This window comes from Chiloscyllium punctatum, chromosome 17 (assembly GCF_047496795.1).
Source record: "Chiloscyllium punctatum isolate Juve2018m chromosome 17, sChiPun1.3, whole genome shotgun sequence".
Lineage (NCBI taxonomy): Eukaryota > Metazoa > Chordata > Chondrichthyes > Orectolobiformes > Hemiscylliidae > Chiloscyllium > Chiloscyllium punctatum.
This window is the reverse complement of record NC_092755.1, coordinates 58,114,822-58,403,179: the sequence shown is the minus strand read 5'-3', so window position 1 is coordinate 58,403,179 and position 288,358 is coordinate 58,114,822. Positions and strand designations below refer to the sequence as shown.

At 43.4% G+C, this 288,358-nt stretch overlaps 3 protein-coding genes and 1 long non-coding RNA gene across 7 annotated transcripts in view; 2 read left to right on the top strand and 2 right to left on the bottom strand.

Annotated features, from left to right (window-relative positions):
* Positions 1–7,267: 7,267 nt before the first annotated feature.
* On the top strand, positions 7,268–44,525 carry mlec (malectin). Of its 2 annotated transcripts, XM_072587250.1 has the most exons (6): positions 7,633–7,771; positions 13,767–13,859; positions 15,699–15,877; positions 33,916–34,095; positions 36,799–36,856; positions 41,657–44,525. In XM_072587250.1, exons 3-6 carry the CDS (start codon positions 15,713–15,715, stop codon positions 41,881–41,883), a joined length of 630 nt encoding a protein of 209 aa, XP_072443351.1. In that variant the 5' UTR covers positions 7,633–7,771; positions 13,767–13,859; positions 15,699–15,712; the 3' UTR covers positions 41,884–44,525. The 2 variants fall into 2 exon arrangements, with proteins under 2 accessions (XP_072443352.1, XP_072443351.1); XM_072587251.1 differs by lacking the exon at positions 13,767–13,859 and having other exon boundaries at positions 7,268–7,771.
* An 18,099-nt stretch (positions 44,526–62,624) lies between these two features.
* Positions 62,625–81,331, top strand: LOC140487698 (uncharacterized). Its single transcript, XR_011962869.1, has 2 exons — positions 62,625–62,687; positions 80,788–81,331. It is a non-coding gene; the product is annotated as an uncharacterized lncRNA (long non-coding RNA).
* Positions 81,332–95,044: 13,713 nt separating this feature from the next.
* On the bottom strand, positions 95,045–216,108 carry LOC140487875 (calcium-binding protein 1-like). Of its 3 annotated transcripts, XM_072587247.1 has the most exons (7): positions 148,607–148,965; positions 147,820–148,014; positions 122,404–122,434; positions 117,646–117,789; positions 110,584–110,693; positions 107,942–108,089; positions 95,045–100,346 (listed from the first exon to the last, which is right to left on the bottom strand). In XM_072587247.1, exons 1-7 carry the CDS (start codon positions 148,649–148,651, stop codon positions 100,321–100,323), a joined length of 699 nt encoding a protein of 232 aa, XP_072443348.1. In that variant the 5' UTR covers positions 148,652–148,965; the 3' UTR covers positions 95,045–100,320. The 3 variants fall into 3 exon arrangements, with proteins under 3 accessions (XP_072443348.1, XP_072443347.1, XP_072443349.1); XM_072587246.1 differs by lacking the exons at positions 147,820–148,014; positions 148,607–148,965 and adding an exon at positions 215,467–216,108; XM_072587248.1 differs by lacking the exon at positions 147,820–148,014 and having other exon boundaries at positions 148,607–148,958.
* Positions 216,109–269,398: 53,290 nt separating this feature from the next.
* LOC140487697 (uncharacterized) overlaps positions 269,399–288,358 on the bottom strand; it is a 133,678-nt gene continuing 114,718 nt past the window's right edge. The window contains exons 6-7 of the mRNA XM_072586966.1: positions 274,803–274,987; positions 269,399–270,877 (exon numbers count right to left, since the gene is read on the bottom strand). Coding sequence (XP_072443067.1) covers positions 270,396–270,877; positions 274,803–274,987 — 667 coding nt within the window. The 3' untranslated portion in view covers positions 269,399–270,395. The remainder of the gene's footprint in view (positions 270,878–274,802; positions 274,988–288,358) is intronic.

The window sequence follows — 288,358 nt, the reverse complement described above, 5'->3', positions numbered from 1 at the left end:
ATCTCCCATTTTTTATTCAGACCCAGTATTCTATCTGTTGATATTTCTTTTAAGCAATATCTTTATCTTCCAATGCTTTTTTTTTCAAATTTGTCCTGAATTTTCTGTAAATATTGCATCATTTTCCCAGAATGCTGCTCCTGACACTAGAAAGCAGTTACTAAATAGCATAAAAAGGAGTTGCAATACACTTCTTTGTGAAAAGAAAGGCAAAGTATTATTTAAATGGTGATATATTCTGAAATTTGGATTTACAAAGGCATCTGGTTGTCCTTGTACGCCAGTCAATGAAAGCAAACAGGTAGGCTAGCAAGCAGATAAGAAGGCAAATGTTATTCTGGCGTACGTTGCAAGAGGATTTGAGTTCAAAAGTCGGTATACATTCTAGAGAATTTAGGGACAGAAGTGAGTGCAGTTGCCATCATTAAGGAGATGGTGCTGGAAAAGCTGAAAGGTCTGAAGGTAGATAAATCACCCAGACCAGATGAACTACACCCCAGATTTCTGGAGAAGCTATCTGAAGAGATTGTGGACGCATTGGTGGTGATCTTTCAGGAATCACTAGAGTCAAGGAGGGTTCCAGAGAACTGGAAAATGACTAATGTTACACCCCTGTTTAAGAAAGGAAGGAGGCAGAAGACAGGAAATTATAGGCCGCATAGCCTAACATTGATAGCTTGTAAGAGGTTAGAGTCCATTAATAAGGATGAGGTTGTGAAAGTGCAAGGTAAAATAGGGCTGAGCTCGTACAGCTTTGTCAAGGGAAAGTCATGCCTGACAAATCTTAGAATTTGTTGAGGAGAGAATGAGCAAATTAAACAAAGAAGAGCCAGTGGACATCATCTATTTGGATTTCCAGAAGGCCTTTGACAAGGTGCTACATACAAGGCTGCTAAATAAAGTAAAAGCCAATGGTGTTAGGGGCAAGGTATTGATATAGATAGAGGATTGGCTGACTGGCAAAAGACAGAGAGTATGAATAAATGTTTTTTTCGGGATGGCAACGGGTGTTGAGTGGAGTTTCACAGGGGTCAGTATTGGGACCACAACTATTTATGCTACACGTTAATGATCTGGACAAAGGTGCATTGTTGCCAATTTTGTGGTTCACACCAAGATAGTGAGAGGGACAGAGTAGTGTTGAAGAAGCGGAATATCTGCAGAAGGACTTGAATAGGCGAGGAGAACGGTCACTGAAATTGCAGATGGAATACAATGTGAGAAAGTCTGAGGTTAGGCGCTTTGGTAGCAAGAGTAGAAGCATAGACTATTTTCTATATGGGGAAAGGTTTCAGAAATCTGAAGCGTAAAGGGACTTAGGAGTTGTAGTTCAAGATTCTCTTAAGTTTAACATGCATGTTCAGTTGGCAGTTGGGAAGGCAAACGCAATGTTAACATTCATTTCAAGAGGGCTAGAATACATGAGGAGAGATGTATTGCTAAGGCTGTATGAGGCTATGAGTCGAAGAGTGTGGTGCTGGGAAAGCACAGCCAGTCAGGCAGCATCTAAGGAGCAGGAGAATTAATGTTTCAAACATAAGCACTTCATCAGGATGAGTTCATCCTGATGAAGAGTTTATGCTTAAAATATCAATCCTCCTTCTCCTCGGATGCTGCCTGACCGACTGTGCTTTTCCAGAACCACACTCTTTGACTCTGATCTCCAGCATCTGTAGTCCTCACTTTGTCCCTGTATAACTCTCTGGTCAGACTACGTTTAGAATATTGTCAGCAGTTTTGAGCCCTATATCTAAGGAAGAATGTGCTGGCTTTGGAAGGGGTCCAGAGGAAGTTTACAAGAATCCCAGGGATGAAGAGCTTGTCATATGAGGAGACATTGAGGACTCTGGGTCTGTACTCGATGGAGTTTCGAAAGATATGGGGAGATCTCATTGAAACTTACTGAGACCCCTGGATAGAATCGAAGTGTAGAGGATGTTTCCCTACTAGGAGTGACTGGGACCCAAGAGAGTACCCTCAGAGTGAAGGGATGACCGTTTAGAACTGAGATGAAGAGAAATCTCTTCATCCATCGGGTGATGAATTTTTGGAACTCAGTGCTGCAAAGTGCTGTGGAGGCTAAGTCATTGAGCATATTTAAGACAGAGATAAGGTAGGTTCTTGATTAGTTGGGGATCAAGGGTAATGGGGAGAAGGCAGGAGAATGGGATTGAGAACAGTATTGACCATGATCAAATTGTGGAACAGACTTGATGGGCCAAATCTCTTATGGTTTTACTACAATTATACAGGGCCTTGGTGTGACATGCACCTGGAGTATTGCATGTAATTTTGGGTCTCCCTACCTAAGAGAGTTATCCTTGTCTTGGACGGAGTGCTGAGGAGGTTCGCCAAGCTGATACTAGTGATGGCAGCATTGTAGTATGAGAAGAGATATGTTTGATTGGCTCTGCTAAAATTTAGAAGAATTAAAACATACAAAATTCTAACTGGGCTAGACAAACAAGATGCAGGGAGGTTGTTTCCCCTGGAATTAGTGTCATGGTCTCAAGATACAGTGTCAGTCATTTAGGATTGAGATGAGGAAACCTTTCTTCACTCAGAATATGGTCAACACATGGAGTTGGTAACCCACAAAGGCTGGTGACACTGGGTCACTGAATATATTCAAGAAAGAGCATAATTTAATTTTAGATATTAAAGGCATCAAATGAAATGGAGAGAATGATGTAACATAGTGTTGAGATGGGGAATCAACCATGATCGTACTGAATGGCAGAGCAGGCTCAAAGAGCGGAATGGCCTATTCCTCGTTTTTATGTAACCATCAGGCTCTCTAGTAAAGGCACAGCTTTTTAAAAATCTGTTTGCTCAGGAATGACCGCAACAATTTAAACTAACATAAGAGACAAAGGAGCAAATTTAGTCTCATCTGAATGAAATGGCTTAGACCATAGAAGATAAAACAGTACAGCACAGACCAGGCCCTTCAGCCCACGATGTTGTGCTGACCACTGATCCTCATGTATGCACCCTCAAATTTCTGTGACCATATGCATGTCCAGTAGTCTCTTAAATGTCTCCAATGACCCTGCTTCCACAACTGCTGCTGGCAACGCATTCCATGCTCTCACAACTCTCTGTGTAAAGAACACGCCTCTAACATCCCCTCTATACTTTCCTCCAACCAGCTTAAAACTATGACCCCTCGTGTTAGTCATTTCTGACCTGGGAAATAGTCTCTGGCTATCGACTCTATCTATGCCTCTCATTATCTTGTATATCTCAATTAGGTCCCCTATCCTCCTCCTTTTCTCCAATGACAAAAGTCCGAGCTCAGTCAACCTCTCTTCATAAGATAAGCCCTCCAGTCCAGGCAGCATCCTGGTAAACCTCCTCTGAACCCTCTCCAAAGCATCCACATCTTTCCTATAATAGGCCGACCAGAACTGGACGCGGTATTCCAAGTGCGGTCTAACCAAAGTTTTATAGAGCTGCAACAAGATCTCACGACTCTTAAACTCCTTGTTAATGAAAACCAAAACACCATATGCTTTCTTAATAACCCTGTCCACTTGGGTGGCCATTTTAAGGCATCTATGGACCTGCACACCAAGATCCCTCTGTTCCTCCACACTGCCAAGAATCCTATCCTTAATCCTGTACTCAGCTTTCAAATTCGACCTTCCAAAATTCATCACCTCGCATTTATCCAGGTTGAACTCCATCTGCCATCTCTCAGCCCATCTCTGCATCCTGTCAATGTCCCGCTGCAGCCTACAACAGCCCTCTATACTGTCAATGACACCTCCAACCTTTGTGTTGTCTGCAAACTTGCTTCTTCGAAACTTTTCACTGACATCTGCTTTTAAACCTCTTGTGGTAAAATGTGACGAGATCTGGCATTAAACCATCTTGTAAAAACATTATTAAAGTGCTGCAGAGTTCCCAGAAGAAATTGCAGAAAATTTAGTGAACCACAGTAAAAATCTGGATCAGCCAGGGAAAACATATGTGGCTTCTTGCGAAGGGTCTCACTGTAGCATGAACTTTTTATTTGCACAACAGCTTCCCTCCTTCTACAAAATCATCAACATTAATTACTATTTCACTGCTTTGCTGTTGTTCTTTTGCAAGTATCATTTTTCAGTGGTGTAGTCAAAGGATAAACAGAACATGATCATTTAGAGGGTCAGATCTCTGTTAATTATGTCTGAATGCCAGTGAGATCTCCCAAAGGTTAGCATCAAGCCAATGGGGCAAGGCAATGATAAAATATATCTATCAGGAGTCTCTCTTCTGTAAAGAGGGTGACCAAATAGTTGTGTTTAAAATTGTGGTGTTTAATAGGGTAGCTATAGAACAATGTATCTGCAGTAGGGAAGTCTAAAGAAGGTTAATTATTTTCTCCAGTACCATTTCTTTGTCATGCTCACATGCTTAATTTTCTTATTTCACTAGATCCTGGTTCCTCACTGTATTTTTGTACCTACTACTACGAAGGCCAATACAAAGCATTTGTTTAATAGTGCAACCTTTTCTTATATTCTGTGTTACTTTTGTCACACCCTCTAAAGAATCTGTCTTTACTTACATGATTTTTTCCTCTTTACTACCTTGTACAATCGGTTCTTAATGTATTTGTATAGTTTTCTTTCATATTCCTGTTTTCTCTTTCTCTATCAATTATTATTGATTTTGGATGTAGGTTTGCTTGCTGAGCTAGAAGGTTCATTTCCAAACGTTTTGTCGCCCTACTAGGTAACATCTTCAGTGGGCCTCAGACGAAGCAATGCTGAAAATTCCTGCTTTCTATTTATATGTTTGGGTCTCTTTGGGTTGGTGATGCCATTTCCGGTAGTGAAGTCACTTCCAGTTCCTTTTCTTAGGGGGTGGTAGATGAGGTCTAACTCAATGTGTTTGTTCATGGAGTTCTGGTTGGAATGCCATGCTTCTAGGAATTCTCATGCTTGTCCGAGATGGATGTGTTGTCCCAGTCGAAGTGGTGTCCTTCCTCATCTGTATGTGAGGATACTAGCGAGAAAGGGTCATGTGGTTTTGTGGCTAGTTGATGTTCATGTATCTTGGTGGCTAGTTTTCTGCCTGTTTGTCCAATGTAGTGTTTGTTACAGTCCTTGCATGGTATTTTGTAAATGACATTAGTTTTGCTCGTTGTCTGTATAGGGTCTTTCAAGTTCATTAGCTGTTGTTTTAGTGTGTTGGTAGGTTTGTGGGCTACCACGATGACAAGGGGTCTGAGTAGTCTGGCAGTCATTTCTGAGATGTCTTTGATGTAGGGGAGAGTGGCTAGGGTTTCTGGATGTGTTTTGTCTGCTTGTTTGGGTTTGTTGCTGAGAAATTGGTGGACTGTGTTTATTGGGTACCCATTCTTTTTGAATACACGGTATAGGCGATTTTTCTCTGCTCTGCGTAGTTCCTCTGTGCTGCAGTGTGTGTTGGCTCATTGAAATAATGTTCTGTTGGGCAATGAAACATCTGGAAATGAACCTTCCAGCTCAGCGAGCAAACCTACATCCAAAACCTCAACCTGAGCTACAAATCTTTTCAAAACTCACTATTATTATTGATGTTCTTGTTATACTTTACTAAATTTCAAAGTCCTTCCAATCCTCAGTCTTACTGTTCTTTTTGACAGCATTATGCCTTTATTAATAAAGCTTAATTACTTTATTAACTGCTCTCAACTTGTCCTGCCATCTTTAAAGACTTCTTAGAATAGAATCATTAAATCCCTAGTGAGAAGCAGACCATTTGGCCCATTGAATCCACACCAACCCTCCGAACAGTATCCCATCCAGACCTGCCCCGCTAACCCATCCCCATAGCCCTGCATTTCTCATGGCTAATCTACCTAGTCTGCTGCCAGACCTGCTCAGCTTTTCCAGCAAGTTCTACTTTTTGTCTCCATTTAACCTGCACATCTTTGGACAGTGGTAGGAAACAAAAGTACCCAGCGGAAACCCACTCAGACATGAGGAGAATGTGCAAACTCCACCTAAGGTTGGAATTGAACCTGGGTCCCTGGGGTATTGTGAGATAACAGTGCTAACCTTTGTGCCACCCTTATGCACTTATACATTAAGGTCTTTCTACTCCCGCAGCCCCTTTTGTACTCTATCACTCCATACTCTTCTTACCAAAACGAATCACAGGTTTGTTCCAGCACAGATAAATATAATTCAACCCAACTTGTCTGCACCAGCTCTCCAAGTGAGCATTGTGACTTCTACCTTTTCCTCATATCACTACATGTTTCTATTCAAGTGATCATCTAGTTGCTTATTAAATGCCTTGATTGAACCTGCCTCTACCACACTTCCATGTGTATGTTCTGTGCATTGAACAACTTGGTTTGTCAAAAACATTTTTTGAACATCACATCTCATGGAATCCTTCCATTCGACTGTGGGAGGTAACGAGACAGACGCAGGAAGAACGTGCAATCTCCACACAGACAGTCGCCTGAGGCTGGAATTGAACCCCAGGTCCCTGGCACTGTGGGACAGCAGTGCTGACCACTGTGCCCACCCCACCATGCTTCTTGTTACCACTCACTTATAATCTGTGCCTTCATTTCTCGAATGGTCCAGCAGGCTAAACAAGTCTAATCATAGTTTATATGTTAATAGCACAGGTCTATTTGCATCAATAGTCTTCTTTACAGACAACCCGTGACTCCCCCCAAGGGTACTGCTCAGACAACACAGCCAAGACCTATTTCTATAGGCGCAACAACCTCTCCCGCCCAGAGCCCGGCTTTCATTCATTCATTCATTTTCTCACTGACTCCCGTTCCCAACATGCCTCGCGACAAGTGTGCGTTGGATCGCGCTGATTGGTTCCTGGCGACCGTCTCATTTTGCTCAACGAGGGGTGTATCCTGACTATACATAAACAAGGGGTAAGCGCAAGATCGCGGAGTTTAAAGCGAGAGGGGACGTCAGAGAAATGTGTGTCGTGAAATTATCTCAACCTCTCCTCGAATAAACCACACTTAGTGATAAGGGCCTCTCAGGAAAAGCGCGAACCCAAAGCCTTCGCTCCCCTCCCGCCGCCAATGGAACCGGTCCACCTACTTCCGCATTCGGTTGGCACTTGCCACCTGAACAGGCTCGCACTGCCTGTGCAACCGAACATGATGAGCCGAAGGCCCGCCCCCGGCGCCGATTGGCCACATTGGCCGGGCCGTCCGCGCAACCCGGTGGCGACCCCGATCCCTATTGGCTGAGCGCCCTGTCAATCCCCCCCCCCGGCACGCCGCTGCCCATCAGGTTAGGTAGAGGCGAGCCGCTTTCTTCACCCCTCCTCCTTCCAACTGCCCCCGAGAAAGAGAGACACAGCGCGAGGAGGAGGGGGGGAAGGATTCGGTTTAACACAGCACGAAATAATAACAATTTAATCATCGGAGCCGCGGCTGGGTCTCAATGTGAAGATTGTTGTCGAGGGGAGTTATTTTTTAAAGTTTTATTTCCCCCCCCCCCCTCAGCCCTCTCTCCCCTCCCCCCACTCCACGGTGTAGATTTGGATGGTGGAGGAGGCGCAGTTTGTGTGGCGCCCGAGGCCGGAGCCGGTGACTGCGAGATGAGGAGGGGGAAGCCGTGCGCTGGCAGCCCGCACTGCCTTTGGCTGTTCACGGCCGCCCTGGTGACGGCCCGCTGCTGCCCCGGCGCCGCGGTCGCGGGCTACGGCGACAAGGTGGTCTGGGCCATCAACGCCGGAGGGGAGGCCCACACCGACATCCACGGCATCCACTTCAAGAGGGACCCGCTGGAAGGCAAAATAGGCCGGGGTAAGCCGGGTCTGGGTGTCCTGTGTGTGTGTATGTGTCTGTGCGGCTGGATAGTTTCACTGCTGGCCCCCTCACTCTGTGCTTCTTTACCTTTTCATTGATCTTCAGAGCAACCCTGACTTGTCCAGGGACTCCAGCTGAGAGAATCCGCCGGCTGTAAGGAAATGAGGGGGGAGTCCGAGTCCAACCCCCACCCCCTTTAAAATGAAGGAGGGGGGGGGAATTCTCTCTCTTTCTCTTCCTCACCCCCCGACACACAATTCGCTTTGGGGGACGAATCCACCTCTTTTCTCCCCCCCCCATCTTTTGCTGCTCAGATTGAGGCCCTGGGTTCCCCGTTTGTTACAGAACGTGGGTGACCAGCAACTCTGTCGTCTTTCCCAACCCCCGTCCTCCTGCCAGCAGCCGCAGCACTTGGAGGAGTTTGCCGGGTCATGTTAGTCGGGCCACATGGTCGCTCTGCTCTCGCCCGCCAAGTCTGATCAACTTCCCCAAAGTTAGTCAGTCATTTTCCGGAAAAAAAATTTGTAATGACCGCAAACTTATAAAATTTATTATTTTGAGGGTGAGCACGTTCTTCTTTGAAGAGCAGCTTCGTGAGGATCTCTGGGGCATCTGACCGCCTGAAATTACATGACTCTTAATAGCGTGCGGGATAAAAATGTTTCATGAGATCAAAATGTTATCATAGCCGCACGAAGAACATTGCTAAACGTTTCTACACACGCATCCATTCTATCATATGCCTTCGCCTTCCACTAGTGAACGTGGTATTCTTGTATGGAATGCAGACAGGTGACTTGCTCAACCACCTGCATTTTAATACTTGCCATGAGCATTGTGCAAGAGGAGTGGATTAACCTGCCTTGGGATAACTTCTCCATGGGAGAAATCAAATTTCGTGCAGCTGAGGTCTTGAACTTGTAGATTTATACATTAACTTTGCAGATGACACGATGACTGGTGGAGTAGCAGAAAGCATAGGTGACTGTCAAAGAATACATAAGAATATAGAAAGACTGGAGAGCTGGGTGGAAAAGTGGCAGATGGAGTTCAATCCAGGCAAATGTGAAGTGGTGCATTTTGGGAAGTCTAATTCTAGAGCAAAATATGCAGTGAATGGAAGAGCCTTGGGAAAAGTTGATGAACCGAGAGATCTGGGAGCTCAGATCCATTGTACCCTGACGGTGGCTGCACAGGTGGATAGTGGTCAAGAAGGCATGTGGTATGCTTGCTTTCATCGGACGGGGTATTGAGTATAAGAGTCGGCAGGTCATGTTAAAATTGTCCTGGACTTTGGTTCGGCCGCATTTAGAATATGGTGTACAGTTCTGGTCGCCACATTACCAAAAGGATGTGGATGCTTTGGAGATGGTGCAGAGAAGGTTTACGAGGATGTTGCCTGGTATGGAAGGTGCTAACTATGAAGAGAGGCTGAGTAGGTTAAGATTGAGAGGGGACCTGATTGAGGTCTGCAAAATCATGAAGGGTATAGACAGGGTGGATACAGATAAGCTTTTTCCCAGGGTGAGGGATTCAATAACGAGATCTCACGTGTTCAAGGTGAGAGGTGAAAAGTTTTTAAGGGGGATACATGTGGAAAGTCCTCTACACAGGGTGGTAGGTGCCTGGAATGCGTTGCCAGTAGAGGCAGGCACGGTAGATTCATTTAAGGTGCATCTGGACAAATGCATGAGTAGATGGGGGAGCAGAGGGGATACAGATGCTTAGGAATTGGATGATAGATTTAGACAGTGGATTTGGATTGGCTCAGGCTTGGAGGGCTAAAAGGCCTATCCCTGGGCTGTAAATTTTCTTTGTTCTTTGTACTGAAGATTTATAGGACTCAGTGTTTCACAGTACAATAGCTTGTTAGTAGGAACTTATTCAAATGAATTCAAAACGTCCAGAGATTGCTATTTATTTGATCTATGGACTCTAAATTCATGATAAGGTCAGTGCTATGTCACAATAATTTACTGTTAACATATCCCCATTATGGTATTGTTGCATTTGATATTTGACCTTGCTTGGAAGGTAAGAGGGAGCGGAATTACATGTCTTCAGATGTTCAGATTGGTCTCTTCAGTGACCAATGACTGTAATGTGTATGAATCTGTGAATGTTATAGTGATAACTATCTTGACTCTTGAATAGATTGCCACCATTTTCCATCCAGGTTATGTGATCTTGGTGAAGACTGAATCATTTTGAGTGAAAGAGTTGCACGTGTGAATCCAAATTCATTGAATGAGCACCTTTTGGGGCAAAAATAAATTGCTTGTTTACGGCTTAGTTCTTAAGTTACAAACACTTGACAAGTTATGTTGAATGAAAAGCAAAGCAGACTTTTAATATCTTGCATGACCACATCACGTCCCAAAGCACTTTAGGAATAATGAATTTATTTTGAAGTCCAATCACTGCTGTACTGCCAAAATACTATGCCAAATCAGGAAGAGGTTTTGTTTAATTTGACTTTTGTTTAATTTTACTAAGTGCATGAACTAGATAAAATGTTTGTCAAACAGGCAGTGTCTAATATAATATCTTTTGGAAAGTGTGACCTGAGGAAATTACATGGTGAGCTATGAAGACAGGTGATTATTAAAGGCTTAATTATTTAGATATTAATGGGGCACTATATTAAAATTCTTCTTGTATGAAAAAGTTTAAGTTAGTCTTATAGTCAAGGAAAAACTTGATTAATAGCTTTATTATCTTGCATGAGTTGCCAAAAGAAAATTGTTGATTAATAACAATTCTATCTGTTTGCAGATTAATGTTTGCAAGTGAATTTTAAGGACAATAATTTCTGTAGAAACCCATTACATTTTTGATATCACTTTCCTCCTAATTTTATCCATGGCTGTTAAAATACTTTTCCTGGCCAACTTGTTTGAAGTACTGTGGTTACCACTAATTTCATTGAGGGTATGGAACATGCTGTCTTTTCATTTTATGTTTGGACTACCCTTTTTAGAAATGTAAACATGGTGTATTCATGATCTTTTAACAATTAGTTTGGAATGGCCCAAAATATTTGTAATTCATAAAGAAGTAATACTTTATTTTACAATGTGAAATATTGTGAGCTTCACTGGTTGTGCTGTGTACTCAAGCTCCTAGTAGAAATGTCCTCAATATCAAAGCAGTAAGGTTAGGTCCTGTGTTTGAGATATTTAGGGCATTATAATAGTGGTATAGATGGTATGAAGGCATTTTTTTTTGTTTTCTTGTTGTGGAAGAGTTAGTGTGAATGATATTGGTGCTGGTTGACAGAATAATTTTCTATTCCAGCTAAGTATTTACATCAAATGCTTGCAAATCTGATATCGCACATTTGGGTAATTAATACAGATCCCCTTGCCCTCCTTAACCCTCATCTCAAAAATTTAATAATGTGTGCAACAGTGTGACATTTCCCCATTTACTGTACTGACTATCTTGCAATGAAATTGTTAATTTAGGTACTGATGTTGAAGGCATGTGTCTGTTATGAGCTTGCTTGAAGCTAACCCAAACTACTTTAATGTTAGGTTCCTAGGGTACAGGAGACATTTATCTCTTAATCAGCATTGGATTTGAAATGAGGTCCTGGAGATTTCAGGAGAGAGAGTTTCACTCCGTAACGCAGTGTCTTGCAGAATTTATTTTTGATCTGACAAATATAGTTAGCTGATACTTGTCACATGCTATCTTTAGATCAAGTCAAGAAACTATTCTAACTTTGAATTTGGTGAGTAAGAACAGAGCTTTGGAACAGCCCTGAAATAAGAAAAATATGATTAGGTCTCCTTGGTACTGCACAATAATAGTTTTTCTCTCTTATTTTGCATAATAGGAACAGCTGTAACCAAGATAACTCTAAAAGAGGAAGCGTCATTTGAAATTTAGATGGACAGAGCTGCAGCTGTTTATGACCAGGACATTTTTACTTGAAAAACTCAATCCCTTGTAAATTTGGTTTCAGTGTTGATAAAACTACATTGAATATGTAATCCTGTAATATATCAAAAGATACTAAGTATTGCCTGACTACTGTTACAAATTGTTATGTCTTATCTAGTATGCTAAGGGCATATTGTCATCCTTTAGGATGCATTGTGATAAAACTTTACAACTCACCGATTGAAATCCTGTGACTCGGTTCTGCAGCCCATTGGTAGAACTAAAAGCATTTTATGTCAGTTCTGCAGATGTTATCTTGAAAAGCCACCTAATGGTTCACTGATAAATGGACCACGCTGTGTCAATCAGACTTTATTCCTAGTTTATGGCCCAGGTTTCGACATTCTGTGAGGTAACTAAATTTCAGCTGGTACTGAAACTTTGGATTAACAGCTGGAAAAAAAATGGTCAGGGTTATGTTACGTGGAAAATCCAGAATGTGGAATTACGTTAGACTGCTCTTTGAAAGAACTGGCACAAGCGAATCAGGCCTAATGTCCTCTTGTGCTGTAAGATTATGGGGTTTATATTTACTAAAATCCAGATGAAAAGTTGCTGATAGGGAGCTCTGAAATTTAAATGTGCTTTGAAATGTTATCAATGGCAGAGTGTTTATCAGTTTATAGCCCATAATCTTATCACTCGTTCTTGTTAGAGCATAGTATACTGACTTTTGAATTGTCCACTGACATTGAAAGTCTGATTTCACACCATTTTATCTGTTTATGCAGACCTGTACATTAGCCTTATTTTTCCAGTTAGGCACTTGCATTTCCTTCATGCAAGGAAGCAAAGTAGCATTGAACATCTCTTTATAAGTGTGGGTGTTGATGTTGAGTCACCTTGGCTTAATTAATCTTACTGACATTCATTTTGGGATTCTAGCAGATCTTCCTAGTTTGTCTTGCAATCGATAAAACCTCATACTGGAGACATCAATTGCTGTTTCTTGTTCTACACTCTTATAACTTAACCCCCTTTTACTCTTTTCACTCAGCTAATTTACAAGTTAATCCTGTGCGTATGTTGAATATACAAAAAAACTTGTGGATTTTACGCAGTATGACCTGTGAATATCTGAAACAGGGACACCACCAGTGATGTGACTTGTAAAACCTGCTGCACAGGTTTGCCAGTGGATTAGTCTGAATGAACTTCACTCTATAACATCTCTCTCCATTTCATAGTAAAAGATTACATGTAGGCATTTTAGTTCTCAAATGGTTTAGGTTCATTGCTGAACATTCAGTTGAATTATGCTTTGCCCTAAGGTGGGATGCATTGTTCTGATTTCAGTATTGCATGTTAAGGCTGTATTTTTATAAAGCGTATTCTCTTCTAGTTTCAGATATCTCAAAATAACAATGTAGTCTTCGTGTGAATCAAAAGCCTCTCATGTTTTCCTCTTTTTGGTCTCCTTTTCTCCCCTTCCTTACTGATCATTCTCCCCATTTCAATGTACTGACTTTTGTTGGTGTTGGCTTTTACTTGGTAAGGTATCTGGCCATCTTCTGATTCACCAAAGTTGTTTTAGGTACGAGGAGACGAGGCAGTGAGTGTTGCTGTTCTGCCTTTTGTGGAAGGAGGCAAACAAACCCATCTTCAGCCACTACAGAAGATGGAATCCCACTTGGTCAATTTTAGTATTGTCATCATTGCCTCAGCCTAAATCTGATGGAACCTAGTTTTAAGGGTTAGCATCATACTTTGGATCCATAGACAAATACAACATTCAGTGGGGAGTAGGCAGTTATACTTGGTGAAAAATCATGCTGCCTTTGCACACTAAGAAATCAATGATGGATGAATGGGGCAAATTGTGACAAGTGTACTAGTTAGCTAATAGTTTAGTAGGTCAACATTGAAAGGTGCAGCTACTAGTTTATCTTGAATAATAAGTATATAGGAAGCATATTAAAATTTAATTGATTTGTTCCCAGATCTTGGGCAAAAATGAATATTTGAATGCCCAAATATTCATCTGTTTGAGGAAGTACTTCAATAACATTGCCTCTGAATATTTTGTCTCTTGGCTTTGATCCAGACTCGACTCCATATAAATTCTGTAGAGGATACACACCGGGGACCAGTGGTTTACCGAAAGTGGAGTGGCGCCGGTTGCACAGGCATAACTGAGGTATGGCGGCTGCAACACGAGTGGTTTATTTTCTGTAAACCACATTGTCCCCAGTGTGTATTCTGTTTATTCACCATGTACCTTCCACATTTATACAGCCAATGTTTATTTCCTATTTGAATTTTCAATCTATTTCAAATGGATTTAAGTGGACATTGTTATTTTTTCTTGTTTTCCATTCCTTAATGCATTTAGCTCCATGAAGGTATTATTGAGTACCTCCAAGCCAAGTGGGTTTTATTATATGTCGGTCAGGCAGTGAGTAGTAGATTCTCTTACTTGCTGTGCCTGCTGAATTACAGGAATGGTGAATAGCAGAAGATTTGGGAACTATTAGGTACTGAGGAGGGAGCCCCTCCAATTTAAATCCATTAATTTCAGGCATCTAAATTCAGGTGGGTTTCCTCTCTGGCATGCAGTCCTCCCCAGCAATATTTCTCTGGTTTTGTCACACTTGTTCAATTGACCCAGCCACTGAAATTTGTACTTGCCCAGTGAGAGAATTTCTCATTGCCTTGCTCAGATTTTATTCCAACTGCTCCAGTTGTTTGTAATTGAACTGAAATCTCCTGCCTCAGGGGTAGGGGTGCTGCTCCTGTGCCACAAGAGCCCTTGCTTTATCACAGATGAGAGTTACCTGACATTTTACATTTGGACCCTTGAAGAAAAGCATTCATTGTCACTTGTTATATTACAGTTCATGTTGCACACTGCAACAAAATTCTAGAAACTGACAAACCTTGTTTCTGTTATTATTCTTTACCTTAACTCCATCAGTGACTACAATGCTGGTCTTGTGGCAGTGTCCTGGAACTGTCAACTAGTACTTTACACCAAATGCATGCCATGTAAAAATTGAGATGGTGAAACTGGGGTGACCTTGTTCTTGGGTTATGGCAATCTTTAGTTATGACAATCTTCTGTCTTTTGAGAAGTTTGTTTATTGCTGTAATGTTGAGACAAAGATTTGTTCTGGTGCTTCACAAAGCATTAAACTTTAATGTTCTGCCATTTGCAGCTCCTTTGCATCTAAATTGAAAATAGAGAAAAATATTTGCCCTGTGTTGCCTTCTTTCAAACTATTATACTTTGTCGCGTTGAATAGTCCTTGTGCCATGTTTTGTTTTTCTTGTGTTTTTTAGGGTTTTGGTTTGCTTCCTAAACTTAAAGTTGGACTTAGCGCAATTTTTAATTCTGCTGGAAGGCATATGCAGGTTGACAGACATAGTTCATAGCTCTTGCAACTGAATCAGATGACTGTGGGTTCAAGTCTTGTTTCTGAAACTTCAGCTCATAATTAATGCTTGCACTTTACTGTAGCGGAGCTGTCAGCCATGTGTATTCTTTTAGATGATGCATTAAGCCAAGGCCACTTTTGCCCTTTGCTTGAGGGGTGGGATGTAAAAGTTCCCTCTTATTGAACCATGTGGAGGAAGAGTGGGAATGTTCCAGCTAATACTTTCCTCTCAACCAGCATCACTGAAAAATTATATCACACTGTTCGCATATTCATTTTTCATGCATTTCCAACAAATGACTACAGTAAAAAAAAATTAAATTGGTTGCAAGCACTTTGAAAGGTTCTGAAATATTGAAAAACACTACAGAACTGCAAGTTCTTGCGCTTGACTATGCCTACTATTGGCCACATAATTGGACTGATTTGGAATCTTAGATTTGCTTATTAGTTAATTACATGGCCCAAAGTGCTCAGTGGCATTTGAAAGAAAAGGAAATCAATGCTTCAGTTGACTGGTTAGGAGATAGTAAGTTAAAACCTGTATTATATTTTTGAATTTAATGTAACTTCTTGCCTTTACTTCTCCCTTTGTTCTCAAGCATCAGACTATGGAATGAGATTGCCAATTTTTCGGTCAGTGCCCGAAGATCAAGTTTTGTATCAAACTGAGCGCTACAATGAAGAAACCTTTGGATACGATATTCCAATTAAAGAGGAAGGCGACTATGTGCTGGTTCTGAAGTTTGCTGAAGTGTACTTTGCCCAGTCTCAACAGAAGGTAATTAAATTTCTTTAGATGGAAAAAATTTTGATATTTTCCTGATGGAAATGTAAAAAAAAATGTATTTTTGCAGTATGTGTTCCAATACTTTAGTGAACAGTTACTGCTTCAACTCTGCCGTTCCAAGCTTTTCTGCCCTCCAGGAGCTAGTGAGTGGTTCCAATGGCTCCCTTTTTGGTACTTAATCTAAATGATTCCTTGATGTTAGGCAAGACTACAACTTTGTTATTTAATTGTTGAGGTGGTTTCACCATAAATCCTGATCCTCACCTGCATCTCTACACTTACTTATCAGTCCGAGTCACTGAACAGTGAAGAGATAGTTGACATATCCTCAAATGCTGGCATGCTGTTTGATGGGGGATTGCATTTCATGTACCTACTTCGTCCCTTCATGGCCCGACTTAAGGTTTATATATGAAGAGGGGAAAGATCTAAAAGGGACCTAAGGGCCAACATTTTCAAGCAAAAAGGTGGTGCATATATGGAATGAGCTGCCAGAGGATGTGTGGAGGCTGATACAATTGCAGCATTTTAAAAAGCATTGGGATGGCTATGCGAATAGGTGGTGTTTAGAGGGATATGGGCCCAATGCTGGCAAATAGGATTAGATTAATTTAGCATATCTGGTCAGTATGGATCAGTTGGACCAAAGGGTTTGTTTGCATGCTGTCTATCTCAAGTAATGTCAAAACTGTTCATTTTAAGTGTTTTGTGTTTGTAAGCCTGCATCCATTAGGAAGCATTGCAACTTTCATTGATCTATATGATCTTCGCAACCAGCACAAAAAGTTAATTTTAAACCCATTTTGTCTGAGCCAGTTTGGAACTGAGTTCCCAGTTATGGTTGCACAGCTCCTTTTGCACAGAACAGTAGCATTTAATAATGTCAATTTAATTCTTAACAATTGCAACATGTAGTCAAGTTGGCATCATCTTACCAGACCATAGGGCTGCGCTGTCATTAGGAAGAGATAACTGGTGGTGATTTAACCTGAGGAGCACCATACCTCAGGTGAGTGGAGTGGTTGAGAAGAAGATTCCTTCATGGTAACTTCAGCCGGTGTGAGAACTGAACCTATGCTTTTGTCATTGCTTCGCAAGCCAACTGAGCTAAGCTGATCCCCCAACATGTTGGTGATTGACACGATCATTTTGAAAGCTGTGGCAGTCAATGCGTTTACTTATAATAGAATCAGAAAATGTTTGTCAAACCAGATCTACAGAGAGGGAAACACAATAATTCAAGTCAATCTTTTTCAGATAAGAAAGCTTTAGTGAGAGAAGCCACCCAGCATTCATTTGACCTCTGTGAAGCATTCAGCATAGATCCAAAAACTAATGCTGACTTTCTAAGAAGTCACTTCCAAGTTTTTTTTAAGAATAATCTTAATTTTTCTACCTGTAGGCAATAGTATATAGTTGGTTATGTAACACTGTAAATGTTATATTTGCATTTTGTCATTTCTGGCAAAATCATAGAATAGCACTTTATAACAGATACTACTGACTGACAAGATTGTGGTAGGCACTCAGGATCCACAATAAGTTTGTTAAATTTTTAAATTAAATGAATATTTTGTGGTTCATGATTCATTTTTGGTCAATCTAATGCAATCCAGTTGTACTGAGCTTTCAGATTGTGTAGCTCAAGAGTTCCTCCATAGTAAAGAGGTTGCCTGTAGTGAACCAATATAGATTTGCAATTGTTTTTTTCCAAACCAAGTCTTTCCAGCAGCTGCCCTTGTCACTCTGGAACATTTCCTTTGGGGTTGCTGCCAGCCAAGAGAAGCATGTGCATTTAGAACTGGTGACACTAGCAACTATGACACACAATACCAAAGCAGCTTTAATGGCTTTTTTTTCCTTCTGTTGGTTACAGGTCTGTACCCATCAGTTTGTCGCCCTAGTATTGAATTAACCTTTTGATAGTCTTGCTAACTCCTTTTACTCCAATTTGCACAAATTTCACAAGCCCATGTTTGCATTTTACTGAGCCCTTATTGACAATACAACTATTAGGTTAGAAATACTTAGTTCAGTAGCTACTGTGAACCTGAAGCTGTCAAATAGCTAATGCAAGGAATTGAAAGTATTTATGGTGCCTCCAACCTGGTTATAGGGCAGCCCAGTTAATAACACAAATATAGAAGCATAGGCCGTAAAGTCTGGTTTTGTGGTACTGCTGATTTTGGTGCTCAAAGAGCCTGGAGTTTAGAATAAGCCTTAGAAAAGCTGTTGCAAACACAAACTCTGTGTAACTGCTGGAATCATGTAGGGAGGATGGATATGACTCCATTTAATCCCCATTTGGTGCCCTGTTTGTTACTGTAAAGCTCGCAAGTTCTGGTAGAGCCTTTTATTATAAATGTACAGATAAACGAGTGTGCAATGCACAAATTCTTCCCACCACTCGCCAACAGCATTATTTAAAGGGATCAGCATAGAATTTACTGGTGTGGTACTTTTGAATTTTCTCTGCTGTTGAGTTAGTGGAAATACTATCCTATTGAGAATTGCGTAAGTTGAGTCAAGGAAGAATAGTATTCAACAGAAGAAAACTTGCTCTTGTTTATGGGGCTGTAGTGTGAACTTAACATATACCAGAGAGGGGACCCTGTTCTCCAGAAAAAGGAGGAGAGTGGCTCTCAACAGAAGGTTATACCTACGGATGAGTTTGATTATAACTTTCACTTTGTTATCCAGGCACAGCGTCTAAGGTGGCTATACTTCATCAAGGAGTGAGTTGCTGATCTGTACCAACACTTCCAACTAGACCGATGGTCATACAGCATTGTAAACGGTGGTGCTACCAGGATCACCATTCATTTGTCCACATCAGGATTTTCCAGGCTGCTGCCAGCTATGCTGCCAACATTCCTCAGTTCACTGGGCAACTGGACGGTGATTGAATCTCTGTTCGGAGAGGGCCTTAATTTTTTTTCTCTTAGCAAGGATATCTGGTCTGGCTTTGTAGAAGTAACTAGCTTTCCAGTGGTGCAGGGAGCCTTGGATTACACACCTACATGGTTCTGAGAGTAGAAAACTGGAAAAGGTTCCACTTCCTGAATATGAAATAGCTCCTTGAAAGTGGAGTCGCAGGTGGATAGGATAGTGAAGAAGGCGTTTGGTATGCTTTCCTTTATTGGTCAGAGTATTGAGTACAGGAGTTGGGAGGACATGTTGCGGCTGTACAGGACATTGGTTAGGCCACTGTTGGAATATTGTGTGCAATTATGGTCTCCTTCCTATTGGAAAGCTGTTGTGAAACTTGACAGGGTTCAAAAAAGGTTTACAAGGATGTTGCCAGGGTTGGAGGATCTGAGCGACAGGGAGAGGCTGAACAAGCTGGGGCTGTTTTCCCTGGAGCGTTGGAGGCTGAGGGTGACCTTATAGAGGTTTACAAAATTATGGGGGGGATGGATAGGATAAATAGGCAAAGTCTTTTCCCTGGGGTCGAGGAGTCCAGAACTAGAGGGTATAGGTTTAGGGTGAGAGGGGAAAGATATAAAAGAGACCTAAGGAGCAACTTTTTCCACGCAGATGGTGGTGCGTGTATGGAATGAGCGGCCAGCAGATGTGGTGGAGGCTGGTACAATTGCAACATTGAAGAGGCATTTGGATGGGTATATGAATAGGGGGGGTTTGGAGGGACATCTGGCCGGGTGCTGGCAGGTGGGATTAGATTGGGTTGGGATATCTGGTTGGCATGGACGGGTTGGGCAGAAGGGTCTGTTTCCATGCTGTACATCTCTGACTCTGTCATTGATTTGTGACTTTTCACTGCAAGTCATTTTGGTGAATGCCTGATATCTGGCTTGTATTGTGTGCCAGTCAATAGTTCCCACCATCTACAAACGACAATATCAAACCAGAGGGCTGTTCATCAAAACCTAACCACTCTACAAATGGCTCATGACTCGCCTCTACTACCGAGCTACATGAGCGCAGCATTTCTACAGTGAGAACTAGGCTGCACTTAGAGTCATGGAGAAGAGTGCCATCACTTTCAAGGAAATTTCCTGTTCCCTGGTCAGCTTGGGAACAGCAGGCAACGCCAAGTTTATGCATTCCCTACATGAGCTTGATCAGGTGTGGAGTAAATGCACACCACAATTCTTGAACTCACTAATGGGCCTTATTCAATTTTTAGTTTGTGCTCTTCAATGACGAGAAATCTTTGGCCTGTAGCTACTCCTCCTAGAGATCTGTTGTATGGTACAACAGATCAAATGACTTTCCATGACTAAATATCGTGCTTGTACAGAAGTCCCAAAGACAGATTACGCTTGTCTAATTGAATTTCTTGAAGTAACAGGGAGAAGTTTTTGAATGGAATGCTGTGGTTGCTGTCTGTGTGCAATTTAAGTAGCGGTGACTAAACTACCCTAATCCCTCCTTGTTTCTGTTCAAAGCCAAGATTCTGGACTCCAGTAGCCCAGGAAGAGGTGCTGTTGAGTTTGAGATATTGTACAATATTTAAGATATAGTGGAATCTGCAGTGACGCAGGTTACAGAGCTGAAGAGAAAAGACAAACTCTGGTTTTGGTTGAAAGCAGGTTTAGATGTTGCCCATATTACTGGGACATTTAGTCCTATAAATAGTTGTCCTATTTACACAATGATACATGGTAAGATCTCTCATTTGGAGAGATTTTTGCTTGTGATGGGCATTTCTTTGAGAGGTTGTCTGTAGTTGTCTTGAAGGTTGAGAGTAAATGAATGCCTTAGTGTTAATTTTATCTGGTACACCATCCATTGTTAATTTATTTACTGATTAGTTAATCACATGTATCACCTTGATTCCCATACCTAAGTTAGCAAACTGCTTTCTTCAGAAGTGTCAATTTATAATGCAAACTTACTGAATTTTTGAAAAATTGTCTTCCTCCTCCATTGCTTTTCTAGGCCAGGATCAAATTGTGATACCTAGCAGACTTGAATAGGTTGCCAGCATTTATTGTCTTACTTTACACTTGGAAACATGCCACTTGTGTGAGGCAGCCAAGGGGCAGCTGCGACATCTGGAATTGTACTTGAGCATAGTCTTGCACTTCAAAGAGAGGAGTGTATCTCCAGCCATCTGTACATTTTTTTCCAGCAGAATCTGTGGAGAGAGAATCAATTATGTTTTAAGTCAATTACTTTCACCAGAATGATGGTGTGAAAGGTCACTGCCTAAAACATTAACTCTGCTTCTCTCTGTCTCCACATATAGTATTTAACCTACTGAGTATTTACAGAATTACTTATGATTTCCTGTATTGATTTTTGTCAATTCTTATCTATATGTCTGTGGACTTGCCTGAACTGTCTGGTTCAAAGTAGAATGCCATCTGAGTTTTCTAAGTTCACTTTCAGATAGGATGGCACCTTCTTTCAGGTCACTTAACTTTAACTGTACTCCTGCTCCCTGATTCCCCCTCTCATAAACTGTCTTGGGAAATCTGAAAGATGGTTTGCTTGTTGTTATCATCCACAGGAATGGAAAATAGGATTTAAATGTCCTTATTTTCTTTTAGTAGCTGTCCTTTAGTCTATTTTCTCTGCATTTCACTGTACCACTTGAGTGGAGTTGCCATTTGTTCCCTGCACCTTCTGTCATTCATGAGCTGCAAATTCTGCCTATCTCTTGGTTCCAGTCTGTTGTTTACACCTCATCTTCCAGTTCTTTCCTGATCCTGGATTTTTTTACCTTTGGAATATTGGCTACTAAATTTTGAAAACTTTAGTAAAATCAATAATTTTTGACGTGAATATTGGAGAAGTGGCTTATTGATTTCTTTTGGCCTTTTTAGAGGTGAGGGAAGTGGAGCATCTAGTATCACTTCCCCTCCTCGCCTTCAACTTTCCACGCTGTGTCCCCAAAAGGGAGCTTCTTGATCTTGTTTCTGCTACAAAGAAATAATGATCAGTGGCTCTTTGCTTCCACACAGCAGGACAAAGCAAGATGCTGCAGGCACCCTGTGTAAGTCTTTTAACAGCTTAATTATGAAAGGATGTTGTTAGAAACCTGGGAGTACATTGCCTTTTGGTATTCTTGGCTAAGAGTGAAGTATAGCATGGAGTGAAAAGGAGAACTAACAAGTTTTTGGTATGAATAGTTATTAGTTGGTTAATTTGATATTTTGTTGAATATGTATCTTGGAAAGTTTTGTCGAATTTCTTTTTCCCCCGATGGATGTGCTCATGCCTGAAGCAGCTTTTTTTTTAAACCATTTGGCTGTACTTGCATGGCAGTTCTTGCTCTTGACGAGAGAATCCTTGTGACTTGAGTTAATCCCCTTTCCTTTAGCAAGTGGTCAACAGGCTTCGCCGAAAATATTCCCAGTTGTTACCAAACTTCTAAAATAAAGGCAGTGCTACTTTCTCTGAAGTGTGAAAGTGCATCTTAAAAAATAAACAGTGAGCTTGACAGATATTTGCTTAATATATTTTTTAAATCTATAATTTATACTTCCATCTGGAACTGCTGTGTTTTGACAGCACGCAATAACATTGGAGCAAGCCCTGTTTTGAGTCATTTAATCAAGGAGGTATGTCTATGTTTGAAAACTCAAACCATTTTGAATGGTATTCCACCGAGAGGCAGATTGTTATTGAAGACTCAGTTAAAAGATGCTAAAACTAATTAAGGCTCAAACTCGCAGTCTTCAAGAAGTTGAAAGTGTTTTGTATTCTTTGCTTCCTTGCAATTATAAATCTTGTAGGTAAGCTTGCCTGATTTTTAGCCTGAATTTTTTTTAATGGTTTGAAAGGTTGTTTTTCAGCTTTGGGGTGTGATAGTGTATGTTAGGCAGCCAGCACCTTATTTTAAGGCAGCTATTAATTCTCTCTCATACAACCTACACTTCCCTGGAGAGCAGTATGTTTCTGTTGTAAAGATAGCATTTGGGGAATACAATACCTGAATGGTGATGTGGGAATTTGCTTCGCATTTGACTGACTAGTATTTCCTACATTAGAACAATGCCTACACTTCATTTCAAAAGTACATCATTCTCCATAAAGTGCTTTGCGATCTTATGGTCATAAAAAAGCACTAGGTAAATGCAAGTCTTGATTTTCTTTCTAAGCTCTGTGCTGTTTTCCCTGGAACATCGGAGGCTGAGGGGTGACCTTATAGAGGGTTACAAAATTATAAGGAGCATGGATAGGATAAATAGACAAAGTCTTTTTCCTGGGGTCTGGGAGTCCAGAACTAGAGGGCATAGGTTTGGGGTGAGAGGGGAAAGATATAAAAGAGACCTAGGGGGCAACTTTTTTCACACCAAGGGTGGTAAGTGTATGGAATGAGCTGCCAGAGGAAGTGGTGGAGGTTGGTACAATTGCAACATTTTAAAAGGCATTTGCATGGGTATATGAATAGGAAGGGCTTGGAGGGATATGGGCCGGGTGCTGGCAGGTGGGACTAGATTGGGTTGGGATATCTGGTCCACAAGGACGGGTTGGACCGAAGGGTCTGTTTCCATGCTGTACATCTCTGACAGTCATTGAATATTTAGTAACTTTCTGCTAACCTGTCAGAAATATCGTGCCTACTTAACTTCCATTTCCCTTTGTGAAGGCAGGACTATCGCCCATCATGTATCAACTATTTTTATTTCCAATCATCATGCATTCTTCTGCCAACTCAAGCTTGTTTTATTGCAAGATGTTGAGCAACCATTGCCTTGTCAGATTTGGTTTTCGAGAGACTCAAATCTTCTCTAGGAAGATACCTTCATTTTTAAAAAGTGTTTGGGACTTCACATCCTGCCTACCTACAACATTCATAATTACATTTGTCGCTTTCTATGGGTCAGCATTTTTCCTTTTTTACTTCAATCTTCTTGAATCCTATAGGAATGAAAAATAATTTGTTAAATTTCTGAAAATAGTCTCGCCTTTTCTAGATTAAGGTTTTTTTCCTAAACTAGTTTACACTTTGAAAACATTTTTTTGTTATGGCTACTGTTGTGAAATCACGATGTGCATCTTGAAAGAGGGAATACTCTGGATATATCTGCCACCTTAAGTTAGTGATGAGGGGCTGAACCATTAAGTTATCAGTCAGCATTTTTACTCCAGTAGCTTACCTTTTGATGAGACTTTCCAGCTCTTCTCAATTATAATTGCTGCTGTGATCAGAATGGAAAGCTCAAAACTTTTTATTTAATGACTTGATTAATTAAAACTTAACCAGGTTCAAGTTATTGGTTTATTGTTGTGATTGAATGTAACATACAGTTAGGCCAACAGACAAATCTAATTTACCTATTGAAACTGCTAAAACATGCTATCAATGGAGAAGACACTGATTTATTACCGGCGCCAGCTGTCAAATTGTTTCACAGCCTTGGACCAGCATTCTGGTTGTTCACGGATTGTCTCTTGTATGTGGCTAATGACTGAAGTATTGAACAACAGCCAAAAATATGCTATTAGGCTTATGCAGTATCAGACACTATGAAGCAGTATTTTTTTTTTTGAAGAATCACGGCAAGCTACTACAGCCTAGTAAACAGATTTATACAAATATAAAGTATTTTGTCTAAAATGTGAGGGGATAGAAGTTTTGGTGATGTTGCTTTTAAGTGACAAGCCTGTATTATACCTATTGGGTAGAAGGATATTTAAGATTGTATGAAGTTATTTATAGAACAACTGATGCTACTTATAGTATCTGGCCCAACATTCTTACCTCAAGTAGTGGTCATATTGCCATTTTGTCACCTGCATGGAGATCTGTTTAAGTCACATGACATGGTGCTGTAGGAGCACAAGTTTAGTCTCTGCTTCAGAAGATTTATATTGGAACACATTTTGTAACCAACCGAATTATTAAATTTTTTTGCCTCTTCAATTTGACTGGTCCTGTACATCAGTAAGAAACTGTGCTTGTAAGGAGTACAAGTTGGATGTGGGACTACAGCATTCTAGCTTTGGCTTTTCCGGTTTGCTAGCAATGCAGAATGGTTCCATGCTCTGGCTGCTCCATCCCATCAGCAAGAAGCAGATCATGTTATTTCAAAATGAGTTTTGTAGCTGGAAGCCACCAAAAATATAATCTAAACTTGCACCTAAAGGCATCTCTCAAACTACTGAATTGTTCGGGACGCTACATTTCAGTTGAACAACTATGTACTAACAATGCCTCATGATCAAATAGTCCTTTCACAAAGTCAGTCCAGAGAAGTAGCCAACTTGTAAATGTTGATATGCTTCCACTGTGTTCTAGTCCACATTCCAACCACACTAAATTACAAGGAAATAGTGATATTTCTCTCAGACTATTTTGGAGACTACAATTTTTTTTAAACTTCCTCTAGTGACAATCATTGATCTGAATAACAAATCTTTACTAGTCTTCATTTCCTTATGGCTTTGTTTATTGGAAAAAGTAATTCATTGGAATAAATTAGGGTGCTGTGGCTGTAACTGTTTGTGAGCACTAACAAGCTCCTCCATATGTACTTATTAATTGAATACATTTGTTGCTGTTTGACTCTAATCAGTATGCTGTGTTTTATACCTCAACTAGTGATCATTATTGGCATTTTATGGCACATGCATTGAGATCTGTTTAAGACATATCATATGTTCTAAAATGATTTCAAGACTTAAATATAACAAAATTAGTGTCATCCAACACCTACCAGAAGCATGTGTCACTGGTAAATCAAAAATGCTAATTAAGGAATATTAACTTTGTTAGTCACCACTTACCATTAAGTAATGTAAGGTCCCTCAGTAGGTTATAGGCCCTGGGGAGATTCACATCATCTTGGTTGACAAAAATATAATTGGGTACTGCAAAATATTTTAGTTGTGCTGTTATTGAAGCGCTATAGCTATCACAACATTGCTCAGTTATCACAGACAGCTTCCAGATGTACAGGTTCATGAAGAATGGAGGTGAGGGCTTTTGCAAAAAGTCAACTTTTGAGATCACAGGCATGTAACTTAGAAAATAAAGCCACAGGTTCCATGGTTTTGAATAAACCAAATTGAACTTCATTACACAAAGCCACAATACAGTGGTGCCTCGGAATCCGACTTTAATTCGTTCCAGGAGGCTGTTTGGATTGCGAAAAGTTTGGATTCCGAAACACACTTCCCCACAAGAAATAATGGAAAGTGAATTAATCCCATTTCTGGACCCCAAAAAAAACATTTTCCAAGACACTTTTTAATTGCAAATACACATGGTTAAGGTAAAATAAGATGAGTAAATGACCTAAATATCAAGTAATAATAAAAGCACTAACATGAAAATAACTTCATTTACCTTAGTGAAGAGCGCTAATGGTGAATGCACTTATTTGCTCCACTGCTCTTCATGGTGAATGCACAAGGGTGATAATTTTAAAAAAAAACAGCACAAATCAAGGTGAAAACACGAGGTAAACTAGTAATGGACAGATGAGAGATGCTTTCTCGACTACTTCCCGGGGCAAACTGAACAAACAATGTGCGACCTGAATGGTATGTGGTGTTCAGATTCTGAAAACATGTTTGGATTTTAGGGCAAAATTTTCTCAAAATAATTGTTTGGATTCCGGGGTCACCAATGTAGTTCTAATCAGTCTACAGCATAACCTCTAGAATTAATAGGGGTACAGGTACACTGGTCAAAGAGCCCAGAGCACATCAAATGGGAAATGCAGTCAAGACATGTGCCACAGATTTCTCGAACTCCCCACACATTGGTGACACTACTTGGTATCCTTTTTTAGAATTCATTTGAAAGCCTAGCTTCAGAATATCCTCAAAAGGTAGCTCCATTAGACTAGGAGAAAGTGAGGACTGCAGATGCTGGAGATCAGAACTGAAAAATGTGTTGCTGGAAAAGCGCAGCAGGTCAGGCAGCATCCAAGGAGCAGGAGAATCGACGTTTCAGGCATAAGTCCTTCAGGTCTCAAGCCTGAAACGTCAATTCTCCTGTTCCTTGGATGCTGCCTGACCTGCTGCGCTTTTCCAGCAACACATTTTTTCAGTTCCATTAGACTGTGTTTGCTCATATATTGGTGGTTCACATTGCTTTTGAGGGCTCCATTCCCCCAGATTCTTGATACCAACTCCAGAATCGACAATTTCATAGCTAGCTTTGTTGATGTTGTAATGCCCCTGATTTTTCACAGCTCTATTGCAATATGCAAATACTATTTGTCGGCCTCTCACAACCCCTCAAACCTTCACACTGCGGTGGATCATTAGCAGCTCTCAAAAGCTTATTCAACACTTGGCTGCACACACTAGCACCCAGGATTTCTGAGCTTTGATTTCTCGCAGCTTGCTATACCAGAAACCTTTTTGGGATAGGTCGTCTTCTCCTTCCTCCCTAATTTCCGTGCATGTTTTGACTTTTATGGTTGCATCATAGTAAGGTTTTCATGGTAGCTGTGGTCCCATGGTCTCCCTTTGTGTGTTCCATGAGTCTGTAGGCACACTCCTTTTGACCCAGATAACTGGACACTTCAAATGTTTAAAAGGGTCCGTGGACTGAGCGAGTATAGCCTGATCCACTGTATGCACACATTGGGAATCTCAGGGCATGCCAGGAATTGAAGTCCTTAATTTCTGCCTGGGAATACCCAGCCAGAAGAGACGAAAAATCAGCATTTCATAACTGAGTTTGGCTTTCATAATGAACATTATTTTTGATTAATAATGGAAAACTGACAATGTATAGATAGAAATAAGATTGATTTGAAGGTTGAGATTATGCAACTCAGTCAATTGAAATGCAGCATCCTCTGATGTTCAAGATTTCGCATTCTGAACTTGTTAAATAGAAATGTTTTCAAAAAATTGGATTTAAAAAAAAATCTGACCACCTTGAAAGAAGTAAAATTTCCCTTTTTTTAAAAAAGGAAGAAAAGGCAAGATACTGCTATGCTGGAAATCTGAAAACAAGCAGAATACTGTATATTGGAATGATTCAGCAAACCAAACAGTTTCAGGCTGTCAAATTTTGAGTGTGTGCATCATTTTTCCTTGAGAGGAGAGTTGAGGGAAACAGTCAACCTGAGAAAGAAATGGAAGGTTGGAATGATGAAATGAACAGCAGAATCATTGGTAATCTCTGCTATCTGAATATCCTGAAGCAGCAGCTATGATCTTGTAATGCTTGAATTCAAATATCTAATCTGGAAGGCCGTCAGTTAGCAAATTGTAAGATGTGGTGCCAGTCTTGAAGTTCCTGCTGAACTTCACTATAAGTAGCACTAAGAGAGCGAGGTTGGTGTAGGGCAGAGAATTAAGCTGAGGGATGATCTAAACTCAGGATCCCAGTTGTGACCAAGTTTGTGTTTAGCAAAGTTTGGTCTCCATTCACCAAGAGGAAACTGCATAGTGAGCAGTCAATACAATGACCAGAACCAGTAAATCCTGGTTTTACCTGGAAGAAGTTGTTTTTAAGGCATGACCGTATGAGGGGAAATGGTTAAAAATGTCGGTGTCTTTCCTCCTGCGCTTGTATGGGGAAGGGAGTGCATGTTGGGGGTAAAGATGTAGAACTATTTTTAAGCTGTTTCCTGTTCTTCAGCTTCATTTTCACTGTTTTCTAATGCGAAGATCAGGTGTCTATCATGTGTTTGAAAATATCGAGTTCAGGTATTACTGTGGTCGGGTACCTAAGGGTTGCTGCTGTCAGTTAGATTTGTCCCTGTTCCATTTATCTCAAAACCAAGGTTTGCCCGCTGAGTTGATATTGTAAGTGTGAGCTGATAACAACAGCACAACAAAAAGAATGCTTGGGAATGGAATGAACAGCAAACTTACCCCTTGACCCATTACTTTGACTTGTTACTGTTTATTTACGTGCATGTTGTGCAGTGAGCTCAAATGAAGACCGAATTGTATTTGGTGTGAAAATCCATAGTTCATAGTTCACAGTTTCAGATGCACTTAGTTTCACAAAAATGTGTTCTGAAATTTGAAAGAATTGAACCCCATGAAGATTCTGTACTTGCATGGTGGGTCTGATTCAATTGAGATCACCTTTTTTAATTATGATACTTGTTTATTATGCCAGGCAATCTTTTGGCACTGAAATTTAATTATTATATTTGGGAGGTTCATTCATTCAGGTTTTGATGTTTTTTGTTTTTTGTCTTTCTGGCCTTGACATTCTAATTTACCCTTCTCAGGTTTTGCATTGTTCAGAAAAATAATGGAAATTTAATAAAACTAAGGTTCAACGTTTTTAAACATTTCCTTAAACAGTCCACAATCTGAAAGACCCCTATTAATGGTTAAGTTTTGGACTCAACAGACAGGTATAACATTATTATGCAAATCACATGGTGCCAGTGTCAAAGGAGACAGTGAAATACATCCAGTTCTGCAGAAGGATCGCAGGAACTCCAACATCCACAATTTTTTGTTTTATTTTAGCAAAATATGTTTGACATTTTTGTGAAGCTAACAAGGGAACAACACCACTCCAAAACAATCTTTCAGTTTGCCTGTGCCTGAAGTTGTTTGTACACTTGTGCATAGGTAATTGAGAGTTCCATTAGCCTCACTCATTTTATTGTTGTTGCCATGAGAGCAAAATTTGACCCTACCTTGATAGGACAGGTACAGTGGACAGTGGACAGAACAGTCGACCTTCTCACTCTACTCTTCGCAACTACCCTCCTTTTTTTTATTTGGAAGCTGTCAACTTTTAACAATTTTACACTGCAGAGCAGCACAGGAGAGATTTTCTCCATCCTTATTGAAGGCAGTCATTATGCTGTGCCCTATTGACTTGTACAAGCGTCTGTTATGTGAAACAGTATTGTCAACAGGCTATTTTTCTGGGGAAGAATTGCAGCTGAACCCTACAGTTCATGAGTTCACACATGCCTTCTGGCAATGGTAACAGGATAACAATTGGGAACTGAAATCCCGACTGACTTCTTTCTCTTTCCCACTCTTTCCCTTAACACAGTAGGACTGATGTCTATTACAACATCTTTTCCTCACAATAACTCAGATCAGTTACCTCAGCATAAACCAGCATTGCAACCTAACCTGTAGCTTTGTTGCTCACTGCTTAGTGTTCTTACAATTAAACGCTTTTAAAAGATCCTTGGCATTTTCTGGCATGTTATTACATGAGGCCGTAATTATGTGTCTGGCATAATTTCAGTATTGTTTGTTCCAGTTCTGAATATATAAGATGATAGTGGTGGGTCGCTATTGGAAATGTTAATTTATTTTGTACACAAATTACCCATAATGTTTTATATTTAGGAGACTAGTCAGTTTTCATTTCCAATTTTAACACCAAGCCTGGAAAATGAGCAGCAAAAACATAAAACAAGTTTAAGCCAAGTGACATAGAACATAGAACAATACAGCACAGATCAGGCCCATCGGCCCATGATGTTGTGCCAAACATTTGTCCTAGCTTAAGCACCCATCCATGTCCCTCCAATTGCTGCTTAAAGGTCTCCAATGATTCAGACTTTGCCACTCCCACAGGCAGCACATTCCATGCCCCCACCACTCTCTGGGTAAAGAATCACCTTAAATTTATGCCCTCTTGTAACACACTGTTGTACCTGGGGGGGATAAAAGTCTCTGACTGTCTATCTATTCCCCGATCACTTTATAAACCTCCTATCAAGTCACCCCTCATCCTTCACCGTTCCAATGAGAAAAGGCCTAGCGCACTCAACCTATTCTCGTACGACCTATTCTCCATTCCAGGCAACATCCTGGTAAATCTCCTCTGCACCCTCTCCAAAGCTTCCACGTCTTTCCTAAAATGATGTGACCAGAACCGCACAGTACTCCAATGTGGCCTTACCAAGGTCCTATACAGCTGCAACATCACATCACGACTCCAGAATTCAATCCCTCTGCTAATGAACGCTAATACACCATAGGCCTTCTTACAAGCTCTATCCACCTGAGTGGCAACTTTCAAAGATCTATGAACATAGACCCCAAGATCCCTCTGCTCCTCCACCTTACTAAGAACCCTATCATTAACCCTGTATTCCGCATTCTTATTTGTCCTTCCAAAATGGACAACCTCACACTTGATAGGGTTGAACTCAATCTGCCACCACTCAGCCCAGCTCTGCATCGTATCTAAGTCCCTTTGCAGCCGGCAACAGCCCTCCTCACTATCCACAACTCCACCAATCTTCGTATCGTCTGCAAATTTACTGATCTACCCTTCGACTCCCTCTTCCAAGTCATTAATAAAAATTATAAACAGTAGAGGACCCAGAACGGATTCCTGCGGAACTTCACTTGTAACTGGGCTCCAGGCTGAATATTTGCCATCTACTACCATTCTCTGACTTCGACCGGTTAGCCAGTTCTCTATCCAACTGGCCAAACTTCCCACTATCCTCCAAGCCTCCTGACTTTACGCATAAGCCTACCATGGGGGACCTTATCAAATGCCTTACTAAAATCCATGTACACTACATCCACTGCTCTACCCTCATCCACATGCTTGGTCACCTCCTCAAAGAATTCAGTAAGACTTGTAAGGCAAGACCTACCCCTCACAAATCTGTGCTGGCCGTCCCTAACCAAGCAGTGCCTTTCCAGATACTCATAAATCCTATCCCTCAGTACCCTTTCCATTACTTTGCCTGCCACCGCAGTAAGGCTAACTGGCCTGTAATTCCCGGGGTTATCCCTATTCCCTTTTTTGAACAGAGGCACAACATTCGCCACTCTCCAGTCCCCTGGCACCACCCCCATTGACAGTGAAGGCGAAAAGATCATTGCCAACGGTTCTGCAATTTCCTCTCTTGCTTCCCACATAATCCTAGGATATATCCCGTTAGGCCAGGGGGACTTGTCTATCCTCAAGTTTTTCAAAATGCCTAACGCATCTTCCTTCCTAACAAGTATCTCCTCTAGCTTACCAGTCCGTTTCATACAATTGTAATATTTATGAATGAACTGTGCTGCAAATATTGGCTGCCAAAATTAACGTTTGAATAAGCATGTTATCTCTGTTTCATGAACATAGATCTCTTAATGATCTGATCTGTAAGTGAAAAGCAAGGTAATGCTTCTGTCGAAGTGGTAATACCAGGCTTAAAGTTCAGATTGATAAATTTTCATCTAAACTATAGGGCTGTTTGACTTGTAACATTAATCCTGTGCTTTTTGCGCCACTTCCTTTGTGTTCCTAATATTGTCTGTTTTATTTGGAAAATGTTGATGGTAAGTTTTGGGTTTTGTTGATTTTGAGTACGTGCTATGCACAATAGAATGCCAATATTGTACATTGTTAACAATCATTAATATTGCTATGGTTATTTATAAAGGATTTTCCACATGTTTCCTTGACATTACAATTGTATGAACAGCTGCAGACCTGGTTCTTTTGGAAATAGTTGGAAATTTTGGGGAGTAGGGTGGAAATCAATTTCTCTTTTTGGCCATCTAAGAGAAGCAAACAGCCAGGTAGTTTATTGGTGAAAGTTGCTTAAAAATTATTTTTTTAAAAAAAAAGACTACTTGTTCATGTTGTCTGCAGCTTTAAATTTTGTTTGAAATGCATATGAGTCTGGTTTGTTAAACATTGAAGGCACTATAGAAAGGAACTTTGGCTACCAGCCATTAGCTGATTGGTCTATTGAAGGAACAGTTTTTCGAAAGCTAGTGCTTCCAATTAAACCTGTTGGACTATAACATGGTGTTGTGATTTTTCAGTCTGTGAAATGGTGACCAGTTATCAATGACAAAGACCTCCTGCTTGTCACCAGCTGTGGCCAGCTCCCAGATAGCTGAACAGCTTGGGGTTGTGAATATTTAAGTGCAGGATCTGTTTCTTTTTCTGCAGAGCAAAGCATCACAGCCCTGAAGGTAGCAAATTTATTTTCTCATCAGTTGTTATAATCTCTGACTTTTAATAAGGTAGTAACCTTTTTGAGTAGGAACAGTCACGCTGTGCCTCCAGCAAGTTAACTAGGATAAAGCACCTGCAGAGTGAAGATAGAGAAGCAGTGAACTGATCAACAAAAGGATCATCACTGCAAACACTGTGTGTAGACTGAGACCATTGAACTGTCTTCCCAGGCTTTCTCTCTGCCCGTAACAGCCATGTGTGAGTGGGTATAGAATGCAGTATAATAAGTGAGTTTAGAGATTTTAAATTGTAAATTTTGTTTTGACTGTTTAGTTAGAACCTAATTAATTGTAATTTTAATAGTAGTTCTAGTTGAATAGAGAAACTTGGTCCTTGCTGTCTACCTCTGTCTAAAAGACAAAGATATTTGGGAATTCTGCATACATTTTTAAACTCTTAACTTCTGTGATGGCTCCAGGAGCAGCAGGACTTGGTTTTTCCAGTACACTATCCCAGTGAGACATAACATTATGACTACTTCTGTGTTTTTAAAAAATAAATATAACCCATGTTTCGATGCTATGTAAAACCCTGCACAGGCATGAGTATTCTCACATCTGCATGCACATGAGTAAGCACAGAGATTTAAACGTGTGTGTGTGTGTGCGCATTCACGAAGTGCTACAGACCTGGCTGCTTTGTGGAGCCATAATCATGGTTCAGGAATCTTGTCTGTGCTATAACAATTTGTGTTTCCATTTAAATTTCCTTATCAATTCAATGTGAAGCAGTTCTTAGTGAAGCAAATCTTAATCATCAGGAGATCCTGTGACAATAAGAAAAAAGTCTCTGGGACTGACCTAGAATCCTGTATTTCCAATGTATGCTATTAAGTATGTATTTTCATCTACTTCTCTAGGAAGAACTATGAGCCAAAATGGAATGGTAACTTACATTTACAATTCTGCCATTGTGGGTGCATTTATGCAGTGTTTGTTTTAAAACTACTTGAATAGATATGTTACCCTGTCATTAATAAGTGCAAAAGAATCTATCTGAAAGTTGTAATCTTGCCTACCCGAGTAACTCGCATAGAAGCTGTATTCTTTAAAAAAAAACACCCTGGGGTGTAGACCATTTAGATGATGTTTGTGTTTCCATCTTGCAATGTGTCAAAATGATACCTGGACCTTTAAAACAAAAATTTATTTTTGTATTTGCTTTCTTCCCTCTCTAGGTCTTTGATGTGAGATTAAATGGACAGCATGTAGTAGTGAAAGATCTTGATATATTTGAAAAAGTGGGACACAGCACAGCGCATGATGAACTGGTGTCTTTCACAATTAGAAAAGGAAAACTCAGCGTTCAAGGAGAGGTGTCTACATTTAATGGGAAACTACTTGTAGAATTTGTCAAGGTAAGGAACTATTCGTAATGACAGAATGTACAAGCATCCACATCAAAAGCAGAAGTCAGTCATTCAGCCCCTTGAACCTGTTCAATTTAATAAAATAATTGCTGATTGAACTTGTGGCCTCAACTCCACATTTCACCCTACCCAGATAATACCCATGAGTCCAGTTCTCAACAGATGACAGTCAGTCATGATCAGAGCAGTTTGCAAACCTGTGGAATACATTTGACCATCGCATTCATTTTGCAAATTAAGTCTCCTACCAGCTTTTTTATTTTGCTGACTGTAAAATTCTTTATTTATTAACACCAAAGTGAAACTGGTTAAACTTGTAAATAATTGACTTGCAACATTTCATGGTCTTGTTGGACAGGGTGGACTGTGTGGGGTGGGGGGGGTGTGGTGTCGGTGTTGGATGAGGTACGGGGTGGACTGTGTGGGGAGGGGGGAGGTGTCCGGTGTTGGATGAAGTACGGGGTGGACTATGGGGGGTGTCGGTGTTGGACGAGGTACGGGGTGGACTGTGGGAGGTGTCGGTGTTGGACGAGTTACGGGGTGGGCTGTGCGGGGGAGGGGTGGTGTCACTGGGGGGATGGGGGTGTCAGTGTTGGACGCGTTACTGGGGGGATGGGGGGGGTGTCAGTGTTGGACAAGGTACGGGGTGGACTGTGGGAGGGTGTCGGTGTTGGACAAGGTGTGGAGGGCTGGTGGGGGAGGGGGGTCCTCACTTATTTTCGTCCTGTCAGAAATACTAGGGCGCTAGGTAGTTCAAAAGAGCATCACACTAAGTGTTATTAGCATAAAGATAAAGAAGACTGCATGTTAAAAGCACAATCAAATGCTATTTAAATAGACAGCTCTGTAGCAAGAATTGATATAATCTATTGTACTTTTGAACTCCATGTTCAATCCTTTTAAAAATTAGACAAAGTTTCAATTGACTTGTATTTTGTGGTAACCAGACAAGTTGCTTATTGTCACATTTCTCAATGCCTTCTCTAAACCGATAATAGTATTTTTAATGAAATAAAATGTATGAGCAGGCAAACAGCAAGTTAATATTAGAATAATCTCTCCTTTCTACAAGACTTTATACTGTATAAGTAAGTGGTTAATTGACAAAAAACCAGGAGCTCATTTTGAGTTGCTCTTTTCCAAATGTTCTAATGAGATTTGATGCATCTAGTAATTTCCTGGTTTGGATTTTCGCTCCAATTGTGCAATGCTTTTTTAAAATCATTTTATGTTGTGTACCCCAAAAGGATTCATTTCTATAAAACTATCCTTTTTTAACATTGGTGTTTCTAATTTCTTGGTTTTTGCACAAGTGATGACACACAACTAGTCCATATGTATAGAGTATGCCCTTGACTTCACATTCTGTTACCACCCTCCATTTCAGCCAGTTCTGTTCATTTGTCACTTGTTTTGCAAGAGGTTGGCTCTAGTCTGAGTACATTTTGGTTACCCTAGCTCCAATTTACTTTTTCTATTATTCATTTTTGGAAGATGTTAATGGGCTATTTTAGCTTGAGAGAAATATCAAGTCCAATCCTTCAATAATCTGTGTCTATGTATAAGCTCTTCCTGAAGGGGTTACCACAGATGCAGAAGCTGGGTGATCTCTCCTCCATAGCCCAGAGACTGAAGCCAGTTGTAGCACTTCTTGCTATTCTGGGGATTATCAGCAGCATTAACACAGAATATGAAAAGCAATGATTGGACTTTCTCAATTGATATGACTTGGCTAAAAAGAACAGTCTAAAGTAAATCTCAATGATATTTGTAACTATATTCTGGAATGGTTAATGTATTTAAGATTCTAATTCAGTACCTGACACAGCACTTAGGTGTTTTCAATATTCCCCTATCTGTGCTGTTGCACTGGTTAGAGATTCATAGAGTATTACAACATGGAATCGCATCTGGAGCGGTTATGAGGGTCAACACCTCAAGTGGCACTATAGATCCTACCTACAACTGGTACTCCTGTTGTGAAGTGAGAAACACAATTACCAAAAGAAGATTGAATTAATTTTAAATGAAGGAATTTGCAAACACAATCCTTACATTTCTCCTTAGGAAAGTGTCTTTAATCATAGAATGCTTGTTTATGGTAAAAAAGAGACCACCTAGGGCATTGTGGCTGTGCTCGCTGAAAAAGCCACCCAGGCCAATCAGATTTTCCAACAATTGACCCATAGCCCAGCACGTTAGAGCTTGTGCGGTGACTTCGTAGAGCATCTTTCAAGTGAATTGAGGGTTTCTACCTCTACTGTCATACAGGCTGAGTTCCAGACCACCAGCACTCTTTGTTTGAGAAAGCAAATTCTCATCTCCCCCCTCTAATCCTTCTGCCAGCCATTTTAAATGTATGCCCTCAGTCACTGACCTTTCTGCCAAGATAAATAGGCCCTTCTCATTCACTCTATCCACACCTTCACTATTCTCACAATCACATCTTTCCTTTCTCTCCATGGAGAAAATCTCAATCTGTTCAATTCTTCCACTCCTGGAAGCATCTTTGTTCTAATAGCTGACCAGTCCATACACACATTAATGTTTTATATCAATTGTGCTTTATTTGTAACCATTATGGTTTGGAATTAAATAAGAAAGCTGGGAACTGTGCATTTAGCCCACAAGAGTTTGAGAAGAACTCTGAAATGCTAACTTAACAATTGTGTTTTGGTCCTGCCTTTTTAGGGTTACTATGACAACCCAAAAGTCTGTGCTATATGCATCGTAAAGGGAACAGTGGAGGGTAAGTTAAATATTCAAAACAGCCTCTCAGTTGTGTCGGACATTTGGTTGCTGTTGATCATTTTACTTGTTCATCTGATATGTTCATAAGTTTTAATGACTTAGTGAGAAAGCAGTTTGGGTACTTTGGAGAACTGCATTATGGGTCTAGAGTGGTATTGCAATTTAATGTGTGAATTGATCATTTGTGTTATTGCTTGACTTGCTACCTAGATTGTACGGTAGGTCCAAAAACCAAATCTGTTGCATTGGATAGCATGAAAGAAAAGTGAAGTACAAAATAAGATTAGGGATATGTGGTTTTACTTATTAAAGCAAAAATAATTCAGATTCACTGTTAATTTAGGGGAGTTTTCTCTCAAATTACATTTTTTAGATTAACAAACTTAAATGTCTAAAATATGATAACTTGTGATGTTTTAGATTATCAATAAATCTTAATCACTGACAATTTTTCAAAAATATAGAAAATCATCATGTGAAAAAAGATGTTTATGATTGTTTTAACTGATGATGAAATTCATGTGTGTGTAGGCAAATACTTGTGTATAAAAATATAAGGCGTGTGCTTCTAGGGAGTTACTATTTTTCGTCAACCTTCCCAGGTACAGAATAGGCGATGTAAAATTCTCTCTATTTTGTCCCAACATCTTACTTTAACTCTTAACTCTGTTTCTGTATGTCTGCTTTGCTGAGTTCCGATGGAATTGGGAATTTGCTCTGTACATTCTATGTTGAGGCAATTGTCCATTCTTTTTGGGTTTTTTTCTGCCGATTGTCTTCCCTCCTTTGCCTCATTATTGTAATAGTACTGTAGTGCCAACATTCCTTTTACTATCTTGTCCAAAAAGAGACTGTGTGGATAATCATTACACATAAGCTGGCATGGTGAGATTTCAGTCAAGTTTGATCTTTGTCCAATGTCTGAAGATATTGAGCTCTTTGAAATGAGGGAAAGTTATTGGTTATGATATTGAAATAGAAATTAAAAGCGCATGTTATATTTCTGGGATTTAAATGTAGCTGTATAGGCTTTGTATGTCAAGCCATCTAATCATAATCCAAAAGCTATCCAGTACATTAGAGCCTTTGTCCCTGGCTTAAGGTGATGCCAGCCTTCAACAGCAGCAGAGCTGTAAGTCGTGCTGTCTCTAGAGATGCTGTTATGTGTATCACAAAGGTCTCTGCATTAAGTGGTGGAAGAGTAACAGTATAAAAGCATAAACCAAATAGTAGATGACCTATTTATTTACAATCAAGAATTCTCACTCCTGTGTAGGAAGGCATGTTATTCAAAAGGTGGAAGAGCTTAAACAGTAAACGTCTGTAAAGCAATATGTGTGCAGAGAAACTTAGACTGTGGCATGTGTGTCTAGACAGTGACAATTGACAGTCATACCACTAGTAGTAGTAAGCTTATTAACAAAATTGGGCCATATACTCAGTCCACAGCAGTACAAAAACCAGCAAGCAATAAGCTTAGCCAGGTCTAGAAGGAGCAGTTGAGAAATTAGGGGTGTGTCACCTCCCATCAGGATTTGTTGAAGATTTTCTACACTGAAGACCAGTGGTTTGGCCATAAAAATGATTTGAGCACCAACAGCATGTGTAATTACAGCTTCACTTTTGGGGATATCTCCTGGGGAAGCTGCATCATGGACACTTGATCACCAAATGCAGAACCAAAGTATGGTTAGTGATGTGACTGTCCGGGATCTTCCAAGAACATTGAGTGTCTCGTTGTCGATTACAAGGCCTGTACCATTCATAGACCGCAGCAACAAGAGTCACCTGATACCTTCCACATTACCTGTGGGAATGTGTAGACACCAATGTATTTGATTTTGATGGAATGTGTTACATCATTGTCATCCATTATTTATCCTGATGGATTGAGATTGAGAAGTTTCATACCATGACTAAATGCAGTTATCTGAGTATTGTGTGAGAAATTTACAATATATGGTACCTCTGTCGTCATTTCAGACAACGGATGGCAGCCATAAATGAGTACCTTACCCATTCTGAGACTGTTCTGATTGTGAATGTCTCAAGCTAGCCGAGATGTCCACCATGGAATTGAAAAGCTGAACATGAGGTCAAGATGGTAAAGTGACTTTTGAAGAAGAATACTGGCTAATATTTAGCAGTGCTAGGCTACAGATCCACCCCACTCTAATGTCGTCTACCACAAACCTCCTCTGAACAAATTGACCATCCTGCAATCACTCCACATGCATATACAAGTAGCCAAAATGTGCTTTTTTTTTAATTGGATGAGGAGCAATTTTAGTTTATAGCCCTTCCTTTCTACCTCTTAAAGATATTGATCTAGTTAGTTCTGATCACTCAGTGCAACTTTATTGTTCATGAAACTTTCTAAATAAAGGCATTGATCTGAATAAACTAAATCCTGTGATACTATTTCTACAATGAATTTCTGATGACCTCCAACTGATTAGCCTTATTAAAACCCAATCAAGATTTAAATATTACTGCATATTTGAAGTAACTTATTGCAATATTAGAAAGGATGACAGACAAGCCTGTTACAGTGCCTGTTAATTTAATGCAGACCTAGAACTAGAAGTTTGGTATGTGTTCAACAACTAAACTATGAATTAGCTTACGAGGCATTTTGTATCTTTCCCTGCAGTAATTTGTGTAACACAGTTTGTGGCACGATTTTCATTTGGATAAAGCTTGGAAATGAGTAGTGGTGCAGGAAAATAAGTGCAAATTGTTAAATTTTGAGACTACTAGGTTCAAACTCATTTATAGAATTGAACTGGTCAATATAACTAATCTGGAATATTCTTGAAATAGTGGCTATTTACAGGGTGACTCTGAAGAAATGAAGATGCACCCACGTTTTTAACGGAAACTCTTGCTTTACATGGGCTGTTTGTAATTTGTTGCAGTAAGTCATATGGGTAATCATTACCCCGATTACAGCAAAATGTCATTGGTCTTCAGGCAATGCTGGCCACATTAAGGCCTTTATAGTTTTGTTAATAGATGTCTATTAGACCCTAGCTTTCATACTTAGGTTAAACCAGTAATTTCTCTTCCACTTTCTTCTGTTTTGAATGGAATTTTTTGCTTGTTTTTCCTGATATCAAACAGCAACTTTTTCTTAATGCTTTTCTTGATGAATCGTCGAAGCGTGCTGCAAATTCTATTTGTTTACCTTTTTTATGTTTTGAAAGAAAAGGCAAGAAAAATGATGAGGTTTCCTGCATTCTTATTTGTTAGAGGAAAGGTTTCTCTCATTAGATACTCCAAGTTACTTACTGCTCTTCGCAGATTCTTCTGTTTTCAGCAGATCATCATATGTATTTTTCTGGGTAGCTTCACACCATCCCTAATATTGCAGCGCATTCTAGATATGTCAGTGTCTCATTCAGGATACAGGTTAAAAAACTGCTATTTTACATAATAACTCAAAATGAACGTAACTTTGAACTGCTGCAGTCAAAGTTGCATGTTTGTCTTACTGGTTTTGAAGTGAAAATGTATCACAGAAAATTATAGGTACTTAAAGCTATTATTTCTCATGTATTCATAGTCTGTTAAACATTTTAAGGGGTCGATGATAATCATTGTGATGCAACGTTTCTAAGATTTGATTTTTGTTTTGGGAAACACTTCCTTTGCTAGCTCCAAACATAGTGTGTACATATTAAAATGTTGTATTGTGATGGGATGGAATGTAAAATTAAGGAAGTCTGGGTACAGCTGTATTGGTAAGGCTACAGTTTTGATTACCTTATTTAAGAAAGGACATGCTTGTATTGAGAATCAGTTCAAAGATGATTCACTAAGCTGATTTTCTGAGATGTTACATTTGTCTTGAGGGCAATTCAGTAGGTTGGGCCTATTGTCATTTGTATTTTAGTTGATTGAGAGGCAATCTTAGTGAAACGTAAGATTCTAAAGGGGCTTTACAGGGTGGATGTTGGGAGGATGTTTCCTCTTGTGGGTGTTTTTAAGTTTCAAAATATGACTCAGTTGAGAAGGAGTTTCTTCTGAAAATAGTTTAGTGTTTGGCATTGTCTTGACCAACATTGGAGGCTGGGTCATTAAATATATTCAAGGCAAAGTTGAGTAGACATTTGGTTGAATCACTGGTAATGGGGTGGGATTGGGTTTGCAAGCAAAAAAAATGGAGTAAATCTGATCCACTATGTTCTCAGCCAATGTTGGAAGAGGCTTGTGAAACAAAATGGCCACCTCTTCTGATTTTTTTTTTGTATACTTCTGAGATACACCAGAGTAAATCTTCAACACAGAATACTGTTCAGCCCCTTTCAAACTGAAACAAAGCTGCAGAAGGTCACCTCATCAGTTTTCTGTTCTCTTCCATTCAATTTATGGGCTGTGATGTTCAGAGGCCTAGATAATATATTTGCTCACCATTTAAAGGATATAGTGTTTTTCAGGCTAAACAATGTTTTTGTTCTGTTTAGGTTACATATTTCTATGTCCCTTTGCTACTGAAACATTAAATTGGCAACAATAAGAAGTGCTTTCATAAGTTGTTAGTGAAAGGAAAAATAATGGTTGGGTTGAACTTGACAGCCAACTTATGCTGCTTGTCAATCAATAAAAATCCATTTCACGGGCTATTTATTGTCAAAAAATTGCTTCTTTAAGATGGAAAAGTATTCGAGAAATGAGCTAATCCAATTTGAGTTGTCTTAGTTCTCTTCAAAGTTTGGTTTATTTAATTCTAATTTAGAATATTAACAATTACAGTTAAATCTGTTTTCCATTATTATTTGATTTTACTTCATTCCAGATGTTCCCAAACTTCTGCCTCATCCTGGTCTAGAAAAAAAAGAAGAGGAGGAAGAAGAAGATGATTATGAGGATGGTAATGAGAAGAAGACATTAAGCAAAAAGAAGGTGAAGTCGGGACCTCGAACACCAGACCCGTATGCCTCCGACAACAGCAGCCTAATGTTTCCCATTTTAGTTGCCTTTGGGGTCTTCATTCCCACCTTGTTTTGTCTCTGTCGGTTATGAGATATACTTCGCATGTACAGTGGTGCTTGTGGGTGAGGAGCTTTGACACCGTGTGGGGCAGTCTGTTTAAAGCGGTTTATTTCTCTTTCCTCTTCAGAAATGAGGGGGAGAAAGGAAGAGAAATGGTTTGTATGGAAATTTGAAGGCTTGAATCGCAATAATTTTGTTTTTGTTGATAGATTCCCATTTTTAAAAATAAACTCCTGCAATAATTCTGAAGTGCAAAATTCAAAGCCCTGAATAGTTGAATGCTTGCAACCAGTGGCTGAAACAAAGTTGCCCGTGTTGTCTTTTAGCTCTGGTTAAGGTATAATTTAAAGAACTTTCTGTTTAGATTGGGGAATAAATATACTAGCTATCTGAATGTAAAGTCTATATACCTAGTATATGAATTATTTGCCATTTGCAGTTTAGGGAGTTACAAAATCCACTGGTAAAACTTGAATGGAGAATTTTAAATGAAAGGTACTATAGGCAAATGATGGTGATTGCCCAATATGTATTTTTGTGAATCATTCCCTCCCTCCCTCCCCTCTGTTATACCATGTCTACTTGCACTTGGGCATTGGCATGAAATTTTTCTTTCTTCAATAATGAATGATGTATATTGAAATGATCAGATTTAAGTTAGTATTTCAGCTGGTTAGAAGTTGGTGCTGGTAATGAATTGGTGCTGGTAATTAATTGGACAATGGCTACAGGGTTTTCAAAGATTGTTCATTTCAATGTGTTTTCAAGTTTGGTTGTTTGCTGAAAGATAAATCCAGAATGGTTTTGTTAGCCTAAATTACTAGATTACAGTAGCAAATTCTCAATGTCAAATCAAACAAATGTATAACAATTGTTAGGAGCTGAAAAAAGACAATGTTTTACACTCTGCCTCTGTTTTAGGCACTGGGCCTGCTGTATATTTCTGGCACCATCTGTTTGTATTCCAGATTGTCGGAAATTACAGTTTAAGAATATTTCCTCACTTTTTTTATTTCATTGTCCATTCCCCAGTAAAAGTGCTTTTAAATGGATTGTATGATAACAATAAAATTTGAAATTGCAGAGCAGCAATTTAAAATAAAATACTGCAGAATCTGGAAATCTGAATTACTAAAAGATAAAACTAGAATTAGTAGGTAAGGCAGTATCTGTCTGTCTGTCTCTCTTTTTCTGTCGCAAGAGGGAACAAGAAAACCAGTTTGTTTTCTGCTGACTGACTTAATACATATTTAGCAAGGCTCATGAATGATTGTGTACCAGTTGTGATTACACAGCTATTCTCTGGCAACGGTGCCTAAAGCTTGTGCGAGGGGCACAAAGATGGTCTCTGGTATGTCAGTGTGAAATATTTTGATCAGATATCTGACTGCTAAGTACAGCAAGAAAAGTTTTGATTATAATCTGTATCTGGTCTTTGACCAGGTACATTATTAGTGATTATGCAAGAGCATGGAGATTTTATATCTGAACAGACACTTGACTGAGTTCAGAGCCACTGTGAGCTTATTCTGTGATCTGTGCTGTGCCATCTTGGGGGCTTGGGGTTTGTGCTTAGTCCAATTGCAATGGATTCCTGTAAGGGACAATCAGATGGAAGAGCCAAGCTGGGTGTTGCTGGCTGGTTATGGTTGGTGATGCTTTGGACGAAGGGATTTTACCTGCCTTTATTGGTAGCAGGGTTACCAAGGATACACTGACTTGAAAATGGAAGATAATCTTAAAAATATTCTATTCATTGCACCTCCCCAAGGGGGTGTTGAAATTCCTCAACCCTCTATCACTACTTCCTTCTGTTTGATTAGAATGATGAGCCAGGGTACTCTGCTGTCATTGGGCCTTGTGCCTCAAGCAAAGTAATCACTTCAGATTTCCAACAAATTAATGATGCCAATTCTAATAAATATTGTCTGAGCTGAAATTTGGAACCTGTACCCAATATGAACAGTTTAAAAGGGTAGTGTATTTGGGGGTTGCTGAAAGGTGGTACTGTTTGTATTTTAGCTCTTTACAGAAACTTTAAGTTATGCTTATAAGTAAAATAATCAAGAAGGGATATTGCAGATATTTGACAATTCAGTTTTAAATCTAGGTCTTGTGGTTCCTACAAAACAGAAATGCAGGACTTCCCCAGAAAAAACTAAATTGTTTTTGTTTTAAAACAGCAATTCTGCATATAAAGAAGAAACTTTTGCTTTTTGAAATTAATTTGGAAAAACTTTTGAAGTGTGGGAATAAAGAATAATTGCTGAAAGAAAATCATTCAGTAATCCACATGTGGTATTGGATGAAAGGAGAAACTCTATAATTTTGACAGTACCAATTTTAATGGTTTATATTATGGACAAAGTTACTATTTTTTTTTCCTCCATGACTTATTTCAAGTATCATGCATAGCTTGAATCTGTGTGGAGGCTTTAACTATTTCTTTTCCGTAGAGGGAGAAGGGTGGGGTGAAAAAAAATTTAAGTGCTCGAAGTTTTCGACATGCTTGTCCCAAAGAAAGAACTGCTGTTTAACTTTGGGAGTTCAACAGATTAGATTTGTTTTTTTTCTGCTAACCTAAATCCTAAAAGGTGTCAGTAGGATCTGTGCTTCTGGTGTAATCTTGATTTGTTTTTTTCTTGTGTGCATTAAAATAAGTTTCTTTTGTAGCTTGGCTTTTATTTTGAGCTCTCAGGAACTTGGGTTGAGGGTATGTTTGTATTAATTTGCACTCTGGTTTTAATCAGCAGTTTATAATGAGAAAGGGGGGTCGGAAAAAGATATTTTTATGTCATATGTATCCAGATGAGTGAAAGACTGCATTATAAGCCCTGGATAAACAGTACATGTAATGTACTTAACCTGTCAAAGCAGGGTTTTCTGCCTTTATTCAGAAATATGTGTGTGCTGTGCACCAACTACAGTGTGCTTTACTTTGTTTCTGGAACACTTTTTTTTAGTTTTATTTTTTGATGAATTGTGTTTGTGCCAATGCAGCGGTGACCATATTGCCAATTTCATCAGATGAACTTACCTGTTAACATAACCTACAATGGTGGGACTGACTATCCCAGGGAACAAAGCTTACCAGTAGGACTGGGGGAGCTGGCACCTTCACTCACTCACTCACTCACTCACTCACTCACTCACTCACTCACTCACTCACTCACTCACTCACTCACTCACTCACTCACTCACTCACTCACTCACTCACTCACTCACTCACTCACTCACTCACTCACTCACTCACTCACTCACTCACTCACTCACTCACTCACTCACTCACTCACTCACTCACTCACTCACTCACTCACCACCATTTCCCCTCCTCCCATCAGGGTTATGTGGCTTCAGTTAGCCATGATCCTAAATGTTTAATTTGAATAGATTAGCTGTTACACCTATCTTTATTAATCTTGATGTGGCTAGTAATCTAATTTAAAGATTAATGACGAAAACCATTTAGGTTTTATTCAGATATGCATTCTTAGAATAATTATCTATTTCTAAAGGTAACACCTAATTTTGCAAAAGGAATTTAGAAAAATGTTACTTTCTTATAAGTATTTCACTTGGGGACAAATTTAATCTTTTTTCCCCCAAAAATGGAACTACCTTTACCTTTGACCAGCTCTGATTGGGAAGGTGTAAGTGGTCATAGTGGCAAGTCTCCCAGACCTACCGGTAAGCCTCATTTGTCTTTCAAACAAAAAAATCAACGAACTCTGAGATCCATGAACTTGTGTATAGTGTGGTGTCTGCAAATGGTTTATGCAATTATTGCACAGAAAACCCATTGTATTGAGCCCACCTGCTTCGAGCAACTGTTACTGAATGTCTGGAAATCTCCACATTCACCAAATAGCAACAAATTCTACTCTGTTGCCATTACCTTTTCTGCAGTTTGGAAATAAAATTTAATTGAAAGCTGTTGCAGTACCCACTCCCCTTCATATGTGCCTTTAAATAGAAAATTAAATATGTATTTTGGTGATCTATAAAGTTTGTTTAACTTTTTATGTCCAGCATTAGTATTGATCTGCAGTTATCACTTCTGGGTAAGTTGGACAAAAGAACGATTCAGTCTTTTTTTTTTTCTCGTGAATTCAGTTTGAATAAATCAATATGAAATCAGCTGCAAGTCAGATTGCACTTTTCTACATTGTTATATGGTGTAACCAGAAATCCTTGGAATTAATAAGCTAAACCAATTTGAAAGGAGCAAATGAAACAATTGAATTAATCAATGCATACAGCAGTCCTCGAAAGTGGAATGTTTAGCATCTCCTCACACATACAATTGCTAGAGATGTGTGCCCAGTCCCAGATGCTGAACATTGGAGATAGCACTGACAGACCCAGACAGAACATTTATGTTGGGCCTCAACTACAGTGGTATATGAACATTGAGATTTCAGCACTGTTTTTGGAATTGACTTTTTTCTGGAGCAAATACCAAGCACTAATATTATAACCAGATTCAGGAAATGTGAGCCACGTTTCAGCTTAAGTCTGTTCTACCATTTGATTTGGATTCAGCTGATCTGCAACTGGCTGTATTTAACCGTACTTGCACCATACCATTAGTGTCATTACATTTTTAATGCTTTTCGATATATGAAAAGGCAGTGCCAGCCAATCATGTTCATAATTGAAGTCTGCAAAGCAAAAGGCTTTCCCCGCACATGCAATTTTCTACACAGTTTTGGATGATTCATGCAGATGGATTGCTTGTGATATTGACAGTTCCTTGCTGTCTCTTAAGTAGCCATGCTTTTGATGAAAAGCTTAACATTTAAATGTTAGCTTGCACTTTGACCCTGAGGATGAAAGGGCACCACAGGCAACTCCCAGTCCAAGTCTGCATATGAACTTCACAGCAAAGGGTCGCCAAATAACCAGCAGGTATGAGAATTGTGGATTATTTCCTGCCACCGTTAACAGCACAAACAAGACATCAAACTTTGCAACTTTACTCAGTAATGCAGCATGTGGTGGATTTACTTAATGAATCATTAGGAGAGATCTGCTGAATAAGATTTTAAATTCCAATGCTGAAACTAAATGTCTTCTACTATGTGGCTAAGAATAAGGAACCATGATCCATGTGCAGTATCTTCCTTTTTTTTTTGGTTTTTCCCGATTTAGCCTGTTCAGAGATGTTATCTGGAGCAGGGGGGGACTTAAACCAAGCCTCCTGGTCGAGGGTTGGGATGCTGATACTACTTTCACAGCATGGATTTCTGGATCAGTTTACATTGCAGTAGTAATGACCAGAATTAGAATACACAACACTAAATTCACAATGAAATACCATCAGCTTTTGCCACTAGTTGGCATCCTATAAAACTAAGCATTTGTTTTGTGTTTTTTGTTGCTACAATTGTACACTGAACTCACATGTAACAGCCATTTTTTTTTAAAGAAATGTGACTTGATCGTGGTTCTGATTTTTAAAAACTAAATGCAAATAATTGGAAGCCATAAAGTCACATACATGCTACGTTAACTGGGCTGCCACTTTTTCTTCCTCTTTCCTATTCATTTCTATCTGTAGATCCCGCTTCCCATTTAAGAGGAGATAAGCAACAGGCAATACCTAGTCTTAGAGTCATACAGCACAAAATCAGATTGTTCGATCCAACTCATCCGTACCAACTGGACATCCAATCTGACCTAGTCTCTCTCGCCAACGTTTTTACCATATCCTTCTGAATTCTTAGTATTCATATACCCATCCAGATGCCTCTTAAATGTAATTTCTACCCACCCTCCACTTCCTCTGGCAGCTTGTTCCACTCACGCACCACCCTCTGCCTGAAAAAGTTACCCCTTATGTCCTTTTTATATCTTTCCCCTCTCGCCTTGGAACCTATGCCTTCTGGTTTTGGACTCCGCCTCTTTCCCCCCCCACCCCCCCCCCTCCGCCGCAACCCCCAATCCTAGGAAAAAAGACCCTGGATAATCACCTTTATCTCTGCCTCTTATGATTTTATAAACTTTAAGGTCCACCCCTCCAGTCCTGGCAACATTCTTGTAAATTATATGGAGTATTATGAAAGGCAGAAGAGATATGTTTCTGAAAAATTGAGATATCTGAAAAATGATCTGATGGATATGTAAATAGTGAACAATAATGAGGTACATCCAGAGCTTAAATTAAATTCCAAGAGGATAATGGCACATAAATTGTATGAAAATTAGATCAGATAGGATGTTGTCCATACACAGTGCTCAAAGAATTTCCAGACAGTAGTGGCAATGAAAACTTGCTTTTAGGAAAAATTAACAAACAGTATAATTCACAGCTGACCTTGGAGGAACCGGTGTGGTAGAGCTCTCAGCACAGGAACAGATAAGTGCATGGTTTTTAACGTGTAGCCTTGCTGTAAGTCTGTAGTACTGGCTCTTTCTTGATTATGTTTTATTGAAATCCATCTCAATTAAATTTTAAAAATATAAACCATAAGTTAGCCTGGAGCACCCTTTTGTAGGGCAAAAAGATGGTGCTATTTTCTGGGTCTGTAAATTGTGGAGGAACAAAATGGCCTCTAATAGAGTGAAATGCTCTTCCTGTCGGATGTGGACGTTTAGGGAGTTTCCATGTTACTGCTGATTACGTCTGCAGCGAGTGTTTTTGGTTGCAAATCCTATTGGATTGATTGGAGTGACAGGCAATGAAGAATTTACAAGAGCGAAGTGGTGTGACGGATGGCAGTAATAGGAAGCAAGAAAAACTGCAAATATAGTCAGGTAGATACCTTAACTCCAGGAAAGGTAGGAGGGGTAGGCAGATGTCTTCTGTGGCTATCCCCATCTCAAAAAAGTATGTTATAGAGTCATGGAGATGTACAGCATGGAAACAGACCCTTCGGTCCAAACTGTCCATGCCGACCAGATATGCCAACACAATCTAGTCCCACCCCCCCGCACCTGGCCCATATCCCTCCAAACCTTCCTATTCATATACCCATCCAGATGCCTCTTAAATGTTGCAATTGTACCAGTCTCCACCACATCCTCTGGCAGCTCATTCCATACAAGTACCACCCTCTGCGTGAAAAAGTTGCCCCCTAGGTCTCTTTTATATCTTTCCACTCTCACCCTAAACCTATACCCTCTAGTTCTGGACTCCCTGACCCCAGGGAAAAGACTTTGCCTATTTATCCTATCCATGCATCTCATAATTTTGTAAACCTCTATAAGTTCACACCTCAGCCTCTGACGTCCAGGGAACCTAGCAACATCCTTGCAAATCTTTTCTGAGCCCTTTCAAGTTTCACAACATCTTTCCAATAGGAAGGAGACCAGAATTGCACCGAATGTTCCAACATTGGCCTAACCAATGACCTGTACAGCTGCAACATAACCTCCCAACTCCTGTACTCAATGCTCTGACCAATAAAAGAAAGCATATCAAATGCCGCCTTCACTACCTGTGACTCCACTTTCAATGAGCTATGAACTTGCACTCTTTTTGTTCTCTTTGTTCAGCAACACTCCCTCGGACCTTACCATTAAGTGTAGAAGTCCTGCTAAGATTTGCTTCCCCAAAATGCAGCACCTTGCATTTATCTGAATTAAATTCCATCTGCAACTTCTCAGCCCATTGGCCCATCTGGTCCAGATCCTGTTGGAATCTGAGGTAACCCTCTTCGCTGTCCACTTCACCTCCAATTTTGGTGTCATCAGAAAACTTACTAACTGTACCTTTTATGCTCACATCCAAATCATTTATAGAAATGATGAAAAGTAGTGGACCCAGCATCGATCCTTGTGGCACTCCACTGGTCACAGGCCTCCAGACTGAAAAACAATCCTCCACCACAACCCTCTGTCTTCTACCTTTGAGCCAATTCTGTATCCAAATGGCTGTTCTCCCTGTATTCTGAGAGATCGAACCTTGCTAACCAGTGTCCCATGGGGAACCTTGTCAAACACCTTACTGAAGTCCATATAGATTGCGTCTATGGTTCTGCCTTCCTCAATCCTCTGTTACTTCTTCAAAACACTCAATCAAGTTTGTGAGACATGATTTCCCATGCACAAAGCTATGTTGACTATCTCGAATCAGTCCTTGCCTTTCCAAATACATGTACACCTGTCCCTTAGGATTCCCTCCAAAAACTTGCCCGCCACCGACGTCAGGCTCACTGGTCCATAGTTCCCTGGCTTGTCTTTACTGCCCTTCTTTAAACAGTGGCACCATGTTTGCCAGCCTCCAGTCTTCTGGCACCTCACCTGTGACTATCGATGATACAAATTGTTTTGGAAAATGTACTCTCGGGAATGTAGCATGAACAGCCAAGTGTCTGGTATCAAGACAGGCTCTAATGCAATGAGGGTATGTCAGATTCCAAGCGATTGCTTGTGATCGGGGACTCTGGTCAGAGGCACAAACAGACGTTTCTGTAGCCAGCAGTGAAAAATCAGAATGGTATGTTGCCTCCCTTGTGTCAGGGTCAAAGTCCGAATGTTCTTAAAGGGGAGAGGGACCAGCAGGAGGTCATTGTACACATTGGAATCAAAACATAGGAAAGGCAATAGATGAGATTCTGAAGGGAGAATATAGCAAGTTTGGCACAAATTGAAAAAGGTAGTGAGGGAAGGAATAGGAGGATAGAGCAAATGAATATGTGGCTGAGGAGCTGGTACAGGGGAGAAGGGTTCACTTTCTCTTTTGGATCATTGGAATCCCTTCTAGAATAGAAGTGACCTGTACAAGAAGAATGGAGTGCCCTTGAATTGGAAGGGTACTAATATACTGGCAGGGAGATTTGCAAGAGCTGCTCTGAAGGATTTAGGAAATGAGTAAAGTGAGGGGGTGGGACCCAGAGAAATAGTGAGGATAGAGATCAATCTGAGACTTGGAGTTGGGAAAGGGAGTGAGTCAAACAAACGGGGCAGGAAGGAACCAAGCAGGGAACAAGGTAGGACTGATAAACTGCACTTAGTGCAATGTAAGAGGCCTTACAGGGAAGGCAGATGAACTCCGGGCATGGTTAAGAACATGGGACTGGGATATCATTGCAGTTATAGAAACGTGGCTCCGGGATGGACAGGACTGGCAGCTTAATGTTCCAGGATGCTACAGGAAGGATAGAAAGCGGGGCAAGAAAGGAGGGGAGTGTTGTTTTTGAATACATCCAGGGAAGTTACTTGGGTGGAACTGAGAAATAAGAAAGGGATGATCACCTTATTGGGATTGTATTATAGACCCCCTAATAGTCAGAGGGAAATTGAGAAAGCAATTTGTAAGGAGATCTCAGCTATCTGTAAGAATAATAGAGTAGTTATAGGAGGAGATTTTAACTTTCCAAACATGGCCTCGGACTGCCAGTGTTAAAGGTTTAGGTGGAGAGGAATTGAAGTGTGTACAAGAACATTTTCTGATTCAGCACGTGGATGTACCCACGAGAGAAGGTGCAAAACTTGATCTACTCTTGGGAAATAAGGTGACTGAGGTGTCAGTGGGGGAGCACTTTGGGGCCCATGACTATAATTCTATTCGCTTTATAATAGTGATGGAAAAAGATAGACCAGATCTAGAATTTGAAGTTCTAAGTTGGAGGAAGGCAAGATGGTATTAGGCAAGATCTTCCAGGAACTGATTGAGGGCAGATATTTGCAGGTAAAGGGACGGCTGGAAAATGGGAAGCCTTTAAAAACGAGATGACGAGAGTCCAGAGACAGTATGTTCTTGTTAGGGTGAAAGGAAACGCTGGTAGGTATAGGAAATGCTGGATGACTAAAGAAATTGAGGGTTTGGTTAAGAAAACGAAGGCAATATATGTCAGGTATAGATAGCAGAGATAGAGTGAATCCTTAGAGTATAAAGTCAGTAGGAGTAGACTTCTCGACCTCTTCATTTCCAACTGCCGCCGGGATATTAACCGCCTCAACCTGTCTACCTCCCTCCACCACTCCAACCTCTCACCCTCACAACGCGCACCCCTCCAATCCCTCTGCTCCAATCCCAACCTCACCATCAAGCCAGAGGATAAAGGGGGCGCAGTGGTAGTCTGGCGCACTGACCTCTACACCGCTGAAGCCAAACGTCAACTCGAGGACACCTCTTCCTACTGCCCCCTCGACCATGACCCCACCCCCCATCGCCAAACCATCATCTCCCAGAACATACAGAACCTCATCACCTCAGGAGATCTCCCAGCCACAGCTTCCAATCTCATAGTCCGAGAACCCTGCACTGCCCGGTTCTACCTCCTTCCCAAGATCCACAAGCCTGACCGACCCATTGTCTCAGCATGCTCCTGCCCCACTGAACTCATCTCTACCTACCTCGACACTGTCCTATCACCCCCTAGTCCAGGAACTCCCCACATATGTTTCAGACACCACCCACGCCCTCCACCTCCTCCAAGACTTCCGTTTCCCTGGCCCCCACCGCCTCCTCTTCACTATGGATATCGAATCCCTCTACACCTCCATCCACCATGACCAGGGCCTCCAAGCCCTCCGTTTTTTCCTCTCCAGACGTCCCCAACAGTACCCTTCCACCGACACTCTCATTCGTTTGGCCGAACTGGTCCTCACCCTTAACAATTTCTCCTTTGAATCCTCCCACTTCCTCCAGACCAAGGGGTAGCCATGGGCACACGTATGGGCCCCAGCTATGCCTGTCTCTTTGGCTACGTAGAGCAGTTGATCTTCCGTAATTAAACTGGCACCACTCCCCACCTCTTCCTCTGCTACATTGATGACTGCATTGGCGCCACCTCGTGCTCCCGCGAGGAGGTTGAGCAATTCATCAACTTCACCAACACATTCCACCCTGACTTTAAATTTACCTGGACTATCTCTGACACCTCCCTCCCCTTCCTGGACCTCTCCATCTCCATTAATGACGACCGACTTGACACTGACATTTTTTGCAAACCCACTGACTCCCACAGCTACCTGGATTACACCTCTTCCCACCCTCCCTCTTGCAAAAATGCCATCCCGTATTCCCAATTCCTCCACCTCCGCCGTATCTGCTCCCAGGAGGACCAGTTCCACCACAGAACACACCAGATGGCCTCCCTTCCCACGTGGTTAAAGATGCCCTCCAACGCATCTCGTCCACATCCTGCACCTCTGCCCTCAGACCCCACCCCTCCAACCGTAACAAGGACAGAAAGCACCTGGTGCTCACTTTCCACCCTACCAACCTTCGCATAAACCAAATCATCCGCCAACATTTCCGCCACCTCCAAACAGACCCCACTACCAGGGATATACTTCCCTCCCCACCCCTTTCCGCCTTCCGCAAAGACCGTTCCTTCCGCGACTACCTGGTCAGGTCCACGCCCCCAAACAACCCACCCTCCAATCCTGGCACTTTCCCCTGCCACCGCAGGAACTGTAAAACCTGCACCCACACCTCCTCCCTCACCTCTATCCAAGGCCCTAAAGGAGCCTTCCACATCCATCAAAGTTTTACTTGCACATCCACTAATATCATTTATTGTATCCGTTGCTCCCGATGCGGTCTCCTCTACATTGGGGAGACTGGGCGCCTCCTAGCAGAGCGCTTTAGGGAACATCTCCAGGACACCCGCACCAATCAACCACACTGCCCCGTGGCCCAACATTTCAACTCCCCCTCCAACTCTGCCGAGGACATGGAGGTCCTGGGCCTCCTTCACCACCGTTCCCTCACCACCAGACGCCTGGAGGAAGAACGCCTCATCTTCAGCCTCGGAACACTTCAACCCCAAGGCATCAATGTGGACTTCAACAGTTGCCTCATTTCCCCTTCCCCCACCTCACCCTAGTTCTAAACTTCCAGCTCAGTAACTGTCTCCATGACTTGTCCTACCTGTCTCTTCTTTTCCACCTATCCACTCCACCCTCTCCTCCTTGACCTATCACCTTCATCCCCTCCCCCACTCACCCATTGTACTCTATGCTACTCTCTCCCCACCCCCACTCTCCTCTAGCTTATCTCTCCATGCTTCAGGCTGACTGCCTTTATTCCTGATGAAGGGCTTTTGCCCGAAACGTCGATTTTGAAGCTACTTGGATGCTGCCTGAACTGCTGTGCTCTTCCAGCACCACTAATCCAGAATCTGGTTTCCAGCATCTACAGTCATTGTTTTTACCTTAAGAGGGAAATCAGGAGAGCAGAAAGGGGACATGAGATAGCTTCAGCACATAGGGTTAAAGAGAATCCAAAGGGTTTTAATAAGGACACTAAGGACAAAAGGGTAACTAGGGGGAAAATATAGCTGGGTCTTTTCCTGCTTGCTTTGCATGATTGCATAATTCTTGGAAACGCTTTCCTCTCTAGAAATGCATTTTAAATGGTCTTTTGTACCCAGGTAGAGTGCTTCAGTAATCTTCCTTGGTGACATTCAGAGTTGCTGCATCAAATGCATATTTGACAAATGTTGCAGTCTTACTAAAGACCAATATTAAGTGGAGCAGTTTCCAATTCAAGCACGGCAGCAACTTAAGCTGTTACTCAAAGGAGAAACATTGTAATGAAGAGGGTTTTGTGGTTAGGTTTCTGGACTTGAGTGCTAATTACAGTGTGTGGCTGAATGAATAATGTCTCTTTCACCACCCCCACCCCATCCCAAGGCCTGTGGTGTTTTGTTTTTTCATCTTTCATTTTGCCAGCATTGAATTTTATGTTTAAAGCTCATTAAGGGCAATACAACTTACCAAATGTGAGCGCGGAAGGGCACAATGGTTTTCTGAGAGACTTTAGATCTGGATCAATCAAATGTCACTTTCATGTGGCTGCTTCCTGGCATGCAGAGGTGAAACAGTAGAATGATCATATTTTAATACAATAAAGTAGCACAGATGACCATTCAGACCATTAAGCCTCCTTCACATGCTGTGAATTATTCCAGTGAAGCAAGTACCTTGTGACAGCGTCATAAAGGGTTCATGTATGAAGAAAATGACATTTTCTTTTTAAAAGGAATGCTCCTCGAACCCCTCCGTTGTTCAGGGCTCTCCTTTACTCCAATACTGGCAATCTTGCCTTCAGGTGTGTTTAGATTAGATTACTTACTGTGTGGAAACAGGCCCTTCAGCCAAACAAGTCCACACCGACCCGCGACCCGCAACCCACCCAGACCCATTCCCCTACATTTACCCCTTCACCTAACACTACAGACAATTTAGCATGGCCAATTCACTGTGTGAGGAAACCGGAGCACCTGGAGGAAACCCACGTAGGCACAGGGAGAATGTGCAAACTCCACACAGACAATTACCTGAGACAGGAATTGAACCCAGATCTCTGGCGCTGTGAGGCAGCAGTGCTAACCACTGTGCAGTGTTGGCTCTAACATTCTGGAATTCTCACCTTTTGCTACCTTTCTCCCTCCCTCCTTTTAAGAAATGCCTTTAAGCCTTCTCCTTCACTGAACCTGAGTCTTTCATTCTGAAGTGGTGTCCTATCAGGGTTTTTTTTTGCAATAGCATTCTTGAGCAACGCCTTGGAATATTTTCCATTAAAGCTGGAGTACAAATACATTGTTAACAGTTAGAGGCCATAACTTATTTAACACTTCTTTGGAACTCTAAATATGTTTCCTTCTCCATAGGTGGTCTAGACCTGCTGAGTTTCTTCAGTACAGACTTTTTATTTCATATTTCCAAAACTGCAGCTTTTTAATTTTATGTACAGCAAAAATTGGCCAGTGGACTAAGGTTTGTTATTGGGGAAAATGTTATAGTCTGTTATAAAGAATATAATAACAGAACACTTTGGCATAATATGAGCAAGCGAAGTTTGTATGGTTTCATTACGAGTAAATTGCTGCTGACAAATTTACTAGTATGCTTTCAAGAAAATGGATAAAGGGAAACAGTGGATTTAATATATTTGGATTTTCAGAAGATGTTTGATAAGGTATGACACATTTAGGCACTTAACAGCCTGCGGTGTTGGATGTAATATATTGGCATGGATAGAGAATTGCCTAACTCAAAGTTAGTTGGGATCGAGGGGGGAGGTTAGAGGGTGTGGTGAGAGGGGTTCACTTTCAGGCTGACAGTGTAACTAATAGAGTGCTATACAGGCATCAGTAATGGGGCTACAATTATTTGCAATGTAGATTAATGACTTGCATGAGGGAAGGGAATGTACAATAGCTGGTTTTGCAGATGGCACAAGTATATGGGAAGGCAAGTGGTGAGGATAAGAGTCTGCTGAGGGATTTTAGACAGGTGAAATGTGAGTGTGGGGTTGGGGAGGAAGGGAGAAGAAAAAAAAATTATGCAGGTGCAATATAATGTGAAGTAATGCACTTTGGCAGGAAGAATAGAGGAGCTGAATGTTATTTAATTAGAGAGAGATTGCAGAATTATGAAAAGCCAGTGTTCAAGTTTAATGGGGAAGACAAGTGGAATGTTGATCTCTATCAAATAGGGAATATTTGCTAAAACCTTACAAGGCACTCATCACACCACAACTGGAATGGGGCTGCAAACAGTTCTCAGTCCTTTATCTCAGGAACAATATATACTGGCACTGAAGGCAGACCAGAGATGGTTCACTGAGCTGATAGTGGTTAGGAAGTGGACTGTCTTATGAGGAGAGGTTGAGTAAATTGGGCCTGTACTCATTGGAATTGACAAAGTAGATGCAAAGGATTGTTTCCTCTTGTGGGAGAGTCTAGGACCAGAGGGCATCTTCTCAGAATAAGGGAACACACATTTAAGACAGAGATGAGGAATTTCTTTTCTGAAAAGACCCATTCTATCATCAAGTGAGATAAAAGGATCCCGTTTTTCTCTTGTAAGTAGGAGCATCTGTAATAAAGCCTCGCAAAGACGCTCAAGTGTTAATGCACAGAAACTAAGTAATATAAGTGCCATCTTTAAAGATACCTGTAGCAGAAAGGAAAGTTATGACCAATATTTGTAGTGGCTCCTTTTCAATCACTTCTGGTTTGATTAGGATTTTATATTTTTACAGCATCTTAAAGAACATGTATCATTGTGAGTTTAAATTATTTTAAAATCAAAATATTGTGCTGGAAATCTGAAACAAAACAAAATGCTGGAACACTCATACCAACCAAACTGCATATGTCAAAGAAAATTAACAGTGCCACTGTTGTTTGTGAATCTGGTTTTAATTCTTTTTGTGATGTTTTTAAAATGTAGCTAACGCTATAATGCTCTGTATCTCCCCATGCCCTGAACTCTCAACTTTCTCTTGTTTCTTACAATCTCTCCATGTCTCAGATCATCTTATCCAAAGAAACCCACCTGATTACATAAAACTTCTGTTAATTCACCTTTTGGACCCTGTATCAGGTAATATTGTCCAAGTTCTACCTCTCCAATTGTTTGCCCATTCTCCTTTTAATCTGCTGTCATTACCTTCCTCCTCAAGAAAACACCCCACAAGCCTATTGACCTTCCAAAACCATTGAACATGTCGTATATCCCAAGTTAATTTGCATCTATACCAGAACTCCATATCTGACCCACTCTCTGAAAGTTAAATAATAGAATAGTTTGTATCAGAATGTATTCGTCTCATCATTCTTAAACGCTGCACAGCCTTATCCAACATCTCTCTGCTGTTGCCTGGCTACTAGTGTCTGCACTCACTGGTTCCAGTCTTATCCACTCCATAGCTAGAGAATAACTTGGCAATGATTTATTTTCCTATTCTTGTTTGTTATATCTGGTCTGGAAAAGCACAGCAGGTCAGGCAGTATCTGAGATCTCTGACCTATCACCTTCATCTACCTATTGCATTCCCAGCTACCTTCCCCTGAACCCCATTCCCTCCCATTTATATCTCAGCTCCCTTGCCCCCAAGCCTCATTCCTGATGAAGGGATTATACCTGGAATGTTGATTCTCCTGCTCCTTGGATGTTGCCTGACCTGCTGTGCTTTTCCTGCACCACATTCTTGACTCTGATCTCTGGCGTCTACAGTCCTTGCTTTCTCCCTGTTATCTCTGCTGCTCACTCCAGACCCTAGAATGTATCCTTAACCTCCTATTTGTCGTCTACACGCTAGCTTTTCAGTGACATTCGCAACATTGTTAGTGATACCAATTACTCCCTAACTCGACCTCACCATCGCCTCTTCTAATTCTTCCATTAACAGGCTGTTTACCTTGACATTCAGTACTGGATGAGCAGAAATCCCCTTCCTATTTTTAATGGGAAGATCTGAGCCATTGTTTTTTGTCCCTGATGCTAAATCATGTCTCATAGCTACCAATTCCATCCCTCTCCCTGACGACAAGTTTAAGAATAAGTTGGGTTGTTTGCAACTTCAGTGTCACGTTTGATCCTGAGATGAACTACCTTCCTAACAGCCAGATGTGCCTTCAGCATATGAACCGCTACAGTTCAAAAAGGCAGCTTACTACTACTTTCTCAAAGGCATAAATTGTGGCCAGCTAGTAATGTTTACATTCAGTGGAGAAATAAACTTATGACTTATTTACTTCTGGACTTGACTTTTCGAATGCACAGGAGACTTACCTGCATTCTATTCATAATCTTGATCAATTTTACTTACTTTAGCTCAGAGAAGAAACCAATGACTCTAAATGACCTGAACTGGACCAGCTTTATTTTAAATTCCTCATATTTATTTCAAGTAGTTCCTCGTGTCACTATATAGTAGGGTATTCATCTCTAAAATATCAATGATTAACTTAAACCTTTGATTTTGGGGTTGAGAGTAAACAAACACATGTTGGGATCTGTCAATGTAGCTGCCAATGTTAACTGACCTGAAAGTAACCAGATTCTCAGATATCCAGAGTGTATCACATTGATGGGAAATGCCACAAGAAGAAAAATGCATTCAGAAAGTTAGTGCAGTACAGGCCCTTCGGCCCTCGATGTTGTGCCGACCTGTGAAATTAATCTGATGCCCATCTAATCTACACCATTCCATTATTATTCGTATGTGTCCAATGTCCATTTAAATGCCCTTAATGTCTGTGAGTCTACTACTCTTGCAGGCATGCTGTTCCATGCCCCTACTACTCTCTGAGTAAAGAAACTACCCCAATATCTATCTGGCCTAAATCAATCAAACGTCAATTTAAAGCTATGTCCCCTCATGTTAGCCTTCACCATCCGAGGTAAAAACCCCTCTGATTATTTTATATGTCTCAATTAAGTCATCAGATAGATAGTTTACCTTGTCTAGATAGTCATACCTTATCCATTAACATTCATCATCTGGAATGAATAGTTCACGTTAAGACTTTCAAATCTCTTCTGCATACAGAAGAGATTTCACAACTACAGGTATTGGGTGAAACAAAGACTTTAATCCGAATCTTCTTATATCAAAGGATAAAAGAGAATCTCGTGATGGATCTCTGTAAAACAAAACTCTTTTGTAAAATAATTTATTCCAAGTTATGGGTAAACAGCCAAATTTTCATCCATTGAAACCTAGTATGGCGTAAGGAAAATATTAACAAATGTGAAGTACTACACATTGACATAATGACTCTAACAAGGTTTCTTGCAAATGTATGCAGGAACCAGTATTTCAAGGGAGGTTCCGGGAGCATTTTGTGGCAGATAGTTGAAGAGAAGCTGCTGTCTCTATTTTCTCTAATGGAAGAAGTAATGGTTACTGGAGAAAAATCATCAAAGAACAAGAATTTTCCATTACTGCAACATTCACTGTGATTGATTTTTTTTATTTCAAAAATATACTTTATTCATTAAATACTTTGATCTGTACAATTGAACATGCAATACATATGTAAACATTCAATTTCTTTGCGTACCGAAAGAGTAATCATTCATATTTACAGGTCTGTAGCTGAGGCATCAGCAGAGCCCAAATGACTGCGTGGGCCCCCTGTTCTTAAGCAGGCAGATGTTACACGGTGGTCTTTCCCCACCACGCCTTGGCGACAGCTGCCCCAAGCTTCAGCACGTCCCTCAACACGTAGTCCTGGACCTTTGGAATGTGCCAGTCTGCAACACTCAGTCAGGGTCAGCTCCTTCAACTGGAAGATCAACAGGTTTCAGACCGTCCAGAGAGCGTCCTTCACCGAGTTGATGATCCTCCAGGCGCAGTTGATGTTCGTCTCCGTGTGCGTCCCGGAGAACAGGCTGTAGAGCACGGAGTCCCGCGCTGCTCAGGACGAACCTCGACAAACACCACTGCATTCCTCTCCCTACTTCCTCTGCATAGGCACATTCCAGAAGGAGGTGTGTGACAGTCTTGTACCCACTGCAGCCGCTTCGAGGGCAGCGTGCGGTGCGGCAGAGAGTCCGGTCGTGCATAAAGGATCTCGAGGCAGAGCCCTTCTCACCACCAGCCAAGCCATGTCTTGGTGCTTGTTGGAAAGTTCTGGTGGTTTTGGCAGAATGCCTCATGGCTTTGACAGTCTGCTCAGGGAACCGCTCGATAGGATCCGCCCTCTCCTTTTCCCGAAGGGTCTCGAGGACACTACGTCCCAACCACTTCCTGATGGACTTGTGGTCAAAGGTGTTTCTCTTCATAAACTTCTCCATGAAGGCCAGGTGGTACGGAACGGTCCAACTACCTGGAGCATTCCACGGCAGCGAGGCCAGGCCCATCCTTCGCAACACCGTGGACAGGTAGACCCTCAGTACATAGTGATACTTGGTGTTTACGTACACCTTGATGCAGCCACACACAAAGGTGGCCATCAGGGTGAGGGTGGCATTAGGCGTGTTTTTCCCCCCCCATTGCACAGGTCTTTTTACACTGTGTCTCTTTGGACCCGGTCCATCTTTGATCTCCACATGAAGTGGAAGATGGCCTGTGTGACTGCGGCGGCACAGGTCCTGGGGATAGGCCAGACCTGTGCCACATATAACAATACTGAGAGTACCTCACACCTGATGACCAGGTTTTTCCTGGCGATGGAGAGCAACTGTTGCTCCCATGTGCCTAGTTTCTGTCTCATCTTCCTGATCCACTCCTCCCAGGTCTTGGCGCATGCCCCAGCCCCCCCTGAACCAAATACCCAGCACCTTCAGGTGGTCGGTCCTGACAGTGAAGGGGATAGAGGATGGCCTCACTCTTGCCTTGGTTTACCTTGGCCCCCGAGGCCTGCTCGAACTGGTCACAGATGCACGTGAGTCTGTGCATGGACAGCGGATCAGAGCAGAAAATGGTGATGTCATCCATGTACAGGGAGGCCTTAACCTGCAGGCCCCCACTGCCAGGAATAGTCACCCCTCTCAGGCTCACATCCTTCCTGATGGACTTGGCAAATGGCTCTATGCAACACACAAACAAGGCAGGATAGAGAGGGCAGGCCTGCCTGACTTCAGATCTTACAGGGAAGCTATCGGATTCCCACCCATTTGATTGAGCCTGCACTGACAATGTTGGTGTAGAGCAGTCTGATCCAATTACCAATTCCCTCCCCAAAGCCCATTTTGGAGAGGACATCCCTCATATATGTATGCGATATCCTGTCAAAGGCTTTCTCCTGGTCCAGGCTGATGAGGCAGGTGTCCACCTCCCTGTCCTGCACGTGGGCGATCGTATCCCTGAGGATTGCGAGACTCAGCAATCTTCCTGCCCGGTACAGCACAGGTTTGGTCAGGGTGGATCACCGATCCCAGAGCAGACCTGATCCAGTTGGCGATGACCTTTTGACCTTCGACAAGATTTTGTAGTCTGTGTTTCACAGTGAGATTGGTCTCCAATTTCTAATTTCCTCCCTCTTCCTCCTTCTGCTTGTAGATGAGGGTAATGATGCCTTTCCTCCATAGATTCACTCATGGTACCTGCCTGAAGCATGCTGACATATACCTCCAGCAGGTCCTGGCCAATCAAGTCCCAAAGAGTGGAATGAATCTCGACCGGTAAGCTGTCGTTCCGGGAGTTTTATTCTTTTAGAAGGATTCGGGCCTTGGTCAGCTCATCAGATAGTGGCTGGTCCAGCCTCTATCGTGTTCCATCGTCTAAGACCTCTGCGATAGAGGACAGGAACGACTGGGAGGCCGCACTGTCGGTTGGCTTCGAGTCATACAGACTGGCATAGACTGATTTGCTGATCTTCATGACGTCAGCCTGAGATGACATTATCGAGCCGCCATCTTCCTTCAGGCTGCTGAGCACAGAACTCTCTTTGTGCACTTTCTGGAAGAAGAAACGTGAGCACGTCTCGTCTGCTACACGGAGCGGACACTGGACCGGAAGATTACAAGCACAAGCTAAAAAGAATAAGCACCCCATAGAATATCAATATGAATTTTAAAAATTCTTTTATTTTTTTAAAAAAAAGGGAATAAATATCCCACCCATCCTTTGGTATGTCCTAGCTTAGAAATTTAAAATGTACATCTTAACCACCACCAGACATAGTTTGAACCAAATTATTATCAACAGAGGGGCAAAAAAAAGCAATGATATTTATACATACTACAATTGTTTAAATTAGATTAGTTTGTCCACAAAGTCTCTTGCCTTCTCCGATGTGTCCAAGAGATGCATCGATCCACCTAAGGTGATCCAAAGCACTGCTGGACATCGCAGGGAGTACTGAATCACAAGCTCCTTCAGTCTTCTGTTGTCTGCAGGGCTTGGGTCTCTTCCTTGAATGAACTGGCATCAGCTTCCACCACTGTGACCCTGTGCTCCACCTCATCCGTCCTCTTCTCCAGGTCTTCCCAGCTGCTGTTCATGCTTCTGCAGCATGAGAGGGGCTGGAGCCAGCTTCTCTTCAATCTGTTTCCCCAACATCTCGCGAGATTTCGAGAGCTGGTTCAGCAGGTTCCGGAGAGTAATCTGCTCCGAGGCTGCTGCAGGCTGAGCTGCAGGCCCGGCCTCAGATGCCCCTCCTCCCTTTTTAGGCATTTCTGGACAACTAAAAATACAGGTAAGTCAATTTTAAAATGTTTCTTGGGGCTCCACAATCTTTCCAACGCCCCAAGAGATCCTGATGACCTGGGTTGGGTGGATTAAAGGACCATCCTGCTCCTGCTGCGATCCTGCAGTGTGATCTTCTCAGATTGCTGCCATCTTAAATCCCCCGAGGCTATCTTCTTAATACACTTTGAGGGGTTTGGTCTCGTCCATAACATTAGAATCTGTGTGGCATTGGCAACTAGTAGTCAAGTGAGGAGTTTCCTGTGTATTTCCATTAATTTTCTATTCACATTATAGATTTCACACAAATGGCAGTGTATTATAACATCTCAACGTTCAGATTTTGTCATATGGATTGTTTCCTAAGACTGTTGTTGCACACGAGTAGCTTAATGTAGCTTCTCCCAGAGTAAAGTTTTTACCTTGTGGCATTCTTTAATGGAATGGTAACTGATCCTGAATTTAAAGAAATCTTGGTCAAACAAAGATACCAATTTGCCTGCGAATGTCTTACAGGTCTGTGTATGTATGTTCATGTGAACATTTATTGAACCAATCTGGTTCACCATTTGCCAGTCACCCGTGGTTTATGAGAATCTAGTCTGGACAAAATCATTTTGTTAACTTTCATCTGCGTCACTTCTGAGGTTTGAATTCAGGGCTGGGTCAATTTTGGGGCACTGTGAGTAAGTGGCATTCAAGCCTTTTATAACACAAGCTTTTTGCAATACTTGCATCTAAAGCTTACTCATGCAGTAAGCAAAACACTTCCTCTTTTATTTTGACAAGACAGTGAGGATGGGAGCTGAATGTCTCCTGGTCATTGAGCAGAAGACTGTGTCTGTGCACCTTCTGAAGACTGGACTGACATCCATCTGGGCACATTTGTCAGAAGGAGGCAATGTTCTGACCTGCCTTCTCCTCCTCCTCTGGCAGCCTCCTCTGTGCAGGAAGCACAGACAACCGGACTGCCGACAAGCTGGAGAACAGCAGCTCCCCTTCCTTTTCCTTGAAGGCCTTCAGGAGCTGCTGGCATTGCTTCATCAAAGTAGCCTGCCCCAGGGAAATCCTGCAGGCAGTACATGTCTTTTTTTTTATTTCAAAATATACTTTATTCATATAAATAAATCTCTGGTACTTGTACAATTTTTCCATGTCGTTCATAGTTATATACATTGCATGTCTTAACATTACAAAGAACAAATTGAATTAATCGAATTCACAGTTATCCTATTAACAGTTACATTTATTAACTATCCAGTCTCTTGGTGTTTGGCTGTGGCTTCAGCGGAACCCTGAAGATTGGGTGCCCTGTTATATGAAAGCAAATTTAAACTTCTTTAACCCCCCGTTTATGGGGTTACCATTGTCCATTTGACTGTCATGTCTCTGGGGTAGCTTGTCTACATCCCCATGGTTAGCATGAACTGCTGGACCTTCGCTGGGCTGAGGTAGCTATCCAGCTCCTCTCTGGGGTCATTTGCCCGCTCTGGTGTCATTGAGCCAAGGCAAGGGTCCTCCCTGTCCAGTTCTGTGTCTGACAGTGGGACTGTCAGAGGATCACAGATCTCGGTTGCCTGTAGTTGTGGGCCAGTGGGTACCTCTTGGTTCTCACTGGGTGGAGGGTGGACTTCGGGGGGTCCATTGTTTCCTGGTTGGGAGGAAATGCCCTCCTCTTTACCGACGGCGCTCTGTCTCTTCTTCTGGTCTTCTGGCCTTCTTTGCGTCCATCTTCCCCCTCCGAAGAGCTGGCCGTCCCTCCCTCGTGCAGCTGTCTTTTCCCCTTTTGCTGGGGGGCTTTGGGAGCCTGGCAAGATTTCCTCTTCCTGTTTTTAACAGGTATCCACTCCTCTGCCTGCTTGATTACCTCCTCCTCCTCCTCCTCCATTTCTTCCATCTGCCCGGCTAGAGCTAGGATCAGCTGCTGTGTCTCTCCGCTGGCTGCCGCCTCCTCCACTCCAGCCTGTTCTTCTTTCTGGGTGCCACCAGACTCCGTTTCCTTGCTCTCCGGGTGGACCTTACTGGTCTTTGGGGGTCCACGGCTCACATTGCCACCTCCAGCCATCTATGCGTAAGTGGGGCCCCCACGTCTTGGGCAGGTCTTATACATGTGGCCCGTCTCTCCGCACAGGTTGCAGCTCTTTTCTTCCTGACAGTCCTTAGTCAAGTGACCCTCCTGTTTGCAGTTCCTGCAGATGGTCACTTTGCAATCCGCTGCCACGTGACCCGACTTCCCTCAGGTTCGGCACACTTTGGGCTGCCCTGCATATGTCAGGTAGCCTCTGCTCCCTCCGATTGCGAAGCTCGAGGGTGGGTGGAGGATGTTCCCACTGTCATCGGCCCTCAGAGTTACCCTGACCTGCCGCTTGCTGGTCCAGATCCCAAAGGGGTCGATCACATCAGTGGCTTCTCCCTCAACTTGGACGTACCTTCCCAGGAAGGTCAGGACATCAGCCGCTGGAACATAGGGGTTGTACATATGGATTGTAACAACCCGATTCCTCTGTGCAGGAAGCACACACAATGGGGTCGCTGACAAGATGGAAAACAGCGGCTCCCCTTCCTTCTCCTTGAAGACCTTCAGGAGCTGTTCGCACTGCTTCACGCTTCTGAAGGTCACATCGAAGTAGCCTCCCCCAGGGAAATCCTGCAGGCAGTACACGTTTTTTTATTTCAAAAATATACTTTATTCATAAAAAGATTTGATGGTCTGTACATTTGAACGGTCCAACTACTCGGAGCGTTCCCCGGCAGCGAGGCCAGGCCCATCCTTCGCAACACCGGGGACAGGTAGAACCTCAGTACGTAGTGACACTTGGTGTTTGCGTACCGGGGATCCACGCACAGCTGGATGCAGCCACACACAAAGGTGGCCATCAGGGTGAGGGTGGCATTGGGCGTGTTTTTTCCCCCATTGCACCGGTCTTTGTACATAGAGTCTCTTCGGACCCGGTCCATCTTTGATCTCCAAATGAATTGGAAGATGGCCCGGGTGACTGCGGCGGCACAGGTCCTGGGGATAGGCCAGACCTGTGCCACATATAGCAATACTGAGAGTACCTCACACCTGATGACCAGGTTTTTTCCCGCGATGGAGAGCGACCGTTGCCCCCATCTGCCTAGTTTCTGTCTCATCTTCCTGATCCGCTCCTCCCAGGTCTTGGTGCACGCCCCAGCCCCCCCGAACCAAATACCCAGCACCTTCAGGTGGTCAGTCCTGACGGTGAAGGGGATAGAGGATTGGTCGGCCCAGTTCCCGAAGAGCATGGCCTCGCTCTTGCCTCGGTTTACCTTGGCCCCCGAGGCCCGTTCGAACTGGTCGCAGATGCACACGAGTCTGTGCACGGACAGCGGATCCGAGCAGAAAACAGCGACGTCATCCATGTACAGGGAGGCCTTAACCTGCAGGCCCCCGCTGCCAGGAATAGTCACCCCTCTCAGGCTCGCATCCTTCCTAATGGATTCGGCAAATGGCTCTATGCAACACACAAACAAGGCGGGTGAGAGGGGGCATCCCTGCCTGACTCCAGATCTTACAGGGAAGCTATCTGATTCCCACCCATTGATTGAGACTGCACTGACAATGTTGGTGTAGAGCAGTCTGATCCAATTTCCGATTCCCTCCCCAAAGCCCATTTTGGAGAGGACATCCCTCATATATGTATGCGATATCCTGTCAAAGGCTTTCTCCTGGTCCAGGCTGATGAGGCAGGTGTCCACCCCCCTGTCCTGCACGTAGGCGATCGTATCCCTGAGGAGTGCGAGACTCTCAGAGATCTTCCTGCCCGGTACAGCACAGGTTTGGTCCGGGTGGATCACCGATCCCAGAGCAGACCTGACCCGGTTGGCGATGACCTTTGACAAGATTTTGTAGTCTGCATTTAACAGTGAGATCGGTCTCCAATTTCTAATTTCCTCCCTCTCCCCCTTCCGCTTGTACATAGAGGCCGAGAAGCCACTGCTTTGAACCCGCAGCACTCCAGCAAAATCTTCTTGACGAACACCGTCCGATCGACTGGTGTATGCTCCTCCACCGTCCTGACAGTCACCCTGACTGTGTTACGAACACCCTGGCCCGGGGTGAGGGCAGCTGTTGAGGCCATAGCTCTGAGGTTGGCTGCTCCCTGAATGGGCGTTAGGCCGAAGCCAGCATTAAGATCCGCCAATAGCAGGTCAGCTCAACCAAACAATCCTCCAAAGTCCGATCATGATCCAGCGATGATTTCCACTAGCTCTGATGACTCGCAACTCAACCCCCGTCCTGATAAGGACAGACACTTGATCTTAGCCAAAAGGCCGAGAAGTGATTGATTGTGTCGGAGAAACGGCTAATCAACATTGGCCTCAGGTTAAAATCTTGCAAAAACCCAAAGAACTCTAAAGGATATATTCTTTTAACTTCCTTTGTGTTCCAACCATTCTCCTTTAACTTTGTGCCTTGTGTTTGTGGACTAAGTGACTACATAAAGGCTGTAGGCTTGCTCTCATGTTTGTTAAAGTTACTTTCTTCTGGTCTAACAGTTAATAAATTAGCTGAAGAAGCTTGTTGATTGGCTCCTTATTGCTGTGAGCAATAATACTTAATTTGAGAGTGTTTCGCCTAATGCAAAAAGGACTGAAAGATTTTATCATGACCAATAAAAAGTTGAGAAAAGCAGAGTCAATTCACCCTTTCTCATCTGCTTGTAATACTTTGTCTCATTCCACCAGCACTACAAAGCCCCTTGCCTGAGATATGTGCACACCACTAATCCTGACATCTAATACACTTCAATTATAATTACTGACTTTCAGTTGCCCAATCCCCCAGTCTGGAACACCTCAACACATCCCTACCTGACTTCCATCTGTCAGACGCCTGTTAAAGTTTACCTGTCTGATCAAACATTTTGCAACCTGACCTGGCATCACATTATGTAGCAAGGAGGAGGATAAAGATAGTTTCATAATTTCCTGAAGTTGAAGGATGATCAACAACAAGAAAACTCAAACTTGTCAACAAAAAAAGGCAAGAGAGAAGAAAGCTGTGAAAAGGTATATTCTCTCTGACTGCTTAAGAAACTGACACATGACATAAAGATCGGTGAAGGGAGAAATGTATTTTAAAAATTCCATGTGTAAACGATAAGAAAGGTGATGTTTGAAATCACGAGCTAAAAGAACTCTCCAAAGTTACATCCACAAAAGAATATGTCAGTGTTTTGATCAGAGCTGAAAAGCCACTATGAGAGGGCAAGGTTGCAGCAAAAAGGATTGACGGAGTGTAATTTAGGTGATTATTGTCACAGGGAGTTGTAAATCAGAGCTCAGTGGTTGTGATTGTGTGGGGATAGCACAAGACAGACTACGTACTCTCCTGCTGGGAGTAGCTACAAGCAGAACAAGTGGCTCAGTGTAATAGTTTAATTTGTCCTGTGAAGTCCCTTAGGTCATTACGTAATGTTAAAGCTAGTCTTTTCTTCTGTAACGCAATAGTTGTGTTCCTGTGTGACCCTGCGCTGTACAAACAGCGCGTAATACAAAATAACAGTGTCAGTGATCTATTCGTGTTATAGCTAACGCATGTTCACATTTTAGAAACCGCGTTCTCTATTCACCAATTGTGTCACAGCCAATTTGCAATAATGGAAGAGGTATAGTAGAATTGACTAAAGGGATTGGTCTTAGAATGAATTTCTCTCCTGAACAAATAATTTGTCACCCCACACATTTAATCTGTCACATGGAGAATTGTGATTTGCATATGACTGAAGCCTCTATTCCTGCAAGTAAGGAAAAAGAAACATCAATAAAGTAAGCCAATGTTTGGATATGTAGCAGTGGGATGCCCAAATCTAAATAGAGTGCTCCCTCTTCAGGTTGTGGTTTCACTGGTCATAATTGTGGACAGTAACTTCCAGGAAAACACTGTTAAAGGCTTCCACAGTTTGCAAATAGCAATGGTTTGGAAGGATATGTGCCAGGAGTAGGCAGGTGGGACTAGTTTAGTTTGGGATTATGTTTGGTATGGACTGGTTGAACCGAAGGGTCTGTTTCCATGCTGTATGACTCAATGATTCTAACATATCTTGACAGCTCCAATCAAAGGGTTTGTAAGGTCAGTGTGAAATTGGGATGTTGGGAGGGTGAGGGGTCAGTGTACAGGTTGATAAGCGGGTAGGGTCCAGGAGTGACAGAGTGTCTGGTCTGGGGTTGGAGTCCACTCTTGGTCATTTGGGGACTGGATTCTAGTTAGGTTAGGCTGTTTGATCTGGAGTTGCTTGTCAGGTTTACGTGTCTCAGGATCAGATTGAGATAATATATTTTAATCCCGTACTCAATGGTGAAGTATTATAGTAAATGGGCAATAATAAATATACAATCATGAAACTCAAATGAAGTGTTGATAAATTCAAAACAAACCCTGGCCACTATCACTGGGTGAGCTGTGCATCACATTCCACTAAAGGCCGTGGTATTTCACTGGAACATGCTTTGAAAAGTCGGTGTTGAGTTGGGTGCCCGATTAATAGTTAATGAGGCGTTAGAGTAGGTTTTTCTTCTTCTTCTAACTTTACCCAAATAACTATTTAGTTGAAGTGAATCAGAACCTTCCAAATCCCAAATGATTAATGGGCGTTTGAAGAGGGTTCTAGACACCGGGGAACTGCTTATCGGGATATACAATTTCTCGGGATCAGCTGCATCCTGATTTGCAACCCCAGTCTATGCTGTGCCACTGCCCATATAGCCATTGGAATATCTGGTGAATTGTGAGAGTGTAGATTGAGCATTGACCAGTCAACAAGGAATGAATCACAGTGAGAACTGAAATACCACGGCCTTTCGTGGAATGTGATGCACAGCTCACCCAGTGATAGTGGCCAGGGTTTGTTTTTGAATTTATCAGCACTTCATTTGAGTTTCATAACTGCATATTTATTACTGCCCATTTACTACAATACTTGACTGTTAATCCCGTACTTAATATTGTAACCTTAATCTTGAAACTCGTTTTGCACAGATTTATTTTCTTTTTAAAGTTGATTTTTCTCCTCTCCTGAGCAGATTGCAGGTGTCCTTTTCCCCTCAAACTTTTTTAATTGTCACTTCTAATAATTATTACATTCACTGCCACTCCTTCTCCACAATCAAAACAATTTAAAAATCATAAATCACTAAAATCAGATACAGCCATTGGTTTTTAAAGAGAAAAACACACATATGGTAGTTTGCAGAAATGCATAAAGGCAAGATATTTGTTGAAATGCAAAGCATTTATTTTAAATATATTTTAAATTATTTTAAGTATAACGGCACTTCCTTAACATACATAATATATTTCTGGTAAATAAGTAAACCGGTATTGATCAATAGGGCAAGGGATTTGTCATTAAAGAACAAATATGAAAATGTAATAGGGACAGGAATAGTGCGATATGTGCAGCTTGGGTAGACTATTGGCTGAGGTCAGTGCAATGAATTTGTATTTTAAAATCTAGAGTTTTATGGTTAAAGTTATGCAACATTTCACCATTTACTGCCTGGACAAACTCGCTGCAGTACACCTTTGGACAGAAGTTCTGATACCAATGAAAATGTTGGCCTGGGACACCGGACAAAGCAGAAGCCCTAACAGTCAGCCATCAGTTTGTAACAGTTAGCTTGTCAGCGAAGAATGATTCAACGCTGCCTAGACAAAGAGAGATTCCATCTTGAACCATTCAGAAGATCACACCCCTCCAGGCAAAGAGAGAGAGAGCTCAAAACGACTAGTACTCAGCTGTCAAGTAATTCAGCATCTGGAAGTGCTTCACCTGCACCATCAGATGGCATGGGCCTATCTGCCTGTTGATCATCTGCAGCCCTCACTTTCTCCCACTGAGATCAGGCCTAATTTGATTCTCTCTGGGCTAGGTCAACAGCTTTCATACTTTGAGATTGTGCTTTGGTCTCCAGCCTCTCGATCATGTATCGTCTTGTCAGTCATGATGGGAACTGGGTTCAGTGAGTTTCATTTCTGCAGTTCCTGAGGCTCCATTTTGAATAGTCTGGCTACTCTTTTGTGTTGATTAAGGCAGCGCCAGTTAATTCAGGACCAGTTGAAGTGAGCTGTTACTTTGTGATCTCAATCCTTACTGTGGTGAATCTAGTTCAACTCCCCCCTCCCATTCTGCCGAGGACATGGAGGTCCTGGGCCTCCTTCACCGCCTGGAGGAAGAACGCCTCATCTTCTGCCTCGGAACACTTCAACTCCAGGGCATCAATGTGGACTTCAACAGTTTCCTCATTTCCCCTTCCCCCACCTCACTTCAGTTCCAAACTTCCAGCTCAGCACTGTCCCCATGACATGTCCTACCTGCCTATCTTCTTTTCCACCTCTCCACTCCACCCTCCTCCCTGACCTATCACCTTCACCCCCTCCCCCACTCACCTATTTTACTCTGTGCTACTTTCTCCCCACCCCTACCCTCCTCTCATTTATCTCTCTACCCTTTAGGCACTCTGCCTGTATTCCTGATGAAGGGTTTTTGCCCGAAACGTTGATTTTACTGCTCCTCCGATGCACCACTAATCCAGAGTCCTAGAATTGTACAGCATGAAACAGACCCTTCAGTCCAACTTGTCCATGTTGACCAGATATCCTAAATTAATCGAGTTCCATTTGCCTGCAATTGGCGCATATCCCTCCAAACCCTTCCTATTCAGATACAGATCCAGATGCCTTTTAAATATTGCAGTTGTACCAGCCTCCACCACTTCCTCTGGCTGCTCATTCCATATCTCTGCGTGAAAAGGTTGCCCCTCGGGTCCCTTTTAAATCTTTCTCCTCTCACCCTAAACCTATGCCCTCTAGTTTTGGACTTCCATACCCTGGGGGAAAAAAAAGTACCATGGCTATTCACTCAATGCACATTTGTCTGGGCTCAAATCCCATTGTGTGCAACAATGGAAATGCTCTTTGCCTTGAGCTTCAGTAAACCTATATCTAGAGAGAATTTAAAAGTTCATGTCAGGGTCCCTATAATCTCCTTTCTTGCCTTCCACAGAAGGGTACATTTCGTCTGTGCCTGGGAACTTATCCCATTTTAAACTGACTAAAACTACAACTACATCCTCTCTCTCAAATAGCATGTGTTCAAGGATATATCACAGTCCTCCTCTCTAATTTCTATACCTACGTGTCCCAGTACAGCTGCAAAGTATGCATTTGAAATTTCACATATTTCTTTTGAATCCACCAAATGTTAAGGGTAGTTAAGGGTCAAACAATTTGTTATGTGCCTGGAGTTACATGTAGACCAGATTGGATAAGAATGGCAGATTTCTTTCCCTAAAGGACATTAGTAAAAGAAAGATCAGTGGGTTTAACAGTAACAGGCAGTTTTGAGAGAGTAATCAACAAGAGCAAACCCAGCCCCGATTGACTCTGCAAAGTCTTCCCTACTAGGGGTTTCTGTTAAAATGGGGAGAGCTGTTCCGATTCAAGGATCAGCCTGACATAATCATTCTCACACATTCATACCGTACAGACAATCTCCCAGATACACCATCTCTGGGTGTGTCCTATCTGTGGGTGGCACGGTGGCGCAGTGGTTAGCACTGCTGCCTCACAGCGCCAGAGACCCGGGTTCAATTCCTGCCTCAGGCTGTGTAGAGTTTCCATGTTCTCCCCGTGTCTGCGTGGGTCCCCTTCGGCTGCTCCGGCTTCCTCCCACAGTCCAAAGATGTGCAGGTCAGGTGAATTGGCCATGCTAAATTGCCCGTAGTGTTAGGTAAGGGGTAAATGTAGGGGGTATGGGTGGGTTACGCTTCGGCAGGGCGGTGTGGACTTGTTGGGCCGAAGGGCCTGTTTCCACACTGTAATGTAATGTAATCTATCTAATCTAATCCCCCGGCTTGGACAGAGCCACCAGGGTGGTGGCTCACTGATATGTAACGGGGAGGGAATTGTCTTTGGAGACCTCAACAATGGCTCTTGTGGCCATCAGGTCATACATAGGAAAGGAAAGCTCTTGTTCATTACCATGTTCTGTGCTCCCCTCAGCTGATTAACTGCTTCTCCTCCATGATGAGCACCACTTTGAGTAAGTGCTGAGGTTGGTAAGAATGCAGAATGTTTTCTGGGTGGAGATTTCATTGCCCATCACCAAGAATGGCTTGGCAGCAGCACTGTTCCTACAGTGACTCCTTCAGGACCTAGAGGCTACACTGAGTCAGTAGCAAGGGGTGAGGGAACCACCATAGAAAAGAAACCTGCTTGACCACATCTTCATTAAACTACCTGACACAGATTCATCTGTCCATGGCAGTATTGGTTAGAGTGACCAGGCCTTGTAGAGACAAAGTCCCATCCTCCCATGGAGGTTCCCCTCCAATTTATTGTATGGCTCTGCCACTACACTAAATGAGATAGTTTTGAACAGATCTAGCAATTCAAAAGTGGCCTTCCATGACATCTGTGACCATCAGAACCAGCAGAATTGTATTCTGGCCCAAACAAGTAACTCCATGGGTTGCATATCCCCCACTTTACCATTACCAACACCGGTCTTCAAACAATTAGGTTATCTCCATGAGATAGCAAAAAAACACTGAAGGCACTGAATACTGCAGAACACAATTTTCCAGCAATATTACTGAAGATGTATGCTGTAGAGCTCGTCACACCCCCAGCTAAGAGGTTCCAGTGTAGCTACCATACCGGCATCTACCCTGTAATATGCAAAATTGCCCAAATGTGTCATGTGCATAAAGGCAGGATATATCCAACCCACCCCCATCCACGCATCCTCCCACACACCCCAATTCAAAACTCTCGATCATCAACAAAGCAATGGGAGGTGCTCACAGAGTGAGAGGCATCTGCTCAGCAAGAACCTGCGGAGTGATGCTCAGTTTGGCTTCCACCGGGGGATATCACTGGAGCCTTGGTTAAACATGGACAAAAACTCTGAATCCCAGAGGGTAGACTAACCGCCCTTGACATCAAGGCCACATTTGACATCAAGGAGTCCTAGCAAAACTGGAATCAGTGGGTATTGGGGGTGGGGGCAAACTCTCCACTGGTTGCAGTCATACCTGGCACATAGAAAGATGGTTGTGGTTGTTGGAAGTCAGTCATCTCAGTACCAGGATATCACTTCAGGAGTTCCTCAGAGTACTGACCTGGGCCCAACTACTTCAGCAATGCCCTTCCCTCCATCATAAGGTCAGAAGTGGGAATGTTCACCAATGATTGTACAGTGTTCAGCACCATTTGTGACTCCTCAGATGCTGAGGCAGTCTGTAACTATGCATAGCAAGACCTGGTCAACACTCATGCTTGAGCCACACAATGCCATACAATGACCATCTCCAAGAAGAGCGAATTTAACCATTGCTCCTTGACATTCAAGGGCATTACCATCACTGAATCCCACCCTTCCAACATCCTGGGGGTTACTATTGACCAGAAACTCAACTGCACTAGCCATATAAATATAGTAGCTGCAAGAGCAGGTCAGAGGCTAGGAGTTTTGCAGTGTGTGACTCACCTCCTGTCTCCCCATTTCCTTGTCCAGTATCTATAAGTCAAGAGTGCGATGCTCAGGAAGCGTGACACCATTCAGGACAAAGCAACCAACTTGATTGGCATCACATCCAATGCTGTCAACATTTGGTACCTTCACCACCAATGCCCAAGGTGGAGGAGACCCAGGACTTGCATGTCCTTGGCGGAGTAGGAGAAGGAGTTGAAGTGGTCAGCCACAGGGCACAACTTGTGGAATGTTTCAGAGAACATCTCTGAGACACATGCACCAATCAACCCCTCTGCCCTGCTCTTCTATTGCCAAACTCTAACCACCCGATGCCTGGAGGAAGAATGCCTCATCTTCCGCTTTGGGACCCACCAATCAGACGGGATCAATGTTGATTTCACCAGTTTCCTAATGGCCCCTCCCCTACCTTATCCCGGATCCAACCCTTCAACTCAGCACCCCCCTCTTGAACTGTCTTAACTGTCTATCTGCCTTCCCATCCATCTACTCCACCTTCCTCTCTGACCTCTCACCATCACCCCCCACCTATCGCCTTCCCAGCTACCTTCCCTCCAGCCCCACCCCCTCCCATTTATCTGTGAGCCCCCTTGGTCCCCCTCCCCCATTCCTGATGAAGAGCTCATGCTCGAAATGTCAACTCTCCTGCTCCTCGGGTGCTGCCTGACCTGCTGTGCTTTTGCAGCACCATACCTTTTGACTCTGATCTCCAGCATCTGCAGTCTCTCTCAGTTTAACATATCTCCTAAAGATGGAACCTCTGAGAGTTCAGAGCTTCTACAGTAGAGGGAGACAAGGTAGTGTCCACCAGCTTCTGAAGTGAGCAAGGAACCTACTGACTTCTTCATAACCCAGTGTGTGACAAAATGACCAACAGCTATTTCATTAGAATGATTTCCCCAGGCTTGTCTTGTTTCAGTATGACCTGTCACATCAGCAATGACACTGTGACCTTCCTCACAACAGCCTGTCTACTGCAATGGCTGCAGTTTACTGTAACCTAGACAGAAAGATGAATCGGTGAGCTGAGGTCTCCCACAGTCAGATATTCAATGCCCCCGACTTCACTTTGGTTAAGAATGTGCACTACATGGAAATATCCAAAGTCCCACTGCTGTTTTTTTTTGTAATTCTGGTTTGGAAATCGCATTGACTGTGGAGCATCCTTCAACATTGGAGCAGTGGACTTCTTAACATGTAGGAACGTACGGATTGTCCAGCCTTTAGGAGACAGGGGACCATCAAAATGTTAAATAAACAAATGAGTGCCTGAAAGGGATTCAGCAACAATTACAACCGCACACCATGAAATTACAAATACAAAGAGAAAAACATGAGAGAAGCCCAAGACATAAAAGCAAAAACTCTTGTTGTGTTTTGGGACATTTTAATTATTTTTGCACAGCAAGGATTTGGGGCAATTTGTAACCATTAATCATTTATTAAAAGCACAATGAATGAGGGGAGATGGGATAAAGGTGGTGAGGTAAGGGACTATGAGGTTTGAAGACTAGAGGGCTAACAGCTTCTAAAACAACTGGAATGAAATTCTAAAGCCAGCCTTCTAACAGCCCACTTTGACACTATCGTGCTTCCATGTTGTTGCCAACCTGCTTCTGGGGTTAGCATGCAGGATTCCATCTCAATACCCACCTTCCGCATTGAGCATTGGGCATAAAACATTCTTTAAACTGAGGTGGCACTGCCGAGTAATTTCACAGCTCAAGCTACCCTGCTTAGTCTGACCCGAAAGCTCTGTTTTCACACTGTGTTAAATGGGAAAGATTCCGAACTGGGTCAAACAGTGTGATGCTGGAAAAGCACTGCTGGTCAGGCAGCATCCGAGGAGCAGGAGAGTCGACGTTTCGGGCATAAGCCCTTCATCAGTAAGAGATTAAGCTCGAAACATTGACTCTCCTGCTCCTTGACTCTCCTGACTGGCTGTGCTTTTCCAGCATCACACTCTTCTCCAGCATCTGCAGTCCTCACTTTCTCCTAGATTCCAAACTGGGTCAACTCAGACTGAGACTCCCTGAGAAACTTCAGCCACCGAACAAAGTGTATTGTGTCATAGTTCTTTATCTCAGAGAAGGCAGGAAAATGGAGTTGAGAAATGTATCAGCCATGATTGAAGGGCAGTGCAGACTCAGTGGGCCAAATGGGTTAACTGCTCCTTTGTCTATAGTCTCGTGGTCTTTAAGTCTGTTGCTTGTTTGAAATTAGTTGAGGTAATTACACAGATATCCAGAAGAGGGAGCTGGTCCTGTACGGCTCCAGAAACACAGAGCTGAAAATCTGACAAAAGAAACAAAATCCTGGACACACAGCAAACAGAGTGAATCGAGGGATGTGAATCCTAGAGGATCCTTCTTAAACGGCAAAATATTGGCTGTGGAGCTTTGTGATACACACTGCAGAGTTCAGCACCCAATACGGAGGCAGATTTGCAGGTCGTGTTCATTTGTTAACCTTCTGACTGGATTGTGAGAATGAACTGAGAACAAATGTAACTTCAGAGATACAAGCGGAAATAAACCATTCAGCACCTCAAGCCTGCCCTGCTCTCCAATGCTATCAAAGCTAATCTGATTGTGGCCTCATATCCACCTTGATCCCAATAGCTCTTGAATCCCTTTGTTTTTTTCATACAAAATTCCCAATGCACCCATAACTGAACTTCCACTAGTTTGTGGGGTAGAGAATTCATGACCCTCTCCATCTTAAAAGGAACATTTCTTATTCTAGATATTTTTAAAAAAAATCACTTGTGTGGTGTGAGTGACACTGGCTGGCCAGCATTGCTGACCTTTCCCTAGCTGCCCTTGTACTGAGTGGCTTGCTAGGGCCATCCCAGAGGGTAGTTGAGAGTCAACCACATTGCTGTGGGTCAGGGGTCACATGGAGGCCAGACCAGGTGAGGACAGCAAATTTCTTTCAATAGCGAGTCAGATGGACTTTTCCTGACAATCAGCAATGGTTTCACAGTCTTCAATAGCTTCTGTTGTGGTGGAATTCAAACCTGGCTCCCCAGAACACTAGCTGAGTTTCTGGATTAATAGTCTAATGATATTTGCTCAACCCGTCCTCAAACAACAGCACCTACTTTGCAAGAATCACCTTATTGATGTTTCTCTGAACTGCTCCAATGCAAATAATAAAGAAAACAAACTGTACACAGTACATTCAATATAGTCACACCAGTGCCCTGTACCCACAACCCCTACTTTAAAACTCCATTCTCTTTGCAATCAATCTCAACATTCCTCTTGCTTTCCATATCATTTGCAGACTAACCTTCTATCATTTCCTTATGAAGACTCCCAAATCCCCTTTTTATCCTTGAATTCTGAAACCTTTTTCCACTTAAATAAAGTTTTGTTTATCTATTCTTTTGACCAGGTTTAGCAACTAAAGTTACAGGGTATGCCATTAAGGACTGAGATGGGGAGAAATTTCTTTACCCAGAGACTAGTGAGGACCTGAAATTCACTACCATAGAAAGCAGTTGAGGTTAAAACATTGAAGAGATAAATAGGACTAAAGGGATTAAAAAGTATGGGGAGAAATTTGGGAACGGGGACTGAATTGGATGACCGGCCATGATCATATTGAATGGGGGAGTAGGATGGAAAGGGCTGAATGGCCTTCTCTTGCTCCTGTTTTTCATGTGCCCACATTTCTATGTTTTCCACATGATGCCCAATCTGTCAAGCTCTCTACAAAACATACTTTCTTGTGTTTCTTTATCTCTTTCCATTTCTCTCTTTTAATCATGAGCATACTTGGCGACAGTACAGGTAGTTGTGTCCCGAGCACTGATCTCTGCAGCACCTCCATTAGTTTTCCATCCTGAATAATGACCTACTTATTCATAATGCTGTTGTCCATTGCCAATATATTACCCTCAACACTAGGAGCTCTTATTCTGTGCAGTTACTATCTGTGTAGCACCTTATCAAATGCCTTTTGAAACCTAATAATGTTTATGTCAATTGGTGCTGCTGTATCCAACCTGCCTGTTACTTTCTCAAATGAATTCAATAAAATCGAGGCATGTTCTCAAAGAAAAGAAAATGGATGAATGAAACATTCATCCCAAACGATACAAACCATTTCCCATCTTCATGTGCAAGAGGCAAAAAGAGTTAATAAGCCTGTTACTGCAGCCATTTCTTACCCACGGATGAATCAGGAGCTGGAATTAGCCTCTCAGCTCCTCAGACTAGCTCCACCATTTAGTCTGATTTTGGCTGTTCTGTTTACTCTGCATAACCTTTCATCAACCCCCCCCCCCCGCCCCCTTCCAATTATCAATGATCGACATAGCTCGCCGTAAAAATATTCAGAGTCTGTTTTCACTACCTTTTGAGGAAAACCTACCACCCTCTGAGAGAAAATGTTTCTCCTAATTTTTGTCTTAAATGGGTAACCCTTTATTTTTAAGCAGTGACACCTAGGTGTAGATTTGGCCACATATGCACCTTGTCAAACCATTCAGGATATATCTTTCAGTCAAGTCACCTCTAAACTCCATTGGGTACAATCCTAGCTTGTCTCATAAAACAATACTGGTATTAGTCTAGTAAGCTTTTCTGAACTACTTCCAATATATTTACAATCTTCTCTAAATAGGGAGACTAATACTCTATGTAGTCTCACCAATGCCCCATAAAGTGTAACCTCTTTACATTTATATTAAATACCCCTCACCATAAACAATAACATTTTATTAAAATTCCTGCTTGCTGTGCCTTTGTACTGGTGTTGTGCCTCATGCACATAACACCTTTGTCTCAGAGTTCTGCAATTTCTCATCATTTAGATAACATGCTCCTTTTTTATTGTTAGTTCCAAAATAGATGATTTCACATTTCCCACATTATACTCCATTTGCCAGATCTTTGCTCAGTCACTAAACTGACCCATATCCTTTTGTAACCTCTTAGCAATTTACTGACCTACCTAGTTTTGGGTCATCAGCAAAATTGACAACAATGCTTTCAGACCCTTTGTCGAAGTTATTTGTGTAAATTATAACAGTTGAAGTAACAGTATCGATCCCTGTGATATATCGCTCATTACATCTTGCCAACTAGAGACTGACCCATTTTTGGCTCCTCGCTGCTTTCAGTTGACTGGCCAATCTTCTAGGAGATAGGGAGGACTGCAGATGCTGGAGAGTCAAAGTCGATAAAGTATGACGCTGGAAAAAGCACAGTAGGTCAGGGAAGCATCCAATCTTCTAACCACGCCAATATGTTATCCCTGACAACACGAGCTGCTTTTTTTTCACAATTATGTCTGATATGGTACCTTATCAAATGCCTTCTGGTACATCCTTAAATAAGTCCAATCGATTGCTTAAGCATGTTTATTCTTTCACAAATCTGTGTGGTGTCTGCCTGTTTACCTCAAACCTTTCAAAGTGCCCTACTATAACCTCCTTAGTGATAGCTTCTAATGTTTTCCCTATGACAGATGTTAAGCTAACTAGCCTGAGGTGACCTGCTTTCTACCTCTCTCCCTTTTTGAATAAAGGAGTTACTTGTGCTGTTTTCCATCCTATTGGCACTTTCTCCGAATTTATGGAATTTTGGAAAATTAAAACCAATGAATCATCAATCTCTCTAGCCATTTCTATAAAGATATGAAGTTTTCTCTCTATCTCTTCATCTACTATCAATGTCACATTTATTTTTTGGGGGGGGATGACGAATCAGACCGAATTTGCAGAGGCTTCTTTTGATTACCCAGTGTCAGTCATTAGTGCTGACTATTTTCAGAAGGCCAAGTTAACTACTCAGAGAAAGTCTGGTGGAATAGGGGCACTCAAATGTCACAGATTCCTAGCGCTGGTGTGAAATGTGGAACTCTATTAGCACTTTACTGTCAGAAGTGATTTCATTTGCAATTTGGTTGCTTGGTTTTACAGCTGAGCGAACCCAATTTGCGTTTGTAACGATCCCCCGACTATTTGGAGGCAATTCACTTTCCAGACAACAGCTGAGTTTAACTGCCTGTTGCAATGAATAGGAGTAGGATATGGGAATTGGGTTGAGGTTGTTGCTGAGCTGAGTCCTACTGTACTGAGATATAAACAATGCAATAACCCAGGGGCAGTCCTGACACAATCAGGGTCATCTTCCTATGGGTGGCCACAAATTATAGAATCCTTTTCTGGACTTTGATGTGCAGGAGGAAAAGCAGCTCATAGGTGCATTTAATGAAATTGAACTGTTTTTTCATGTTATTAAACATTTCATTGTACATAGGAAATAGGATCAGGAGGCATTTGCCTCCTCAAATCAGCTCCACCATTCAACGAGGTCATGGCTGATCTCCACCCTCAGTCATCTTCATGTATTTCAGTTTATTTACTCCCCCAGAGTATTGGTGAGGGTTTTGGGTGGACAAATGGCTGTTTGATTTTCACTGGCGTAAACATTGTATACTTTTTTTTTGTAGTTTTGGTTGTGGACTGAGAAATGGGAAAAAGGACTGATTTAAAAAAAAAACAAGGATCAAGGAAGGGACTGCTGCACTTTTAAAAAAGTGAGTCACTGAGTCTCATTGTAAGTTGTATTTACACAGCTGCTTTGGCCAAACAGTCGGGGAGGCATCAAGGGAACGTTTGCAAAATGAGACTCAGCTGGCAACAAGGGACCTGATTGGCTTGTGAAATGGATGACATCAGCCTGATTGGCTATCTGCTCTCCTGGATAGCTGAACCTCTCGTGGGTGTGAAGGATATTGGAGACAGCTTTCGGACCTCTGGTATGTCTCTGCCTCCTCAACAGGTTATTATTTAAATTTAGTTTTACAGCCATAGGCAGAGTGACCCAAACCCTCTGCACTCCCCAGCTATTTGAAATAAACAGCCACCTCCTGTAATACCTCAGCTCTGTGAAACTCACTAACTCCTTCGGTCTTCTACACATGAATGGACCTCTCAAATTTCAAAGTTAATGTTGATCGCATACTTTTTGTATCTCCTCTGCAACTGTAACATTATATTCCTGCTCTGTTCTATTACCCTGATGCTCTCTGTATGGTATGACCTGCCTGTACTGCTCACAAAACAAAACTTTTCACTGTACCTCGGTACATGTAATAAATCAAATCAAAATCAAACAAAGCTCTTTTTAAGCTTGCTGGCAACTCACCAACACAACTTGATTAAACTCACCCTTGCTTTCAGATTGACAAAACATGAGCAGAAAATGCAGTAAATACTCAGCAGGTGTGGAGAGACAGACAACGTTGAAGTCAAACGGATATTTCATAAGACCCTCATGTGAACACTGACCTGAAATGTTAACTCGATATCTCTCTCCACAGGTGCCGCCAGACCTGCTGAGTTTCTCTAGCATTTTTCTGTTCTACTTGAACCTCTTTGCCATTTCTTGGCCTTGCTGGTCATGCACTGTGGGCACCAGTTTCCCACTGAGGGCAAAACATGTCAGTTTCCTCGCTGGGCATCGCTGGCAAAGTGAAACTGTCCAGAAACGAGGTGAGCTGGAGACAGACAGAGTGCAGGACATCCTCAAGGACGAAGGTGAAGAGCCAGAGGTGGTGGTACATGTCGGCACAAATGATGTCGGGAAGAAGAGGAGGAACATACTACAGCGGGACTTCGGAGAACTAGGAAGAAGGGTGAAAAGCAGGACGTCCAGGGTGGTTATCTTCAGTTTGCTTCCAGTTCCTTGGGCTGGTGAGGTCAGAAATAGGGAGATAATGGACTTGAACGTGTGGCTGGGGAACTGGTGCAGGAAGCAAGGATTTAAATTCTTGGATCACTGGGGTATGTTTTGTGGTAAGCATAAATTATACAAGAGAGACGGTTTGCACCTTAATAGGTTAGGGACCAGCATTCTGGCAGGCAGGTTTGCTACTGCAACACAGCTACGTTTAAACTAAGTAGCGGGGGGGGAGGGGACAAACTGGATGTTTAAAAAGGAAATTGAAGGGAAAGTTAGAATAAAGAAAGTCAAGAAAGACAACTGTATCAATGAAGCAGAAAACTCAAAAAGGGATCATGCTGTAAAGTTGAGTGAAATAGGATTTGATGGGAAGGGTGAGGGCAGTAACAAATTAAAAATACTATACATGAATGCACGAAGCATAAGATGGATGAGCTTGAGGCTCTTTTGGAAATTGGGAGATATGATATTGTGGGGATAACTGAGATGCGGCTTCAAGTGGACAGGGCCTGGGAAATGAATATTCAAGGCTACACGTGCTTTCGTAAGGACAGACTGACGGGCAGAGGGGGTGGGGTGGCCATGTTGGTAAGGGATGATATTCAGTCCCTTGTGCAGGGGGGACCTAGAATCAGGGGATGTAGAGTCAGTGTGGATAGAGCTGAAAAATTCTAAGGGTAAAAATACCGTCTTGGGAGTTATCTACAGGCCCCTAAACAGTAGTCTGGATGTCAGATGTAAGTTGAATCAGGAGCTGAAATTGGCCTGTCGCAAAGATGTTACTACAGTTGTTATGGGGGATTTTAACATGCAGGTAGACTGGGAGAATCAGGATGGTATTGGACCTCAAGAAAGAGACTTTGTGGAGTGCCTCAGAGATGGATTCTTAGAACAGCTGGTGCTGGAGCCGGCCAGGGAGAAGGCAATTCTGGATCTGGTATTGTGCAACGAACCAGAATTGATCAGGGGCCTCGAAGTGAAGGAGCCATTGGGAAGTAGTGACCATAATACAATAAGCTTCAATCTGCAATTTGAGAGGGAGAGGGTACAATCAGAAGTGACAATATTTCTGTTGAATAAAGGGAACTATGGAGCTATGAGGGAGGAGCTGGCCAAAGTTCAATGGTACAATACCTTAGCAGGGATGACAGTGGAGGAACAATGGCGGATATTTCTGTGTATAATGCAGAAGACGCAGGATCAGTTCATTCCAAAAAGGAAGGAAGATCCTAGGAGGAGGCATGGGATGCCGTGGCTGACGAGGGAAGTTAAGAAAAATATAAAGTTAAAAGAGAAAAAGTATAATATAGCAAAGGTAAGTGGGAAAATGGAGGACTGGGAAGCTTTTAAAGAACAACTTTTTAAAGAGGATTACTAAGAAGGAAATACGCAGTGAAAAAATTAGGTACGAAGGTAAACTGGCCAAAAATATAAAGGAGGATAGTAAAAGCTTTTTTAGGTATGTGAAAGGGAAAAAAATGGTTAAGACTAAAATTGGGCCTTGAAGACAGAAACAGGGCAATATATTACGGGGAACAAAGAAATGGCAGAAGAATTGAATTGTTAATTCAGATCTGTGTTCACTGGGGAAGACACAAGCAACCTCCCTGAGGTAACAGTGGCTGAAGGACCTGAACTTAAGGGGATTTATATTTGCCAGGATTTGGTGTTGGAGAGACTGTTAGGTCTGAGGGTTGATAAGTCCCTGGGGCCCAATGGTCTACATCCCAGGGTACTGAAGGAGGTGGCTCGAGAAATCGTGGATGCATTGGTGATTATTTTCCAGAGTTCGATAGATTCGGGATCAGTTCCTGCGGATTGGAGGGTGGCTAATGTTGTACCACTTTTTAAGAAAGATGGGAGAGAGAAAGCAGGAAATTATAGACCTCAGTGGTGGGAAAGATGCTGGAGTTTATTATAAAGGATGAAATTACGACACATCTGGATAGTAGTAACAGGATAGGTCAGAGTCAGCATGGATTTATGAAAGGGAAATCATGCTTGACTAATCTTCTGGAATTTCTTGAGGATGTAACTCTGAAGATGGACGAGGTAGATCCAGTAGATGTAGTGTACCTGGACTTTCAGAAAGCTTTTGATAAAGTCCCACATAGGAGGTTAGTTGAGCAAAATTAGGGCTCATGGTATTAGGGGCAAAGTACTAACTTGGATTGAAAGTTGGTTGGCTGACAGGAAACAAAGAGTAGTGATAAACGGCTCCATTTCAGAATGGCAGGCAGTGACCAGTGGGGTACCGCAGGGATCAGTGCTGGGACCGCAGCTTTTTACAATATATGTTAATGATATAGAAGATGGTATTAGTAATAACATTAGCAAATTTGCTGATGATACTAAGCTGGGTTGCAGGGTGAAATGTGGGGAGGATGTTAGAAGATTACAGGGTGACCTGGACAGTTTAGGTGAGTGGTCAGATGCATGGCAGATGCAGTTTAATGTGGATAAATGTATAGTTATCCACTTTGGTGGCAAGAACAGGAAGGCAGATTACTATGTAAATGGAATCAATTTAGATAAAGGGGCAGTACAAAGAGATATGGGTGTTCTTGTACACCAGTCAATGAAGGTAAGCATGCAGGTACAGCAGGTAGTGAAGAAGGCTAATAGCATGCTGGCCTTCATAACAAGAGGGATTGAGTAAAGAGGTTCTTCTGCTGCTGTACAGGGCCCTGGTGAGACCACACGTGGAGTACTGTGGTACTGGTGTGCAGTTCTGGTCTCCAAATTTGAGGAAAGACATTCTGGCTATTGAGGGAGTGCAGCGTAGGTTCACGAGGTCAATTCCTGGAATGGCGGGACTACCTTACACTGAAAGACTGGAGCGTCTGGGCTTGTATACCCTTGAGTTTAGAAGACTGAGAGGGGATCTGATTGAGACATATAAGATTATTAAAGAATTGGACACTCTGGAGGCAGGAAACATGTTTCCGCTGATGGGTGAGTGTCGAACCAGAGGACACAGCTTAAAAATACGGGGTAGACCATTTAGGACAGAGGTGAGGAGAAACTTCTTCACCCAGAGAGTGGTGGCTGTGTGGAATGCTCTGCCCCAGAGGGCAGTGGAGGCCCAGTCTCTGGATTCATTTAAGAAAGAGTTGGATAGAGCTCTCAAGGATAGTGGAATCAAGAGTTATGGAGATAAGGCAGGAACAGGATACTGATTAAGGATGATCAGCCATGATCATATTGAATGGTGGTGCAGGCTCGAAGGGCAGAATGGCCTACTCTGCACTTATTGTCTATTGTCTATTGAACTCAGCAAAGGGAAAACACACTCCAACTCCCAATGAAATTAGGAAACAAAAAGTCCACTAATTTCCCCATCAGCAGGCTTGGCTAAGGTTCAGCACCTGTTATCGGCCCTGGGAGGTAATCACAGAGAGTAGGAAGAGCTACAGAGCCAGCAATTTCTGATCAAGTAACACCTTGTGTCTTTCTGGCTAGGAAGGCATGGCATCTCCGAGTGGATTCTGGCCAATGTATGTTTAATTATGAGTGTCAGTGTGTACACAGCAGGCAACTAAAAGGTTCCATTCTGGTAATGCATCGTCACCTGGACTAACACTTGGTTTCCACTTGAAGCTGCTATAATCAAATCAAAAACACAGATGGGTGTACCATCTGGAGCCCTCTGTGTCTTTTTATCTAGACATGTCCTAAAAGAGCAATAGCTACTTCCATAGCCCCCAGGCTTTCTGGCTGCTGTAGCCTCCTCGAGCCCAGCACATTTTGTAATTAATGTTCTTCATGTTCCAGTTTCCCCAGTGCTACCCTCTCCTCCATATTCACTTTCCCCTCAAAGGAGCCGTATGGTAATACCAATCTCAGTCTGGCCACTGTTTCTTCTGCAATCAGAGGGCAGATGAACCAAGGTTTGCTTTCCCTGGGTAGAATCTCCAGTCCCAAGCCTCAGGCTAGGCCCAACTTCAGTGTGTGTGTGTGTGTGTGTGTGTGTGTCTGTCTGTGTATATACGCGTGCGATGGCAGAATGACAACAGAGCTCTGGCCACACCACAACCAGCTTCATGGATTTTGAACAAACTCTCGTTTATTCTGAACAAAAAGCAAACAAGGACAATTCTTTCTCGCCTCATTTCCTCCGTACCATGTCTATGACTCAATCCTGTTTCTGTTAGGTGGGTGCTGGTTAAACCATCACCAGTCATCTCTCTCTCTCTCTTTCTCTAATGAGAGAACAGCCCTATGGTCTGGTAAGTCTTTATCTACCACACTCCTCCCCTACCCGCCCCCCCCCCCCTGCCAACACTGCATCCTCTCTCCATTCACTCCCACCCCATTTTCCCAATAATCACAGAGGTTCAGTGACTCCATCACTGAGATGGTCTAAATTCTCCCCGAATTGCAGGCAGTTGCTGATATCAAGTGTGCATTCTACCAGTCAGTGGTACAGTCCAGTTTCACACCATTTAATGTGGGTCATTTCAATCTGTGATCTACAATGTTACACTGTAAATGTAAATTCAATTCCGAATTAGCCGTGAGCATTGTAGTCCAGGGTGAGCAGACAATCCAATTAGTTTGCAATTTGTTTGATTTGGCAGAGTATTCAGCCCGCAAGGGACTCTGATGAGCAAACTCTGATGAGCAATCTCTGATGAGCAATCTCTGAGTGTTGCTGCAGGAAAACCTGTCAAACCCAGTTTCTCCAAACTGACAAGGTAAAGTCACACATATGCTACTTTTACCCTAGTTATTTTACTTCCATATGGCCCAGATACCTCACTAATCCCCTTAACCCCTCACTAATTCACCCTCGTCTATCCCTACCCTGACTGTGTCACCAATTCCCCTCCACCCCCACACTAACTCACACTCCTCCATCCACCTCTCCTCCAATTCCCCTACCCCCTCACTAACTTTCAGCCCTCCATCCCTACCCCAGTTCCCTCACCAACTTCCTCCATTCCCTCGCTAATACACACCCCTCCAATCCCTGGCTCTCTCACTAACTCTCCTCAAATCCGTCACTAATTCACTCTTCACCAGCCCTCTTCCTAATTTACCATCTCGCATCCCTGGTTCCATCATTAAATCATCATCCTCATTGCTTCTCTCCTGACCTTCTGCCACCCCTCACTTAATTGACTGGCCACCAACACCGAGTTCTTGTTCCCCCACCTTCTATCCGTTCATTCTCAAACTCCTGGCTCCCTCACATCTGACCCTTCACTCATTTCTGCTGCTGTCCAGCCCAGCCCAAGCCATAGTGATGCTGCTGATAAGCCAACCGTGTGCTCATAGTTCATATACTCCCTACAGTGTGGAAACAGGCCCTTCAGCCCAACAAGTCCACACCAACCCTCAGAAGAGTAATCCACCCAGAACCATTCCTCTACGTTTAACCCCTGACTAATGCACCCAACTCCACCACACATCCCTGCACACTATGGACAACCTAGCATGGCCAATTCACCTGACCTGCACATCTTTGGATTGTGGGAGGAAACCGGAGCACCCGGAGGAAACCCACGCAGACACGGGGAGAATGTACAAACTTCACACAGACAGTCACCCGAGGCTGGAATTGAACTCGGGTCCCTGGTGCTGTGAGGCAGCAGTGCTAACCACTGAGCCACCGTGCCACCCCTTCCAAAGTCGCCATCCTCCCCCTCTCAATGAGCATGAGCCTGCGACCCTCACCCAGGATAATACTACCCACATGATGCCCTCTGCTCAGTCATATCAGCATGGCTGTGCCATCAGCTGATTCAGCCTCTGAGCTAGCTTGTGCTTTCTGAGACACTGCTATCCCAGAGAGTGGCAGGAAGGCCATGGGGTGAGGAGCACATGACATGTGGGCTTCCCCATTTGGGGGCGGGGACAATCTTGTTTGTGTAATGCCTGCCACAACACTCCGATCAACAAGGAAAGGCTGAATAGGCTGGGGCTGTTTTCGCTGGAGCATCGGAGGCTGAGGTTTACAAAATCACATGGGGCATGGATAGGATAAATAGACAAGGTCTTTTCCCTGCGGTTGGGGTGTCCAGAACTAGAGGGGCATAGGTTTAGGGTGAGAGGGGAAAGATATAAAAGGGACCTAAGGGGCAAATTGTTCACATAGAGGGTGGTGCGTGTATGGAATGAGCTGCCAGAGGAAGTGGTGGAGGCTGGTACAATTACAGCATTTAAAAGGCATCTGGATGATTATATGAATAGGAAGGGTTTGGAGGGATATGGGGCGGGTGCTGACAGGTGGGACTAGGTTAGGTTGGGATATCTGGTCGGCATGGACAGGTGGACCCGTGCTGTACATCTCTATGACTCTAAGTGCAAGATTCTGCCCTTACCAGTCTATGTAAGGCTTCATGACAGTGTAACTGTATGAAAGACCAAGCCTGAGGAGGTGGAGTTGTGGCTCAGCAATCTCTCCTCCATCTGATGCAATGCTGATTTACCCACTTTGGCTTATCTTCCAAAGTACGTACAAGCCTTTGTTCTGAGGATCAAAAGGAAATAGGGTCTGCAAAATATAATGACTCAACCCCAGTGTGTGTCTTCTGTGACTCACTGAAGCCAAATTTTATGACTTATATAAAAAAACAGCAGTCAGCATCCATGAGACTAAGGAGATCAACATGATGACAGCAATAAATGGGATACATTCCAATTACAGCATCTACACTTCAAATACACGAGGGAGGTAGACATATGCGATGCTTGAATATAATTCTGTGGAAAATTTCAAGAGATCTCTGAATTGAAGTTGAAAATCCAAACTGCCAGTGAAAGTGTTTGCAGCTTCCTCAACTTCCTTTTGGGACATGAGCTCTTCAAAGTGCAGTTTCTCATTTAGTTTCCCAACTTGTTTCAAAGTAGCAGACTTGGCCATAGTGGGGCAGTGTTCCGAATTGAAGGAGTGTTGGAAACAATGAAGGGTTTTGATCCAACAGATGGGTAGATGCCCTTTCTCAAGGCAGGTGAGCTGGTAACCAAAGGAAACAGACTTAAATCAACCGATTACATCAACCAAGAGAGATGAGGAGCTTCCTCTTTAATGCAGCAAGTTGCTGTGACTCAGACTTCATGGAGGGATGATGAAAGCAGATTCAAAGGGAACTGGGAATGGGAAAATAATACATTCGAGAAGGAAAACTTTGCAGGGCTATTGGGACAGAGCACTGGGAATGGATATACTTCCACTGTTCATAACTCTACAGACTGAAGCAGTCCATACTGTCACGTATCAAGACATGGATGAAATCAATGGGTGCACTGATCAATGGGAAGTAATATTTACATCACTTATGCTCCACACAATTGCCATCTCCAACATGAGAGAATCAAACAACTTACCCTTGCTATTCATGCACATTAAATCATTAAGCCCCCTCTATCCTGGGAGTTACTATGGACCTGCCTGTGCTTTTCCAGCGCCAACTTTTCAACTCTAATCTCCAGCATCTGTAGTCCCTCACTTTCTCCGAGTTACTATTGACCTGAAACTAAACTGGACTCACCATATAAATATGGTGTCGACAAGAGTAGGTCAAAGGCTAGGAATACTGCAGTGACTCACCTCCTGACTTCCCAAAGCCTGTCCACTATCTACAAGGCACAAGTCAGGAGTGTGATGGAATACTCCCCCACTTGCCTGGATAGGTGCAGCTCCAGCAACACTTAAGAAGCTTGACACCATTCAGGACAAAACAAGCCATCCAACACCTTAAACATTCACTCCCTCCACCATTGGTTCAGTGTGGCAGCAGTGTGAACCATCTACAACGTGCACTGTGAGACCTTAATATCATTTTCCAAACAAGTAAGCTCTCCCACCTAGAAGGAGAACCACAGCAGGTACCAGCCTCTTGGCTGGTTCTCCAGGTTTCCCTCTAAGTCCCACCCCATACTGATTTAAAGATAATATTGTTGCTGCTCCTTTATTGTCACTGGGACTCCCTCCCCAACCACACCCAGAGTGCAGCTGGACTGCAGCAGCTCAAGAAAGTGGTTTTCCATTGCAGGTATGACCTAGACATGGGAAAGTGGTGGCACAGTGCTCGGGTCAGTGGCATAGTAATCCAGAGACTCAGGTTGGTGTTTTGAGGTTCAAATCCCACCATGCCAGATGGTGAAACTTGAATTCTATAAAACATCTGAAATTAGAGGCTTAACCAATGGTGATCATGTGAAAATCTATCTGGTACACTATGGCCCTTTAGGGAAAGATATCTGTCTCCCTTGCGTTATTTGGCCTATATGGATTCCTAACTCTTAACTACCTTCTGTAATGGTCATGAAGGATGAGAGTTAAGTGTTGACTTAGCTAATACACCCACATTCTATCTATAAATGTGTAAATGCAAAGAGTTATGAGAGGTGGAATGGCCACATTGTGTACTTTTAAAATCTTCACCATATGGGGGACTAATAGTTTGATAAGAAACTCCCCTGATGTTCTCTTCATCACCTGCAGTTCCCTTGGAGGGATTCTGGGACAAATCATTGAATCCCTACAGTGTGGAAGTTGGCCATTTGGCCCATCAAGTCCACACTGACTCTCCAAACAGCATCCCACCCAGATCTACCCCCCCCCCACTTGGAACCCTGTATTTCCCATGGCTAATCCACCTAACCTGCACATCTTTTGACTGTGGGAGGATACTGGAGCACTCGGAGGAAACTCCACACAGTTGCTTGAAGGTGGAATCGAACCCGCACTGGTGCTGAGAGACAGCAGTGCTAACTACTGAGCCACTGTGCCACCCAGACACCTTAAAGATACAAAAGCACAAGATACAGAAGTAGTAGACCATTCAGCCCATTGAATCTGCTCTACCTTACTATACAATACACAGCCAACCTTGAACCTTGGCTTTATTTTCCTGCTTATTCCCCAATCCCTCAAGTCCCTGAGAGACCAAACATCCACCCCAGCCTTAAATATACTCAATGACGAAGCATCATTCTTCATCGCTGTGCTGTGGAGAATTCCAAACTTCACACTCTTTGAGGAAACTTCTCATGTCACCTCAATTGTCTTCCCCTCACCCTGTGAGGAGCAGGTTTATTTTCATCTTGCTTCCCACTTCCCACAAGATTCCGTCCTACCTGGAGACTGGAAAACCACTCTGTCCAAGTTCACCATTACCCTCAGGGATTTACAGTCTAAGCTGTAGGGTTGGGACTCCTTGTGGCTGATAATGAGGCCTCATTGTGTGGTGCGTCAGGCACACAGAAATGCCCCCAGAGGCCTGAATAATGGGCAATTTGGACATGTTCCCCAGAAGGATCTCCAAGCCATTGCATGGTGACTAATGGTATTCTGTGGAAACGAGGCAGGTACGCGCAGGGAAGGCAGGTCTGTTTTGGGGAGCTGGGGTCATTTCAGGGACCCTTTGCTTCAAATTTCCTTCAAACTCCTTCCCTGCCCTCGGGTACCCTTCCAATCAAAAACTCTCTGCCAACTTCCACCCCACACTCAGCTTTCCTTTTGCTTTGGTCTGCTGTTCATCTCTCCTATAAAAGCACCTGAGGTACAGCAGCCACACCACAGCGATGTCTGAGTATCATTTGTTATCAGTGGTCTTCACGAGGAATAGGGTAAATGCTATCAAGCAATCCATGCCGTGATTAAACAAGGGCCAGTTCATGTGCTGTACTGTCGTAGGCTCTACCTTTTCTCAGACCCAATCATTGCCACAATTTGCCAGCAGGGAAGTTGCAATGGCCACAATCCAAACAGTTTCTGCAGACAAACGCAATAACTGCTCCCTTGCACAAGTTTGCAAGAAGAAATGAGCCCAAGATGATTTTTTTTTTCTCTGTTGGGGAGCCATTTCTGGCCCTCACATCAGGAACAAAAACGAAAAGCAGACTCAGGTGTTTACACCGGGCAGTGGATGTTCCACAGATTCCGATGGGTTTCCTGTAGGATTGCAAACCAGGACACAATTTCCCTGTTAAAGATGACTGATGCTTGTATTGGGGCGGATGGTCCTGTTGTGAGGGGGCTTTTCCAGTACAGATTATGTCCCAAAATTGCCCCTCCTCCACCCCCCCCCCCCCATATAAATTGTTTACTAGAAACAACAAGAAGTGACAGGGATGAAATTCTCCTCCAATTTATTACTGGATGGAGTCAGGCCATTTGGCCCATTGAGCACTTCCCTTCACATCAATCACTTGCTTTAACCCCACTCTCCTCCTGGCTCCCTATGACCGTCATCTTTTAGAGTTATACAGCACAGAAACAGACCCTTTGATCCATCCAGTCCATGCCGACCATAATCCCACCTGCCTGCTCCTGGCCCAAAAATCTTCAAATCTTTCCTATTCATGGACTTACCCAAATGTCTTTTAAATGTAACCATACCCACATCTGCCACTTCCTTAGGGAGTTCACTGCACACATGAACCACACTCTGTGTAAAAATGCTGCCCCTCCTGTCTTATTAAAATCTTTCTCCTCTCACCTTAAAAATTTGCCACATAGTTTTGAGCTCCCCTCCCAAGGGAAAAGACATCTGCCATTCAACTTTTCTATCCCCCTCATGATTTTATAAACCTCTATAAGGTCACCCCTCAACCTCCTGTGAAAGAATCCCCAACCTATCCAGCCTCTCCTTCTAACTCAAACCCTCCATTCCCAGCAACATTCTTGTAAATCTTTTCTGAACCCTCTCCAGCTGAATAATATCCTTCCTATAACTGGGCGCCCAGAACTGGACGCAGTGCTCCAGAAGAGGCCTCACCAACATCCTGTACACCCTCAACATGATGTCTTAACCTCTTTAAAACCAAACTGGTCTGGACATAACTTTGAATCCAAGTAATCGTAAACTGTGCCTTTGAAAGTCTAAACTTGTTGCCGTCTCACTAACCAGTGGATAACCATCACATTTCCTTTACCTTTCAGTGGTAAGGTTGAAAATCTCTCTCTCTCAGGTGGTAACCTTCTCAGATCTACTGAAAATGTTCTAATCTTCCAGGCTCTTGTTGAAACTGTAGCCCACTCCCCCCCCCCCCCCCCCTCATCCCTGGTAATATCCTGGTGAGAAGGAACCATAGCGTCACAATGGTTAACTTTCCCTTCTGCAGTTTCCAAAGCTGTACATAAATCTCTGAGCGCCTGTTGATTTCAGGCCAGGTACAATTTCCACATTGAGAAAGCACCTTTCAATGTACTCGAAATGGTTCAAAGTGCTCACGTAGCCAGTGGATTATCGTAGAAGTGCAGTTGTTCTTTTAAAGGCAGATGGAAAAGTGTTTGCTCATTCCATCTCATCTTAATGTGGAGATGCCAGTGTTGGACTGGGGTGGTCAACGTTAAAAATCACACAACACCAGGTAATAGTCCACCAGGTTTATTTGGAAGTACAAGCTTTCGGAACGCTGCTCCTTCATCAGGTAGTTAGTGGGGCAGAATGATAGGACACAGAATTTACAGTAAAAGATCAAAGTGTCATACAACTGATACAATGTATTGAACAAACCTATATTGCTGTTAAGTCTTTAATCACTTAGAATGGGGATGCAGATTTCAATTCATTAATATGTAAATCCCAGAACTTCTTTCAAGTCACATTCCTGAGATAGCTTAAGGTTATATAAAAAGAAGTGACATCTCAGCTCAGACAATGTATTAAAGATATGAGATTATAGTCTGTCTGTATCCCAACCTTGAGTCAGACTCATTCTATTTCTAACGTAGGAATTTATAAAATGTCACATGGACTGACTGCCAACTGATTATCTGCTTGTTGAACAAAATAGAATGTACCAGCAAATACAAATCTGCAAATGCAAATTTACCCCATGGACTTCTCTGTGAGTGTGTGTGTGGGCGAGTGTGCACGAGAGGGTGAAGAGTGTGTCTGCGTGTGAGGCGGTGGTGGGGGGGGAAAGAGTGTGCATGTGCTGATGAGAGGGGGAGAGTGGTGTGTACGCACGAGAGAATGAGTGTGTGCATGAGTGTGTGTACTTGATAGTGTGTGTGCTCAGGTGTGATGGAATATATGCCTGTGAGAGGGTATGCGCGCGTGTGTGTGTGTGTGTGTGTGTCTGAGAGAGGACGTGTCTGTGTACATGTGTGTGTCTGTCTGTCTTTGTGTATCATGCAGTGGGGTCACCTGTAGTGTGACATGAACCCAAGGTCCCAGTTGAGGCCCTCCCCATGGGTACTTGAACATAGCTATCACCTTCTGCTCAGCGACTCTGCATTGTTACTTGTCCCGAAGTCCACCTTGGAGGAGGGAGGGTCACCTGAAGGTCCGAGGCCGAATGACCCTGACCGCTGAAGTGTTCTCCAACTGGGAGGGAACATCCCTGTCTGGCAATTGTTGCGTGGTGTCCATTCATCCGTTGCTGTAGCCTCTGTTTGGCCTCGCCAATGTACCAAGCCTCAGGGCATCCTTGCCTGCAGCGTATGAGATAGACAACATTGGCCGGTCACATGAGTACCTGCCGTGTACATGGTGGGAGGTGTCCCCATGTGTAATGGTGGTATCTGTGTCGACACTCTGATACGTCTTGCAGTGGTTGCCATGACAGGGTTGTATGGTGTTATTGTCGATGTTGTCCTGAAGGCTGGGCAGTTTGCTGCGAACAATGGTCTGTTTAAGGTTATTTAAAGGTGAGAAATAGAGGTGTAGGGAAGGCCTTGGTGTGGTGCTCATCCTCATCAATAACATGTTGCAGGCCACGAAGAACATGGTGCAGCTTCTCTGCTCCCGGGAAGTACTGGACAACGAAGGATACCCTATCGGTTACATCCTGTGCCTGTCTCCTGAGGAGGTCATTCCAGTTTCTCGCTGTGGCACTTCAGAACTGGTGGTCAATGAGTTGAGCATCATTCCCTGTTCTTATGAGGGTGTCCTTCAGCACCTTCAGGTGTCCATCACGTTGCTCCTCACCTGAACAGATCCTGTGTATGGGTAGGGCTTGTCCGTAGAGGATGGCTGTTTTAATATTTTTCGGGTGGAAGCTAGAAGTTCTGCGATTTACTTATTAATCAGTCAAAACCTGCAATTTCATTCTAAATGATTAAAGACTTAACAGCGATCCAGGTTTGTTCAATACATTGCATCAGTTGTATGACACTTTAATCTTTTACCATAAGTTCTGTGTCCTATTATCCTGCCTCACTAGCTACCTGAAGGAGCAGTGGTCTGAAAGCTTATACTTCCAAACAAACCTGTTGGACGATAACCTGGTTTCACTACTGGGTCCTTTACTTTTCATCATTTATATAAATGATTTGGATGTGAGCTTAAGAGGTATACTTAGTAAGTTTGCTGATGACATCAAAATTGGACGTGTTGTGGACAGCAAAGAAGGTTACCTCAGTTTACAATGGGATCTTGATCAGATGGCCCAATGGGCTGAGAAGTGGCAGATGGAGTTTAATTTAGAGAATTGCGAGGTGCTGTATTTTCAGAAAGCTAATCTTAGCAGGACTTGTACACTTAATGCTAAGGTCCTAGGGAGTGTTGCTGAACAAAGAGACCTTGGAGTGCAGGTTCATAGCTCCTTGAAAGTAGAGTCCCAGGTATGTAGGATAGTGAAGAAGGTGTTTGGTATGCTTTCCTTTATTGGTCAGAGTATTGAGTACAGGAGTTGAGAGGTCATGTTGCGGCTGTACAGAACATTGGTTAGGCCACTGTTGGAATATTGCATGCAATTCAGGTCTCCTTCCTATCGGAAAGATGTTGTGAACCTTGAAAGGGTTCAGAAAAGATTTACAAGGATGTTGCCAGGGTTGGAGGATTTGAGCTATAGGGAGAGGCTGAACAGGCTGGGGCTGTTTTCCCAGTCGGAGGCTGAGGGGTGACCTTGTAGAGGTTGATAAAATCATGAGAGGCATGGATAGGGTAAATAGACAAGGTGTTTTCCCTGGGGTGGGGGAGTCCAGAACTAGAGGGCATAGGTTCAGGGTGAGAGGGGCAAGATATAAAAGAGACCTAAGGGGCAACTTTATCACGCAGAGGGTGGTACGTGTATGGAATGAGCTGCCAGAGGAAGTGGTGGAGGCTGGTACAATTGCTACATTTAAAAGGCATCTGAATGGTTATATGAATAGGAAGGGTTTGGAGGGATATGGGGTGGGTGCTGGCAGATGGGACTAGATTGGGTTGGGATATCTGGTCAGCATGGATGGGTTGGACTGAAGGGTCTGTTTCCATGCTGTACATCTCTATGACTATGGTGTTGTGTGATTTTTAATGTAATCACTATAGGGACCATAGCTCCTATAGAGTGGGGCCCACTCCAAAGTCCTGGGAAATTGGAAAGGTGCCAGGCACACCAATGAGTAAAGCTGAATGATCACTGGGGAGTTTGCTTCTTTTAATTGCAAAGAGCACAGGTTAGCATCTTAAATGGTTTGGCCCCAGCTGTACTTGTCACTGCCTTGAGTAACTCTGCAGTTGTTCTGGTGCAACCTACAGACAGGGGCACATCAGGTGGAACCCTGGACCAGAATAGCACACAAACTCCCTGTGCCAGGATCTCCTGATGTGGAGACGTGGTGAGGGAGAAGTACAGATGACCCTCTACCCCATCTTCTCTTTGGGAGGTGGAACCCCAGCCCACAGAACAGGCCCCTGTGATCTCCTGACAATCCGCATGAGAATAACTGATCTATCATTTCCTGACCTCTGCCTGATAAATCAAAGCCTTTGATCCATGTAATTATGGCTCCAGCTACAAAAAACAACAAGGAATATCACAATGGAAAGGTTTGCAAACAGGAATCGAGGTTTAGAGGGACAAAAGCAGTAGAGTTGAGGACTGTTATATCTGCCACAATCTCACTAAATGGCAGAGCAGACTCGATGGGCCGAATGGTCCATTTCTGCCTCTAGGTCTTAGGATCCAACTCTATCCCATCATGCTCCACTGCAGTGATACGGCAAGTGCTCAGCCAGAGGAGATACACTGAAAACAACAAATGCTGGAGATCACAACAGGTCAGACAGCATCCATGGAGAGAGAGCAAACTAATGTACACCTAACAATATAGCACAGGTCTAGCGAATCACATGCAAGCAACTGCAGATATTTATTTACAAATAAACTTGTTAAATCTCCAATTAATTATTCCACAATCTGGTCCCAGTGGAGAATAATTACACCAAATAAATACTTAAATGTCCTTTAGAAATGACATTGAGCATTATCTTCATACAATCTGATAGTCTTTGAGGCATACAGGATGAAACTGAATTGCTCACTGCACTTATTCCATTATATCATGATACCATTTTAGGGTGGCATGGTGGCTCAGTGGTTAGCATTACAACCTCACATCACCAGGGACCCAGATTCAATTCCTGCCTCGGGCGACTGTCTGTGTGGAGTTTGCACATTGTCTGTGTGGGTTTCCTCCCACAATTTAAGGATGTGCAGGTCAGGTGCACTGGCCAGGGGTAAATGTAGAGTAATAGGGTAGGACTCTTTAGAGTTGGTGTGGAATTGTTCGGCCAAATGGCTTGCTTCCACACAGTAGGGACTCTATGAGATACTCATTGCTATTTGACAGAACGTCATTCAAATTCCTTCACTTTTGGCTGTTCCCTGGTTGGTTATCTCAGGTGATTTGAACCTGACTATCCAGAGAGAAGGTGCTATGATGGTGTTGGTTTCCTCCTCAGTTACTTGTCCTGGAGCCAGTTTCTCTTCTCCTCATCCCCAGCAGCAGCTTTGGTTACAGGCTCCAGTAACCAGTCATTTTGAGATTGCCTCTGAAATGGCAGCATTCGAGGCCATTTTACCTTGAATTGCCTTGTGCAGTGTTGAGTAATATGGCCTGGGAAGATTGCAGTTGTATCTCTGGTCAGTGCTGATGATAGTCTGAGCTGGGGAAAGAGAGGAAAAGGTATTCCAGATCGGATTACTCTCCTCTAGCTGAAACAGCGCAATCTGGAAGAGATGCTTTCATTAATCAGTCAACTGGATCACAAGCGGGATGTCTATCAATGGAATACCATACATTCCCAAACATGGAGAGAAGCTTGAATGTGGGATAGGCTTGGTTCTAAGGGTCAGCCTTTCAGAATCAAAGGACTCCCTGGAAGTCCTAAAGCCTCAGAGGTCTCCATCCAGGTCATGGTATCTGTGATTCACAAGTTGCAGAACGTGAATGCCTCATTACAAACCCAGCGTATTCCTTCTCCAATACATGTCCAAGGGAGACCACACTCAATTCATTTCAAAGGATATAAGGTCAATGTAATGGCCAGTTGATATTTATGGAGGGTGGAGTGAATCTGTGGCTAGGGATTTGCAGAGCATTGGGTTCTTTGGCACCATCTCCCCTCCCCGCCCCACCTCGCCAAACATCTGCTGGGGGTCTCCCACAGCCACTCATCATTCAACAGGCACTCAATGGTTTGGGGGGGTGGGGGGAAAGACATCTGTTCCCCCCCGCCCCAACCGCCTCTATCTGAGGAGGAAGGCTTGATTTAGAGAGACCCTCTTAACAATCATATTGGTTGGTAGAGCTGTAGTGTCAACAGGACTGGTTTTGAGCAGTGGACTGCAGCAACACCCCTCAGGAAGCAGGATCTGGTGAAAGAGGGGTGAGGGGTCAGGGCCATGAGGTCAGAGGCCCGGGTTAATGACTTTGTAGGTCCCAGCAGTGACCATGCCAGAGTATCATTCCTTCCTCAAACCTCATGCCCGACACCAACCTGCCCAGTAAAGTATTAACCACGTGGCCTGTGTCTCCCATTCCCTCACCTCGAGTCTAAAACAGTGTGGGGGTCAGAATGGGACATGCCAGAGGAGGGAGGTCAAATCCTGCCCTGGGTTCAATAGTCAACAGCACGGTCCCATCAGTCTGAAGAGAATTGCTGTGTCTATCTCACCCCCACCCCAACTCCCCTAACCTGTTGCTGCAACCTTTAGCACGGACAAGCCAGAGAGTAACTAACACCTGGGGCAGGAGGAGGGAGCGGCAAAAGGTATTCCGGAACATTCCAATTCCTATGCAGTACCTAGCCAGAGAGTGGGTTGATGTTAACACTAAATGGCTGAAATAGTGCAAACTAGTTCTAGTACTAATGTTCCTCACCCTAATGAGTATAAAAGAAAAAAAAATCAAGAAATCATTGAGGAAATGAGGCCATTCCACCCATAATAGCAATGTTGGATCTCCAAACTACCTATCCAATCCCCAAGTTTGCTCACTCTCTTGCTCCTTCTCTGTAGCTGTAAACATTATATACTGCATTCTGTTCTATTACCCTGATGTACTTACGTAAGGTATGATTTGTCTGAATAGTACGCAAAACAATACTTTTCACTGTATCTTGGTACACATGATAATCATAAATCAAATCAAAATCACTGCCCTGCAAAGGTTCCACCTTCATCTTTATCCAATTCCCTTCCGGAATTGGAAGTGAGTGCACGCTACAAAGGACATTGGGAACAGAGAAACGACAGAGACTGGCAAGACTCATATTTCACCTCCCAGCCATGTCAGAGTGATGGCTGGATGGGAATTAGCCAAAGAAAGCCTGGCATTGAAAGTGGTCTTTTAAGAGTGGGACATCTCTTGGGCTGCAGCCAAAGAGATTGCAAAGGATTGGGGCTGGTGATGGAGTCTTGTTGCCCACTGTCCTGCACAAGCCGAGAGGAACTACGATTTTGAAATCTACTACTGAATCTGCTCCCACTGCCCCTTCAGGCATTGCCTTCCAGATTACAACACGTTGCAGAGAGTTCAATCAGAATGAAGAAAGGGAGCAAGTCAGCTTGCCCTCTGTGACTGAAGATTGTTCCACTGCGTTTGAACGACTCTGCTGTGCTGAGGAACGGAATCCTGGATAAACTGAGGAAAATTGGGACGTTTTTGTTTCTTCTGTGAAGCGAGTACAGCAGGCTCATACAAGAACGCTTTACATTCCAGTTTCTGCCATTTCAATTCAATTCTCAACCCATTCATTATAACACTTTAATCAAAGTAGTGCAGAGGCAAATTTAATGTAAGTCTGTCAGTCAGTGTGGGCAGTGCAGCCACACAGTAATGCTTCTCCCTGATATTCCGAATAATCGCTGAAGGCTATATCCTCCAAAGCCAGGTAAAAGACAGAGGACCTATAAACAGCTTGGTACGATGTTAAATTTCATCTGTTAATTACATTGGCGACTTGACTTTGAGCAATGCACACTGAAAGAGATGCCACCTCACCACTGAGTGGGTATGGACAGGCCTTGGTGAGGATCAGCCCCTGAGCTGTGTAACTCAGGCAGCAGAGGAATATAAAGAGTTTCTGTTTCAGTTCGTTGCTCCAACGTGGAGGACTGGAAGCTTGGACAGAAGAGGTTTCGCTCCGTAATTCGGAGGAGCTGCTCAATACAGCCTCTACAGCAGCATTAAGATATTGCGATGGTCTCTGTGAAGTTGGTGGCTCTTCATTCAGGGAGGGCCTGCTCTCCATCCTCAGCGTGACATCATCCGGACAAATTCTGCCAAGAGAACAGCAACGGTCAATACAGAAACCAACTACAGTCAAGAGCTCTGAAAGACTGTTAAAAACAATTCTTACACAACACAAAGCTTGGCAAATAAACCAGCCAGAATTCACTCTCTCTCCCTGACAGCCCAGGGTCAGGGCACTCTCTCTCTCTCTTCCCACCCCCTCACCCCCAACAGCCCAGGGTCAGGGCTAGCTCTTTCTCCCCACCCACCCCCCCCCCCCCCCCCCGCCACCGACATCCCAGAGTCAGGGGTCTCTGTCTCTCTCCCCGGCATGGACGAGTTATACAGTCGTAGAGATGTACAGCATGGAAACAGGCCCTAGAGTCCACCTTATCCATGCTGACCAGATATCCCAACCCAATCTAGTCCCACCTGCCAGCACCCGCCCCATATCCCTCCAAACCCTTCCTATTCATATACCCATCCAGATGCCTTTTAAATGTTGCAATTGTACCAGCCTCCACCACTTCCTCTGGCAGCTCATTCCATACACGTACCACCCTCTATGTGAAAAAGTTGCCCCTTAGGTCTCTTTTATATCTTGCCCCTCTCACCCCGAACCTATGCCCTCTAGTTCTGGACTCCCTCACCTCAGGGAAGAGACTGTCTATCTATCCTATCCATGCCCCTCATGATTTTATAAACCTCTATAAAGTCACCCCTCAGCCTCCAATGCGCCAGGGAAAACAGCCCTAATCTATTCAACTTCTCCATATAGTTCAAAACCTCCAACCCTGGCAACATCCTTGTAAATCTTTTCTGAACCCTTTCAAGATTCACAACATTCTTCCAATAGGAAGGAGACCAGAATTGCACGCAATATTCCAACAGTGCCTTAACCAATGTCCTGTATGGCTGCAACATGACCTCCCAACTCCTGTACTCAATACTCTGACCAATAAAGGAAAGCATACCAAACACCTTCTTCACTATCCTATCTACCTGTGACTCCACTTTCAAGGAGCTATGAACCTGCACTCCAAGGTCTCTTTGTTCAGCAACACTCGCGAGGACCTTTCCATTAAGTGTATAAGTCCTGCTAAGATTTGCTTTCCCAAAATGCAGCCTCTCGCATTTAGAGGAATTAAACTCCATCTGCCACTTCCCAGCCCATTGGCCCATCTCATCCAGATCCCATTGTATTCTGAGGTAACCTTCTTTGCTGTCCACAACTGTGTTTCCGTGCTGTACATCGCTATGACTATTACTCTATGTTGTTTTTCCTCCTAGATTGGAGAACTGCATGTGAGAATGTGTCTGAATTTGCCTTTGTGCCAAGGGGTGTATTTATGGAATGTTACTATATTGGAACAGTTAATGAGTAGTAGGTACTGTATCTATTATTCAGTTAAGTTTTCTAATAGTTAAGCTACTTTAAATGCCTCTTTCTTTTGTTTGTATTTTAACCATAGTGTTTAAATAAATTGTGTTCTGTTTAATGTTGAGTAGTTTGACCAGTCATATTTCATTTGGAAAGCAGCACTTCCACATCTTCCTGTACCTTTAAAACAAGAAACAGTTAGGGTCTAGGCTACCTTCTTAAAGTATATTGAGGGTCCATAACAGCATTTTAGACTGCACCTACCCACACGACTATGAGACTAGAGTCATAGGTCAGCCAGACCAGTGAAGAATTAGAGTTCATTTCCTGAAACGACATCAGTGAACCAGATGGGTTTTACAACAATTGACGATGGGATGATAGTTACCCTCCCAATTTTTATGAATTGAGTTTAAATTCCTCCAGTTGCACGGTGGGAGTTAAACCCATGGACCAGAGCCCGGGTCTCTCTGTCTCTCTCGAAGGATTACCAGCACCAGTGACATCAGCATGAGGCCATATCGCCCACCTAAGGCGGCAGCCTCCTGGAAGCTACCGTTTCCTAATCTACCCATTCAGGGGTGATAGTACCCACCTCTGCAGCAGGTGGGACATGAATCCTGACCTCCTGGCTCAGGAGGTAGAGACACTGCCACTGTACCCTACCGAAAGAAGGCTCTCTAGAGATCTGAAATCAGACTAGCTGGCTTCAGAGTCCAGAGTGCTTACCATCGCTCCCAGGCTAGAGCTGCTTCATCAAGATCTGTTTCTGTTGAGTTGAAAAACAAGTCAGTCCTAGAATGATGGAATGGTTTGAGGGACTGAATGGCCTACCCCTGCTGCTAGCTTAATGGAAGCTCAACAAAAACTTTACAATCCATCTAATTCATCTTCTACCTTCTAGTAGCCTCTTGATTGGAACAGAGCTATTGGCTGATCAATAGGAACAAATCCCTGTCAACAGGTCTAAGACAGATCCACGAACCTCCCAGTGATGGAGAACTTTGGGAATTTTGGCTGCGCCCATATCTCAGAGTAAAGGTGTGGTTCCAGAAACAAAAATGGCGTCAACGATAGGCCCACCTTCCTGGAGCTGCTCGCAGCTCATTGGCTGAAGAAATCGGCAGAGATGTAGGGAGCATGTTCCAAATGTGTGCAGAAAAGGCCACACCAGTCAGTGCACAACACTAACCCGAATGCAGCAAGGAAACACACCCTTTGGTCCAACTAGTCCATGCTAACCATACTGGGAGAAAGAAAGGACTGAAGGGAACATTTCAGAGAACATCTCTGGGGCACATGCATTAAACAACCCCACCACCCATTGACCGAACATTTCAACTCCCTCTCCCACTCTGCCAAGGACATACAAATCCTGGGCCTCCTCCACTGCCAACCCATGCTTGGAGGAAGAACACCTCATCTTCCGCCTTGGGACCCTCCAAGCACACGGAATCAATGTATATTTCACCAGTTCCCTCATTTCCCCTCCCCCCACCCTATTCTAGATCCAACCCTCCAACTCGACACCACCTTCTTGATCTGTTCCTATCTGCCTATCTTCCTACCTGTCCATCTTCCTTCCCACCTATTCGCTCCACCCTTCTCTCCGACCTATCACCATCACCCCCCCACCTTCATCTACCTATTGTATGCCCAGCTACCATCCCCCTAACCATAGCCCCCCTCAGGCCACTCCCTCATTCCTGGTGAAGGTCTTATGCTCAAAACGTTGACTGTCCTGCTCCTCGGATGCTGCCTGACTCAATGTGCTTTTCCAGCGGCACACATTTTGATGTCAACCATAGTCCCAAACTAAGCTAGTTCCACCTGCCTGCTCTAGGCCCATATCCTTCCAAACATTTCTTATTCACGTACGTATCCAAATGTCTTTTAAACATTGTAACTATACCCATATCCAACACTTCCTCTGGAAGTTCATTCTACACACCAACCATCCTCTTTTTAAAAAGGTCGCCTCTCATGTCCATTTTAAATCTTTCTCCTCTGACATTAAAGATACACACCCTAGTTTTGAACTCCCCCAGCTTAAGGAAAAGACCTTTTCCTCATTTACTTTATCTACGCTCCTCATGATTTTATAAGCCTCGGCAAGGTCACCCGTCAACGTCAGAAGCTCCAGTGAAAAAAAAACACCCGGTCTTTTCAGCTTATTTTTGTATCTCAAGCCCTCCATTCCCGGCCACACCATCACTATGCCCGGTCTCAGCCTGAGGAAACTGCAGCAACATTCAGCAACAGGAGGGCTCCCTGTCAGAATCACTTAATGGAACAGAAATGCAGAAACTGCACAGGGTGGACCCTTTGAACCCACTCTGCAAGATCATGCCTGATCCTTCATCTCAGATACACCATGACACCGAAAATCGCGGAGGCTGTGGGGTAAGGCAGAAGATAGGATTGTGCACCAATGATGGAGCTGGTAGTTACCAGTCAATGAAAGGAAGAGACGGAGTGCGTAAATGTCATATTGTATCAAGGAACCATGAAAGTGCAGGGACGTTCAATAACAAAATAAGCTTAAAGGCTTTGTATCTTAATGCATGATGCATTTGGAATAATCATTGAATCACCACAGTACGGAAAGAGGCCATTTGGCCCATCGAGTATACACCAGCTCTCCAAAGAGCATCCCACCTAAACCCAGCTGTCTACCCTATCCCCATAGCCCAGTATTTCCCATGGCTAATCCACCTAGCCTGCACATCCCTGGAGAGTATGGACAGTTTATCATGGCCAATCTAGCTAATCTAGCATGTCTTCGGACTGGGTAGACAAATAAAGTAGTGAATTGATAACGAGATTGAATATAATCTCGTAGCTATTTTGAAAGCATGGCTTACAAGGAGATCAAAACCGGGAACTGAACATTCTGGAAAGTTTGATTTTTCAGAAAAACAGGAGGGGTAGACAGTAGAGATGCACTGTTAAGACGAAATGAAATGAGAACAGTTGACCCAGGATCAGATGATGTAGCATCCATCTGGGTGGAGGTAGACAATAGCAAGGGAAGGAATACGTTAGTAGGAGTAGTGTACAGACCCTCAGACTCCAGTAGCCATGCTGTGGGAAAGGCTATAAATCAATAAATAATTGGAGCATGTAAAAAAATAGCAAAATAATTATGGGTGACTTTCATCTTCATGTTGATTAGATTAATCAAATTGGAAAGGACAGCTACGACGACAAATTTAAAGAGTGAGTCAAAAGTCCAGTGTTGGAGGTGATATATTTGCATGGATAAAGAATGGATTAATGGGCAAGAAACAGCGACTGGGGATAAAAGGGGTTATTTTTCAGATAGGCGACCTGTCACCAGTGGGTTGCCACAGAGATCAATACTCACCTGTTGACAATATATATCAATGACTTGGAGGAAGGCAGCAAGTGTACCGTAACCAAATTCACAGACACTACAACAGATGGAAAGGCAGGTTATGGCAGGGATACTGATAGTTTAAGTAAGTGGGCAAAAAGTTGGCAAATGGAGAACAAATGTGGAAAAATGTGAAGTTGTTCGTTTTGGAAGGGAGCACAACAGAACAAAGTATTATTTAAAGGGAAAAAGAAACCTGCAGAAAGCTGTAGCACAAAGGGATGGGGGGACACTCATGGACGAAATATAGGTGCAGCAGGTAATCAGGAAGGCTAATGGAATGTTAGTCCTTATTCTCACAGAGGGGTGGGAGTATAAGAGTAGGGAAGTCTTACTGCAACTGTACAAGGGGCTGGGGAGACCACATTTGGAGTACAGTGAGCGGTTTTGGTTCCCTTACTTAAGGAAAATGATCATTTCATTGGAGGCAGATCAGAGAAGGCTCACTGGGATGATCCCTGGTGTGGAGAGTTGTCTTACGACCAAAGGCTAAAGAGGTTGGGAGTCTACTCACTGGAGTTTAGAAGAATGAGAGCTGATCTCATTGGAACAAACCGGATTCTTAATGGGCTTGAGAAAGTAAATGCTGAGAGGGTGTTTCCCTTCAAGGGACAGTCTAGGACCAGAGGGCATAGTCTCAGAATAAAGGGGTGCCAATTAAGAGGGAGATGAGGAGGAATTTCTTCTCTCGGGGGTTGAGAGTCATTGAACGTCCTTGCCAGAGCCCTTATGTACATTTAGACAGACAGATTCTTGATCAGTTGGGAACCAAGGGTAATGGGAAAGTGTCTGCGTGGCTTTCCTCTGGGGTGCTCCGGTTTCCTCCCCCAATCCAAAGACGTGCAGGTTAGGTAAACTGGCCATGCTAAACTGCCCCATAGTGTTCAGGGATGTTTAGGTTAGGTGCATTAGTCAGGGGTAAATGTACAGTAGGGAAATGGGTCTGGGTGGGTTACTCTTCGGAGGGTCAGTGTGCATTTGTTGGGCCGAAGGGCCTGTTTCCACACTGTAGGGATTCTATGATTCTAAGGAGAACAAAACCGTACACAACTTTCTAGGGTCTCACCAAGCACTCGCACAGCTGCAGTCAGGCTCCCTTCTTCCTGTACTATTGCAATGAAAGTCATTGGACCATTTGCCTTAACTGCTTGCTGCACCTGCATGCTTACTCCTGATGGATAAGGAACCTAGATCCCTTTGTACATTCACCTTTCCCAATCTATCACCATTTCCATAACACTCTGCCCATTCTGGCTTTCCTACCAACATGGACAACTTCACACTTATCCACATTTGGAGTCTTTTTCAGGTTGGCAGCCAGTGACTAATGGAGTCCTGCAAGGTTCAGGGTTGGGACCCCCAACTATTCACATTATACAGCAAGAATCTGGACAAAGGAAGTGAGGGCATTGACCCTAAGTTAGCAGATGACATCAAGATAAGTGGAGGGACAGGTCATATTAAAGGAAGCAGGAAGGCTATAGAAGGATTTGGAAAAGCTAGAAGAGTGGGCAAAGAGTTAACAGATGGAATACATCATGGAAAGTGTGAGGTTATACACTCTGGTAGGAAGAATGGAGGCCTGGATCATTTTCTAAATGAGGAAATGCTCTGGAAATCTAAAGCGTAATGGAACATGGGAGTCATGGTTCATGCAAGTTCATTTGGCAGTTAGGAAGGCAAATGTAATGTTAGTATTCATTTCAATACGGCAAGAATGTAAGAGTAGGAAGTATTGTTGAAGCTTTGTAAGACTCTGGTCAAACCGCATTTGGAATATTGTGAGCAGTTTCGGGCCCCGTAACAGGTGCTGGTGTTGGACTGCATCTAGAGGTGGTTCACAAGAGTGATCCTGGGAATGAAGGGCTTGTCGTACAAAGAGCAGGTCAGGACCAAGTCTGTACTCGCTGGAGTCTCGAAAGAGGATGGCGGGATCCAATTAAAACTTACAGAATTCAGAGAGGATAGGGTAGAGAGGATAGAGTGAACACAGAGGAGATGTTCCCACTAGCAGGACAGACTGGGACCCGAGGGGTCAGCCTCAGGGGGAAGGGACAACCCATTAGAATGGAGTTACGGAGGAATTTCGTCAGGCAGAGGATGGTTAATCTGTAGAACGCGTTGCCACAGAGGGCAGTGGATGCCAAGTCATTGAATGTATTCAAGACAGAGATGGATAGGTTCTTGATTAGGAGGGTCAAGGGTTATGTGGAGAAAGCAGGAGAATGGGGTTGAGAAACATATCAGCTGTGATCGAATGGAGGAGCAGATTCAATGGGCCAAATGGCCTAATTCTGCTTCTATATCTATGATCTTATGGTTATAGAGTATCTGCCAGGTATTTTCCCACTCATGACTTGCCTAAATTGTCTCGATGCCTCTTTATGTCCGTTCCCTACCCATACTTCCATCGAGAGTTGTATTGGCAGCAAACTTACAAATATTACGCTCACCAATGACTTTCAGGTGAGTGATGTTTTCCCTGTGTTAGCAGAAGGTTTTGATGGTTTGAAAAGTTATTGAGGATCTTGGTTCTGACTTCAGGGGCTATACTCTGATCAGTTATGTTGTCAGATCCATGAGAATATTTGTAGACCCATGGAGTTTGCAAGCTGCTGCTTCCAAACATACACAGGATTCACACTTTGCAATCCCGGTTTCTGTTACAGAGGACTATCCAATTTTACCCTGGTCACTTGTCCTCTCAAACCTGTTATGCTTTGTTTTTGACCCCATTTCCACCCCTTTCTCTTCTGTACACTAATTGTGCTGGTCTTTGGACACAGGGCAGGACCTGTGAACACACTATGAAAACTTAGCTAATGAAACATGAACAAAGCTAATCCAACAATGTCAGCTCTTACCTTCAAAGTCAACACGCCCATCCCCATTCAGATCAACATCTTTCAAGATTTCCTCAATATCTCTGTGTCCAACTTGCTGGCCCAGTAATTTCTTCATAGCTTCACGCAGTTCGGTCGTACTGATCTCTCCATCTCCGTTTGTGTCAAACTGTGTTTAATGAATACCGTGGTGTCTGAGTTTAGAACATCTATTAACAGGATTTGGCTGTTGCAAGTACTCCAACACATCAAGTCATTCTGAAATTCCTCATGCACATTCCCTTCAACTTTTAATTTTTATCTGACCAATCAGAAGCTGTAGTAGAAGGGGCAGCACCCTGACCAATCAGAAGCTGTGGTAGAAGGGGCAGCACCCTGACCAATCAGAAGCCATGGCACAAAGGGGCAGAACCCGGACCAATCAGAATCTGTGGTACAAGGGGCAGAACCCTGACCAATCAGAAGCTGTGGCACAAAGGGGCAGCACCCTGGCCAATCAGAAGATTATTGGATCTGGTCCCAGGACTTGAGTATATAATCTATAGCAGGTTAATACCTGTAATGCATACAGAGGCAGAATGCACTGAGAGAGCTCTGATCTTTCAGAGACCTTAATCTGAGCTGCTGTCTGCTCTCTCACCTGGATATCAAATATCCCACAAGGTGAGTTTTATTGGTGATGGGATTTCCTGCTCTGCCACCTAGAGTGTGAGTGGGGAACACGTTGCTGAATATTAAACACACCCTGAGGCATGATCATTGTCTGGGAGGCATCGCTTCTGTCCCTGACCCAGGAGGACGCCCCACCTCAGAGAGAGTGAGCTCGCGCACTGACTGATGAGGTCACTGGGAGCAATGGCCGCTGCCAAAACTGACAGAAGAAGCTGGGGGGTGGTCAGTAATGGAGGACTCCTCGTCCTCTTACCGTCTGAAGGGGATAATCTGCCAGCCCTTCCTCTTCCTGAATTCCTTCTGCTAGTTGGAAAGTTGTGGCCATGTGGGGAGAAAGCTCCCTTTAGGACTTTCATTGAAGTGGCAGTGGGCATTTGAGGAACCAGGAATGCTATCCCATTGGCATTATTTCAAACAACAAGGGGGGGGGAGAGGGGGGGAGAGGGGGCACCCCAGGGCCAGGCTAATATATTTATTCCTCAACTTGTAATGGAGGATCTGAACAAGATGGCATAGCTGTGCGTGGGAGTTTCCTCTGCACACACTGGCATCTGCCTTTTCTCCTTTGTAATAGTTGATACACATCAAAAAATACTTTGCGGATTGTAACACGCCTTTGGACATTCCAAAGGACACCATATAAATGCAGACCCCTCTTCTCTTCCTTTCCAGCTGTCGCTCGTGTTCTGGAGATGTGGCACATTTCCAATAAAATGGGCAATTTTCTGTGAGTTGACCCTCACTTTGCAAGGGATACTTAATCCCCAACTCAGCATCTCAAACCACAGCAGGACTTCACATGAAGTTGAAAGAGAAGCAGTCCCTGTGTCAGAATCTGAGGAAACCCCACACTGCTTGTGATCTTTAAAGAGCAAGAATCCATTAGGTCCAAACCTCATTGTCACCCTCCATTGCTCCAGGTACCAGGAGGACTGGCAACATGGAATTAACAAACTGCAGAGTCTGACGGTATAGGACAGTGAGGGAGAGTTCAACCTCCCAAACTGAGAAGCTTTCACTGTGAAGTCATTGTTTTGTTTTGACCTCACTCCCAAGATGCAGTGAAGACTGCACCAATAACTACAGTTGGGGCAGCACAGGGGTTGGCACTGCTGCCTCACAGCGCCAGGGACCCGGGTTTGATTGCAGCCTCGGGCGACTGTCTGTGTGGAGTATGCACATTCTGCCCATGTCTGCTCCGGGTTTCCTCCCACGGTCTAAAGGTGGATTGGCCATGCTACATTGCCCATAGTGTTCGAGGATGCGCAGGTGAAGGGTGGAATAGTCGGAGGAAATAAGGGTGGAGGATTGGTGCAGACTCGAGGGGCTGAATGGCCTCTTTCTGCACTGTAGAGATTCAATGTCTCCAGGATGTTATCATTATTTGGACCTCTTGTGTGGAGGAAATGTATACTCATCCCTGGAATAGCAAGAGGCAACCGTGTTAAAGTAGTTAGGCCCGTGTGAGTGCTGGCACCTTACAGAAATTAGAGGAATGACTGATTCTATGCTTACCCATCTGCATGTACTTAATGGCGACCAGGAACGGGAGCGCTGACTGACCTTTCTCCTCCTGAACAGAAACAAACTCAACAGATGAATGTGGCGTTATCCTGTGCCAGTCTGTGTGACCGTCTTCCACACTTAGAAGTACACCTGCCCACTGGTGACACAACTCTATGGTCCCAGAGATCCCCTCTGTGTAATACTCCCTCTTTGAGTAAACAGAATGGAAGGGAGATGAGAGAAGGCCGTATGGCCCTCTGAAATACAGGCACATCCAGTGTTTCCCATTGGCTCTCACATTCGAGAACGGCCTCAATTAATATAAACCCAAACCAATACCTGAGTTTCTGCTGGTGACTTGTCCAATGAGCTTAATGGAAACAATGGAGAAATTGTATGAACAGACTTTGCCCTAAATTCCAAGATAAGGAAGGAGGTTGGGCAAGTCCCAGTTCTGGCTATGGTATAATCTTTGAAACAGTCACCTCTTTGAAAGCGTCTCGAAGCTCTTTCACTCCAATCATGTCAGCCGTCTCCGCCAAAAGCTTTGGTCCCATCAGTTCCAAAAAGTCATCAAAATCAACATGGCCACCCACTGAAAATAAAGCACAAGGAAGCAAGAAGCCCAGTCAGCTCAGTTTGCAACAACAGATTCAATACATTCATTATTGAAGAAACAACAGCACCACAGCCCAGGAATGCTTGCTGCTGACTGTAGAGGACAAGGGCTCAGTAGCTTGGCATTGAATGACTTCAATGGAGGCTGTGTGCTGTTTAAATTAAACAGGATAGCAAACATGGTCAAAGAACAGACAAAGACACTGACTCCCCAACATCCCTGTCCGCAACACCCTCAGGTACTGGATTCTAACAGGGTATTGGTCACCATGATGTACCATTGCACTGGTCTGTAATTGCGCATGACAAGCTGCTGCAGATGTTTGCTGTTGCCTTCTGCAGGTTGGCTGACCAGAAATCTCTCCTGCTCTTACTGCTGGTCATCGGGAAGGTGGGACAGATTTACAGGCTGAGACTGAACCTCATCAAACCCATTACAAAGCACCCTGTGTGGCCATCCAGAACTGCAATGGGATTTGAACCTGGGGTTTCTGGCCCTGAGGTATTGACATTCCCACTCCACCACAAGAACCTCCCCTCCTCGAACATCGCTCAGGGTAATTTCGAGGCAAGAGACGATTTTCTTTTCATTCTCTTCACACTCAGAAAGACCCTCTGAAAATATTTCAATTGTTGTGGCAGGCTCTTGAGAGATCTTGTATCTTCAAACACAGGCAAATCAGCACGGTGGTCATTTCATTGCCAATCCCTAACTGCTATGATATGATGGTGAGGGGGTCTACCTCATCCTCTACAATGCTGGTGAGGATGGGTTAGGGGCAGCATGGGGCTATCCCAGCACAGTGGCTTAACGTTGTAAATGAAGAGGTTGGAGAGCCGCTTGTGAAAAATGAGTTGTGTAAGAATCTCCAGTCCTAATGAAAAATGGTGCCATTTGTTTCAGTCAGTGGGTCGATCTTGTGTTTGTACGATTACATCAGATGGATTATAGTGAAGTACCGACCTGTTTTGCAGCCTCTCAATCTGATTATCGATCAAAATGAAAACCGGAATTGATGTATAGCAGGTTGCTGGCTCATTATCATGGTATCAGACAAAAGTACATCACACTCTAACTCTTACCAGTAGACTTCACGGACTAATATCCAAGAGTTTACCGAATTCGCCTTTGTCTGTGGATCATACTGACAAAGCCCTAATGACCCTGTATGCGCCTCACCACACTCTGTCCACACATCACCTCCAGTCTGCAGACCCCAGCTGCTTTGCATTTTAATCACCTCCTTCCTCTTTAAATCTTTCTCCCTAAACAATCTGCATCAGTGATCGTCATCCTGTTACTATTACGTATGTGTTTTGATTAATTTAAGCTTCTTGGCTTTGTGTTAAAGAACTTCACGTTAACATCAACATCGAGAACGATTTCTAAACCTTGCTCTATCATTCTGGCAGCTTGCATCAGCATGATGTAAATTTACGATAAATGCTTCATAGTGTTGCTAAAATGTCACTGCCCCTCTCTTCCCAAGATGGCCATTTGCTTTTACATGGGTATTATGATAAAAATTTGCCTCGACACAATACAAGACTATTGTGTGTCACAGTAAGTCTCTGCAATGAGTCAAACACACCACAAAAGTCTGCAAAAGATCTTAAAGAGGTTCTTCGTTAAAAATGATAATAAAAGGTGCTTTCGCGATTGAGAAGATTGTAGGCCAGGGGTCACACTCAGCCCTTCTGGAAGGGCATTTTCTTACTTCACTATCTACAAACCAGATTCACAATGAGTGTGATGAAACTCTTATCTAACTGTAGAGCCAACAGAGATTCAACGAGGAATAGTGTGTCTGAAAGAGTCATTCATTGCACAGTTTCCTCAATTCTCAGAGCAAGGTCAGTCGATATAAAACACTCCCCCCTTTCAATTTGTGCCACTCTCTACCTCTCTCCCTTGTGGGACTACTTCTTCCAGACACTCAATGTTTCAGATGAGTTTTGTCAACCCTACCTATGGAAGAGGTCTTTGTAATGCAGTGGTAGCATCCCTTGCTCTAAGCCAGGATGTTCATGTTCAAGTCTCACCTGCTCCGGAGGTGTTTAATTATCATAAATTCCCTACAGTGTGGAAGTAGGCCATTCAGCCCATAAGGTACACTGACCCTCCAAACAGCATCCAACCCAGACTCACCACCCCCTACCCTATCCCTGCATTTCCCATGGCTAACACACCTAGCCTGCACATTCCTGGGTAATATGGGCAATTTAACATGGCCAATCCACCTAACCTGCACATCTTTGGGTTGTGAGAAGAAACTGGAGCACACGGAGGAAACCCACACAGACACAGGGAGAATGTGCAAACTCCATACAGACACCTGTCAGTGGGTGGAATTGAACCCGGGTCCCTGGCACTGTGAGGCAGCAGTGCTAACCACTGAGCCACCGTGCCACCGTGCCATTGTTATCTCTGAGCAGGTTGATTCTGAAAACATTATCTTCAGGGCCAGGAGATTTGGTTTGACCATTTTCAGCTAGAGTGCAGCACTCACATAAACCACACAGACAGAGGGACCAATGACCCAGAGGAATCTTGCATCGAACAGTTCTGTAGACAAGTTGTATCGGGCTCAAAAATGTTAACTTTGTTTCTCTCTCCATGGATCTGCTGAGATCCTTCAGAACTTTCTGGGTTTGTTTCAGATTTCCAGCACTCACGTGTTTTATTTTGCTTTTATGTGAATTCTGTTTGCCTACTCAGACAGACTCCAGGTACAAGTGGCAGAGACAGGGAGTCCTGCTTAGCAGGAAGCCCACTGGTTCCTTCAAAGGCATCTCAATCACAGTGCGCTAAGTCTCCATTTGTCAGCGAACATCGAGACTTGGGAGAGTTGACATACAGCACGGTGGCCCAGTGGTTAGCACTGCTGCCTCACAGCGCCAGGGACCTGGGTTCGATTCCACCCTTGGGTGGCTGTCTGCGTGGAGGTTGCACATTCTCCTTGTGTCTGTGAGGTTTCCTCCCACAGTCCAAAGATTGCAGGTTAGGTGGATGGGCCATGTTGAATTGCCCATAGCGTCCAGGGTTATGTAAGCTAGGTGGGTTTGCCATGGGAAACTGAGTCTGGGTGGGATGCTCTTCAAAGGGTTGGTGTGGACTTGATGGGCCAAATGGCCTGTTTCTACACTGTAGGGATTCTATGTGCTGCCAATTCAAGCTGGACACATTTCTAAAAGAATGTCAATTAACTATCAAGCAAAGGAAGAGTAAGATTCATTTTAAAAGAGGTTGCAAATTTCTCTGGAGCTCCTCTGGATTAGCACCCTGAAGCTGTTTTTAAATTCATCTTGGGATGTGGGCATCACTGGCTCAGCCAGCATTCATTGGTCAGGCCTAACTGCCGAGAGTCAACCACGTTGCTGTGGGTCTGGAGTCACATGTGAGCCAATGCAGTGTCCTGCTCTAAAGGACACTAGTAGACCAGATGGGTTTTTGGACAATTGACAGTAGCTTCATTGTTGGACTCTTAATTCCAGACTTTTTTTTAAAATGAATTCAAATTCCACCATCTGCCATGGCAGGACTGGAACCCTGATGCCAGAACATCATTTGGGTCTCTGGATTAATAGTCCCATGATGTAAGCACCAGCCCTTGAGGCAGAGTGAGGAAATGAGTTTCTGCCGAGATTACGACAAGCCACGAGGAAAAGCACAGGAGTTTGGGTTAAAAACCCGTTCTTAATGGCTGCCCAGTCGCATCAATAGACAGAGTGCCACAGACCCTGCAGGAGAGTAATAATTACCCTGTTATGCTGGAGGCAGCTGGTTTCAAAATATAGAACACTCTGCCATTGGAACACAGTTGCCCATTTCATTCCAAACAGCAGCATCCTCACACACTGATACTGGGCTTTTCACAGTGGCATTGTACCAACCTAGTGCTGTTCGTAGGCCTCACGGTATAATTTCTTCCTCACAGTTAACTTTTTTTGCAGCAGACCCCTGTTCCTAAGCGCAGGAGGTTGAGAGGTGACCTTATAGAGATCTATAGGTTAAGAGGTGACCTTATAGAGATACACCTTATCTATACTCAATGAGAAGTACAGATAAGGTGAATGGCAGGTGTCTCTTCCATCGGTGGGGATTTCAAGACACAGACGGTATATTTTTAAAGTGAGAAATGAAAAATTTAAATAAAACATGTTTTTTTTAAAAAAAAAGAATGGTTTGTGCGTGGAATGAACTTCTGGAGCAAGTGGTGGATGTGGGTAACATTTAAAAGACATTTAGATGAGAACATAAATAGGAAAGGTTTGGAGGGATTTGGGCCAAGCGCAGGCAGGTGGTACTAGTTTAGTTTGGGATTATGGTCTGGTTGGACTTAAGGGTCTGTTTCCGTGCTGTATGACTCTATGGGATCCCCTGTGAGATTGTGGGATCTGTAATGCTAGGTATCAGGTTAATGAGACAAGTTACATATTAAACACCCACATAATAACTAGGCTGCTATGGAAGGACACTGTCTGTTCCTTGGTGTAGTGGATTGAAATCTGAGAACTGTATTTTTAACAAAGTCCCAAATGCACTGTTTAATCAAATGTGGCCTAACCTTTAAAAAACAGAGCATTTAATCATTGGCTGGGATTACATCAATGAAACAGATCAATAACAAACTTTCCAGGGGGCAGCAGACTTAACAGTGAAATATCTGAACTGCAAAGGATTGTTTGAGGTGTCAGTTGTTAAGCTGAGTTAGTGCTGAATAAACTGTATGTGTCAGGGGTGACCTGGAATTGAAGTAACCTGCTCAACTGCATTAGTCTTCTGCGTCTGGAAGAACACAGGCTGTAAGACCCAACACTAGATTCCACTTAGCTGCAATGTTTATTTTTAGTCGTCATTTCATTAGAAACATTAAAAATACAGAAAGATAGAAAACAGAAGCAGTCAGCCCTTCCAGCCAGCTCCCCCATTCAACATGATCAAGGCCAATCATCACTAAGAACTTTATCCAATTCCTTCTATGTTTTGGCCCCAAACACTTTCTGTGACAGAGAATTCCACAGGCTCCCATCTCTGTGGGCGAAGATATTTCTCACCTCAATCCTGAATGGCCCTCCCCATATGCCATGATTCCTGGTTCTGGAGCATCAGAAACATCCTTGCTGTCTAGTCCTGTTAGAATTTTATAGGTTTTTCTGAGACTTCCCCACTCCCCCAACAATTCTTCTAAGCTCCAGTGAATACAGTCCTAAGCAATCCAGTCTTTCTTCATATGTTAGTTTGGCCACTCCATGGATCAATCTGGTAAACTTTCATTGAAATTCCCCCATAGCCAGATCATCCTTCTTTGGTTAAACTGCGCTTAATTATTCCAGGTATTAAACTTCCCACTACATTCAGTGTAAATGTTCCTGCTTGAGGAGACTGGGGGACAGGCATATAGTGTTGTGCCGAACAACTTCCCACCCTTGGCCATTCAGTACAACCAGCTTGTACATGTGCCATGATGTTGTAGAGGGCATCAGGACTTGGCATCACTGTGATATGTCAGGTTAGGCGATGCCAGCCATGGAGGGAATACAATGTCAGTTGAAATCACTCTGCGCTTACTGAGTCTTAAGTAGACCAGGCAGGAGGCTGGAAGAACACAGCAAGCCAGGCAGCATCAGGAGGGGGAGAAGTCAATGTTTCGGGTGTGACCCTTACAGGATGCTGCCTGGCTTGCTGTGTTCTTCCAGACTCCTGCCTTTCGACTTTGGACGCCAGTATCTGCAGTTTTGTTTTTGTCTCTACTGAGTCTTAAGCGGGAATCAAACGGTTTTTGGTTTGCTTGTTCACAGGTTGGGGCTTGACAGGATTTGACGAGGCCTTGCTGCCTGTTATGCTATGTGATTCTCGGATGTTGGAAACAGCTTAGGCTCGGAAAGGTTAAGGTTCAAATGCCTTTAATCCAAATTGCCATGCTACCTGGTAGGAAGACTGCCTTAGGACACACATCCTGACTCTCCTCTGCAGCCATGAACATGATCCCCTGGAACACTTATGCATACAACTGGTTTGTGACTGCAGATATCCCCCCAATATCCAAAGGTAGAGTGTTCCCAGGAAACCTTTTGTAAGCTGCAAATGACGAAAAGCGAAGATGCATGACTTTTATGGCAAAAATATTTATTGATTATCATAAAAGCAAAAATCCTCTTTGGATTCGCGAAAATAAGTACCAATATGGGGACTTTTGTAAAAGCGAAGTGGCGTTCAAAAAGTTGGGGGACACCTGTAATCAGTTCCTCGCTCTTTAAAGACAATCCATCAAAATATAACAGTAACCCAGTAATGCTTGATATCCAATCTCTCACATTAAATACTGGGGAGGATACCTTAGGGAGGCTGTTGAGAGGGAAAGACTGGACACAGTTCAGAAAAGCTGGTTTATGTTTAGAAGCACCTAACCATGGCAATGTTGGCAAGGACAGGAAGTCCCCAGGTTACATATGGGTTCCATTTTCTCTGCTGCTTGTAAGCCAAATGTGTATGTAAGTCGGAACAGATTCAGGCAAATTAGTCCGACCGTTCGTTAGGACGAAACATTGCAGGCAACTGAGATTCTTAAAAATAATTTTAAAAATGAGAAGCTGGAGGGTGGTTCCCAAGTATGGAACATTGGTAAGTCGGGCACTTCCTGTACCACAGTCACTTGTGTGACATGGATCTGTTCTATAGCATGGCCAATACACCGGACCAGAATCCCACAGCATTGCTCCAGTACCAACATTAATGCCAAGAGCACTTCCCTTTACTTTGTACCTGATCTACACAGATGCTGTTTCAACTTCATTACATTCATCTGGCCTTCAGATGAGATGAAATTTTCTCAAGTTGTACACCTGCTGTGCTTCAGATTTCAATGTTCGAAAGGTAGCATAATTGCAACCAAGTCTATTTAGATCATCACAAAGTCTCAACTTACAGTTCATGTTGATTTGCTGGGAGAGTTCGATCAGCTCCATTTCTGTCGGCATGTAGCCCATCGTCCGCATACAGTTACCCAGGTCTTTACAGCCAATGAATCCATCCTTGTCCTTATCAAACTCTTTGAATGCGTCTCTCAGCTCTGCCAACAGACAGCAATTTGACCATAAAGAAATATCCTTTGATAAAACAAATCAGGTCTCCCATGAGTATTAAATTAATGTGACCGACAACAACTTGCATTCAAATACCACCCACACTGTAGGATAATATCTCCAGGCACACAGACACACTTAATCAGACACAAGATCTACAATGAACCAAGGATCTAAAAGGTTAGTCCCATCGGCGGGAGTTGAGAACAGAAGGGTGGTGGTGATATTGAGCGAGAGAATTCCAGGTATTAGGGTCTGGAGATCTGTGGCTACAGTCATTGACCTAAAGGAGAGGGGGGAGTTACACAACAGTCTTCGGCATTCTTGACACACTGTGTCTGTTCTGTGAAGTTGGACCATACAAATTAGGTTCAGACCCCCTCGCTGAGATTCTGCATATCCCAACACTTACACTGTACTGACAAGCCCCAGCTTATATATGTGTGCTCCCACATTCGAACGTTAGGTAGCCCATTGTTGAGGCATGTGCTCTTAGAACTGAAGAACTATTGAGCAAAGAGTCAGGGCAATGTACCAGGAGTTTATGCAACTTAAGAAGGTGGGGCTTGCATTGTGAACTGTGTAGCTATCATACCCATTCATCCAGTGTGTCATATACACACTTGTAACAGACAGATTCAGTCAGGTGACAGGGACTGGAAGGTGTGAAAAATGAGAAGCAGGACCCTAGAACACATGACTGAACAGGAAAGCGAAATAAACAGATTGCAGAAGATATCTAACAATTATTTGTGTATCCTAGAACTTGGTGGGAAGCTAGGGAAGTGATTGCTGGGCCTCTTGATACATTTGTATCATCTATAGTCACAGGTGAGATGCCGGAAGACTGGAGGTTGGCAAACGTGGTGCCACTGTTTAAGAAGGGTGGTAAGGACAAGCCAGAGAACTATAGACCAGTGAACCTGAAGTCGGTGGTGGGCAGGTTGTTGGAGGTAATCCTGAGGGACAGGATGTACATGTATTTGGAAAGGCAAGGACTGATTCGGGATAGTCAACATGGCTTTGTGTGTGGGAAATCATGTCTCACAAACTTGATTGAGTTTTTTGAAGAAGTAACAAAGAGGATTGATGAGGTCAGAGCGGTAGATGTGATCTATATGGACTTCAGTAAGGCGTTCGACAAGGTTCCCCATGGGAGACTCATTAGCAAGATTAGATCTCACAGAATACAGGGAGAACTAGCCATTTGGATACAGAACTGGCTCAAAGGTAGAAGACAGAGGGTGGTGGTGGAGGGTTGTTTTTCAGACTGGAGGCCTGTGACCAGTGGAGTGCCACAAGGATCGGTTCTGGGTCCACTACTTTTTGTCATTTATGTAAATGATTTGGATGTGAGCATAAGAGGTATCGCTAGTAAGTTTGCAGATGACACCAAAATTGGAGGTGTACAGGGTTACCTCAGATTACAACAGTATCTTGATCAGATGGGCCAATGGACTGAGAAGTGGCAGAGGGAGTTTAATTCAGATAAATGAGAGGTGCTGCACTTTGGGAAAGCAAATCATAGCAGGACTTATACACAGGGAGTGTTGCTGAACAAAGAGACCTTGGAGTGCAGGTTCATAGCTCCTTGAAAGTGAAGTCACAGGTAGATAGGATAGTGAAGAAGGTGTTTAGACAAAGTCTTTTCCCTGGGGTGGTGGAGTCCAGAACTAGAAGGCATAGATTTAGGGTGAGAGGGGAAAGATATAAAAAAGACCTAAGGGGCAACTTTTTCACGCAGAGAGTGGTACATGTTTGGAATGAGCTGCCAGAGGAAGTGGTAGAGTCTAATACAATTAGAACATTTAAGAGGCATTTGGATGGGTATATGAATAGGAATGGTTTGGAGGGATATGGGCCGGGTGCTGGCAGGTGGGACTAGAATGGGTTGGGATATCTGGTTGACATGGATGGGTTGGACAGCAGGGTCTGTTTCCATGCTGTATATCTCTATGACTCTATTTAGAAAAGGGAGGTAGACAGAAAACGGAATCATAGACTGGGTTAGCCTGATAACAGCAGTGTGGAAAATGCTAGAGGCCACCATCAACTTTTAATAACAGCACTGGAAAACACTGGCAGCTTAAGACTGAGTCTCCATGGATTTACGAAAATTAAACCGCGGAGGGTACAGAAAAAGATTTACTGGGATGCTGCTGGGAATGGAGTGTTTGAGATAGAAAAATAGATTGAGACTTTTTTACACTGCAGCACTGGAGGCTGAGAGGTGATCTTGTCAAAGTTTATAAAATCATGAGGGATGTAGATCAGGTGAATGACAAGGGTCTTTTCTCTAGGGTGGGAGGCGGTTCAAAACTAGGGGCATATTTTAAGGTGAGAGGAGAAAGATTTAAAAAGGATATGAAGGGCAACATTTTTATTTAAACAGAGAGTGGTGTGTGTGTGTGTGTGTGTGTGTGGAATGAACTACCAAAGAAAGTGGTAGATGCAGGTACAGTTATATTGTTGAAAAGACATTTGGATAAGTTCATGAATAGCAAAGTTTTGGAAGGAGAGGAGCCAGGCATAGATAGGTGGGACTAGTTTAGTTTGGGAACATGGCTAGCATGGACTGGTTGGACCAAAGGGTCTGTTTGCATGCTGTATGACTATGAAAATGAAATCATGCTGGCCAAATCTACTGGACGTTTTCGAAGAAGTAATTAGTAGAGTTGATTGGGGGAGCCAGTGGACTTTAGGAAGGCGTATGATAAAAGTCCCACATATGAGATTAACATGTAAAATTAAAGTGCATGGGATTGGGAATGATGGACTGACACGGCCAGAGAATTGGATGTCAGGAAACAAACAGTAGAAATAAACAGGTCTTTGTCTGAGTGGCAACCAGCTACTGTGAACTCTCACTATTCAGAATATTTATTTCGCTGAGGGAATTAAATGTAATATCTCCAAGTCTGCAGTCAATACCAGGCTGGGTGGGGGGGTGAACTATGAGGAGGATGCAGACTTAATGTGCAGATAAATGTGAGGCTATCCACTTTAGTAGCAAAAACAGGAAGGCAGATTATTATTCGAGTAATGATATATTAGGTAAAGGCTAGGTCAGTGAGACCTGGGTGTCCTTGTACAGCAGTCACATAAAGTGAGCATTGCAGGTGCAGCAGGTGGTGAAGGCAGTAAATGGTGGGATGGTCTTCATACTGAGAGGATTAAAGTACAGGAACAGGGATATCTTGTTGCAATTGTACAGGGCCTTGACGAGACCACACCTGAAATATTGTGTACAATTTTGAAAACAATAATTTACACCCACTCACTCAACCTGTCTATCTCCCCATCTAGATTCTTTGTGCCATCCTCATTACTTGCCTTCCCAATTATTGTTATGTCATCTTCAAACTTGGCTATAGTTCCCTCACCCAAGTTATTAATATATATTTAAGTAATGTGGCCCCAGCTGTGATCCCAGTGGAACTCCATTAGTTACAGTGCCAGCCTGAAAATGGCCCCTCTATCTCTCTCTATTAGTTAGCCAATCCTCTGCTCAGGCTAATATACTAGCCCCAATTCCATGGGCTCTTACTTGGGGAACATTATCAAATGTCTTTTGGAAAACCAAATGTATGACACCTACTGGGTCCCTTTTATCTATCCTGCTTATTGCCTCCTCAAAAAGACTCTAATGCATTTGTCAGGCATGATTTCCTCTTCAAGAAGCCACACTGATTCTGCTTGAATGTATTATATATTTCTAAATGCTCTGCTACTACATTCTTTATATTGAACATTAATATCACCACAATAACAGATGTAAAGCTAACAGGCCTATACAATTATAGAATCCCTACAGTGTGACTGAAGGCCATTTGGCCCTTTGAGACCTCACCGACCCTCTGAAGAGCACCCAATTTTCAAAAGGGAATCAACTAAACTCATGAAATGGGAAACACTGCAGGGGAGTGAGTGGAGAGCAGAGGGAGTAAGGACAATTAAACAAATTCTTTTAAGGAGACAGAATGGGCTGAATGGCCTCAATCAGTCATGTAAGGTTCTATGATATCAATTAGTAAATTTTAAAAAACATGTTAAAATTATGCAGACAGTAACAATTTCTTCTCATAATGGAATATTGGAACAGTTAGCCAAAAATGGGAGTGGTTCATACCAACACTGCCATTTCCAGGTGCAGGGGTTCTGAACACTTTTCATAAAATCATATAGTACAGAAGAGCCCCTTCGGGAGAAAGTGAGGATTGCAGATGCTGGAGATCAGAGTCGAAATGTGTGGCGCTGGAAAAGCACAGCAGGTCAGGCAGCATCCGAGCAGCAGGAGCAAGAGGCCCTTCAGCCCATCAAGTCTGTACTGTCAAACTTGTTAGGCATGATTTCTAGTTTAACGTCATTCCCTCACGTGAAAACAGCTAATTCAGGGATACATGGTATCTAGGTTATAAAAACCACACCTTGTCCATGTGAAAGCTGAAAGATACCCTGGATGGGGAAACCACCAAATATATCTGTGATGATTTGCAAAACACTTTCATTGTCTTTGGTTGTTAATGAAATATATAGTCAGGGTTTCCTGGAGAATGGTTCTTAGTCACGGCATAAGTTAATAAAAAAACTGAAATGTTTACCTTCAATTTCCTCTGCTCCCAGCTCTCTGTCCTAATGATAAAACAGTTTAGCATTAGATATCTCCCACGTACTTTAATGTGTGTTACACATTTACAATCGAAATATGATGCAGGATGCTATTAGTTCAAATAGCATTCAGTTATCTTCAATGAGAAGGTAATGTCACTGGCTCAATCCTGTTCATACTGGAACCTGTATTGTTTATTTTTTAGTTGAAATGTTAAAGAGACACTGAGTTACCCAGTGACATCAAACTGTCAAACGTGACCCCTTATCAAAAAGACCATAAATGATTGAAACCCAAATGAACGAAGTTTTCGAATTAAATAATGTTCTTGGTGGCGCTCTACACTCCAGTCCCTCCATCACAAAATTACCTCCTCACCGAATCAGTACATTTTTAAAAAACATGCTTCCATTCAACATGCAGAATTCCCGACTGCGATCCAATGCTCCCAGTAGGGAGCAGCACTGGCAGGGGGCACGGCTCGGAAAACTGCCTGTGTTCCCTGGGATGTGTGGAGGAATGCTACTCCCTCCCTGCAAGAGCTGGATACTGGGATTCACTGTAAACAAACAGCAAGCCACGGCCAACCACAAAGACTGGGGGTAATGAGAGGGTGGAAATTGCAACCAACTGAAGTGTAGGGTCAGAGTGTAGAGTGCAGTTGGCAGCAGGGAACATTGTCAAAAACTACACAGGACCCTGATAATGCTCAGCAAGTCAGGCAGCACCTGCAGGGAATGAAAGAGTCAATATTTCAGGTCACTCGCTTATGTCTCCCTCCATAGCTAAGTAACCTCAGCATTCTCAGTCTGTAATTTTCTACAATATACCCTGTGGAGTGTGACATGAAATTTCAACTCTTTCTCTCTGTACTGCCTTATCTGCTGCATATGTCCAGCATTTGCTGATTTCTGTATTTTGTGACAAACTTTATACCTTATGAGTTACATTTGTATTTGTGGGTGGGACTTCTATGAATGCAGCTCACCAGACCTTTAAGTAAGGTTACCTAATACAAGGGAAAGAGGCCAAACCTGTGTGCAGATCCATACAACGGCCTTAGGTGTGGCAGAATGTGATTATGAGTGCATTTCTCTTCCCATGAAATGCAAGAACAACATAAGTTTGAGGTTACAGAGAGTCCTAAGACCTAAGGCTGTACAAGACTGTGTCTCCATTAGGGGTCACTGTTTTGTAGGTGCAGATGACTGCTGTCCAATTCAAAATAATACAAAGAATATTGTCAGAATGACAGTGACCCTCATGTGAGGACAATGAAGCAGTTTGCATGGTCACTACTAAGATATAGGTAGCATAAACCAATTTGTGTCCGGCAGGGTCCCACAGTCAGCACTGAGAAAGCAGCCAGATATTCCTGGATTTGGTAATGATGATTGAGGGATAACTATTTGCTGAGACACCAGAGAAAACTTCATTGCTGTTTTTCATAATACTGCCAGGGGATCCTCTGCATCCACCTTGATATGACACAGAGGCCAAAATGTGGCACCTCTGACAGCGCAGAGCTGCCTCCATACTGCCCTGGCCTGAAGGTGGACAAACTCAGCACACAAACACTAAGGCTACTAGACAGACAAAAAACACAGTCAAGGGAATGGCTTTGCCATACACCTTGTAGGAACAACTTCCAAATGAAGCATTGCTTCCCGTACTCATTTCCATTGAGCATATTGATAACAGGAGGCTGTTAAAACCTGCTGCTGAAGATTACTTTCCCCCTCCTTTGTCAGCTGCCTATCCAGTAATATTGTCGCTTTTATGCATCAATGTTAGTCTAAGTGCAGAATAAATAGTTGCCTCTAGGTACACTGCTGTGTTTCCCACTTCTTGCAAAATGTGTCCAGAGAACAGGAGAGAATTACACACTGAGATGGCAAATGCTTCAATATTTAAAACCTCTGTGATAATTTTCTGTAAATGTGACGCAGTGCTAAGCCACTGCAGTTAAATGTGACCATTGGAAGTAGGGCCAGCAACGCAAGAAGAAACAATCGCTTTGTTTTCGAGGATTATTCATTAAGATCTATTAGCCACAAGAGAGCACTGCACTTTCACTCTCAGCTCATTCATTAAATTCAACTGACAACCACCAAGTAATGTACCTCAACATTTGGATCATACATAACGTTATGCTGACAACTGTTAAGAATGAGTGTTGCACTGGAATTAGGTTAGATTAGATTAGATTCCCTACAGTGTGGAAACAGGCCCTTCGGCCCAACAAGTCCACACCGACCCTCCGAAGAGCAACGCACCCAGACCCATTCCCCTACATTTACCCTTTCACCTAACACTACTGGCAATCTAGCATGGCCAATTCACCTGACCTGCACATCTTTGGACTGTGGGAGGAAACCTGAGCACCCGAGGAAACGAGGAGAAGTGCAAACTCCACACAGACAGTTGCCCGAGGCAGGAATTGAACCCGGGTCACTGGCGCTGTGAGGCAGCAGTGCTAACCACTGAGCCACCGTTGTGAGAAATCATTAAATCAGTATCTTTGTAGTTGAATTTGTACCTTCACTCTCCTTTCCTATCCCAGAGCGCTATTGATTAAAGCCCAGATACATCTGAATCCAGACACACAACTTCCCTGCAAATTCTCCTCTTCCATTTATAACTCCTCTGCCATCCTGAGTCTTTGTAGCTAACAGGAGAGGATTTAGGACAATTGATAACGGGTGAATGATTGCCATTAGGCTAGCTTTTAACCCCATCATTTTTTTAAAAATTGATTTCAAATTTCACCATCTGGCCAAGTGTTCTTGTAGTGCAGTGGTAATGTCCCTACCTCCTGGCCAGGAGATCCATGTTCAAGTCCCACCTGCTCCTGACATCTCTAAACAGGTCAGTTAAAATATCTTCACCATTAAGCCATGCTGGGATTTTGAATCTACATACTCGGGTCTAACTGAGATTACTAAACCAGTGACATTATCACCAGCTCACTGGAGTGAAGATACTGGTCAATCAACTGGGACAGTGTCAAACTGAGAGACAGTTGTGCTATCAATGGATTAATAAACCAGGCCTTAAGGACATGGGCTCAAATCCAGACATGTTTTAAATTAAATTAACAAGTCTGGATTTGAACTCCACAATCTGCTCTGAGTGGTGTTCATTGGTGGGAAAGTTGGGAAAAATCAAATTAGATAGCCAGCAAGGAACCTCTCAACATGGAACACTACAGGCCCTTCAGCCCACGATGTCAAGCAGAGCATTTATCTTCATCTAAGATCAATCTAACCTACACACTCCTCAATTTACTGTCATCATGTTCTTGTCCAGCAGTCACTTAAATGTCCCTCATGCCTCTGACTCTACTACCACTGCTGGCAGTGTATTTCATGCAGGCACAACACTGTGTAAAGAACCTGCCTCTGTCATCTCCCCATTACCTCCTCCAATCACCTTAAAATTATGACCCCCTTGTGACAGCCATTTCTGCCCTGGGCAAAAGTCTCTGGCTATCTACTCTAACTATGCTTCTCATTACAGTGTACACCTCTATCAAGTCACCTCTCTTCCTTCTTCTCTCCAGTGTGAAAAGCCCGAGATCACTCAACCTCTCTTCATAAGACAAGCCCTCCAATCCAGGCAGCATCCTGTTAATCTCCTCTGCACCCTCTCTAAAGCATCTACATCCTACCTATAATGAGACGACCAGAACGGGACACATTCTTCCAAGCGTGGTCTAACCAGGATTTTATAGAACTGCAGCATAATCTCGTGGTTCTTAAACTCAATCCCCATGTTAATGAAAGCCAACACACCATATGCCTTCTTAACAACTCTATCAACTTGGATGGCAACTTTGAGGGATCTATGTATGTGTACCCCAAGATCCTGCTGTTCCTCCACACTGCCAAGAATCCTGACTTTAAGCCTGTATTCAGCATTCAAATTCACCCAGTCAAAACAAATCACTTTGCATTTATGCAGGTTGAACTCTGTTTGCCACTTCTCAGCCCAGCTCTGCATCCTGTCAATGTCTTGTGGCCTACAACAGCCCTCAACACTATCTACAACACCACTGACATTTGTCATTGACAAACTTACTGACCCACCCTTCCACTTCTTCATCCAAGTCATTTAGAAAAACTATAGAGCAGAGACCCAAGAACAGATCCCTGCAGGAGACCTCTGGTCACCAACTTCCAGGCAGAATACTTTCCATTCACTACCACTCGCTGTCTTCTTTCAGCCAGCCATTTCTGTATCCAGCCAACCAAATTTCCCTCCTAACTTCCTGAACATCAAGGACAGAAATTCCATTTTCCAACCCGATCAGACAAAATTTTCACTATTGAGCAGCACGAAGCCTATTTGCATCAATTAGCTTGCATTAACATCTCCTTAACTCACCTCATTAATATGCATCATTCCCAGCCTGCAAAGAAACTAGACGGCAATTCCCAACATGAAAGTCGATGCAATTATCCGAGGAATTCCAGCTCGCTGCTTGCTCTTCCCAATATCCATTATTGGCACCAATACCAATATCTCAGGGCACACATCATGGACAGTAACTACTCACACCCTTACACATAGACCTTGGCATCCAAAACACTTCATGGCACATCCCCAAGGCAGTACGGTTCTCCATTTCAATGCTGCACCTTGGGGCACACTGGCACCTCTCTGTAACACTGCTGCCAGGGCATTCTGTCCTCAGGGGCAAGACAGCTACCTCATGGGTCAGACCAGACCACATCTCAGGAGTGCTCACTTACTCTCATAGAGCTCACTCACTTTGTGCTTATTACAAGACCCGGGTACAGTGTACTATATATCCAGATCACTGAGCCCAACATTGATGTTTCTCTCTACAGATGCTGCCAGACCTGCTGAGTTTCTCTAGCAGTTCCTATTTTTATTTTTGTTCACAATACCCTTGCCTTCCCTTTAGCCCAAATGGAAGGCCAGGCAGCTTGTTGTGTTTACCATCAGGTGATGTTACTTCACAGTGCCACTCTCACACCCACGCCATGTGCTTATGCAGCAAACACACGGTGTGCGCCTCAACCAAATGGCCAGGTTTCAAAGCCAGAGGGGAGGTGTTTTTAGGCAGGTGAAGGGGTAACAGCCTGCAGGTATCCCACACAGTCCATCAAGGACATCGTCTGATACCAGTCCAGGAACTTGGACACAATCATTCAGTCACGTGGGCAGTCAGATTAAGGGGGTCCATCTCACTATCATCCGGGGAGTTGGCTACACTCAGTCCTGCGAGCCCAGTGCAGCCAGTCTGAGGAGTGACTGGAAGGTAGTCAGGCATCTACACAGAGGCTCACCTGAGTCTCATCTGTCAGCGTTCGGGGCTGGCTGTTTCAGTCAGTCAGGGTGGTGGGGGTGCTCAGCAACAGTCAGTTCTGGGGATCCTTCCACTAAAAGTTGAGAGGTAGGGGGTTAGCAGGGGCCATTACTGTGAAAGAGGAACTGGGGAACGCAATTGTGGGGATCGGAGGCAGAGTGCTGGGATACAGACAGGATAATGGGGCAACTTATGATAGAGCATTGAAGGAACAGGTGGAATGTAGAGTGGAGGGGGATCATCAATAGTCAACAGCACTCTGGTTTTATCTCGGGCTGGGGTGATGGGAACTCAATGGACTACCATATCCGGTATGTTGTCTGGTTTTGCCTGGAGCTGGGGAGGTAGTGGGGAGTTGAATAAAGGCCAGCTTGGGTGGGAAGGTGGCCAATGGATAGGGTGAATAGCCAAGGTCTTTCCCTAGGTTAGGGGAATCCAAATCTAGAGGATATAGGTTTAGGGTGAGAGGGGAAAGATGTAAAAGGGACCTAAGGGGCAACTGTTTCATGCAGAGGGTGGTGCGTGTATGGAATGAGCTGCCAAAGGAAGTGGTGGACACTGGTACAATAACAGCATTTAAAAGGCATCTGGATGGGTATTTGAATAGGTAGGGTTTAAAGGGATATGGGCCAAGTGCTGCAAATGGGACTAGATTAGTTTAAGATATCTGGTCAGGATGGATGGGTTGGACTGAAAAGGTAAAAACAAGGACTGCAGATGCTGGAAACCAGAGTCTAGATTAGAGTGGTGCTGGAAAAGCACAGCAGGTCAGGCAGCATCCGAGAAGCAGGAAAATCGACGTTTCGGGCAAAAGCCCTTCATCAGGAATGGAGGCAGGATGCCTGCAAAGCTGTATGCTACTTTCTCCCCACCTCCACCCCACTCCCATTTATCTCCCCACTCTGCAGGCCTCCTGCCTCTATTCCTGATGAAGGGCTTTTGCCCGAAACGTCGATTTTCCTGCTCCTCGGATGCTGCCTGACCTGCTGTGCTTTTCCAGCACCAGTCTAATCCAGGGTTGGACTGAAAGCTCTGTTTCCGCGCTATACAGCTGTGTGTCTCGAAGTTCAAAGCCAATGGAGTTGATTTGGAGGGCTCCCGAGATGGCAGTGTGTCGATTTGAGGCTTCACGGAGAGTAAGAGACTGAGACAGAGGCCCACTGTGTGAGGGGCGAAAGTTGTTTGCTTCCATCGTTCCGGAAATGACAAGTGCACGATGAGGCTGAAAATGGCCACCTGTGCTCCCAGGAGCAGGGACGGTATTTGCTTCGCTCTGTCAGGCAGAGGGCTGCATCTCTGGGGCAACGAGAGGCCCTTTAAAGGCCATGAGGATTACCTGACAGCCGGACAGCCCAACTGAAGGCCACTGGCGGATACAAAATGCTGCCTGAACCTGCGGATATGGAGCACAAATCCAGGCCTCATTTCCTCACCACGTCATGCAGCAGGGATCAACGATCAATCCCACAGGTTGCTCTGATGCAGGAGCACTGTTGCTGCAGTCTTGGTTCTAACAAATTTGTTAGAATCTTCTTTGAGGTGTGTGGACGAGGGAAGTTCAGCTGACATCACTTATATGGATTTTAGCAAAACCTTTGACAAAGTCCCTCATGGGAGACTGACTGAGTAGGTTAAAGCAGATGGAATTGAGGGAAACTTGGCGAGATGGATCAGAAGCTGGCTTAGCAAAAGGGTCATGGGAGAAGGTTGTTTGAGTGACTGGAGGTGCATGTCCAGGGCTGTACCACAAGGATCAGTACTGGGACCCTTATTGTTTGTTATATACAGAACAGATTTAGATGAAAATCTGGAGGCAATGTTAAGCAAGTTTGTAAGCAACACCGAGATTGATAGATGGGTTATTAGTGAAGAAGATGGTTGTACGCTTTAGGAAGATATAGATGGATTGGTCTGATCAGCAGACCAGTGGCAGTGGTATTTAACCCTAATAAGGGCGAGGTGATGCACTTTGGAAGAAGAATCAGGGTGAGGGAGTATTCAATGAATGGCAGGACACTGGGCAGCTTCAAGGACAGAGGGACCTTGGGGTAATTATTCACAGATCCCTGAAGTCAGCAGAGTATGTGGATAGGATAGGTAAGGCAGCATATAGGACACCTACTTTCATCATTCATGGCATAGAGTATAAGAGAAAGGAGGTGATATTAGAGTTATACAGAGCTTTGGCCCGACTACAACTGGAGTACTGTGTGCAGTTCTGGTCTCCTCTCTACAGGAAGGATGTGATAGCCCCGGAGGGAATACAGAGGAGGTTCACCAGGATGTTGCCTGGGATGGAGAAACTGAGCTATAAGGAGAGACTAGATAGGCTTGGATTGTTTTCTTTCAAACAGAGGGGGCTAAGGGGGGACACGAATGAGGTGAATAAGATTATGAAGGGTACGGACAAGGTAAATAGCCAGCAGTTGTTCCCCTTTGTTGAGGGGTCAGTCACGAGAGGGCACAGCTTTAGGGTAAGGGCAGGAGATTCCGCGGATTTGGGAAATGGTGAGAAGTGATGGCAGTTGGTGAGAATCTGGAATACACTGCCTGGGAAGGTAGTGGAAGCTAGAATTAGATTAGATTACTTACAGTGTGGAAACAGGCCCTTCGGCCTAACAAGTCCACACCGCCCCGCCGAAGCGCAACCCACCCATACCCCTACATTTACCCCTTACCTAACACTACGGACAATTTAGCATGGCCAATTCACCTGACCTGCACATCTTTGGACTGTGGGAGGAAACCGGAGCACCCGGAGGAAACCCACGCAGACACGGGGAGAATGTGCAAACTCCACACAGTCAGTCACCTGAGGCGGGAATTGAACCCAGGTTTCTGGCGCTGTGAGGCAGCAGTGCTAACCACTGTGCCACCGTGCTGCCCCTAGAAACCTTACAATCTTTCAACAATATTTGGATGAATGCTTCAAACATTTAAGGATACGGGAGATGTGCAGGAAATTGGGATTAGTGCTAATGGTATTTGCAGTAGTTTCAATGGTAGTTATGTCGGTGCAGATTCAATGGGCTGAAGGGCCTCTGACCTGTTTGACTCTATAAGAGGGAAGAGAGCTCACAGCAGCAGAAAATTCTGAAGGAAGGGATAATTCAGCAAATATTGCCAATGTGACAGCACACTTGTCACAAAAGCTTACTGTGAAGAAGTTTGAAAATAGTAAGTAGCAGGCTTTACCTTGGTCTGAGTTCATGTCAATTCCTTACAAGTGGTACCGGCTCACTTATACCTGAATAACCTTGAACCACACCCACTAAATGCCTTATAAATTACCAACTCGCATTTATATGGCAGCACAGTGCCAGGACATTATGGGACAATGACGGAAATTACAGCCACTGTCAGAATGCAATGGAGCCACTCTGCTCCTGTTCAGCTGTGATCGCATAGCAACCAGGAACGTCCCGGACAGCACAATGTTCTGGGACAAATACCACGTGTGTGCAGCCACATGATGAACTTCAAAAGGGATCACTAAATTTTAAAAGGGAGCACTGACTGCCAATTAGTGCAGAGTAAGCTCCCAAAATAAGCGTTGAGATTCAGGACCAGCTAATGTGTTTGATCAATGTTGCCTGAAGGGTAAGTACAGGCCAAGCCAACAGGACGAGCGTTTCTTTACAGTGCCTTACCAGGTTTGCTGATGCCCTCCTGAGAGAGCAAATGGCTCAATTTAACATCCCAACCAGAAGGTGAGACCTCTGACACAGCAGCGCATCCCTCAATGCTGCACTGGAGAGTCAGCCTGGACTATGCGCTCAGGTCTTCCGATTCAGATGTAAGAGTGTTGTCTGCTAAGTCAAGACTGGGAACTGAAATGGCACCAAATGAGGGTCAAATTGTTCAGTCCCCAGCACGATATCCTACCGTTGTACGAGCACACACCATGCAGAATGCTGAAAGCTGCTTGCAGTAACTGCAAACAAATCAATGAATGAAAATGACAAAGACTGCAAGCCCTTGATTGTACAATCCTTCCTCCTGTCTTTATAACCACAGCATTCGCGTCACAGATCACTGGAGTTAATTCTGTTTTCTGTCTGTAATTTAGTGCAGTGTTCACAAAGTACACTCTATATCACTGCACCCACATTTGTTTGGTTATGTAGTGTTTAGATGAATTGGTTTGCTCAGACAGACAATAAAAATCAAAATACGATAACTGATGTCCAGGAGAGATCAGAAGGGAATAAATTACAGAGAGAGGTCAAGATGACTTAATAAACACGAAGAACAAAGCCAGTTGACATCCATTGTATGAATTACCAGAGAACAGAATAGCCCTGAGGTTTCTGCATTGCATTTGTTACGTTTATCACAACTTCCACAGTGTTTTTCCTCAGGCTGCACTCCATGCCTCTGGGGATATATAGCTGGAGAAAATTACTCGGAGAGTGGAAAACTTCACTTCAATGGCTATTCTTTATCTGTGACCATTTGACAGCAAGTGTCAACAGGCTGTGGAGCATGACCTTCCCTCCAAAAGGGTCCACTTTACAATGCAGTTCACCCCTCAGCAATCAGTTCAGCACCCCATCCCTGTCACCTTGCCCAGATTCAGGTTTCTGTTTCTTGGTACTTAGGGCCATCAAAGCACTAACAATCTGAGCTGGGACCAACTTGCTCAGCACAGCACTGACACTGAAACCATTCAGACTATTTGGCTTTCACACCAGGCTACCAATTTCCTCACTGACCTATCAGAAGAGTGGCCGAGAGAATGCCTTTGCTGTTTAGAGTCGGGGTATTCACAAACAGAGGCTCTCAAGAGAGGACGCAGTTCACAGTCCATACGCACCCTAGTGTGGGCTGGCCTTCATAAAGGAGTACAATTCTGACACAGTCACCATAAGACACAGGAGCAGAATGAGGCTGTTCAGCCCATCGAGTCTGTTCCGCCATTCAAACATGGCTAATATGTTTCTCAGCCCCATTCTCCTGCCTTCTCCCCAATATCCTTGATCCCCTATCTATCTTCATCGTAAATAAAATGACTGGTCTCCACAGCTGTGTGTGCCAATGAGTTCCACAGATTCACCACCCTCTGGCTGAAGAAATTCCTCCTCATCTCAGTTCTAAAGGGTTGTCCCTTCACTGAGGCTGTGCCCATGGATCTCAGTCTCTCTGACTTGTGGAAACATCTTCTCTACATCCACAAGCTCTGTCAGACTCAGAGTTCTCAACTGCTCCTCAAATGATAAGCCTTTCATCCCCAGGATCATTGTTGCAAACCTTCTCTGGATACCCCCTCCAAGGCCAGCACATCCTTCCTCAGATGCTCGGCCCAAAACTGCTCACAATATTCCAAATGCAGTCTGAGCAGAGCCTTACATTTCCTCAGCAGTCCATCTTTGCTCTTGCATTCTAGCCCTTTTGAAATGAATGTTAACATTGCATTTGCCTTCACATTGCAAGTGAACTTCCAGCTCAACCTGAACAGAATTCTGAACTAGGACTCCCAAGTCCCTTTATGCTTCAGATTTCTGAAACTTTTCCCCATTTAGAAAATAGTCTATGCCTCTACTCTTCCTAGCAAAGTGCATAACTCACAATTTCCACATTGTATTGCATCAGCCACTTCTCTGTCCACTTTCGCACCCTGTCAAACTCCTTCTGCATCCTCCCCACTTCCTCAACACTGCCTGCCCCTCCACCTGTGTGTCATCTGCAAACGTAGGAACTGAGGGCATTGCTGCTTCGTCCAGTTCATTCATGTATCACATGGATGCACAGTCCTCTGTGTAACCTGACTCATCACCAGTTACCATCCTCAAAAAGACCCTTTTATAACCACTCTCTGGCTTCTGCCACTCAGCCAATCCTCCATCTACACTAGTACCTTTCCCCCAACCCCATGGGCTCTTATCTTATTTAGCATCCCCCTGTGCAACACTTAGCCTTCTGGAAAACCCAATAAGTTACATCAACTAGCTCTCCTTTGTCTAACCTGCTCATTACCTCCTCAAAAAATTCTAACTGGTGTTCAGGCTTGACCTTCCTTTTTCAAGGTCATGCTGACTCAGCCCTACTTTACAATGCACTTCTAAGTACTCTGCAATCCCATTCTTAACAAAGGACTCTGAAATCTTATCAATAGCATATAATTTCCTGTCTTCTACTTTCCTTTCTTCTTAAATGGGGGTGTTACATAAGCCATTCCCCAGTCCTTTTCCCCTAATGTTCCACAGCTCTAAGTTATGGTTGGACCCAACCAGAACTCTATCAACAAACACATCGACTTGGATCCCATTTACCACCTGCTGAGAAAAAAAGGAAATGACATCACCATAGGAAATGACACCACCACAGGAAATGACATCACCAGCCCAAAGAAACCCAATCATATAAATAGAAAGCAGGCTACACCACAAACACTTCATCCAGAGGCTCACTGAAGATGTTAACTAGCATGGTGACGAAATGTCTGAAAACGAACCTTCCAGCTCAGTGAGCAAACCAGCATCTGGAACCTCAACCTGAGCTACAAATCTTCTCAAAACTCGGGTTAATATCAAAAGGATCCTTTACATTATGGATACATTTTCCCAGTCCAAATGTATTTACATTTTTAAAGGAACCGAATTAACTAGGGCTTCTTAATGTTAATAAAAAGGGTGAGCTTATGGAGTACAAAGTTAAAAATCACACTACACCAGGTTATAGTCCAACAGGTTTATTTGGAAGTAGAAACTTTCAGAGTACTGTTCCTTCATCAGGTAGCTAGTGGGGCAGGATCAGAGGACACAGAGTCTATAGTAAAAGAACAAAATGTCATACAACTGATGCGATGTATTGAACAAATCTGGATCGCTGTAAAGCTGCACCCCCATTCTAGGTGATTAAAGACAACAGCAACCTAGGTTTGTTCAATACATCACGTCAGTTGTATGACAGTTTGATCTTTTACTGTAGACTCTGTGTCCTGTGAACCTGCTCCACTAAATACCTGATGAAGGAGCAGGGCTCCGAAAGTCTGTACTTCCAAATAAACCTGTTGGCCTATAACCTGGTGTTGTGTGATTTTTAACTTTGTCCACCCCAGCCCAACACTGGCTCCTCCACGCCATTGAGTACAAAACATGAGAAAAGATAATGAAACACCACAGACAGAATAAAAGTGTGAATGGAGTAAAAAGATAACAGTTAAAAAGGCATACGAATGAGTCTGGGTTCAGTGAAGAGTGTATAATGGAACATTGCATCCACTAAGTTGGATACTAATAATGCTGCCACTGGGAGTGAAGCAGCTGATTTCAAGATTCGTGTCTCTGCAAGTTCATGACAGGTTATTGTCCTGCTCTCTTTTCAATGGTGACTTTGTGGCTGACCTGATTTCCAGCACTCTGAGTTTGTGAGCATTTTTCTTTACCTGCAGCACAGGATTGCCTAATGGTTGTCCTCAAGCTGTGACCTTCACAGCCTCTGAGTCCACACTAGTACATCAATCCTCTAATACATTGAGACTAGGGTTACAGGATGATTTAATCCCCGACCTTGTGTGTTCCTGAAAAGGTAAAACACAAATATGTCTTTTACTCGTATCCAAAGTCTGGGATATAACCCAAAGAATGACTTTCCTGTTGAGGGATAATCAGATTTTGCACTGCATCTTTCCATTTTAACTCTCGGTTTACATTTCCCTAATGCTCAGCAAATGTGACATTTATGGGTTCATATATGAACGTTTCCTCTATTTGGTTGCCTTTAGTATCAATAGCTCCTCTATTGTTCCTTAATTCTAACAAAGTAGACTTTATTACTTTAAAACAGACTCGATTAAGTTTTGGGCAGCACTGCTGCCTCACAGCGCCAGGGATCCTGGTTCAATTCCACCCTTAGGCAACTGTCTGTGTGGAGTTTGCACATTCTCCCTGTGTCTGCATGGGTTTCCTCCCATAACCAAAAGATGTGCAGATTTGGTGAAATAGCCATGGGAAATTGACTGTAGTGTTCAGGGATGTGTAGGTCAGGTGCATTAATCACGGGTAAATGTACAGTAATAGGAAGGGATCTGGGTGGGTTAATCTTCGGAGGGTCAGTGTGGATTTGTTGAGCTGAAGGTCCTGTTTCCATACTGTAGGTATTCTATAAAGTATATAATCCCTCTGCAATGCTACAATAGCTTCTTTAGTCAATACTGCAACTGGCCAACCTGTTTGCCTTCTCTACCTTTCCTAAGAGCCTTGTAACCAGGAATATTAAGCTACCAATCCTCTACATCTTTATGCTAGGTCTTTGTTGTTGCTGTTAAATCATTTTAACATGTATTGTTTCACCTTAAGTACCAAAAGATGCATGAATTCATCTAAGCTCCAAATCCAGAGAGAACTGCCTGACATTTACCAACCAATTCAGTGCTCCCACTTCTGAATTATTCTTCACTTTTGTACAATGACTGTCCAGTAGTCAGTGTACCTCGTTTGTCCTCAAATATGTTTCATCCTGGTGTCCATACTGCTAGTAAATTAGTTGATGCCCCACCTTCATCACTATGGTAGCTAACTTTCCCTGAGCAAGTCCCTTCCTACTGATTCAATACCTGCCTGAACATCCACTGGATTAAAACAATTCTGACATTTAACAGATATAAGATCATTAAGTGTTGTATTGCAATAGGTGCAGGGCAGACAGCACAGCATTTCAGATGCTCTGTATCAATACCAACTGTGGTAAAGTTCAATAGTGTATTAACCCTCTCCATGGACAGTGCAGTGATACCAACCCAGAGGTGATAGCAAACTTCCCGAAAAGAGAAAGTGGTTGAAAGATACTTCAAGTAAAGCAGTGGTAGCTGTTTGGACTGCAAACTGAGCTTCAGATTCTTGCATTTATGGTTGCAAGCTTGACTTATATAGTCTGGCAGCATCTGAGGAGAGAAATCAGAGAGAACGTTTTGGGTCCAGTCAGGAAAGGTCACTCAACCCAAAATGTTAACTGATTTCTCTTCACTGATGCTGCCAGACTTGCTGAACTTTTCCAGTAATTTCCAGTTTTGTCTCGGATTTACAGCATCTGCAGTTCTTTCAGCTTTGACTTATACACTCAGACATTTTGCACGGTCCAACCAGTCCATGCGAAATAGAATCCCAAACTAAACCAGTCCCACCTGCCTGCTCCTGACCCATATCTCTTCAAACTTTTCCTATTCATGTACTTAGTTCAGTGTCTCAAATCCATCGCTTCCTCTAGAAGTTCATTCTACACGCGAACAACCACCTGTGTACAACATTTGCCCCTCATGCCTTTTTTAAACCTTTCCCCTCTCACCTTAAAAATATGTATTGCAATCCCCAACCCTATGGAAAAAAACACCTACCATTAACCCTATCTATATCTGTCGTGATTTTACAAACCTCTATAAGGTCACCCCTCAACCTCCTGCGCTCCAGTGAAACAAGTCACAGCCTTTCGTTATAACTCAAACCTTCCATTCCCAGCAACATCCTGGTTAATCTCTTCTGAACCCTCTCTAAGCTCAATAATATTCTTCCTATAACATCCTCAACAATATCCTTTCCACACAGAGAGTGGTGCATGCATGGAATGAGCTGCCAGAGGAAGTGGTGGAGGCTGGTACAATTACAGCATTTAGAAGACATCTGGATGGGTATATGAATAGGAAAGGTTTAGAGGCATATGGGCCAAGTGCTGGGAAATGAGACTAGACCAGGTTAGGATAACTGGTCGGCATGGACAAGTTGGACTGAAGGGTCTGTTTCCATGCTGGACATCTCTACGATTCTATGAATGGATGTTCTGAATCAATCAGGTTCAGCATCCTTTTGCAAACCCTGCATATACTATTACAAAGTTAAAAATCACACAACACTAGGTTATAGTCCAACAGGGTTTATTTGGAAGGACTAGCTTTAAGAGCACTGCTCCTTCATCAGGTATATGTGGGACATGATCATAAAACAAAACTTGAAGCAAAAGATCACAGTATCATGCAACTTTATGATCATGTCCCATGGCTAACTGATTAAGGAGCAGCGCTCCGAAAACTCGTACTTCCAAATACAGTCATAGAGATGTACAGCATGGAAACAGACCCTTCAGTCCAACCCGTCCATGCCGACCAGATATCCCAACCCAATCTAGTCCCACCTGCCAGCACCCAGCCCATATCCCTCCAAACCCTTCCTATTCATATACCCATCCAAATGCCTTTTGAATGTTGCAATTGAACTAGCCTCCACCACTTCCTCTGGCAGTTCATTTCATACACGTAACACCGTCTGTGAGAAAAAGTTGCCCCTTAGGTATCTTTTATATCTTTCCCCTCTCACCCTAAACCTATGCCCTCTAGTTCTGGACTCACCGACCCCAGGGAAAAGACGTTGTCTATTTATCCTATCCATGCCCCTCATAATTTTGTAAACCTCTATAAAGTCACCCCTCAGCCTTCGACGCTCCAGGGAAAACAGCCCCCAGCCTATTTAGCCTCTCTCTACAGCTCAAATCTTCCAACACTGGCAACATCCTTGTAAATCTTTTCTGAACCCTTTCAAGTTTCACAACATCTTTTCAATAGGAAGGAGACCAGAGTTGCCTGCAATATTCCAACAGTGGTCTAACCAATGTCCTTTACAGCCGCAACATGACCTCCCAACTCCTGTACTCAATACTCTGACCAATAAAGGAAAGCATACCAAACACCACCTTCACTATCCTGTCCACTTTCAAGGAGCTATGAACCTGCACTCCAAGGTCTCTTTGTTCAGCAACACTCCCTAGGACCTTACCATTAAGTGTATAAGTCCTGCTAAGTTATTCCATGAAATCTAACCTTGCTAACCAGTTTCCCATGGGGAACCTTGTCGAATGCCTTACTGAAATCCATATAGATCACATCTACCGCTCTGACCTCATCAATCCTCTTTGTTACTTCTTCAAAAAACTCAATCAAGTTTGTGAGACATGATTTCCCATGCACAAAGCCATGCTGACGACCCCCGATCAGTCCTTGCCTTTCCAAATACATGTACATCCTATCCCTCAGGATTCCCTCCAACAACTTGCACATCACCGACGTCAGGCTCACTGGTCTATAGTTTCCTGGCTTGTCCTTACCACCCTTCTTAAACAGTGGAACCAAGTTAGCCAACCTCCAGTCTTCTGGCACCTCACCTGTGAGTATCGATGATACAAATATCTCAGCAAGAGACCCAGCAATCACTTCTCTAGCTTCCCACAGAGTTCCAGGGCACACCTGATCAGGTACTGGGGATTTATCCACCTTTATGCATTTCAAGACATCCAGCACTTCCTCCTGTGAAATATGGACATTTTACAAGGTGTCACCATCTATTTCCCTACAGTCTATATCTTCCATATCCTTTTCCACAGTAAATACTGATACAAAATACTCATTAGTATCTCCCCCATTTTATGTGGCTCCACACAAAGGCCGCCTTGCTGATCTTTGAGGGGCCCTATTCTCTCCCTAGTTACCCTTTTGTCCTTAATGTATTTGTAAGAACCCTTTGGATTCTCCTTAATTCTATAAACCTGTTGGACTATAACCTGGTGTTGTGTGATTTTTAACTTTGTCCACCCCAGTCCAACACCAGCACCTCCACCTCATATACTATTACAGTCTGTACACTTATATCCTTGTTCTGACTCAGTAGTGCTCAGACAACAAAAGGATCTGCATCTATTGTTGACTTAAACATATAGTCTGAAAATGTGCTCTTGAAAAAAAGAAACTTTGATCAACTGAGGTCTTAATTCTCTCGTGGCCAAACAGTTACACCTCCCAGCATGGGGTTAAACAAAAATTATAAAACAGCAGACTCAGTACAACAGGGCAGTGTGAGAATCAGTTAAGGCTGCACTGGAAGCAGGTTACAGCTCAGGACTGCTCAGGCGAACAGAAGGCAGAACAGACAGACTAGTGAATGCTCCGAGCAGTACTTCAGCTGACCTGTTGTTCCCCGTTTTCAGATTCAGGACATCACCAACTTGCACTGATAAAGCACCTTTAATGTAGTGAAACATCCCAAAGGCATCTCCGGGGGATTCTTGTCAAAGAAAATGTGGCAGCAAGCCAAGTACTTAGCTATTAGCACAGATGAGCAAAAAGCTTGGTCAAAGAGTTCTGTTTTAAAGAGTACTTTAAAGGAACAAAGCAGTAGACCATTCAGCTCCTCAAACTTGCTGCATCTACTCAAGAAGATCACGGCTGATCTTTTATCTCAATGCTATTTTCCTGCACTACCCCTTGATTGTTACTATCCATCAATCTCTCTTGTAAATATTCAATGACAGAGTTTCCACAGCCTTTTGGGGTAGAGAATTCAAAAGATTCAGCCTCATCTCCAACTTAAATCTCTTAATCTGACTGCTAGATCCTGTACCGATAGTCTATCAAGACCAGTAAAGGTTTTCTATGCTGTTGTAAGCAGACGAGGTAGGTGGACAGAGCGATTGACAATGGAATTCCAGAGCTTACCTAGACAGCTTAAGTCCTAACTGCCGAACATGTCCTGGGTTATTTCAATAATAAAGTCCTCTTTTCACATTTGCTTGACCCCTGACCAAGAGGATAGGTTAGATACAATGCAGGTTTGGGAAGGGGCAGGCTGCCAGAGAGGAGGAGAAGGCAGGTCAGAACATTGCCTCCTTCTGACAAATGTGCCCAGATGGATGTCAGTCCAGTCTTCAGAAGGTGCACAGACACAGTCTTCTGCTCAATGACCAGGAGACATTCAGCTCCCATCCTCACTGTCTTGTCAAAATAAAAGAGGAAGTGTTTTGCTTACTGCATGAGTAAGCTTTAGATGCAAGTATTGCAAAAAGCTTGTGTTATAAAAGGCTTGAATGCCACTTACTCACAGTGCCCCAAAATTGACCCAGCCCTGAATTCAAACCTCAGAAGTGACGCAGATGAAAGTTAACAAAATGATTTTGTCCAGACTAGATTCTCATAAACCACGGGTGACTGGCAAATGGTGAACCAGATTGGTTCAATAAATGTTCACATGAACATACATACACAGACCTGTAAGACATTCGCAGGCAAATTGGTATCTTTGTTTGACCAAGATTTCTTTAAATTCAGGATCAGTTACCATTCCATTAAAGAATGCCACAAAGTAAAAACTTTACTCTGGGAGAAGCTACATTAAGCTACTCGTGTGCAACAACAGTCTTAGGAAACAATCCATATGACAAAACCTGAACGTTGAGATGTTATAATACACTGCCATTTGTGTGAAATCTATAATGTGAATAGAAAATTAATGGAAATACACAGGAAGCTCCTCACTTGACTACCAGTTGCCAATGCCACACAGATTCTAATGTTATGGACGAGACCAAACCCCTCAAAGTGTATTAAGAAGATAGCCTCAGGGGATCTAAGATGGCAGCAATCTGAGAAGATCACACTGCAGAGCTTCGCATCGCAGCAGGAGCAGTATGGTCCTTTAATCCACCCAACCCAGGTCATCAGGATCTCTTGGGGCGTTGGAAAGATTGTGGAGCCCCAAGAAACATTTTAAAATTGACTTACCTGTATTTTTAGCTGTCCAGAAATGCCTAAAAAGGGAGGAGGGGCATCTGAGGCCGGGCCTGCAGCTCAGCCTGCAGCAGCCTCAGAGCAGATTACTCTCCGGGACCTGGTGAACCAGCTCTCGAAATCTCGCGAGATGTTGGGGAAACAGATTGAAGAGAAGCTGGCTCCAGTGCCTCTCTCATGCTGCAGAAGCATGAGCAGCAGCTGGGAGACCTGGAGAAGAGGACGGATGAGGTGGAGCACAGGGTCACAGTGGTGGAAGCTGATGCCAGTTCATTCAAGGAAGAGACCCAAGCCCTGCAGACAGCAGAAGACTGAAGGAGCTTGTGATTCAGTACTCCCTGCGATGTCCAGCAGTGCTTTGGATCACCTTAGGTGGATCGATGCATCTCTTGGACACATCAGAGAAGGCAAGAGACTTTGTGGACAAACTAACCTAATTTAAACAATTGTAGTTTGTATAAATATCGTTGCTTGGGTATGCGTTTATCATTCTGTAAAAGAAACGGAGGAAATCCGGTTGGAGCTTTGTTTTTCCCCCTTTTTTTTCCTCTGTTGATAATAATTTGGTTCAAACTATGTCTGGCGTTGGTTAAGATGTACATTTTAAATTTCTAAGCTAGGACATACCAAAGGATGGGTGGGGTATTTATTCCCTTTTTTTAAATAAAAGAATTTTTTAAATTCATATTGATATTCTATGGGGTGTTTAATCTTTTTAGCTTGTGCTTGTGATGCGGCTCTAGCTGGGAGAGGTGAAGGTGGTTGAGATGGTTAGATGCCTATTTATGGGCAGTTCGGGATGGGTAGTTGCCCCCTCTGGGCAGGGGGTGAGTTCCCCTACTCAGCGATATTGGCGCTTTATATGTTGGTTTGTTTTCTGGTTTTTGTAGGTTTTTATTTTTAATAGTTTTGTATGTTTGTTAAAAGTAGTGGTTTTAGTTTATGTAGTTTTTATATTTGGTGGACCATGTGACACTAAGGCTCAGCAATTTGTGGTTCGGGTTCCTCCACTCTAGAATTTAAATGTAATTGCAGAAGCTTATGGCTAATGATTTGATTAAATGGTGTACCTGGAATATCAAGGGAAGTCACTCGCCAATTAAGAGGAAGAATGTACTCTTGAGTCTTAGAAAGGAGAAGGTGGATATTGCTTTGTTACAGGAGATACATTTGGATGACAAGGAGCATCTGAAATTACAGCAGAATAGCTTTGACCGAGTTTATTTTTCATCATTTAATACCAGAAGTAGGGGAGTGGCTATATTGGTTAGGAAAAATCTCTCATTTAAATTGTTGGAATGTGTTAAAGACACATACGGGAGGTTTGTAATTCTTAAAGCCTTGATAAATGGGGAAGAATATGGCATTTTAAATGCTTATTGTCCCCCAGCTCATCCTCTTAAATTCTTGGTAGATGCTTTTTTAAACTGATAAGTCTCAAGTCTCGGCACATCATTATAGGGGGAGATTTTAACTGCCTCATGGACCCCACAGTAGACAGGTTGCCTAAAGGTTCCTCGATACTCTCTGCACAAACTAAATAGTTATTGGGTTTGTGTGGGGAATTAGGTTTGGTGGACTTCTGGAGGTGTCTTCACCCTACAGGGTAGGGATTTCATGTTTTTCTCCAATCCACACAGATGTCACACGAGGATTGATTTTTTTCTGACCCCTGCGGTAACCCTGGATCTGGTGGCATCCTGTACCATTGGGAATATTGCCATCTCTGATCATGCTCCAGTGTACCTCATGGTTAAAATTAAGGATGTTACAGTGGATTCAAGGTACTGGCGAATGGACCCCTTTATGCTCACGGACAGTAAGTTTGTGGAGTATTTCTCCAGGGAATTTCGGGCATTTCTAGACATCAACATAGGCTCGGTTGATAGCTCATCTGTTCTCTGGGAAACTGCCAAAGCTTATGCCAGGGGGTTAGTTATTTCATATTCCACCAGTAGGAAGCGGCAGAAGGGTGAGCAGCAACGTCTCCTTGAAGCACGGTTGAAGGCAGCCAAGAAGGCCTATTTTGACAGACCCTCGTTGGTCAAACTACAGAGGATTACGGTGCTGCGGTCTACACTAAATTCCGTGCTCACACAGACGGCAAAGCAGGAGCTGGCTTTTGCAAAGCAAAGGTTATACAAGCATGGTGACAAGCCAGGCAAATACTTAGCATACCTTGCCAGAAAGAGAAGTGCCCCACAAATCATTACAGTGATTAGGGAAGGGTCTAAGAACCTAACATGTGATTCTGAAAAGATTAATGTGGCGTTCCAGAGATTCTACTCTAAGTTATATCAGTCTGAGAATTGTGAGGAGGGGCAGGCCAAAATGGAATCCTTGTTTAGAGATCTGAAGCTCCCGGGTGTGACTCCCGAACAACAGTCCTTTCTCAATGCCCCATTATCAGAGCAAGAAGTGCAGGAAGCTGTGAGGCAGCTTCAGAGTGGAAAGGCGCCCGGTTCTGATGGACTTCCCAGTGAATTCAATAAGGAATTTATAAGTTTATTGTCAGGCCCCATGCTGAATATGTTTAATGATTCATACAGTCATGATTGTCTCCCACCATCTCTGAGAGAGGCCAATATTTCTCTTATTGTTAAAAAAGGGAAGGATCCGGAAGACTGTGCTTCATAGAGGATCATCTCGCTCTTAAATGTGGACTTTAAGATCCTCTCTAAGGCTCTTGCGTTAAGGCTGGAGACTGTGTTACCTTCTATTATTAAAGAGGATCAAACGGGCTTCATAAAGAGTCGCAGATCCTCCAATAATGTTAGGAGGCTGCTTAACGTAATTCAAGCATGCCAACAGCAGTCAATACAGGGACTGGTGATTTCTTTAGATGCAGAGAAGGCATTTGACCGAGTTGAGTGGCCATACCTTTTCTATATTCTAGACTGGTTTGGTCTGGGCGAAGTTTTCATAAGATGGGTAAAGGTTCTCTCCAGTGTACCTCTCGGGTCGGTCATTACCAACGGGGTACGATCAAACAATTTTAATATTTCTAGGGGCAGCCGGCAGGGCTGTCCCCTTTCACCATTGCTTTTTACGTTGGTGATTGAACCGTTGGCAGACGCCATTTGTGGGGGTCTCAATATATCAGCTCCAGAAGTGGGGTCAAAATTACATAAGATCTTGCTGTATGCAGATGATGTTCTAATTTTCTTGACAAATCCAACAGTCTCAGTGCCTTGCCTGATACAATGCATTCACGCGTTTGGCGCTTTTTCAAGGTATAAGATGAATTTTGCTAAATCAGAGGCTATGCCTATGGGTGGTCATACGAAAGAGGTGGCTCTTGAGAGTGACTATAGATTCCCATTTAGGTGGTCACAGGGGGGTTTTGTGTATTTGGGCGTATTCATTACTCCAGTTCTGGATTGGCTGTTCAAAGCCAATTTTACTCAATTATTTGAAAAAATTAAACAAGATCTCCAAAGATGGGAGGCACTTCCAGTCTCATGGTTGGGTCAGATAGCGCTTATTAAGATGAATATTCTCCCTCGTTTCCAAACCCTATACGGATGCTCCCCCTGATTTTCAATAAACAAACCCTCAGGAGACTGAACAGTTGGTTCAGCTCCTTTATCTGGCACCATAAACGGCCCCTCATTAAATTAGCCAAACTGCAAGTGTCTCACAGACTTGGGGGAGTAGACTTTCCAGACAATTAAGCTCGCTTTTGACCTATGTGAGTGATTGGGTTTGTGGGGACCCTCTTTCAATAGGCTAGATATCGAAGTCTCCCAGGCAAGGTGCCCCCTTACCAGTTTGCTGTTTTTGGACAAAGTGAGGACAGTTAGGGAATATTGCCATAACCCAATAGTCATCAATACCGTTAAAGCATGGAGGGCAATTCGGCAGAGGGAAGGTAATATTTACACCTTTACTGGGTATGCTGGGTTTTCAACTGGATATGATAGTTTCAGGATTTAAATGTTGGGCAGCTAGAGGTATACCTTGCATGGGTGATTTATTTGAGGGAGATGTAATGAAGTCCTTTGATCAGTTAGTACAGAAGTACGAGTTACCTAATGGAGACCTCTTTCATTTTTTTCAAGTTAGGGATTTTGTTCAAAAAAAGACCACACTTTTGACTGATCCCTCCAAATCTGACATAGAAAGAGGGGTACTAAGGGCTAAGAGTACACTCTCTGTCAGTACTTTATATCACCAATTGGGGGGTGCCACCTCAGATGAGTCTGATCGACTCTGCAAGATGTGGGAAAGAGAGCAGAGTGTTGAAGTTTCTTCAGAGGCATGGGAGGACATTTGGGAGAATGCAAGGAAGATATCAATTTGCAATTGGACCCATGCTTTACAGTTGAAGATTCTCTACAGGGTCCACTTAGCCCCAGACCATTTGTCAAAATTTAAACCAGGGGTATCTTCAGCATGCCCCAAGTGCAAGGTCTGTACAGGTACTCTTACCCATTGTCTTTGGTCTTGTGACAGGCTTCAAACATATTGGAGCGCTGTGGTGGGTGCAATGGAGAGGATTTTAGGTGTAGGGGTGGAGAAGGACCCTATTTTGCTCCTTTTGGGCCTACCCATTGTATTTCCTGCAGACTCGCATAAGGCAAAACTTTTCAATATTCTTACGTTCTGTGCAAGGAAGGATATCTTGCTAGGTTGGATATCAAAAAACCCCCCCAGGCCTGTCGGGTTGGCGGAAGATTGTTATGGAGCATATTCCCCTGGATTTTCTCACAAAGATGGTACACCACAAAACTGAGAATTTTTACAAAACATGGCAACCCTTTTTGAAATACCTGGACACAGATTTATCTGCCACACTAACAAGGGCTTTTATATAGCCGACTCATGTGTTTCATGAGTCCAATATCCAGGGAAGAGGAGCTGTGAATGTATGAGTGTTGTTTTGGCTGGGCTGAGTTATTATTATTTATTTGTTTGTTGTTAGGTATTTATTTATTTAGTTAAATAGCTAGTTTAGGTTTTTTTAAAATTTTATACTTCTCTATATATGTTTATACATTTGTATAGGAGGGTGGGTTGGGGAATTTTTTTTATTATTTGGGTTTAGTTTTGTACTATTTTTGTACTGTTTTGAATTGCATTGTTTTGTATTTGTTGTAATATTTAAAAATCTATTTTTTCTTAATAAAAATATAGCCTCGACCCTAACTTTTTTTCATTTTAAAGATAAGTGTAAGGTGTACATTTCAAATGCCATTCCATTGGTTAAACTACTTGACTTTAAGCAAAACACATTTTATTTTTACACAACAGTTAAAATACAAAGAAACTAAAAGAATGGCTTAGCTCCAGTTGAAATATTTAACAAAATTACATATATTAACTACTGCTAGTTAACTGTTCCAATGTAGTAACATCCCCTAAACACACCCTTGGCAAAGGCAAATTCAGTAAAATAGATTGTCTCATAGCAATTCTAGCAGCAGGAAAAGAATCCCAACTTTTAGCTGTAACAGAGAGGGAAATAAGAGATTCTACATCCAGCTTCAAGACCCCAGCAACTGCTGAAAGCTCAAACTAAAAATCCTGGTTTTGAGAGTTTGACCTCACCCACTCAGGCTGCTTCTATTGTTCAAACTTTATTGTTCACAACCTTCACTTTATTGGCTTTGAGCAGACTACTCTCAGTGCCTCTGTCTCTACCTCTTCATGTATTAAAAAAATGAGGACAAAATACACCTCTTAAAGCCATAATATCGTTACACTAAGGAGTCTTTACCTCCCTCAACAAAATGAACCTGGATTTACTTTTAAAGATGCAGAAGATTTAGAGAAGGGCTAAAGCTCTCAAAGGATCAGTGAAGATTAAGCCTGAGCCAGTATTAGTAAATTAAAGCTCCCTGTGAGTGCTCTGAGCTAGGAGCTGCACATCAATGAGACAGCAGATTGGAAAGTTGGCTAGTTGAAGAAACAGGAAATTTGAGAGGGATGTAATTGCCTGTAGACACTCTGTGTGTGTGTGTGTGTGTGTGTCTGTGTGGTGGGGGGGGGGGGTGGGGAGGTATTGCATTTTTGCTGAGGTTCAGATTCAACATACTGAGAATGTTATTTCAGTCTGACTTGTTAATAACAATCATATGTTGCTTCATTTTCTTTTCGAACATTTGCTTAAAATTATACTTTTGGTTAACAGTCTCCTTTAATTGGAAATAGTCCTTAAAACAGTACAGGTTGTTTACAACAAAGCAACCGGGACAGATGAGAATGAAGGTGAATTAAACAGAAGGAGGCTTTAAGCTAAATCTGTAATACAAAAGAGAGAACTTGAATCATGTCAGTGTTTCTGCTTTTATTTACATAGAGTTGGTGTACAACTGTCTCACTTACAAACATAGTGTGAAAGGCGTGAGTTCCACCTGCAAATACAGTATACCCACTGGATGTTTTCATCGGCAGACTCATTCCCAGGCTGCTGATGAAGGGGAGGGGAGAGGGAATGCCAGGGAAGGCGGCGGGGAGGACAGAATGAGGTGGTGGGGAGACACACCTCCCGGTGGACGCGCACAGTTTGCAGTCAAAGACTTACTTACAGCCTGCCTCTCTGCCAGTCCCTTCCTGAGGAAGATGCAGGCTGGCCCCAGAAGATTGTGCAGGAGTGCGCGGCTGTGAGCATGAACGACCAAAGGCTCCTCGTTCTCACTCCCTCCAGAGGACGCTGCAGCCGCTCCCACTGCATCCTCGCACGTCCTGACTACTTTGTAGCTGTTTCTGTCCTCCTGTCGAATCTTTTACCCCAATCGCCAGCACACACAAAACAGATTAGAGCCCAGCCGGCGTACATATTCACTTAATTTTCCTCTTAAAAACTCGCATGCTTTTTAAAATTTAAACTTTGAGTTAAATTTGAGTTAAATTTATTTAAAATTTGAGTTAAAAACTTCTCAACTTGCAATTCCCTTCCGTCCTCAATGCATTTTTATTTGTACTAGTGCATGCAATGCAGGTCCTGTATTTAAAACCCGCAATGTTTAATCTTCAAAATATATCTATTTGCAGGGACGTGTAGGGAAACTCGACACATGCATTGCACAGAACCGATGAGTTATTCTATAAAGCAATACTTTCTCGGACCCAGTCACGATTTAAAAAGAAAATACATGTATGTTGCAGAAAACGCGTACACTCCAATCCTCCACCTCCAGATAGTTATCTTAAATCCGAGGGCAGTCTCTCTCAGCTCAATAAACTGGTTTTTAACATGCACGCTAATATTTGTCTTGTGTGCATTAGGAGAAATCTTTCGCCGCTTGCACCGTATTTTTTTTTTGCAAAAATAAAACAAAACGAAGGAAAATTGCTTCAAATTGTGCACCTTACCTTTTCAGAGAGATTTCGAAGCGGTGACTTAACACAGTTGCCCATGTTTACTCACAGGTGGTTTACACAACGCTGGATGCTTTGTACAAACAAAGTCTTATCAAAAACATTTCCTTCCTAGGAACCGTGCCATCCAGACCACAGTGGATTCACATCAGGGTTGACTGCCTCAGGAAAAGGCAGACTCATGAATTATTGTGGTGACGAAGATGGGATTTGGAAGTGAGAGTTAGAAACTGGACCTCCTCTTCCCCTCTCCCTGTGATTATAAGAGGTACTTAAGACCTTTCCAAGATCTAACTGGGCGTCAGTGACGATGCAGTACTTGATGCGAGGCGATCTGTGCTGTTTACTAATTCAATGTGAAACTTTCCAGCACCCTCTGCCTGGGCTTTGCTCACCCCTGCCATCCCCCCTGCCATTCCCCCCCCCCCCCCCCACTCAGGCAAACCTCACACCCACCCCCTGCCCGCTATGACTGGCTCCTGTTCCATATTCCGAGTCAGCCTTCAGCCCTGAGAGGAATTCAAACTTGCAGCACATGCCTGACCTCCCCACCCCCCCACAAAGGTTGAGAGAATTACCTCCAGCGCCAGGGCTATCTTTTCAGACGTGCATTGGGAGCACCAGGTGAAGTCACTATCTCCCCTTTTCTTCAATGATTCAGAATTGCACCAATCAGCAAGTGACCGAATATCACAACTAACATGCAAGATGAGGATTTAGTGCTAAATGTGTGAATTATTTGAAATGTGGTTTTGAATTAAAGGAGGACAGACTATGGAACTCCAAAATCTGTTGGCGCTTGCAAAATGCCCATTACCGGCACATACTCAGGACTGAACCGTCCCTTTTATATTAAAAGATAAAGCTAATCAGAATGTTTTGGTGCTGGGAATCCAGCTTCCTTCCCTTTACCATAAGCAAAACTATAGAAGCAATGCAGTATCTGTCCCTGATACAGTAGTAACAAAGTGTAGTAAGTGTAGAACACAGTTTATACTGGGTGAGCAATGCCATTGCAACTTCTCACAGATCAGGATTCTTCTGGTGAATTTGCTCTGTTACATAAAACAGAGGCAACCTTGCAGTAAACAAGACCTCTACAGTACTCACTGAGCATTATCGACATTTTAAACAGAGTGGGTGAACAGAGCAGACCTTCAAAGCTCCTAGGATGTAAATATCTGTCAGTTGTTCCGTATAAACAATCCTCACCCCTTGTTGAAGACAACTTAATGCAGGCAATCCCAGTATTAAAGCTGGGGAGTTACATGTGTCTTTCCCAATTACCATTCCTGCCACTCCATTTCAGAGAGATGGAATTGGGAACATACGGATGCCCCAAGGCAGCTAATGAAGTCATTTGGATGTGTGGTCGCTGCTCTAGTGTTTAAATGCACAGCTGGATCCCACAAATAGCAATGTGATAAATGGTCATACTATCCCTTTACGATGCTGTTGATTTGTGAATACAGATTGGTCAGAATACGGGGAAACTACACCAAAAAAAATTTCCAGTGATCATTTACATCCAGCCAAATGAGCAAACAGAACTTTGGTTGACCAGCTCATTCAAGAGATAGCATAACAGACTGTGGCATGCCCCCAGTTGGCAGTTCCACAATACATGCCCAGAATATCACAACACCTCTGCTTTTGAAATAATCTCCCCGCGGGTCAAAGAAATATTCTGAGTTTCAGTTAGTTCCAGTAATGAATGTGTTACTATTTTGTTGTACATGGCTACTGGGTACATACCTAGAAATTCATCGTTGCACATTGGTCACAGGTAGTCGATTACTTGAAAACATTTTGCATGTGAAGTTATTCATATGAAGTCATGGAGTCATACAGCCCAGAAACAGGCCCTTGAGCCCAACTCACCTGTGCTGGCCAGTTTCCTAAACTACATTTGCCATTTGCCTGCATTTGGCCCATAATCCCTCGAAACCTTGCCTCTCTATGTAGCTGTCCAAGCGTCTTTTAAATGTAGTAATTGTGTACCTGCTTCAATGGTCATAGAGTCACAGAGATGTACAGCACGGAAACAGACCCTTCAGTCCAACTCGTCCATGTTGAACAGATATCCCAAACCAATCTAGTCCCACCTGCCAGAACCCGGTCCATATCCCTCCAAACCCGTCCTATTCATATACCCATCTAAATGCCTCTTAAATGTTGTAACTGTACCAACCTCCACCACTTCCTCTGGTAGCCCATTCCACACACGCACCACCCTCTGTATGAAAAGGTTGCCCCTTAGGTTTCTTTTATATCTTTCCCCTCTCACCCTAAACCTATGCCCTCTAGTTCTGGAGTCCCCAACCCCAGGGAAGAGACTTTGTCTGTTTACCTTATCCATGGTTAGCACTGTTGTCTCACAGTGTTTGATTCCAGCCTCGGGCAACTGTCTGTGTGGAGTTTGCACATTCTCCACATCTCTGCGTGGGTTTCCTCCGGGTGATCCGCTTTCTTCCCACAATCCAAAGATGTACAGGTCAGGTGAATTGGCCTTGCTAAATTGTCCACAGTGTTCAGGGATGTGTAGGTTGGGTGCATTAGTCAGGGGTTAAATGTAGGGGAATGAGTCTGGGTGGGCTACTCTTCGCAGGGTCGGTGTGGTCTTGTTGGGCCGAAGATCCTGTTTCCACACTGTAGGGATTCTAATTCTAATTCTAATTCACCCCTCAGCCTCCGATGCTCCAGGGAACACAGCCCCAGCCCACTCAACCTCTCCCTATAGCTCAAATCCTCCAATGCTGGCAACATCCTTGTAAATCTTTTCTGAACCCTTTCAAGTTTCACAACATCTTTCTGATAGGAAGGAGACCAGAATTGCATGTAATATTCCAACAGTGGCCTAACCAATGTCCTGTGCAGGCGCAACATGACCTCCCAACTCCTGTACTCAATACTCTGACCAATAAAGGAAAGCATACCAAACACCTTCTTCACTATCCTATCTACCTGTGACTCTACTTTCAAGGAGCTATGAACCTGCACTCCAAGGTCTCTTTGTTCAGCAACACTCCCTAGGACCTTACCATTAAGTGTATAAGTCCTGCTAAGATTTGCTTTCCCAAAATGCAGCACCTCACATTTATCTAAATTAAACTCCATCTGCCACGCCTCAGCCTATTGGCCCATCTGATCAAGATCCCGTTGTAATCCGAGGTAACCCTCTTCGCTGTCCACTACACCTCCAATTTTGGTGTCATCTGCAAACTTACTAAGTATACCTCTTATGCTCACATCCAAATCATTTATATAAATGATAAAAAGTAGTGGACCCAGCATCGATCCTTGTGGCACTCCACTGGTCACAGGCCTCCAGTCTGAAAAACAATCCTCTACCACCACCCTCTGTCTTCTACCATTGAGCCAGTTCTGTATCCAAATGGCTAGTTCTCCCTGTATTCCATGAGATCTAACCTTGCTCATCAGTCTCCCATGGGCAACCTTGTTGAACGTCTTACTGAAGTCCATTTGGATCACCCTATGGTTCTGTCCTCATCAATCCTCTTTGTTACTTCTTCAAAAAACTCTATCAAGTTTGTGAGACATGATTTCCCACGCACAAAGCCATGTTGACTATCCCTAATCAGTCCTTGCCTTTCCAAATACATGTACATCCTGTCCCTCAGGATTCCCTCCAACAACTTGCCCACCACCAACGTCAGACTCACTGGTCTATAGTTCCCTGGCTTGTCCTTACCACCTTTCTTAAACAGTAGCACCATGTTAGCCAACCTCCAGTCTTCCGGCACCTCACCTGTGACTATCAATGATACAAATATCTCAACAAGAGGCCCAGCGATCATTTCCCTAGCTTCCCATAGAGTTCTAGTGTACACCTGATCAGATCCTGGGGATTTATCCACATTTATATGTTTCAAGACAACAAGCACTTCCTCCTCTGTAATATGGACATTTTTCAAGATGCCACCATCTATATCTTGCTTTCCTTTTCCACAGTAAACACTGATGCTCAAAATACTCATTTAACCTCAATTTATTTAGTCATCCAGTATTCCCTATATCTACCAGCCTTTCCTTTCACCCTAACAGGAATATACTGTCTCATTTGTGAAGGCTTCCCATTTTCCAGCCGTCCCTTTACCTGCGAACATCTGCCCCGAACCAGCTTTTGAAAGTTCTTCCCAATATGTCAAAATTGGCTTTTCTCTAATTTAGAACTTCAACTTTTAGATCTGGTCTATCCTTTTCCATCACTATTTTTAAACTAATAGAATTACAATAGCTGGCCCCAAAGTGCTCCCCCACTGACACCTCAGTTACCTGGGTAAAAACAATGACTGCAGATGCTGGAAACCAGAGTCTAGATTAGAGTGGTGCTGGAAAAGCACAGCAGTTCAGGGAGCATCCGAGAAGCAGGAAAATCGACGTTTCGGGCAAAAGCCCTTCATATTTCTGATGAAGGGCTTTTGCCCGAAACATCGATTTTACTGCTCCTCAGATGCTGCCTGAACTGCTGTGCTTTTCCAACACTGCTCTAATCCAGATCTCAGTTACCCGCCCTGCCTTATTTTCCAAGTGTAGGTCAAGTTTTCAATGTCACTTTCTGCACAGTATTTCACCTAAGGTCCTGTGACTGCCACATGTTGGTGAAATGTGATGCTGAAAACATATTCTTGTTCCTACATCTTTCCCTTCTTTCTCTACTTTTAAACACTCTCCTTGGATATGGATCCATGGCTGCCCAGTACCTGATTATTCATTCAGGGAGGCTGAAACCACACATTTTCAAGAGGTGAGGGGATGGCAAGAGATATAATGAACTTTCTTACTCCTTGGGATTATATGACAGAACTGAAGTGACTACTATAAGCCCATCATTCCTCTTATCTCTGCACCATTCCATAAGATCACGAGTGATCTGTTTGTGGTCTCAATTCCACTTTTCCTTTGGTTTGCTTGGTAATCAAAAATCTATCCACCTCAGCCTTAAAATGATTCAATATCCCCATCTTTGCTGCTCTCTGGGAAACTGGGTTCCACAGATCCATCACAGAATTTACAGCACATCACAGGAGTGCCTTTATTCCTTCTTTCATCCTGACCTAATGACCCAGTCACAAAATGTGTCAATCTTATAAAACCTCGCATTTGTAACACACTATTTACACTGGGATCCCGTGAGTGTGTTAATTTGTGCAAGAATGGGAGTAATAAAACAATACCTCTCAAAGTCAAGAGGATTGTGTGTAGTTCAGAGTTCTTCTCTGAAATAAATTGGAGTCCTAACTTTCAAATGCAATTGTCCTTTTCTCAATTTTGTCCATCTTCAGAGCTTGTTTCACAACGTGAATGGACCATAGCTCACTAGATCATCGCACAACTTCAAGAATTAAAACACAGGGTGCAGGTTTTGTACTCACTGGCAAAGTGATAGTGTTCAAAGCCGATCCCAAGAAAAGCTGCCTTGAAATATCTCACAATCATTGGTCTGCACCTTTCCCACTGATACTTTATTTCTGGCATTGGCAATAAGGGATCTCTGACACCCATCAAGAGTGGAGTCAACAAAAAGGCTAAACAGCCAACCAGATCGAAGAGTTCTCACATCAGAAGTTCAGGAAGTAAAACACACTACTGTTTAGGTGTTAATCATTTTACAGTGCAAGAAATAAAAATTGGGTTACACTCATGGAAGTACTATAGAAACTGAAATATCATAAACTATCGATTTTGTTATTTTATAAATCAATGTTTTTTTTACCTCTATATGATATTCCATCAATATAACAGGCATGATTCAGAGATGCCGGTGTTGGACTGGGGTGTACAAAGTTAAAAATCACACAACACCAGGTGATAGTCCAACAGGTTTAATGTGCTTCCAATTAAACCTGTTGGACTATAACTGGTGTTGTGTGATTTTTAACAATATAACAGGGAAATTGTTTGCCAGTAACCATGACCTGGTACACTCCAAGAGTCCAGTTACCCTTCATTCAACAAAGTATTTTAAGACTCTTTATAGTGAAAACAATTGTGTAAATAATGTATGCTCATGTCAAGTTAAGCAACTTCAAAGATTTCCAAATGCATGTGTGCCAACAGTAAGAGGTACGGTCAATCAATGAACGAGGAATTAAGAGGGCTAAAAGGGGTCATGAAATATCTTTAGCAAACACGATTAAGGAAAATCCCAAGGCCTTTTACTCATATATAAGGAGCAAGAGTGTAACTCGAGAAAGAGTCGGCCCACTCAAGGGCAAAGGAGGAAAGTTATGCGTGGAGTCAGAGAAAATGGGTGAGATTTTTAATGAGTACTTTACATCAGTATTCACCGAGGAGAGGGTCATGACGGATAGATGTTTGATTATTCTAGGGCAAGTTGGCATAAGGAGGGAGAAAGTGTTGGGTATTCTAAAAAGCATCAAGGTGGACAAGTCCCCAGGTCCGAATGGGATCTATCCCAGCTTATTGAGGGAAGCAAGGGAGGAAATAGCTGGAGCTTTAACAGATATCTTTACAGCATCCTTGAACATGGGTGAGGTCCCAGAGGACTGGAGAATTGTTAATGTTGTCCCCTTGTTTAAGAAGGGTAGCAGGGATAATTCAGGTAATTACAGACCAGTGTGCCTGACCTCAGTGGTAGGGAAACTGCTGGAGAAGATACTGAGGGATAGGATCTATTTACATTTGGAAGAAAATGGACTTATCAGTGATAGGCAAGATGGTTTTGTGCAGGGAAGGTCACATAATAGAATTCTTTGAGGAAGGGACAAAGTTGATTGATGAGTGAAGGGCTGTAGATGTCATATACATGGACTTCAGTAAGGCATTTGATAAGGTTCTCCATGGTAGGCTGTTGGAGAAGGTGAAGTTGCATAGGGTCCAGGGTGTACTCGCTAGATGGATAGAGAACCAGCTGGGCAACTGGAGACAGACAGTAGTAGTGGAAGGGAGTATCTCAAAATGGTGAACAGTGACCAGTGGTGTTCCACAGTGATCCGTGCTATGTGATTAGCAAGTTTGCAGATGACTCTAAGACTGGTGGAGGAGGAGAAAATGAAGGTGACTGTCAGAGAATGCAGCAGATTATAGGTAGATTGAAGAGTTGGGCGGAGAAGTGGCAGATGGAGTTCAATCTGGGCAAATGTGAGGTGATACATTTTGGAAGATCCAATTCTAGAGCGAACTACTTGGTAAATGGAAAAGCCCAGGGGAAAACTAATGTACAGAGAAATCTGGATATTCAGGTCCATTGTACCCTGAAGATGGCAATGCAGGTCAGTAGAGTGGTCAAGTAAGCACATGGTTTGCTTTCCTTCATCAGATGGAGTGTTGAGTACAAGAGTTGGCAGGCCATGTTACAGTTGTGTACGATTTAGGCCACATTTGGAATACTGTGTACAGTTCTGGTCATTACATTACCAGAAGGATGTAGGTGCTTTGGAGAGGGTGCAGAAGAGATTCACCAGAATGTTGTCTGGTATGGATGGTGCTAGCTATGAAGAGAGGCTGAGAAGAGTAGGATTATTTTCATTAGAAAGATGGAGATTGAGGGGGTAACCTGATTGAGGTCTACAAAATCATGAGAAGTATAGACAGGGTGGATAGCAAGAAGCTTTTTCCCAGAGTGGGGGATTCAATTACTAGGGGTCACGAGCTCAAGGTGAGAGGGGAAAAGTTTAAGGGAAATATGCTTGGAAAGTTCTTTATGCAGAAGGTGGTGGGTGCCTGGAACGCGTTGCTGGCGGAGGTGGTTGAGGCAGGCACGATAGTGTCATTTAAGGTGTATCTAGACAGATACCTGAATGGGCAGGGAGCAGAAGGATACAGATCCTTAGAAAATAGGTGACAGGTTTAGATAGAGGATCTGGACTGGCGCAGGCTTGGAAGGCCAAAGGGCCTATTCCTTCTTTGTTCTTTGACAGCAACCTCTTGCTTCCTAGTCTAACTGGGGAAGTGAAGTTGCTGTAAACTTCACAACATATTGACAGTGCACACTGTTAATTTCATGGCCATTACCACTGAAACATTCAGGGCATAATGACACAGGCTGCAGCAGAATCTCATTGAGTCTGATCTAACATTCAAAGTGTGGCTTCAGTTTTGATTGATAAAAGACTAAATACATTACTCTGGTCTCATATCTTTTTATTGCAGTGCTAATGGTTTTTCTTATGCCATTTTTATTATTCAGCTGCTGTCTTTAGCTGACTGGCACTTCAATTTAAATAAACAGTGTGTATGTAGTACCTGAGCTCTTGCTCTCCCTAATCACAGAAGCACAATATGTACCTTAAAACAGAAAGCCTCACTGCCAAGATTCTCACCATCAGACTCTCTTTAAAAGCAGGCTAACCAACAGTGCACTGTGCCAGCCCATGAGGTACAGACAGATCCTGACCGATGGCAGAACTCATGACAAACTGTCTTTTACAATTAACAAAGTTTATTCCTTCTGTAAACTGCAAAGCCAACAGAGTCTGTTTGAATAGTGTGCTTCAGCTACAATGTACAATGCCTGCTTAAAAACAGTCTTGACCAACTACAGCAAATAGATCCCATGACTGAAACGCCAGCAACATCTCCTGATAAAAGGTAAGTGATTTCCCCCAAGAAATGCAGTCGGTGCGAAATACAAAATGTGTAAAATTGAGGTGTTTAACCATCCATTGTTAAACTGGTCTCTGCTCTTGGCAAAGCCCATACAGAAACATAGAGAGCAGGAGTCGGTCATTCGGGCCTTTGAGGCTGCTTCCCTATTGAAGATGATCATGGCTGATCATCCAATTCAAAACCCTGTTCTAATTTCCTCCCTGTATCCTTTGATCCTGCTAACCCTAAAATTATTCTCTAGTTTACTGGCCCAGTGATATTATAGCACCTCTGCTACAATATAAAAGATTCTTAGCCCTGTTTGAAGAAAAGCAGTCAACTAATGTGGTGAATATTTCTCCCCCTGATTATTTACAAAAACAGACACTGTTGGAGAAACTCAGCAGGTCTGGCAGCATCTGAGGAGAGAAAGCAGAGTTAATGTTTCGGGTCCAGTAACACTTCCTCTGATGATTTATCGCACTGCTCTTTATGAGTCCTTGCTGTGCACAAATGAGTCACAACATTGACTCTCCTTGCAGTGTACTTCATTGGGTTTGAAACGTCCTGACATAAAAAGTGCTTTATAAATGCTAGGTCTCTATTCTTTTACGCACACTTAACTGACTGAAATCAAAACATTTTAACAACAGCATCATTGAAATTGCACCTTCAAGGCAATGAACAATCCCAAAATGCTTTGCAGGAGCATTATGAAATAAAGTGTGGCACATAGTCAGATAAAGAGAAGTATTAGAACAGGTGACTAAAAGAATGGCCAGAGGCATATCTTAAGGAGGAAAGTGAGGGGAGGGGTGTAGGGAGCATAGCCCAGAATTTCAGCTATTGGCAACTGAATACCTGGTCACCATTGGTGGAGCAATTAAAATTAAAGATGTTTAATGGGCTAGAGTTTGTGAAATTGCAAGGGGATTACAAAGATACAAAAGGATTTGAAAACAAGAGATTTTCAAAATCGTGCTGCTTCACCAGGCACCAAACTGGATGGGTGGGTACAGGGCTGATAGAGAAACGAGACCAACTGCACATTAATCCCCACAAAGGAGAATATCAGATGGTCTAATGTTTACATACTGTAGAATGTGAGACAGGCTAGCCAGGACTGCACTAGAGTGGTCAATACGGAAGGGAGCAAAAGCATGAATGAGGGTTTCTGCGATAGATGAACAGGGAAAGCGTTGGGTGAGGATTTGGAGGCGAAAATAGTTGATTTTTGTCAGGTCAGAAACCCCTCTCGGGATCAAATGTGACACCATGAGCAGACTGACCTAATCTGAAGATGATAGAACTGAAAACTAGGGAATGGAGTTTGGAGCAGGCACTGAAAACGATGGTTTCAGTCTTTCCCATAGTTAGTTGAAGGGAACTCTTGCTCATCCAGTACTGGATATCAGAGTCACAGTTTGATAATTTAGCAACAGTGGAGGGATCGAGAGAGGTGTTGGTGAGGCAAAGCCTGGTTTTATTCATGTAGCCATGGAATCCAATGCTGTGTCCTATGGACAGCAAGGGACAGCCTGGAGATGTGAAACAGGAGGGGTGGGGGGGGGGGGGGGGGGCAAGGATTGATCTGTGTGGGGAGGTGGGGGGGGGCGGGGTGACATCAATGGTAAAAGTCGGGGAGCAGGAAGAGAAGCCATTGTAAGTGATTCCCTGGTTACAATGAGAAAATAGGGAAGGATTCAGAGGAGAGCAGTTCCACCAGCTGGACGATAGTGGAGAGGTGATGGAGGATGATGGTATGGTCACTGCGTCAAAAGCCATGTGAAAAAGCCACAGACTGAGAGAAGGTACCAGAGATTCAGGCATTAAACTTTCAGAATGTTAATATATTTTAGCTTTGTGTCTCAATCTCATGAAATTTACACTATCTCAGAATTTCTGGTTTTACAATAATTTGTTCAGTCATACAGCCAAGTAGCCTGGAGGTGCACTCCAGTACTTGGTCCCCTTATTTATAATAGATTCCCACTGATGTGTATTTTCAGTGAACATTATAAAGCCAATTATCGTGTGAAGCTCGCCTCGTTTCTCCTGTAAAATCTTCAATTTTTGATTTTATTGTAAATATGTATCTTTTTACAATTGAAGGTTGGAAAAATATAACAGCCTTTTCCTGCAAATCATTTCCTCTTCTGAGGATTGTGCGGTTGATTTGCTGCATCCAGACTTCCATCAATTAAAATCCATGAGCCATTGCTTGTAATATTGAGGGCAGTTCTTCCTTGCTATTCTACCATAATTGTTAAAGTCACAGATACAAATGTGTTAACGTGCTTATCACTATTGTCCCCAAAACTTTGGTGTATTATGTTCAAATCTTGCATCAATGAATTTTTTCACATGGTGTCTCCTCTATCCAATGTTATTTATAAATAGCAAGCAAACTCCCCAAGCTCTGTTCCCTCACCACAGACACCCTCTTCCCTCTGTTGTAGTTTGGTCTTGCTCTTTCTGCATAGATAATCCTCCCAGTTAATTTAACGTTAATCCCTGAGCTGGATTAATTCCAATAGAAGATGGTACATGAAAAATATTAACCTGCAAATGATCCATCAACTAATTCATGAAAGTCACATGATTCCAGGCATGACTGATTCACTGATGATCTTGTCATCAGCGTTGTTTAGCCTTCTCTTGCACACTTTGGCAAATCATCTATAATTGCCTCAGACATCTTCAGTTTTTGTCCTGAGAAAGCGCTGTTCACTTCCGAACAAATTACCATCACACCGCCTCTTATTCCAGCTCGGTCATTTCCTTTCAAGTTATTCAGTCTGGGCTGTTAGTGATGGCTCACCCTCTTGACTTTCTTTTCCCATTTCCTTAGGAACCTTGGACCCAGAGAGGGTCATCCAACCCCACGGGCTTGCTCAGCCATTCAATAGCTGGTGTTTTATTCCTCAACTCTAAATCCTGCCCTTTTCGTAGAATCATAAAATCCCCATACTGTGGAAGCAGGACATTCAGCCCATCGAGTCCACACCAACCCACTGAAGAGCATCCCACCAGATCAAACCCCCCCCCCCCCCCCCCACCCCTTACCCTACCCTACACTATCCCTGTAACCCTGCATTTCCCACGGCTAACCCACCTACCCTGGACACTATGGGCAATTTAGTATGGCCAATCCTCTTAACCTGCGCATCTTTGGACTGTGGGAGAAAACATGAACATCTGGAGGAAAACTACGCAGACATGGGGAGAATGTGCAAACTCCACACAGACAGTCACCTGAGGCTGGAATTGAACCTGGGTCCCTGGTGCAGTTAGGCAGCAGTGCTAACCACTGAGCCACGAAGGGAAACAAGGCTTCCCTGTCCATTTTATCCAAACTCTTCATCATTGTGTACACCCCAATTAAACCATCCCTCAGCCTCCTCTGTTCAAAGGTGAGCAACCCCAGTCTATGTTATCATTCCTCACAAGGCCGAGCAACATCCTTGTAGATCTCCTCTGTGTTCTCTCTAGAGAAATTATGTCCTTCCTCTGGATGAACATACATGCAGCTGTCCATGACAGGGTCAGTACGAGTGACCAAAGCACTTGTTACAGAGAATAAGTCCCACCTTCACGGTGAGGATACCCTCTAGTCATGTTCTGTGCAGAGTTCAGTGATAAAACACAAGGTACAATATTCACAGCCATTTGCAAACCTTTATTGACTGAAGCAGTCTATTTATAAATGCAACACAGTCTGGACTGGCAAGGAGCAAGTAACAATCGCACCCCACAAATGCCAAGCAATAACCATCTCCAACAAGAGAGAATCTAACCATCACCCTTTGACATTCAATGGGAGTAGCATCACTGAATCCCCTATTATCGCCTTCAAGCTTAGCATTGATCAGAAACTGAACTGTATTTGCCATATAAATGCAATAGCTACAAGAACAGGTCAAGAGGCTAGGAATTCTGCAGTAAGTCATTCACCTCCTGACTCTCCAAGGCACAAGTTGGGAGTGTGACGAAGTACTCCCTACTTGCCTGGATGGGTGCAGCTCCAACAACACTCAAAAGCTTGACATAACTCAAAACAAAGCAGTGCGCTTGATAGGTTCCACAATCTTAAACATCCACCACCAACAGTCAGTTTCTGGATTAGTGGTGCTGGAAGAGCACAGCAGTTCAGGCAGCATCCAAGTAGCTTCGAAATCGACGTTTCGGGCAAAAGCCCTTCATCAGGAATAAAGGCAGTGAGCCTGAAGCGTGGAGAGATAAGGTAGAGGAGGGTGGGGGTGGGGAAAAAGTAGCATAGAGTACAATGGGTGAGTGGGGGAGGGGATGAAGGTGATCGATCAGGGAGGAGAGGGTGGAGTGGATAGGTGGAAAAGGAGATAGGCCGGTAGGACAAGTCCGGACAAGTCATGGGGACAGTGCTGAGCTGGAAGTTTGGAACTAGGGTGAGGTGGGGGAAGGGGAAATGAGGAAAGTGTTGAAGTCCACATTGATGCCCTGGGATTGAAGTGTTCCGAGGCGGAAGATGAGGCGTTCTTCCTCCAGGCGAATGGTGGTGAGGGATGGGGTCTGAGGGCGGAGGTGCGGGATGTGGACAAGATGCGTTGGAGGGCATCTTTAACCATGTGGGAAGGGAAATTGCAGTCTCTAAAGAAGGAGGCCATCTGGTATGTTCTGTGGTGGAACTGGTCCTCCTGGGAGCAGATACGGCGGAGGCGGAGGAATTGGGAATATGGGATGGCATTTTTCCAAGAGGAAGGGTGGGAAGAGGTGTAATCCAGGTAGCTGTGGGAGTTGTTGGGTTTGTAAAAAAGGTCAGTGTCAAGTCGGTCGTCATTAATGGAGATGGAGAGGTCCAGGAAGGGGAGGGAGGTGTCAGAGATGGTCCAGGTAAATTTAAGGTCAGGGTGGAATGTGTTGGTGAAGTTGATGAATTGCTCAACCTCCTCGCGGGAGCACGAGGTGGCGCCAATGCAGTCATCAATGTAGCGGAGGAAGAGGTGGGGAACGGTGCCAGTGTAATTACGGAAGATCAACTGCGCTACGTAGCCAACAAAGAGACAGGCATAGCTGGGGCCCATACGTGTGCCCATGGCCACCCCTTTGGTCTGGAGGAAGTGGGAGGATTCAAAAGAGAAATTGTTAAGGGTGAGGACCAGTTCGGCCAAACGAATGAGAGTGTCGGTGGAAGGGTACTGTTGGGGACGTCTGGAGAGGAAAAAACGGAGGGCTTGGAGGCCCTGGTCATGGCGGATGGAGGTGTAGAGGGATTCGATATCCATGGTGAAGATGAGGCGGAAGTCTTGGAGGAGGTAGAGGGCGTGGGTGGTGTCTTGAACGTATGTGGGGAGTTCCTGGACAAGGGGTGGTAGGACAGTGTCGAGGTAGGAAGAGATGAGTTCAGTGGGGCAGGAGCATGCTGAGACAATGGGTCGGCCAGGGTGGTCAGGCTTGTAGATCTTGGGAAGGAGGTAGAACCGGGCAGTGCGGGGTTCTCGGACTATGAGGTTGGAAGCTGTGGGTGGGAGATCTCCTGAGGTGATGAGGTTCTGTATGGTCTGGGAGATGATGGGGGGTGGGGTCATGGTCGAGGGTGCAGTAGAAAGAGGTGTCCTCGAGTTGGCGTTTGGCTTCAACAGTGTAGAGGTCAGTGCGCCAGACTACCACTGCACCCCATTTATCCGCTGGCTTAATGGTGAGGTTGGGATTGGAGCTGAGGGATTGGAGGGTTGCGCGTTGTGAGGGTGAGAGGTTGGAGTGGGGGAGGGGGGTAGACAGATTGAGGCGGTTAATGGCCCGGCGGCAGTTGGAAATGAAGAGGTCGAGGGCAGGTAATAGGCCAGCGCAGAGTGTCTTCCTGGACCTCTCCATCTCCATTCCTCCGCCTCTGCCGTATCTGCTCCCAGGAGGACCAGTTCCACCACAGAACACACCAGATGGCCTCCTTCTTTAGAGACCGCAATTTCCCTTCCCACGTGGTTAAAGATGCCCTCATCCACATCCTGCACCTCCACCCTCAGACCCCATCCTTCCAACCGTAACAAGGACAGAACGCCCCTGGTGCTCACCTTCCACCCAACCAACCTTCGCATAAACCAAATCATCTGCCGACATTTCCGCCACCTCCAAACAGACCCCACCACCAGGGATATATTTCCCTCCCCACCCCTTTCCGCCTTCCGCAAAGACCCTCCGTGACTACCTGGTCAGGTCCACGCCCCCCCCCCCCCTACAACCCACCCTCCCATTCTGGCACTTTCCCCTGCCACCGCAGGAACTGTAAAACCTGTGCCCACACCTCCTCCCTCACCTCTATCCAAGGCCCTAAAGGAACCTTCCACATCCATCAAAGTTTTACTTGCACATCCACTAATATCATTTATTGTATCCGTTGTTCCCGATGCGGTCTCCTCTACATTGGGGAGACTGGGCGCCTCCTAGCAGAGCGCTTTAGGGAACATCTGCGGGACACCCGCACTAATCAACCACACAGCCCCGTGGCCCAACATTTCAATTCCCCCTCCCACTCTGCGAGGACTTAGAGGTCCTGGGCCTCCTTCACCGCTGCTCCCTCACCACCAGATGCCTGGAGGAAGAATGCCTCATCTTCCGCCTCGGAACACTTCAACCCCAGGGCATCAATGTGGACTTCAACAGTTTCCTCTTTTCCCCTTCCCCCACCTCACCCTAGTTCCAAACTTCCAGCTCAGCGTTGTCCCCATGACTTGTCCGGACTTGTCCTACCGGCCTATCTCCTTTTCCACCTATCCACTCCACCCTCTCCTCCCTGACCTATCACCTTCATCCCCTCCCCCACTAACCCATTGTACTCTATGCTACTTTTACCCCACCCCCACCCTCCTCTAGCTTATCTCTCCACGCTTCAGGCTCACTGCCTTTATTCCTGATGAAGGGGTTTTGCCCGAAACGTCGATTTCGAAGCTCCTTGGATGCTGCCTGAACTGCTGTGCTCTTCCAGCACCACTAATCCAGAATCTGGTTTCCAGCATCTGCAGTCATTGTTTTTACCTACACCAACAGTCAGTGGCAACCCAGGTGCTATGTATAAGATGCACTGCAGAAATTCAGCAAGGTTCCTTAGATAATACCTTCCAAACTCATGACCTTGAAGAACAGGAGCAACAGGTAAATGGGAACACCAGCACTTGCAAGTTACCCTCTAAGCAACTCACCATCCTGACTTGGAAATATATCACATACCTCCATTGTGGCTGGGTCAAGATCCTCAAACTCTGTTGCTAACAGCATTGTTGCTGTGCCTACAGCAATTCAAGATGGCAGCTCATTACTACTTTCTCAAGGGCAACTAGGGACGGGCAAGAGATATTGGTCCAGACAGTGATTCCTACATCCCATGACTGAATAAAATAAGTGACCAGAACTGTACACAAAACTCCAGGTATGGTAACCAGTGACTTCCAGAGTTCCAGCGTTGTGTTCCTAGTTCGGTAATCAATATCACACCCAATTTTGGAAAGCACCCACACTTGTCTTGTTTACCACCTTCTCTACCTGCCCTGCCACTTCCATGGTCCTCTTGTCATGCACCCCATGGCTTTATACTTCTTCTGTCCCTATCAATGTTGTGGATTCCCTAACTCTGTTTGCTCTCCCCATACATAACCATACGTCTTTGAGCTAAATTCCATTAGCCCCCTTCGGCCAAAATAACCAAATCCTGTAGTCAACAGCCACCCTCTTCACTGTCAACTACCTGCCCAATTTTCTGATTATATCTCCCACATTTAATTCCAAATTGTTAATCCACACCACAAACAGCAAGGGACCCGATACTGAACTCTGTGGAAACCGCTTTCCATTTGCAAAAACACCCTTTGACCATTATCCTTTGTTTCCTGTCACTGAGCCAGTATTGGATCCAAATCACCACATTCCCCTGTACTACTAGAACTTCAACATTTCTGACCAGTCTTCCTTGTGGAACCTCATCAAATGCCTTACCACATCCATGTATACACCATCCACTGTGTTACCTTATCAATTCTCCTGTTACTTCCTCAAAAATTCAATCAAGTCAATAAGGTGTGATCATGCTATCCTTGATTTATTCCAGGCAGTACTGGAGGTTGGCTGGACAGCTGAGGTGCCACTGACTCTACTTAGTCATTGAGATATACATATGGAAACAGGCCCTTTGGTTCAACTAGTCCATGCCGACTAGATACCCTAACCTAATCTAATCCCATTTGCCAGCCCTTGGTCCATATCCCTCCAAACCCTTCCTATTCATATACCCATCCAGATGCCTTTTAAATGTTGCAATTGTACCAGCGTCCACCACTTCCTCTGACAGCTCATTCCATACACGTACCACCCTCTGTGTGAAAACATTGCCCCTTAGGTCTCTTTTATAACTTTCCCCTCTCACCCTAAACCTATGCCCTCTAGTTCTGGACTCCCCCACCCCAAGGAAATTCCTTGTCTATTTCTAATATCCACGCCCTTCATGATTTTATAAATCTCTATAAGGTCACTCCTCAGCCTCCGACGCTCCAGGGAAAACAGCTCCAGCCTATTCAGCCTCTCCCTACTGCTCAAATCCTCCAAACCTGGCAACATCCTTGTAAATCTTTTCTGAACCCTTTCAAGGTTTACAACATCCTCCGATAGGAGGGAGACCAGAATTGCACATAATATTTCAAAAGTGGCCTCACCAACGTCCTGTACAGTTGCAACACAACCTCCTTACTCTTATTCATGCAGCTATATCCAGTCCACTTTGCCAGACTCTCTCTCCATTTTATAAGTTGCTTTCTCATAACTTAGAATTTTTACTACTGTTCAATGTTCATCCCTTTCCAAACTGATGCTAGACCTACGTCTATTATGATCGCTATCTCCAAAACAGTCACCCACTGCTATGTAATGAACCTCCCCAGTTCATTTCCTAAGACTGAATAAAGAATTGGACTCTCATTGGACTTGTTATGAGCTGGAAAAACAGGTTATCTTGAATGTGGTTCAAGAATGTCCTGCCTTGTGTACCTAGCACATTGTTTGTTTCCCAGCTGATACCTGGATGGTTGAAGTTCCCAGATAATATTGCCCTATTTTGCACTCTAACCCTCTCCCATTATTTGGGCAAAGCCAGGTTATAATCCAACAGATTTATTTGAAATCAGAAGCTTTCAGAATGCTGCTCTTTTGTCAGGTGAAAGAGCAACGCTCCAAAAGCTTGTGATTTCAAATAAATCTGTTGGACTATAACCTGGTGTCGTGTGACTGCTGACATTGTCCACCCCAGTCCAACATCAGCACCTCCACATAATTATTTGGGGATCTATAATAAATGCTTAGCTATGTGCTGTCCAATTTTGTTTCAGAACTCAATCCACGTGACCTCACTTGATGCTCCATAGAATTTACTATCCCTGTTCTATGAACAAGTAGGCATTGTTTCTGTAACAGCATGTTCTTGTGTGAACAAATTTTATTTTAATGAGTGAAGCTGGTTTTACACCAGCACAAAATGATAGTAACTCAACTGTTACAAGTTTTATAAACTTGTTGAGCTCAAAAACGTTGACAGTAGCACAGCAGCTAAAAATTTTATCTTATTACCAGTTTTCTTTTTACATCACTGCTTTTGTTTGTAACAGTTCCAAATGGTTGCTTTGGCTGCGACAACCCACATAAAGAGGCCAAAGCTGTATTAGCCTTTCTGTGAAACAATGATACATTTGCAAGGACGAGGCTGTAGATTTTATTCCACATAAGCTTTATGTGTACCTTTACTACAGAGTGTGATGTGACCTTTGACCAGAGGATTGTAATAAAACTGACAGCTCACGTTCAGGATTGAACCAGAGACTGAAAAGGATTCGGTGGAACTTCACAGCATTTAAACAAACCAGACTTTACATTTGTTTTAATATGGGGCCGAAGCCTTTATCAAGAGAGACAATATGACTCTCAGAGGTTTGAAGTGGTTGCCAGAAGGTGATTTATAGGCTGTAGCAGAGCACGTGGGACTTAAGATAAGATCAGGAGCTAAGAGGGACAGGCTTCTGCGTTTTTGAGGAATTAACTCAGCAAATGAGATTTTAGGAAGATAGGACCAGTCCAGTTTGTGATTGAGTACAAATGGTCAGTGCGGTTATGTCAGTACCTTGAAGAGGCATACTCATGATATCATCACTGCATCATAGCATGTGACCTGAGGGTGTGATAATAACACATGACATAACTTTGATCACCAGAAGCACACCAGGCGATTGAAAGCATAATGCTCCATTGTAACCTATGTACTCAACATCAGCTCAGACACTTATGTGCCCATGAATGTATTATTTGCATACAACAGTTAACTACCATTAAACATTTGTTGGATTCTTCAATACCACAATATTAATTTACAGTTTCTTACTTTATGAGGATAACCTATCAAATGTCACAGCAGGTAAAATATCCTAATGGAGGCAAAACCACAATGGCCTTAAGTTATAAACAAATAGAACTAATGATAATTTATTTCGATAGAGAAATTAGCGAGAGATGGATGAGCTATAGACAGAGGGAAGTGAGGTGACACAGCTCAAAATGGAGTATAAAATCAGATTATACAAACTTGAGAAGTTGTGCAGAAGTGGCTGATTCAGATAGAATTCCTCCCAGTTTGGATTTGGGGGATGTATGTTGAGTCCTTTGAGAGAATTGGCATAGACTTGAATCGGCTGAAAGAACAGTGGAATATGCCCCTACAAAATCTTTTGATGGGAAAGGTTTTACAGAAATCCTCATCTCCTTCAGCACAGTCTCTTGTAATTATGCGGAAGTTGTTGGTGTCATAGGACTACAGAAAGAAATTTAGAAAGTTGAGAGTGAGCATGGGGCAAATCCATGTATAATTTGCCATGCAAAAGTATGTTTGATGGATGGTGTGGGTCGATGTAGGTGGAACAGAACTTGAATAACATTGGTTGGCTTTACTGTACCCTCATAATTCACAGGTATTTCTGCTAGTCCACATTTCTTTTGGAATTTTCCTATTAATTTGAAGGAAGTGCTCCCACTATATTTACAAGGTCTAATTTATGATTTGCCTACTGAAGAGGCAATACCATTAAATATGACTAAATATATAGATTGAGGTCAGCAAAATAAGAGTAAACTAACAAATACAAAATACAAATATATTTTACAGATAGATTTCACAAGCTAGATCATCCGCGCCATTGGCTAGGCCCCTGAGTTTCGCAGACTGGATCACCTTGGCTTAAAGGTCCAGTTTGTGATGGCATTATGGAGCAGATTTACATCCTGTCAGCACCCTTACCACTTCCCCGCTCGCCCTGCTTCCCTCCCCAAACTCTCTTGTCTGGTATCCCTGTGCGACACAACTTTGCAACATTCACGACACCTCCTGTTGAAATAATGTGCCATTCGATAGAATTTGAAATGATCTTCCTGACATCTCTCAGAATTTAAGCCCTTACCCTCCGTCTGTATTGCCACTGGCCAATGAATCCAATGTAATTTCTGCTTTCACTTGGCCTTCAGCTCCTCCAGATGTTCAGTGAACCTTTGGAAATTATGTTGCTTTGCAGTGATTCTCCAGTGGCCTATAAATAACGCCATCTGCCTCAGAAATTAATTGTTTGATTCACAATTTGTTCCAAGCCACCACAAGCATGAGGAAAACGCTCATTTTAAATCCATTAATATAAATTTACAGCACAGAAGTTACGCCAACATTTCTGGTCCTAACAAGTCACCACTTACCTAATTTCAGCGGATTGCCGTATCTTCACCGTGGGGCAGCATGGTGGCTCTGTGGTTAGCACTGCTGCCTCACAGTGCCAGGGACCTGGGTTTGATTCCAGCCTTGGGTGACTGCCTGTGTGGAGTTTGCATGTTCTCCCAGTGTCTGCGTGGGTTTCCTCTGGGTGCTCTAGCTTCCTCCCACAATCTAAAGATGTGCAGGTCAGGTGAATTGGTCATGCTAAATTGCCAATAGTTTTCAGGGATGTGTAGGTTAGGTGCTTTAGTCAGAGGTAAATATAGGGTAGGGGAATGGGCCTAGGTGGGTTACTCTTCGGAGGGTCGGTGTGGACTTGTTAGGCCGAACGGCCTGTTGCCACACTGTAGGAATTCTAGTTCTAATTCATATTAAACAGGAATAATATTTCACCCAGAGAGGTAGTGAGGTGTCGGGGTGTTGTTGTTAGAACAAAGGGTCAGAGTTTGGACTGACATGACGAGAAATGTCTTCACGCAGAGACTGGTGGATATTCTTTAGCACAGAATGATGTCGAGGCCAAGTCACTGAACATACCGTATATAGCTGAGTAATAGTCGATTTCATGTAAAACTTGACCCCTCTTTTTGACCAAATGACCTGGAATTTTTCATATATCTCACGTAAAAGTCAACCCTAGTTCTTCACAGAATATAGATTGACATTTATGAGTCAGTGTCACATCCCATTCCAGCTTCCCAGTCTGCTGGCTGTTCTGCTCCGCCTTTTTTCACCTTTTTTTCCCATTCTTCATTTGGAGATCAATTGGGCTTTTGCTAATGAGACAGTTTGAATTTAGATGGGCATGAATTTCAGCCCCTCAAAAGTAGTATCCGTACAATAGTCGACGCCATAAATTTAACCTTAAGAAGTAGTATAAAAAAGGTTTGACTATTATTTGTGTATACAGTACGCGGTATTTAAGAAGTACTGTGTATCGCAAAGTTGTAGATACTAAAGACAACGTAGGGAATGGGATGAGGGTGTGAATATGGCACTGAGGTGGGGATTCTGTCAGATTATTTAGAATAGTGGAATGGGCTCAATGTGACCCTATTTTCTACATATTTATAACTTCCTCCCTCATGAAACCAGCTTGCTTCCTTTTAGACTGACCTATATGTTTTGCCTTCCTGGAGCATCGGAGGCTGACCTTATAGTGGTTTATAATATCATGAAGGGCATGGATAGGGTAAATAGACAAGGTCTTTTCCCCAGGTTAGAGGAATCCAGAACTAGAGGTTTAGGGTGAGAGGGGAAAGATTTAAAAGGGACCAAAGGGGCAACTTTTTCATGTTGAAGGTGGTGTGTGTATGGAATGAGCTGCCAAAGAAAGTAGTGGAGGCTAGTACAATTACAACATTTAAAAGGCATCTGAATAGATATATGAATAGGAAGGATTTAGAAGGATATGGGCCAAGTGCTGGCAAATGGGGCTAGATTAGGTTAGGATATCTGGTCAGCATGGAGGCTGGACCAGCCGCTATCTCTGGACAAGCTGACCAAGACCCTCGAGTCCTTCTAAAAGAATAAAACTCCCGGAAGCGATGGCTTACCGGTCCAGCTCTATTCCACTCTGTGGGACTTGATTGGCCAGGACCTGCTGGAGGTGTATGTCAGTAATCTTCGGGCAGGTACCATGAGTGAATCCATGAGAACAGGCATCATCACCCTCATCTACAAGCAGAAGGGGGAGAGGGAGGAAATCAGAAATTGGAGATCAATCTCACGATTGAATGCGGATTACAAAATTTTGTCAAAGGTTATCGCCAACTGGGTCAGGTCTGCTCTGGGGTTGGTGATTCACGCTGACCAAATCTGTGCTGTACCGGGCAGGAAGATCACTGAGAGTCTCGCACTCCTCAGTGAAACGATCGCCTATGTGCAGGACAGGGGGGGTGGACACTTGTCTGATCAGCCTGGACCAGGAGAAAGCCTTTGACAGGATATCACACACGTATATGAGAGATGTTCTCTCCAAAATGGGCTTTGGGGAAGGAATCTGCAATTGAATCAGACTGCTCTACACCAACAATGTCAGTGCAGTCTCAATCAATGGGTGGGAATCAGATAGCTTCCCAGTCAGTTCTGGAGTCAGGCAGGCCTGCCCTCTCTCTCCTGCCTTGTTTGTGTGCTGCATAGAGCCATTTGCCAAGTCCATCAGGAAGGATGTGAACCTGAGAGGGGTGACTATTCCTGGCAGTTGGGGCCGACAGGTTAAGGCCTCCCTGTACACGAATGACGTCACTGTTTTCTGCTCGGATCTGCTATCCGTGCACAGACTCATGTGCATACGTGACCAGTTCAAACGGGCCTCGGGGGTCAAGGTCAACTGAGGCAAGAACAAGGCCATGCTCTTCGGGAACTGGGCCAACCAATCCTCGATCCCCTTCACCGTCAGGACCGACCACCTGAAGGTGCTGGATATTTGGTTCGGGGGGGCTGGGGCGCGTGCCAAATCTTGGGAGGAGCGTATCAGCAAAGTGAGGCAGAAACTGGGCAGATGGAAGCTACGGTTGCTCTCCATCGTGGGTAAAACCCTGGTCATCAGGTGTGAGGCACTGTCATTGCTGTTATACGTGGCACAGGTCTGGCCTATTCCCAGAACCTGTGCCGCTGCAGTCACCCGGGCCATCTTCCAATTTATATGGAGATCGAAGATGGACTGGGTCCGAAGGGACTTGATGTATAAAGATCTGGGCAACGGGGGAAAAAACACACCCAATGCAACCCTCACCTTGATGGCCACCTTTGTGTGTGGCTGCATCAAGCTGTGCGTGGATCCCCGGTACAGAAACACCAAGTGTCACTACGTACTGAGGTTCTACCTGTCCCCGGTGTTACGAAGGATGGGCCTGGCCTCGCTGCCGCGGAATACTCCGAGTAGTTGGACCGTTCCGTATCACCTACCCTTCATGGAGAAGTTTATGAAGAAAAACACCTTTGACCACAAGTCCATCAGGAAGTGGTCAGCATGTAGTGTCCTTGAGACCTTTCGGGAAAAGGAGAGGGCGCATCCTATCGAGCAGTTCCCTGAGCAGACTGTCAAAGCCATTTTACAGAATGCCTCATCGCCAGAACTTTCCAACAAGCACCAAGACATGGCTTAGCTGGTGATGAGAAGGGCTCTGCCTGTGAGATCCTTTATGCAGGCCCGGCCTCTCTGCTGCACCGCACGCTGCCCTCGAAGCGGCTGCGGGGGGGGGGGAACGAGACTGTCACACACCTCCTTCGGGAATGTGTCTATGCAAAGGAAGTCTGGAGAGGAATGCAGTGGCGTTTGCCGAGCTACATCCTGAGCAGTGCCGTGACACGGGACTCCGTGCTCTATGGCCTGTTCCCTGGGACGCACACCGAGACGAACATCAACTGTGCCTGGAGGATCATCAACTCGGTGAAAGACGCTCTCTGGTCTGTCCGCAACCTGTTGATCTTCCAGTTGAAGGAGCTGACCCCGACTGAGTGCTGCAGACTGGCACATTCCAAGGTCCAGGACTACGTGCTGAGGGACGCGCTGAAGCCTGGGGCAGCTGCTGCCAAGGCGCGGTGGGGAAAGACCACCGTGTAACATCTGCCTGCCTTAGAAGAACAGGGGGCCCACGCAGTCATTTGGGCTCTGCTGACGCCTCAGCAGAAGAGCTGGATAGTAAATGTACAGACTTGTATATCGGAAAAATAAATTTTGATGTCTGTATGTAAAGAAATGTAATGTGTGCACAAGAATGACACAACCAATTGTATAGAGATCAAAATAATTTTATGAATAAAGTATAGTTCTGAAATAAAAATAAATCTGGTCAGCATGGACAAGTTGGACTGAAGGATCTGTTTCCATGCTGTACATCTCTATGACTCCATGTCTTTCTGGGCAAAGACTTTCTCCTGCAATCATTATTTCTTATTGTAATTAAAGGGGAGGTGATGGCCCAGTGGTATTATCAATGGAATGTTATTCCAGAGACCTGGGCAATGACATTGGGAAGTCATTCCTCAATGCAGCCTGAAGAGGGAGCTCTGATAAGCAATTCCCTTTTACCATTCAGTTTAAATTCTTAGTCTTTCTTTCAATTTGTTTATCATCTTCCTTTCTTCCTCTCATTCCTTCAGCTGTCCCTCACAAATAGACTAAAGGTGGTTTTTACAGCCAAACAGTCTCAGGATAGATCTCAGGTTTGCTGCTGTCAGGGAAGGGATTTGTGGAAGTGAGTAATGTCTTCACGTGGGGTAATCTTCACCAGCGACAGAACTGAATGTGCTGGAACCACGTGTCATCCTCATTCCAAAGGGCTACTGCACACCTCATGACTTGACTAATCCTTTGTGTTCCTGCTGGCCTCCCGCAATCTGCCCTTTCTCAACTTCAGAACAGACAGGCAGGAGGCTGGAAGAACACAACAAATCAGGCAGGATTAGGAGGTGGAAAAGTCGACATTTCGGGTGTAACCCTTCTTCAGGGTCATCCAAAGGTCTGCTACTCACACCAAGTGCTATTCAGTTCATTGAACTATGTTACCTTTAAGTTAAATTAAGCCTCAACTGAAACATTTGTATTGGTAACCTATATTCCTGCATGGCTTTTCTCTCTATCTCTGTAATCACCTTCAGCTCTATGAAGATTGCACATTTCCAGGATTGGAAATCTTTAATGACATCACCTTCGGCTAACTGTGTCCCTCAACTCTGCAATTCTTTCACTAGCCCTCTCTGTGATTCTATCTCTCTACTCCTCCTTCAAGATGTTTAGAGTCATAGAGATGTACAGCATAGAAACAGACCCTTCGGTCCAACTCGTCCAAGCCGACCAGATATCTCAACTCAATCTAGTCCCACCTGCCAGCACCTGGCCCAAATCCCTCCAAACCCTTCCTATTCATACACCCAGATGGCTCTGAAATATTACAATTGTACTAGCCTCCACCACATCCTCTGGCAGCTCATTCCATACATGTACCACCCTTTCAGTGAAAACATTGCCCCTTAGGTCTCTTTTAGATCTTTCCCCCTCACCCTAAACCTATGTCCTCTAGTTCTGGACTACCCCACCCCAGGGAAAAGACTTTATCTGTTTATCCTGTCCATGCCCCTCATGGTTTTATAAACCTCTATAAGGTCACCCCTCAGCCTCTGACGGTCCAGTGAAAACAGTTCAAGCCTATTCAAACTCTGCCTATAGCTCAAATCTTGAAACCCTGGCAACATCCTTGTAAATCTTTTCTGAACTCTTTCTTGATTAGATTAGATTAGATTACTTACAGCGTGGAAACAGGCCCTTCGGCCCAACAAGTCCACACCGACCCGCCGAAGCGCACCCACCCACACCCATTCCCCTACATTTACCCTGCAGCTAACACTATGGGCAATTTAGCATAGCCAATTCACCTAACCTGCACATTTTTGGACTGTGGGAGGAAACTAGAGCACCCAGAGGAAACCCACGCAGACACGGGAGAATGTGCAAACTCCACACAGACAGTCGCCTGAGGCGGGAATTGAACCCGGGTCTCTGGCACTGTGAGGCGGCAGCGCTAACCACTGTGCCACTGTGTCGCCCACAAAGTTTCACAACAAAGTTTCAAGTTTCACAACAGCCTTCCAATAGGAAGGAGACCAAAACTGCATGCAATATTCCAACATTGGCCTAACCAATGTCCTGTTTAGTCACAATATGACCTCCCAACTCCTGTACTCAATACTCTGACTAATGTATATCAAACACCTTCTTCATTATCCTATCTATCCGTGACCCCACTTTCAAGGAGCTATGAACCTGCACTCCAAGGTCTCTTTGTTCAGCAACACTCCCTAGGACCTTACCATTAAGTGTATAAATCCTGCTAAGATTTGCTTTCCCAAAATGCAGCACCTCACATTTATCTAAATTAAACTCCATCTGCTACTTCTCAGCCCATTGGCCGATCTGATCAAGATCCCGTTGTAATCTGAGGTAACCTTCTTTGTTGTCCACTACACCTCCAATTTTGGTGTCATCAGCAAACTTACTAACTATACCCCTTATGCTCGCATCCAAATCATTTATATAAATGATGAAAAGTAGTGGACCCAGCATCGATCCTTGTGGCGCTCCACTGGTCACAGGCTCCAGTCTGAAAGGCAATCCTCCACCACAACCCTCTGTCTTCTACCTTTGAGCCAATTCTGTATCCAAATGGCTGTTCTCCCTGTATTCTGTGAGATCTAACCTTGCTCATCAGTCTCTCATGTGGAACCTTGTGGAACGCCTTGCTGAAGTCCATATAGATCACATCTACCACTCTGACCTCATCAATCCTCTTTGTTATCTCTTCAAAAAACTTAATCAAGTTTGTGAGGCATGATTTTTTTTGTGGACAAAATGTAGGAGTCCCTTGAAGCAGACACACAATTTGTGCTTCGATTCCCCACTTTAGATGAGATCACATTGCCCTTACCCCAACTTCCAAACACCAGGCCTTTCCTAGCTACCATCAGTTCTGGGGAAGGGTCACTGGACCCAAAACGTTAACTCTGATTTCTCTCCACAGAAGCTGCCAGACCTGTTAGGTTTTCCCAGCGATTTCTGTCGTGGCTTCAACTTTACAATCTGACAAGGTGTCACAATCAAGCCACTTGCCTGCCTCCAGTCAGACTCATGTGATGAGCGGAGAGGGGAAGGGCAGGAGATGCTAAAGCATATTCAAGAGAGTATCGACATTTCCAGTCCCACAAAGCTCTGTGAAAGTGGAGCCACAGGCAGAGAGGAAGAAGACTTTCAGCATGCTTGCTTTCACCAATCAGAGCGTTGAGTATCAGAGTTGGGACGTCTTGTTGAGGCTGTACAAGATGTTGGTGATATCACACTTGGAGTACTGCGTGCAATTCAGAAAGAGCGCAGAAAAGATTGTCTACGATGCTACCCGGACTGGAAGATTTGAGTTATGAGAGATTGGATAGGCTGGGGTTTTTTCCCTGCAGTGTAGGAGACTGAGGGGTGACCTTTTCGAGGTCTATAAAACCATCAGAGGTATAGATAAGGTAGACAGCCAACAGCTTTTCCCCGGGGTAGGGGAGGCAGAACCCCGTAACTGGGAGAAAGAAAATTTCAGTTGGGTGAGCACGGAGCTGACCCAGATAAAATAGAAATCAGAATGAAAGGTTAGTGGCAAAGGTGTAACTGAACAATGAGCTGCCTTTAAAGAAGAGATGGTTGTCAAGATACGTTCTCAAGGAGGAGAACGGTATCTAGAATTCCCAAAATGAGGAAAGATACAGAGATTAAAGGTGAAACAGAAAAAGTGTGCTGACGAGAGATGTCAAGTGGATGGTGCAATGTAGAACCAGACTGAATATCGAAGATTCAGAGGGGAACTGAAGAAGGGCAAATTAGAGAAGCAAAAGAGATTCTGAGAAGAAACTGGCAGCTAACACATAGGAAATCCAAAAGTCTCCTATCAACATATAAATAGGGAAAGGGTGCTAAGAAAAAGGAAGGGGGCCAATTCAGGACTTGAAAGATGATTTATACATAGTATCCCTACAGTGTGGAAGTTGTCCATTTGGCCCATCTACATTGACAAGCATCCCACCCTATCCCTGTAACCCTGAATTTCCCATGGCTAGCCCATCTAACCTGCACAACCTTGGACACTATGGGTAATTTAGTGTGGCCTATCCACCCTAATCTGCACATCTTTGGACTGTGGGAGGAAATCCATGCAGACACAGGAGAATGTGCAAACTCCACACAAACTCCAAGGGTAGGATCGAACCCGGGTAGAATAGAGTAAAGAAAATAACTTTTATTTGTCATTTCTACCAAATACAACTGATACAGTTAAAAAATGAGATATTATACAAACGACACGATTATACACAGGGTGGCATAAAGTGCAAAACAGACAAGTTACAGTGTAATAAGAGAATGATAATTAATAAACATTGTTCTAGCAGCAATTCAAAGCCATGCAAAGAATTTCAGATGGGAAAGAGTTCGATCAGACTGAGTTAAGGAGCCTGATGGCTTTCGGGAAGAAACTATTGCATAGTCTAGCCATGAGAGACCGAATGCTCCAGTATCTTCTGCCAGATGGCAGGAGGGAGAAGAGTTTGAGTGAGGGGTGCGTGGGGTCTTCCACAATGCTCTTAGCCTTTTGGATGCAGTGTGTGGTGTAAATATCTGTAATGGAGGGAAGACAGATGATCCTCTCAGCTGTCCTCACTATCCGTTGTAGAGTCTTACAATCCGAGACGGCGCAATTCCTGAACCAGGCAGTGATGAGGCAGCTCAGGGTGTTCGCAATGAACCCTCTATAGAATGTGGTGAGGATGTGGGGAGGGGGGGCTTTCCTCAATCTAACGCAGAAAGTAGACATGCTTCTGGGCTTTCTTAGCTATGCAGCTGATGTTGAGGGACCAGGTGAGATTCCTTGGTGAGGCAGCAGTGCTAACCACCATACCACCCCAGAGTCAAGGAGCATGGCTGAGGTAGTAAATGAGTATTTTCCTCTATCTTTACCTAGGGGAAAGATGCCATCCAGGCCACAGTGAAAGAGGAGATAATTCAGAGGCATGAAGAGTTTCAAATTGCTAAAGTGGAGGTGTAAGGATGTCTGTACTGGGAAAAGAAAAGGCACTAGGATCAGATGAGAATTTTCCACGCATACTGAATGATGAGAGAGGGGAAACTGCAGAGACACCAGCCATAATCTTTCTTCGTTAGATCCAGAGAACTGTTTTTTATTTGACAATTCACCCTCCTTTAAATATGATCATTTGGGACAAAAGAAATAGACCCTCAGCAAATGCAGGTTCATTAGGGAAAGCAGCACAGCATTGTGAAGGTTAAATTACATTGAACTTATTTGCTTGAGCACTTTAATGATGTAACAGTGAGAGTAAGTTTGCTGGTGTGAATTTTCAGAATGGCATTTGACAAAGGGCTGAATAACAAATGGAATTTGAGCAAGGTTAGAGCTCATGCAATGAGAAAAGGGCACATGGATAGGAAATTGGTAAATGGTGAATGGTTGCTTCTCCGATTGGGAGAAGGCTTACGGTGGAGTTCCACGGGATTGGTGTGAGGATTTCTGCTTTTCCTGATATACATTAGTAACTTAGACATTGAAAAAGATGATAGAAGTTCAAACTTCAAAAAGATATGTAACTTGAAGTTTGTGGACTGTGAGAATAGGAATAGATTTCAAACAGACATGGACAAATTGGCTGCATGTGCAGACAAGTAGCAGATGAAGTTTAATGCAGAGAATTGTGAAGTGATTCATTTTTGATAGAACACAGAGGGACAATTCAAAATAAGGGGCATGATTCTAAAGGTGGTTCCAAACGAATCTAAAGCAGAGGCAACATTACCCACTGAGTAATGAAGCACATGGCATCCTGGGTTTCACACAGAGTGGAATAGAGTACAAAAGCAAGGAGATTTAATGAAATCTGTTTAAAAAACCCCTGGTTTGGCCTGTACTAGAGTACCACATCCAGTTTTAGATGCCACCTTTCAAAAAACGATGCCAACGCATTCTAGAGGAAACAGAAAAGATTGACGAGAAAGGCTGAAGAAATTCAGGTAGGCACCAGGGTTGGAGAAGATGGGATTGTTCTCCTTGGGAAGAGGGCTCAGAGGAGGATTGATAGGGATAAGCAAAATCAAGAAGCATATGTTCAGAGCAGATAGGGAGAAACCGTTCCCCATTGGTGTGAGGATCAAGAAAGAGAGGACACGGATTTAAGGCAAAAGAAGAAACAGCAATAAGGAAAAACAGTTTTCACTCAGCAAGTGGTTCAGGTCTGGGGTGCACAGCTTGAGAATGTGGTAGCCGCAGGTTCAACTGAAGATTCCAAAAGGGACCTGGATCATTATCTGGGACCATACAGAAATGCACAGGAGTGCCACGTAGGTGATCTGCTCCCTCACAGTTGCGATGGTCAAAAGCCATTATGTTGTGCCGTAATGGTTCTGTAAAATCATTGGGAGTAAACACCTTATCATTTCCCCCAACTCTGGGCTGGTCTCAATAACACTGTGGAGTCCAGACCTTGCAGTTTGAGATATTAAAACAGGCTGCAGGAACTCAACACAGGATCTGCAGGGAATGCTCTCAGTATCGTAATGGAAAGTGGAATTGTATCCTACCCTGGCAACATATTGACTGAAAGTACAATAGCAGTTTCTCAGGAGTTCTGTGCAATCAGGCAGAATATACCCACAAGGCAAATTATCTGAACTCGAACAATAGGAAGATGACAACACACAGCTTTCAAAGTTATAAAGATGCTTAAACATTTTGACAGAGGATGACAAAGCATTAATTATAATGATAAGTCAGAGAGTTACAGACCCAGAAAAGCAGGCAGAGGGCAGGACTTTCTCCTCTCCGATCGAGTTTGGTCTTAAAGCTTTGATGACACTGCTGCATCAAAGCAGTTAAGGTGCTGAATGTTTCCTTTCCCCATGAGAGTATCAATTTTCCGTTAATACTGCACCAAGCCTCTCTCCTGTGACGTCCCTTTAAGTTAGCTCTGCACACAGACTGGGAAGGAAGCTATCTGCTAGGTCTGATGGTAGGTTATCAACATGAAACATGAACTCTGTTTCTCTGTCTCTGCAGATACTGACAGACTTGATGAGCGTTTCCAGCAATTTCTGCTTTTATCAAGGTCTGTAAATTAGTTATGTGAGCTGCTCACCGGTCTTGGCACTGTAACTATTTAAACCAGCGTTGGTTAACTCGATCGTGGAAAGATTTCCTATTCCTATTCACCAACTGTGGAAACTTTAGCTTTTCCCCAGCTGCCTTGCAAACATGTTACAGGTCCTGTGTCCTGTCACACTGTGTTATGGTGTGCCTATGGTGGTCACTGAGAATCACCACCGGTCAGGCAGCATCCCGAGGATCAGAATCAATGTTTCGGGCATAAGCCTTTCATCAGGAATTCCCGATGATGGGCTTATGCCCGAAACATCAACTCTCCTGCTCCTCAGATGCTGCCTGACCAGCTGTGCTTTTCCAGCACCACACTCTTCTACTCTGATCTCCAGCATCTGCCGTCCTCACTTTCTCCCGCTGAGAATCACTGTCATTATTGTAGGGAAGGAAGCCTTTCAGCCTTTTGAGACCATACCAGCTTTATCTGTGATCCCAACTAATTGAAAGGTAAAGTTGCCATAGCTCCACTTACCTCTATTAGAGAGGTAACTGGTGGTGGTTTAACCTAAGGGTCACTGTGCCTCAGGCAAACTGAGAGAGTCCTTCATGGTAACCTCAGGCAGTGTCGGAATTGAACCCACGACATTGGCATTACTTTGCATTGCAAACCAGCTATCCAGCCAACTGAGCTAACGGTTACACTGCATTCTCAATTGAAAGCTGGTCAGGAATGCCAGTGGATACCAGTGGGGCATAATGCCCAGCCTGAAACCCACCAGGTGCTGGCTGTGCAGCTGCTGGCCATGGGGGGGAGCTGTCACTGGAGACAGGCAGCAAACTGCACCCTGCACTGCACACTTCCTGGGCTTGGCTCAAGTCAGCTGGGTGGTCACAGCTGGTTAGAGAGACAGACAGACAGAACTCAACTGATTTGAATGATTTTTCTTTCTGGGTTTTTGGTAAAGGTTTCTTTGGGTTCTTGTGGATGCCAAACCTTGGAACAGTATCTTTCTTCTGCTAGAGCATGTGAATGCTGACTGAGGGTTCCCCTGTGAACACAAGAACCAGGAGCAGGAGTAGGCCGCCTGGCCCTTCAAGCCTGCTCAGCCACTCAATAAGATCTTGGCTAATCTTTTTGTGGCCTCACCATGACCCTTAATTCCTTTACTGTTCAAAAATCTATCGTTGCCTTAAAACCATTCAATGGGGTAGCCTCAGCTGTTTCACTGGGCAGGGAATTCCACAGATTCACAACCCTTCAGGTGAAGAAGTTCCTCCTCAGTTCAGCCCTAAACCTGCTCCCCCTTATTTTGAAGCGATGCCCCTCGTTCTAGTTTCACCCTTTCCAGTGGAAACAACCTCCCTGCTTCTATCTTATCTATTCCCTTCATAGTTTTACATGTTTCTACAAGACTCCCCCCCTCATTCTTCTACATTCCAGTGAGTATAATCCCAGTCTACTCAATCTCTCCTCAAAAGCCAACCCCCTCAACTCTGGAATCAACCTCATAAAGTTCCTCTGCACCCCCTCTAGTGCCAGTATATCCTTTCTAAAGTAAGGGGATCAAAACTGAACCAGACACCCTGTTTTTGAAATCAACCTGTTCAGAGACATTATTACACACCTCTGCAGCAGGTAGGACTTGAACCCAGTCCTCCTTGTCCTGAGATAGGGAAATTACCAATCCAAACCATGCAGAATATTAACTATCAACAGGGACTTCTCAAAACTTGCTCGGGATTTAGGTGTTGAGTTCCCCATCATTTGCTCACAGACTCCCTTTCAGTCTCCAATGCTTTCAGCTTTTTTTTTTGCCAGTACTTCCCTTCTCTTCCTCAAATTGAAATACCTCTGGAAGTTTGCCAATCTCTCTACAATGTTTTTTCCCCAAGTGCAGCCATTTATCTGTGAATAACCAAATATCAGCGGCATCAGAGATAGAGAGAGCGAGCTCTACTGGTGAGTTATAGGTCTGTCAATTTCATAAAACAAACGGCATTGCTCACTGTCACGACTGAGAGCTGCTCAGTTTACTGGGTAATGTGCCTCCAGTGATATGAAACTTACCTAATTGAAATAACGCACTGAAAGCTACCACTGAGCAGTTTCAGTCTTGTCCACCAAAATAACAGAACGGAGGCCAAAGCGTTGCAAACCAGTCAGCAAATGAGTACAGAGGAACCTGGAATATCTGGCATTTGATGATCCGAATATCAGATTATCCGGCAAGATTGCAAGGTCCTGATGCTCAGCTAAACTGTGTTAGCTGTCATTTGGTTAACCGAATGAAATACTGCTCTCCCATGTCCTTCAGATAATCGAGATTCCTCTGGACATCATACTCCCAAATGGTGCAGAATCTCAATATCTATGTCCTGCTGAATGGTTCTGAAATGCTCTCGACTTTTCATTTACATAAGAACCATCCCTTCTTTGGTGAGCTCGGCATTTCCAATTAAACCAAAGGTAAAACTACTTTCACTTTTTGCTTGTTTTGTTCTGGGGGTTTCAGACTGGAGTGCCTGGTGGAACCTATGAAGGTCCTGAGCGAGCTCTCCTGTTGTCATGGGGCCCATGGTCACTGGATTGGTCTCCTCCATGTTGGCTGTACACTGAAGCACGTTAGGAGGGCTCCTGAGGTGAGAGGCCCATATTACAGGACTGACTGCACCACCTGCCAGGAGGGGTGGATGTTGCTCCTTCAGCAGGGGCGCATGGAGCTGCTGGTACTCCTGGTTTGCCACTCAGAGATGCCAGGCTCCACGCCCAACTTCCGACAGAAGGAAATTGCAACTGCCTGCAGAAGAGCCCTTAATAAAGACGATAGTGTGTGAACTTTCAGCTTTAATTCTTTATTTTCTACTCAAAACTACAAAGGTGTCGCCTTATTATAATCATTGCAATGTTTAGCTTTTAACTTTGTTCCTTCTTTCTACCTGTTCTTAAGATGCTGTTCCTAGGTACTTGTAAGATGGTGCTGTGTGTGGTGACATTATACACTTTCCACTGTACTCCTGTACTTGAGTACGTGTAACACTAAAATCAAAATCAAATGCCCCCTAGGTAGTGCTTTACTTGTCCCTTTGGAAACTTCTTGGAGGAGGGAATGTGGGGAATCCCGAAATGACTTCCCCTTATTTTTCCCAAACCCGCTCCCCCTGTTCCAGTCTCCAATTCCACATCCTGGAAAATTCTGCCCGTTGTCCCCAGACAGAGCAAACAGATTAGATGAATGTGGAAGTCAGAGTGCATGATGTTTGGATTCAACAAAGAGCTCAGGCAGTCAAAGGAACCTGGAGTCTCATCAAAGTCCAATTCCATTCTCACTGAGCCATCAGCCCAGCTCGGTAGAGAAAGGGAATTGATAACTCATAGCCTTTAAGCCAGACCCAAAAATATTTTGGAGGTTCTGGAAGTTCTACAGCTGTGCTGCCCACACCTACATTCATTACTGCATTTCATGAATATTCAAAATTTTAAAATTAAATGAGAGACTTAATTGAAAAAATATCCCCTAAAGAAAACTCTTTGGGAATTTATATATAGGACTGATTATATCATCTAGACCACTGTGGAATTAACTCATACCTTACATGTTCACAGTTGCCTGTCCACCACAGGTAAATTTAGTCTCAAATATAAACTGTACTTCCATTCATTATCAATGGGGAATCAGTTTACATTGAAAATATCCCTCCCATTCCATTCTAAGCATTCTAACCGTTTGGCTCAGTTGGCAGTATTGTTGCCTCAGGGTCAACAATTTTGTAGGTTTCACACTTAGCGCTAGTGGAACACACAATGTAGGTGTGACTCCATTGCACCACTGAGGGAGTGCTACATTGATGGAGGGTTAATACTATAAAAGGGGATTAAACAGCGTCTTACTCAGACGGGTAAACAATCCTTGAGCACTATTTGAAGACATAGAACCTCCCTGCTCTCCTGCCAGTTATTTCTCAGTTGATATCACCCTCAGCTGGCCACTCCTGTCATGGCTACTATAAACATTTTGTGGTATCCAAAATGGCGGCTCATGTGTTCTCAATATGATCCAAGTAATTCACTGCATGAGGCTGTTTTGAGAAATGAGAAGAGGTGACCCTATAAGCACAAATGTTACTTTCTTCATATGTACAGCAGTGATCCAAAATGCTGTCTCACAACCAAAGTGAATGTAAAATTAAGCCGTGCATTCATTTATGAGATATGGGCATCACTAAGAAGGCCAGCATTTATTGTCTATTACTAATTACCCTCAGGATGGTGGTTCTGAGCTGTCACAGCTGATGGACTGTGGGGGCACTCAGTGCTGTTAGGGAAGGGGTGCCAGGATATTGGCCCAGCTGCAATGAAGGTAAATTGATACATTCTGGGTTAGGATGGTATACAACTTCATAAAATCCCTACAGTGTGGAAACAGGCCATTCAGCCCAACCGTTCCTCCAAAAAGCATCCCACCCAAACCTATCATTCTGCAATAACCCTGCATTTCCCATGGATAATCCACCTAACCTGCATATCTCTACATACTATGGGCTTTTTCCCATGGCCATTCCACCTGCCTGATCTGCACAAGTTTGGACTGTGGGAAGAAACCGGAGCACATGAAGGAAACCCACGCAGACACAGGCAGAATGTGCAAACTCCACACTGACAGTTGCCAGAGGCTGGAATCGAACTTAGCTCCCTGGCGCTGTGAGGCAGTAGTGCTAAGCACCGTGCCACCTGAAGGGAACTTGCAGGTACTCTGTTCCTATGTATATGTGCCCTTGTTCTTCACAGTGATACAGGTCTTGTAGGTTGCAGTGGAAAGTTACTGTAGTGTACCTTGTCGGTGTGATAGCAACACTGTTGCCTGTGGGAAGTGAGTAAATTTTTAAGTAGTGAATGAGGTATTGACTAAGAGAGCTGCTTTGTTCTGCACAGTGTCATGGTTCTGGGATGTGGTTGGAGCTGTTCTTATCCAGGCAAGAGGAAAGTATTCCTCACACTCCTGCCCTGGATTTTGAAAATGGTGGTTTAGATTTGGTTATCAGGAGGGGAGTTACTGCAAAACACCCAGCTTCTGACACAGTTGAAGCCACAGTATTTATGTGTCAGGTCCAGTATCAGTTTCTGATCAGTGATGACCTGCAGGGTGTGGGTGTTGATGGATTCAGTGATGGTAATGGTGCTGAATGTCAAGGGGATGTAATGAGATTCTGCCTTGCAGGAGACGATCATTGTGTGATGAAATATTATTTCACACATTTCAGCCAAAGCGTGAACCTTCCCAGCTCCAAAGCTGTGCACTCCTCCACTGATTGCTAGATCCTTCTCACAAGACACCTCACGGTAAGTTCATTACAATTCAATTTCTGAAAGGCTACCTCACAAAGTCAGCATTTACTGCCAATCCTTAACTGCCTTGTGAAGGCAGAGTTAGACTTCTTTCATAGATCACTGCAGTGTGTATACAGTACACCATTAAACGTAATGCTGTCAGAGGCTATCTCACAGCACTATTTCGAAGAATGTTTCCCCAGTCTCTGGCCAATAACAGATACAAAGAGGTGTTTGAGTTGTTATCACAATGTACTTTGTGACATATGCAGTGTGCAAATTGACTTCCTTGTTTCCCGCATTACAATAGCAACCGCACCTTAAAGGATTATCATTGGCTATGGAGAACTCTGGGATGTTCTGAGTTTGTGAAAGCAAAATGCAACGTATAAATGCAATCCTTCATTCCTGTTATAAACTGGCTTAAGACTAAGCAAACTAGCTTTAGTTCAAGGGCTGTTACAGAGCAATTTTCATGTTGAATTTAAACCTAGATTACATTACAGCGTGGAAACAGGCCCTTCGGCCCAACAAATCCACACCGACCTGCTGAAGCGCAACCCACCCAAGCCCCTACATTTACCCCTTACCTAACACTACGGGCAATTTAGCATGGCCAATTCACCTGACCTGCACATCTTTGGATTGTGGGAGGAAACCGGAGCACCCGGAGGAAACCCACGCAGACACAGAGAGAACGTGCAAACTCCACACAGTCAGTCGCCTGAGGCGGGAATTGAACCCGGGTCTCTGGCACTGTGAGGCAGCAGTGCTAACTACTGTGCCACTGTGCCGCCCACTAAGGTACCAGAAATGAAAGGTCATCTCACAGGTCTCACTGTATCAATTATAACAGCTGGTTACTACCTTAAAACTTAGTCGACAAATCATTTCACTCATCCAGGAAAGAAACAGCTCAATATGTTAATTATGTTAATAAGTACCTTGCTAATATCATTTTACCCAATGTTAAAAACTGCAACAATTGATAGGACTCTTACGACATAGTGGTAATGTCCCGACCTCTGAACCATGAGGCCTAGGTTCAAGTCCTACCTGTTCCAGAGGTATGTCATAACATGTCTGAAATAACCCCACAGAGGGCAGTATCCCATCCCCACGTCTCCCTTTATTTACACATGGAGAGTCCTTGACACTGAGCCAGCTCTCGGAGTGAACAGAACCTCTGATACTCCTGTTCTTATCTGTCAGCCAGGGCTCCCTGATTGGATTAGATTAACAGCCCCAGTAAGGGAACTCATATTCTGTAAGGTCCATGCAGCTGATCTTATTACAACCACTATAATGTCCAAGAAGTAATATCTAAAAATATCTATTCCATTAATGTCAACAACTGACAGGTCTCTTACTATCCAACTATTGTCCCCATGTCTTGGTTCAACTCCTACCTAGTTGGCGAGATCGTTGGTTTACAGACCAATGTGATGCCAACAGCGTGGGTTCAATTCCCATCATTGGTTTGAGGTTACCATGAAGTACTCTCCTTCTCAACCTCTTCCCTCGCCTGATGTCTGATGGCCCTCAGGTTAAACCACCTCTCTCTCTCTCATTATGAGAGAGCAGTCCCTATGGTCTGGTAAGATTATGGTGACACAACTAATCCAGTGGCATGTCACAGATAGGCTGAGGAGCTTGATGCTGAATAGCCAGCTATCACTGTGGAGATGGTACAAATCATCATTAAAAGACAAATCCAAGGGGAATCCATGTTTCCTTTGACAATGTCACGACCTTTTTCATACAGTCTTCAATCAGTTCATTTTGGAAAGGTTGACAATCCTATTAAAGGAATGCACAAAAAACTTTAAGGGGTTCACAACCACAGGAAATTACACTACATTCCAAACTCTGCACGACCCAAAGGTACAATAAGGGACTCAGGAAATGTCTGATGTTGGTGCCACATCAGCTATTTGATGAGCACCACAGCTAGAAAACATTGCAGTGATGGATACCACTGACGTTCCACTTCACAACAAAGACTTCCACACGCTTTTTGGATGTTGTTATCACTCTCACTCCATTAAGCTCAATAATGTAGCTCTTATGGTATTGGTCTTTCACCATACAGCTTAACCATACATATTACTCTTATAATCCCAATGGGAGTAACCTTACAGTTGTAAAGACAATTGCCACATAAGGAGAAGAGAGTTTGGCTAACTGTTACATTTCTCCTGCTCAGTTATAGCACAGAGCCTTTGAGCCTGATATCAAACAGCCCTAGACCATACACCACAGGCTCTAAATATTGAATGGACATTATGCAGGGTTTAAGGGCTGCACCAGACAGCGTGACCACTGGTTCAGTGATGGTAGTTCTACCTCTGATTCTGAAAGGTTAGCTGTGAACCTTAGCTGGACAGCAGAAACTGGTATAAAGCCTCTGGACTGTCATCCAGCAGAGGTCTTCGCACACAATGGGTGCGGAGAGGCTCTTTCGCCTTGAATGATATCATTTAGATAAAAGACATGAGGGAAGGTGATAGGAAGCCTGATAACTGACTCTAGAATCACATGTGTGAGATTAATCTAAGACCTGTCCTAGGGCAGAACAAGCAAGCAGACTCAAGAAGAACCCATTATTTTCTAAAGGCAACTAAGAAAGGCAAATATTTGTACACATGCCAGTGGTGTTCACAACCTGAGGATTAAGTTGACCCAAGAAGTCCTGATGAAGAGCTTATGCCGGAAACGTAGACTCTCCTGCTCCTCAGATGCTGCCTGACCTGCTGTGCTTTTCTAGCACCACACCTTTTGACTCTGACTCTCCAGCATCTGCAATCCTCACTTTCTCCAAGAAGTATATTGGCAGCAATTACCTTCAGCAAGAGTTGTTGCTGATTTCTGAGTTTGCAACAAAATTAATCATTGAGCAGTGGTAATGATAACATGCAAATAATCTGTCTATAATATTCAAACAAAGTGTTTATAATATTCAAGTAATTTGTCTATAATATTCAAAGTACTTATAATAATCAAATAATCTATATAATATTCAAACAAAGTGTTTATAATATTCAAACCAGCTGTTTGTAATGGTCAAAGCAGCTGTTTATAATATTTAACTAGTGTTTGTTATATTCAAAGAAAGTTTTTATAACATTGAAAGTAGTCATTTATCCGAAACATCCAAATCAGTTATAAACTTATGGATTTATGAATCAGGTAAATCTGCTCCACAATAAGACAGGTTGCTGTAAACTCATAATAATGATGATAATCCACAATGATAATCACAAAACATGATAACTTTGAGTCAAGATAAACAACAATAGTGAGATTAACAAAAGCCAATTTGAATTCACTGGAAATATGTTGTTCTTTGATATCTGAAAACTTATGACCATTGATATATCACAACTAGCTTCTTGTAGATTATGGGTGAGGAAATCACACTGTGACACTTCTAGCAACTAGCATACATTAGAAAACTAGACTGACAATGACAATAGGCCTACAGTGGGAATAAAGACAATGCAAGTTGCTTGGATAAAATAGCAGGTGTGTGTTTAAAAAAAAAGTTGTAACTTTTCACCAAATGCTGTTGATCTTGTTCTACTTTGGCGAATACCATCTGTACATATTAAGTTGGAATGTCTGTCTCTACATGATTGTTTGTTGCTAAACACCTAAAGGACCTTGGCCTAAACTCAACCAGAGTTGCTGAAATGATACACTGGATCAAGAGATCTGTTGGGTGGCGAGGCTGAGAGGGTTGAAATGTAACTACCCTAAGCTGATAGAGGGGTGTCGAGCTCTCATAGAGTCATACAGAATGGAAACAGACTTTTTGGTCCACCCAGTCTATGCTAACCATGCTCCCAAACTAAACTAGTCCCACCTGCCTGCACTTGGCCCACATCTCTCCAAACCTTTCTTATTCATTTACTCATCCAAATGTCTTTTAAAGGTCGTAACTGGACCTACATCCACCACTTTGTCTGACAGTTCATTCCACACATGAACTGTGTGAAAAGTTGTCCCGCATGTCCTTTTTAAATCTTTCTCCTCTCACTTTAAAAATATGCCCCTAGATTTGAACTCCTCCCAACATTCCCCTTGTCATTTGGCTCATCAATACCTCACATGCTTTTATAAACCTCAATAAGGTCACCCCCTCCCCCTCCCCCCCCCCCCCCACCCCCTCCTCCGTCCTCCTACACGCCAGCGAAAAATGTCCCAGTCTTTCCAGTCTATTTCTATATCTCAAACCATCCATTCCTGGCCGCATCCTGGTAAGTCTGTTCTGAACCCTCTCTAGTTTAGCACTATTCTTCCTACAACAGGTCAGCCAGAATGGCACATAGTACTCCAGAAGAGGCCTCACCAATGTCGTGTACAACCTCAACAAGATTTCATCGGCCCTGCCTATACTGTGTCCTTGTGAAGCCTGTAACTCACATATACCTCAACCATACACTCCAAGAAAGAATGAAACAAATTTACCTCATAAATCCCCCAAGACTTTGTTCCCCCTCATCTTTTAATTATTTCCTGTAAGTTGTATTCTTAGAGACTCCTTAATTTGAATTTGAATTTGAATTGAATTGAATTTATTGTCACGTGTACCGAGGCACAGTGAAAAGCTTTGTCTTGCGAGCAATACAGGCAGATCCCATAGCTAAGTAGCATAGATAGTAAATAATAGGTAAACAGCGGCAAAAACAAAAACATAGGTACAGGCAAATGTTAAGAGTTTGTGAGTCAAACCTGTGAGTTTAGATAAAACAGAGCTATTAGTAATCTTTAAAAGCATGCTATTAAGTTTAAAGAGTATAGAACGATTATCGGAAATAGGAAACTTAGATTTGCACACAGGAGCTTGCAAGGAGTCGGCCATATCTGGCGCCATCTTGCTCCATCACTAGGGAAAGCAACAGTAGAATGCAGAGCCAAAGGTCATGGCAAATTGTTGAGAGCAATCGAATGCAGTGCTCCTAGTAGGAGACCGAGATACTTCATGAGTTAGATTTGGCAGTGGTTCAGAGGTTTGTGGATATTGCAGAGTAACTTAATGGAAAAAAAGCTACCCTCTAATGTGTGAATTACAATTGTCACCTTAAGCGGGCCAACCCATCCAAAGGCTAAAGCAAAATCAAAACATCCAAACATCAACAAACATCCAAAAATATAACAGCTGAGGAGAATCATCAAGAAATTTATTTATTTTGGCTCAGAAAGGAAGAATTTCTAATGTAATCCGGCAGGATATATTTTAATGTTTCAATAAACAGTGAAAATGCAGGCAATGATACTGACAATGTAGAGATGCTGCAGATGCTGTTTTGATACTGACGATGAGATACAGTATTAACAAACACTGAGGAAAAGGCATCCATTTAGGTTTTGATCCTGAGGAATTTGAAAGTGACACTAAACATATAGAGAACATTTAATACAGTTTCCAAACACTGTGACCCAATTTTACTGCCTCAGACTTTGTGAGACTCTAGAGTAAAGGGTGGAAGGAAGAATTGTTAAGTGGACTGGTTGGGTGTGAAATGTTATTGTACTGCCTGATTTGCTGATTGAAAAAGCATATTTGTGCTGCTAAATAATAATTAGATCCTTCTGAGATAAGGAAAGCCTTAACTTTACTTCAGGAAACTTAACTATGGTTTCATCTTACCACGAATCTCTAAGATAGGGCAATGTCATGTGATATTGCATCACGTCCTGCAGTGATGTCTGCAGCCTCATTAGCATGGCACAACGCCACACTCTTCCCCCTTACAATCACTATGGCTGTATCAGCATTCAGAGAACAGGCGATGGAAGGTCCATAGACCAACAGAAAAACAGATATTTAATGGGGTTAGAGAGCTGTCAAAGTTTAACCTACATTGCCAACCCTGTTACCTTGCGAGCCCAAAACCTTCATCCCATGACTCCACTGGGTAGCACAACTTTCCAGTTTAGGAACACCTGCACTAATGGATATTAATAGATAAATCAAGATTATAAACCTAATTAAGCTCAGTAGACCAGATAAAATTTAATTTATTGTGACGAGTTTTTTTTTGTCAAATAGTGTTTTTAAGTTCTGTGTGATTTACATATTTATAAATCTGTACTTGTATATTTATGGGATTAAATATTGCTAATTAAACTGTGTGCAAGAAGGTAATTATTGGATGAAATTTGTTGGATACAAGTAATGCATCAAATAAATTACTTCAGAAGCCTGATTTTCATCTTTAATACCCATTTTGTTGAGAGTAAATGTCCATGGAATGAATACCTCAGCTAAAGTCATCACAAAATTGTTACAGCACTAAAGGAAACCATTTCATTGTGTCTGTGCTGGCTCTCCATGTTTAGTCTAATTCATCCGTCTCTGGCTTGCGGCACTGCTCATTCTTCTTTTTCAACTAATAATCCAGTGGTGGTGCAAACTGAATAAACATCTTGTGTCTCTCACTGTGTCTCACACCTGCACACACACGACATGGGTGCTGGGGAAACATAAGCACCAGTGTGGGGGAAAAAAAAAACAAGAGTGTCAAAAGAAAGAAAGAGAAAAAACAGGAGTAAAAAAAAAATCCAGTTCCATGTTGAATACTTTGCTTGACCCTGCCTCCACCACACACTCAGGCTGTGCATTCCAGACTCTAACCATCCCAGTCAGAAGAAAGTTTCTCTTGTTTCCATTGAAATGATGTCAAGTTCTGGACTTCCTTCGCCAGTGGGAATTGTTTCTCTCTATCTCCTCTGTCCAGTTTGCATATCTACCAGGTCTGTTCTTGGTCTTCTCTTTCTCATGGTAAACAGTCCCAATTTCGCCGTCCTTCTTACATCACTAAAGTTCTTCATCCTCGGAACATGTTAATCTTTTCCGAACTCCACTAGTGTCGCTATGTTCTTCGTGAGGTTGAAATGGTGCTCCATACAGGTTTAACATGCTTTCTTTTGTGCACTATTCTATAAAAGTGGAGAACTGTGTACACCTTATTTACCTCACTCCCAACCCATTCTGCCACCTTCAATGATCTGTGCACATTTACACCCAGGTGCCCTTCTGCAACCTCAACTCCTTAAGAATTTACCTCTTTATACTGGCTCTACCCACCAAATGGAATCACTGCACTTCATCAGCTACTCATCTTGCCAGTCTACCAACCTGTTTACAATCTTCTGAATTTCTACATTGTTCTCTGCTCAGTTCATGGTATTTCGTCAGTTTTGAAACTGCAAGATCTAGGTCAGTCACATACATCAGGAAGAGCAGGCATCCTCTCTCCCTTCCCTACAGAACACCACTACAAAAGCACCTCCAACTCAAAAAATATATTCCCTGCAGATACAAGTTTACTCATAACTCTGTTCTCGACAACATTCTCTTCATCCTATTTTTAACTTTCATCTTGTTTTCTCAAATAGATAGCCCAGCTTGTGTCATATAAATCCAACTCTAGAATATTAAATCACGTGACACTGAATTAGTTATGGGTGTTTCAGGCTCTGACCAATGCCTAGATTTTATATTATACAGCTGAGCTACCTAGTGGGTTGTAGGTGGATGCCTCGTGAATTTATGAACAATGAGGTTGTGAGGGGGGGGGGGGGGGAATCTGTTACATTGGTGAGACTCTGATTGCATTTTCATTCAGGGCTGAAAAACAGGGCAATCTGTAGTTTTCCCACCCATCAGAAGCCAGTAAAAACCAGTAAAGCCTGCAAATGACACCCGTATTCGTTCAAGTTGGCAATGTATACTTCAAAATGGTGTAACCTCCCCGCGCCCCTCCACCAACAACCAATACATCAGTTTCCAAACAGCATAGTTTTCTGAAGAAGAGCCGTACCAGACTCGAAATGTCAACTCTATTTCTCTATACAGCTGGTGACCATCCTGCTGAGTTTCTCCAGCTCTTCCTGGGTACGTTACTATTTTCTTATGGTTGTGTTTTCTCTTGGAGGTGTAAAACAGGTGAGATATTGTCAGGGAGGTTACTGGGGGCCTTCCAAAGCAAGGGAGACACTTCTCCCTTTGCAGCAGTCTGCATCGCCTGACTTTGTAGAGGGAAGCTGCTACCTTCCCTGCCCTGGAGTCTCCATCCCCTCTCTCATTCCTTGCTGCAGGACATTTCCTGAGATCCTGACCTGTTTACTGACGCTGCCCTCCATGCTCCAACCTTTCCGTTGGCCTGGATCAGATTGGCAGCTGAGCAACGGCACACAGATGAGGTCCTGATTCTAACAGAAGCCTACCAAATGCAGTTTTGCACTTTCCTCAACAGTTGAGGTAAAAGTCAAGTGTCAAGTGCTTTAATGCTGTCAAGTGTTTTTTTTTGTTTTATTGCAAATTGACTTTCCCCAAAAGTGAAATGTTGTAGTGTTGGAAAACATAAATTTGTGCACTGTGTTGTGCTATTCGAAATTTCCAGCTTAGGCTTAATATGCAAGAGTATGGAGTTGGGTTTTGAAGCTGCAACCTTCTGAATGAGGTGTAAGAGTTACCACAGAGCCCTGAATGACATGGTAACAGTGACCACACACTTCATGGGTGCCATTATGATTCTTGCTGATAGTGGCTCAGAAATTGTCAGGTAAGACAGGTTTTAGACATGGAGATCCCACAGCTGCTCCCTTGCCTGAACTTCCATATTTCTGTATTTGTAAACTTCCCTTCTTATCCTTTCTTGCTGGAGAAAGGAAACTGTTGATGTATTTAGGAATTTTGACTTTGCGGGAAGTTAAACTCAGAAGTGATAATGTAACAGGCAGCTGAATCAAACTTGTTAGTTTTACTAAAGTTACATTTACCCCCATTATACGGGAACTGCACAATGTATATGGAATTCTAAAATCAGTCATTTTCTTCATTAGAGTGCATTTAGATAAAGTGCTTTTTTTCCTTCCTACAGTGTGGAAACAGGCCATTGGGCCCAACAAGTGCACACTGACCCTTCAAAGAGTAACCCACCCAGGCCCACTTCCCTACCCTATTACTTTTCCCTTGACTAATGCATCTAACCTACACACCCCTGATGGGCAATTTAGCGTGCCCAATTCACCTAACCGGCACATCTTTGGACTGTAGGAGGAACCAGAGCACCTGGAGGAAACCCTCACAGATACGGGGAGAATATGAAATCTCCACAGTGACAGTTGCCCGAGGCTGGAATCAAACCCAGGTCCCTGGCGCTGTGAGGCAGCAGTGCTAACCACTGAGCCACCGTGCCGCTTTATTAGCTGTAAGGTGCTGTGAGATATTCTGGAGGTTGTGGAAGGGGCTCACTTAAGTCTTTCTTGTTACTAATTTCCAGTGATAAAGGCCTGATTTTCTTTATGCTGACGTACTGGATTAGCTTAAGTTGCAAGCTGCCCACTATTTTCTTGCCAGAAGAACTGAATCTGGAGATGAACATAAGCCTTGGTAATGGCCACAACAATATCATCTTTTAAAGGATTACCCAAAGTACGTTGATCGTACTGGAAAGTATAGGGCAGACACAAAATCCATCTTTAGCATCAACTATTTGAAGTGAATTGATATATTTTAAAAATGTGCTTCACCATGATGATGTGTTGCTTCTAATTGTAATTTTAACATCCAAACTTGTGCAGCACTCACCTCACGCTATGTACTGTTAAAATAATCTGACAAGTAATTTATGATTGTTGATACTTATATTACGTGACTGCTTCTACAAATACCATTGAGGCTCACAGAGGTGTTTGTGAATTGTGCAACTGGTTCTCACGTAGCACAACCGCGCCTTGTTTGCCTTTTGCTTGTTCCCTCAAGATTTGGTGTTGAGTTCCGCAGTGCTTTCTGTCTTTTTTTTCTGTGATTTTTCTCCTGTATTTCTTCAGGCTATAAATGAAACAGAACTGTACATTGGCCCACCACTCCCCGACAACCTCCCCTCCCCCCCAAAAAAACAACGATGGTTTAAATAAGCAACAAAAACTGACTTGACTGAGGTACCCTTAAAAACATAGGAGAAAGTGAGGACTGCAGATGCTGGAGATCAGAGCTTAAAAATGTGTTGCTGGAAAAGCGCAGCAGGTCAGGCAGCATCCAAGGAGCAGGAGAATCGACGTTTCAGGCATAAGCCCTTCTTCAGGAATTCCTGAAGAAGAGCTTATGCCCGAAACGTCAATTCTCCTTCTCCTTGGATGCTGCCTGACCTGCTGCGCTTTTCCAGCAACACATTCTTAAACCCTTAAAAACATGTCAATGTACCCTACAGAATTAAGAATAATTATGTAAAGCTTGACAAATATCAATGTTCTTCATTCTTCAGTAAGCAAGGATAAAGGGGAATGCTTACAAATATTGAAATTCAGCTAAGGGAGCAGATTTGTGAGTTCAGCGTCTTTAAAAAAAACTTTTCATCTGACAATTGCTCAGCCTCTTTTGAATACCACTCTGTGTCTTACAATCTTATACTCCACAACCACCTGATGAAGGAGCAGCACTCTGAAAACTAGTGCTTCCAAATAAACCTGGTGTGATTTTTAACTTTGTACACCCCAGTCCAACACCGGCATCTCCAAATCACTCTATTCTTGCCTTCCTTTCTAGTCCCAGGTAACTCGGGAAGACCTGCATACAGTTAAAATCAGAATCTGAGGTTAAAGCAGCTGCTAATGAGCAGTTTGTATAATTAAACAGCAGACCTTCCTGCCTGATGTGATTTTCTTATGTTCCAAATCACACACTCTGGTGAACATGGCAGCTTCAGCTATTTTGACTCAGTCTGCTTGCTCAGAAAACTGCCCAAATTGAACCAGTTGGGTTTAAACTCCCTAACACTAATGCTAACCCTATCTCACATCCCAAGTCCTTCAACATCCCCCACCCCGGCCACAACTCCTGGTTTACGAGCCCATTTCCCCCTGAACCAGGTCTATGCTAGGAGATTACGTTACACCAAATGGCCGTCAGAAATCCAACTACTTCCTTGGCCTTGTAAAACCTAGTTCTCCAGTCGCTTCCTACGTTAAGTTTTGATGATGCTTTAGCAAGGTTAATCAAGGTTAATCATAATAGACTGTGACATAAATTAATATGGTGACCCATTGAAATAGTGGCCTACATCTGGTGCCATATTTACTTGCCTGGCCCCCCTGGGATCAGACAAACGCAAGATAGGAGAAAGCATTTTATGGGGTCAATTCAGGAAGCGCAGAATAGGAATAGAAGCAGGTCATTATATAAATACCATCTGATAAATTGGAACCACTTCATTTCTCCTTGGTGTGCACTGCTGCTGTTGGAAAAGATGAGGTATGTCATTGGCAGATAGGGGGCACGCATTTCAAGTGAGGAGGGAAAGTTCAAAAGAGAGGAGAGGGTTAAGTTTTTTTACACAGAGAGTGGTAGGAGCATAGAAGACACTGCCAGGTGTTTTGGTGGAGGTGGATACGATAGGGGCGTTAAAGGGGCTTTTAGATAACCACATGAATATGCAAGGAATGGAGGGATATGGACCAAGGGCTATCAGAAGAGATTAGTTTAATTTGGCATCACGTCTGGCACAACACCATGGGCCGAAGGGCCTGTTCCTATGCTGTATTGTTCTGTGTTCCATAGGTATTCTATTTGTTATGTCTTAGTGATTTACCTATATGTTGGTAATCCTTCCCCTTCACTTGGTAAGGCACTGTTGCTGGGATTTACTGTTAGATACGGTCTCTAGCATGTCCACTAGACTGTGACCCTCCTTATCACTTCTCCTCCTGGCCCCCTTCTCTTCCTACCTGCACCAGGAGTTTCTCTTTGCCTCATTGGATGAAGGAGGCTCCTCTTTGAATTGCAAATTGTGAAAACAGGACAGTTGGGGGGGGGGCGGGGGGGGAAGCTCGAGATATGTATTTGTTATCTTTTCCATCCTGTCGACTCTGACAACCAGCCAGTACCAATTTCCACAGAGGACCCGAAAGAAGTTGCAGACTGCTTTTCCATGAAGAGAAGGTTGCTAAGGACAGTTAGGCCCAACTTTGAGAGGAGCCAGTGTCCCCATTATAGCCTGCCAACCGTTTATTAACTTGAGTCCCTCCTCTAATTCACAGAGTCATTGGTTCACAGATTCAATGTGCAGGAGGCCATTCAGCCTGTCACATCTGTGTTAGCTAGCTGAAAGAGTGAGCTTGTCTTCTTTTTACCCTAGTCCCACAAATTTGCCATTTAATGATCCTATTGTCTTTTGAAAGCCATGAATGAGCCTGTCAACAGTGCACTCAGGCAGTACATTCCAGACACTAACCACTCACTGCACAAGAACATTCACCCTCCTGACTCCTTTGATTCATTCACCACCATAACCTCTGGCTGTCAACTCTTAGCTTAGTGGGAACATTTTTCATCTTGACCTTTCATGGTTTTGAACAGTTCTATAAGATTTCATCTCAACCTTCCTTCTCTAAGGCAAACTGACCTCTCCAGTCATGTAACTGAAGTCCGTCATCCTGAGAAACTCTCTTGCAAATTTCTACATCCTTTCTGATGCCTTCAACTCCTTTTAAATTGTGGTGCCCAGACTGTACACTGTTGAGGCTGAAGCAGTGTTTTTTTTTCACAGGTTCCCTGGTACATCCTTGCTTTTGTACTCTATGTTTCTATTCATAAAGCCCCATATCCTTCTACTTTAATCCCCTACATTCTCAGGTCTACCTTGCTACCTTCAGAAAATGGAGGTGCCTTTGCTCCTGAACCAGCTTTACAATTGTACCTTTATTTTGTATTGCCTCTCATCAACCTTCCTCCCCAAATCTATCACGTCAGTACTTCCCTATGTTAAAAGGCCACCAGCATTCTCAAAGATCCATCCCACCCTAACAATGTTTTTCTACAACCTCTACCATCAGGGAGAAGGTACAGAAGCCAGGACACACACACACACACACAAACACACACACACACGCCGGTTTCGTAACAGTTTGTACCCTACTGTCGTTAGAATACTGAATGGACTCACAAACTCTTAACATTTGCCTGTACCTGTGTTTCTGTTTTTGCTGCTGTTTATCTATTATTTACTTATCTCTGTTACTTAACTTACACGTGACAATAAATTCAATTCAATTCAAATTCCATGTCTGCTCTCTCTACCAGCTCATTATCATCCCCTTAAAGTTATGCAGGTGTTGTTGACGAGGCTGGTGTTTATTTCCCATCCCTAATTTCCTTTGAGTCAACTGGCCCTTTAGACTACTTCAGAGGGCAATTAACAGTCAACCACATTACTGTAGGTCTGGAGTCACACGTAGGTCAGATCAGCTAAACACAGCAGATTTCCTTCCCTGAAGGACATCAGTTAGCTTCTCACTAATTCATAGTTCACAATAGTTCCAAGTTTTCTGTCATCCACGATTGTCGAAATTGTGCCCTCTACAGTATAAGTTCACGAGTGAAGCAGTGGTGCTGTAGACCCATACTTTATACCTTCCTCCTGTTCAAAAATACAATTGCTCATCATTACCATCAGTTTCCTGTCACACATCCGACTACATATCAATGCTGTCACTTGTCTGTTTTATTCTGTGGGCTTTAACTTTGCTGACAACCGTATTTTGTGCCACTTTATCAAATACCTTTGAAAAGTCTACGAACACCACATCAACAGGATTACCTCCAATAGCCTCCTTTATTACCTCAAACCTTCAATCAAATTAGTTAGACCCTGTGCTGGATTTCCCAAATTGACCTGTCTTTACCCAAACAATTTGTCTGACTTTGAGATTAAACTGGCTGATAGGGTGCAGTGAGTGTGTCCCTACTTCTGGACTAGAAGTTTCAAGTTCAAGTCCTACCTGTATGAAGGTACATCATAACACAGTGACTAAAAATATATTTGTTTTAAACTGTATTTCTTTACACCCCTGTTCCACATTTAAAATTCACCAGGGTTAAGGTCATCTCTTCAAGGCTGGTGAGGAACCTTGCAGTGCGTTGTCAAGGTTCATAACGTGGATGGGACCAAGGTAAAAGGTTAATTTATTTATTGTTATGTGTATCTTGTTACAAAATACAGTGAAAAGTGTTGTATAGTGCCACCACTCTCTGGCACCATCTTAAAATACAGAAAAATAAACAAAAACAAGGAATATAAAGGCAGAAAAATAAAGACATAAAGTGTCGTTCTTGTTAAGTGCTCCATCAGGGGCTAGGGGGGCACAAGACCGTTTCACCGTGTCACTGCCCCTGGAGTGAACATTGCTGAGGGCATGTGAGAGTTAGAGGCTAAACTAACACCCAGAACCACAAAACTGATAATCTCCCAATTATTACCAAAACTGTGAACAAATTTCTTATGGTAAATAAGTTCAGAAAGTTCAATGCACAGGGCTTAATGAGTGGCATGGGAGAAATAGGTTTTGATTCATGGGGCACTGGCACCAGTACTAGGGAAAGAGGGAACTGTACTATCGGGATAATTTTCACCTGAATCATGCTGAGAGTAGTGTCCTGCAAGTTCATAGAATTACAGAATTCTTACAGTGCAGAAGCAGACCATTCGGTCCATCGAGTCCACTCTGATCCTCCTAAGAACATCCCACCCACCCACTGACTCATCCTTTCTCTATCCCTGTAACCCCTGTATTTCCCATGGCTAATTTATCCAGCCTGCACACATTCCTGGATATTATGGGCAATTTTACCTTGGCCTATCGACCTGACCTGCACATCTTTGGAATGCAGGAGGAAACCCGAGCACCCCAGAGGAAACCCATGCAGACACTGGGAGAACGTGCACACAGACAGTCGCCCGAGGGTGGAATCGAACCCAGGGGTCCCTGGCGCTGTGAGGCAGTGATGATAACTGTGACACTGTGTTAGACTGGGGCTGAGCAGAGAGCTTTAAATGAAATAATGGAGGGAAGGTTCACATGAAGAAAGAATTGCAAAGTTAAAGAGAGCGCATCTGGGGCATGGGGTCAGTCAGCTAGATAACTGTAATGCAGAGTGACACCAATAGCAGGTTCAGGTTGCCACGTAAACCCTGCCCCCCTCAATCTCACCTCTCATCTGAGGTGAAAGGACCCTCCGGCTAAACCATCACCAGTTGTCTCTCGCTAATGAGACAGCAGCCCTGTGGTCCTCTGGGAGTAGGGTGACTTTACCTTTACATGGCAATATGGTGAAGATAACCATGCATCACAGGAAGAGACAAACTTCTCAGTTCATCAGCAAGAATGGTCAGGAAAGGGAAAAATGGTTTTTAACTGAATAGAAAGGGCGGAGGGTTCAGGTGAAAGAAGATTAAGATTCAAAAATAAAAGCATTAGGACAATAGAAAAAAAAACGTACAGCGGGTAAAAAGCTGAGTAGAACAGGAAGGGACAGAGAGATTAATGGTAATATTGCAAATGGAAAGTACGGTCCAATCTGTAGTGAAAAAATAAAATTGAAGTAATTTATCTGAATATGCACGGCCCATACAATAACCAGCAGCACAAGTTGTGATAAATGATATCGATCTAATCACTATTTCAGAATAATGGTTACAAGGTGACAAAGGTTTGGATATAATTATTCTAGTCTATAACATTTTAAAAAGATAGGAAGAATGGAAAAGAAGGTATGGCACTGTTAATGCAGGATCATGAGTGTAAAAGGATCTTACATCAGAAAATCAAAGTGGAAGCAAGATAGGTGGAAATACGGAATGCTGGGAGGAATAGTCTATAAGCCCTAAAAATAATTATACCATTGGATAGCACATAAAGCAAGAAATTTGTATTAAATTTAATGCAATCGCTGTGGAGGAATGTAATCTTCGTATAGACTGACACAATCAAATTGGCAAAGATAATGTGGAAGATTGGTTTATAGATTGCTGTCATTATTGTTCTGGGAGTAATATGTTGTACAACCAGCAAAAGATAGAGTAATTTTAAATCTACAATTGTACAATGATCAGCGATAATTAGTGCCATCATGGTAAATGATCCACTGGAAAACCATAATCAGGATTACTACTGAGTTCCATTTCAAATTTGAAAATGAGATACTCCAATCACAGACAGGATTCTTAAGTTACAGAGTCATAGAGATGTACAGCACGACACAGACCCTTCGGTCCAACTCATCCATGCCGACTAGATACCCAACCCAATCTAGTCCCACCTGCCATCACCCAGCCCATATCCCTCCAAATCCTTCCTATTCATATACCCATCCAAATGCCTTTTAAATGTTACAGTTGTACCAGTCTCCACCACTTCCTCTGGCAGCTCATTCCATACACGTACCTCCCTCTGCGTGAGAAAGTTGCCTTTTAGGTCCCTTTTATATCTTTCCCCTCTCACCCTAAACCTATGCCCTCTAGTTCTGGACTCCCCCACCCCAGGGAAAAGACTTTGTCTATTTATCCTATCCATGCCCCTCATGATTTTATAAAGTCACCCCTCAGCTTCTGGTGCTCCAGGGAAAACAGCCCCAGCTTGTTCAGCCTCTTCCTGGCGTTCAAATCCTCCAACCCTGGCAATATCCTTGTAAATCTTTTCTGAACCCTTTCAAGTTTCACAACATCCTTCTAATAGGAAGGAGACCAGAATTGCACACAATACTCTAACAGTGGTCTAACCAATGTCCCGTACAGCCGCAACATGAACTCCCAACTCCTGTACTCAGTATTCTGACCAATAAAGGAAAGCATACCAAATGCCCTCTTCACTATTCTATCTATCCACGACTCCACTTTCAAGGAGCTATGAACCTGCACTCCAAGGTCTCTTTGTTCAGCAACACTCCCTCAGACCTTACCATTAAGTGTATAAGTCCTGCTAAGATTTGCTTTCTCAAAATGCAGCACCTTGCAGTTATCTGAATTAAACTCCATCTGCCACTTCTCAGCCCATTGACCCATCTGATCAAGATCCCATTGGAATCTGAGGTAACCTTCTTCACTGTCCACTACACCTCCAATTTTGGTGTCATCTGCAAACTTTCTAACTATACCTCTTATGCTCACATTCAAATTATTTATATAAATGATGAAAAATAGTGGACCCAGCACTGATCCTGGTGACACTCCACTGGTCACAGGCCTCCAGTCTGAAAAACAATCCTCCACCACCACCCTCTGTCTTCTACCTTTGAGCCAGTTCTGTATCCAAATGGCTACTTCTCCTGATATTCCGTGAGATCTAACCTTGCTAACCAGTCTCCCATGGGGAACCTTGTTGAATGCCTTGCTGAAGTCATATAGATCATATCTACCACTCTGCCCTCATCAATCCTCTTTGTTTCTTCTTCAAAACACTCAATCAAGTTTGCGAGACATGATTTCCCATGCACAAAGCCATGTTGACTATCCCTAATCAGTCCTTGCCTTTCCAAATACATGTACATCCTATCTCTCAGGATTCCCTCCAACAACTTGCCCACCACCGACGTCAGGCTCACCGGTCTATAGTTCCCTGGCTTGTCCTTACCACCCTTCTTAAACAGTGGCACAACGTTAGCCAACCTCCAGTCTTCTGGCACCTCACCTGTGACTATCAATGATACAAATATTTCAATAAGAGGCCCAGCAATCACTTCCCAAGCCTCCCACGGAGTTGTAGGGTACACCAGATCAGGTCCTGGGGATTTGTCCACTTTTATGCATTTCAAGACATGCAGCACTTCCTCCTCTGTTGTATGGACATTTTTCAAGATGTCATGATCTATTTCCCTACAGTCTATATCTTCCATGTTCTTCTCCACATTAAATTCTGATGCAAAATAATTGTTTAGTATCTCCCCCATTTTCTGCAACTCCAAACAAAGGCCGCCTTGCTATCTTTGAGGGGCCCTATTCTCTCCCTAGATACAGTTTTGTCCTTAATGTATTTGTAAAGACCCTTTGGATTCTCCTTAATTCTATTTGCTGAAGCTATCTCATGTCCCCTTTTTGCCCTCCTGATTTCCCTCTGAAGTATACTCCTACTGCCTTTATACTCTAAGGATTCACTCAATCTATTCTGTCTATACCTGACATATGCTTTCTTCTTTTTCTTAACCAAACCCTCAATTTCTTTAGCCATCCAGCATTCCTTATACCTACAAGCCTTCCCTTTCACCCTGGCAGCAATATACTTTCTCTCAATTCTTGTTATCTCATTTCTGAAGGCTTCCCATTTCCCAGCCATCTTTTTACCTGCGAACATTTGCCCCCAGTCAGCTTTTGAAAGTTCTTGCCTTATACCAACAAAATTAGCCTTTCTTCAATTTAGAACTTCAACTTTTAGATCTGGTCTATCCTTTCCAAACATTCTTTTAAAACTAACAGAATTATGGTCGCTGGCCCCAAAGTGCTCCCCCACTGACACCTCAGTTACCTGCCCTGCCTTATTTCCCAAGAGTAGGTCAAGTTTTGCACCTTTTCTAGTAGGTACATCCACATACTGAATCAGAAGATGTTCTTGTGCACACTTAACAAATTCCTCTCCATCTAAACCCTTAACACTATGGCAGTCCCAGTCTACTTTTGGAAAGTTAAAATCCCCTTCCATAACCATCCTATTATTATTACAGATAACTGAGATCTCCTTACAAGTTTGTTTCTCAATTTCCCTCTGACTATTGAGGCGTCTATAATACAATCCCAATAAAGGTGTTCTTGGAAATTCCCCATTGCCTCTAACTGTCACTCCAACTAATCCATTCGATCTGACAGAATTTGCAACCAACAACATTTATTGCAGATATAATCTTCAGTAACCCTTAGACTGTCCCTAAACTCCCACATCCAACAAGAAGACCATATCATTCTACCAAGGGCCATTTTTGCTCCTTCACAATCTACAGACCAGAAAATAGCACCATCTTATTCCTCTACAAAACACTGCTCCAGGTTAAATTAATAGTTATGGCTTATATTTTAAGTTTAATCAAGAGACTTATCTCAATAAACATATAATCAAGAAAGAATCCACTCTACTCACTACTGCAGACTTATTGTAAGGCCATGCTTAGATATTCATTTCTGTTTCTGTGCTGTGACCTCTCCCAAACAGGTTTCTCCGAGATTAGTTGTGAATTTCACTTTTGTTAATTTTCCCAGATGCACTCCGATGTCCAGCAATACATGAATTCAAACAGCAAAGGCAGTAGCTGTGCAGGTTTACTGCTGTGTCAGTTTCTTTCTCTCTCTCTCTCTCTCTCTCTCTCTCTCTCTCCTGCACTGTCCTCACCATGTGCTTCCTTTGTCTGTTCCTCTCCCTTTTAAAACTGCTGTTGTTTTCACTTTTTGTTTCTCCAAAGTTCCAAAACAATGCAACAGCATATGAAACAGTAATTGCTGCTCCTGCAATTCAAGGAAATCACCTCCAGCACCTAAAATAACTGAAAAAAAGGTGCAGCTCTTACAGCCGGAAATATTTCCCGTCCTCCATCTTGGATTACCAATTTAAACAATGACAATTATACAGGTTTAGGAGAAGTGGGAGAAGGTTGATTAAAACTACGCTAAAAGATATGACAACAAGTAGGTAGTGTGAAATCTTCAAAAGAAATAATTCAAAGTGTTCAGAGAAAAAGATCCATCAGTGGCTTTGTACAGAGATTGAGGATCGTGTTAGATTACAAAAAGTGGTCTCCTACATTGTAAATAATAATTGTATATCTGTGTGTGTCTTAGAAACAAAGGACGAAGGTGAAGAGCCAGAGGTGGTGGTACATGTCGGCACAAATGATGTCGGGAAGAAGAGGAGGAACATACTACAGCGGGACTTCGGAGAACTAGGAAAAAGGCTGAAAAGCAGGACGTCCAGGGTGGTTATCTCTGGTTTGCTTCCAGTTCCTCGGGCTGGTGAGGCCAGAAACAGGGAGATAATGGACTTGAATGTGTGGCTGGGGAACTGGTGCAGGAAGCAAGGATTTAAATTCTTGGATCACTGGGGTATGTTTTGTGGTAAACATAAATTATACAAGAGAGACGGTTTGCACCTTAATAGGTTAGGGACCAGCATTCTGGCAGGCAGGTTTGCTACTGCAACTAAGTAGCAGGGGGGGAGTTTAAACTAAGTAGCGGGGGGGAGGGGACAAACTGGATGTTTAAAAAGGAAATTGAAGGGAAAGTTAGAATAAAGAAAGTCAAGAAAGACAACTGTATCAATGAAGCAGAAAACTCAAAAAGGGATCGTGCTGTAAGGTTGAGTGAAATGTGAGTTGATGGGAAGGGTGAGGGCAGTAACAAATTAAAAATACTATATATGAATGCACGAAGCATTAGAAATAAGATGGATGGGCTTGAGGCTCTTTTGGAAATTGGCAGATGCGATATTGTGGGGATAACTGAGACGTGGCTTCAAGTGGACAGGGCCTGGGAAATGAATATTCAAGGCTACACGTGCTTTCATAAGGACAGACTGATGGACAGAGGGGGTGGGGTGACCATGTTGGTAAGGGATGATATTCAGTCCCTTGCACAGGGGGGACCTAGAATCAGGGGATGTAGAGTCAGTGTGGATACAGCTGAGAAATTCTAAGGGTAAAAAGATCCTCTTGGGAGTTATCTACAGGCCCCCAAACAGTAGTCTGGATGTCAGATGTAAGTTGAATCAGGAGCTGAAATTGGCCTGTCGCAAAGATATTACTAAAGTTGTTATGGGGGATTTCAACATGCAGGTAGACTGGGAGAATCAGGATGGTATTGGACCTCAAGAAAGAGATTTTGTGGAGTGCTGGAGCCTACCAGGGAGAAGGCAATTCTGGATCTGGTATTGTGTAACGAACCAGAATTGATCAGGGACCTCGAAGTGAAGGAACCATTGGGAAGTAGTGACCATAATACAATAAGCTTCAATCTGCAATTTGAGAGGGAGAGGGTACAATCGGAAGTGACAATATTTCTGTTGAATAAAGGGAACTATGGAGCTATGAGGGAGGAGCTGGCCAAAGTTCAATGGTACAATACCTTAGCAGGGATGACAGTGGAGGAACAATGGCAGATATTTCTGTGTATAATGCAGAAGACGCAGGATCAGTTCATTCCAAAAAGGAAGAAAGATCCTAGGAGGAGGCATGGGTGGCCGTGGCTGACGAGGGAAGTTAAGAAACATATAAAGTTAAAAGAGAAAAAGATAAGTGGGAAAACGGAGGACTGGGAAGCTTTTAAAGAACAACAGAGGATTACTAAGAAGGAAATACGCAGAGAAAAATGAGGTACGAAGGTAAACTGGCCAAAAATATAAAGGAGGATAGTAAAAGCTTTTTTAGGTATGTGCAGGGGAAAAAAATGGTTAAGACTAAAATTGGGCCCTTGAAGACAGAAACAGGGGAATATATTACGGGGAACAAAGAAATGGTAGAAGAATTGACTTGGTACTTCAGATCTGTGTTCACTGGGGAAGACACAAGCAATCTCCCTGAGGTAACAGTAGGTGAAGGACCTGAACTGAAGGGAATTTATATTTGCCAGGATTTGGTGTTGGAGAGACTGTTAGATCTGAGGGGTGATAAGTCCCCGGGGCCAGATGGTCTACATCCCAGGGTACTGAAGGAGGTGGCTCGGGAAATCGTGGATGCGTTGGTGATTATTTTCCAGAGTTCGATAGATTCAGGATCAGTTCCTGCGGATTGGAGGGTGGCTAGTGTTGTACCACTTTTTAAGAAAGGTGGGAGAGAGAAAGCAGGAAATTATAGACCAGTTAGTCTGACCTCAGTGGTGGGAAAGATGCTGGAGTCTATTATAAAGGATGAAATTACGATACATCTGGATAGTAGTAACAGGATAGGTCGGAGTCAGCATGGTTTTATGAAGGGGAAATCATGCTTGACTAATCTTCTGGAATTTTTCAAGGATGTAACTCTGAAGATGGACGAGGTAGATCCAGTAGATGTAGTGTACCTGGGCTTTCAGAAAGCTTTTGATAAAGTCCCACATAGGAGGTTAGTGAGCAAAATTAGGGCACATGGTATTGGGAGCAAAGTACTAGCTTGGATTGAAAGTTGGTTGGCTGACAGGAAACAAAGAGTAGTGATAAACGGCTCCATTTCGGAATGGCAGGCAGTGACCAGTGGGGTACCGCAGGGATCATTACTGGGACCGCAGCTTTTTACAATATATGTTAATGATATAGAAGATGGTATTAGTAATAACATTAGCAAATTTGCTGATGATACTAAGCTGGGTGGCAGGGTGAAATGTGAGGAGGAGTTAGGAGATTACAGGGTGACCTGGACAGGTTAGGTGAGTGGTCAGATGCATGGCAGATGCAGTTTAATGTGGATAAATGTATGGTTATCCACTTTGGTGGCAAGAACAGGAAGGCAGATTACTACCTAAATGGAATCAATTTAGGTAAAGGGACAGTACAAAGAGATCTGGGTGTTCTTGTACACCAGTCAATGAAGGCAAGCATGCAGGTACAGCAGGTAGTGAAGGCGGCTAATAGCATGCTGGCCTTCATAACAAGAGGGATTGAGTACAGAAGCAAAGAGGTTCTTCTGCAGCTGTATAGCACCCTGGTGAGATCACACATGGAATACTGTATGCAATTCTGGTCCCCAAATTTGAGGAAAGACATTCTGTCTATTGAGGGAGTGCAGCGCAGGTTCACGAGGTCAATTCCTGGAATGGCGGGACTACCTTACACTGAAAGACTGGAGTGACTGGGCTTGTATACCCTTGAGTTTAGAAGACTGAGAGGGGATCTGATTGAGACATATAAGATTATTGAACGATTGGACACTCTGGAGGCAGGAAACATGTTTTCGCTGATGGTTGAGTGCCGAACCAGAGGACACAGCTTAAAAATATGGGGTAGGCCATTTAGGACAGAGATGAGGAGAAACTTCTTCACCCAGAGAGTGGTGGCTGTGTGGAATGCTCTGCCCCAGAGGGTAGTGGAGACCCAGTCTCTGGATTCATTTAAGAAAGAGTTGGGTAGAGCTCTCAAGGATAGTGGAATCAAAGGTTATGGAGATAAGGCAGGAACAGGATACTGATTAAGGATGATCAGCCATGATCATATTGAATGGTAGTGCAGGCTCAAAGGGCAGAATGGCCTACTCTTGCACCTATTGTCTATTGTCCACCAAACAGTTGATGAAGAAAAATAACAGAATGCATGTAGACTAACCTAGAACATAAAAAAAAGTTCATTATAAAGATAGTAGCTAAAGTACATGTTGATCCCTTAAAAGCAGAAGACTTTATGATGGGGAATGAGGAAATGGCAGAGATGCTGAAGAAAATGTTCTACGTTTGTCTTCACAATAGTTTAAAAAAAGTTAGATACCAGAACATATGAACTAGGAACAAGAGTAGGCCGTCTGGCCCCTCGAGCCTACTCCCCCATTCAATAAGATCATGGCTGATCTTTTTGTGGACTCAGCTCCACTTACCCACCCACTCACCACGACCCTTAATTCCTTTACTGTTCAAAAATCTATCTATCTTTGCCTTAAAAACATTCAATGAGGTCGACTCAACTGTTTCACTGGGTGTGTAATTCCACAGATTCACAACCCTTTGGGTGAAGAGGTTCCTCCTCAGCTCAGCCCAAAACCTGCTCCCTCTTATTTTGAGGCTATGTCCCCTCGTTCTAGTTTCACCCTCCAGTGGAAACACCCTCTCTGCTTCTAGCTTATCTACTCCCTTCATACTTTTATGTGTCTATAATATCCCCTTCCCATTTTTCTAAATTCCAATGAGCATAGTCCCAGACTACTCAATCTCTTCTCATAAGCCAATCCCCTCAACTCCAGCATCAACCTAGTAAGCATCCACTTCACCCTCTCCAGTGGCAGCACATCCTTTCTCTAGTAAGGAGATCAAAACTGGAAGCAGTATTCCAGATGTGGCCTCATCAGCAGGCTGTACAGCTTCAGCATAATCCTTGTTTTTAAACTCTATCCATCCCTCTAGCAATGAAGGACAATATTCCATTAGTCTTCTTAATTACTTGCTGCACCTGCAAACAAACCTACAATGATTCATGCACAAGGACACCCAGGTCCCTCTGCACAGCAGCATGCTGCAATTTTTCAACATTTAAATTTCACCACTGAAATAGAAGATAAACCAGTGGTTAATTTTAATGAGGGAATTAAGGTGATGGATTCTCAACAGAGAAAAAGTGCTGCTGAAACAAATGGGATTAAAATCAAATAATTCCCCAGGGCCGTGTAGCCTGATGTCTTCTCATGTTTCAGTTATGGCTGGTGCTGCTAATGCCATGCTTTCCCTGGCATGATGGTTGACTATCATTCTGCTGTTGATGGTGGCCACATGAATGATTCCATTTTGAGCTGTCTATCACATTGGACACCCCATACAGTACAAGGGGATGTACACAGTGTGAAGATAGGCCTCCACCTCCATAAAGACTTTGCAGTGGTCACTCCAGTCAATACTCTCATGGATGGATGTATCTGTTACAGACTGATTGGTGAGGACAAAGTCAAATAGGTTTTCTTCCACCTCGTGCTGCAGGTGCAGTTCGGCAGGTATCATTGTCAGGACTTGGCCACCTTAGTCAGTGTTACTGCTACTGAAACATTCCTGATTAGATTCCCTACTGTATGGAAACAGGCCCTTCAGCCCAACAAGTCCACATCGACCCACTGAAGTGTAACCCACCTAAACCCATTCCTCTACCCTATATTTTACCCCTAACACTATGGGCAATTTAACATGGCCAATTCACCTAACCTGCACATTTTTTGGACTGTGGGAGGTAACCGGAGCACCCGGAGGAAACCCACGCAGACACAGGAAGAATGTCTGTGTGGAGTTTGCACAGTCACCCAAGGGTGGAATCGAACCCAGGTCCCTGGCGCTGTGAGACAGCAGTGCTAACCACTGAGCCACCGTGCCGCCCTGATGGTGGAATTGCTTCTTCCAATGGTCCAATACAGAGGAATAATGATTCATCAACTAAGGGAAGCTGGCAGAATGTTATTAGCAGGATGGTCATGTTTGAGCTCACACAATGTGATTTAACAGAACCCGAACTCTTTTTAAGAAAAACCATGTCCATACCATTTCTGGCCTCACCTCAAGTGAGTCTGTTCTGTCTGAGTGCAGAGCATTCTCAGGGATGGTGATGAGGGAGTCAGGGACATTGACTCTGTTACATCTCACTGGAAACCAAGCACTGTTATTCCAGGAGTCAAAGTTTACTTTTTAAAGTATGCAGAATTTGCCAATTTACCTGGCTTTGAGACAGAAAGCACAGATACAGGCTTGCGTGAAGAACAAGAATTACTATTTCTTATAAATATTCTAGCTACAAGTAAACAACTATGAACCATCAGCACAACTCTACCGGTTAAACTGTAACCACCTTATAAACTCCCTCTCTCCACATGTACACACAGACTCAAGAACAGGGGTGTTTATGGGGAGAGAGACAAACCAGGAATGCAGTTCAGTGGCCTCTGTTCCCAGGATTTGCCAAGATGTTTCTTGTGCTGATCAGAAATTTAATTCCTGATCTTCCTTCTCCAGATGCTTCCACTTGTTTGTAGGAGGCACAAGGTAACAGATTCACAATTAGAAAAGTCTTTGACTTACTAATTTAACATCACAGCAACAACTGAAGAAAATCAATTTATTTTTCCTTCAGGCTTAAAGTGTTCTTTTTACTGCAGAGAACAGAGACAGACCCTGAGCCTGTAGAGATCTGATAGACTCTCCCGATCTTGGTCAGACCATCAAGCTCTTCAGCTACCTGGGAACCAATCATATTGTTGTAGTAGGCAGTAGGCCCTTGTCATCAATAACTGGCCTCCAATACACAGACTAATAAGTTACTTGCGTTAGCTGAATATCTATTTGTACACAGAGGTAGATAGGATAGTGAAGAAGGTGTTTGCTTTCCTTTATTGGTCAGAATATTGAGTACAGGAGTTGGGAGGTCATTGGTTAGATCACTGTTGGAATATTGCATCCAATTCTGGTCTCCTTCCGATTGGAAAGATGTTGTGAAACTTGAAAGGGTTCAAAAAAGATTTACAACAATGTTTCCAGGGTTGGAGGATTTGAGATATAGAGACTGAACAGGCTGGGGCTGTTTTCCTGGAGCATCAGAGGCTGAGGGGGTGACCTTATAGAGTTTATAAAATTATGAGGGACATGAATAGGATAAATAGACAAAGTATTTTCCCTGATGTGGGGGAGTCCAGAACTAGAGGGCATAGGTTTAGGGGGAGGAAGATATAAAAGAGACCTAAGGGGCAACCTTTTCACGCAGAGGGTGGTACGTGTATGGAATGAGCTGCCAGAGGAAGTGGTGGAGGCTAGTACAATTGCAACAATTAAAAGGCATTTGGATGGGCATATGAATAGGAAGGGTTTGGAGGGATATGGGCCAGATGCTGGTAGATGGGACTAGATTGGGTTGGGATATCTGGTCGGCATGGATGGGTTGGACTGAAGGGTCCATTTCCACGCTGTACATCTCTGTGACTCTATGACTCCAGCTCATTTGCAAACTATCCTCTACTGTTTGAACCAGCAGCTGTGTAAACTATAGTTACAATGAATAAGGTTTCTTGCTTTTAAAGACTGCAGAAATCCCTCATCAATTCTTGTTTTTCACACCAGTTCTTTTCCCATTTCCTAAACTGCAAGAAAGTGAGAACTGCAGATGCTGGAGATCAGAGCTGAAAAATGTGTTGCTGGAAAAGTGCAGCAGGTCAGGCAGCATCCAAGGAGCAGGAGAATCGGCATTCCTGAAGAAGGGCTTGTGCCCGAAACGTCGATTCTCCTGCTCCTTGGATGCTGCCTGACCTGCTGCGCTTTTCCAGCAACACATTTTTCATTTTCTAAACTGCGCAAAGATGAAAGGATATAATCTTCACAACTGAAATGTAGGACCCTGAGAGATTGTGCAACAGCCTGATCTCGCCAATGAAATGTAGACAGTATTGAGAAAAAGATGACAGTGTCATTTATGGAACAACTGGACTTGTTCTGCATGGAATTGGAAAGACTAAGTAGAAATTTTTGTTTAAAGTCAAATATTTTAGGAGAACAGATGAGTTTCACTGGCAGGAGAGTCAGGAACAAGAGAATGCAAACTTAAAGCAATTATCAAAAGAAAAACAGGTACAAGATATCTTGTGCATTGCAAGTTAAGGTGATCTGGAATATATCTCTTGCAAGGGTGGTTGAAGTGGTTTAACAAACAGCTTTCAAAGGCTATTGAAATACTTGAAGGAAATAAATTCAGGATTCTAGTGAAAAAGAAAAGGGTGGCGTGAATTGGATATCTCTTACTTGCACAAGCTTGGTGGACTTAAGACGACTTCTTCCATGCTGTTGAGACATTGTATTTTAAGAATTAGAATTCCTACAGTGTGGAAACAGGCCATTGGGCCCAGCATATCCTCACCGACCCTCCAAAGAGTAACCCACCCAGACCCATTCCCATATTACTCTACGTTTCCCCCTAATTAATGCACTTAATCTATACATCCCTGAACACTATGGGCAACTTAGCATGGCCATTTCACCTAATCTGTACATTTTTGGATTATGGGAGAAAACTGGAGCACCCAGAGGAAAGCCATGCAGAAACAGGGAGAATATGCAAACTCCACACAGACAGTCGCTTGAGGCTGGAATCGAACCCTGATGCTTTGAGACAGCAGTGCTAACCACCAAGCCACCGTGCTGCCCCAAATTGATTTTGTAAAAGTGATAGATCTCAATCTCAGAGTAATACAGAACAACCTTAGTTATCTGAAAATCAATTATCCAAAATTTCAGATTATCTGAACAAGATCTCAAGGGACCATAAAACCATTACATCAAAAAGAGGTGTTCCCGACGCTAGTGGGACAATTGCGATCGGAAAATCTGAGTGCATCAGCAAGGAGGGTGGTGAGTTGACTGCAAACAGCATGTGGGATTTTAAATGGTTTAATGTTTATGGAGCGGGGCGGGGATTGTGGTTGGAAGGATGGTCAGAAGAGCTTTTCAGTAATCAAATAAAATTGTAAATGAGGTGATAGGATTTCAATTGGTCTGAAATGGTGAGAGTGTTGTCAGAATTGCAATGAGAATTTTGAATGATCTGTTTCAATTGGAAAGCTGAAATGAAATCAGGATGAGTGGAGAGTTTGTATTGGGAGATAAAAAGGCTGGTTTTGGCATTTCCAGTGTTTTAATTGCAGGAAATTACGACCAAGCAAAATTGCCAAAAATATCCATATTTACTAAGTTGCAACTCATTTATAATAGTAAGTATTTAAAATTACTTCATGTCAAATACAATTATTTCAACTCTTATACCTGCTGTGAGGCATAATGTTGCGTCTAAAAATATATTCATCCAAGATTGATAAAATTGACGCCAACAATATACATTTAATGGATGCCTCATTTGAAGTGTACACAAAGCTGTGATTGGAGCAGTGAAGCAAAGAAACATAAGCACCTCAAGCAACAGCGACTGGATATTTTCTTCGAAAAACAATAACCAACCTCCACCTCAAATGAATTTTATTTACACAAAGTGATTTTATTTGTAAGATATGAATTTTTATTCATACGTAATTATGTTCAGTATAGCTTCCTCTGCTTACGATCAAATCAGTTATCCAAACAAAATACTCCCCGCCTGTCTTGTTTGAATAATCGAGGTTGTTCTGTAGTCACTATGACAAACTCAAAATAAAGAAAGGGTGAACAAAAACAAATTATGTGATAATCTGAAACAGTGCTGGAGGAACTCAGAGGGTCTGACAGCACCTATGGAGAAAGAAACAGAGTTAACATTTTGAGTCTCATATGACTCTGCTTCAGAACTGAAAGGGTTTGGCAAATTGGATTTTCTATGCTGTTGACAGAAGAGGAGGAGTGAATGGAACAGATTGTGTGGGCGTGAAGAGCAAAAGACAAAGGCAGTGCGCAAGGTGGTAAAGGAGAGTTTGAGATGTAAAATAGGTGTAAATGATAGACATGTAAAAGAGAAAATGAATAATTTACTATTTAAGAAAGTCTGGCTAATGCAAAACCACTACATATGGTCAGTAATCAACTTGCCATCTACTTTCCTTGAATGAAAGTGAAGTATTTGCCAAGACTGTAAATATAAATATAGCACGTACTTTGCGGACTAAGTAAAACTAAAATTTATGAAACTGTACATCTTAAACCTAAATGGAGAGGAACAGTTTAATTTACTTATAGTGCTTGTCTTGCCTTACCAATGACTGAGGCAACATGGGCAGCTGTCTGCTTTCTCCAGATCTGACTGGGTTAACTGATGCACGATGGATCCAATCCAAGACAGCAGCTTTAAGACTGATGTTTATCTGATGAATATGATCTTGGGTTGCACTGATCACTGATAGCCCACAGGTAGGAGAGTTTACAGCACGACACACACTGTCTGGTCAATGATAAATACTGTGACATGTCTTAATTAAAATTCCCTAAACTTAATTGGTGATTCACACTCCCTCTGTGACACAACCATGTGCAGTGATGTCTGGCAATTAATACTGTACTGAGGTCATGAAAATCAACCTCAGCTTTCTTGGGAGAGGATAGAGGCTATTCCTGGAGAGGTCCAAATCTCCCACTCCTATCAAGGATTCCTGCTAAGGCAGGAGGGAGGGAGAGTGGGCCTCCAATTCCGAACCTAGCCCACCGCTAAAGGTAGGTGAGGTACAGAGGAATTTATCCCTGAGGCTCCTCATCAGGGACAGTCACCTCAGTGAGGATGAGAGAGAGTCTCACACACACATGGGGTGAATGGGGAGATGGGGGCGCAGGGCAGGAATTTTGATTTTGTTTAGCACTTGCTTGGGTGGGGTGGGGGTGGAGATGGAAATGGTCTGGAGTTTCAAAATGAAGCTGCTGATCAGGTTTGACCACTCGCCCACCAACAACTTCACCAAAATGTTGCGCTGACATTGTTGAAACTGTGACAGTTAATATCAAACATGATCTTAACCCCATCAGCTCCCAAACACTGAGGGGAATGGGTGTGAGGGGGATGGGGAGGGGGAGGCATGGGGGGAAGGGGGTTGGGGGAATAAGGAGGTGGGGGGGATGAGGGGAGGGGGAGGTGGGGGGGGGATGAGGGGAGGGGGAGGTGGGGGGGGGATGAGGTGGGGGGGGGATGAGGGGAGGGGGAGGGAGAGGTGGGGGAGGGGGAGGGGGAGGGAGAGGTGGGGGAGGGGGAGGGGGAGGGGGAGGGGGAGGTTGGGGAGGGGGTGGGGGGGGATGAGGGGAGGGGGAGGTGGGGGGGATGAGGGGAGGGGGTGTGTGAGGGGGGGGAGGGGGTGTGTGAGGGGGGGGAGGGGGTGTGTGAGGGGGGGGAGGGGGTGTGTGAGGGGGGGGGAGGGGGTGTGTGAGGGGGGGAGGGGGTGTGTGGTGAGGGGGTGTGTGGTGAGGGGGAGTGGGGTGAGGGGGAGTGGGGTGAGGGGGTGAGGGGGAGGGGAGGGGGAGGGGTGTGAGGGAGAATGAGGGAGAGTGAGGGGGAGGGGTGTGAGGGAGAATGAGGGGGTGTGAGGGAGAATGAGGGGGAGGGGGTGTGAGGGGGTGGGGGTGGGGGAGGGGGTGTGAGGGGGAGGGGGAGGATCGGAAGCAGGAGGCAGCGCCGCCGCGGATTACGGGAAGGAGTCACCTACCTGCCCATAGACCGAGTGTAACATGGGGCTGAGGTTCCGCACTAGATGTGGGTCCACACCCACACACTGAGCCCTCGCCTTGCCGGGTTTGGACGGAGAAGGCGACGCCGAGCCCCCGGTCTCCAGTGGGCACTCCGGAGCGCTCCTCCTGGCCCGGGAATGTCCTGCTGCCGGCTCCCCGGGGGGTCGCTTACCCCCGCCGCCCGCCCGCTTCCTGCTCGCTCTGCCCTTGGCCGCGGTGCCGCCTCCCTTTGCCGATCCGCCCGCCGCCTCTTCCCAGGAGGGCTCGGGCTCGGGCTCGGCCTCGGTGTCCGGGCGGTGGCAGCAGCCCCTCCTGCGGGGAGCAGTCTCTATGTGATAGTCACCCCCTCTCCTGGTCCCACATTTCAGAAGCGAGGTCCTGGAATCGCTCTTGGCTATTGCAGAACTCATACCGTGCTGTTACTTTGTAATTCGTTACAATTTACAATATAACCTCAGCAATGCGAATGCAAGATGTTAGACTCTGCTGGATGATGAAGGGCACACTCAGAGAATGAATGTCCTTTATACACACACACACAAAATCTGCTTACATTTGGAACGCCCATCTGTCACAAACACAGTCCCTCCTTACTCTCCAAATTAAATCAGCACCTCTTCTCTCCCATGGCCCGCTTACATTACGTTTGACTGACACCCGGAATTTAAAAACAAATCAGACACTGGCACTTACGTAAAGGTTGGGATCACGTTCCCCCTCTGCTTTGGGTACCCATCGCAGATTAAAGTACTGGACCAATAGTCATATAAGTAGATTAAAGTCTGCTGCACATTCATCATTCAGAGAGTTTGATGAAAGACAGCCCTTGCTCCGGATAATTCTCTTTTTTTTTGCTCAAAACAACATTTCGAATGACAAAGGGAGGTTTGAATTGTCCAAAGTAACATGACACCTTTAGGTTAGTGCGGAAAGGTAACTGAACCGTCTTCTCTACGAAGCAACTCAAATCACCAGGATTGATCTTTCGCGTTTTTGCGAGATTTACCCGCCACACGCCATCCTGGACTTGGGGTCAGTGACTTCTCTGAGATGAGTCCAGTTCTGGTTGCCCAGGTACAGGAAGGATATTTTTAAGGTGGAGAGGGTTCAGAAGAGATTTACCGAGATGTTGCCGGGTGTGTTTGACTTATAAAGAAAAACTGGATAATGGAGTGTTAGCAATTGAGGTGACCTTATAGAAATTTATAAAACCACGAGGGGTATGGATAGGGTTAATAGGTGTCTTTTCCCTCAGATGGGGGATTCCAAGTCTAGCAGGCATTTTTTTTTAGCGAGGGAAGAGCGATTTAAGAAAGACATGAGGGGCAATTTTTTTATATGGAGGGTGGTTTGCGTGTGGAATGAACTTCCTGAGGAAGTGGTGTATGCAGGTACAATTACAATGTTTCAAACACGTTTGGATAAGTACACGATCAGGAAAGGTTTGGGGGGCTATGGGTGTGGAGCAGGCAGGTGGGACCATGGACAGGTTGGACTGAAGGATTTGTTTCTGTGCTTATGACTCGATGTCAACTTTGATAACATTAATAGGAGTCAGCTGCACTTGCTACTCTACTCAGTATGATCGTGGGCGAAACAATTACAGAAATTGCTGGAAAAGCTCAGGAGGTCTAATAGCATCTGTGGAGAGAAATCAGAGTTAACATTTCGGGTCCAGTGACCCTTCCTCAGTTCTGTTTCTGTTCTGCTTCAATTTCTGCTTTTGTTTCTGATTTCCAGCAGCTGCAGTATTTTTTTGGTTTTTATGATCATTCAAAGACCTTTGACCTTAACTCCATTTAATCTAGAGCCTGATCTCTTGTTTCTCTGGAGTCTAAAGATTTATCTCAGGTTTGGGCACACTTGACTCAACACTCATAGCTCTCGGGGATACAGGACCGCCAAGATTTATGAGGAGTAAGTGTAGACTGCAGATGCTGGAGATCAAAGTCCAGAGTGTGGCGCTGGATAAGCACAGCAGGTCAGGCAGCATCCGAGGAGCTGGAGAGTCAATGTTTCAGGCAGGAGCCCTCCATCAGGAATGAGCTCAGTCCTGATGAAGGGCTTATGCCCAAAACGTCGATTCCTCTGCTCCTCGGATGCTGCCTGACCAGCTGTGTTTTTCCAGCACCACACTCTCGACACTGCAAAGACTTATGACCAGTCTGACCAAAGTAATTTTTTTTCTCATCCTAGTTAAAATGTGACCCTTAGGTGTAGAATGTCCGACCTGGGAAACATCTTTTCCACATATTTCCATTTTAAATTATTTTTTCATTTGAAATAGAATTGATTCAGATTTGTTTCCTTTATTCTCCCTGAGAGTTGTGGATTCAGAAACCATCAGACAAAAAAAAACCCCGAAAGAACTGCAGATACTGGAAATCTGAAACAAAAACAAAAATTACTGGTAAAGCTCACCAGGTCTGGCAACAGCTTTGGAGAGAAATCAGAGTTAATGTTTCTTTAGAAGCATCACTGGACTTGAAATGTTAACTGATAATCAATTAACATTTTGGGTCCAGTGACACTTCTGAAGAAACATTAACTCTGGTTTCTCTCTGTTTTTGATACAGAAATCATGTTGAAAATTCCTTTGTCGGTTGAATTTGTCTCGTTGTGTTCCTGTGAGCTGACAGCTGTGAGAATTTAATGATCAGAACTGAAGTTGCAAAAATAATTTAAATAAGGAACCGCAAAGATTTTAAAAGATTTTTAAAAATATTATTGATAGTGCACAGTGTTCCCTGCAAACAAAAGGAATATGTTCCAACCTTATGTCTTTTTGATTTACCAAGAAGCTATTGTTTCCCCATTGGTTTCCCCACAGCAACAGCTTGACCATTGAGAATCAACATGCCAACCAATCAGCACCCTTGTCTTCTTCAGTATGAAATTTTGTGATTGTCTGAAATTTGACATTCTGGCATTTGTCCTGAGGAGTACAAGATGAAAGGCTTCAGCATGATTCTTTTTGCAGAAACATTGCATAGCACAACATAAAATATTCTTAAAGCAATGATTCCACCACACTTCGAGTGTAGACAAATCACGCAAGACAACCCATTAACCAATTTTGTCAAACTTCATTTTTCATTGACCTCCATTCGATAAGCAATATGATGCAGGAGAACACAGATGTGGGAAATTCTGAGAGCTCTCCATCTCTCCTAACTTGTCTTTATTTTTATTTAGTTATGTATGTGGCCCAGCACCTAGTGGGCAGTCAGAACATGGCAATAGGGAAGGGGGATTCCTTGAAGGAATATAGTTACAAATAAAGTTTCCAAATTATTGTGCTGTATATATTGCTTGAGAATTAAGAGCATCATCTTCCCAATTTAACAAGTCCATCTCAGACCACATCGTGGTGTGGAGATGCTGGTGCTGGACTGAGGTGGACAAAGTCACATGAGAACAGGTTATGGTCCAACAGATTTATTTAAAATCACAAGCTTTCATAGTGCTGCTCCTTTGTCAGGTGGAGTGGAGGGAGGCACACAGGCACAGAATATATAATATTAGTTTGTGCAGTTTTTGATTACTTGTTACTTTAGTTATACCCTCGTCATGCGACTCCAATACTGACTCATGATATTCTGGCAGCTGGTTTGTCTCTAGCACCATCTAACTTTCGATTATTTGTAGCTATTTATCTGCTTTAATTAATCAGTCAGAAGTCACACAACACCAGGTTATTGTCCAAAAGGTTCACTTGAAATCACAAGCGTTCGGAGCACTGCTCCGTCATCGAAGGAAACCTGTCTCTACTTAGCTGTTGATATTCTTAACTGCCTGGAATTATCTTGCCATTATCTCTCTGCTTATATGTTCTGTGCCTATGCACCTCCCTCCATTCCACCTAATGCAGGAGCAGCGCTTTGAAAGCTTGTCATTTTAAATAGATCTGTTGGATTACAACCTGATGCTGCATGATGTTTCACACATTATTGAAAGGTAGGATAGAAGTCCTCACTTATCCCATCTTCTAACATTCTTATTTCAATCACGATGATGTTATGCACAGTTTTTTTCCCATTTCCCAAGATCCATTAGTCTTTTATTAAAAGTTTCAGAAATGTGGAGACTAACCTTTTAGCCAAGGAATTATTTGTTTCTCAGAATATAGTGTAGCTTCAAGCAATCATTACCAAGTGATTGATCGGTCAATGGTTGAAACCAAGGTAGAATCTAATTCATTCAACACTTTAAATAATCTGATCTGACAAATGATCATATTATGGACAGATATTAAATGCATGTTTTTATCATGCCTTTGTCCTTTATTCTACCACACTTCAAATGTAGACAGATCACGCAAGACAGAAGAAAGTGAGGATTGTAGATGCTGGAGATCAGAACTGAAAATGTGTTGCTGGAAAAGCGCAGCAGGTCAGGCAGCATCCAAGGAGCAGGAGAATCGACATTTCGGGGCATAAGCCCTTCTTCCTGTTCCTTGGATGCTGCCTGACCTGCTGCGCTTTTCCAGCAACACATTTTCAGATCACGCAAGACAACCCATTAAACAATATTGTCAAGCTTCATTTTTCATTATCTCCATTTGATAAGCAATATGATGCAGGAGAACACAGATGTGGGAAATTCTGAGAGCTCTTCATCCCTCTTAACTTGTCTTTATTTTCATTTAGTTATGTTTGTGGTTTTTAAATGGTTACACAATCTTTGTTAAAATACAAAAGTACACTTGTTCATTAATACTGCTAACCTTCTTTTCTATGTTTAAGGTTCAAAGACTCTCAGGTGGGTTAGTGCAAAGGCAACAAAAGTAAATTATTGAAAAAAAGTTGAAATTCAGCTCAGGCCACTTTATGAGATTAAAAGGAAAGTACATTCCTAAAAGAAAGGAATAAAAATGAACACGCCTGAGACCACAGTGGTAGAATAATGAGGACGCTAATAACATAAGGCTGAAATGTATATTCTGAAAGGAAGTAGAAATAATAGTAATGAGAATAAGGAACTATGCAGAAGTTATTTGAGGATAAATTGGACATGTGCAAAGGTCAAAAGAAAATAGAAAAAGGGATTTTTAAAAATTAGAATATTCAAGGTGAAATTCATCATTTGATGGTTAAATTGGCTTTGATGTTTACAATATCCAAAACAGGAAGAGTTACAATCAATTATATGGCTTCAGCAGGACTTTGTTATGATTGGCCACATGTTGTTTCAGCTCTCATTAAGTATTCACTCTCTTCATATTGGCAATAAGTTTGCTACATAATGTAATGCTACCTGTATACCAATTCTTATTTCATTTGGATTCCAGGAATCATAATAGTAATTATGCACAAAATCCTGCTCACCTGGTTTGGAGATGGATCTGGAATGTTTACTGTGGGGAAGCTGCCAGACATATGAGCCACTTGTCAATTTTCTTTTATTCAGTCAGGGATTGTGGCTGTTACTGGACAGGTTGGCAACTTCATCAATAGAAGCAGATGATCACATATATGTTACTTGAGATGACCTCATTATGAACCCTTGGCTAAACTCCAAAGCTCACCATGGTTAAATTTAGCACGGATATTTGCTCAGGCTGAAGTGAAGTTTTAGCTTTGGTTAAACACTTGATATTTTTGTGAGGTTATAACATGTATTTTTTTCTGTGATCTGTTTTTGTTTTCTATGTCTATGTTTGTTTGGAGAAGGTTAAGAAATGTGAAGTGGGGTAAAGCTTCTGTTATTGTAGTTATGAATGGCTATATCTGGTTGACATAGAAACATAGAAGACAGGAACAGAAGGAGGCCATTCAGCCCTTTAAGACTGCTCCACCATTCATCTTGATCATGACTGATCATCCAGCTCAATAGCCTAGACCTGCTTTCTTCCCATAACCTTTGATCCCATTCACCCCAAGTGTTATATTGAGCCACCTCTTGCATACATTCAATGTTTTGGCATTCCCTATTTCCTGTGGTAATGAATTCCACAGGCTCACCACTCTTTGGATGAAAACATGTCTCCTCGTCTCTGTCCTAAATGGTTCATCCTAAATCCTCAGAATGTGACCCCTGGTTCTGGACACACCCACCATCGGGAACTTCCTCCCTGCATCTACCCTGTCTAGTCCTGTTAGAATTTTGTAAGTCTCTACGAGATCATCCCTCACTCTCTGAACTCCAAAGAAACAATCCTAACTTAGTCAATCTCTCCTCATACGTCAGTTCCGCCATCCCTGGAATCAGCCTGGGAAACCTTCGCTGCACCCTCTCGAGAGCAAGAGCATCCTTCTTCAGAAAAGAAGACCAAAACTGCACACAGTATTCTAGATGTGGCCTCACCAAGGCCCTGTAAAACTGCAACAACACATCCCTGCTCCTGGACTCAAACCCTTTCACAATGAAAGCCAACACCCCATTTGCCTTCGTTACCGCCTGCTGCATCTACATGCTTACCTTCAGTGACTGGTGCACAAGGGCACCCAGCTCCCACTGCATACTCCCCTCTCCCAATTTACAGCCATTCAGGTAGGAATCTGCCTTCTAGTTTTTGCTTCCAAAGTAAATAACTTCACATTTATCCAAATTATGCTGCATCTGCCATCGATTTGCCCTCTCACCCAACCTGTCCAGATCATGCTGAAGGATCTCTGCATCCTCATCCCAGTTCACCCTCCCCCACCCAACTTGGTGTCATCTGCAAACTTTGAGTTGTTACATTTTGTTCCCTCATCCAATCATTAATATATATTGTGAATAGCTGGGGTCCTAGTACCGATCTCTGTGGCACTCCACTAGTTACTGCCTGCCAATTGTAAAGGACCCATTAATTCCTCCTCCTTGTTACCTCTCTGCCAACCAGTTTTCTATCCATCTCAATACACTTCCCCCAATATCATGCGCTTTAATCTTGCACAATAATCTCTTTTGCGGCACTTGGTCAAATGCTTTCTGGAAGTCCAAATCTACCACATCCCCCTTGTCAACTCTACTAGTTACATCTTCATAGAATGTAACTATGAAGATGTCTATAGAATCTGGAAGATTGATCAACAATGCATCCATTATTTCTACAGCCACTTCCTTAAGTACTCAGGGACATAGATTATCAGGCCCAAGGGATTTATCCGCCTTCAATCCCTTCAATTTTACCAGCACCATTTCTCTGCAATAATGATCTCCCTCAGTTCTTCCCTCTCACTAAATCTTGCATTCTCCAATATTTCTGGTATTTGATTGATGTCCTCTTTTGTGAAGACAGAACTAACGTTTGTATCCAGTTGCTCAACCACTTCTTTGTTCCCTATTTTGCATTCCCCATTTCTGTCTGTAGGGCTCTTACATTTGTCTTCAATAATCTCTTTTTCTTCATGTACCTCTAGAAACTCTTAGAGTCAGTCTTTATGTTCGTTGCACGCTTACTTTCGTACTGTATTTTCCCCTTCTTAACCAATCCCTTCGTTCTTCTTTGATGAATTCTAAACTGCTCCAATCCTCAGAATTATTATTTTTCTTGGCCAATCTGCAAGGTCCTTCATTGGATCGGATACTATCGCTAAATGCTTTTATAATCTATGGATTGGCCCTCTTAGCCATTTTGCTTTTGTGCTGGACAGGAATAAAGAGTCGTTGCAATCCCCCCCCACCACCCGTGATCCTTGATTGTTCACTTTGATGATGGGCTTTGTCTTTTCCTCTATGTTTCTTAGATTTTAAAAACATTCAGAATCTTTGTGACCAATGTTCCAGTGAAGGATTGATCCGTTCCTCAGAATATGCTGCAGTTTCAGGCAATCACAGCTGAGTGATTAATCAATCAATGCTTAAGCCAAGGCTTAAAGCTAACTTATTAGGCATTCAACACTTCAAAAAACCTGATCTACAAATGATCACATTGGTGGACTTTCAGTGCTTGTTTATTAATAGTGTCAAACTTAATTTCTATGTTTGTAGGCACTAAGGAGGGTTAGTGCAAAGGCAGCAGAAGTAAAATATTGAAGAAGTATTAGTTTTAAGTCTCTAAGATCAATCTCTAAGGTTGTAAGAGCAGCAGAGTTTTATCAAAGAAGTTTGCTGAATGAGTGTATCCTTGATAAATATTTCAAATTTTGCCACTATGACTTGTTGGTTCTGTTTGTAACGCATACTAATTGATGTTAGCCAAAGTTCGCATGCATGTACCAACAGACACATAAAAGTATTAATTACTGGCGAAACATATCAATCACTTTGAATTTTGCAACTGTGCTTTACTTTCTTGCCTACGAATGAATATAAGCCAGTTGTGGTGGAGACTTGTGTGCTGGATGATGGTGGCGTGGGAAACTAGTAAGAAATTGGAACCAAAACTGGGAAACTGCATTATGGGCGTGACAATGGGACTGTAAGATGGAAAGATATTGGTCGAGCCATAGATTTTTGCTGAAGGTCTGACGTTGCAGTGGAATGGTGAGGGAATGATGCCCCATTGTTTCTGTGACCATAAATTCGAGGGAGTTAGAGATAAGACCCAGACTGCATTTGTTTCTTCGAGCCTAACCTTGAAGAGAGGCCAGGGAGCAAACACCTGGTGAGGGTTTCAAGAAGGACAGTGATATAAATAAAAGCCAATGGGGGAGGTGATAGGGAAGTACTATTATATCTGGCCTAGTAATCCACAGATCCAGGTAATGTCCCGGGAACCAGGGTTGAATTTTGCTAGGGCAGATGGTAGAACTTGAATTCAATGAAAAGAAAATCTGGACGACTGTCGATTGTCAGGAAAATCCCTTTCGGAAAAGAAACTGCTGTCCTATCCTGGTCTGGCCCACACATGATTCCAGACCCACAGCAATGTGGTTGATTCCTAACTTCCCACTGAAATGGCCTAACAGGCCACTCACCTTTAACAATCGCTGGGGTGTGGCATCAAGGAGTCCATTGGAACCTGAGGGAAAACTCTGGTAGGAGTCATGGCACATGAGAAGATGTTTGTGGCTGTTGGAGGTCAGTCATCTCAGCTCCAGGACATCTCTGCAAGAGTTCTTCAGGGTAAACACTTTTCTAGTCAATCTCTTCAGACTTGTCACACATTACTCATGGAGATTCACAACTGGATGTGGCAGAAATGCAGAGTACAGATCTGATCCATTTTTGTTGTAGGATTGCTTAGCTCTGTCCATCACTTGCTGCCAAGCTGTTTTGCACACAAGTAGCCCTATTTGATACTTTCATCAATTGACCCCTAATTTTTAGGTACACTTGGTGCTGCTCCTGGCATGCCCATTTGCACTCTCCATTGAACCAAGGTTGATCCTCTGGCTTGATGGTCATGGTTGAGTGGTAGATATCCTAAGCCATGAGGTTATAGATTGGGCTGGAGCACAATTCTGCTGTTGTTGATGGTCCACAACACCTCATGGATGCCCAGTCTTGAGTTGCTAGATCTATTTGCAGTCTGATAGTACCACACAATATGATGGAGGGAACTCTCAATGTGAAGGTGGGACTTCATCTCCACAAGGACTATGGTCACTCTTACTGACACTGTTGTTAACAGATACGTCTGGAGTTGGTAAGGATGAGGTCAAGTGTGTTTTTCCCTCTTGTTGGATCCCTCACACCTGCTGCAGATCCAGTCTGGCAGCTGTGTCCTAAAGGACACATCTTCTCAACCAGCAAGATCATTAGTACTGCTGCCAAGCCACTCTTGGTAATGGTCATTGAAATCCCCCACTTAGAGTACATTTTGTGCCCTTACCATCCTCGGTGCTTCCTCCAAGTATTGTTCAACATGGAGGAGTACTGATTCATTGGCCAAGAGAGGACCATACATGGTAATCAGCAGGAGGTTTCCTTGCCCAAGTTTAACCTGAAGCCGTGAGACTTCATGGGATCCAATGTTGAGGACTCACAGGGCAGCTCCTTCTCAAGTGCCGCCACCTCCGGCCAGTGGGCCAGGACATATCCAGGGTTTAGTGATGGCAATGCTTGGGACATTATCTGGAAGGTATGATTCCATGAGTATGACTATATCAAGCTGTTGCTTGACAATCCTGTATAATCTGTGGAAATAAAATATTTTAAGTGCTTAAGAGATAATTGGAAATACTTTAAAATGAAGATATGTTGATTTGAAGTGTTTTTAACATAAAGAAAAACTTGTCTTGTTCACATTGTTTTAAATGTTGGAGCAGACTCAACAGTGGCCCAGATATTGTGGTTGGAGTATCAGTGTGAATATGAATGCCAATGGTTATTAAAAAGTAAACTGATCTGTGACTTCCAGCATCCTCCTATGTGCAACGAGATGCAAACGTTACAGAGTTAATGGCCAAGTTGTTCTACTCCTCCACAGGCTTCCCGATAAAAACATCTCACTTAGAGATTCAAGATTCAAATACAGAAGGGGTATGAATTTCCCCACTAGATAGCCATCAAACTCACCAAAAGAGCAAGCATATCAACTCAGTTTTAGGTGATTTTTAAAAATTGTGTGATCATTACTACTGAACAATAACTTTGATATTGACAAGTTACTTTAAAAATGTGGAGTCTCAATCCTTACATTTTTAATTATTGTGAGAAATATTTTAAAAGATAGTTTTTCTTTGTCTCTTTTAGTTCTCACTTTGGTAATCCTGTCTTCATCTCCCTTAATTTTTCTTTCTGAATAAGATTCCATATTGAATTAAATATCCTAACCCATACTTCATAGTTAGACACTGTGTGTCAATCTGCATGGTTGAAGAGACATAACATTGTTTGTTCTATTCATACAAGTCCCAGGTTTGCTGTAGAGGCTCTGAAATGGCTGTCTTTTAAATATTTTTGTTGCCTAAGAAACACTAAAATCTTATGGGAAGCTTAAACAAAAAGGTCATTTTGGTTATTGACCATAAAATCCCTAGGCCATTGTGTTTTCTTCCTAAATTTCTCCTGAAGGTGCTGACAGCTGCTGAGGTACTTGAGGTGTTCTTCCAGGTTTGAGGAATGTGATGATGTGTCAACTTTCCAGCAGGAATCACTGGACCATGACTGAAATCTTGTAGCCTCTTGATTGGAATGCAATTGACACGAGGAATCTAAGACACGGGACTTTCTGATTCCTGATTGATGGGTTTCAGTACCACACAGAGCAGTATATCCACTCACTGTTATATCAGTAACAAGTGTGTCAATTATTTGAAAATCCATTGCTTGCTATTTTAGTTAAGGCATTAACCCAAATAAAGATCATTACTAATATAGTTCGGCCTGATTTAAGCTGAGCATGCTTCCTCCGAGGGTGTTCTTGTCCGTGATTAAAAACTTTATTTTCTGTGTACTTGGTGATACAATCCATCTCCAAATATATTGCTTAGGGAGTTACTGCCTGCAAATGTCAGCTCTCAAACCTAACAGTGGATTTAGATGGGGCTCAGTCTATGATAAGCTCCGGAAGCATACACAGCAAAGTTTGTTTTAACTGGCACTTTCATCAACCTGCTCTTTGATAAACCAACAAAAACGGTACATACCTTAAACACAGCAATGTCCAAGTGTTTCTGCTGTAAGTTTAATAGTGATGTGTATACCCCCTGCATTACCTTTCTATTACTAACAGTGTGTTTTTACATAGATAGAGATGTGTTGATGCTTTTGTAGAGAATATTTGAGGGATGGTGATGTCTCAAAGCTTTGCTTGGTCAGGATTCACAGCATTTTCTTTTGGCATACCTCTTCATTATCCAGGACATTTGATCAACTGGCACACTGCTGGTGCTCCTAGGTGCCGGTTAATAGAAAGCTTGGTGTAGTGCCATTACTGGACCAATCCAGACTGAGCCTTCCTGCATAGAGAGGCAGGTAATGCACACACTGCGGACAGTGACCAGCCTGAAGCCAGGGTTCAGCAAGCTCAAGGAGCACCACTTTGCATTAAGTATGGCTGACTAGGAGATTGTCCTGCTCTTACTGCCTGTCGTTGCTTGTTGTAGGAATTATGGTGGCACGGTGGCTCAGTGGTTAGCACTGCTGCCTCACAGCGGCAGGGACCCAGGTTCAATTCCCACCTTGGGCAACTGTCTGTGTGGAGTTTGCACATTCTCCCTGTATCTGCGTGAGTTTCCTCCAGATGCTCTGGTTTCCTCCCACAGTCCAAAGATGTGCAGGTCAGGTGAATTGGCCATGCTAAATTGCCTGTAGTGTTGGTGCATTAGTCAGGGGTAAATGTAGAGGAATGGGTTTGGGTGGAGTGGTCTTCAGAGGGTCGGTGTGGACTTGTTGGGGGCTGAAGGGCCTGTTTCCACACTGTAGGGAATCCAAAATAAATTGCCCATAGTGTTAGGTACATTAGTCAGAGGGAAATGGGTCTGGGTGGATTACTCTTTGGAGGGTCATTGTGGACTTGTTGGGCTGAAGCGCCTGTTTCCACACTGTAGGGAATCTAATCATAATCAACTTGTCTGATAGCATTATAAACACACCATCCATGCTCCCCAAGCCCTGCAGTAGGTTCGAACCTGGAACGTTTGGTTCACAGGTAGAAATGCTATCTTCTGCATCACAGGTGTTCCCTGGACTAATCCAGGGACATGAGGATAAACTTCACTACAATAGCAGGAAAGTTTAAAATCAGTTAATTAAATAACTGATATTTGAAATAAAATAATGGTGACAAAGAAAAAAAACAACATCCTGTTCATAGTGTTCTTTAGGGAAGGAAACCTGCCATTCTTACCCTGGTCTATCCTATATTCAACAGCGCCAGGGACCCAGGTTCAATTCCAGCTTGGGGTGACTGTCTGTGTGGAGTTTGCGCATTCTCCCTGTGTCCACGTGGGTTTCCTCCAGGCACTCCAGTTTCCTCCCTCAGTCCAAAGATGTACAGGCTCGGAGAATTGGCCATGGTAAATTTCCCATCTTCTTCAGGGATGTGCAGGTTAGGCGCATTAGTTAGGGGTAAATGTAGAATAATAGGGGAATGGGTCTGGGTGGGTTATTCTTCGGAGGGTTGGTGTGGACTTGCTGGGCTGAAGGGCCTGTTTCCATACTATAAGGATTCTATGATATTTAATTGCCCTCTGACATGGCAAGCCACTCAGTTTTGCCTCACCACAAAGAAGATATCGAATAAGAAAGTTAAATTGGGCACTTGGCCATCACCAAGGTATTCAGCTAGCCATGAAAAAGACACAACCTGCCCAGTTAACCTTGCAAAGTGATCTCAATGTTGTCTCAGGATCTGACAGCAGGTTAAATTGGGGCAAAGAAAATTCCCGCTGATCGCCATCTACTTCCCACTTTCAGAAGATGAATCAAAACCTCGCCATGTTGAACATCACTTGGAAGAAGCATTGAGGACATCAGTGGCAGAGAATGTACTCTGGATGAGGACATTAGTGTCCATCACCACAAGTGGCTCAGTAACATCAATGCTGACCCACTGTGCCTGGTCAATATCCAGCATCAAGCTTTAGATCTGTTCAGTATCTATCCCATCAAGAAATATTTCAGCCCCATATCTGATGGAGGGTGTCCTCATTATGAAGACCATGTACTGACAGACATATCAAGACTAGACAAGAACATCAACATGAAAACCGAGTTGACCAATCTAGCTGTCAAAGATTCATCTACATATGACCAGGGCACAGTCTTTGTGAAGACAAAGACCCTTTTTCAAAGTGAGGACACCTTCCATCATGCTGTGAAGGTGGGTCTGCTAAATTAGATGGATTTAGAACTGATGTAATATCTTAAAACTGCAAAGTATGATCACTATGGGCCATCAGAGGCAGCAGAATAATACTCCACCACAACCTGCAACCTCATGACCTGGCAGATCTCTCACTGCACCATGAGGTTTCAATAGGGAGTCAAGGACAGCATGAGATGCCTACCTGTCACCAAGAAGTTACAATACAGGGCTGCGTTCATGTTAATCATCAATGCAATAGGCAGAGCTAAGCAATCCCATAGCTATTGGATCGGATCAGAGATTTACAGTCTTGCCATATGCAATCATAAGTTGCGAGGGAAAGTGAGGACTGCAGATGCTGGAGTTCAAAGTTGAAAAGTATGGTGTTGGAAAAGCACACACATCAGACAGCATCTGAGGAGCAGAAGAATCAACATTTCGGGCAGAAGGCTGATGAAGGGCTTATGCCCGAAATGTTGACTCTCCTGCTCCTCAGATGCTGCCTGACCTGCTGTGCTTTTTCAGCACCACACTCTTCAAATAAGTTCTGAGGCACAACTAACCAACAGGAGGGGGTGGTTTGGAAAACAGCCTCATCAGAGACAGTGAAGTCCACCTTAGAAATGTAAAATACATGGCGAAAATGTTTACAACCATCTTCAGCCACAGGCACTGAGTGGATGATCTATTGTGGCCTTTTTCCTGAAATCTTGACCATCACAGACACCAGACTAAAGCCAATTTAGTGCATTTTGTGTGATACCGAGAAACAGTTGAGCACTCTGGGCCTAGCAAAGGTCATGGGCCCTGACAATCTCTTGGCAATATTCCTGAAGATTTGTGCTTCAGAAATAGACCCATCACCTGACGAAGGAGTCGCACTACAGCGAAAATCTACCCCAACAATGTGGAAAATTGCCTGAGTATGTTTAGCCCATTAGAAGCAGGACAATTCCAATCCAACCAATTAATGTCCCATCAGTTTACTCTCAATCATCTGCTTAGTAATGGAAGCTGTCATCAACAGTGCTGTCAAGCAGCACTTACTCATCAACGACCTGCTCGCTGATGCTTAGTTCGGATTCTGCTCGAATCACTCAGCTCTTGACCTTATTACAACCTTGGTCTAAATATGGACAAAAGAGCTGAATTGTACAGGTGAGATCAGAGTGAACGTCTTTGATTTCAAAGCAGACTCTGACATTAAGGAACCCGAGCAAAGCTGGAGTCAATGGGGGCCAGGAGGGGAAATCCTCCATTGGTTTTCCAAGCACGATGATGTGGGGCATAGATAAGCTGAAGAGCAGGTGTTTTTTCCCTAGGGTGGGGGATTTCAAGACTAGAGGGGCATATTTTTAAGGTGAGACGGGGAAAAAAATTTAAAAAGACTTGAGGGTCAACTTTGTTTACATAGGGAATGGTTTGTAGGTGAAATGAACCTCCGGTAGAAGTGGTGGATGTGAGTACAGTCACAACACTTTAAAGACATTTAGGTAAGTACATAAATAGGAAATGTTTGGAGGGAAACGGACCAAGCACAGGCAGGCTGGCCTAGTTTAGTTTGGGATTATGGCCTGCCTGGACTGGTTGGACTGAAGGGTCTGTTTCAGTGCTGTATGACTCTATGACTTTGTAAGTGAGATACTTAGGTTGTTGAAGGTCAATTACCTCAATCCCAGGACATCACCTCAGGGGTTCCTCATGGCAGTGCCATAGGCCAAACAAATTTCAACTGTGTTATTAATCACCTTCCCTCCATCATGAAGTCAGATGTGGGAGTTCTTATTGAAAACTTCATATTAGATTGCTCCTCAGATAACAAATGCATGTTCAAGTGCAGCAACGTCTCGACTTGAGCCTTATATTCTCTTTGGGCAAACAAGCATTATTTGTGAAGCTGTGATCCTCAGTCACCATCCTGATATTTGAGGAGTATAATGGCATAAAAAGCATAGAAATGAAGTGTAACAGTGGGCCATTCAGCCCATCAAGCCTGCTCCACTATTCAACATGATCATGGCTGATCCTCTATTTCAATGCTGCACTCCTGCTCTTCCCTCACACCCCTTGACAGCTTTAGTCTCGAGAAATCTATCTCTCTCTTAAGTATATTCAGCGATTGTGTGTCTGGTAATAGAGAAATCCACAGGTCACCATCCTCTCTGAAGAGATTTCTTTTTTTCTCAGTCCAAAATGGTCTACCCCATTTTTGTAAACTCCCCCCAACCCAGGAAATACATGATCCCTGCATCTGGTTTGTCCTGCCCTGTTGTGCATTATATGTTTGAACAACATCCCCTTTCATTCTTCTAAACTCCAGTGAATACAGACCCACTCGAGCCAATCTGTGCTCAGACGATCACCTGCCATCTTGGGAATCAGTCTGATGAACATTAGCTACATTCTCTCAATGGCAAATATATTTTTTCTGAGGTAAAGAGAGCAAAACTGCACAAAATACTCAGTGTGGACTCCCTCAGGCCCAGCATAGGCAGTAAGACCTCTTTGCTCCTGTACTCAAACTCTCTTGTAATGATTTTTTTACTACATATATTATCTGTCTGTAACTGCCCTTGAACTGAATGCCTCGTTAGGGCTGTATCAGAAGACACTTAAGAGTACCCCACATTGCTATGGGTCTGGTGTCACATGTAGTTCAGACCAGATGAGGATGGCAGATTTCCCCTTTCCTAAAGGACATTACTGAGCCAGATGGGTTTTTCTGACAAACAGCAATGGTTTCATCATTATCAGTAGATTCTTAATTCCAGATTTTTATTTTTTAATTGAATTCAAATTCCACCACCTCCTATGGCAGGATTTGAACCCATGGTTCCAGAACAAATGGAATGAAGACTAACATACCATTTACCTTCATAGTTGTTTGTTGCACTTGCATGTTTTCTTTCAATGAATGATGGACAAGGACTCCCATGTCTTTTCAGTACATCAACATTTCCCAATCTATCACTATTTAAATAACATTCTGCCATTGTGATGAAGTAGACAACTCCACACTTATCCATGTTATAACGCATTTTGCATACAGTTGCCAACTCTCTCAACTGATCTAAATCATACTGAAGCCTCTTTCCATCCTCCCCACCATGCACACTGTCACCTAGTTTTGTGTCATCAGCAAACTTAGAAATACAAGCTTTGATTCCCTCATGTAAATTGCTGCCATCTACTGTGAATTGCTGGGGCTGAATGGTCTAATTCTGCACCTATATCTTATGGAGTACTGGCCCAAGTAATGATCCCTTCAGTACCACACTTGTCACCACCTTCCACTCTGAAAATGACCCATTGACTCCTACTCTCTGTTTCTGCTAACTAATTCTTAATCCTTCCAGTATATTATCATAAATCTCAATAACTTTGACACTGCACAATAATCTCTTCTGTGGGCTTTATCAAAGTCATTCGGAAATTGCAAATACACCACATCTACTGGTTCTCTCTCAGTGTTCTATTAGTTATATCCTCAAGAAGATTTGACATGACGGCGAATACCCTTGTCAACTTTTATAAGTGCGCCATCGAGAGCATTCTGTCTGGATGTATCACTACCTGGTATGGCAACTGTACCATTCAAGATCGGAGATGGTTACAGAGAGTGGTGAACTCAGCCCGGACAATCGCAAAGGCCGACCTCCCATGTATAGAATCCATCTACCAGGCCCGCTGTCAAGGAAAGGCTGCAAGCATTCTCAAAGATCCATCCCACCCTGGCAATGTTTTTCTACAACCTCTACCACCGGGGAGAAGATACAGAAGCCTGAACTCACACACCAGCTGGTTTCAAAACCGTTTCTACCCTACTGTTGTTAGAATACTGAATGAACTCACAAACTCTTAACATACGCATATACCTGTGTTTTGGTTTTTGCTGCTGTTTACCTATTATTTATTTATCTATGCTACATGATCTACCTGTATTGCTTGCAAACAAAGCTTTTCACTGTGCCTCGGTACATGTGACAATAAATTCAATTCAATTCAATTCATTAAGTTTGTCAAACACAATTTTCTTTCATGTAGACCTTGTTTACTCCTGTTGGTACTCCTTAAGTGCCCTGTTACCACATCTTTTATAACAGACTCCAGTATTTTCTCCACCACTGTTATTAGGCTAATCAGTCTGTAGTTGCTGGTTTTCTTCCTCCATCCTCTATTAAACACTGGGGTAACACTTGTCACCCTCCAGTCTACCAGGACTGTTCCAAAATCTACAGTATTTTAGAAAATAGAACATTACAATGCAGTACAGGCCCTTCGGCCCTCGATGTTACATCACTCTGTGAAACCAATCTGAAGCCAGCCTAACCTACACTAATCCATTATCATCCATATGTTTATCCAATGACCATTGAAGATGAAAACCAATGCAGCCATTAATACCAAGGCCATTTCCTTTTATAACCAGAGTTGTAGATTATCTGGGGGTTAGCCATCTTTAGTTTCATTAATTTCTCCAGCAGTTTGTCTTCTGCTGATCCTAATTTCCTTGAATTCCTCCTTCACAAAAGACCCTTGCATCCCTGGCTTTTCTGGGAGATGATTTATATCTTCTTCTGTGAAGACAGCACAAAAGTAGTTGCTTAATTGCTCTGCCATTTCACTGTTCACCATAGAATCCCTAGATTCATAGATGGCCTAAAGCAGGCCATTCAGTCCATCAAGTCACACCAACCCTCTGAAGAACATACCACTCAGACACACCCCATCCCTTCATTTCCCATGGCTAATCCACCTAACCTGCACCTCTTTGGATTGTGGGAGCAAATCAGAGCATCTGGAGGAAACCCACACAGACACGGGAAGAATATGAAAACTCCACACAGACAGTCACCTGAGGGTGAATTTGAATCCGGGTCCCTGACACTGTGACCCACTGTACCACCCCTGTTCTTCATTATCAATTCTCCTGTTCCAGACTGGAAGAAACATGAATTTGTCTGTACTTCTTTTTCTATACACTTTACAGAACACTAAACACTAAACACTCACAGAAGCTTTTACAATCTCCTTTTATGTTATTTACAAGTTTACTCTCATACTGTATTTCTCCCATCTTACTTACCCTCTTGGCCCTTCTTTTTCTGAATTCTAAACCTCTCCCAACCTCTTGAAGGTGGCTATTTTTTTTCCAGAAACTTTATATGACTCCTCTTTGGATCTAATGCTATCCTTAATTTCCTTTGTTAGCCATGGCTGGATCACTTTTCCTGTTATGTTCTTTCACTTGAAAGGAAGGTACAGGGAATATTGTAATACAAGCATTTCTTCCTTAAATATTAGCCATTGCCTATCCACTGTCATGCCTTTTAATGACCTTAGCCATCAGCCAATCTATTTCAACCGACTGACCCTTCATACCTTCATAGCTTCCTTTGCTTAGACTGAGGACCCTTGTTTCAGAATGGATTATTTTGGCTTCCATCCCAATGAAAAATTCTATAATGTTATTGTCACTTTTTTTCTAAAGGACCTCACATGTAAGATCATTAGTTGACTCTGAGCTGCAAGGAAAAGCTGAGTAGGCTGGGGCTATTTTCCCTGCAGGTTAATAACATCATGAGGGGCATAGATAGGGTGAATAGACAAGGTCTCTTCTCTAAGTCACTATACATCCTGACTTGGAAATATATCACTGTTCCTTCACTAGGCCTAGATATTTTTTAGCAGACAACAAGTATGATATGGTTCCAACTAACATGGTACAACTTCAAACTACTATGAGAAAATAAAACTCACCAGTGACACAGATTGATGAGAAAGAAAGCCTGACATTGGTGGTGGGCACGTTGTTGGAGGGAATCCTGAGGGACAGGATTTACATGTGTTGAAAAAGCAAGGACTGATTAGGGATAGTTAACATGGCCTTGTGCATGGGAAATCATGTCTCACAAACTTGATCGAGTTTTTCGAAGAAGTAACAAAGATGATTAATGAGGGCAGAATGGTGGACGTGATCTATATGGACTTCAGTAAGGCATTCAACAAGGTTCCTCATGGTAGACTGGTTATCAAGGTTAGATCACATGGAATACAGCAAGAACTAGCTATTTGGATACCCAACTGGCTCAAAGATAGAAGACAGAGGGTGGTGGTGGAGGGTTGCCTTTCAGACTGGAGGCCTGTGACCAGTGGTCTGCCATAAGGATCAGTGCTAGGTCTCACTGCTTTTCATCATTTAAATAAATTATTTGGTTTTGAGCATAGGAGGTATATTTAGTAAGTTTGCAGATGACACCAAAATTGGAGGTGTAGTGGACAGTGAAGAAGTTTCCCTCAGAGTACAATGGAATCTTGATCAGATGGGCTAATGGACTGAGAAGTGGCAGATGGAGTTTATTTCAGATAAATGCGAGATGCTGCATTTTGGGAAAGTAAATCAAAGCAGGACTTATACACTTAATGGTAAGGTCCTAGGAAGTGTTGCTGAACAAAGTACCTTGGAGTGCAAGTTCAAAGCTCCTTGAAAGTGGAATTGCAGGTAGTAGGATAGTGAAGAAGGCGTTTAGTATGCTGTCCTTTATTGGTCAGAGTATTGACAAAAGGAGTTGGAAGGTCACATTATGTCTGTACAGGACATTGGTTAGGCCACTGTTGGAATATTGCGTGCAATTCTGGTCTCCCTCTTATCAGAAGGATGTTGTGAAACTTGAATGGGTTCAGAAAAGATTTACAAGGATGTTGCCAGAGTTGGAGGATTTGAGCTATAGGGACAGGGTGAATCGGCTGGAGCTGTTTTCCCTGGAGCATCGGAAGCTGAGGGATGACCTTATAGAGGTTTATAAAATCATGAGGGGCATGGACAGGGTAAATAGGCAAAGTCTTTTCCCTTGGGTGGGGGAGTCCAGAACTAAAGGGCATAGGTTTAGGGTGAGAGGGGAAAGATATAAAGGCAACCTGTGGAGCACCGTTTTCACACAGAAGGTGGTACGTGTATGGAATGAGCTGCCAGACGAAGTGGTGGAGGCTAGTACAATTACAACTTTTAAATGGCATCTGGATGGGCATATGAATAGGAGGGGTTTGGAGAGATATGGGTCAAGTGCTGGCAAATGGGACTAGATTACGTTAAGATATGTGATCGGCATGGACAAGTTTGACCAAAGGGTCTGTTTCTGTACTGTACATCTCTATGACTCTCTGACTAAACAAGAACTGTCTCAGTTAGTCAATCCATCGACACATCTCCTGATATGTTTTTGGAGGAGGAGATGAAACTGCTCTACCTAGTTTTAGAGGTTAGCTGTTTAAAAATTATTTTCTTTATTCCACTTTGTTTTTTGTGACTTTACCAAATAATACCTATTTTTGGCTTAATTAATTTTTTAAAAAATCATTCACAAAATATTGCTGTCACTACCTGGCCAGCATTTATTGCCCATTCCAAGTGCCCTTAAGAAGCTGCCTATATCAATTGCTACAGTCCATGTGTTCTTGGTAGACCGACAATGTTAAAAATCACACAACATCAGGTTATAGTCCAACAGGTTTATTTAGAAGTATGAGCTTTCAGAGCACTGCTCCTTCATCAGGTAACTCCAAATGCTAGTACTGTGCTTCCAAATATACCTGTTGGACCAAAAGCTGATATTGTGTGATTTTTAACTTTGTCCACCCCAGTCCAACATCGGCACCTCCACGTCATAGACCTACAATGTCATTGGCGAGACAGTTCCAGGATGTTGATCCATAATACTGAAGGAGTGGTGATCTATTTCCAAGTCAGGATGGTGAGTGACTCAGAGAGGAACTTGCACGGGCGATGTTCCAATGTATCTGCTGCCCTTGTCCTTCTAAATGGAGATGGTCCTGCCAAGCCTGACACATCCACCTCCAGACTTCCCAAAGCATGTCCACTATCTACAAGGCCTAAGTCAAGAATGTGACGGAATACTCCCCATTTGCCTGGATAAGTACAGTTGCAACAACATTCAAGAAGCTTGACACCATCCAAGACAAAGCGGTCCACTTAATTGGCACCACAGCCACTCCATACACCACCAATGCTCAGTAGCAGTAATGTGTACTATCTACAAGAAGCACTGTAGGATTCACCATGCTCCTTAGATAGCCCCTTCCAAACCCACCAGCACTTCCATCTAGAAGGACAATGGCAGAACATACATGGGAACACCACCACTTGCAAGTTCCCCTCTAAGCCACTATACATCCTGACTTGGAAATATATCACCGTTCCTTCACTGTTGCTGGGTCAAAATCCTGGAATTCCCTCCCAAATGGCATTGTGGATGAACCTACAGCAGATGGACGGTAGTGGTTCAAGAAGGCAGCTCATCACCACATTCTCAAAGGCAACTCGGGAGGGTAATAAATAACTGGCCCAGCCAGTTCCACCAGTAGACAAAAAGAACAAAATATTTCGAAGCTCTTCAACTGTCATTATTAAAGACTTCAAGAAAATATGGGGTAAAAAAAGAAAAAGGTAAGTCCTTATTGAAACAACAAAACTATATTTGCAATTCCTCTTCAGGACAAACCAAAAGGAAATGGCTTTAAAAACTCTCTGAAGTGGACAACATTAATGCAACTAAACTGGTTGTACAGTTTTAAACAACTGCAGAAATATACATATCTAGATTTTGATATACATTTTAATATTCTCCCACAGTTTTGAAATAAGTCATTTAAATATAGACAACAATAGCAGCTACATTCAATGCCAATGAAGAAGGAGGTTATAATTCCAAGCAGATTTAAAATCAGAAATATTTCAAACAGGGAATTGAACTAAACCACATACAAAAGGCAATTCATGCGAGACAGAATTCCTTCAGGATTACAGAAGGCAACAAGAGAAAATCAAGTGACAACATTTTTATTAATTTTGTCAGTCTGATATCAATCATATCTTAAAACAACAGGATGTAAGGATAGAGAGAGATACCTGTTACAATTACATTAAGTACCAATTCTAAGGATTCAGCTTCCAGGAAACCTGTTGACGAGGTTGTCAATGAACTTTATACATTCTCAAAATTTTGGGATTATGGTGACTTTATTGGAATTTCTGAACCAACTCTTTCAGATTTACTGCATGCAAAAGAGGGCACATGGAAAGAGCTATCCAGATAGTGGTTGAAGCTGAAATCCTAAAATGATACGCAATAATAATGAGGAACCTAGCTCCAGTAGTTCACCAGGCTTGACAACTTTCTAAGGTACAAAAACACCAAAACTTCATATCATAGGTTAATGAAAAGTATTTAAAGTCTTTGATGATAAAAGTTACTTTCCAGATGTCAAATTAAAAAGCCATGTAAACAAAAGCATTATCCTGCTTTATCAGGCCAATGCAACTTTTGTAAGAAAATACGGTATTTCTGGAGAATGTGAAAAAGTCAAAAATAACCTTTGAACCACAGAACTAACAATGTTGACTTGTACCGAGAGGTTGACACCTTATCTTTAGAAAAAACTCAGAATACCGTGACATACCTTCGTTAGGACTCATCATTATATGATGGCGGATGTGAATGAGTCATTCCTAGGGCCAGCAAGTGACTCATCTCAACCAGATGTGACACAGATTAACAGTTATCCAACTCATTTCAAATTTGGTATCAGGATGAGAGTTACTTTTGTGTTTGAAAAACGTTTCTTGGTTGAGGAATATGAAACTACAATATCATGATGGAGAACTCCCCTAAACATAGGTAGAGAACTTCTCAAGATGAAAGGAATGTTGCAAACACCTTTAAAATACAGAAATGAAAGCCACATGGACCAGCGTACTTCATTAAAGGCCATTTCTGAGCAGAAACACATGCTTTGCTCTTAAAATTCTGCAAAATGTTGAAGAACCTCAGGCAAAGGCAATGTACTTTTACTCAATAAGAAGATTGACTTGATAGGTCTTGGAAGAATGCTCATAGAATGTAAGAAAATAAATATATCCCTTCACATTAATTAGGTTGGTGTATGAGTGAATGATGAAATTGATATTTCACCACCAAAAGAGATGTCTGGTTCCGCAAATTTGTAGGGAAATTAATGTTACATGTTTAGTTCATAGTATGTTGATCAATTAAACCTCATAATTCACGACTTTGTTTAAACTGTAACTAATGGAGGACGTTAGTAATGTGACCATTTAGTATTATGTGACAGAAGAATACGACACAGTGGTTTAAACAGAATAAAGTGACAAACTCTGTTCAGATTGATGTTAAATTGTTACCAAGAATGTAGTATTGTCAGCAGAGGAAAGAAAGAGAACCATCATGTTTTATGCTCTTCGTTTGTGGTGTTTTGTTTCGAAAATAATCACATTCTTGCTAAATGCATTTAACAATTGGTTAGTTTTGTAAGTGGTATAACCTTTTAAAACGTTTATCACTGAAATTCTGCATTGATAAATGTATAATGATATCTCACAGTCTCACCTGTTAGGCATTGTTTAGTTTGCACTTATGGTTTGAACCCACATTGCGTAACTTTTAAGTATTACCTACTTAGGTATTAGTACTTTCTGGTTTTCTGGTTTAGTTTTATGATGTAGCTGAAAATGTGTTGCTGGAAGAAGGGCTCATGCCCAAACGTCGATTCTCCTGCTCCTTGGATGCTGCCTGACCTGCTGCGCTTTTCCAGCAACACATTTTTAGCTCTGATCTCCAGCATCTGCAGACCTCACTTTCTCCTAGTTTTATGATGTATAAAACATAAAAGCAATATTTCCACTACGATCTTCTCTCATTCCCACAGCTCAATAAAAGAAAACCACTTTGAACAAATGATCTCCAAAACAGTCATTGATTAGTGTTTGGTATAATTTGTATCAATTAAGTCAGATATGAGGTCAAGCTGACATTCACCGGGACATAATAGCAACATTCCACATTTTAGTCAAATGGTCAAAGAAGATATCATAAACTGTTTTGTTATCTCAGCGGAGATAATATTCAGTGAAATGACAAGTGAAAGTATAATGAGCCAGATTGGCCCCTTTAGTGAATGATAGCTTAAAAGACCAATAAGAGATCATGGGAACCAATGTCAGGAAATGACCCATGTTTTAACAAGCCAATCATAAATTGAGCATACATTTACATGCCAATCCAGGACTGACCACGAACTGTTCATGCACGGTGCATGAAACACTGAGGGAATGAAAAATCAAATTGTGCAATGATCAATCAGGGTTCAGCGATCTTTGATCATGAAATGGATTGTGGTTTGGAAAGGGTTAACAAGCTCTACTCTTCAATTGTTGTGTGTGCAGAAAGAGAAAGAAGAGACACCATCCTCAACTGAGGATTGGTATTCTATTGTAGCTGAGACAACTGTGTGGTTAGTACTCTATTGTCCACTGAATGGTTGTGTGCCATTTTCCACATTGTTAAGTTGGTATTCCGGTGTGTATTCGTTTCTGCAGGAACCATCCGGGATAACCTCGGTAGCTTTCCTAACACCATGTTTTTCTTGCTGGCATCAGTCTAAGTGGCTGACACATGTGGGAAGTATACCCCACAAACCCTTCGGCATAGGATAGGCTCAATTTTGATGAACAATGGGTCGGTTGTGTGCCATTTCTGTTCTATTTACTTTGATAACTTTATGAACCAGTGATCTGGTATTTCATTGGATCCTGAGTTTTAAAATTAAAGTTGCATTGAATTTTGTAATCCTACAGGTTTGGTGGGAGTTATTCTATTGTCTTTCAACAGCAGAAGTATCTTCAAGATCTGATATGTTTGACACCATAACCGCCAGGAGTAAGTGGTAAACTCAGGTTACAATCAATTCAGCTGTTTAAAAGACACAATCCCTAACAGCTCAGTTGGAGTTACTGTCTATGAATGATCCTGATAATGTCCAGATGAATATGAACAGAGCATGAAGAAACATAAGGGAGTCTACAATATCAAGAGAAGAAGATTACTACTTTCAGACACATGTTTATTTTCTCTGACATCATTTGAGGAAACTAATGATCCTCCAGCACTGAAGACAAGTGCTTGATAATGACACCAACATTGGGATATGTCCTCAACAAAATGCTGCCAAGAAATCAAAGATTGAGCAAAGTTCCAGTCTAGCAACAAACTGTACCTTAATGTTCAAGCAAAAGAGTTTCCACCCACCCAAGTCATCAATCATTTATAAAGTCAGGGACGTTAGGGGAGATGAGTTAGTAGTAAACATAGTTGACTTAATTAGTACAATTGTTAAATAATGTAATAACTGGGGATAAAACACTTGGGGAGAAGCGTTGTATAAGACAGTCAGTACCTGAAAGGGTTATGTGATGACTCATCTTCCAGGATACAAAGGCCTGTTCTTGGGAGGAGCTAACCAGGATCTAAGTCCTGGGCTTCTTGCATGTGTTCATCAAAGATATGTAGTACTTCAGTGATTATCCTTAGTGTTGACAGCATTAAGCTGAAGTAACCACGTGTACTATATCTTAAATTGAGCCAGATTGTGTCACAATCAAGTGAGACAAATGTGATGTGTCTAACGACTAGTGTGCAATAATAATTACTGTATAATTAATCAACTCATTGTTCATCAATATTAAGCCTATCCTATGCCAAAGCATTTGTGGGGTATCAGACACTTAGACTGATGCCAGCAAGAAAAAATGGTGTCAGGGAAGCTACCAAGAATATCCCAGATGTTTCCAGCAGAAACCAATACGCACCAGAATACCCACTCAACAATGTGGAAAACCACCCAAAGTATGTCCTGCCCACAAAGTTGTAGGACCAATCCGATACCACTCCATCAGTACACTTTCAATTATCAGAGGAAGATACTATTCACTATGCTTGCACACCAATAAGGTCACCAGTCTTACCAGACTAGAGGGCTGCTCTCTTATGAGAGAGAGAGAAATGACTGGTGATACTTTACTCTGAGCATCGCCACATCTGATGGGAGAGATTGAAAAGGTGAATCTTTCATGGTAACCTCAGCTATTGTAGGAACTGAACTCCCATCGTTGGCATCATTCTGCATCGCAAACCAGCTGTCCAGCCAACTGAGCCCCACACACCAAGTTCAGTTATGTTTGGTTTGAGTTGAATCAGATGCACGTAACACTAGACCTCATTACAGCCTTGGTGCTAAAGTGGGGGGAGAAGTTTAAGTCTGCAGGTGACTGCTGTCGAGATCAAAGATGCATTTGACTGCGTGTGACATCCAAAAGCTTTAAGAAAAATTAAATCAGTGGGAACAGGGTGAAAACTGTTGGAGAATAGGATGACTAAAGTTGTTGGATGTCAGGCGTCCCTCGGGGTAGTTATTTTCTAATTAACATGTTCAGTGATATTATCGTACACCTCCAGAGGATGTGGAACTTGAACCTGAGCATCCTAGGCTAGAGGTAGGGACCTAGCCACTGCACCACAAGAACCCAGAGTTCCTCAGGGTCATGTCCTTGGCCCAACCATCTTGAACTGCTTTATCAATCACCTTCCCTCTATCGTAAGGTCAGAACTGGGCATGTTCACTGATGGTTGTACAATATTCAGCACCATTCACAACTGTTTTGGTACTGAAGCAGTCCATGTTCAAATGCAGAAAGATCTGGACAACTTGGCAAGTAACATTCAGAAGCAGAGCTTAAAAATGTGCTGCTGGAAAAGCGCAGCAGGTCAGGCAGCATCAAAGGAACAGGAGAATCGATGTTTCGGGCATCAGCCCTTCTTCCTCATTCCTGAAGAAGGGCTTGTGCCCGAAACATCGATTCTCCTGCTCCTTTGATGCTGTCTGACCTGCTGCGCTTTTCCAGCAACACATTTTTAAGCTCTGATCTCCAGCATCTGCAGCCCTCACTTTCTCCAAGTAACATTCAGAACACACAAGTGCCAGAAAATGATCATCTCTAACAAGACAGAACTCAATCACCCTCCACTGAAACTTAATCAGACTAGCCACATGAATTCTGTGCCAACAAAAGTAGGTCAGAGGTTGAGAAATCTATTGCAAGTAATGTAGCCCTTGCCTCTCCAAAGCCTGTCCACTATCGACAAGGAAGAATTGTAATTGAATATAGTATGTGAATATAAGTAAGTGCAGCTTCACCATTACCCAAGTAGCTTGTCCAGAACACCTCCAGAACACCCTCCAGAACAAAGTAGTTTGCTTATTTGAAGACTAATGTACCACATTAACATTCAATTCCTGCACCATAAGTGCACCAAAGCTGCAAAGAGTACCATACCAAAGATGCATTGCCATAGATTTGATTAGATTACTTACAGTGTGGAAACAGGCCCTTCGGCCCAACAAGTCCTCACCGACCCTCCGAAGAGCAACCCACCTAGTCCCATTCCCCTACATTTACCCCTTCACCTAACACTACGGGCAATTTAGCGTGGCCAATTCACCTAGCCTCGCTGCTTTGAATAGTACCTTCCAAACCTGTGACATTGACCAACAGGAGGAACAAGGGGAGCAAATGAATGACAAATTCAATGTCCGCAAGTTGGAAAGTAGGGGAGGTGGCCTAGTGACATTATCTCTCTCGGCTATTAATCCAGAGAAGTGGGTAATGTTTTGGGGATCTGGGTTTGAATGCTGCCATGGCAAGATGGTGGAATTTGAATTCAATAATAATCTGGAAATAAGAATCTAATGATGACATGTAAAGCATTGTCAATTGTTGGAAAAATCTATCAGGCTCACTAATGCCATTTAGGGAAGGAAACTGCCATCCTGACCTAGTCTGGCCTACATGGAACACCAGACCCACAGCAAATATGGTTAACTCTTAACTGCCCTCTGGGCAATTAGGGATGGGAAATAAATGCTGTCCAATGAATTTTTAAAAAATATTGACATTCTTACATCGTTATTGGATCTGAATGGCGAACAATGCTCCTTTACAGAGCTGTGGGAGTACATAAGCCACACAATGTCTCACTAGACGGGATTATAAATACTCTGCCAAATACTCCCAAATCACATGAAGGAATACAAATTAAAAAAATCAATGTGTGGGGACAAGTTGATAATGGAGAAGGGCAACTTTTACAGCTGGAAGTAAAAGTTCTTAGTGATGGTGAGGATGTGGAAATTGGAGCTCAGTCTGAGTTGATTGCAAAAACTTTTTGAAGCCTACAGATCAGGAAATAATAGTGGGCTTTTGGAATGGAAAAATATTCATTGATTTTTATAAAATCATATCTCCTCATACTTTTAAGAAAGGGGTAAGGCATGAGCAAAGGTCAACTTTAAGTCTTCAGGATTATTTGATGTCCACATAATCAAATGACTATTATTATCAAAGTTTATTTTATCTTCTTCACTATTGCCTCTCACGATAACAATTCTTCATTTAGTTCCTATCAGTAACTTCCCGAGTGGTCAGTGGAAACAAAGGACAATGTTTGATGTCTTCCCTGTTACACTCCTGAGTTAGAATACTTCACCAGAATGCAGCAAAACATTTGTCAATCTTTCCAACGGTGTTTCTTGTGAGCCTTCTTTTTTAACTATTCTGATATAACTCATGTCAAGAACCTGCCAACATTCACCAAATGCAGCACAGGTAGCTTTGAGTCAAAAAGTCAGACCTGGGCTTTGATCACATAGTGGGCAGCTGGATGAGAATGCAATACAATGAACCGAGAGCAAGCTGGTCCTTCATAAAGGCACACTTACACTGGTTGGTGTAGCTTCATTTCCCACCCACTCAATTCGATGTGACAATGCTCTGCAATTTATTTCCTTAGCATTCATCACTATATATTACAGCTGTCAAGGGAGAGTGTTACATGCAGACAGCTCAGAATACTAAGTGGCCCTGCTATTGCTGGGAGGTTTGCAAAGATTTGACATCTTCATAATCGGCTTATTTCCACTCAACATTGATACACTTTGGTCATTTACAGCACTATCCACAATAAGAGCACTGCATTGGATTTATAGCCTTTATATTCTTATGTATACAAAATATTGATTATAAAACAAAATATATTAAATGTCTTTGTAATAATCAACTGATTGTAGTAGTCTATGAATTTGCAGTAATTATTACTCATTAATTCTTCAGTGTAGATGTTATCACACATCAACATGGAACTCACTCTTAGATCCTTCCAACCCCTTGCAATCTCCAGTTATCATCCTGTCCCTCTCCTTATTGCCTCTTACGTCTTTCTGAGTTCCCACCCCGTGTCCTATGACCATCCACTGTGTTTGTTGCCACCTGAAAATGCTGGGACATGATCCTCAAAATCTCACCTAGCCTCCTAGCTCTTCCTCAACTTGCTCTCTTAGGCCATCTACAAAGAATCCATTGTCCTTTCTTTAGGTTGCAGCTTTGGCTTAGTGTCGGTGGTCTCACCTCTCAGTCAGATGTAGTGAGCTCAAATCACTCTGCACTGACTTCAGGACGTAATCCATGATGATAAGGTACTGAGGGAGAGCCACACTGTCAGAGGTGCTGTCGTTTGGATGCGCTATTAAAACAAGGCTCTGTCGTCCCCCTTCAGATGGATGGAAAAATATTTCATGTAATTATTTGATAAAGGATAGGGGAATTGTCTTGGCCAATATTTATCCAATAAGTAACATCCCAGAAAAAGTTTATGTGGACAGTGATCGCACTTACTTCAAACAGTACAACAATTGACTCAAAATTATTTCATTGGCTGTGAAGTACTTTGTGGTTGTTGAAAGTCATCAAAGGTGTTATATAAATGCACGTTTTTTTCCCTTAATTACAAAAGTTGTAAGTTCATGTGTCTAAATTGAACTTTATTGATGAACAGAAATGTGTATCTGCAAAGATATTGATTCAATATAAACCTCTCATCTCGCTGACTTTATTGTCATTGACTAATGTACCTACCCTGTGACTGTGACTATTATCAGAAATAAATGTTTCAGTGTGATTCCCACCTTTCCCAGTGCAGTAGCATGCACCATTCTAAGACAAGCTCTCTCCATTGTGATGCATCCTTTTTACTGGAAGCAGAGAAACATAGGAGCAGGTGTAGGCCATTCAGCCCTTTGAACTGTCTGCTCCGTCATGCTAGATCACAGCTAACCACCTTCCGCAATGTCTTTTTCACACAATCTCCAAATCACTAATATCTAGACACGTGTCAATCTCAGTTTTGAACATACTTAATGACTGGGTTTCCACAGCCCTCTGGGCGAGAGAATTCCAAAGATTCTCCATGAAAAACCTCCTCCGTAGCTCAGTCCAATGCCGATTTGCACAAAGCTCATATAATAATCCAGGTTGTAACGTTTGCTTGTTAGTTCAGTTCCAGGTTGTGTATTCTCTCCATGCTGAACCCTCTTGTCCAGTTCTACCCCTGTCTTTGTTACATGCCTTTGCCTTACTGCAGTGAGTAACTCATCTCCCCATACACTCCCGCAGACTCTCTCTCGTACACAAGCTCTCTCACATACACTCCCACACGCACCCTCTCACAGGCTTATACTCCCTTTACACTCACACTCACATACACATACATACACCTTCTCACAGACACTCATACCCACTGAGCGTATACACACACACACACACACCCTCTCTCATACACAAGCTCTCTCTCATACACTCACACATACACTCCCACACTCACACATGCAACCTCTCACAGACTTATATCCCTTTACACTCACACTCCCCCACATACACATACACACACTTTTTCACATACACTCATACCCCCCTTCCACCCCCGCACACACACATTCTCATGCACACACACATATTTAGGTTTGTGGGGGAATTTGTACTTGCAGAATTACATGTTATTTTGCTCAAAAACTGCATGAATCCACGTAAGATTCTGTAAATCCCTTTTATAGATTAGAATCAGTCTGAACATTGGGGCACAGACAGCCTCCCACAGGGCACCTCACACCTTTGATGCATTATCTGGGCTGACATGGCACCTATTTTTAAAGTTCACTTGAGAATATAACTTTAAGAAAGTTCTGGAATTTACATATCAAAGAACTGAAACCAACATGCCCATTTTAAAAGATGAGGGACTTAACAAACAATCCAGGTCTTTTTCAATATATCATTTCAGTTACATCGCACTGTAAACTTTTGTGATAAATTCTGTGTTCTACGATCTTACACTCCACGACCATCTGATGAAGGAGCAGCGCTCCAAAAGCTAGTGCTTCCAAATAAACCCATTGGACTATAACCCGGTGTTGTGTGATTTTTAGCTTCATCTCCCCAAAGCCTACAAGACGCAATTTCTTTTTTTTAAATTCACTCTTGGGACGTGGGTATCACTGGCTGGGCCAACATTTCCTGCCTGTTCCTAGTTGCCCCTTGAGAAGGTGGTGTGCTGCCTTCTTGAACCACTGCTGTTGATGTGCTGTAGATAGACCCACAGTGCCCTTAGAGAGAAAGTTCCAGGGTTTTGACCCAGCAACAGTGAAGAAACGGGAGGTGCTGAATATGATAAGGTCTATCATCCCGGACAACACTCCAGCAATAGTATTTGTACTCCAGAACTTGCCACTCCCTTAACATTTATTCCTGATGAAGGGCTTTTGCCTGAAACGTCGATTTCGCTGCTCGTTGGATGCTGCCTGAACTGCTGTGCTCTTCCAGCACCACTAATCCAGTACTCCCTTAACAAAGCCATTCCAGTATAGTTACATCACTGGCATCTACCTGACAGTGTGGAAGATTGCCCAGTACCTGGTAGATAAAAACGGGTAAAAACAATGACTGCAGATGCTGGAAACCAGATTCTGGAGATAGAGTGGTGCTGGAAAAGCACAGCAATTTCAGGCAGCATCCGAGGAGCATTAAAGTCAATGTTTCGGGCAAAAACCCTTCATCAGGAATACAGGCAGAGTGCCTGAAGGGATAAATGAGAGGAGGGTGGGGGTGGGGAGAAAGTAGGATCGAGTACAATAGGTGAGTGGGGATGGGGATGTTGGGGGGCGTGGACCTGACCAGGTAGTCAAGGAGGGAATGGTCTTGGCGGAAGGCGGAAAGGGGTGGGAGGGAAATATATCCCTGGTGGTGGGGTCCGTTTGGATGTGACGGAAATGTCAGCGGATGATTTGGTTCTGACCTATCACCTTCATCCCACCCCCATCCACCCATTGTACTCTTTGCTACCTTCCCCCACCCTCCTCCCTGACCTATCACCTTCATCCCCACCCTCACTCACCTGCACTATGCTACTTTCTCCTCACCTCCACTCATTTATCTCTCCACCCTTCAGGCACCCTGCCTGTATTCCTGATGAAGGGCTTTTGCCCGAAACATCGATTTTACTGCTCCTCGGGTGCTGCCTGAACTGCTGTGCTTTTCCAGCACCAATCTATCTCCAGTGCCTGGCAGATGCCAGTGTTGCAACTGCACTGGAACGGCTTTGTTAAGGGAGTGGCAAGTTCGGGAGCAGAAGTACTGTTGATGGAATGTTGTCCGGGATGATAGACCTTATCATATGCAGTGCCTTCTGACATTTCTTGACATCACATGGAATGAATTGATTGGCTGGAGGCTGGCACCAGTGATACTAAACTTGAGGTAAGTGCTTCTGGCTAAAGATGAACATAAATATATATGGTCCTTGGCATTAATGTACTGGACTCCTTCATCATTGAGATTGGGATACTTGTGGGGCCTCATTCTCCAGTCAATTGTTTAATTAAGATTTTATCCAATCGAGTTACTGCCATATATCAAATTCCTGCTGCTTTTAAACTGGAAGGCCTGGGCTGAAGGCATTTGATAGGGTGCAACATCAAAGGTTACTGTTCAAGAGTTTACAATGTAGGGGGTAACCTATCTGGATGGAGAGAGGATGATTAGCTAACATTAAGCAAATGTGAGGGATAAAGGGGTCCCTTTCAGTCTGACAAGATGTAATAAGTGAAGAGCGACAGGAATCAGTACTGGGACCTAAACGATGGACCATCTATATCAATGATCCGGATGACAGAACCTAAGTGTGGTAGCTAAACTGGCTGATGATGCAAAGGTAGGTCAGAAAGGAAGTTGTGAAGAGGGCATAAAGAGTCTGCAAATGAGATAAGGATGGATTAAGTGCATAGGCAGAAATTTGTCACATGGAGTTTAATGTTGGAAAATGTAGAATTCCCCACTGTGTGGACACAGGCCATATGGCCCAAATAGGTCTTCAACAGCCCTCCGAAGAGTAACCCACCCAGACCCATTCCCCTACCCTATTACATTTACCCTGATTAATGCACCTAAGCTACACCTCCCTGAACACTATGGTCAGTTTAGCATGGCCAATTCACCCTAACCTACACCTCCCTGAACACTATGGGACAGTTTAGCATGGCCAAATCACCCTAATCTACACCTCGCTGAACACTATGGGGCAGTTTAGCATGGCCAATTCACCCTAATCTACACCTCGCTGAACACTATGGGGCAGTTTAGCATGGCCAATTCACCCTAATCTACACCTCGCTGAACACTATGGGGCAGTTTAGCATGGCCAATTCACCCTAACCTGCACCTCCCTGAACACTATGGGGCAGTTTAGCATGGCCAATTCACCCTAACCTACACATCCCTGAACACTATGGGGCAGTTTAGCATGGCCAATTCACCTAACCTGCACATCCCTGAACACTATGGGGCAGTTTAGCATGGCCAATTCACCCTAAACTACACCTCCCTGAATACAATGGGGCAGTTTAGCATGGCCAATTCACCTAACCTGCACATCCCTGAACACTATGGAACAGCTTAGCATGGCCAATTCACCCTAACCTGCACATCCCTGAACACTATGGAACAGTTTAGCATGGCCAATTCACCCTAACCTGCACATCCCTGAACACTATGGAACAGTTTAGCATGGCCAATTCACCCTAAACTACACCTCCCTGAATACTATGGGGCAGTTTAGCATGGCCAATTCACCTAACCTGCACATCCCTGAACACTATGGGCAGTTTAGCATGGCCAATTCACCCTAACCTGCACATCCCTGAACACTATGGGCAGTTTAGCATGGCCAATTCACCCTAACCTGCACATCCCTGAACACTATGGAACAGTTTAGCATGGCCAATTCACCCTAACCTGCACATCCCTGAACACTATGGGGCAGTTTAGCATGGCCAATTCACCCTAAACTACACCTCCCTGAATACAATGGGGCAGTTTAGCATGGCCAATTCACCTAACCTGCACATCCCTGAACACTATGGAACAGCTTAGCATGGCCAATTCACCCTAACCTGCACATCCCTGAACACTATGGAACAGTTTAGCATGGCCAATTCACCCTAACCTGCACATCCCTGAACACTATGGAACAGTTTAGCATGGCCAATTCACCCTAACCTGCACATCCCTGAACACTATGGAACAGTTTAGCATGGCCAATTCACCCTAAACTACACCTCCCTGAATACTATGGGGCAGTTTAGCATGGCCAATTCACCTAACCTGCACATCCCTGAACACTATGGGCAGTTTAGCATGGCCAATTCACCCTAACCTGCACATCCCTGAACACTATGGGCAGTTTAGCATGGCCAATTCACCCTAACCTGCACATCCCTGAACACTATGGGCAGTTTAGCATGGCCAATTCACCCTAACCTGCACATCCCTGAACACTATGGAACAGTTTAGCATGGCCAATTCACCCTAACCAACACCTCCCTGAATACTATGGGCAGTTTAGCATGGCCAATTAACCTAACCTGCACAATTCTGTACTTTGGGACATGGGGAGAATATGCAATTTCCACACAGATAGTCGTCTGAGGCTGAAATAAAACTGGGGTCTCTGGTGCTGTGAGGCAGCAGTGCGAACCACTGAGCCACCAATTTTTTAAACAGGCTAGTGAGAACAGCAAATTGTCTGTCTCTGGGTGGTCTCAAACCATCAATCTTCTAGTTGACAGCTTAACACACTGACCAATTGTGCCAGGACACTGGCCAATGAGGTGCCGTGCTGTTTCAGCCTGGTATCGAATCAGGAACCTTTCTCGTGTGAGGTGAACATGATAACCATTACACTACAGAAACGCTTAAGCCCAGCAAGGTCAGCTTTCACACAGCTCCATGAGCCTGATCTGATTTGAACATGTGACCTTCTGAGTTGCAGTCAGACATTCTACCTTTGCGCCATAAGCCCACATCCAAAGTGGAAACAAAACACCTTGTTCAGGTAATGAGGGAGCAGCACTGTTTTTGCCCGATATTGAACTGGGCACTCTTCATTTACGACGTGAACATGATAACCACAACACCACAGAGGGTTACTGACCTGATCAAGCTAGCAACAACAGGACATCCTACATAACGTTGGATTTGAACCCACGCATGCAGAGCTCAATGGATTAGCAGTCCATCGCCTTAACCTCTCAGCCACCTTGTAACTTGCTCGCTTTTCCAGGAAGAATAAAAAAAGCAGCATATTGTTTCAGTAGTCTGACGGACAGAGGGTTCGGACTGTCCTAAGTAAATGAATCACAAGTTGTTATTATGAATGTACAGCAATTCATTAAGAGGACAAATTGGATGTTGTCATTTATTGCAGTGGGATTGAATATAGAAGTACAGTTGTACAGGGCACTGGTGAGACTACACCTGGAAGTGTTTACAGTTTTGCTGGTCTTATTTAAAAAAGGACATCATTGTATTAGAAGCACTGCCAAGACAGTTCACTTGATTCCTGGGGTGAAGGGGTTTGTTTTCTGAGGATAGGTTGCAGCTTAGGCTGTATACATCCGAGTTGAGAAGAATGAGATGCTCTTTTACTCAAATAGAGACCATGCCAAGGGGATTTGACAGAGTGGATGTTGAAACAACATTTCCCCTTGTGGGAGAAACTAAAACTGGAGATTGCAAATTAAAAATAAGGGGTCTTCAGATTAAGATGGAAATTTGGAGAGATCACTAGTCTGTGGCATTCTCTTCCCAGAGAGTTAGGGGGATAGATTCAGTCAGGCTATGAAATAGATTGATTATTTGACTGGCAAGGAAGTCAGAGATTTAAGGGTAATGGGATCACAATCTGATTGGCCATGATCTTATCAAATAGCAGAACAGGATAGAGGGGATGAATGACCTACTCCTGCCCCTAATTTATAAATTTTAGAGCCTATCACCCTTAAATACAGAACAACTCTACCTTCTGGCCATTAGTGAACCACTGCAGAAAAAAAATCATTATTTCTCATAAGGTGGGGCCTTCAGACCCAAGCCCCACCCCCTCCTTGAGCCTGACAGTGGGGTTCAGAGTCCAACAGGGAATGTCCTGCCTCATTACGTTTATCTGGTTTTCCTTTGTACCACTTCTATTTGTTATAAAGGTGTAAGGGTACTGTATATTTTAAAAGAGTTGAAGGACTTAGCAAGCACACAGAGTGCTGGAGAATTTACAATGTAACATTTGGTCCAGCAGCTAGTAGTACCTGGGTTGCTAGGAGAGAAAAAACAAATTCAAATTCAGCCAATCAATTTAAATTATGCCCCGAGATACTCAACTCCAATCAAGTTTGAAGTTGGTATTTTGACAATATTAAAACCAATGAAACAATCTAATGCTTTGGGGTACAAGACCGGGAAAAGTTGGACAATTGGGGGAGAACTGCCAAAACACCAACAGATGTAGGCTGCTAGTAAGAACTTTCTGAGAGGTAACTGTCTGGAGAAGGAGTTTGCACAGGAAAACAGATCTGCACCAACTTGGAGAACAAAACTAGAGAGGAAGATACCATGAGAAGATTTGACAGCTGGCTGGTTTTGAAATTTGAATTTTACTGTTAATCCTAATCGGGGTTTTTATCAGACTTGTAGTAGAGGGGAAGGTAAAAGATAGGTTTAGATAAATGAGTTGTAAATAGTTGTTAGTTAATTATTCTCTGTTAGACATTTTAAAAATTTTAAGGTTGTTAATTTTTACTTTAAATAGTGACTTTTGGATAGTTCTTTGCCTCTTGAATTTTAACGGATTACTGCACGGGTTTAATCATTTTTGTGTTGCAGGTTTAAATGAGTGGGGAGCGGGGAGCGGGGTGGGGGAGGGTTTCCGTTTACCCCATGTCCCCATGTCGTAACACATTGCACAGGGCACAGCAGCAGGTATGTACAGCTGAACCAGTGAAAGACATCGCAATGTATGCTGCTGTTTGGGGTTTTAGACACTTCAATGCAATTATAGAGTCATTGTCATGGAGATGTACAGCACAGAAATAGACCCTTCAGTCCAACATATTCATGCCAACCAGATATCCTAAATTAATCTAGTCCCATTTCCAACATTTGGACCATATCCCTCTAAACCCTTCCTATTTATGTACCCATCCAGATGCCTTTTAAATGTTGTAATTGTACCAGCTTCCACCACTTCCTCTAATAGCTCATTCCATACCCATACCACCCTCTGTGTGAAAATGTTGCCCCTTAGGTCCCTTTCATATCTTTCCCCTCTCACCCTAAACCTATGCCCTCTACTTCTGGACTCTCCCACTCCAGGGAAAAAACTTGTCTATTTATCCTATCCATGCCCTTCATGATTTTATAAACCTCTATGAGGTCACCCCTCAGTCTTCGACGCTCCAGGGAAAACAGCCCCAGGCTATTCAGCCTTTCACTGTAGCTCAAGTCTGGCACCATCCTTGTAAATCTTTTCTGAACCCTCTCAAGTTTCACAACATCCTTCCAATAGGAAGGAGACCAGAATTGCACACATTATTCCAAATATGGCCTAACCAGTTTCCTGTACAGCCACAACATGACCTCCCAACTCCTCTACTCAATCCTCTGATCAACAAAGGGAAGCATACCAAACGCCTTCTTCACTATCCTATCTACCTGTGACTCTACTTTCAAGGAACTAAAACCTGAATAGACTTGAATCCCTACAGTGTGGAAGTAGGCCATTGGACACAACAAGTCCACACTGATTCTCCGAAGAGTAACCCATTCCCATATTTAGACAATAGACAATAGACAATAGACAATAGACAATAGACAATAGATGCAGGAGTAGGCCATTCTGCCCTTCGAGCCTGCACCGCCATTCAATATGATCATGGCTGATCATTCCTAATCAGTATCCTGTTCCAGCCTTATCTCCATACCCCTTGACTCCACTATCTTTAAGAGCTCTATCCAATTCTTTCTTAAATGAATCCAGAGACTGGGCCTCCACTGCCCTCTGGGGCAGAGCATTCCACACAGCCACCACTCTCTGGGTGAAGTAGTTTCTCCTCATCTCTGTCCTAAATGGTCTACCCCGTATTTTTAAGTTGTGTCCTCTGGTTCGGCACTCCCCCATCAACGGAAATATGTTCCCTCCTGCCAGAGTGTCCAGTCCTTTCATAATCCTATACGTTTCAATCAGATCCCCTCTCAGTCTTCTAAACTCAAGGGTATACAAGCCCAGTCGCTTCAGTCTTTCCGTGTAAGGCAATCCTGCCATTCCAGGAATTGAGCTCGTGAACCTACGCTGCACTCCCTCAATAGCCAGAATGTCTTTCCTCAAATTTGGAGACCAGAACTGTACACAGTACCCCTGACTAATGCACCTAACCTACACATCCCGAAAACTATGGGCAATTTAGCATGGCCAATTCATCTAACCTGCACATCTTTGCATTATGGGAGGAAACCAGAGCATCCGGAGGAAACCCACACTGACATGGGGAGAATGTGCAAACTCTACACAGACAGTCGCCCAAAGCTGGAATCGAACCCGAGTCCCTGGTGCTGTGAGGCAGCAGTGCTAACTCCTGAGCCACTGTGCTGTCCTGCACTCCAAGGTCCCTTTGTTCAGCAACACTCCCCTGCACCTTACCATTAAGTATAAGTCCTGCCCTGATTTGCTTTTACAAAATTCAGCACCTTGCATTTATCTAAATTAAACTCAATATGTCTCTCCTCAGCCCATTGGTTCCCAATATCAAGATCCCATTGTAATCTGAGGTAACCTTCTTTGCTGTCTACTACACCTCCAATTTTGGTGTAATCTGCAAACTTACTAACTATACCTCCTATGTTCACATGCAAATCATTGATATAAATGACAAAAAACAATGGACACAGCACCAATCCTTGTGGCACTCCACTGGTCACAGGCCTCCAGTCTGAAAGGCAACCCTCTACCACCACCCTCCGTCTTCTACCCTTGAGCCAGTTCTGTGTCCAAATGGCTACTTCTCCTTGTATTCCATGAGAACTAACTTTGCTAACCAGTCTACCATGGGGAACCTTGTTGAATGCCTTACTGAAGTCCATATAGATCACATCTACTGCTCTGCCCTTATCAATCCTCTTTATTACTTCTTCAAAAAAAATTCACAAAGCCATGTTGACTGTCCCCAATCAGTCTTTACCTTTCCAAATGCATGTAAATCCTGCCCCTCAGGATTCCCTCCAATAACTTGCCCACCACCAATGTCAGTCTCACTGGTCTATAGTTCCTTGGCTTTTCCTTACCACCTTTCCTAAATACTAGCACCACATTAGTCTTCTGGCACCTCACCTGTGACTATCAATGATCAAAATATCTCAGCAAGGGGCCCAGCAATCACCTCCCTAGCTTCCCACAGACTTCTCGGGTACACCTGATCAGGTCTTGGGGATTTATCCACCTTCATGCATTACAAGACATCCAGCACCTCCTCCTCTGTAAGAATGACATTTTTCAAGATGTCGCCATCTATTTCCCCACATTCTATATCTTCCATGTCCTTTTCCACAGTTAACACTGATGCAAAATACTCGTTTAGTATGTTCCCCATCTCCTGATATCACACACAAAGGCCGCCTTGTTGATCTTTGAGACGCCCTATTCTCTCCCTAGTTACCCTTCTGTCCTTAATATATTTATGGAATCCCTTTGAATTCTCCTTAATTCTATTTGCCAAAGCTATCTCATGTCCTCTTTTTTGCCCTCCTGATTTCCCTCTTAAGTATCCTCCCACTGCCTTTGTACTCTTCTAAGGATTCACTCGATCTCTGTTTTCTATATCTGACATATGCTTTCTTCTTTGTCTTGACCAAAATCTACATTTCTTCAGTCATCCAGCATTCCCTATACCTCCCAGCCTTTCCTTTCACTCTGACAGGAATATACTTTCTCTGGGCTTTCGTTGTCTCATATCTGAAGGCTTCCCATTTTCCGGCTGCCCCTTTACCCGTGAACACCTGCCCCCTATCAACTTTCAAAAGTTCTTGCCTAATACCATCAAAATTGGCCTTCCTCCAATTTAGAATTTTAACTTTTAGATCCATTCTATCCTTTTCCATCACTATTTTAAAACTAATAGAATTATGGTCGCTGGCCCCAAAGTGCTCCCCCACTGACACATCAATCACCTGCCCTGCCTTATTACCCAAGAGTAGGTCGAGTTTTGCACCTCCTCTAGTGGGTACATCTACATACTGAATCAGAAAATTGTCTTGTACGCACTTAACAAATTCCTCTCCAGCTAAACCCCTAACACTATTGCAACTGAAGAGCTGTTATACAGAGTTCAGATAGTTATAATCAGGTTTATACTCTTTCAATGAAATCAATCAATGCTTGGAACTGAAATCTGATTGATTTCATGATGTGGAATCCAAAACAATATCCAGTATTTCTAAACCCATTCCACTCAGCAATGGCTGTCAGTTATAACTGTTAAATTAAGGTTATCTTCTTATTCACCAATCTAAGTGTTACAAGTGCATTTTATTCCATTTTTATGCTGGCAGGACCATCTTCTCGCAGAACACTTTAGGGAACATCTTCGGGACACCTGCATCAATCAACCCCACCGCCCCATGGCTGAACATTTCAACTCCCCCTCCCACTCTGCCGAGGACATGCAGGTCCTGGGCCTCCTCCACCACCACTCCCTCACCACCCAACGCCCCGGAAGAAGAACGCCTCATCTTCCACCTCAGAACCCTTCAACCTCAGGGCATCAATGTGGACTTCATCAGTTTCCTCATTTTCCCTTCCCCCACCTTACCCCAGTTCCAACCTTCCAGCTCAGCTCTGTCCTCATAATCTGTCCCACCTGTCAATCTTCCTTTCCACCTATCCGCTGCACCTTCCTCTCCGACCTTTACCCCTTCCTCCATCCATCTATTGCACTCCCAGCTACCTTCTCCCCAGCCCCACCCCCTCCCATTTATCTCTTCACCCCTGACACTTCCAGTCTCATTCCTGATGAAGGACTCCTGCCTGAAACGTCGATTTTCCTGCTCCTCAGACGTTGCCTGACCTGCTGTGCATTTCCAGCACCACTCTAATCTTGACTCTAATTTCCAGCATCTGCAGTCCTCACTTTCGCCATCTCAAGTAATGTCAACTGTTAGCGAGAACAAATTTTCTTTAATATAAGGGGAGACTCACACTTGAGGACATTGTCACTACATGTTTGTTGTGATAGTCTCTGGTTTACTCCTTGGTTGACCAGGACAAAATATTCTGAAGCAGTGTATTTAACCAGAGGCAGTGACCATCACAGCACTGTATAAACTTCACATGTAATAGACAACTATTCATAAAGTTACTCTCTCCTAAACCCCAAAAGCGAGTTGAAATTTATTACATAACGACTTGGAGATGTCGGTGTTGGACTGGGGTGGACAAAGTTAAAAGTCACACGACACCGGGTTACAGTCGAACAGGTTTATTTGGAAGCACTAGCTTTTATTTTAGAATCCCTACAATGTAGAAAGAGGCTCTTGAGCCCAACAAGTCCATAATGACCCTCTAAAGAATTACCAAACTAGACCTATTCCCTAAACCTATTACTCTACATTTACCCCTAACTGATACACCTAACCTACACGTTCCTGAACACTATGGGTAATTTAGCATGATCAATTCACCTAACCTGTACATCTTTGGATTGTGGGAGGAAACCGGAGCACTCGGAGGAAACCCACGCAGACACGGGGAGAATGTTCCACACAAGAGGGTGGAATTGGCACTGTGAGGAGGGCTTCGAAAGCTAGTACTTCCAAATAAACCTGTTGGACTATCACCTGCTGGTGTGTGATTTTTAACTTTATGATATAAAGTCTGGGATTAATCTCTCATCTTCTTCCCTGAAGACACTGCCTAGTTTACAGCTGCCAGCATTCTGCAGTACCTGTTTAACCAACCAATCTTCAAGTCAAAGCTTCATATTTTAAGTGTTTCTTCTCTAACTATGGAATGGGCAGTACAGCCTGGCTTCATCCTGTCCTGGCATGTGTTCCCTTCCTAGGACATTTCCTTCTTAGATCATTGGCAAGCTAACCACTGTTCCTAGACCAGGTCAAGTAACTGAACATGGTCAAGACTGAAACAATACTTTTGTTGTGTAATGTCGATCATCAGTTATTACACATGAGTATGGAAGGATTTGGCTTTGAAATAATCCCACCAGCTGCTAATGTGTTAATTCTTAATAGATTTATCTGAAAACTCTTTCTCGACCAATTTAGCAAAGAGTTGACCCCAGATTTTTTTGCCCAAGTCTCTGAAGTGATAGCTGAACACAAACAGTCTGATTCAAAACGCCAACTGGGAAATGGTGGACATAATAATACTATACAGGAAGGCTGTAGTGTTTGTTGGAGGTCAACTCTTTCAGGTCCTGAATATCTCTGTAGGAGTTCCTCAGGGCAACTTCCAAGGCTCAACCGATGATCGCAAAATGTTCAGCACCCTTTGTGACTTCTCAAGTACTGAAGCATTCCATGTCTAAATGCAGCAAGATCTGGACAATATCCAGACTTGTGTTGCCAAGTGGCAAGTAACATTTGCACCACATAAATGCCAGGCAATGACTGTCACCAATAACAGAGAATCTTAACTATCACCCCTTGACATTCAAGTGCATTATCATCATGGAATCCCTCACTATCAACATGATGGGAGTTACCAGTGACCAGAAACTCAACTGGACTCATCATATAAACACAGTGGCTACAAGGGCAGGTCAGAAGCTAGGAATACCGTGATGTGTAACTCATCTCCTGACTCCCCAGAGCCTGTCCACCAAGGCACAAGTTGGGAGTGTGATGAAATATTCCCCACTTGTCTGGATGAGAGCAGTCCAACGAAACTCAAGAAGCTTGACACCATCCAGGACAAAGCAGCCTCCTTGATTGACATCTCTTTCTCAAAACTTCACTCTGTCCACCACCAATGTGGGAGTGCGTACTATCTACAAGATGCACATCAGAAATTCACCAATGCTCCTTTGATAGTAGCTTCCAAACCCACAATCACCTCCATCTGGAAGGACAAGGGCAGCAGATACATGGGAACATCACCACCCGAAAGTCCCCCCTCAAGTCACTCACTAACCTGACTTGGAAATATATTACGGTTCCTTCACTGTTTCTGGGTCAAAATCCTGGAATTCTCTCCTTAAGGACATTGTGGGTCTACCTATAGAAGGTGGACTGCAGTGGTTCAAGAAGGCAACTCACCACCACCATCCCAAAGACAAGTAGGGATGAGCAATAAATGCTGGCTCAGTCAGTAAGGTCCACATCCTGTGAATGAATAATAAAAACAAATGGCTCAAGAGCATGACTATTTGCAATGGTAAAGGGGATTCATATCGTACGGTAAACAGCTAACCCTTGAAAATGGTTTTGTTTCATTCAATTCCCTTGTCCTTGACTTCAGTTTGGATCATTGAGTGGGTAATTAAACCTCCACACTTCATTCATCTGATTTCTATAAAAACATCACTGAAGGAAGGCCATTGGCAGGAAATGAGAAACATAAAAATCTATAAAAGGAGTTTTAGTGTCAGCACAAGGAGGGATATAATCTGGGACATTCCATCACCAGTTTTTGTGAGCATGAATGTAGAATCAATCTTTTCAATGATGCACTTATGTTTTGCTGATGAGCTTCACTGTACTTCTGTTACGCACAGACTGGAACTGTTCAAAGTTAACTGGTTTTGTTTTACAGAAGTACCAGTGATAGCTCACCGCATGCATAGGTCACAGAAACAGACCCTAGGGATTATGCTGCCTGGACGGTTCCATTAGTGACCTCCTGGCACCAATCATCCATTCCCACTACTGTCACTCAACATCGCACTACACCACTGTCTCATTCCAGCTGGAAGTCGAAAGGCTTTTTGTATCCCAAGTGGATTAATTCTTGATGGTCAGTCAAACCCCTTCTTTACTAATAAATGCAAGTGTCTTCGAATGAGGATTTGAGTTCAGAAAGAGGGATATCCTACCTTAGTTATCCAGGGCCTTGACAAGACCATGCTTGCAGCATTGTTTGCAGTTTGGATCTCTCTACCCAAGAGGGGATACTTCATAGAGGGAGTGCATCAGAAGGTTTATCCATGAGAACCAAGAATGACAGGGTTGTCCTATGAGGAAAGATTGATGTGGTTGGATCTGTGTTCTCTAGAGTTTAGATGAGAAGGGACCTGATTGAAACATATAAAATGCTGACAGGGAGAAAGTGAGGACTGCAGACCAGAGTCAAAAGGTGTGGTGATGGAAAAGTACAGCCGGTCAGGCAGTATCTAAGGAGCAGGAAAGTCGACGTTTCAAGCATAAGCTCTTCATTAACATCAAAACATCGACTCTCCTGCTGCTCAGAAACTGCCTGACCAGCTGTGCTTTTCCAGCAACACACGCTTTGACTCAAAATTCTAACAGGGCCAGACAGACCAGATGTACCAAGGTTGTTTTCCCAGACTGGGGAGTCGAGAATCAGGGAACAGTCTCAGGATATGGAGTAGGCCATTTAAGATGGAGATGCAGACTTTTTTTTTCATGTAAGAGGGTAGTGAACCTGTGGCATTCCCTACCAAATAAGTGGGAAATGGGGTGAAAGCATGAATGTGGCATTGAGACCGAGGATGGACCATGATCAAATTGAATGGTGCAGCAGGCTTGCAGGGCCGAATGGCCTGCTACTGCTCTGAGTTTCTGTGTTTTGCTATGTTCAAAGAAATCGATATAGCAGTGCAATTCTGCTGTGTACACCCATGTGAACTGTTCCTTTTGGAGTTTGCACTGTATCCAGGTTTAATTCCTTTCTTTAATGTCAGCAGCCACACAAGAAGTTGGATGAGCTGTGATTGCTCCTTGTTCAGCTCAGATGAGCCCTATCCATCAGTAGCCTGCAGAGCCAGCTGGAACGGAGGGAGCAGGCTGCCCCCACCTCCAGGAGTGAGCTCGATAGTCAGTCCGTGCAGAGAATGACTGATGATGAAATCAGTCTAAGTAACATCCATTAACCTTGTTGTACTTACTGCAGTAACGAAAGCTTTCATAAAAGCCTAGTCCCTATATAATAGGCTCAGTGACAGAGAAGATAACACACAATGAACTTAAAAGACAATGACACTTTTGAACTCAATTCTTTCGCCTGCCACGAGTTGGAAATTAACCACAAAGTGATAGTATTTTTGTCAAAGTATCTGTCACCTCAACCTTCACGACTTGTAACAACCAGGCTCCATTTCGACGTTAAGTATTAATCTGAAAGGTGCAGGGATGACAATATCGCCAGATTACCAGAAATGAAAGGTTAATCTCCTGGGTCACTGCTACAAGCAGCAAGGGGAAAAACAACTGGAGCTTTAACAAGATTGTTACTTCCTCCCATTTTGTTTTCTCTTCTTGTCAGCTCACTTGATGGGGAACTCTGGGTGGTTGACATCACCGACGCACAACAGTGCCTCACGATCTGAAATCGTGTCCCTTTCACTGCCCTCACCGTCCCCTTCACTGTCCCACCTGCCCCAAACCCCTCAACATCATCCCTCCCTACTCCCTGTCCTGACCCCTGACCCCCTTCATAACCCCTTGGTGATGTCAACAGAAAAAATCACCTATATTTGCCACATATACCAGGCTGTGCTGGCACCGTGCAAATCTTCCAAATTACCTGTGCGCTGTCTTCACCATTCACATAGACTGGTCATTCACCAGCATAGACTGGTCGGGCTGAATGGCTTGTTTCTGTATCGTACATCCCATATCCTCTGTGATTTGGTGGATATCATCTCACACATACACACACACACACACACCCTTTCATTTGTTGGATACTCAACCAAGAAAATCCAAATAACCACCAGTTGTATCAGGGATGAGTACTGAAGTAACCATCCCTGACTTATTTAAAAATCACACAACACCAGGTTTTCGTCCAACAAGTTTAATTGGAAGCACACTAGCTTCCAATTAAACCTGTTGGACTATAACCTGGTGTTGTGTGATTTTTGACTTTGTACACTCCAGTCCAACACCGGCATATCCAAATCATCCCTGGCTTATGGTGGTCATTTAACAATCAGAACTTGCACTGCTATTGGGGATCCCTCTGTGTCATGGTGGTAGTATCCCTGCTCTGGGCCAGGGAAGCATAGGTTCAAGTCTCACCAGCTCCAGTGGTCTGTAGTAATATCTTTCTACAGGTTGATTAGAAAAATAGGTTAATTTTAAAAATGTACTGGTGTTGGGGGGCCCCCTTGTGGTACAGTGTTAGTGTCCCTTCCCTGAGCCAGAGAGGCCAGAGTTCAAGTCCCACCTACTCCAGAGATATGCAATAATATAATAATCTGAGCAGATTGACAAGGAAGTATAACAGTAATTGGATTGCTTCCAGAAAAAAAGATAGGGCCAGTGGTGAAGACCATAAGACATAGGAGCAGAAGTTAGGCCATTCAGCCCATCGAGTCTGCTCCACCATTCAATCATGGCTGATAAGTTTCTCAACCCCATTCTCTTGCTTTCTCCCTGTAACCCTTGATCCCCTTGACAATCAAGAACCCATCTATCTCAGTCTTAAATGTACCCAGTGACCAGGCCTCGACAGCCTTCTGTGGCAGTGAATTCCATAGATTCCCCACTCTCTGGCTGAAGAAGTTTCTCCTTATCTCCATTCTAAAAGGTCTTCCCTTTACTCTAAGGCTGTGCCCTCAGGTCCTCATCTCTCCGACCAATGGAAACATCTTCCCAACATCCACTCTGGCCTTACCATTCAGTATTCTGTAAGTTTCTATTAGATCCTCCCATATCCTTCTAAACTCCATCAAGTATAAACTCAAAGTCCTCAAACATTCCTCATATGTTAAGCTTTTCATTGCTGGGACCATTCTCGTGAACCTCCTCTGAACATGCTTAACATGTGGCTGCGAGGCTGGTGCAGGAGGGAGGGCTTCAGATACCTAAACCACTAGGATACCTTCTGGGAAAGGTGGAACCTGTACATGAAGGACAGGTTGCTCCTGAACAAGAGGGGCACCCTAAATGTCCTGGGTGGGAGATTTGCTCGTGTGATCCGGGAGGATTTAAATTAGTTTGGCAGGAGGTGAGAATCAGAGTCACATATCCGAGAGGGGGACAGTTGCAGATGGGGCAGTGACAGGATGTAATGGATCTATCGGGAAGGTTTCTCACTCGGTGAAACAAAGGGATCGGTTAAAGTGTGTCTGCTTTAACACAAGGAGTGTCAGAATTAAGAGTGATGAACTTAGAGCATGGATCAGTACTTGGGGCTATGATCTTGTGGCCATAACGGAGACATGGGTTTTACAGGGACAGGAATGGTTGCTTGATGTTCCAAGGTTTAGAACGTTTAAAAAGAATAGGGAGGGTGGAAAAAGAGGAGGGGGTGTAGCATTGTTAATCAGAGAGTGCATCACAGCTACAGAAATGAAGGTTGTTGAGGAAGGTTTGTCTACTGAGTCAGTATGGGTGGAAGTTAGGAACAGCAATCAACAACCACATCATTGGGGGCTTTCTACAGACCCTCTAATAGCAGTAGAGAGATTGAAGAACTCATAGGTGGGCAGATTCTGGAAAAATGCAGATGTAGCATTTGTTATGGGCAATTTCAACTTTCCCAATATCGACTGGAACCTCCTAAGTGCAGACGGTTTGGATGGAGCCACTTTTGTCAGGTATATTCAGGAGGGTTTCCTTACTCAGTATGTAAAGAGACCAATGAAGGGAGAGGCCATTTTGGATTTGATGCTCGGCAATGAGCCAGGACAGATGTCAGATCTCACGGTGGGAGAACACTTTGGTGACAGAGATCACAACTGCCTCACATTTACCACAGCCTTGGAGAGGGAAAGGAGCAGTTACCGAGGGAAGATATTTAATTGGGGAAAAGGAAATTATGACACTATCAGACAGGAGTTGGGAAGTACAGACTGGGAGCAATTGTTCCACCAAAAGGGCACAGCAGACATGTGGAGACTATTTAAGGAGCAGGTGTTGCAAGTGATGCTTGAATTTGTTTCTCTGAGACAGGTAAGAAGGGGTAAGATTAAGGAGCCTTGGATGATGAGAACAGAGGAACTTCTCATCAAAAGGAAGAAGGCAGTTTACGTAAGGTGGAGGAAGCGAGGATCTTGCACAGCTTTCGAGGATTACAGGCTTACTAGAAAGGAGCTCAGAAATGGACTGAGGAGAGCTAGGAGGGGGCACGAAAAAGGCTTGGCAGGAAGGATTAGGGAGAACCCAAAGGCATTTTACTCATACGTGAGGAATAAGAGAAGGATCAGGGAGAAGGTAGGGCTGATCAGGGATAGCAGAGGGAACTTGTGTGTGGAGTCTGAGCAGATTTCTGCTTTGGTTTTGCTAAGGAAAGGAACCTTGTTGTGAATGAGAACTTTGAGGAGCTGGGATGCAGGCTTGAACAGATCAGGATTGGTGCAGTTGATGTGCTGGAAACTTTGGAAAACATTAAGATTGATACGTCCCCAGGGGCAGACCAGACTGTCATTGGTGTGAGATGGTATGGCTCTGAGGCCGGTGTGCTTTTTGTTGCAAATCTCAATCCTCACTAATCCATTGCCATTCTTTGATCTTTCTCCCCCAGGCTCCTTACGTTGACTTTCAGCTTCAAGTTATGGTCACACTTTTTTCACCAAACTGCAGGCTCAATCTCCCCTGACCAGGGGATTCTGGATTTTGTACCTGCACCTCCCCCAAGCCTGCTTCAGTCTAGGTTTAAAGCAAAATGTAGCAGATGCTGGAAATCTGAAATAAAAGGAGACAATTCAGCTGGAAATATTCCATGGATTCAGCAGCTTCTCTAGGGAGATGAAGCGAGAGAGAGGGGCATAGATTTATGGTTGGCCCAATGATCCTACTACTGGGTCTGAAAGCTGGGCCAGCCTCAGATATTGATTACTATTACATTTAGGTTTGGCCCCTGGGGCCAGTCAGGAAAGACCCAGCAGTGTGTGTGAGTCAGGGAAGGGCTTGGTTGCTAAGCCCAGGCAATGATGTTTTGCTTGGGTTAGCCAATGACATACTCCCCTCTCATGGACCAAAGAGTGCCCGTGAAGATGGAATACCACCCAGAGCCCATCAGGAGCTCACCAATCCTCCCCATGTGGCCAAAGGCTTTCCCAAGTGCAGTTAAAAGGCCACAAAAGGCAGAGAGAGGCCATTAACTGAATGGTTAAGTAGCACAACTGGGCTCTTTGTGGAAGGTCCATCCACCATTGGTGGTAAAATGGCATAGAAGGAAAGTAGGGGATATGAAAATAGAGGAAGACAAAGGGGTGACGGCATGGGAAGGCTTGGGGAAAGGCAGGGAAAAGACAAGGAGAAGGTGATGGAAAAGATAACAGTAAGGTGATGGAAAAGACAAGGGGAAAGTGAAGACTAGGGATATGGCAACAGGGAGACCAGAGGCTTGGTGATCGGAAGACAAGTGGCAAGGCAGGAGAATGACATGCCACCTGATGCCTTCCCACTTCCCATTCCATCCCCAACGACTGGTTAATTCCAACCCAATGTTCCACATGGACAACCCTTCAGCTCTAAACCCTAACCTAAACTCAAATCCCAAACTCTAAATCTCCCACTGGTCATTCTATACAACAGTGCACTGCTGAATTGTCAGCTTTATTTCATCACAGTGTGTTTTCCTAATCAGGTACCGATTTTCCTGCATTGGGTTCATTTCTCTGCCGATCTCGTAGTGACCTTCAAATTCCATGCCTCACGGTTCACAGCTCACACACTCATACTGACAGTGAGCTCTTCAGGTCTGGTGGGTATATTGCCCATACACACTGCGCCTCACTCACTGACAAACCTTCTCTCCTCGCAGGATAAAGTTTATATAATAGGCAGCAGCAGGAACAGTGTGGCAGCGAGAGGGGGTTCCAGTATCCCTGTAGAGGAGACAGAACTGGAAATAGTTCAGGGGACTGTCAGAGGGTGGTGGGTGCCTGGAATACATTGCTAGTGTAGATGGTAGAGGCAGGCACGATAGTATCATTTAAGATGTATCTAGACAGAGACATGAATGGACAGGAAGCACAGGGACACAGATCCTTAGAAAATAGGCGACAGGTTTAGATTGAGGAGCTGAATTGGTGCAGGCTTGGAGGGTCAAAGGGCCTGTTCCTGTGCTTAATTTTCTTTGTTCTTTTGTTCGTTGCCATGACGCCAATGTTAACAGTAGGGCTGGAACCAGAAGGGATGTTCCCCAGAAATCCACCTCCTCACATCTCCATTCACCCTCATCCTCACTCTGTTTTGACCTATGACTGGCAGATGATGTCATCACCAGTCACCTCTCGCTTCCCCCAGCCCGCCATCTTGTGCGTAGATTTACCATCCAATGGACGGTCAGTGAAGCGCAAGGATCATACCCAGAAGGGGAAGAGACTGATCAACAGGAATCAACCTCATTTGATCTGACCCTCACAGCCTCCTGCTTACCAATGCCATGTGTATGTTGGAGGCAAGCATTGAGGTAGAATCTTCAGCCTATTTAAAGAATTGCTACATTGTGAATAATGTCGCAGGTTCCTTAAAGCTACAATTCTTACCACCTCTCCCCACCCCAGCTTTCCCAATAATGTCAGAAATCCATGCCAATTTGACCTCATCTTACCAGAGTCTGGAGGTGCTATATCCATTGGGGTCTGTGTGACCTCCCAGTAAAAAGAGCATTAAGGGAATGCAAATATCTAAAAATACTTGTTCTGCAAAGCCTGGTTCATAATCCATAACAGGCGAACTGTACCTGCTTGGATCAATAACTGCCTCGACTGCTGCTCTTTATTTAGTTCCAACTTTTATTATCGAAATACATTTTGTCCTTAGAGTTAATGGACTTCAGTGTGATTTAATGACTGCAGCTCTGCACTGTGTGCATTGGGACACAAGGCACGGATTTATGCACACTGTATGTGGGGTTCTGGTGACTGTGTCAGAACTTGCAAGGATCACCTGACTGTAAGTTATTCCTTAAATCCTATGGTGGTGAGGATTCTTCAGAATCTTCAGAATAGATAAGAAACTGGTTGAAGTGTTGTTTGGGGTATTCTGGTGAACTCGGGAGTGCCTAGGCAAGTATAGACAAGTGCTACAGTTTCTAATCTACATCACCTACTTTAAGGCCAATATTAATCCTAGAGACTGGAAATCCTCTTGTGCATTATTCCTGCTTGAAGAAAAAGACTTCCACAAAAAGCTGTGGCTTTAAGAGGTGTATCCTGGTTTCTTTTAGAAGGAGAGATTATCCATGAGAAGATAAACAACTTCTGAGGTGTTGGGTTTTTTTTTAAGTTGGAACAATAGAAGCAGCCTGACTGGGTGTGATCAAGCTCTCACAGATCCAGGATTTTTAGTTAGCTTTTAGCAGTTGTTGCTGGGGCCTCACAGCCAAGTTGGAAGGCAGTGAATATCTCCCAGCTGCTCTACTCTCTCTCTCAGAATTGTTTTTTGATGTTCTTTCCTCCTGGATTGCACATGAGACAATCTGTTTTCAGAATTTGCCTTTTTGCCAAGGGTGTGCTTATGGGATATTGCTATACTGGAACAGTTAATTAGTGATAGTTATTGTATCTATTATTCTATTAAGCTTTCCAATAGAGCTAGGATATTCCAAGTTCTTCTTTCTTCTGTTGTATTTTAACTGTAGTGATTAAGTATATTGTGTTCTGTTTAATGTCGAGTAGTTTGACCAATTGAATTGCACCTGGAACACAGCATCTCACATTTACCTTTAAAATAGGAAAAGTTTAGGGTCTAGGCTACCTTCTTAATATATTTTGAGGGGGTCTGGTCTAGTGCATAACACACCCCTTCAATTTACTCTATTTTGCAGTTGTGTTGGCATCTCCCACCAGCCACTTCTCCTTACCTCCCTGGAATTCTTGGAAGGACAGCCAGTATGGAATATCGCCAATATTCAATGTCCTTTACAATTCAGAACTTCCCCGAGTGACTATATCAAGTTAACACTCCATTGTCAATAAAGCAAGCAGCTACTACAAGACAAATGCTTGAAAAATATCAACACGTGCTTAGCTGAGAGCAGCTATTTAAATAACATTCACATTGGCTGCTTCAGGGCTGGGGTTAAACGTGTTTGATCAGTTGGCATGGAAGCTGCAATGGGAGATTCCCATTGGTTCTGGATGTAGGTTTGCCCGCTGAGCTGGAAGCATTCCGAACAGAACTCTATTAACAAACACATGGACTTGGACCCGATTTATCACCCCTGAGAAAAAGAACTGGAAATGACATCACCACAGGAAATGACATCACCAACCCAAAGAAACCCAAACATATAAATAGAAAGCAGGAAACACCACCAGTACTTCCTCCGGAGGCTCACTGAAAATGTTACCTAGTATGGTGACGAAACATCTGGAAATGAACCTTCCAACTCAACGAGCAAACCTACATCCAGAACCTCAACCTGAGCTACAAATCTTCTCCAAACTCACTGTTCCCATTGGTATTGTGATGACATAGATTGTTCCTGGTTTGAATGCGTTCATTTGTTCCGGCTGCGAGGAATCAAACTTCCTTGGAAAATTGGAGCAGCTATTAAGGTCAGTGGTAACTGTTGGAACACACTGGTGTCTTAAGGTCTGCCCATTACACAAGTGCAAGTCTGGCACGTTCAGAGAGCGAATTGCACCTTGTACCAGGTGAAGTCAGAACCTGAACTGAAGGGTGGTGCACTGTAACAATCTTCCCTTTCCTGTTGGGACATTATGTCACTCAATGAAAGGCATTTTGATTCGAAGAAGGGAGAGTGAATGACAGCCCCTGAGGATTCAAAGCTGGGATGAATGATCAAAGAGTCAAGCCATCGCTACCTTGGGATTAAATTTTAATTACCTCAGAGCTTTCGCATTGCTGTGTAAGTTTACAGTCAGCAAATATTCCCAAATGGACTGGAAAAATGTAAACTTAAGAGTTACTGTTGGTGTAAGTGGTGGATACACTGGAATGTGAGCTTTTGTTTATCTGTGTTGTTAAAAAAAAGTCTGACCTATCGTTGTGTCAGCAACTTGCATGTACTCAAAGTAAAGTAAGAGCTGGGTACATTCTTCTTCAAGATGTGAAGCTCAAAGAGAGTTTTGAAGGGCTTTTATTGAGTGAATAGGCAGGAAGTGTTTCCATTAAAATAAATGGCCAAGTAAAGAAGGGAGGGATGAGATTTCATTAAATTACTTGGTGAGCTGTTACCGTCTGGAATACAGTGCCTGAAAGGCTGGTAGAAGCAGATTCAATAATAGCTTGCAAAAGGAATTAAATCTCCAATGGAGCACTTATGAGAAAAGGGAAGACATGAGACTAATTAGAAACTGTTTTTAAGGACAACCCAGGAAATGACATAAGCTCCATGGTTCAGATGTATCCTGTGTGGCATTGATCCAGGGACCCTGCCACCCTACCATTATTGGAGGGACCCTCATCCCAATCCTGCAGATGGTAGAGAGAGTGGACATGTGTCACGGGTATGGATCCTGGGCAAGTGAGCCCAGCTCAATACTGAGGGCAGAAAGGTCTGCACAGGTTGGCAATATTATAATCACATGGCTAGTTCACACAGGTAGGACTAATGTCTGTGTCCACCACTAAATCGTCGTGTTTACCATCATTTCTAGATAGTCAGTCGAGCTGCTCACAGAGATGTGAAATTAAATCTCCCTGGAGCAAAGTGAGGGTGCCTTGGTGGCTCAGTGGTTAGCACTGTCGCCTCATAGTGCCAGGGGCCTGGGTTTGATTCCAGCCTCAAGCGACTGCCTGTGTGGAGTTTGCACATTCTCCCTGTGTCTGCGTGGGTTTCCTCCCACAGCTCAATGATGTGCGGGTTAGGTGGATTGGCCATGGGAAATGTAGGGATAAGGTGAGATGTTCTGCTGAGGATTGGGGCAGAATCAATGGGCCAAATGGCCTGCAACTACACTGTAGGTATTCTATGATATACATGATATTGGTTGTCCAAGTGAAGCAGATTCTCTCTCTCTCTCCCTCCCTCCCACTCCAGGTGCAATCCTGTACTATCTCAGTTGCTTTGCTGATCTCCTGTGTGGCTATTATTCATATTTTGCCTTCCTGGCAGACTGTGCCCACCCTCTGAGTATGGTCCAGTAAAAGGCAATGCCAAGCAGGCAGAAGGCAGCCACTGTGTAGATGTATTCAGCATGGAGATGGAACGGGGTGCCGCAAATGGGATACCATTCTGCGCCATCTGGTGGGGGCACAGCCCCTGGCAGGCAGTGCCAGTCAAACACGCCCTCGTCGTAGTCACCAGCACAGAGATAGGTATGCCTATACAGGGTCTGGCCCAGCACTGAGGTCAGGGTTTCAGAAACATTGCAGGGACCCAGGGTCTGGTGAACTCCGACAGAGACCTGCTGTTCCGGTTTGGCCGTGGTGACCAAGAGCAGGAAGAAGAGGGAGTTGAGAAGGATCCCCTGCCCTGCTTCATGGTGCAACCAGGACACACCATAGACCCTGCTCGACTCATCCTGTGGCCTACTCCGATCCGCGGTCCACACAATGAAAGCGTAGATAGCTGAATAAAAACAAAGAGCAGTTTGTTAAATTTACATCACCAACAATTCACACCAGACAAGCCTTGGTGGCACAGTGGCTCAGTGGTTAGCACTGCTACCTCACAGCGCCAGGGACCCGGGTTCAATTCCAGCCTCGGGCAATTGTCTGTGTGGAGGTTGCACGTTCTCCCTGTGTCTGTGTGGGTTCCCTCCGGGTGCTCCAGTTTCATCCCACAATCCAAAGATGTGCAGATTAGGTGGATTGGCTGTGGTAAATTGCTCATTGTGTTCAGGGATGTGTAGGTTAGGTGCATTAGACAGAGGCAAATGTAGGGTAGGGGAATGGGTCTGGGTGGGTTACTCTTCAGAGGGTCAGTGTGGACTTGTTGGGGCGAAGGGCCTGTTTCCTCAATGTAGGGATTCTATTCTATTAAGTTTAATAAATTGTATCTCGCTGCGCTGTTACTTCAATATATTCTGTGTCTTACTCATTCATTTCTGTCTGGATGTATCACTATCTAGTATGGCAACTGTACCATTCAAGATCGGAGATGGTTACAGAGAGTGGTGAACTCAGCCTGGACAATCACAAAGGCCATCTATAGAATCCATCTACCAGGCCCGCTGTCAAGTACGGGCCACCAGCATTCTCAAAGATCCATCCCACCCTGGCAATGTTTTTCTACAACCTCTACCATCGGGGAGAAGGTACAGAAGCCTGAACACACGCACCAGCCGGTTTCGAAACAGTTACTAACCTTCTGCTGTTAGAATACTGAATGGACTCACAAACTCTTAACATTCGCCTTTACCTGTATTTTTGTTTTTGCCACTGTTTACCTATGATTTACTCATCTATGCTATTTAACTCTGTGATCTGCCTGTATTGCTCGCAAGACAAAGCTTATCACCGTGCCTCGGTACACGTGACAATAAATTCAATTCAATTCATGTTGCAGATGCGAGGGGAGTGGGAATGGGTAAAGAAATGAAACATAAAACTGCAGCAGTGTGGGTTAGTTACTGCTCACACGGGGGGATCCCTTCCTCATAGATTGGAGGAAACCCACACCCCCCCAACACCCCCCCCCCCCCCAACACCCCCCCCCCCCCCCCAACACCACCCCCATACACCAGCTTGTACCCAGGTAGTCACCAAAAAAATGTAAAGCTTGCCCTTGTCATCTCCCTTGGCAGCAGCGGGCACTTTTAATGTGGGCCAGCTGCTGGTGAGAGTTGGCCCAGAATTAGGCTGATCAGATGGTGGGCTTTGGTGTTGGTGATAATCAACTGGGAGAAAGTGAGGACTGCAGATGCCGGAGACCAGAGTCGAACAATGTGGTGCTGGAAAAGCACAGCAGGTCAGGCAGGGAGGTAGGAAAAACCCCTTCCCAAGGCTGACCGCCTTCCAACCTGCCACCTTTAAGGCTTTTTAAAAAAAATTACTCATTCACAAGATGAAGGTGTCGCTGGCTAGGTATTGCCCATCCCTAATTGCCCAGGGGGCAGTTAAGAGTTAACCACATTGCTGGGGGTCTGAAGTCACATGTAGGCCAGACCAGGTCAGGGTGGCAGTTTCCCTTCCTTAAAGGGCATTAGTGAACCAGGTGGGTTTTTCCAGACAATGGATTCATGGTCATCATTAGACTCTTAATTCCAGATTTTTATTGAATTCAAATTCCATCTGCCGTGGTGGGATTCGAACCTGGGTCCCCAGAACATTACCTGGGTGTCTGGATTAACACTTCAACAATAACATCACCAGGCCGTCACCCCCCCCCCCGGTTCACCTCCCCCACTGCGAAGGTTCGACCCACAGACCTGCAGTGGTTGGGTCTGAGAGTTACGGACTTTTTGAAATGGGCACATTATCTCCAATGACATAACACGTCGGCCTTTATCCAGCTGTTCTGGATCAGGAGTGGAAATCTGGGTTAATGTTTTGACTGTTTAGCCATGAAGTCAAAGATCACCGTGGCTGAGGACCTGGAACACAAAATCAATATTGCACCAGGCAGTGCACTGTCAAGTGAGGCATCAGGAGAATTCATAATTAAAGTATTCAATGCCGTTTCACATTTCAGGATTTTTTTGATCACTCTCTCCAAAGCCCCAAAAAACTTGAAAACAAAAGTTAATTTGATGTTGGATTTATAAAGCACACTGTATTCTCACAAGGCTTAAAAGGGCACCTTGGCTTAAGGTGGTTAGAATGCTAAGTAGGAATTGTCTAGTGCCTGGGGAAAAGCAATCAGCAATTGATTTTTGGTTCTTTGATCTCTGCCTGTAAAACTATGAGAGAATGAAAAAGGCACAGATTATATTGAAGTAACAACACTGTGAGATGCCATTTATTAAAGTTAAGAAAGGTAAGGCTTCATGTGAAATGTTCTTTATGTTTTAAAACTACTTGAAAACAGTTTAATCAAATTAAATCAAATTGTACCAGTTCTGAGAAGGGTCACTGGACTCAAAATGTTATCTCTGTTTTCTCTACACAGTTGCTGTCAGATCTGCCGGGTTTCTCCAGCAATTTCTGCTTCTGTTTGCTTCAGATCTCCAGCACCTGCAGTTCTTCGTTTTATTACATAAATCAGTTTAAACCAGATTAAAGGGTGCAAACCCCTTAACAGCGGACTGTAACAAAATTCAATTGTTCAAAATTCAAATTAAGAAGTCATTTTAAAGGTTGATAGTAATGCACTCTTGCCCCTGTGGTGTCCACCAGTCATGGTGGTCTTGAGCATGTCAGGAGACACACTTGATCCCACTCTAAGGTCACTTGGGCATGAATAAAACCATGATAGAAGGGCAAGCAGTTAGACCAAATGGTCACCTCGACCACCCTCTGCCTTGGCCTCTTCATGGTCACCTTGGCCAGGCCTGTCCTTTATCTTGTGCTAATGCCCATTGTTTAAGGTTAATTCAGACTTTGTGGTTACAAGGGCTAGTTGGTTCATTCAGCATACTGTGAAATGAAGCAGCGTACCATTTTGTATCCAACACCGAAAATACCTTGGGTACCTTATAGAAGTTTATAAAATCATGAGAGGCATGGACAGGGTGAATAGCAGGGTCTCTTCCCCAGGGTATGGGTTTATAAAAATAGAGGTCATAAGTTTAAGGTAGGAGGGGAAGATATAGAAGGGACCTAAGTAACAACTTTTTCACACAGAAGGCAGTGTGTGTATGGAATGAGTTGCCAGGGAAAGTGATAGAGACTGGTACAACATTTAAAAGGCATCTGGATGGGCATATGAATAGGAAGGGTTTAGAGGGATATGGGCCAAGCTATGGCAAATGGGACTAGATTAGGTTAGGATAACTGGTCGGCATGGACAGATGGACCGAAGGGTCTGTTTCCATGCTGTCCATTTCTGTGACTCTATTTTGTATCTAACCTTGTCTCACCAGGTACTTGCTTGCTCAGATTTGGTGAGATTGAAGACGTGTTTAACGAAAGATGCAGAGTTTGGAGTCAGCTTACAAGCGGGTGTTGTACTATCCTATCGAGAGTTGTAGGACTGTATGAGGCCCTCTGACTGTGTGAGTAAATGAAGTCACTGAACTCCTGAAGCAATCTACAGCAAACCAAATTTCTAATATCACATTGGAATTGTCACTTAGCTCCAGCAACACTGTAATGGTCTTTGCAGCTGTCTGTCTATTACTACATCATGTTGTAGTGGCGTTGTGTCATGAACGAGTCATGATCTGTTGCTTTCCAGCACTGCTAGGTAGGTGAAAGGTCAGTAATGTGTCCTTAGTGGACCAACTCTCTGTTGGCTATGGAGGGCTGTTGGCTTTTCCATTTGATCTGTGACTTACTGGTAAACATTAAGTGATAACCTGTCCAAGTTAATTCATTAGTTTTAACTGTGGTGAAATTAATCATTTAATTAGTAGGCCAAAGGAGGCATAGCATCGCTATGAACCCACACTTACCCAACTGCACCATCACGATGTTCTCTGTGTGTATTTTGTAAATGTCATGCGGAACATGATATAAAGGCAGAAACTGAGTCAGAACAGCCAATGGAAACGTAAAGACTCCAGCCAGCAAGGCCACTGCCATTTCTTTGACAATCCCAGAGGAAACAGCTTTGGAGGCATTCCCAGTAATTGCTTTTCTATGAGAAGAAACAGAAAAGGACATTTAACAATAAAGGCACCGAGGAAGAGTAGCCAGCTCCCATTAGGAGCATTCCTGGAGGTTCCATCACGTGACTTGCCCGTCAATCAGCTCCAACCCCTACACTCCAACCATCGGTCCACATTCCAGATGCATTGTCTTCCCTCGGCCAATCGGGATTGGAATAGATGCCCTGTTATCCAATTGCTTTGATCATGACTGTTGGTGAAGCAGCTTTTTTCCCCATCATCAATATTTTTATAGCTAATAGAATGATAGTTTTATTTACTGTCCCTTCAATTTTTTTTCATGCTTTGCTTTGCAGGGATTAACCTTCAATTGCTAGAGATTTCAGGACAAATCCAAGCCACCCAACAACTGGAGGAAGACGCTTCATCTTCCACCTTAGGATCCTTCAACCAAATGGCATCAATGTTGACTTCACTAGTTTCCTAATCTCCCCTCTCCCCACCTCATCCCAGATCCAACCCTCCAACTCGGCACTGCCTTCTTGACCTGTCCATCTTCCTTCCCACCTATCTGCTCCAGCCTCCCACTGACCTATCACCATCACTCCCCATCTGCATCCACCTATAACCTTCCCACCTACCTTCCCTCCAGCCCCATTCCCACCCTCCTATTTATCTCTCAGCCGCCTTCCCTCTCCACATTCCTGGTGAAGGGCTTATGCCTGAAACGTTGACTCTCCTGCTCCCCGAATGCTGCCTGACCTGCTGTGCTTTTCCAGCACCATATTTTTTGAACCTGAAAGGTTGGCAGGCAGCCATCTGTGAAAGGTAGGGTGTGCTTTCCAATAAACTGCCCACTGCCAGCCGTGATTCAGCTGTGGCACAAAGTGCCCATGAGGAATGTATTTGGTGATTTTTGTTTTAATTGTCAGATGGTTATTGTATCACTTATCTACATTCTGATGCCATATGCAAATTATTTCAAAGCATAACCTTCTCCCACCCCATTTCTTCTGTCTCACCTGACACTTTCTGAAGTATAGTTTCACATACAGCATTACTCTCTGATGCCTCAGTCAAGTGGCCAATCCTCATGTATGAGGACTGGAATTAGGACTTGGGGTCACTATTTAAAAATACAATGTTGCCCATTTAGAACCGAGACTAGGAGAACTTTTTTCTCTCACAGGAGATTGTGAGTCTGTGGAACACTCTTCCTCATAAGAAAGTGGAAAGCATGTCTTTGATCATTTCTAAGGCAGATGCAGATAGATTCTTGAGAAGTAAAGAGATGAAGGGTTGTTGGAGATCAGTGAAAATGTGCAGATCTGCTATGCACCAACTGTGCATAGGGCAGGCTTAAGGGACCAAATGGTCTATTCCTAATCTTAATGTTCATACGGAATGCTGTTTAATCATTGATGTATAACTTTAAGCCAAATACTTGAATCACTGAATAAGCAGGGGTCATTGAAATGACCATCAGGATTCACTAAGATCATGGCATTTAGAGAACCATCCTCCTTGTCCATTTGGCTCAGGTCTGAACATATTAATACTACTGGGTGTTCATAAACAAGCAAGAAAACTTTGCCATTTCAAATTTTCATACAGATAGTTCACATCACTGCATTAACCCAACCAGCCAATTCTCTGGTGGTACGGAAAAGACTGCAAATCGCTGGTGATCTGAAATAAGGTAAGCTGAAAGTAGACAGAATGTATCAAACAGCAATGGTCCATTTCTTACATGTGGGGTGAGTATCCTTCATCAGAACTAAAGGCTGCGAGGATAAACACTGGTCTCATGACACATTCTGTGCAGAGAATTTTGTTCTTAACTAAAGGCTTTATTGCCATTCCCATGAGCAGACCTTGCTGTGTACAATCTGGAATTACATTGGCTGGGTCAGCTAAACTATAGCGCTTCTGTCCCTGCACTAAAAAGTTATTTAAATTGTCCTGCAGTCTCTAAAGCTTTTTCGCTATTGATTTCTCTTTATACTGTGGTATACTAATCCCCAGTCTTTATTCTGTTAGGTATACTTGACAGAGGTGGCAATTGAATTGTGTTATAAGGTTGATCCTCAAACCATTATTAGTTTTAATAAACCAACTTAAATACATTCCAATAAACATTGGCTTATCTTTTTCAATAAATTGTAATTGATCACAAGGTTAGAAATTAACTATTTCTACAAAGGAAAGTGTCATGCCTATTTGACATTCTTTGGATGCTACAAATCACATTGTATCAAAAACATTAGAAGGTTTTAGTCTAAGATTTTTTTTTTCTTTTTTCTTTTATTTATGATTGCGCCAACTCAAAGACGATTGTTGTGAGCGAATCTCTTCAGGGGTGTGTTTTTCTCTTGTCATCACTGAAATAATGCCACAGAGGCTGATATCCTATCACCAAGTCACCCTTTATTTACACATGTCTTTGACACTGACCTCGCTAGTGCAGAGCTGGCTCCAAGAGTGAGCAGAACCCCTGACACTCCTGTTTATTTTTTTCTTTTTTGTTTTGCCTTTTTTTTACCCCCACACTCCCGCCTAACTGTGGTAGTGCTTATTTTTTCCCCAGCACCCATGTGTGTGTGCAGGTGTAAGACACAGTGAAAAGACACAAGGTGCACGAATCTTTATTCAAATTTCTACCACCAGGAAGATAGGAAAACACCCGAGTGGCCAGTGACAAGCATCAAACGGCAATGCTGTGTGATCAAAACAGTGAAGGGGAGGGTAGGGACTAAATCAAAATAGAGTTGGAGGGGTAGTCTAAGGTTTTATTTAGTAGAATATCAATTATAATAATAATGGGGAAACTATTGATCAGATTTCAAAGCATAGGAAAAACTAAAGAACTGTGATTGCTGGAAATCAGAAACAAAATTAGAAATTGCTGGAAAAACTCAGCAAGTCTGACAGCAAAACACTGCTTTTTTCCAGAAATTTATGATTTTGTTTCAAAGCATAGGAGATATATTAAAACAAAGGGGTAATGCTGAGGCCATTAGCTCAATGGGCAAAGCAGCAGAAAGAAGAGACTAAGTACCGACAATGAAAGTTTCATGACAGAGTTATATTTTATCATTTATGTAACTATGTCTTGCAGGAGTAAGTAGATTACCACACGGGCACTGAAGACACAAAGTTGCCACTAGTAATGAATATTTGACTTCCCAAGGGCTAAGTGACAGAAACATTAGAAATTTAGAGACTCCCAGTAACCAGTTTGTGCACAGCAAGCTCCCACAAACAGTATGAAGATGACCAGATAATCTGTGCGGTGTGATTTTACCCCTTAACTAACATAAATAAAACAGCTTCTTTCGTCATTGCGGTGTCCTTGCTGGCTGCCACATGCCTGTACAGTCGCTAAATGTCAGAAGCAGTGAATTCACAGTAAAGCACATGGGGCTGTCCTGAAGAAGTGAAAGGTGCTATATACAGAGAAACCTTGATGATCCGAATGTCAATTATCCGAATTTTGGATTATCCGAAGAAGAACTCAAGGTCCCGATAGAAACATTGCACCAAAGAGTTGTTTCCAACACTGTTCGCATCTTTTGTTTACAATGATTAAAAATGAACTCAGCTTACTGAAATGCTGCCGAGAGCAGCCGTGATCATCGATAGGAGCCCAGGCACCGTCTCCAAATGACTGACTGCCCACTCTCTCTCTCTCTCTCACCCCCACACTTTCCCTGGAGTTCCCTAGACAGGGTTAGAGGGGGGCGGACTGTAGGTGGGGCGGACGGTGGTTGGGGGCACACAGGGGAAGGGGACGGACGGGGGGAGTGCGGGGTGGTGGGGTGGCCAAGTCGAATGGTGGGGGGGCGCAGGCAGACAGTGGGTGGGGTGGACAGGGGGGGTGGGGTTGGACAGGTTGTGAGGCAGGCGGGGGGTGGGGGGGGGGGGGGTGGAGGGCAGGGGGTGGTGCAGACGGGCTCGCATGCAGTGTGCTGCTGCCTAGGCTCCTGAACAGGGAGTGGACTTAGCACATGCTCGCTGTGTCAATTCCATTGAACTACTGGGGGTGGATGGGGGGAGGGGAGGCTTCAGCATTGCTGCAGGTCCCTTACACACAAGTGTGTGTCTGCTCAGAAACAAACCCTGAGGCAGAGAGAGGGAGCAAGGTAGGCAGAGTGAGGAAACAGGAAACTTCAGAAAACCCCAAGTGCCAGAAGAGAGGCATTGAATCAATTAACCAAATAATCAATTATCCAGATGAAGTAGTGCCCGCCCATCTCATTCAGATAATCAAGGTTCCTCTGGTAAATCAAACCACTTTCTGACTGAGACAAAAGTGCAGCCAGCTGAGCCAAGCTAACACTGAACCATTGACAAAACCAACACATCACACAATTTGTTTTGAGTAAAGGTTGTCCTAGAGGCAGAAGCGAAGGGACAGTCTGCCCTTTGATCGATCCCTGTGCCATTTTTAAAAATGAAAACTAGGAGTAAAATCTTACTCTTGAGAGTAAGTGCTCATTTTTATGCTCCGACAGACAGGAAGAAGATTTTGCAATGGGAAAATCGGCAGCTAGTTCTACATTCTGCCAGATTGTCCTTTGCAAACCAGTAAAGAGGAATGAGGGATAGAAAAAGGACTGGAGGATTGTACTCCTTGTGTGACATATTTCTTTTTAATCATTGTCAGGATATTTACATTGCTGGAAAGCTCAATGCAGAACTGTCCTGGAAGAGCTGGAGTTGCATAATATTCTTGAACTTGTCATGTGTGGTTCAGTTGGAAATACCCCTGACGCTAAATCACAAGGTTCCCTCATTCAGTTCCAACTTAGTGAGGCTGCTGGAGTGAAGTCTGTGGCACAGAGGCTGGTAAATGCATTGCCAGAGGACGAGGTGGTGGAGGCAGACACAATTGCAATGTTTAGGTGGCATATTGACAGATATATGAATAGCCAGGGAGTAGAGGGAGGTGGACTGCATAGATTGCAATAGGGTTTTAGTTTAGAAAGACATCTTGTGTCAGCACAGTCTTGATGGGCCAAAGGACCTGTTTCTCTGCTGTACTGTTCTTTGTTTTTGTTCCTTGTGGTCCCACATGGCTGCTCCAGTCAATACAGTAGTTCTCACAGCACAGCAAATGTAGGGAAGTTCTCTCAGGTGCCCAACAGCTAACATGCAATCAGCATCGCAAGGACAATAGGCTCAGTTGTCAGGTTTGTGATGCAGAGTGACCCCAACAGCGCAGGTTCAATTCCCACACCGGCTGAGATTACCATGAAAGAATTCTCCTTTTTAACCTCTCCCCTTGCCTGAGTCGCAGTGACTCTCAGGTTAAACCATCACCAGTGTCTCTCTCTAATCTGAGAGAGAGCAGCCCTATGGTCTGGTAAGACCGTCTTCCTCTGTGGGTACCTGTTGTGCTCAAATTAGATGCAACATTTCTTGCATTATGACAACACTCCCAAAGTGCTCCAATAGCTCTAAAAGTGTCCAATGTTGAATGACACTATGTAAATGCATGTCATCTTTTTATTTTCAAATTGCTGCAATCCAGGAGGTAAAGATGCTTCCAGGGTGCAGTTGGGTAAGGAGCAGTAAGACTTTGATGTTCACTGCACATTTCGAGCAGATGGGACAGTGATAAATGTTCAACTGGAAATGATGTGTGACTTGAAGGTGATAGTCTCCCTATTCACCAGTGGTCCTTCTTCAGAAAGATTGTCTGTGGTAGAGCTCTTAGTTTTGAGAGGGACTTTTCCCTGGGAGTGCAGGAGCCCCTGAGTTCACCGTTATACTTCAGATAACACAAATATCAAAGCCCCAACTCACCCAAGGTAAGGGCCTGTTTCTTAAAAGGAAACAACTTGGAGAATTCAGCACGAACTTTACTTGAGCTGTCTGTTGGGAAGTCATGCTGGTAAAAGGTGTAATTATGCAAGTTCAAAGCAGAACCACTTTCTAAGTCTTCCAAGCTCAGTAAACAAAAATGCACTAAATTTAAAATGAATCATTGTCGGCTTTGGAAGAAAACAGGATTAGACTTTCAGTCAACACTGAACCTGTCTGTAATTGCTGAAAGGCACTGCTAAAAATACCTGCTCTTTCAGCAACAATGCTGAATTTCCAAAAGCTTTCGTGAGATAGATTGATTATATGATGGAATGAATCATAAATGTCACACAGGCTGTCAGCACAGCTGCAGGCTTGAAGCCTAATGAAAATAACAGGGAGCACGATACAATTGCCTTGTGTATACACCCATCTGTGAAGGAAAACTTCCTGAGCTATAAATAGATGAATTAACATATGAATTGATCACTTCAAAAGAAAGCTCAGCTAACTGAACTGGCATCACCATTGAAAATATGTGCCCTAACACCAGGCATTGCTGGGGGGAGTGGGGATGAGGGGTTAATGTCTTTACTGTAACCTGGGAGCATTCCCTTATCCTCCCTGACGTTCAGCGTAATAATGATTTGCCTGTGTGAAGTGGATTTCTATGCAGCTAAAAGTGACTCATTGGGTATTAAAACAACCACAGCTCCATTCTGTTCAAAGTTCTGCCTTAGTCCAGGACTAAGCCCTCTCCTCGGAATCAGGAGGCCACAGGTCCCAAGTTCCACTTCCTGGAGGACCATCAAATCGGTGAAAGACACTCTTTGGTCTGCCTGAAACGTCGGGCCAGAAAACTGTGATGGATCCCTCTCGCTCTCCCAGCAGAAATATCTGTGGCCAGTGACTAGCTGATTAGAAGCTCAATCCCCAGCCACCACACATTGGGCCCAGTATAACAAGGTCCTAATGGGACTGACTCTAACACTTCTCCTACACCACCACCACCCCCCCATTAATAACAGCTTATATTAACAAAGTGCTTCTTACACAGGGAAGACATCTGAAGGCCTCACAGCAGCATCGTTAGATGGAATTTGACACTGAGCCACATTAGACGATATTAGGGTGGGGTGACTGTGGTGTCGAATTGTTCACTTAGGGGTCTGGGTGATGTGGGTGATGGCAGGATTTTGTAGCAGGACCAGGGCTGAAGACCCATCTCAATCGAGATTGTGTTGCTGGAAATGCACAGCATCCGAGGAGCAGGAGAATTGATGTTTCAGGCATATGCCCTTCATCAGAAATCATTCTCCTAGACCCAGCACTTTCTCCTAGACCCATCTCAGTGTCAAGGTCACCTCATTCAATCTTACATGCTCTTGACAAGCAGTGAGACAAGATTCTCACCAGGTGATGGTGGGATGCCAATCGACGGTGATGGTGATTAAACGCTTGTTAAAGGCCGAGTTATTGCTAGAACACACATCATTAATATCCAGCCTCCTATCTTACCATTATCAAACCAGACATTGTCAAAAACTCCATGGGAAAGCAGAGCATGTATTGAGTGAATTCAGCTCTCTGCTTGGTCTGAAATATCTCCTATGACAACCGCTTCAATGATCCACAGGCACCAGGCACTCTGTGTTGATGGTCATGCACATTCACCATCTGCCAACCCACCATGACCCTCCTGGTATTTCTACAACCACTGGCAGGGAACTCTTGAAGCACAGACTGGCATTGCAGGGTTCATTGGCAACTGGCATTGAAAGGGACACCTTGCGCAGCACAGACCAGCTTTTAGACTGGACTGGACTGGACCAGACTTTATCTCAGGGCTGCTGTCTGGGTGCTCAGTCACTTAGCACCTGCCTTGCTTTACCAACTAGTTTGGACATAGAACCAGGCTGCATGACCTTACTGGTGAGCAATCCTGAGTCTAGGGGGTGTATATCCTCCTCGTGCACAATTAATAGCATAATTTAAGCAATTATGCAGCAAACACAGTGAGTGCAACAGCTCTATCTCAAAATCTAGGGGAGGAGTCCTCAGTGAAATCCATGGGGGCCGCCCATCAGTCATAGGGGCACAGCACAGGCATGTGAAAAGCAGCCTCCAAAACCAGTCCAGGAGATTGGCAATGGTCAGGGTATTCTTGGTCAGGCAGTCCATGCCACTACAGCCCAGGGTGGGGGTCGTGGTCAATGGATTAACAGAGTCAGTCAGGGACATGTACACGCACCAGTCAGGGGTCTGGGTACATCTTGCCCAGTCCTGTCCAGTCAGCTCTCTCATAAAGATGGGTAATGGTCAATCCATTGGGTTTGTCCACAGAAACAAAGGGGAAAGGTGGGGGGGGGGGTGCATGGCAGGACTTGTTAGAAGGCAAATTTGGGAAAGCATGATTGGGAGGTGGGGTGTGTAATGAGGGTGAGGGAGTGCTCCATCATCAGAAGCACCCTGGCTTCAAGCAGGGATGTGCTGCAGGAGTAGTGTATGACCTCACCAAGTAAGGTCACCTCATAGGCCCAGGGCTGGTTGGGGGCGGTGCCGGTGATGGTAGGGGTGGGGGTGGGCTGTAGCTGTCAGCTCATGTGGACAGATTGAGTGAAGACTTAGGGAAGTGTGAAGTCTGTGGGGTCTACATGGGGTGGGGGGTGAGTGGAAATGGGTATGGATGTTGGTGGGGATGGGTGTGGGCTCACTGGTACATTCAGGCCGAGGGTGGAAGCTCCTGTCAGAGGGAGTGCTCACTCTCACCTCCCATGGTGATGCCAATCGAACGTGTGCAATGACGAAGACACTGGCTGTGATCACACTCAGGGGTAAGTGAGCGAAGGGGCTGCAGCACACTTTCCTTTTAAAAGGAACAGAGGTTGGTCTGAGCCACGTGCAATGTACAGTACACGGCTGCCCCTTCCCTGACTGTCCTACAGCGTGGACCCTCACTGTGTACACTGCACCTCCCTGACACAGCCAGTGCTGGACAACACATTGACAGCTACACGTCTGAGCACAGAGGGAGCCACACATTCGGGATGTTGTATAAGAAGGGACAGCTGTGTCTCCGTGACCCAATACTATGCTGACACATTGCTCCCCCTGTTTCCATTCATAGTAACAGGCTCTCAGCACAGACCCCCATCCATGGAGCCTTACCTATGGCCAGGATGATGTGAAGACGTGTTTAGGACTGACACTGAGGGACCCACAAACACATGAAAGTTAGCATCAGGAACATTTCTGTATAAACTGAGAGTGACATACAAGGGTAAGGTGGCAGTGGAGTTGGGCGTTCCAGGTCTGGGGCCTGTCCACTCTATCTACTTTTAATTTCTTTTCTTGTCCCTTTCTCTCTTCAATTTTACTTAGCATTTGTTGAAGAGCTCGGGTTGCAGCTGGTGGGAGATGTTTGTGGTAGTAGAGATGGAGTGAATGTGAGATGGCAGGTAGGAAAGTGTGGCACCTACCCTGGCAAGGTGGTGAAGGGCACTGAACTTTCTCCTGGATGGTCGGGCGTTCCTCCCAGGCTCAACCAGCGTTGATGATGGACACTGATGTTCACCAGCCGGTGTACATTCCACATCCTTGCTTATTCAGAGCTTCTGAAGTTGTGTTCAAAATGGAGGAGTACTGATTCATCAGCTGAGGAAGGAGCTGGAGGTAATGATCAACATGAGGTTGCCTTGCCCCTGTTTGTCATGAGACTTCATGCAATCTATCGTCAATACTCAGGATTTCCCAGGAGCATTCCCTCCTGACCGGATAGCACTACGCCGTGACCTCAGACGTGAATGCGCTGATGTTGGTAATGTCAGTGAGAACACAGATCTTATTCTGTTGTTAACACACCTCAGCAACCAGCAGGATGTGATATGTTAAAAAGCACGGTTTATAAGAACTGCCACCAAACGGTATTCTGAACGACTAGCGCAGTGAAGGATATTCAGAGGACAAGCTGAAGTCATTCTATTGCTTGTCATTTGAATTATAGACTGGACAGTTCTGCAGCAAGGTTTGGCAGAGTGCAGCTTGCCATAAGTAACATAATTCAGAACACTTCCATTAACCAGGGACTTCAGCAAGGTCACAATGTCCCCTGGGGTAGGCAGGCTTGCCAGACTATCGCTGAAATGTCTCTATTTTCCATTCCAATTTTCTTCTGGTCATACCTCAAAAGGTTCTCGTAGTTAAGACTTGGGTTTCTGATAAGGATTTTTGTTCTTTTTTGTTTGTTCACAATTATAGTTTTAAATACCTTGGCTAAATCTGAAGCCTTATGAGTGTCAGCAAGAAGTCAGGTTATTTTTCCCTTGTCTTCATCAGCTGTTAATTCAAATGCCACCCCCTGACTTTCAAACAGACTGAAGTCAGGGAATAAAGAGGTCAATACTTTTTGTTGCACCTTGTTCACTCACTTAGTACGTTTGTATTCACTCATTTAATGTGAATCACATAGAGTTAATTACTCTTGAGTGCACTGGTTGATGTTATGTAGGCATATAGGGAGGTTATTTTCCGCATAGTGAGTTCCAGCAGACACAGTAAGATAGATAATCAATTAATCTGTTATTGGTGGTGTTCAAGAAAGAAGACTGGCAACAAATCAAACCTGAATCGCTCCAACGTCAGGGTATTTGTTATCCCTGTTCCAGCTCTGAGGTTGTAGATTTCAGCTTTGCCCAAGATCTGAGTATTGACACGGGTGGTGATGGTCTAGTGATGTTATCATTGGCCTGTTAATTCAGAGACCCAAGTAACATCCCTGGAACCTGGGTTCAAATCTTGCCATGGTCGAATTTGGATTCAATAAAATATGGAATTAACAGTCAAATGATGACCTTGAAACCATTATTGATTGCAACAAAGCATCCAATTCACTAATGCCCTGATAGAAGGAAACTGCCATCCTTACCTGGTTTGGCTTGCATGTGACTCCAGACCCACAGCAATGTGGGTGACTCTTAACTATCCTCTAGGCAACTAGGGTCAAAATGAGTGCTGGTCTAACCAGTAATGCCCTCATCCTATGAATAAGTTTTTTTAAAAAAATTAGGGTATGCATTGCCTGAGCTGCCGTGGCTTTAACCCAAGTTGTGGGTTAAGATCATGTGTGTGGTGTTGTGTAACTGCTAGATGATCCATGACACTATTTGGTGATGACCAATAATTTCTCCCTGTGCCTTGGGTGATAATCTAATCTAATCTAGGACATTTCGTGAAAGCATTTAAATGGAGCACACTGCAATAATCTGCATCTGGAAGAAATGTGTTTATATTTATGATGCATTTTTCTCAAAACTTCAACAGGATGGAGTCTGAATAAGAGAATGACTGTCTACCTGTGGATAGCTTTATCTGTCGCAGGGTTAAGTCAGTGAGTGTGGGAGAACCTTTACAAGTAATATAGCAGCACTCATGTTAACGTGGGATTTAGGAGCAGGAGTAAGGAGCCTGTTGAAGTCAGTGCACATTGCCATTCTGTTGCTGATCCCTGGCCTCCTCAAGAGCAGCTCCCCTTGTCTATGTTCCGTGAACATCTCTTTGTATGTTGTCACTATTGAAAATTAACAGCTTGTGACACAGCCTCTTCAACCCTCAATCTGCTAAATACACTGTCCAACAGGAGTCAGGCTTCCAGCAGCTGCAGTCCTTACTGTCTCCAACAGGAGTCAACTGGCCTCAGTTCATAGTGCACTTACCTCTGAGTGAGGAGATTGTGGATTCAAGTGCCATTTTGGAGACTGGAGGATACATGTCCAAGGTGTCACAGAGCAAGCGCTGCGCGTGATCAGAGGTGCTGTCTTCTGCATATTGTGTGAGACTGAGGTCTGAGCTAATGTTCCATCCATATTTGCAGATGGTATAAAAGAACCTATGGTACTTTTTTGGAAAAACAGCAGGGTCCTGACCTATAATTATTCCTTAATCCACCTCACAAATTATCTGATCATTGTCACGCTGGTGTTTGTGGGAACTTGTACACTGCTGCGTTTCCTATATCTTACAACGTCAACAGAAGTATCTAATTAGCTGTAATGTGCTTTGAGATGTCGAGGTTGTGAGAGGCACTATGAAAATGCACTTTTTTTTTCCCAACATAGTCCTTAACAATTTAGATCAGCAAATACCAACAAATGGGACTAGATTAATTTAGGATATCTGGTGGGCATGGGCAAGTTGGACCAAAGGGTCTGTTTCCATGCTGTACAACTCTATGACCAGATCGTGTGGTTTACATTGTGGCTGAAGGGTAAATGTTGACCAGGACTTTGGAGAACGTCCAATCGCATCGTTGAATAATATTGTGGCGTCTTTCATGCTGGAATTTCCCAAACCATGATACAATCCCCAGGGGGATCATGAAATGATGAAATTTGGAGGTTGAGAACTCTAAGCTGAGGCCCCTTTAAATCCTTGTGTTTCTTCCCATTGGTGGGACTTGCTGAATGGGCTGATCACTGAGGCCTCATTGGCTGCTGCCTGTTGGAAGAACCATAGAATCCCTACAATGTGGAAACAGGCCCTTCGGCCCAACAAGTTCATATTGAGCCTCTGAAGAGTAACCCTCCTAGACCCATTCCCCTAATACTCTACATTATCCCTGACTAATGCGCCTAACCTACACACCCCTGAACACTGGGCAATTTAGCATGGCCAATGCAATTAACCTGCATATCTTTGGATTGTGGGAGGAAACTGGAGCACCCGGAGGAAACCCACGGAGAATGTGCAAACTCCACACAGACAGTCGCCCAAGGCTGGAATTGAACCCGGGTCCCAATGTGAGGCAGCATTGCTAACCACTGAGCCACTGTGTCACCCTGATAGGAAAGATATGTACTTGTTTTTGTTTGTAGAAACCCTACCTTTTCACCTCATTAGTCAATGCCTAATCAACACAAACCTATATCCTGAATATTAAGATAAATGCAACAAGCTTTGCATTTTATTACCTTTGGGATGGGATGGCCGAGTGGTATTATTACTGCCTATTAATCCAGAGATCCATGCAATGATCTTAGTTCAAATACCACCATTTTGGAATTTTGAATTCCATATTTCTTTAAAATGTTGTTGACAGTCTAACAATGACCTTGGCACCATTGTTGGGGGAAAGAAAATCTGTTCACCTTTTAGGGAAGGAAACTGCCACCCTTACCTGATCTGCCCTCCATATGAGTCCAGACCCACAGCAATGTGGTTAACTCTTAACTGCCCTCTGGGCAATTAGAAATGGGTAAAAAAAATGCTGGTCTAGCCATTCAAGCTCATATCACGCGAATGAATTAAGAAAATCAATGAAACACCGGTTCAAATTTATTCCAAATGTAAGAAATATATTTTGTAAAATTGTGTACATATCTATGCATGCCCACTAAACCGTTTACAAAACATTGGGCCCAAATCTTCCGATTTGGATTGGACACCCTGTTTCAGATTCCCCGGGAGTTAGCTGCAGTAGAGCTTCCACATGGTCCTGATTCGAAACTCCTGACTCCCTTGCAATGACTGCCTGTGTCTCAGATGATCAGGGCCCTAATATTTTTGTAGCAGAGGAAAATCCATCAAGTCTCCCTCAC

Bases quoted from the DNA above. Each gene is read 5' to 3' on its own strand.
- mlec (XM_072587251.1), top strand. From the start codon at position 7,564: ATGAGGAGGGGGAAGCCGTGCGCTGGCAGCCCGCACTGCCTTTGGCTG. The intron at 15,878-33,915 runs GTAATTAAATTT...TTCCCTCTCTAG, and splicing joins TTGCCCAGTCTCAACAGAAG to GTCTTTGATGTGAGATTAAA. The intron at 34,096-36,798 runs GTAAGGAACTAT...CTGCCTTTTTAG, and splicing joins TACTTGTAGAATTTGTCAAG to GGTTACTATGACAACCCAAA.
- LOC140487875 (XM_072587246.1), bottom strand. From the start codon at position 215,898: ATGAGTTCTGCAATAGCCAAGAGCGATTCCAGGACCTCGCTTCTGAAA. The intron at 117,790-122,403 runs GTAAACATTTCA...GTCTGTTGGCAG, and splicing joins GGGAGCAGAGGAAATTGAAG to AGCTGAGAGACGCATTCAAA. The intron at 110,694-117,645 runs GTAAGTTGAGAC...CTTTATTTTCAG, and splicing joins CCAGCAAATCAACATGAACT to TGGGTGGCCATGTTGATTTT.